The sequence below is a fragment of the Crocodylus siamensis genome, chromosome 3 (genome assembly GCF_052110815.1).
Source record: "Crocodylus siamensis isolate JL-2025a chromosome 3, ASM5211081v1, whole genome shotgun sequence".
In the NCBI taxonomy this organism is placed as follows: Eukaryota; Metazoa; Chordata; order Crocodylia; family Crocodylidae; genus Crocodylus; species Crocodylus siamensis.
In genome coordinates this window covers 171643813-171932170 of record NC_143397.1, presented here as the reverse complement: position 1 = coordinate 171932170, position 288358 = coordinate 171643813, and the positions used below count along the sequence as shown (strand labels likewise).

Sequence of the window (288358 nt, the reverse complement as noted above, 5' to 3'; positions counted from 1 at the left end):
CATCATTGATGCCAAGATGAACATGGGCCGGCAGTGTGGGGATGCAGTCAGGAAGGCCAACCTCACCTTGTCATTGCATCCACAGATGCATCTCAAGCAGGTCCAAGGAGGTGATGCTCCCCCTCTATGCGGCACTGGTCAGGCCGCAGCTGGAGTACCACGTCCAGTTCTGGGCGCCGCACTTCAAGAAGGATGTGGACAACATGGAGAGGGTCCAGAAGAGGGCCACTCTCATGATCGGGGGCAGCAGGGAAGGCCCTACGAGGAGAGGCTACGGGACCTGAACCTGTTCAGCCTCCAAAAGAGAAGGCTGAGGGGGGATCTAGTGGCCATTTACAAACTAGTCAGAGGGGACCAGCAGGCATTGGGGGAGTCCCTGTTCCCCTGAGCACTACCAGGAGTAACTAGGAATAACGGTCACAAGCTGACAGGGGGTAGAATGAGACTAGACATCAGGAGGCGCTACTTCACTGTCAGAGTGGCTAGGATCTGGAACCAACTTCCAAGCAAAGTGGTGCTGGCTCCTACGCTGGGGGTCTTTAAGACAAAGCTATACAATCACCATGCTGGGGTCATTTGACCCCAGTACTCTTTCCTGCCATGGCAGGGCGTCAGACTTGATGATCTGTTCAGGTCCCTTCTGACCCTACTAACCAGGAAACTATGAAACTATATACAATAAAAACTGAAAATGTCAATGATCAGAGCAATCTCATTGGTGCTGGAATTGCACCTCATCTGCATACCTGTCTTTTTGCCCTGAAGGTTGAATGAACAGGATACAGAAGATCATACAATTTTCCATGCCTGAATTCAAGAATTTGGGGAGGGAGCAGGGAGCCTGTTTGGCAGGGTCATGACAGGACCATCCAAAGGTATATTCGGGGGGGGGGGGGGAAGGTGATGGTACAGTTATGCCCCTCTTCAATTCCTGCTCTACTCAAAATTTAAAATAAACTGCCCAGCAAGTACCACTGCATTTCTATTTAGGCAGACCTGAGGGAGTCAATTGACTTTATGGGACATTATTATCTATTTGATTCCTGATCTTCACTCCATTGGTGTTACAACCCTTCATCTTCCACCAGTCAAGCTCTCCTTTCTGCTACCATTATCTTGTCTGTTATCAACTCCTAGTAATATTTCTCTGCTCACTCCCCAGCGTGTCCAGTAAAGGTATACCACTACCTAGGAACCTGTACTGGGTGGCTTTGTTCCTAGGGGATTCGAGCCCACAACAAATCAGAAAGAGGGAGGGGCAGGGATGAATGCAGGCCAGGCTGTGTTTGTTTCTGTCTGTGGAGGGCAGTGAAGGCCAACTATGGGCATGCTGTGGGAAGGGGAGGAGAGGCAGCATAACCTACTTGTCTCATGACTGAGGGGTGCAGGGAGCTTTTTGGGAGGAGTTCTGAATGAAGAGGACTCTCAGGGGCTGTGAGGGGCTGTTATGCAAGTATTTGGTCATTTGGCAACTAATCAGCCAGTCAGGTAGGATGAGCAGGCTATGGGAAGTTCACGGCAACCATGGAAAGTTTGTCGCGACTGAAAATCTCAACTTATACAAAATATCCTCAAGCATCATCAGCCAGGACTGGGGAAAAGTTCAGGAGAACATAAAAAGAATGCAAAAGCCTACTAACATCAAATATTTCTTTTCTTCCTTCTTCCTAACCAGACTACGTTCCATAAACTAAAGGTACCAGGTAGCCAAGCACCAAGGGGCTTTTCCTCTTAACAGATTCAGTGGGACTTATAATCAATAGGTTATTTTAATGGTAGTCCCAATATAAAAGATGAAAAAGAGTAGAAGGTGGACAGATGGATGGACAGACAGACAAATTCGTGCCTACTAAACCTCTAATCAGGAAAAATTTTAGTAGTAAACAATTCAATTATAAGTAGAATAATTTCTTTGCACATATTTAATTTCTCCCCTTATTTAGAATCTGTCATCTGGTAAGAGAAAGTAGGGGAGAGGCACCCTCAGCCGAAGGCCACCCAGAGCAAGAAACATGGTTCTTAATAGTAATTTTATCAAGCTGTTGAAATTCTCCCACTTATGCTCCCTCCAGCTTCACCCATAATAACAACAGGGATGGTGATAGCCTCTTGCCAGGTGTAGCTTAGTTGCCGTTTCCTCTTGAATGCAGTTTTGGGGCAGATCTCCAAACAGGCTGATGGACATCTGTTGCTCTGGGCACCTGGTCTGGTTCAAGGATCTGTTCCTGTTTCTCCATTCTTCTCCAGCGTTAGCCCCTATGCCTCGAAAAGCGACTATTCTACCTCCAAAGCTCATTGTGCATGCTGGCAGGCTCCACAATAAGAAAAGCGATGAGCACCTGGTCAACTACTTTCTAATAGCATTGAGAAGTTATTGGACATGTTGTTAGCACCTTTTATCTTTTTGGAGTGACCCACAGAAGTTTTGCTTGACCCTGGCCTGGTTTCCTGATCTGGCTTAGAGTATAGGTTAAAGCAAGATCAGGAAGCCTCAGTTCAAAACTGACCTAAACGTGGGGGAGGGAATGGTAGGGGAGTTTGTACTAAAACCTGGTTCAAAGCCTAAGGCTTGTTGTGAAAATGTACCAACTAGCTGATGTACTATCCAGCTGCACCCTAGGAAAAATAGTGGCTGAAATCCATTAAAATAACTGATTGTACTTATTTACTATCACAAACACCAAAAAGAAAAAAGAATGAGAGAGAATATGAAAGAAGAGCAACAAAAAGCAGGGCGGGAAAGCCTGCACACGCACACATACACATATGCATATATATTTATATGCACATGCTGCTCAACATGATATGCATTTTCTTTCTTTGTCCTGAATATCCTTAGGTGAAAAACACTGACATACAATATATTTTGGGTTATGGATCTACAGTTTCACATGTAAAATACAGCTTTCTGTGTCAAGTATATGCTGTAGATATTCAAGACAGTAATTTCTAATTAATAGATCAGCAATTTAGGGAGAAGGGGTGGGGTAACAAAATATCCTACTTTGACTTACAGAATAAGAAAGTATGACTTTGCCTAAAGCCTCCAATAATAAATTATAAACTTAACTGGGCTATGAAGTGACCAGGATACTTTTCTCACCTCTGTTCCCACTGTCTACCCATTCCTCAGTGCTGGATTCTTTAAACTTTACCACAACTTGCTGGTAAATAGTCTGGATTAAAATGAGGTGCATAATAAAGGGCAGATATGACCATGTGTTGCATGTTGTTAGTTCTTGATAGCCTGACAACAGACATTTGTGTGTGTGTGTTTTAATAGTTTTCTAAGAGATGAAGATGAATGGACAGGCCTCTAGTGCCACCATCAGTGGTTTTCAATATTTGCTCCTCTTTTTCTAGATTGACAGCCAACACTGCTAAAATGCTGGGTGTTTAGAAAGAGATATTACTTTGTACAGTAGCCCAGTAATACTGTTCTCAAACATCACCAGCAGCAGAAGAGGCAGTGACATACCAATCTGATTTAGAATTGTTTGATGATCCCTATGTCTCCTTTCAATTTTCTCCATCGTGATATTTTTTCCCCTTTTTCATCATGCTTGACAGTTGAATCAGAGCTTTGTTACATGCACTTAACCTATGGTAGTTGGCTGGTGAGATAAAATATCACTCAAAACACAGATCCCATACAAAATGTATATGTACTGTAACTACAAGTTTGTACTAAGCAGGTTGTTGATGCATAGGTAACATATTACATGCTAACCAAGATAGAATATTCACACAATATGATAATTGTACTGTTGCAGGGAACCTAGACCTCTCTTAGCTGGGCATGTCTATTATTTAAATCTAAAAGAAAAAGTAAAATATTATTAGCTGAGGCTGCAATTCAAGGATGACTAATGGAGTTAAATGCCCAGGTCCTACTGAAATTCAGTGAATTTGGATATATACATAAAACCCATATGCTGTTTTGAAAACTCCAGTCTCAACTATTTTATCTGTAGCATAAATTGGGGGATCAGTTGTTGTGACCAGTGCCATCTTGTTGCTTGATTACAATATGTTGTAGTAATCTCTAATGTACTATACTCAATTTTAGTTATTTTAAGGACACCCTCCTGTTAAAACCATGTCTGATGAAGATGGGATAGGTAAATATACAAGTGGCTTAGCCCATTTGACTCTGATCCAGTTAATTGCTTATGATGACGCAAGGCTCTCTTTTTAAAAAAAACAAAACAACATTTGCTGGAGCCCGGAGTTACCTTTCTGATCTTTTCCATTGCACATGGCTGAGCATTCTGTCCACTTAAGCTGCGGAGAGACAACCATCTATAAAATAGTTAAAATTGTGTAAGGCCAGATTTTTCATATGTGAAACTTTCCAGAAATATAACAATGTTTCACTAAATATTTTAAAGGTCAGTAACTGAGTTGTACAGACATCATGTCCATTGTTTTAGAAACTCCCAGTTCATTCTTCTACCACTTCATCTGGAAATTCAGTTCGTTATGCTGATCCTGGAATTCTACCATTATATACTCAGATTTCTTATCCTCACTCTGAAAATCCTAACTATGATGCTCCTTACTTCTTTGTCTCATAACAGATCCCATAATTCCACTCTGCCCTTGATGCCATCCTTAACTCTCCTCTGGTCTGCTTCTCCAATAACCATCTCTTTCTTGCATCTTTTTCCACACTGCTCCAAATGATAAACTGATCTTCAAGGCCAGTACTATTTCCTACAAATCTCTCTGGAAGACCTATTTTTTTCATTACATTTACACAGAATATAGGTTGGGGGCAAGGAAGTAAAGTTATTATTTTCAGTTGTTCATTCAGAAGGCAGAGAGACATCTGTCCTGCTCAAGAGCACTGCAGTTAATAGTGGTCTTTGTAAAGACAGAAGACACCCTAATGCTGAAGAACAACTTCCCAAAGAAGGTAACACTGAACTTAAGCCTGACTGCTTTCACACCATTTTTCAGGAATCACCTTCCTGAAATGAATGAAGGCAAGAAATGGCAACATCAAGAGTAAATGTCAAAAAGCTCTCTTAATGAAGAGAGACAAAAAGTAGAGTCACTTATTCATGCCATTGTAAGTACTTCTGTGTCAATGTGAACTTCTGCGGGTAATACCAAGATTATTAAAATAGAGACCTCCTTAAAAACACCTAAGATAGAGCTAAAATGTCTGTAACAGCAATAAATGCCCATTTTGGGTGGACAGACAAGATATATTACATATATGTCTGCATTTCTACAAATGTGCTCATTCTTTCAAACCAGGTAACTGGCATCACAAATTACATGAACTGGTTACATTAAGATAGATAAAAATAAACTTCCACTTGCAATATAGCCACAGTGAGAGACAGCTAGACTGCCTTGATCTACTCTGTAAGTTACAGGCAAACTGTTGGTGCAGTATAGGATAGGCCCTGGCCCTGCACCCAGTGGGACTGTGCTGTACAGATGTGACCTTACCCAGTCTTCACACACAGCTGTGGTTTCCCTATTCTCGCCTGCCACATCTTGATGTCACCCTAGTTATTGTTGGGAGACAGTTTACTTCAGCTGCACGTTATTAACGGAGAAGTGGGTCCAAATCTTCCTTGGGGCTCCAACCTCCCCTACACCTAGTCCTAATGCCACCCTGTTGGTAACATGTCCATTATGCCCTTGTTCTCTATGGGCGATAGTCTTCAGTCTGATTTGCAAAGAAAAATGGTGTATAACTTAAAGATGGAGCACGATCCAGGTAAGTTCTGTCAAGTAGAGTCCTTCTTCTTGCATGCTGAGCCTGCCAGTCAGGAAACGGCTCAGTCCTGGGGTTGTGGGTCGTACTTCACTGCCCGACCCTCATGAAGAAATTAATTGGAATGAAAAGAAAACAGGTGGGCCCTCCAGGCCCCCTACTACCCACAGCTTAGGCACTTCTGTGTCTGTTCAGGGAGGACCTTAGCAGCACCTGCTGCCTTCCCTGGTGTGTCAGGGTAGTCCTCCCACCCTCCATTCCTACGCTTTGAGTGAGCCTGAAGCCCGACTGTTGTGAGGTGTCCATTGCTGGTGGCAATCCCTCAGCTCCACTTTCCCCCAGGCTTCCGCAGCTTTTAAGTAATAAAAGAAAAAAAAAATGAAATAAACAAAACCATGTGGGGTGCTGCCGCTGATGCTGACGGCCGATTCCTCCAGCGCATCATCCTGCCAATGTTTCCTACCTTCCCTGCTGCCCCAGCCTTCCCAGTTCTTTCTTAAACTATTGGAGCCCTTCCAGGCTCCTGGGACTTGGCTTTCTCAGCTCCACTCACTCCAGAGGCATCCAGCCATGTCTTCTTGGTTTGCCTCCTCCCTCTGGCATTTCTCTGTCTTCTCAGCCCTGGCACTGGGCCAGAAAACCCCTATGCTGCCTCAGGTGAGGCCGAGCTTGATCAAGCAGCTGTTCATGAACTGGGCTGGTCCCCTGTTGCAGCAAGAGGCACCAAGCTTTGCCTTCAGAAGTCTCATCACTTGCTTGGTCTGGTTACACACCATCAAGTTGATTCACCTCCTCAACTTAGCCCAGTCCACCTAGTTCTCAGCAAAAGCCCTGGTCAACCAGAGTGCAGCTGGGTCTGTACTCTGTTCATTTTGCTTTGCACCTTTTGACTGAAGTGAAAGTTGCCCTCTCCATTGATGTACCTGCTGCTCTGAAGGATCAACTCTGCACACAAGGCCTCCGCAATGGCAGCTTGGTAGGCAAGCCACTCCCCCACAATTGCTGCCTATTTTTTGAGCTGTGGAAAATGATGATAGGGCTGGGCCCAGTACCCTGCTGTTCAGCATCATCATGCCCATTGTTGACTCTGGATTTAGGTTCCAGATACCTTGTTCTGAGGGGACCTACCCTTAGACCGAACACAACTTTTCCATTCAATAATAGGCAAATTTTTTGATAAACTGTGATAACAGAAAAAAATACATTCAAGCAAGAGATTCTATATATCTACCAAATCCTAGGGCTGTCATCAGAGTCAAAGTACATCTGGCCAGGCTGCAGCCTTCACCCTGAGGCCCTGTCTTACGTGTCAGATGTCAGCAGCCTGGAGGTGGGATGCCAAGGCACACATCCCCTCCAGTATGGTGGATGAGAGGGGCTGGTGATGTGCCCTCTGTCTATGGTGGCCTTGGGTACCCTCCCAGGGGATGGGGACCCCTCTTAGGGACTCTCTCGGGATGGAGAAGAGGGACCCTTTGTTACTGTCATGTCTCTGCTTTTGTATTCTCCTTCTCTCCTGATGATTCTTCATCCATGGCTATCACTGGTTGGTCTCTCTATGTTGACATATGTTCATGTAGTTCATCATATGCACACATACTAATTTGGTCTTTCCAGGCTTCTTTCTGATTTGGTCTGTCCCTCCAGAACACAAGCCCCCCTGCTCTGGGGCCTTATTAGTTGGTGCCGCCTTATCTCATGTTATGGAACAGTGTGGTACATGCCGCCCTCTTTCCCATGCCCCCCTCTTCCCTGGACTGCCCCCAACTGCAACCATTCTTTGCCGCCCTCAGTGCCCTCTTTGTCATACTGCATTTGGAATTCTGCAAAATTGTACACATTTTCTCTATCCCATAGCAAGTGGCCGAAGGGAGCAAGATCTGCCTGGCCAATTTCCTGCTGGGGCAGGTCAAGATCGTGACTCTGAAATGCCACAGAAACTGGCTTGCAGGGGCCAGCTCTGACAATGACTTCCAATTCTTCCACTTCTTGGTCCAGACGTGTCACATTTGAGTTTGGACACTTCACTTGCAACAGAACAGGAACCAGTTTGTGTTGCACTGGGCTACTGCAAGGCAGAAGATAGAAAGCTAGTCCTAAATGTGTAATCCCGTAAAGGTTATTGGGAAAGGGGGTTTCAAACTCAGGAGACACGAGCATTTTCATTACAAGTGCTTTATGGTCAGCCCCTAGGAGGACTACACACTTTTGAACTTTCACTTTTTGTTGGTAATATTTTTATAATAAAGATTTTTAAAGTCTCTCTCTCCCAGACACACACACACAGTATCCAAACTGATAAGCACTGTTTGCTAATCCTCAAGTATTGCTAATGAAGATAAGTAATCCTCTCTAATCAAATCTATATGAAGCTTCCATTTTTTCCATAATAAAACATTTGTGTTACAGATGCCCTGGCAGATTCTACCATTTTGCCATTTTATTGATTCTTAAATAGGAAAGCTATCATACTTCTGACTGCTTCTCATGAGGAGACTAATTAGATTATTTGATCATCTGGTTAATCAAAGCAGGAAATACTTAAGTGTCACAGCTGGTCTCAGACTAAGTATCTAATACCAAGATTTTAAATGAAAACTATGATGTTTTCACTGGGTAAGAATTTCAAAAATGGCTAGAGAGTAAAAACAATACATATCATCTCATAGCTTATGCCTAAAAAGGAAACCTCAACACATCATTATATATAGATATAATTCCATTGTTCTTCTTCCCTCTCTTAAAGACATTTTCTGCAATGATCAGTTCTCAGAAAGAATCAGAGAACTATGCAGATCTCCAATAAAGATTTAATGTTGGCAATGTTTTCATTTTAGCTGAGTCCTCAATACATACTATTTTTGCTATGTAGCTGGCACTACAAATGGACTGGTTCAATGAAAATGTTTGTGTATGAGAGAAATATGATATCACCAACACACTGAGCACATTCCCACTGTCTGTCTTGTCTTCACTTGCACATATTCAAATCATGAAAATACAAGCACAGTGAAAAACTAATCTCTTCCTACATTTTACAAGTATATAACTTATATTGTGCTTTTTAACCCAGTATACAAGATGACAATGGAAAATGTATTCATGTAGACACAAAGTTACACCCAGTTTAATCATTTCAGCAATCTCATTTTAGCAAAATCAAATTCAATTCCCCATCATTACTAAATAGGGTGGCACAAGGCCTTTGAGATCTAGTCATGGCCTCAAAGTAACAGTGGGGCCTTGGATAAATTTAATCTCTATGCCTCATTTTCCTTCATATGTAGTTAGCAGTTCTTAGCTTCTTTTTGTAAAGCACTCTGAGGTATATTCTTGGTGACTGCTAAGAGCAATATATTTTCATTATGTAATAAGTATGGAACGTAGTGACCACACAAAACAGCATAATCCTGTAACATGCATCCTCACAACCTATCCACGCAGACAAAATTCAAGCTATTCAATTTTCCTGTCCCCATAAAAGATACCCTTCAAATGATATAGGTAGCACTGTAAAAAAAAAAATGGAAAAATTGATCCATATAGTTTTATTTTAATATGCTCCTATGTTTCTATAGTTTCATATTTATTTTGTGTTCGTTCATGTTAAACTTGAGGTTTACTAAGTAGAAGAAAATTGTATTGTGTAAAGCAACTTTTCTGCTTTACATGACTGTAGCATTATTTACAGTCATATCGTGTCCTTCCTCTTTTCGTCCTTACCAAAAGCAAAAAGTCCTTGTAATATTGACTATGTCACAAATTGCTCTTTGTAATCTAATCCAATTTATTTTTTCTTTAATGAGTTTGACTGCAGGACACCCAGGACTTTGGGCAGAAGGACAGGTCAGTCACTTTTTCTTTGGGAAAGCATTGTTTTTATTTCAGAATTGTCTCTTTGATCTTACATGAAACAGTAGATGAGCCATGACCCACCGGAAAGGACGTGCTTTCTTTCTGATCTCGGCCTAACTTCAGGATTATTGCAATGTACAAAATAATGAAGTATATAAGTCAAAGAGTTCAAATGACACATGCAATAGTTTTAGGAGAGCAGCACTGTCTTTTAAAAATGTTATTTTCAAAAAATGATATTTTGGAACAATAGCAAATAACATTTCATTATAAACATGTACTACTTATCTGAAATATCAAGCAAATTTTAGAAGCCTAAATAAAAACGTAGATTCCTAACTTCAGGAAACAAGCTTTGAAAATTATGATCCTTATCTCTGTCAGATTGTACCTACCATTTTTCAAGCAACATCTGGAGGAGACTTAAGACAAAAAAAAAAATCATAATTTGTTAACTTTAGTTTATGTATCTGAGAGCACTGTGTCAATCACTTTCCCTTCCTGATACCTATCTTGCTGTGTATCTCAAATTGATTTAAACCTTTAAAAAAAAACGACTAGCTTTATGGTGATGTTTTTCTTTAAATCTGCAGCTAGTGCAACATCCTTGAGTGTGTTACTGGCAGAGATTGAACTCAGGACTTCTAGGTCTGAAACAATGGTTCTCAAACTTTTTAGCCTCAAGAGAGCCCTGGTTACACTCAAGGCACTCCTTGGAAAATGCCAGCTTAGTCTTCACCCTTTTTTTGTTTTTTACTACAGAAAAATATTAGAGCAATTCTTCTGTTGCAAAGACCTCAAACCACAACAGGTCAGAATGTTGTTGGCATTATGGATTCCTTTTTTAAATCTCTGGGTTTACCTTATGAATCATGCCTAGGCATTTCCACACCTAACCATGCTAATAATACATGATGGCATCCTTAAAAGGATCTCAAGGCACCCAAGTTTTCCACAGCACCCAGGCTGAGAACCACTGGACAGAAAGGATAAACCTTTGAGGTAGAATACAAGTTGCTGAAAGCTGTACAGACCTAAACCTTTACATAGTCTGCCCAGACAAATGAGGATCATAAAGCCATGCTGAGTAAGTTTGGCTCACAGTAGCACTTCATATGGGCTTCTTCATATACAGCTTTGCATTTGCTGAAGTCTGTAACTATTCCATAAATTCTGTATTTTGCTTTTAAAAAGTCTGAGGCAAAACTTGCATAATGTTTGCTAGTCGAGAGCGGTGGGGGATGTTTTGGGAAGATACGAGCAATTTTCTTGTATAACTGCAAACTGACTGGCAGTAAAAAAAATGTCACTAAAAGTATTCTCTCCCCCAGCCTTTTTATGAATAGTCATAGCAAGTTAAACATAAGGATCATGTTCCTAAGTGATTTAAAATCATAAGGCTCTATTTTCAATGCCCTGCAGACCATCTCCTTTTGGTTCTCAAATAATACATGCCTTTGCTCTGCTGTTATCACACAGCATTGCTCTTAAACACTGATAACTGAATTCCAACTCATTGCAAACATTGCTGTCTTATTTTTGTTGAGATGATTCTATGCATGTCTTTATTACTGCTGGTACTCTTTTCAATTTGTATTATTTCATTCACATGGTTATGGTAATAGGGAGTAAAAATGCAAAAATTCTCAGCAAGAACATGCAAATCTATTATCAACTTCATTACTTAGTACAGGGGCGGGCAATTATTTTGACTGGAGGTCTGCTTAACGAGTTTTGGTGAGCTGGCAAAGTGGCAAGCTGGCAAGGGTGGCCCCACTCCCTGGTTGGCATCTTGGGACCAGAAGTCCTGCCCCTAACTCTGACCTTTGCCACTGGAAGTCCCTCCCCTTACCACTGGAAGTACTCATTTTGGGAAGGGGTTTGCCGTCTTGGAACCAGAAAAAAAAAAATTATATACTAAAAATCAAACATCCTTAATAATATATTTTATTTTTAAAAAATATTTTTGTCCTGATTTGTGTGCATTTGTGCTGTATACAAAGAAGTGATTGCATATTAGCTCAAAATGAAGTCTTACTCTTGTATATTGTGGGGGGGTATGGAGGGGTGCAGAGGGAGGGGTGCAGAGGGGTATGGGGTTTGTGGGGGGATTATGGGTATGTGAATATGTATGTATGTGGGGGTATGTGTGGCTGTGTGGGTGGGTGGGTATTGGCTTTCTGGGGGGCTGTGGGGTGTGTGGTGAGGGAGGGTGGCTGGGGCTGTGTGTAGGTGAGTGTGTGTGTAGCAGTGAATGCGGTTCCACCCAGAGGCGCATGGGCATGTGTGTGGCGGGGCTGTGGGGGCAATTGTGGGTGGGTGCAGTGTTTGTGGGGTGATTGCATGTGGGGGAGGATGTGGTTGTGAGGTTTGTAGGGGGAGGGTTTGAGGATATGTGGGGTGTGCATGGAAGCTACCACAGAAAACCCTCTGAGCCAGTCAGCCCCCACCCTGCAACAGCCCAGAGGCTGCATGACCTGCAGCACCTCCCTCACACTGCCAACAGCATGAAGCCCCAGCACAGCCTGTGTCCACTCCGCAGCATGGGCCGCATTGTATCCTGCCACCCCTGGGCATGCAGTGCAGCTAGGGTGGCTCCTTCCCACTCCCATTGTGCTGTCCCCAGCCCCACGGTAGTGGCAGGGACTGACACGTGCAGACCCAACCCCGCGTGCCCCACTTCGGCTCCAGGTTTGCCTGTCTGGTCTGTGCTGGTCAGTAGCCAGGCAGAAACCATTGCTTGACACAGGGTCAAGTGGCCCCTCTCCCTAGCCACTGCCAGGCAGTTTTTGGTGTGGCCACCCAGAGCCCGCACCACACCAGGCTGCCCTGTGACTGTCACCACTTCTGGGCTGCCCTACAGCTGCTGTGCACTGTCACCACTGCGACACAGGGCAACCCAGAGGTGCTGGTGATGGAGAGGTATGGCAGAGGTATGGTTTCTGGGTGGCCCCACCAAAAACTGCCCCATGGAAGCAAGGGGGTGGGGTCACTTTCCCCACTCCACTGAGCAACAGTTTCTGCCTGGTGATGCAGCTGCTGCTGCTTCTCAGCCCATATGGGCAAACTAGAAGCAGGCTCTGGGGCCCAGTATGAGCAGCAGCAGTGCAGGAGAGAGGTGGCCACACAGTGCAAGGTAAAAGTGGCCCCTCCCCCTTCCGCTACTGGCACTTCCTGGTGCTACTGTCCAGAACCCATGTCAGGCTGCCCTGCATCTGCTCTGCACCGCCACTGTTGCAACATGAGGCAGCGGTGATGTGGCATAGATTCAGGCAGCCTCACATGAGCTCCAGGCAGCTGCACCAGGAAGAGCCAGCATCAGGAGGGGCTGCTTTTACCCCATACTGAGCAGCAATTTTTCCTGCTGCTACTGCTGCTCAACTTGGACAGGTGAGCCCAGAGCCAGTGTGGGGTTGGAGCTGTGCGCGCTGGTCCCTGCAACTACTGCAGGGCTGGAGGCAGTGGTGGCAGCAGTGGCAGCGGCAACTGGAAGAAGCTGCTTCCACCCGGGTTGCTTAGGAAGGCAGTCCAGCTGCGGAGCTGCCCCAGCCCCGCTGCGTGCTCAGGGGGCATCAGGACGTGCCACAGTCGAGTGGCACCTTAGCCAGACAGGACCAAGAGACCTACCACAATCCAGACAAAGGCTGTATTTTGCTCACCTTAGTATACAGTGGCCTCAAACTGCAATTAAGACTACACTGTGCTAAGCACTATATAGCACAGAATAAGTGGCCAAACTTACCTTGAACTCTGAGGTCAGGTACACACATTACATTTTAACTTGTATAAATGATCAGAAGCCAGTCTATGCCAGTAACAGAACAGAAATTCGGCATACAAAATCAGCCTATACCTATAGCTGGAACCAGAGACAGTTCCCCACTGCCCCACTCCAACCCCTGGAGCTCAGGACTAAGCCAACCAGCCGTTGTGGCACACTGCTGCATGAGCTGACCAGTAACAATTTGCTCCCAGGTCAGCATCTACCGGTGTGCTTAGGTGCATTAGTTTAAAGTGCTGTTTTCTAGTACCTGTCTTATCGGTACCAATAAACAACATTTTAAATTAATCTACTGAGCAGTAATTGCTGCACACACAGATAGTGACACTTTACTGCATATTAGTCTAATGAACAGTAAAACGCATGCGTCAATGTGACTGCTCATAACAAATGCCAACTTTGAATAATTCTATTGACAAGAACTGATTTTTGTTGATTATGATGATGATGCAGCAAACTGACTTTTAACAAACTTTGCTCCCAGTCCCATGAGGGTTCATAACAATACAATTTTGCTGTTTATGAATAATATAAAGTACCCCTACACTGAACCCTTGTAAGAACAACAGGAACATTTATACATAAAGTTACTCGCATGTGTACATGGACTGTACCAATGGGTATAAGAAATATAGGAAAGGAAAGGGGAGAGAAGCAAAAAAGGCAGCAGTAATAATCAGACTGGTTAAAAGTCAGAATTTCTGTTCTGAAGGAAAAGGCAATTTGTTTTTAAAGATTTTTGTTTCAGAATGAGAGAAATGTATACACTTCCCCTGACAAGGAAAACATTTAAAAAATGATTCAAAAGAATCAAACTATTTTTGTAAAAACTTAAAAATGTAAATGATCTTAGAAGTCCACATTCACAGGCTCCCAGCTCAACTGAGGCTCTTTGGGCTTCTCTTTCATGATTCATGGAAAGCCCGAAGCCTCAGAAGTCCTGGGAACCACAACTGCACAGGGATACTAGGAGCTTATGAGTCAGCACTCTTGGGATCCAGGCTTCTAGCTCCATAGCAGGGAACCAAAGGCTGCATTGATCCTGACTCCCTGCTGAGCCTGGGACTGCTCCTGAGGCAATCAGCTCCATCTGTTCATTCTTGTTCCCTATGCACCCAAGTGCAGCAAGTAAGTAGCACAGACAGCATATGCAGTCCTGAGACCATGCCTTATTATTGTTCTCAGGCTCTCTTAGGGACTTAAATCAACCCTAAATAACTGCTTAAATATCTGTCTATATACCACCTGCTCTCCCATGGAGCAGCACAACAAGGCCAGGACCTCATGAATGGATTGCAATGCAACAATGATGTCTGCATTGTTATTTATATTACACAACTTCCTTATCATGTATTTGAAAAAAAGAGCAAGTGAAAAATATAGCCATAGCTTATAGTTCAAGCAAGTTTACATGCTATATTTCCTATGAGAATATTTCTAATCAAATAAAAATGGTTGTTCATATGCATTATTAATGTTAGCTCACTAAACAGCAAACATACAAAAGGATACCATTTTCAGTAGTGCACATCAAGTCCTGCCTGTGCCTGACTGATACAACTGCAATTTGAACATTTGCCTAAAAACCTGGATCTGCAGATGCAAATAACCCTGTGAATAGGCGAACAGAACCTGTGCACTACAACAGTTAAGTGAGCTATCCACAGCTGGGACCTTCTAGTGTGTACATGCCCCGAGGTAACAAGGTCTCCTAAGCTTTCATGTCCCTGAGGCTGAAAGCTCACAATGCGTCCAATTTTAAAGCAGGTGGCAAGCTACAGTTTCCTTCCTACTTCCGGAGATTACTCACTGGACTTGACAGTTATTGGACCCTGTACTCTCTTCCCTCAGGGTTGTGACCAGCAATTAACACGTGCAGCCCAGTTTCCTCCATTACCAAGTACTATTTCATTGTTAAATAGCCCGGACTGAACTCTAGATGAAAGAGAGGAGATTATGAGCTCTCTATACAGTACCAACCTCCAGACCATAGCCAGGAAACCTTGCTTAGCCTGACTCTCGTACAGAACCTGTCACTTTCTACGGCCTCTTCTCTCTCTTATTTCACACATAAGGCCCCCAACAACTGAACTTGCTTCTTTCTCTAATGGATCACTTTTTTAACTCTCTGGTGTCCTTTGGATCTATGAGTTTCAGTGTTGGCCAGAACATCTTTGTCTCTTGTAGCTGGAGCCTGAACGTGCCTTCTTCCAGTTAGTTCCAGGTTTCCTGCTGTTTGCTAGAAGATAGTTTATCTATATCCATTGTTTGGCTTTCCTGTTTATTTCTACAATTACAGCTTATTAAATTGAACTACAGTAAAACCTGTGTTAACTGGCATTTTAGTAACCGGCACACTCTACTAACCAGAATTTCCAGCCAGCCGGCTGTTGGGGGAGGGGGAGGAGGGGGAACTTGCATACAGCAAGTACAGGAGGGACAGGATAGGAAGGAGAGGTGGGGGCGTGGCACTCTATATTAAGGAGGAATACACATCCTCGTCAATTAGCAAGGAGTCAGAGGAGGGGCACTCTGAAGTGCTTTGGGTTAGAGTACAAGGCAGTCAAGGGGAAAGAGACTTAACGGTGGGGGTCTACTACAGACCTCCCAACTAGGGAGAGGAGCTTGACCAGGAATTCTTAGGTCAGCTCACAGAGGTAGTGAAGTCTAAGGATGTGGTAGTCATGGGGGACCTGAACTTCCTGGACATCTGCTGGGAAGAGCAATCAGCCAGGTCTGACCGCTCACGTAGGTTCTTAGACAGAGTGCAGGACCTCCACCTAACCCAGGAAGTGCACAGCCCCACCAGGGAAGACGCCTTGTTGGACCTAATGCTGGCCACGGGTGATGACCTGGTGAGGGGGCTGCGGGTGCTCAATCACCTGGGCGACAGTGATCATCACCTGCTGGAACTCACCATCCAGCACAAGGTGGCAAAGGCCTGCAGTAAGGCAGCAGACCTAGATTTCAGGAGGGCAAACTTCAACGAGCTAAGGAGGATAGTTGGGGAAGCGCTGAGGTCCCAGAGGGGAGGGGAGCCAGGTGTTCAAGGAGAGTGGTCGCTCCTTAAGGAGACGATCCTCCAAACCCAAAGGAAGGTAATCCCAACGAGGATCAAAGGGAGCAGGAGGGTACACAAGCCTCCATGGCTCACCAAAAGCATCCGGGAATGTCTCCTTGCTAAAAGGGAGGCGTACCCCCAGTGGAAAGAAGGGGTCATCACCAGGGATGACTATACTGCAGTCGCTGGGGGATGTAGGGGGGCAGTCAGGAAGGCCAAGGCAGAGATGGAATTAGGACTAGCTTCTCAGATTAAGGACAATAAGAAGTCCTTCTTTAAATACATAGGGGGTAAAAAGGTCCCAGGTAACGTGGGGCCCCTGCAGGACGCATTGGGAAATCTGGTCGTCACACCAGATGACAAAGCTAACATGTTTAACGATTTCTTTGCCTCCGTCTTCCTAAGTAGGGACCAGAACAGCCACCTCCCTGCTGGGCCCCCCTTGGGCCACAGGGGAGGCACACCTGGGCCAAGGTTTAGTGAGGAACCAGTTAGGGAGCTTCTGGAGGGGCTGGACGTATTCAAGTCAGTCGGTCCGGATGATCTCCACCCTAGAATTCTGAAGGAATTGGCCAGGGTCATTGCAGGACCCCGGTACGGCTTTACGAGCACTCGTGGTGCTCTGGTGTGGTGCCAGAGGACTGGAAGAGGGCCAACGTGGTTCCCATCTTCAAAAAAGGAAAGGAGGACCCAGGAAACTATAGGCCAGTTAGTCTTACCTCAATCCTAGGCAAGCTGTTTGAGAAAATTATGCTGGCACACATCCATGAGGGGCCAGCAGGGGACTGCATGCTTAGGGGCAACCAACACGGGTTCATCAGTGGCAGGTCCTGTCAGACCACCGTGGTGGCCTTTTACGATCAGATCACCAGAACATTAGATGCAGGGGTAGCAGTGGACATAGTCTTCCTGGACTTCCGGAAGGCTTTCGACACTGTCTCTCACCCCGTTCTCATTAAGAAACTGGGGGACTGTGGTGTCAACACCCACACAGTCACATGGATCGCCAAGTGGCTCAAGGGCCACACCCAGAGAGTGGTAGTGAATGGGTCATTTTGAACCTGGAGGGATGTGGGCAGTGGGGTTCCCCAGAGCTCAGTCCTCAGGCCCGCACTGTTTAACATCTTTATCAGTGACTTGGACAAGGGTGGTAGTGGATGGGTCCTTCTCAACCTGGAAGGACGTGGGCAGTGGGGTTCCGCAGGGTTCGGTCCTCGGGCCTGCACTGTTCAACATCTTCATCAGTGACTTGGACGAGGGGGTAAAAAACACCCTGTTCAAATTTGCTGATGACACTAAGATGTGGGGGGATGTTGGCACACTAGAAGGAAGCAACAGCCTACAATCAGACCTAGACAAGTTACAAGGGTGGGCGGATGAGAATAGGATGGCATTCAACACAGACAAGTGCAAAGTGATGCACCTGGGGAGGAACAACCGGCACCATACCTACAGGTTGGGGAACTCCCCTCTTGTCAGCACAGAGGTGGAAAAGGATCTTGGAGTCATCATTGACTCCAAGAGGAACATGGGTCAGCAGTGTGGGGAGGTAGTCAGGAAGGATAACCTTGTCATGCATCCACAGATGCATCTCAAGCAGGTCCAAAGAGGTGATGCTCCCCCTCTATACGGCACTGGTCAGGCCGCAGTTGGAGTACCACGTCCAGTTCTGGGCGCCGCACTTCAAGAGGGATGTGGACACCATCGAGAGGGTCCAGAGGAGGGCCACTCGCATGATCAGGGGACAGCAGGGCAGGCCCTATGAGGGGAGGCTATGGGACCTGAACGTGTTCAGCCTCCAAAAGAGAAAGCTGAGGGGGGATCTAGTGGCCTGTTACAGACTAGTCGGGGGGGATCAGCAGGCATCGGGGAAGTCCCTGTTCCCCCAAGCACTGCCAGGAGTGACCAGGAATAATGGTCACAAGCTGGCAGAGGGTAGGTGTAGGCTAGATATCAGGAGGCGCTACTTCATGGTCAGGACGGCTAGGATCTGGAACCAACTTCCAAGAGAAGTGGTGCAGGCTCCTACCCTGGGGGTTTTTAAGAGGAGGTTAGATGAACACCTTGCTGGGGTCATTTGACTCCACTACTCTTTCCTGCCATGGCAGGGGGTCGGACTAGATGATCTACTCAGGTCCCTTCTGACCCTAGAAACTATGAAACTATGAAACAGCAGCCGCCACAACCCATCACCCTGTGCTGCCATCGCTCCACATGCAGCCACCCCCCCCCCCACACACACATCTGGCTGAAAACCCTGTCTTAGGTAACCAGCATTTTTAGATTGCCAGCACCCCCCCCATTTCCCGCTGATGCTGGATAACAGCTTTTACTCCAAGTATGCATTCAGTTCCCACCCATCCACAATAGCTACATAATAACTGTCCCTAAATCAAACAGATTGTTTATAGAAAATATATAGTATTCATACATAGGGCTCAATTGGTTTATAAAAGATAATCAAGTCACCTGGACTTGATAATCTGAGCTATTCTAGCCTTGTGCTCCTACTACAGAGCGGCCCATAGGCTTTCATGCTCAATTCCATAGGAACTGTGGTACACAGAAAGGAGAAGGAGCAGCTTAGTCTAGGCACTTCTGGTAATTAGAACGCAATGTCATCACAATCAAAGGTTTTAGAGCAATGGTTCACAACCTTTTTCAACTCAAGGCACCTCTTCGAAAATGCCAGGTCTTACCTTTCACTTATTTTTTCATGACAGAAAAATAATAGAGCAATTTTTCTTTTACACCTAGCAGTGCCCAATGCTGCATGGCACCCCTGCAGCATGCTTCAAAAGATCTCAAGCCACCCCAAGGTGCCATAGCACCCTGGCTGAGAATCACTCACTCAAAAATCATTCATTGAGGACCTGAAAATTAAGTCGTCAGAGTTTTCCTTTGACACTTTGCATAACTTTGCACAGCCTGTATTTTCTAATGAGCCCTCCTCCAATGTGAAATGGTCAGTCATACTCAAATGATGTGTTATGGTCAATGAACACAATACTCAAAGCATATTTGCATTTGCTGTCCCATTATCTCCTGAATTGTCACAATGGCTTGAAAAACACTTTTCAAAGTCTGCTCTTTACTGTCACTGACAGCTACATGGACTTAAAACTCATGAAGACAGAAGAGGAGGTCAGACTGTAAGTTCAATTTTAAATAAAGTTTAACCTTGCAAGAGAAACTTTCCATTTTTAAAGGACAATTTTCACAGGAGTTCATGTCAGAATCAGCATCTACAAAGAGCTAATGCAAAAAAATTTTAATGGTATAAAAGAATTTTTACTCATTAAATTTTTAAAATATAAGTAAAGGTCATATGCTAATCTGACATTTCAAAATCACACTCAATCCTTCAGCCTCATAAAAGTAAGTTTGTTTGATTATAACATTCATTGATGTATTCTAAATATGAAGCTAAGAATATGACTTCTTGTTTGCTTTTATGAGCTAACATTTTTTTGGAATAAGACATAATTTTCAAAGGATCTTAAGCATCTGGGGATATCTAGTTCTCACTTTTTTCCCTGCAACAAATCTTCATAGTTTGATATTGAAGGGACATGCCAATTTAGGAATCTTTTTTTTTGCAACAGAAAAGTTTGACCAGCTATAGTTCTATATAGTTACAATCAGAGTAACTGAAAGAAATGAGAAAGTTATTTCTTTTTCAATGTGTTTTCTGTGCGATGGACAGTACACTGGACAAAGGAAGTTATTTTTTAACATAGGGAAAATATTTTAGAGAGGACATTTGATAAAAAAATTAAAAAATTTGTTAAGAAGGAGGATAGCTACTCTTCTCCAACTACTACTTACCACAGATATGTGAATCATGTTCCTGTATCCTGCACTCCTCCATCTATGGCTTCCCAAACTGCTCTTTCATTTCAAGCTTAGTCTGTAAACTCTCTGGACCAGGATGGTCTTTTGCGATGGCTGTACAAAGCCTGAAAGACTCTGGGAACCTGTGGGTGTTACCACACAAGAAGCAAAACAGAAACAGTAGTAGGAACTACTGTTAATTTATAAAGAAAATACCAGATTTTAGGGCTAGTGGCCTTTTAAATTCATTTGATTTCACCCTGCTCCTGAGCTGTCAACGTTCCTCAGATTTCTTTATGGATGCTGCATGACTAGTATTATAGAAACAGTTGGCAGTAAGGTAAGAAACAATGTTTTGCAGCCAGTGTAGGAGGCAGTCTGAAATTATAGGCTAAACACAGCAGCTGGATGTTTTTGTTAACCAAACAATAGTGAAATGATTAATGATTAAACGTCAGCACTGCTATTAGGTTTCAGAGTTAACAACTAATTGAGACATGAGACACTACACATCTTGTTAATTTGATAGTTTCAGGTTAGCTGCAGAAAGAAGAAAAAGAATACATTGATACATGAGTGGAAGATTTTCTTTATAGGCATAAAACATAGAAATCCAGGTTAAGAATTTATTTGGTCTTCCAAGCTACACTTCTTTAGTCATATAAGACCTTATATCACAGATAAGCCATTTAGGGACGAATTTTCAATTTTTAGATGCCCAATTCAAAATACTTAGGCTGTGATATTTAAAAACCATGCAGGGAACTTTGAGATCTACTGGAACTATGGATCAAATTCTAACAAGCAGACCCTACCTAAGTCTCTTTATTTCAAACCTGTTACCTGGCACATGTAAAATTACCATATTTACCCAAGATGACCCTGAATTTAAGGTGACCTCCCAAGAACTAGATTCTATGCTTGAAAAATTATAAATTTGTTATAATTTTCCTTGCACAGAATCTAATTATTGGAGGGTCATCTTTAATTTGTCCCATTGGAGGGCAGGTGGTGTGGGGAAGTTAAGCAGCTTGCTCCCTGCTTGTGCTTGCCTTGCTGCCTGCACCCCTACAGCCTTGCCCCCCACTTCACCCTCCAGCCCCCCAGCCCCTGCTTTCCCCTTACCCTTCCTCCACACCAGCAGGCCCTGTCCCCATTCCAGCCTGGGGTACTGAGCATGGCCCCAGCCTAGCCCCTGGAGCAGCTGAGTAGCTTGTTAAATGGGGGGGAAACCTTGTTTTAGAATCAAGAAAATGCGGCAGTTGTCATTTTGAAAACAATTGCCAGCACTGCAACTGATTCTGTGTAAGTGTACTCCTGAGGTAGGGACACATGTACATTGAAAGATGTTGCTAAAGGGGAATATTTCAAAAGGGCAGCACCTGTTGCATTATATTTATTATGCACAGACAAGCAGGGAATGATACAAATACAAACTATTATTAGAGAAAAGAAAAAAAATAAGTGGTGAAATTAAAAGCACTGCCTCATTGCAATCGACTATTGTAAGGCAACGTGCAGGACTTGTGGCTGAGATGGAAAGACTTTTGATTTTGTGGATTCAGGATCAAACTCAGCACTGTATGCCTTTGAGTTTAGCCACCATGCAACCCAAGGCTTTGAGTCTTTTTGACACTGTGAAGCAACAATGTGACGAGGGATCCAAGGATAAAAAATTCAGCATAAGTAAGGGTTGGTTCATGCATTTTAAAGGCAGGTATGCCTTGCATAACATCAGGATGCAAGGTGAAGCTGCTAGTGCTGATGAAACTGCAGCTCAAGATTTTCCTAAAAAATGACTAAAATCATTGAAGAGGGAAGTTATTGTGCCAAACAAGTCTTCAATATCAATGAGACTGGGCTGTTCTGGAAGAAAATGCCTTCCAGGATGTACATCGCCCAACAAGAAAAAACTATGCCTGGTTTTAAAGCAGCTAAAGAGAGGCTTACCCTTTTGCTTGGTTCAAATGCTGCAAGTGATTTCAAGCTCAAACCCTTGCTTGTTTATCACTCTGAAAATCCCAGAGCACTTAAGGGTTATGTTAAAGGCAGACTTCCAGACATCTACAAATCAAATCGTAAAGCTTGGGTGACTGGGGCCCTTTTTGAGGAATGGTTCACTGACTATTTTGTGCCGGCTGTTCAGAATTATTGTGAGAGGAACAACCTTGCGCATAAGGCATTGTTAATTTTAGACAATACCCCTGGACATCCTGCACATCTTGCAGACTTAAACCCTAACATCAAGGTCATTTTCTTGCCCCCCAACACAACATTGCTGCTCCAGCCTATGGACCAGGGGGTCATTTCATTTTTTAAGGCTCACTACCTTAGAAGAAACTTTGCCCAGGCCATCAGTATCACAGACCAGGAAGGTGGACCAACCCTCAAGGAATTCTGGAAGGGCTTCAACATCCTGGATGCAGTGAAGAAAATTGGAGAATCTTGGAAAGAGGTTGAGGAATCCAACCTCAGTGGTGTCTGTAAAAAACTGTCCAAAATTCATCTCTGATTTACAAGGATTTGCAGACCAAGTGGATAAAGTCACTGCTGATGTGAAGATGGCTGGCCAGCTACAGCTAGAAGCTGAAACAGAAGATGTTGAGAAGTTGCAGGCCTCTCATTGCCAGAAACTGACCAATGAAGAGCTTGTCCGTCTTGAGGAGCAAAGAAAGGCAGAAAATCAGGCCCAGATTCAAGACAGTCCTGCTCAAGGTACCATGACAACAAAGTAGATGAATGAGGTCTGCAAGCATTTGGAAGCTGCAATGACAATTTTTGAAAAAATGGATCCCAACCTCAAAAACCAACAACTTGATCTCTAATGCCCATGTGTGCTACAGGGAAATTTACAATGAGAAAAAGGGGCAGCAAAACAAACATTCCTGGATCAGTTTCTCAAAAAGCCATCAAGTGGCCCTAAGTCTCCCAAAAAATCTCCCCAAAGAAGCCCATTCCATGACCCTGGTGAAAGTGTTCCTTCACCTTCCGATTAAATAAAATTAAATAGTTGATTTAAATATGGTGTTTATGGTCATTTCTATAAAAAGTTGGGCATCAGGCCCTTGGTCAGGAAAGTAACCCCCTATTATAACATGGTTTCTATGGGAAAATCAGATTCGACTTACATGGTTTCAAGTTACAGTGCCTTTTCCAGGAATGTAACCCACTGTAAGTGCGAGAACTGCCTGTATAGCAAAACCACTACAACTTTAACACCAGATGAAGCAGTATTACGGAGTAGTTTTGCTACAGCTGTATGACTCCTGACTTGTCCACATGAAAAATCAGAATGTAACAGCTCCTGCTCTTTCCAAATATTCCCCTTCTGAAACAGTTCCAAACATATCTTGTACACATGTAAACTCCTTTGGTTTGAATGGGGACTCAGGCAGGCCCAGAGCTTAAGACCATTACCGCTCTATATGAAAATGTTGCGCTTCTAAGAGGGGTTACAAAGGCTTTAAGACATCTTTTCCTTCATATTCTGAGCTGCTATGGCCCTCTAAATTCAGGCAGCCTTAGAGAGTCCCTTAAGTGACAGTGATCTGTTATAAGCAGTCTGTTTCTTCCTTTCCAAACATTAATTTGTCTTTGCCATTCAGCTAAGTTAAAATCCTATCATAAGCTATCTCTGTAAGCAAAGGTCCTGTGATTAAGTTTTGCATATTTTTTTACATTAAAAATTAAGAGAGAACAGTTTAGCCCAAGGTACATATTTTACCTAGGTAAAATATATACATAGGCATACTACTCACAATTATTATACACTCTTAACTTTTTTGTTTAGGACTTCATAAAACTAGAACCTAATAATAATTACTACCTTTATCAGCAAAGTGTTCCTCATTTGCTATGATCAACCAGAAAGACAAGTCACACAGGCTGATGCTGTTTGCAGTTACTGTACAATTTCAAAAATAGACAGAAGGCAGGGCAGTATAACACCTTATAGCATAACTCACTCAGACAGGCATGAGCTTTCACAGGCTACAGCCTACTTTGTTAGATGCATTTACTTTGTCATAGCATCTGATGAAGTAGGCTATAGCATACAAAAAGCTCATGCCTCTCTGAACAAGACCATCTATAAGAATCCACACTACCCTGCCTTCTTCCTGACTTCAGACTAACACAGCTAACTACTACTTTTTTCCTTTAAAAAACAGGTTCATGCTGCAGATAACGTATTCTTTCCTTATGCTGTTTTCAAAAGTATTAGGGAAAAACTGTATTTTCAGTAGATAAGGTCTGTTTCTCACAAGAGACACAAGCACTTTAATAAGCATTTGATCAGACCTCTAGGGAGGAATTACATATCAGAGTTTAGAAGCAGTGGGAATGAGAAATAATGTCTTTCAAAACTGAAAACAGAGTAACAACCTTCTTACCACTTGAATTTGGAAATATTATTTCCCCTTGACAGCACGTGGTTTGAGACTGCACCCAACAACATATTTTAAAAGGCAGAACAGATATCATACAACCAGAACTGGTTTGCCTATGGATGGGATCATACCAAATATCTTTCATAATTAAAAGATACATTTTAATAAACCAAAAAATGTAAATATTAACTAGAGAAGTAAGCTAAACATTGAGTTACTGTTGTCAATTCCACTGCTGAAATAAGAAACATTTAAAAAGTAACTAGAATATAGAAGTGAGATTTCTAAATAATACACTATCAAAATAATTTATTTTCAAACGTACAAAACAATTTGTTAACATCAGGAGAGTAATTAAAAATGTAACAGCACACTAAACAACTGCAGGTATATTTAACTTGAAAAAATATATAATTTATTTTGTTCCCTGTGATAAATAATTTGAGATATATTTGATTTTTTAAGATCTCTCTTTGCTTCCAATGCTCCATATAAATAAATGGCACTAATTTGTTAAGCCAATATCTTTTCCAAAGTAAAACCTAAATGAAGGGAAGGACATATGCAGTAGTGAATCGCTCAAAAAAAATCTCATTTAATTATTGCAGAAACAGTAATAGTCAGTTCAAAGGAAAGGTTCAAAACATCTAAAACTCCGAATACATAAATTTTCTCTTACAATTTCACGTCCCATAAAAATTACAAGGAAGTGAAGCTTAAAAAATGCATAACACAGGTAATGAGCTCAAACCTTACTTTTTACAACATTTTCAAGAACACGACGAACAGATTTTTATAAAATATTTATATTGTTACACTTCTCCGTTAAATCTAATACCTTACTATGCAGAGTTTGCAAGATGTTGAGACTTTGATCATGTACAATAGATACAAAGAATTAATATCATTCATACAAAGATGGAATTAGAAACTAACAGTATCCTAAAAGCATAATTTTAAAGAGAACATGCACCAGTCAACAGTCCATGTGTCAGTTAACATAGGCATTACTCACTATTTCTAATCAGACAGAAAAATGAATACATGTTTATACTTATTTACTTCAATCTCCACGGTTTTCTGAACCCAACTCGAAGACCTACTTTCTTTCAGAAAAGATATTTAATTCTGAAGCATTTACTTCAAATGGCGTACTTTAAAAATGGTGAAATACCCTAAGATTGCACTATAGCATTTAATAAGAAGCTAGGATTTATGGGAGTCTTATTTGGGAAAAAATTAACAGCGAAAATCATTCTTTATCTATACAGCTTATACTCTGATATTTGTAAATGTTTCTCCCAGCTCAACCCACTCCATTTTGTCTTGAGAAAATCAAAATAAACACCTTGTAAAAATGAATACAGTACCATAATGCAATCAGAAGTGCAAGGATTTTAATCGAAGCTATTCTAGATCCACTTACATTGTCTTCAAATTGTCCCAGCAGCAATAAAAATAAATAAATAAAATAGGTTCTAGAGCTGGGGTGGGAGAGGAATCTTCTAATTAAGGCACAATAGTCAGTTTTCACTCTGCAAAGTAGTAAAATAATCAATGTGTTGGAATTTAAGAACCTCATTTCCCCAGCTGGTCCAACCAGGCTGCAGACTGCGAGCAAATAACTCCAAACATTCCATATCCGGCTTGATAAATTCTGTCAGAACCTCTGTGCAAAAAAATAAAAAAAGATGAAGATGAAAAACAAAAATCAATTTTCTCTGAGCTGTTGGGAGATGAAAACAGGAATGTTTCATTAAAAAAAAGAGAGACACAGCAAATTAATTCCAGGGATTTCATCAACCAGCTTGACTATTTATAGTCAGAAAGTCATTCGAAATAAGCGCCCTTGAGATTCTGAACAATAGTGTCAAAGCCTTCAACAGCCCTGATTTATCGGTTTTCATTTGGAAACAGGGAATAAGGAATTCAGCACCTACACAGGTGACGTCTTAATTTTTCAATACTGTTGTCATAACATCTCCTGAGAACTAACACAACTTTTTCCACAAAAGTACAGCATTTTCCCCCAAAATTGTAATTGTTTAATCCTTTCCCCCTAAATATCAAGTACTCCTCATTATTTATTAAGGTTGCATTTTTCTATCAGCAAGTGATCAGTGATGATGCCTTGTAAAAACATGAAGGGTAAACTTCACCTTAGTGTGGTATAGCACAGCAAAACGTAACTGAGTACAGAAGCAATATGGTAATTAATACAGACTTATTCCAGTTCAGTATGAAGACATTTCTGGAAGCACTAGAAAAGTTCTATAACACTGTTGTTTCTTTATTAAAATTGTAATCTAATATTTCTCCTGCAGTTGGACTTTTAATGCCAAATGTTAGTAAGTAGGTATTTCATTTATAATATGGGTTATTTCATTGATTGTGAGCAATGGTCTGGGGGAGGGAGACTATCTTGATTCTTTGATTTTAGCTGAAAGATAATCGAGCAAATGTGCTTTTTTTAAAATGGATTAGTTGTCAGACAGATCAATTCAGCTTGTGATTGTAAAATGAACTCAATTTCAAGGACTAAGTATAGAGATATTAAATGAAAAATAAAAAGCCTATGAAGCAAAGGCTTAAAAACGGCATAGTAATGTAGGAACAATAGCCTGGAAAACCAGTCTAGACTAAGAATATGTTCCAGCAATGTAATGTTTTGATCCTAAGACTGACTAAACCCCTTCGTTTCTCAAGAATGATTTTGCTACTTTTCCCTCAAACTCACAGGGTTTTCACACTTCTTCCTAATTCAGAAGACAGTATACATGCATTTTATTATCTAAATTGATCTCTCCTCCTGCTATCATTTCAGACAATAGAATTACATCTAATCAGCATACATCAAAGCAAGGATGGGAACAGTTTCGACTGTAATCCATTGTTTGAGTGTCAAAGTTGCCAATCAAAGTGAGATGGTTGATCTGAAGCTCTCTCATCTGTTTTAAGGTCACATCGTGAATTGTTTGTGATGCTAGACTCTGGGCATGCCCTCAAAGCTTTGGTGAAACAGTCCCCAACCTGTGGCTTGTTTGTAACATGTTGTCTGCAAAACCCTCTACCAATGTTCACAACTGCAGAAATGTTTATTTTTTTCAGTTTGACAAGGACAGCAAAGATGATGCTGACCATGCAGTGTGTTACTTGTTTAGTAATGTTGACCACTCTTCTTGTGTGGCTGCCATTCTACTTTCTTCCTTGTCTACCCTATATATTCCTCTCCACAAATATCTTAAGTCACTTGAAACTTATTCAAAGTAGTTCCCAGATGGTTTAAATTTTAGAACATCCATGTAGCACCAAATCTTTCACAAACTCACAGGAATACTCCGAGTTGCTTTTACTTTGTGCCCATTTTGCTGTTTATTTTTGTAATACCATATTTACACAAATGTATGAAGGTTTTCTACGCTAGCCAGCATAGCAAAAAGGCTCCTTGTCTTACATTTGCATACAGAAACCTCACTAAATACATTTTCTGTCATAAAAAATGCTGCCAAAATCAGCATATGCTCAATGCTGGAAACTGACTATCAAATTGATTTAAGGCAGTCAACACTGACCATAACTATAAAACACATGGCCCATATTGGGCAAACATACTGATGGGAATCTTTCGTATTTTTTTCCCTTAAAAAAAACAAAAAAATCAGGCGGGTGTTTCCTTCATAGGAAACTGGCACCAGGCCTGGAGGTACTACAACAGCAGGCCAGCACCAGGTGGGCCAGAGCCAGCCCTGACACTCTCCCCTTAGTGCCAAAAGTGCTATATTTGACCTTAGCCAAAAACATTGAGATGCTGACAGGAACCTACCACAGGAATATATTAGTGCAGCCCATCTGAACAAGATACACAGAAAGACACAGTGTGCTCAGTCCCCCTCAATGTCAACTCTTTTTCCCAGTCACAGGGATGCACTACATTGCATACATTTTGACTTCCTCTTTGCTCTCATAACTGAGCCATGCCTTTCTTTCCCATTTTCAATTATTCCTGTTTCTTCACCAGCCTTAAGTGTCTGACACACCTTACAAATGGGGCTCCAAACACAAGCAGTTCACCCAGAAACCCTTGTCACCCCCTCTGTCCTTTGCATATAATATCATGCCAAGTTTGTACTATATGTAAGTAAGTACAAAAGTGCCGCGTCAAAGTGTGTTTATGGAGTACCCATGCCAAAATTTTCAGCAGTTTCCAAGAAAGGTAAAATGTATCAATTCTGGAACAACTAAGTTTATGGGTACCCATAGTAATTTGTATATATGCAGAAGTTTGCCCCTCACTTCCATGTACTCAAGGACAGCAGGGTCTGAAAGTAAGGGTGGGGAGCAGGAGCAAAGGAGCCACCTGACTGCCCCGCCCCCCCCCCCCCCCCCCCAATTTATTTTCCTTGCTGCAGCAGTGGGAGAGGAAAAATTCAAAACAAACCTCCAATAATTAAATTATGTACCTGGAAATGTATAACAAATTTATAAATTTCCCGTAAATGGAATCTAATTTTTGGGGCGTCATCTTATATTCAAGTAAATACAGTAATTTTGCATCAGAAAATCTATTCCTTATACTAGACAGGATAGAAAGTGTAAGCTTGATGTTTGCAGAAGACAGCCTGGTAAGTATAAAACAATAAAACATACAATCTGACAGTAAACTCGCTGCACTCCAGGACGGTTTTTTGGTGTCACAAGAGTTCACCTAATTAAATACTACTTCTGCCAAATGGTGCTGGTACCACTTTGCCAAATCAAAGCCTCTAGAACCAAAAAATTGGAAGAACCTATCATTTTTTCCCAAGCACCACAACTAAAGATTTTTGTGCTCTGATTTACTAACATTTTGTCAAAGTGCTCCCAAAAAATCTATTCCACTGATCACCTAAGAAACCCCAAGCAGTAAGGTATGTTCCTTCCTAAGCAGAAGGGGAGTGAGCCCCAAGCTTTCAATGAGCTCCACAGTGCCAGACCCTGGCATTTGTGTGAAACCATGCCGACTTCAATGGGAAACCATCCATTCAGAGCTTATCACAGGATCTTAGGGGTCCTCCTCACATAAAATAAATAAATAAAGCCAAGAGCCATTTCTCATAACCTGATTAACAAACAAATAGCACCTTCCCCACCCCACGCCCCAAGAAAAGTTGCCCACAGCCCCGTCTCGCTCCCCACCCAGGCCCTGTGACTGCAAACTCCAGCACCAGGCCCCATATGCGGCCCAGGCTGGGCAGCAGCCCCAGCCCTGCCTAACTCCCTCCCTCACTATAGGGGTCTCAATTTCCTCTTCCCCACCCCACACCAGACTTACCTGCGGAGCTGCAGCTCTCCAGATCAAATGGCAGCCTTGTGCATCTGTATGTGTGCACATGCACATGGTACCCCCTGCTTGATCACCCTTCTCCCGCTCCCCGCAGCCCCTTGCAGGCAGGAACTCTGCCAGCCTAAAGGGGGAAATGCACTGTTTCCTGTGTTTTTCTCCTTCAAATGAGAAAATCCAGGTTTTACTGCATTTTTCCACTGCAAGCGGAAAACCCAGTTCCATGGTAATATGGTACAGTAGGGCCATGGTGACATTTAGCCCAAGGGATGTATTGGGGAGATGCAGGCCCCAAGCCACTTGAAAACTGAACAGACCTGATTTAATGCAACACCAGGGATAAGTCACTTCTAGCAGGGGCTGTTCATCCATGGTCAGAAAGCGGGTGACTATCAGAGACAGAGAAATCATTCCAACTTTTCTATTAATTTGGAAAGAATTAACAAGGGCTTCCATGCATCTCCTTTACCATCTCTCCCTCACCCAGAAATTCTCCTTCAGAACATGACTGTTTAGAGAAATGCAGCTGGATCATATTATATTTCAAGATAAAATCACAGTATGATTTTTCATAGCTTGGATGTGGGTATTTATATAATTGTAGCTGGCAGTAACCCTCAGTGTGATGAAAATTAGCATACAAAGAGGGCGATAATAAGACTATATTTTGTTGATGTAAAATCTAATGTCACCCATTTTCCTGAACATTAACATTTTCTATTTTAAGCTATAAATTATATAATCTATTATGATTTTATGGGCTGCATGGCTTCAGAAGGATATGTTAACACATGCTTGGGACCTGACCTGCAGACCTGGCTGAAGTTTTCCATCTGAGTAAGGATTTGAAGGATCAGGCACTTAGTAGAAAAGATAAAAATATTATTTCTCTATCAGGAATGCATTAAAAGAACAAAATACCCTGCTTTTACAGTTGCATCTATTTCCTATAAAGAGAAATAGTTGTTACAATCAATATTAGGCTAACTCAGGGATATCCAGCTTTTAAAGGGCTAGAGGCCACAAACTGTGCAGCCCCCCCTCCCCGAATTCCTGCCATGTAAGCCCCAACCCCAGGCCATACCACCCAGCTCTGCCCACAGACCCAGAAGCAAGAAGCAGGAGCTGGAGAGAAAGGAGTATGGAAAGTCCAGTGGCAGCAGCAGCAGCAGCAAGGAGCAGCACAGGAGAGTAGTAGGGCTGTGCAAAGTTTCGGTCCCCGATTCAATTCGGTGGGGATTTGGCCTGATTCTGTGGCCGAATCTCCAAATCCAGATCAAATCTCTCCGAATCAAATCCAAACCCTCTGAATCAATTCAGAGAGATTCAGAAAGATTCAGCGATTCAGACATACACAGCTTTAAATGTTTTTTTTACTTACCTCGAGGTACCTGGTGGCTCGTGAATGCTGTGACAGTGGGGCAGATGGAGCATCCCACAGGAGCGTGGGGGGCTCCCCAGAGTGCTCATTAGCAGACCCAAAGTGGACCAGAAGCACTTCCAGTCCACTTCCCAGTTCACCGCCCAGCACGTTTGGGGGGGGGGAGGGGGGGGAGCGCGCTCATGGGAGACACACCATCTGCCCCACCATCGCCACATTCATGACCCTCCTGGTACCTTGAGGTATGTAGAAAAAACATTTAAAGCTGTGCCTATGGCCAAATCGCTGATTCTCCAAATCAGCGTTGAATTTTCAGATTCGGCCGAATCAAATTGGAACAGTGATCTGAATCAACTAATTGAATCACTGTCCCCGATTTGGGTCAAATCCGAATCAAATATAGCCTGTTTTGCACACCACTAGGGAGCAGGGCCTGGATAAGAGCCAAGGGCATGAATTAACACCTCAGGGGCTGCATACAGCCTCTGACCTTTTGAAAAGCTCTGGTCCTTATCAACTAATACTTGACCCAAAATGCATGTTTAAGAACAAAACAAAACAAACCAAGAAAAAAGCAAAAATCACAAACTACACTAGCTTCAAGCTTTTTTTTAAAAAAAATAAAAACAATCCAAGTAAATGGACTGTTCTGCAAAGATTTCACATCAGTGTTTGAAACTCAAATACTAAAGCACTAGGGAAACAGATATGATACTCTTCAAGTGAAAAAGTTGCACTGATTTTTATTGTACAAGATGAAAGATGTGAAAAATACAGCATAAATAATTAGAATAAGTCACAGGATTAAAATTTGATCAATTTTAGTAAAATATTAAATCTTTTATAGCAGATGGGCCTGTATTTTCTGATTTGACTCATTTGTACTCAATGTAGGACAAGAAAAAGGTGTGTGGAGGTAGGACAAAGAGGACTTTATGCCATCTGCATCTTCTCCAGAACCCTGGGTTGACTGGGCTCCAGGTAATGCCCAGTTAACAATGGCCACATGCCCTATTCTACCAATAGGATACAAAGGTGGCATATGGAAGCTTTATCCAGGAATACTTCTAAAATATGGTCCAATGGGCTGCTATGGGAGTGGGGTATCCTCTGGACTTCCAGAATATGACCATGATTTTTTGCATCTTACTGCACAGGCACACTTTGTATAGTAATACCATTTCTAACATGTAAATATGGCTAAAAAACTAACTTTAATGACTGGGGGAAGAAATAGGATATCACAAGAAGAATCTACATAAAATACTATGGGGGAGTGCTTGAAATTCACATTTTTTCAATGCCTTCCATGTAGTAGTGTGTCATCTAAATTTTTAACAGCAACAATGAATTGAACTAGGAAGAAAACCTGCTGTTACTTGAAAACCACAAGTGATAAAATTTAATTTTAAAGTATTTGCATAAAGCAGTTTAAATACATTTACAATGACATATTAAAAATGTGAGCAGTAAGCACAGAACATGCATCATCAGAAACCCTGACAGTCATGATTTCATAGTTGTATGCACTGCAGGAACCTGAATGTCTCTTTTTGATGGCTTACTTTAATTTGCATCTTCCCTTTCCCTCAGAGATAAATTGTTATAATCAGTCAATAAATGGCTACATGTGTACCAACATACAGAAATTATAGTAGTAACAAGAAATAAGTGCCAAACAAGATCAGTAAATACTAATATTTCTGGCACTGTTGCTACTTAAACAAAACATAAAGAACATGTATGACTCATCAAGTTTCCTTCTCTCCCATTCCAAAAATTCAAGCTTCTGTTGTCTAAAATAGTCTAGGAGTGGAGATCAGCTGCTCACGGCTGGAAAATCTAAAATACTACTTTAAAATAATAGTGATAAGCCTTTCCAATAAGGTCTGGGCATCACTAGTATCTTCTGACAGAGTCAACAAATTTACTAGTATTTTGACTCCGTGACTATTCTGAGACTAACCTTTAAATATTGCAGATATACATGTACATTAAAAATGGATGCAAGTCACATGCTACACAGTGTTTTCCAGCAACAAAACAGATACAGTATCAACAGTAGGTGTTCAAGTCTAAAGCAAGAAGCATACAGATGAAAGGGAGAGCCCAACAAGGCTTATTTGATCGACTTTAACTGGTTGTGCCAAGTATCTAGGTTTAACATCCCTTTTTCTCTACCAAGTACAATATTTTCTAAGCCAAGCCATGGATCACCATTTACACATAATTATTTCCGAAAGTAGTTTCTCTATTATGCATCAGACAAATAGTATCACAGAGCTGAAGCAACAGTTCTGTGAATGAAATCCTAGTCAATATATACAAATAACTGTGTCACCATGCTGTGCCGTTTGGCTGTAAGACCACTTATGTATCCAGACCTTTTGTACCCTTGCCTGTTACTGGGCTGGAATGAATTACCAACAGCAGATTCTGATGAGACAACATTTCTCTATCTGCATTTAGAGGACAGTGGACTGAACTTCTTTCTTTCTCTCTCTTTCTTGTGTAGTGCCACTAGCTGGGGTCTTCTTTGAGAGCTTACTGCATACTTCACCAAGTAAGAGATACTACTTGTTTTGCATTGCTAGCCACATCAAGAACTCTCCAAGTTTCTTCCTCATGCTGCACAAATTTCCTGTTTGTTTCTGAGTGACCCGCTAGACTTGGTTTCAATATATAATGTCTTAAGATATCACAGCACTTCCAACAGTGGAGATTAGCTTGAGGCACTCTCTTTAATTATCCTGAAACACAAACACTATGACTGGTGTTAGGGCATGGCTAGGAAGCGTTCCTAGATTCAAAGCTTGCTTATATATTTATTTAGGTTATTAAAAACAGTGCCTAATTATTACTGGTATAAGGAACAGTACATACTAATAACACAAAATTAAACCACACAAATAACTCCAAAATGAACGCTTCCAAATCTCCCTCTCAGACAGAAGTACAAAGAGAGTTCAGGCTAGCATGACATCTAAGCCCACCCTGTTCTTCCAGCACAAAGAGATGTTCCACAATAAGTATAAAGCTCACTTGTGCAGACCCCTGGGCACAGATTTAAAAGGGCTAAAATTACAAGGAAAAAAATCCCAGATCAGTTTATAATTGTGTCAATTTTTAATTGTAGAATATTACCACCTGCCTTTTCTCGAGTCCAATACTACCTACCCAGCATAAGAGAGAAAGGGTAAGCCAGGGGTTGCTTTGGTTCCTTAATGACAAGGAACTGGCCCAAGACTAAAAAGAGCTTCCACATGAATGAAAGACCACCTTCAATCTCACCACCTGCCATTCCAAGAGCAAAAAGCACTTTTTAGATCTGCCCATTCTCACACACAGCAGTGTGTACATTAATTTTTTTAAGTGTCTTTAAACCGGTGAAAACCAAACATCACACTGCATATATAATTCTCTCCCTTGGTGAAAAAAAAAAAGAAAGACTAAACCAAGCATGATACATGTAGTCACATTGCTTCAGAAACCACCAACCACCATTTTGCAATATTAAAATGAGGAGGGCAGTATAAGAACCAATATGGAAGAGTCATCAAAGCAAATTATTGTCAGTGCAGACATCTATATTGTATATTCCTCACCAGGAATGTTCTTTACCTCACAAAACGTAGTACAGTCTTACACAAATTGAAAGAACAACTCAATATTGCTGTAACTACAAACTACAATAAATACATATATAAACAAACAAATAAATAAAACAATTTTTAAGACCTCTGTTCAACTCCTAACATCCACTTAAGTACATAAAATTGCCAGGATTTTCAGAGATGTTTCAGTATGCCAGCAATCTGCAAAAATTCTACTAACTGCAATAACCTGATAATTGTTAAAATCAATTAATCTATTAGATGTGGGTATATATGGGCTTAGATGCATAACTTTAGACATCCAAGTTTGAAAATATGGGCCTACAGAAACATTATATCATACAGCGGAGATCCCAAGAACATACCAGCAAGAGGAGGTTTATGTGAATGAAGAGTGCAGGGTACGCTGACAATTAATTTGTGGTCTGGAATTGAAGGCTCTTCTACTTCTGATTTCCTGTTGCATAAATCAGAGTATTACCACAAGAATGGCATATGCAGACCTAGCAACCCAAAAAATGTACTTTTAAATACCAGCATCTCATACCTTAATGACAAATCCACATTTCCTTGAACTCTCCCTAATACAAGAACTTCATAGGGCTTCTTGTGGGAAGAATCTAGTGGAAATATAAATTCTCCAGATCTGGTAATCTGATACAATGGGATTCAAATACATTTTGCATAAGTCTCAGGATAAACCAGGTAAATATTTCTAATTAGTTATTTATGCTCTCATATCTTTCTAATTAGTTATTTTTTTCCACTAAAAATGAAGATATAAAAATATCATGTCTGCTAAGAAACTACCCATATTAAATAGGAAAAATAAAAAACCTAATTGTAAATGACAGATAAACACCAAAATGTGTAGAAAAGCATCATATCACATTGAGTTCCACTCCCCTTTCCCACCCAAAGAAAAGCAATTAAACAGTTTCAGAACTTACTTTTACCCAGTGCCACTCAGCAAGGGTTTTAACAGACCAGTGAGGATAGAGTTCATCTTTAACAAAACGTAGATGCTTCTGTCTATTGGTCACCCATGTGACCACAAGACAATTTGGAACAGCTAGTGCTGATATGGGAATTTGCTTGATTTGCCAGGGAGACAAGTAGCTGTATCTGTGTTGGTATATTCAGAGAATAAGTTAGCAAATACAAAGCTAATATTAAATTATATATGTGAACACACACATGTGCACATATACACACATGCACACTTACCCACCCGCCCCCGCTCCCTCCAGTGGAAAAGGCTGTATACATTTCAAGTCTGAAACTCTGCTTTATTTCCACATATACAGAGAAACTATGAGCCAAGAGTGACATCCAGTGGCAAATCTCTTGGATTTGTAAATTCACTAGTGTACTTTTTTAAAAATTTAGGGGGCATCATCTTTTCCCCATCAACATAAATTAGGCATTTAAGAATTTTTACTTTTAAAGATGATTACTTTTTATACACACAGTTGTTTACAATTCCACACTCCTATTTGTATATTGCAAAAATGTTATTTGATAAAAAAGAACAGCTTATATTTTTTGTTACTTCTACTCCTATCAGTACCATGCTATTCTTCACCCTTTAATGGAAAAACCTGCATGTGGATGAAAATGCCAAATGAAACAAACACACATGCAAGAAAAACAACAGTTTGATGGGCAAGTTAAAAGTTAAAAGAGAGCAACTGCTTCTTACACAATATAAAAGTCATTTATTAATTTAAACTAGGATTGTCATTAGAGATTCTCCAGAATCCCGAGTGAGCACCTTAACTATTAAGCTATTGGATGAAAGAGGCTCCTCCTCCTCCTTGCTGTATTTTGTGTGGAGTTACCTATGCTCTCAGAACTTTTCTTGTATTGGATGCCAGAGATTAAAAAAGCATTTCCCCATTCCATCTGTGAATCAGGAGGCGGCTTCGGGATAAACTAGACACCCAGTTGCTTAGCGCTATTAATTTAGGGCACAACCAGCAATAGGTATTTAGGCCTAAACAATTTTATTGGTGGAAATGAAGGTACCTAAAAACGGGACACCTGCAGGGTTAGGTGGCAGTAGAGTACGGAGACCGAAGATCTAAATTTTGGAGGTAAGTGCCTAAAGAAGCAGCTAACCAACTAAGTCATTTGGAGGAGGTAGCTCCAAGGTCCTCATTAAGATGCTCAAACCCCACTTGACAGGATAGTTATGCAAGGACTGAAGAAAGAAAAAGGTAAGGAAATTCCTAACCATCACAGAAGTCCTGGTCCAGCTTCCAACTCAAAAGTTTAGCAATACAAGCATTATGAAAGAGATTTGCTTCCAAAGAGATATGATAAAAAGGTGTATGTGTGTGTTCTTAAATGGTGGTATCAGGAGATTCCATCAAATTAAATTGAACTTTGTAAAGATCCTTAGCTAAGACTACCTTTTGCCCACAAGACCATTTGCACATTTTTTCATATAAATAACATACGAAATTGCACGTAGCATCTTGGCATTCCTAGTGTTTGAAACTGACCACACAGTTAAATGTGTGTTCCAGGTAACTGATTTGTAACCTCTGGCATCCCAAGAAACATGCTCTACACCAAGTGATAAATCAGTTTCAAAATACCAACTTGTACTACATTTAGAAATAGAAATAACTGTCTTCCACTTTGACAGAGAGATGTTTTCTGCCTGGTAAAGAGAAGGGGTAAATAGGACATTGTCCGTATTACTTGATTAAAAATAGAGGAGAGTGTAAATGTCTATTTAAAAAAAACAAAAGAAACACAGCACTGCCACTCTTTCCAATGAAGCCCAACACTAACTGTGCTATGAGTCTTTTTTTTTTTTCAAATAAGGTACAATCATAACTTTGACCACAGTAGGACAGACATCTTACTCACAGGCATACTTCGCTCAAAGTTGAAAGTTGAATGCTATACATACAGATACAGATAAGTGAAATTTTCAGGGCTGCATGTGCTTCTGCATGTATTGTCTGGTGGTGTAAGTTGAAGGCTGAATATGCTCCAGGAGAAGAGTCTGTGGCTCTGCTTGGGCTTTTGATGCTTGAGTGAGCTACCACAGTTACTTTTTATGTGGGTTACATAATAATCTAACCCTTTAACATCAGAAGAGGGTTTTTTTTTAATAACAGGCTTCCAGATTTATTGTACAAGAAGTATATCAAAATTTACTTTGAAAAGTTTCAAGGTCAAACAATCACAATTCTGTGGTAGCCAATGAAATTCCATCAACATAAAAGTGATACAATTCAGTGGCAAAAGAGGCCTATAAAACTCTAAAAACTTTACAAACTAAAGTCACCTATACAAGTGACAGACCTCTGTTCCAACGCATCCTAATTAGCACACAGAGCAGACTTGATTAATCGAGGCTGCTGGAACGTGTTAATTAGCGTGCTCCAGCAGCCTCCGCGTCACATGTATTTAGCACCCCTGTCTTTTAAAATGCTGGCAGGGGTGCTTTAACAAAAGCTCAAACAAGATTTAGTTAAAGAGCTCCTGTTACCATTTTGAAGCGCAGGATGCTGAATACAGATGACATTGTGGGCGAGCCACTCTAAAGCACACCCCCTTCCCCAGCATCCCGCAGCACATGTACAAATGCCCTAAAGTGTTTAGCAGCAGATCTTATCACAGCTGAAAATTTCACAACTATTATCACTTTGCTATTTCTACCAAACAGGCAGAAAAAACAACCTTGCAAAAAAATTCTGAAGTTTCTACAATAGGCTCCGATCCTGCAAATATTTACAAACTGATTTCAACTGCCTTATGGTAGTAAGGTCAAGCATAAGTAACTGCAGGATCAGGGGGTCTTAAAGTATACATGACTTCAAACTTGCTAGTTAAAACATATCTTGAATCCTCTCATGGATCAAGTAATTTAAGAACTAGTCCTGAAAGCACTTTGGGAACTGCTTACCTTGAAGTGTGAGTGGTGACAGTGAAATAACATTTGACTGTATGTATATAAAGTTAGGCCCTTTTTTACTGAATAAACAGTGCAGTCTGCCCCTGTATGTGTGTTGGATTGAACCACAATTCTAAGATATCAATTGCATCGATGTGGAGAAAAGGCTTACAAAATCTGTAGGAATGCGCCAATTAAAAAAAATAAGAAAAAGAAAAAATGTTTGTTTGTAGGTAATATTATATATATATATATATATATATATAAATTTAGATCTAAAATTACCGGTTACTTCTTTTAACAGATTTGTTTGCCCACGGTGGGTCTATCACGATTACATCATATTTTTTCTTGTCTAAAAAAAGAAAGAATTGAAAAACATTAGTTTTAAGAGAAAACAAAAGCTAAAATCGATATCCAAAATTATATCTTATGCAGCTCAAAGGGAAAAATTCCCTTACCATTAACATAATAAACTGAAAAACTCAACTGCTTTTTGTTACTTCAGATGGCTTGTTGAAAACAATTTTTAGAATGAAATGAAGAAAACCAATCATCTGATCAGCACTTTTAGACCCTTTTTTTTAACTTTTTAAAATGATTCACTGGGTCCAAAATTAAATACCAAATCAGAATGAGTTAAAATCATGTTCAATAGTCTGAAATATCAGTTATGACTGCATTGGCAATTACTTCTCATGCATGTGCGTGTCTCTTGTAGGTGGCATAAGAAGAAAAAAAAACCCTTAAAAATTCAGGTAATTTTAGATCTCTGTATGCCAAAGTTGCCTTGCACTACAAAACTATATTCAGGTAAGACAACCTGTGAGAGATGCTGTGTATTCAAGAGACACACAAACATGAGCTGTTCAGAGTAGAAGGTCACATACAGCAGAACGATGCAACTAATTTCACAAAAATGGTTTCTATTCAAACAGTGAGTGGTTAACTATAAAAGGTATCCCACATGTGGCCAGATTCTGCTAAATTCTATGTTAATAAAATAGAGAATGGGAGATTTGAGGTAAACAAAACCTTGAGATTATATGTTAGGATTAACATTCACTATACAGAGGCCACGTAGAAATTCATAACCTACTGCCTGAAGTTCCAGAGTAGCAAAACAGTACTACAAATACAGCAGCAATTTTAAGTTTGATTTAGACTTCCTTGCTCTTTCAGGAAAGTGAAAGCAGTAAGCCACTTTCTTCAACACAGCTACAGCTTGACCTTACATTGTCAGAACAGAACTATAATTGTTAAGCAAGTTTCTAGCACTTGCATATCTTTCCAATTAAAACATGGATGTTTCTTTTTAAAAGTTTAAACACAGAATAATAGACAATGGAAAATAAATTTAATTGTCAAACCTTGGGTAATAAATTAAAGCCCAGATAGTTTACAGGTTTGGTGCTAGACAGGACAGAATTAACGCTAGAAAAAATATTGTTCCCTTGTGTTTAAATACCTTATCATACTGATGTTTTAAATGATTCAGGCAGGATTAAAGAAAGCACAATTTCAATATTAGATGGATTATGGAAGAAGTGCAGAAATAAACAGAGTGCGCAGCTCATTAAAGAAAAGTCTACTGTGTTTTATATAAAACACTACAGCTGCATTTTTCAAAACAGCATAAGAGAGTTGTCTGTCTTACTCCTGAGGTTGGGCACCTAATGTGCCTACCTAGACTCCTCTGAAAAATCCCAGCAGAGCTGCAGGAAGAGCACCACACTATCAAACACCAAGCTGAATAGAGTTGCAGACACTATGGAGGGTAAGATTAGGATTCAAAATGACCTTGATAAACTGGTAAACTATCTGAAATTAACTGAGTAAAACTCAGTAAGGACATGTGAAAACTGGAATTATTTAGTCTAGAAAAGAAAAAACAAAGAGGATTCAATAACAACCTTCAAGCATCTGAAGGGCAGTTTACAAAGAGATTTGAGACATGCTTTTTTCTCTGGCTTCAGGGAACAGGACAAAGGATAAATCTTACATTTCAATAAATGAAATTTAGGCTGGATAGTAGGAAGAGCTTTCTAACGATGAGGCTTGTAAAGTATTAGAGCAGATTACCTAGAGAGACTGTGGCATCATTATCCCTGTGAATTTTTAAAAGCATGCTAGACAAATATTTGCACAAAATGTTTAAAACAGTGATTCTCATCCAGGATGCTGCACAGTCTTGGGGTGCCTTGAGATCCTTCCAAAGGTGCTAGGGGTGCCAAATAATGTTGGCACTGTTAGGTGTGTAAATGTGATTTAAAAGATCCAATCAGAAATTTCAAATAGGAATCCAGAGTGTTAAAAACACTGTGCTCTGTTGTGACCTTTCTGATTTTTCTGTCACAAAAAAATTGCTCTATTATCTTTCCATAGTCAAAAAATGAGTGAAATCTAAGAGACTGCATTTTCTGAGGGATGCATTGAGTCTAACAAGGGGTGCCTTGAGACCAAAAAAAAGGTTGAGAGCCACTGGCTTAAAAAATCCTGCCTTGAAAAGGGGGTTAGACTAAATGACCTCCTGAGGTCCCTTTCAGACCTACCTTTCTATGGTTCTTCTAGTAACAGCTTGCTACTGTTTTCCCTACTAGCAGTTCTTGGGCCAATATTATGATCCCACATTAAGATTATTATTTGAATGCTGGCTCAACAAGCAATATATCCCATCAATCAGCAGGCTATGGGCCAATGACCACTAAAAACATACTTTTGATGAATAAATATACTTACAATCCAGAAGTGGTTTCATGCATGAAATATCAGATAAAAGGAAGCTGCTTTTTGGAGGCACCAGATATTTCTGCCCCATTAAATTCAGTATCTTTGCATAACTTGTCATGTTTTCTGTAACACATGACAGCAGATCCTGCTCTGGAATGGTCACTTCAGCTGTCATTTGTATAATTTGATGGGCATTTTCATTCACAGAGGGAAACCGCTTTGCCATTTCACATAATTCAGCTAACCCACAGCCAATATGTTCCATAATAACCTTCTTGCTGCAACTTTGTTCTGCAGATATAGATTGAAGGAAACCACTTTTGAACCCTTCTTGGACTATACTTGTAGAACCTTCCCAAATCAGCCCTCTAATCTGTACAGGAAAAAATAATGTAAGGAAAAAGAAATAATACAGTAATGATTACCACCAACACCAGCAAAAAGGAATGCAAACATAGACCACAATTCAATATATTTCAAACAAAAATAACATCATTGTTGGAAATCACAGCTTTAAATCTAAATCAAGGTTTAGACTAATACATTCCTGACACCGGAAGCAGATTACAAATGTAAGATGCTAAAGGGCCAGTAATAGTCTCCCCGGTAGAAGCAAAATATAAGAGAGCCTTTTGTTGGGGGATACAGTATACTACCTAACTAATGTCATGAGAACAGTTCACTTTGTTGGTTTCAAGCCTTAAAACAAGTATCAGAAGCATTTTCCTGCAGTTATTTCCTGTGTTGGATGTTTAGCTAACCAGAATGTTAAAGGTACTATGTGAAATCAGTTCTAGCTCTCTGAAAAGTATGTTACCTTCTGAAATATAATTTATTTTATACATGCAAGATAACATAAAACATTCACAACATTCCACCTTTGTTAGGGAACAGAGATCAAATTTCTATTAATGTAATCAGCTCAACATATAAGACATGTATTCATGTATAACTTTTCTTCCAGCTTACCTTTGTATGGTATTCTAAAGCATCCAGTTCACCTTGGTTGAGCCCACTATGCTTTCTTTTACGTGTCTGTAGAATGCACAAATGAAATTTAAAAAAAAAAAATCAGATGTGCTACTATGTGGCTAAATTATATAATGATAATGTACAGAGTTCTTCAAAACTGGAAGACATTTGCCATGACTTTCCCCTTTTATTTTCAACTAAAGTACTGGAATCAATATTGTCAATACGAACTGTCAGAATGATCATATCACATCTAGGTTCTTGTAGAAGGTATATACTTCCCCATGCTATGAAATGACTTCTATGATATGCCACAGCTCATGTTAACTCTAAGTTAGGCAATTGCTAGAAGTTACAGGTTCAGTTGTAAGGCTGGTGGCAACAAGAAAAGTGCCATCTATTTTCTCAGGGTTACAGTTATTCCTTTAGGTAATAAAATACATACACAAGATGTAAATGGAAGAGAAGCACCTCATATTTCTGTACTAGAACTGACCTAGGACAAATACATTTTTGTAAAGCCATATTAAAAAAAAATCAAATATAGAGGTGGAGCAGTAATACAATATTTACACCTGAGATTTTTTTTCCAACTCATTAAATGGAGTGCCATAATGCTAGCACAGCCTAGAGTGGATCACTTTTCCCCTCTTCACCTTTTTCAATAATATAGCATTGAAAGACTATATAGTATGTAATGTTATATATTTATGAAGAATACTACATATCTGGGGAAACACATAAGAGTTCTATATATAATAAAGGTAAGCAAATATTATAAAAATAACAAAGGGCCAGAAAACTGATGGGAAATAAATGGTACTTTTGTAGGTCACCAGATCTGCTCCATAACTGCTTTTTTGTACAAAATGAATATGTATTTCATATGGTGAGCTGAATTCTTCCCTCATGCATACACCAGTAATACAACTGTGATGTTTCATTTGCTGAATCTTGAAATCTGATTATGCAGTAACCAGAAAAAGCTTAACTTTCATATTTAAGGCAGACTTTGTAAAGCTGTTAGCAAAGACCTGGCACAGTTATAACAAGTGTAGGCTGGAGCTATGTGACAGACCTAAGGTAGCAAGGGAGGGTCACCAGGCTGCTTAAACAGACTGATGCAACCTAAGAAAGCAAGGAACTACATTTATATTTCAAAGCAAAACTTGTAAGAGGCAAGAGACTAGAATACATGAGAAGAGGCAGAGACGCTGAACATGAGAATCATGAGGGGTATGCAATACATGATGGACGTAAAAAGCATGTTACAGTCAAGGCACCCAAAGGGGAGAAGAAAGAGCAGACTCGCCTATAAACATGCAGGCAAAGATGAGGCTTGTGGGATTGCCCTCACCAGCTAAGATCTGACCTGCAGTCCCCCAGAAAAACTCCTGAACACCTGGCTGGACTACCTAAAACTCATGCAAAGTTTCCGTTGCATCTAAAATGTGTGCTGTTGCTGTGTCTTATTTTGTAGTGTCAACGTATGCAAGGCTTTCTGTTGTTTTTTTTCATTTTAAGTTAGGCTAAATTGTGTGTGCTGTCACTGCATCTTACTGGGCTGCCTTAGCTTAGGCAGAGTTTTTCTGTTGTTCTTTGTCACATACTTGGAATTGCAAATTGCTGTGCTCAATAACCACTCTTTTCAGAGAATGAATTATTCTTGTTCAAGCATTATGAATTTAGTGCCACTACCTAAAGTCTATTGTGAAGTGTGGTAACAGAGCTAACTATAATTTTAAAAGCAACAATTGGATTTCTAAATTGAATCTGTTTAATCCAGAAGTCATTCTAGAATGCTCAGTTTAATGTTACAGAATCACGTCTTTGAATAAGATTCCTGAAAACCTGGAGTTTCCAATAGAAACCTCTTTTTGCAGTCACAACTTCCCTAAAAATGCTCTTCTGAGCTGCAACTCTTCATGCCAAGTTTCAGTACACTAAACATTCCATTTTAGCTCAAGAAAATGACTGCATGTGGAGAACAGAAAAAAAAAGATGGCCCAAATCCTCAATTCTTGTATAGCAGCAGGGCTCCACTGAAATGTGTGAACCTACACTGGCCAAGGATCTGAACTCATAGTTCTATTATAGCTGTATGATTTTGGGAAGGGAAGAGGAATTGGGAGGAAAGTGCGGAAGCAGCAACAATTCATAACAAAAGAAATTAACAATTTACATGGAATGTTGTCCTTCAGGAACTTTGAAAACTTTAAAAATAAAAGAGCCAAGCTTCAAAAGTCATTTTCAAGCTTGCTGGCTAGGCATCTACTTATCATTTACTGCCTGGTTTTCAGAAACACCAAAACTCGCACTGACGCAAGCTGAGCACCCCTCAAAATCAGACTTTTCAGATGGCTGCTAAATAATGCACGATTACTGGTTTTCAAATATGGTCACGAATTACTATCAAGAAGAGCCCAGATCTTTCCAAGCTACAGAAGTCCTTACTAATAGCTAGACAAAGCTTTAGTTTTGCAGATATCTTCACTCTGCTGGAGACTGCTGTAGATGTGCTCCTCTGAGTCCAACCATTTGTACTGAAAAAATTTTCAAGAAAGTATCACAGCAGACTGCTCAATGCAGTTTGTTTGTTCATAGCTCATTTAATTCTGTTGGCCATACCTTTCTTACACTGGCAACAGAATCTGCAACATCGCTCCTGGCTCCTCCTTCCTGCTCCGCTCCATTGGTGTTGTCCTTTAGCCCTGTGTGACCAGCCTCTAGGTTTCTTTGTTGTGGTTTCTTTTGGGGAAATGCAACAATATGCGGTTTAAAGACTTGAAAGAACTCATCCCGAAACACATATCGTGTGTGGGGGATTTCAACTGCTCTTTCTACAGTAGCTCCAAGCTCAGGAGCAGGTACATCAACAGGAGAGGATATACTGGTAAAGCAGGAAGGAACAACAGGATTCACAGAAGAGGTGGAGGTAATGGGAGCCTCATCAGGGAGTTGGGAAGAGTGACAGAGCTGGTAGCCAGCCTTGTTGATAAAAGAAAGATGATCCAGTAGCCATCCAGCTGACAACCGATGCACCACAGACATCACAACCTTCTCCTTTCAGGAAATATCATCGTCTTGGAGGAACTGGAACCAATATTCATACTCTTTTCAGTTTAGACTTTTCCTATAGTAAACAAAAAAGCATATTCCTTAGAGCTATAACTACTTATTTAAATAATATCCAGGGCTTATCAGGCAGTTCAAACACAATAAGATACTCTCCTGCTTTGAAAAGTCTGCTCCACATGCTAAAGTTAACAACTCAAGGGAATTTTTTTTACCTTCCTGTGATACTCAATGTTACATTTATTTTCACATGGGATTTTAAATGGGATGCATCTCCTATACAATATGACACTTGGCCTTACTTCAGGATTACTCATTGATTAAGTGACGTAAAATGAGTTTGTGCCACAACAGCATGAAAGAAAACTGGCTACATGCCAAACATGTTTTTTTGGTTACTTTTCAGTGTTACTATTGTACCTTTTGATTACAAGTTACAGAGATTCTGTGCATTTCTCGTAACTTTCAGGGAGGGACGTCTCCGCACCCCCGAGATGCAACAGCTCATTCTATCCCTAATGACGGCACAACCGAGCAACATCAGCATTTGGGCAAGCATCTAGGGCCAGCTATACTGATCTCCAGATTTCTTGCTTTTGTGGCAGCCTAAGAACTCCTTCCTGGGCTTTTCTAAGGCAGTGTAGACATAAACCTTATAAGCAGTGGTGTTAACCCAAGGGGAAGGCAATCATTTCAGGCAGAGGGCCACTTACTGAGTTTTAGCAAGCCATCAAGGGCCACATGACAGGCAGCCAGGGGCAGATAAATATTAATTTTTTCAATTTTGGGGAGGCTAGTATGGCCTGGTGGGCTGCATTTTGCCCACCCTAGTGCTAACCCCTTGCTTCCTGCCAGCCAGATGGACCGTGCCCACCCATCCATCAGTCAGATCTGGCTGGCGGTCCCAATCTGGCATCTGGGGTGGGCACCATTTGGCCATGCAAAGGCAGCAGGGGGAGCTGACCTGCCCCAACTCAGCCCAGCAGGGGAAGAGGGCACGGCTTGGGCCCAACCTGGCCCTGCAGTGGGGGTGAAAGGTGTCGTGGCCCAGCCCAAAAGGAGGCATGCCAGCCCCAACTTGCATGGGCTGAGCAGCAGAGGCGGCTGGGTTCCTCGCTCCCTGGCCGTCTCCGTGGCTGCCCACCCCACCGCCAGCCCCTCGCTCTGCTGCGCGGAGGTCACCCGGACTGCCCGCAGCAGCAGGAGCAACAACATCCCCCACACATTGGAACAGCCCGCACCTGCGCTGGGCGCAGCCATCTTGCTATACAGCCCCCAAAACCGCTCCCCGACATCACATCCGGGGAAGCCTGTCCAGACTCTCCGCACCACACAGCGGAGGCGGAGACGGTGCCCGGCGGTTGGACGCCAACCCGTCCGTCAAGAAATTACATCCAATGAAACACCGCAGGGCTGGAAGGCGGGAGCCACCGTTGAGCTGAGCTGCGCTGCCTCGCGCCTGCCTACTCGTGACGTCAGGCACAGCGGCGGGTGGATTTGAAATTTGTTAAGGCGACGGCGGCAACGGTCCGCAGGTGAGTGGGGGCGGGTTACGGGAGGGGTTTGGGGACGTCTTCCGGGGCCGCACGTCCCGCCCTGTCTTAGGACCCTAGAAAAGGAAGGTTGGGGCTCTGTGTGGCCGAGGCTTTGTGTGGCCGGGGTTTAAAGCCTTCGAGGGCGGAGGTTCTGCAGCCTGAGCCAGTGCCTCGGTGCCCTCCTCCGAAAAGGCCAATGACGTCCTAGGCTGCACTGGTAGAGCGCTGTCAGCAGGGCCAGGGAAGTGACTCTTCCCCTCTACTCGGCACTGGTGAGGCCACATCTGGAGCACTGTGCCCAGTTTCTCCCTTCCCCCCTGTAGAAAGGATGTGGACAAATTGGAGAGAGACCAGCGGAGAGCAACAAAAATGGTTCTGGGGCTGGAGGGCATGACTTGTGAGGACAGTCTGAGGCAACTGGGTTCACATAGTCTAGAGAAGAGAAGACTGAGAGTGGATTTAATAGCAGCCTTTAACTACCCGCAGGGGGCTTGAAAGAGGAAGGTGCTAGACTGAGGGTGGGCAACTATTTCAGCTGGAGGGATGCTTAATGAGTTCCCGAGAGCTGTATGGGCCACCCCTGGCAGGTGCTCCACCTCCTGGTCACTGTCTTGGGACCAGAAGTCCCTCCTCTTGCCCCAGAAGTACTTCGGGGGGGGGGGAATTGCTATCTTGAAACTGGAAAAAAACCAAATCATACATTATTTATTTTTTATTTTAAAAAAAATTTTGCCTTGATTTATGGTTTGAGCAGCATATCTAGAGGCGATTGTGTAATAGCTCAAATTACACTATTTCTCGTGTATATTATGCCGGGGGTGTATATGGGGGTAGTATGATTGGGGAGTGGGTGTGGGGTGTGGGTATGCTGAATGTGTTATGTGAGGAAGGACAGGGAGTGGGGTATATGGTTGGGGTGGGGAAGTGTGGGATGGGGTTTGGAGGGATGGGGTAAGGGGGGTGGGGGAGGATGTGGGTATGAGAGGGTGTGGGTGTGTTTGGGAGTATGGTGGGGGGATGGAAGGGTGTTAGTGTGTGTGTGTGTGTGGCTATGGTGGGGTATGTAGGATGGTGTGGGGGGGTAGGCTGTGGTAGCATGTGGTGTTATGGCGGGGGTGGCAGGCGGGGAGCCAGCCCTGCCTGTCCCGTCTCAGCTGCAGCATGCAACTCCTGGCTGCAAGGCCCGGACACATACAGTGTAACACAGACCCAGTCTGTCCTGGCTTATCCTGGCTGTATTCCCCTTGCCTCCCATGGTTATCCCTACAATGCTCCATATGAGGCTGAGCCTCACTCGTTCTCACCTGGGCAGTTTCTGAGATTATCCTCAGTGAAGTAAGCTACTCCACTGAAATGCTACAACAGATGCAGTTCAATACGTTGTCAGATTTCAGCATCTACTTTATTGGTCTCTGCAAACACCTTAATTAATGCATGCTGAAGTTATACTCTCCAAATCTCTGCCCAGAGATGTGGGTTTCCGGAAAATTTTGAATTGGAAAGTTTTCCAGTGCCCTAAATAAAGCAAGGTCTAACTTAGCATGTTTATTTGACTTGTATTTAGTAAACAAAACTATAGTACCTTTGTGTTAATTTTATGTCCCAAGTATTTGAACTGAAATATTTGATTAGGAAAAAAATTACATATAGCACACTTACTATGGTTTAAATGTTATGTTCAAACAAATTCAAAGCTTTATGTGGAAAGAAATTATTTTTATTGGAATACTTGTAAAGACAATGCACAATAACATATACTTTCATTACAGTGTTTGTTTAAATTCAAGAAAAAAACCCAAAGGCACTGAAAGCTGTTGACACATTAATTTTAGAACACCCAAAGAACTGTGCATGATAAACTCTGTTGAAGCAGGTGAGTGGACAACTACAGCTTAACTCTCTTCCACTGAGGCCATTGTGGCACTTCCAGTTTCACTGTCACTATCTGTAGAATCACTTGCATTACTTATTAGTTCCATTTCAGAATCAAATTGAGGCAAATCTAATACAGATCTACTTGAACCACATTCTCTTTTGCTAAAGGATGGTTCTTTGTCACTAATTGTGCTTCTGACTGATTCTTCAGAAGCAAGAGATGCTGAGAAATAAAAATGAGCTTAGCAGCATGTTCATTTGTTAGTCTGTTCTTTTTTTATTCTGGTTGAGCTGAAAGCCTTAAAGTTTTGTTCACAAGAAGCTGCTGTTGGTGGAATGCTTAAGATCCTTAGAGCAATCCTGGGCAACAGTCAAGTGTTACAGTATCCCTTCTACCATGTGAGAGGAGAAATATTCTCTGCTGTGCACCAAAAGATGTATTTGCTCCAAAGTTTTTTCTTTTTGCACGGTGCTTGGCAATGTCTGTCATCACGGCTGTTTCATCTATGTTGGGGACATTTATAGCTACTTTCATAATTGTATTCAGAGCGGTAGATAATTCATCTTCTGATAAATGTTGTCCTCTGTGTTGAGCATCCAGAAAGTTTGCTGCCAGATGACCTGGATAAGAGCAAAACTCAGATTTCTTAGTAAACATTTGTTTTACTACTATTTTGGACAGAGATAAAGGAGGCAAAAGCTCAGTTAGATTTTCATTCGGTTGTCTGAATATCTCTGGAATAATTGAAAGGCTTGGTGTATCTCCCTCAAGTTTCTTGATAGCCACTGAAAGTGGTAGTAGCAAATTGAATGCTCCTTGAATTCAAACCCAGAACACATCATTAGCAAGAATCTGCTTCCAAATGTTCACGGGAATAATCTGGGGTACTATGTCATCTATTGAAGGACACTACAAACAGTTCTTTGTGTGCAGCAAACTATGTACACTAAACACTTTGTAGCCAAGCCCCGTCTAGTTTCTACTGGCAATAAAAATGCACTTTCCTTCCCTTTCTTTCTTTCTTTCTTTCTTAATTTCTTTGGTCTGATTAGCAACAAAATGATGATTGTTGAATACCTTCACAATTGCTTTGCAGCTTGCCAATATTGTCTTCATTGTATTCACATTTACTATGTCTTTGCCAGAAGATTCTGCCCATGTGCAAGCCAGCCAAATACAGTAAGTTCTGTTAGCCGGCATGCTCAATTAACTGGCATGCCAGCTTGTGAAATGAAATGAAACTGGAAGTGCCCACCATGGTACTTCCAGTTTCTCTGAGCCCCCATGGCCCGGGGCAAAGCAGCCTTCACTGCTGAGCCCCCGTGGCCCAGGGACATAACAGGCTGCGCGGGGCCCTGCCTCCCTGTCTCACAGGGCCCACAGGAGAGGCAGTGATGCAGCAGGAAAAGCAGCGGGACGCCCCAGATGCAGAGGAAGAAGCGGCAGCCTGGGTCGCTCAATTAACTGGCATATTTTGTTATCTGGCATCCCTCCATTCCCGCCTTTAATATTTGCCATGCAGCTTTCATGTTACTGGGCTTGTACCTTGGAGGGACCTGCACTTTCAGTCTCTTCACTCAGTAATTTGGCAATGTATTCACGTGTATAAGGAGACAATTTGGTAGTAATTGCTTTCAGGAATATTGGCTTAAGTGTTGCTAACATAATGTTCAAAAGTGAAAGTGATAAACGATAGCATGACAGTAACTTTTATGATGGCCGAATTAGTTTGTAATGTTGCTTCCTGTATTGATTTTTTCAGTTATGGAAAAAGATGTACCACTTGCAAATATAGCTTGAGCTAATGTCTCATCTGCTTTTTCTTGATCTTCCAAGTTCCTGCAACAAAAGCGGGGAAAGATCTTTATTTTAGCCTATTCTAGTCTGGCCTCATGCATCAGAAGAAGTGACAGGGAGCTTGCTTCCCCACTCCCTGCCAGAAAGAACACTCTGCTGCTCAACTTGCTGCTCAGTTGCCTGGGGACTGCAGAGCCAAAGGGAAGTATAGTCTGGCTATCGGACTACGTTCACTCTGCTGATTTGAAATGGTTAATTATTTATCTATTATGTAATTTTTTTTTTAAATTATTGTTATGCCTAAAAAAGCTAACAGATTTTATGCAAACACTTCCAGTTTCCCCAGCTCAAGAAAAGAAATGATACTGCCCTGTGTGTTTGCTGTACTGAAAGTGAAACAAATTTAATCACCGTTTTAGTTTTTGGTTTTGCTTTCATTTGTAGTCTGAGATGAAATGAGAATTTTAGCTTTTGTTTTGATTTGACCTGCACATCCGGTTAGGTGAATTCATAAGTTGATTTTTGGTTTGGATTATTATGTGAGTGTATTTACCCTGCTGTTTGCAAATCAATAAAATGTATATGTACTCTCACATACTTCCTAGGCATAATAACCTGGAAAAACATTAATTACAACTTTGAAGTTACCAAGCTTGCCTAATATTATATTGGCATCCATTCATTGTTACTAATGAATTTTTAGAAATGGAAAATTTTCCATGGAAAAATAAAGCGCTAGGGAAATTTTTTTCCGTCCCAAATCTGTCTCTGCCTACGTAAGGCCACAAAGGTCCTCTAGGAAGGCCATCTAGATAACATGCTCTGTGACTCCATAGGGTGGGTGAGCACTTCAGGAGTCTTGTCCCTCCCAGGGATTGTTACTAGAGTTCTAGGAACTAGACTACTGCTATATCTATCCCAATGAATGTATAAAATTAACTGAACTGGTAGAGTTGTCATGAAGGCGAGGTGCTTTTTCTGAAATGATTACCTGCGAAACAGTTCATTTAATGTTAGTGTTGCTGTTAATGAGCTTTGCACTTGGTGAACACTTAAAGAAATGGCTGGGGATTGCCCTTTAGTAACACTCTCCTTCTTTGTGTGTGTGTGGTCTTACCTGAGTTCGCAGATCACATCTGGAAGGTGTACTTCAGGACCACAATAGCTAAATCAATTAATTTTATTATTTTAAAGGAGGAAATGAATGTGCCATTAGATTGCTATTCTAGCCTCCTGTAGTTCAGCCCAGCGCTTTCATGAAACAGTTACACTGTTATAAAAGGAATGCTTTCCTTGATCCTATAAATCAGTGAGAAGCAACCTTTTTGGCACGTATGCCACAAACTGGCTCCATACTTGCCTCAAGTGCCACTCCTATCCCCTGCCTCTGTGTAGTCTTTTGCCTTGCTTTCTGCTTCTTGCTGTATCTGTGGGTGTGCTGCCATCCCCTCTCCAATCTGCCTTATGCCACACACAGACTGCCCATGCCATCTGTGGCATGCAGGCTCTAGGCCGGTCACCTCTGCTGTAAATATTTCTCTAAAACCAATGTACTATGATTCATAGTTTAATCACAATGAGGCGGAGCTCGAGTACCAGTGGTGGCAGCGGTCGGCAGTCAGCAATGCCCTTGAGAGTTCAAGATTCCAATAGGATGTTACAAACACCTCAAAGGTAAGTGTTACAATTGTGTCATTCAGAATGGATTTCCATAAAGTTGGGTGTATCTAGGTAGGAGAAGAGCAAAGGCCCGGATCCAGATGTGTGAGTCTGGACTCAGCTTTGAACTGGTACCCATTAACCTAGTACAAATGTACCTAGTCAAGGTAGTCAAACCTAATGACTCCCTTCTATGTCACTGGTTATAGAAACTTGTTCTTTTAACCCCACTCACCACTGAGGTCAAGATGAACTTTGACTTTCTGACTTTTGCATTAGATATGTATTCAGGTCTCTGCAGGATTTGTCCCTTAAACTATTATTTGCACCATGGGATTAACTTTAATATGCTGATTTAGACTGTGTGCATATGTATGCAGTATAGTCGATGCATAATAACTTTGAGATCTAAAAATGTTAAGTGCTCACAGTTGACCTCTCTTTTGTATCGGTGCTCATAAAATCATTTGACAAAAGTGTTTTGTACATCTGACAGTCTTCAACTAGTTAATATTGCCAATAAATTAATTCTAATAGTTGAACTTGCTGCTTATTTTCAGTATGTGTTGTTTTCTTAAGTGAGCCAAGAGATGAAATAATTGAACTGCAAGAAATTTATACAAACATATTTTTTTCCAGGCAAGACAGAACAACCTTTGGGAAGTTAAGCTTGAGCAAGCCTGCATCTGGTACCTCAGAAAGAAAAGTCAGCTTTTTTGGGAAAAGGTATGGCTAACTTGAAGATTCTGTGCTATCACATAATACTTATGACTCTTCAAAGATTCCTGTGATCCATTTTTCCCCTAGAGAGTTGCATCTACTGGGAATGAATGGGTTTGGGGCAGCATGTAAGGATCTACAGGTTGTGATCAATGTCCTTGCCTTTTCTTGGTTTCCTGATCAATAGCCTGATGCAGCTGTAGAGCAGGAGCAATTTAAGCAGTCTGTCCTTCCCCTCACAAGTATTCAGAAGTGCAGAATTTGGCAGCTTCTCAGGTAGACTTATTCTGCCTTATAAGAAGTACAGTAACAAGAGAGTCAGTAGGAAAACTCTTCTTAATGGACTGACTGCACACTGGCCTCAGATGGATTTTTTGGGTTTTTTTTTTGACTGGTCATTTGGAAGACCCAGAGAAATAAGCTAAAGCAGGGCTGTCCAACTGGCAGCCTCTGGGCTTGTCCCAGTGCTGCTTCCCTTTTTTTTCCCCCCCCCATTGCTGCTGCAGGGGTCACTGTCATCTCTGGTTCTACCTCCCCATCACACAGAAAGTGTGTTACCCCTACAGGAAGTCTTGGGCCCCCAAAACCATTGCTGACATTCTTCTTGACCACCCAGTAGTTCTTTCCCAGAGTTCCATTCTTGTGCAATAATGTGCATACTTTGCAAAAGGATTGCTTAAAAAACAAAAATAACTCTTCACTTTAAACAGCATGTGAAATATCTATGTGAAACGAGAGCCATGTATAATACCATTCCCTACCAAAGAATGCAGTGAGAGAGAACTGACCCAAAGTCCCAGTTTTTTCAGAATTCCAGATATGCTTTGCTGAACCGTTCTTCCCTAACAAATAGCTTTTCTGAAACATGAAATACTGTCTGACATCAATAATTGGGGTCCTTCAGCTTTGACAGGTCCCCTCTCACTCAGGAAACCTAAGTTTTTATCTCAACTCAGCACTTACAGGTGGTGATCCCTCACGATCGAGGCTGATCATTCCCATAAGTCAAGTGAAGGGCTGTAAATTAGCCCGTTGATGGCCAAGAATACCAATCCTAGAGCCGCAGCCTCTTTGGCAAATGCCACAGGTGGTAGTTAAAGGGAGGGTTGGACCACAAAGTTTCATAGTAGCTAGGATCAGGAGAGATCTGAACAGATCATCTAGCTGACCCCCTGCCACAGATTTCTTGATCTTGTTTCCTTTCCTTCTGCTTATGTTGTTTTTCTGTCTCTAGGGTGAGATGATTTTCCTCAAAGTAAGATGAACCTTCTCTCAAGCCATTTCCTTGTAATCATGTCCCAAGCTAATTTTTCCTAATTTGCGGTGTTAATGCCACTCTTCTTAATGTTTGCCTTCAGGGTGTTTTTGAAGCATTTCTCTGACCCCTGCATGTCCTTTGTCCTTGGCTGAGTTGGAAGTATAGCAGTTGTTTTGGTAAACATACATCAGGCATGTACACACAATGCCCTGGGAGTCATTTTGTAGCCCTTTCAGGACTATTGATTCCATCCCTTAAAATGACAGCTCTTTGAGTAGTTGGAGAACACTGGCTTCAGCCAAGATACAGTCATCCTGAAGCTCTGTACAGGCATGATTTATTTGAATGTTTATATACTTTAATAGCTATTCTATTTGAAGATGGATACTCTGCCCCCCCCTCCATCTCTTTAGCAAAAGAACATGAGATAAGAATTGAGACTTAAGCAGAGTTCATTAGTTCTACATGGATGGATCCTCCAGATTTATCATAACAATTTGCCTTTTTTTCCCCCCCACACTAGAACAAGTGGTCCTGGAGGATCACGTAACAGTCAGTTTGGTGTGTTTGGTACAGAAAAGATCAAGGATCCTAGGCCACTTCATGACAAAGCATTTGTCCAGCAGTGTATCAGACAGCTCTGTGAGGTATTTTACCATTTTCTTTAAATGTTTGCTTTGAATCCAAATGATGCTAATTTTAATCTAATCTATTTTTTCCTTGACCTCAAATGTACAATCTGTCTCAATGCTCATCTACCAGATATGTTAGTGACAAAAATGTATTTTTGTTTTGCTGTTGTTTTTTTTTTTTTACAGTATCTTGTTGAGAATGGTTACGCCCATAATGTCTCCATGAAATCACTCCAGTCTCCATCAGTTAAGGACTTCTTAAAGATCTTCACCTTTATCTATGGGTTCCTCTGCCCTTCTTATGAGCTTCCTGATTCAAAGTTTGAAGAAGAAATCCCCAGAATTTTTAAAGAGCTTGGGTATATATAAAAAAAATTTGTTCTCATCAATTTCTTTACTCCTGTTTCTATATGATCTATTTTAGGAAGTGTTACATATGTGTTTGGTTTGTTTTCACTTTACTCACTAAAATTAAAATATGTTGCATGAAATAATCAGACTTTAATAATTGATTTCACATTTTAATTTCCTGGCACTAACATGGAGCTGTTGATGTCTGGGTTTATAGAATGAGAGAAATGTTTTATGTTGGAAACTTCCCTTGTAACTTAAGCTGTGCAACAAGCTTTATTCATAGTAGACTTAAGCATTCCACTTCAAATGTGGAATTATTGTAGTAAGCTAGATTTAAAAAAAAAAAAAAGACTTCTCCCAGGGTCTAGTAATTTAGCTTCTCCTAATATATTTCAATAACCAAGAGAAGAAAACAAAGCCAGCAAGATACCCCTCCCATACCCACCAAAGAATTACCATATTTACCCAAATCCAAGACAAGGTCCCCCCTGACCTTCACATCAGCATAGGGAAAATGGGGTAGGGGGCTGGACTCAATGATCTTCCCCTTCCAGCCCTAGTGTCTATTAAATCTATTGGCCAAATTTTCTAGTAGGGCTAATTTTATTTATATTGGCCTGATGTATCAATGCACCTCTACTCTTCTCCATAATACTGTTATCTTTTTTGCTTTAGAGCCAGATAACAAAAATACAATGACACAAACCTGGTATCCAATCCCAAGTGAAAAATGTCAGTGTGATCTGGTTGCCCAGGCTGGAGGGGTAGTTTAAATCATTCATTTTAAATGTTCAAGCTGACAGTTACATTATTTGACACTTGCATTTGAAACTTTGTTCATTTACCAGCAAGTCTTCTTAAACTCCTCATCCTTTTAATTCTTAGCTCCAGGGCCACTACTTAAGGGTCTATGGAATGGATCTGGCCCATAATCTGGCCTGGGAAAGTATGACCTAGCCTGAGGAATCATGGAAAATTGGGCATCATACAGCTCTACCACACCAGTCTGCCCTTCTGTAGAACTGTCCTTTGCAGGCCTCTCTGCTGGTCTCTCATGCCCTTACTTATGCATATTGCAGGGGGCAGCGAAGATAAGCTTGGGACAGAAAATGGGAGAATCTTTCAGAGTAGCATATTCTCTGTGAGGTGACAGCAGCCTAGAAGAATAAGAACTAAGATTTCTTCAGGATCAGAAAGCAAAAAAATTGTCCAGTATAATAGGATGGGATAGGGATCCAGTTAATATTTAGCATGGCATTACCCTTTCTGATCCCAACAGAATCATTGTATATGCAAGAAATAACTTTCCTTGCACCAAAAGAATATTGCAGCCCTGCCATTGTGGGTTAATATTCTGTTTCAGATATGTAGGAGAATCTAGGTTGCTTTCTTCTTATAGGCAAGGTGAACCTGGAGATATGTGAGAGAGCTCTATCTTGTTTGTTATGGGAAAGTCATCCTGATCAAGCTTTTTCTTTCTTTGTAGGTATCCTTTTGTTTTATCAAAAAGTTCTATGTATACAGTGGGAGCACCACACACATGGCCACAGATTGTTGCAGCTTTGGTTTGGTTAATTGATTGTATTAAGGTACTATCTGATTTATCTGAGCCTCCTCCGGCTTTTGAATAGAATGTTAGTTTCATAAGAGGCCTCTTAATGACTTTGTTTTGCCATTATGCTACTTGGGATATTTAAAGAAAACACAAGATATTTGTTGTGTTACTGAAAACTAGCTCTCAGCCTTATGACTTGTAATGCTGTATAAAATGACTAGTTAATTTATGATTTTGATGAATGCCTGTACTCAAAAGATGTTGCTGTGCCAAATATTTGAATGCTTAAAATTATGATTAAATGAATTTGTATGTTAGGACTCAAAATCAGCTTGCTACAAAGACGTTTTCCTTGTGAACTTATATCACTGCTTCTCTTAAATTTAAACTCCATGGGCAGGATTTTCATTAAAAACTTAGGTATGCATGCCAGACAACTAGTTGCATGCTGTTACACAAGAGAAGCATTCCTGAAAATCCCACCTTCAAACTTCCAGTGTTCGTGGTTGCAAGAGTACATTTGGTTCACATGTGGGAGATAACTAGTGTAGTTTTGTTTTTACTGGGTACACCTATACTTATATCACCACACCACATTGAACCCAATTTGTAGCAGCCCTAGCTGTCAGGGAACTTGTGGGAGTGGGGGTCAGCCTGCCAGCCAACCTGGGGCTGCTCCGACCTGGCTCAACGTGCTGTGGAGGGGCTGGCTGTGGAACGAGTCTTGTTAAGTTTGTTAGAGGGATGCAGAGTTAGCACCACGGAACCAGAATCTCCCTGGGTTAGGTGATTAGATACATTTCTGAATTGCAGCAACATAAATGACTAATCTTGTTAGTTTAATGCTGCTTTTATGCTGCCAAATTTAAGCATGGGTGTAAAGTCAGAAGAACTATCTGAAACCACAGTGGGCCCGTCTGAGGATGTTTAGTGATGAGCTAATTAGTCTACTTTGCCGTAAACATCTCACATCTACATGTGCAGCCCTATGAGGCTTCACAACACTGAACATGTAGACACCAATGTGACTGGCTGGGGCATGAGGGTACTTCAGCGCGGGGGCTGCCTGCCAGCATCTCTCAAATGACAAACTTAACAAAACTCTGACACGGGAGTTACTGGATGTCTTCAGAAGTTTTACATAACTTTTGTATGGCCTGTTAAAGTAGTCATTTATCTCCTCTAGATATACTGTGCCATGAGGGAAAATGCACCATCGTTTGATGAAGCGCAGGGCTGGGGAGGAGAGACAGAAAATGGAATTGTACATAACAAGGTACCATAACTCATTTGCCGATTAATGCTTCATCTGTATTCTTCAGCATACCATCATTGAACAGTGTAACATGTTTAGTGTGATTTTTATGTTCGCTAATTTATATTCTTTTTTTAATTCAGTCTTATATTCTAAATGCTTTCTTCAGAAAGCAATTTAGCATAATATAAATTGTCTTTTGATAGAGCAAGATTGGACTACTGTCCTTATTTTTCAAATGATAGAAAATTATACTGAATAATGTTTGCTATGTAACCTTAATTGCCCCCTCAGAGGTGCAATACTTAAGAGTCTTCACTATTGTGCGGTGGGGTGTGGGGAGGGAAACAAATTGCCCATTCTCTTCTCTTCTAGGTATGGATAAATTAGTGATTAAAAACTAATTCCCTGAATGTAAGTTAAGGCCCTTTTAATCGTTCCACCTGTGGATAGAGACTGGCTATCAAATATGAATAGAGAAGTTTTTATTTTGGTCCGTCATGCTACCATATTTACCTGAATGCAAGGCTACTTCCATGCTACCATGTTTACTACTTCCCCCCCAATAATGAGTGTCTATGCAGGCAGTCCTCACAACGCAATTGGTTCCTGAAAACTGCATCTGAAGTCAAAACATTTTAACTTGGAACCAATTTTCTCATAAGAAACAATGTTATAAACGTGGGATTGATTCCTCAGCCAAAATATCCCAGAATTTTGTACACAATCAATTATAAATGAGTAATATAGCTACATTAATGTATTTATGTTGTAAATAGCAATCACGTTTATTTGGAAGGACTTCTTTGAGGTGACTTTGCTGGACTTTTTGAAAGGCTCTTGATTGGACTTTTTGAAGAGTTCTTGGCTGGAGTCTTCTCAGGAGCATTGGCTGCTCAGGTTTTCTAGAATCTTGTCTGCTTTCTTAAACAAAGTGTCCAAGGAAGTTTGGACAGAGGTTCTCCAGGGAGATGAGCAATGCAGCAAACTTCTTTGCTGGTGTGGCGTCACATCGGATCAAGTGTTGTAAAGTTGAAACTGACATCATAAAGTTGAAACAGGTGTCAATTTATAAACATTGTAAGTGTGAAATGTTGTAAGTTGAGGACTGCCTGTACATGGAAATTTTTATAAATTTTTGTATAATTTTCCATGTATAGACTCTAACTAGTGGAAGGTCATCTTTAAATTCATCCCCTCAATTGCTCTGGTGGGGAAAGCAGTAGTGGGGAGTGAGAGGTCAGACCCCTGCCCCTTGCTCTTCCCCCCCCACCATGCGTTCCCTGCCACGTGCATGCCTGCCTGCCCCCTGCACCTTGCTCCTTTTTCCTTTTGCTATAGCTCTGCTTGTCTGGGGCAGTCAGCAGCAGCACAGCCCTGACTCAGCCCCAGCCCAGTCTGGCCTGGGAGAGGCAGTGGCAGTTTGGCTCAGCCAGGCTTGGGCTGCAGAAGCCAAGGCTAGAGAATGTAACAGGGGAGGGGGCAGTTGGGAGGGAAGTGAGGTCAGGGGAGTGGGCACAGGTACAGGAGAGACAAGTGGTAGGAGAGAAGGCTGCAAATTTCCCCCCCTACTACCCCCAGCCATGTATACCCTCCCCTGTCAAACGAGCCACTCCAACCCAGGGCATGCAGCAGCTCAGCCTGCAGCCTGGGCCCAAGCTGAGCTGTGCCTTTGCCTCAGACCAATACTAAAATCCAAGATAAGAATTTTCCCTATGCTGTTGTGAGGGTCGGGGAGGACCTTGTCTTGGATTTGGGTAAACATGGTAATTCTTTGGTGGGGTGTGGGAGGGGTAGCTTGCTGGTTTTGTTTTCTTCTCTTGGCTAGGTCTCAAACATTCACTTATTTGCAACTTGAGTCTATTTGAATTGCAATGTGTCCCCAAAAGTGACTTTAAAAAAATCGATTAGCTGAAATTAGAGAGAAAATTCACAATGCTATTTACAGTTGCTTTTGAAAGAGATGCAGTCTAAGATCACTAATGCGTGAAAACCTGAAGGTGGTTTTTTTTTTTTTTCCCTGTTTTTAATTGCAGGAATTAGTTTCTGCAGTTTTAATATCTTAATGATGGGGGGGGGGGGGAGTGTTTTCACTTTTCTTAGGAATATAAAGCAAACACAGTGACAAAAATGGCAAATAATGTGCATGAGCTTGTATCTGTCTCTAAACTAGGAAAAGATAGTTAAGGAAAGGTCCTTAAGTAATCCAAGAGGTCCTTTCCCAATAATGTAAGATATGTTCTCAGTCTCAGGAGTGTTGAGTACATACATCACTCATTCTTTTAAAAATAGGCATGGCAGCACTTGCAGATCCCTGCAAACAAAGCCTGGGTCACACAGTGCCACATTTTTTCCAGCTGTGCCTGCAACTGGGCCACAGCCATGCTGGCTGCTGCTCCTGGCACTGTTGGTGGCAGGTGGGGGAACAGATGTGTGGCAGCCCCTGCTTGAGCCTCTCGACAAAGTATGCAGCAGGACCTGACCCGGCCTGGCCTGGAGCAGCGTGCTAACGTGCCTTTGCACAGGATTGGGAGGCACAGCTCCTGTGGAAAGGCATGATAGCTGCATAGCCTTGGTTGGGTTGGGCCGGTGGGGTGTATTTTCCACAAGGCTCAGGTGACGATGCATGGCTGTGGTGCCATGCCCACAACCGGCCACGGCACATCACTGCCTGAGCTTCGTGGAAAACATGCCCCACCAGCTTGACCCAACCCAGGCCACGCAGCTAGCATGCCTAAGCAAAAGAGCTGTGTGTCCTGGAGCTGCGCCTCCCGCTCCTGTGCAAAGGCATGTTGGCGCACTGTGCTGGACTGGGTCCTGCCATACACTTTCTCCCTGAACATAACACAGGTCGGCAGCGTTGCTGCCGTAGGCGGGACCCAGACTGATGCAACACCCAGTCCCTGTGAGAGAGACTCAAGCCAAAAAGCACAGGCAGCGCTGGTTCTGAGGTGGCCGGGGTCACGCCACACTGCTGGGGGATCTGACCACAGCAGGCCCTGAGCGTACAGTGGCTGCTGCTGCTGTGGAGAGGGGCTAGGGCCCTGTGGGGAGCAAAACCAAACATCAAAACATTCACATATTTCAAATTTATTTTAATATTATGATAGGGACATTGGCGGGCTTCCAAACTGCTTTAGAATTGTAAATATATCAATAAAACATTGCCCAACTGGTTGGTTGATCCTCTCTCTCTCTGATATAGTGGTCTTTTGTTTTAACTGTGGAAGAACATGGATTTTTGGGATATTTTTAAAGAGTGAATTTGGGAATTTTTTTATCGGGGAATTTGCAGTTTTTAAAAAGTGAACACCAGGATTCCTGCTAGTGAGGCAAGTAGCAGGTCCCAGACAGAAGAACCTGCTCAGGGCTGGCATGTGGGACCCAGCTGGAGGTGGCTGACCTCTTGGCCACGTGGGGCCAGGAGGACATGCTTTGATAGTTCAAAGCAAGCCACCACACTGAGAACATCTTCCAGGCGATAGCTGCCCAGATGGCAGGGCAGCCATACACATGGCAGTAATGCTGCACGAAGGCCAACTGTACAGCCACAGCCCACTGGTAGCTGGCTCAGAGGTGCAGATGCCTCTGCTGCAGCTGTGCAGTCCCCATCCGGGTCTGGCAGGTGTGCCGCCTTGGGGCTATGTGCTGTCACGGGTAGCAGCAGCCCCCACTGTCAGACTGCTGCAGTGGGTAGAGGGTGCAAGGAACTCTCAGTTAGGACTTGCAGCAGTCCAGCTGGTGCAAGAGGTAGTTCCCCAGATACCAATTGGCTGGGCCTCGGAAGCTCCTGAGCAACTTGCCAGGGCAGCTTTTTATACTGCTGAGGCCAGCACAGGTGCTGACCCCAGGTTATAGTTCCCCCCTGGCTGAAGATCCAGGAGGAGCTGGACGGGGTTATTTTCCCCCAAGTGGCACAAGTTGCCCCACACCGAAGTGCCTGTCTGGCCACGTGCACTGAGGTAGCAATCCCTAGCTCAAATTTGTGCCACTCCTATTTGAGCTGCTGCAAGTGCACGTCCCTGCATGTGTGGACATATCCTCTGTTCACTTTTCCTCCAAATGTTTCTTGCATGTATATGCTGACTGCTACTCCAATTTCTCTCCCTCTTCCACTGTAACTGCTCTTTACCCATTTTGGTCTAACTTGTCCTTCTCCCCATCATGTTCTGTGGAATCCTTATCCATCATGCCTTGATCCTGTTGTCACAACAGCTAACTTTATGCTTCCTGACTTCTTTCTTTCTTTGCCTCCAGTCCATGAAGAAGGTGGCTTTCAATTTTAAATCCTATCAGTTCTAACTTTTCTGAAAGTTGAACATTAAAACCTCATCTTCAAATTTCTGAATAGTTCTTCTACTTACTACTTTTTGTTTTTGCCTGCTGTCCATTTCAGTCTGCCTCTCACCAATCCCTTGGTTTTTCACATTTTCATCTTTGTACCTTCTTTCACACTATTCCCTGCGTTAAGAACAGCCTCTTTGCACCATTCTACTATCCTGTCTCATTCAAGCTAATGTAGAAACAACGAAAGAGGATGAACAGGAAATAGTAATGTTCTGAGATCTAGTTTTCCCTTGGTTGGCTGGCTGAAGTGTGAAGTGTCTTTTCTTTAGTTTTAAAATATTGGGGTCATGGTCTGGGCCCTGTCACTGTGCATTGTAAGATAGCACTTCATAATCAAGCCAGTAAAATGTTCCATTTACTGAGTGGAACTGTATGTCCAGGTTTTTCCATCTCTTGGCTCTTCCTGAAAGTTTACTTTTTTTTCCAGCTTTTCTTGGACTATACTGTAAAGTGCTATGAGCACTTTATGAAGGGTGGAGACACTTATGAAGAATTTGATGCAGAAGTGCAGTCAAAGCTAAGTAAGGTTTTCTGTTTCAGTTTTGGTTTTGTTTGTTTAATTTAGGTTGCCAGAAATTCTGTTAGTTAAAATAAAGCTGTTCCATGTAAAGTGACTAGTTTTTTCCATGTTTGGCGTGCTCATTTCACTGTCAGATTTGTTCCATTTACAGATAAAAGGTTGTTAGTTCCTTCTCCCCAACACCACTGCAAATAGCCATCATGCTTTCTGATGGTTTCCAGGAAACTGGCAGGTTGTAGTGCTGGCTTTACTGTTTCTATCTACTCCAGAAATCTAGTACAGAGCCTATAGAAACAAGGACAGCACTTTGTTTCTTGTGCTGTTTGTGTAAGAGACCTCAAATGAGGACCACCAGTCAGATTTGAAGTGGACTGCTGCTGGCAAGAAAACAAATTGGCAACAGTGTGAAAGCTTCAGAAAAGATAAGTGGGTAAATGTTCATCATAGGTAGAGAGCAAGGAAAGAGATGGCTGTATCTGCAGAGAAGTATGTGGGACAGAACAAGAATTAAAAGAACAGAAGGAGAGAATAAAACTACAGCTGCTCAGGTTTTTTTGTTCGTTTCTTTAATACAAGCACATACTAATAATGCAGAGATCATGCAACTGTCCACCATCAGAAGCTGGGAGAGGATGTCTGTCATGAAATGATTATTGTAATAGCATAGTATATATGACCAAAAAATTTAAAATGCTTGTTTCCTGGAATCTGTCACTCAGATCTCAGCTTCTGTTTGAATCTTATGTTTGCCTGAACAATTTTTAAATAATCCTTTTGTCCATCTCCTGTATTGTGTGATGAGCATTCTTATAGTTTTAGCTTCCATTTTAAGTTTTGTCAGAGAGACGGGTATCATTTGGTATGGATGTTGGTGTTCTAAGCTATTTAAAGACAATCTTTTGTTTCATTTCATTTTTGTTTTTCAGAGGATTTGTTTAATGCAGATGAATTCCAGGTGGAGGCTCTGGAAGCAGAAAACAAAAGATTAAATGAAGAGATTGCAAGACTGGAGAAAGAGAGAGAAAGTGAGCCAGTGAGTAAACATATCTGTATGAGCAATGCTAAGTTGTGCTTTAAGCTTTTGCTTTTAAAGGACTCTGAATTTTGTTTTCAGCACTCTGCTGCTTTTAATAAAAAAAAAAAAGACATTGATACACTAATAAGAATAGGGAACCAATAGAATCTAAACACTTCTTCCTGTTCCAGAATTCATAATCTAACTTGGCCTATGTATCATTTGTTCCAAAACCAGTGTAGTATAAAACATTTACTGAGGAATCTTCAGTCACAGTTTAGTATTATGCAGGTATTTTCACATAAGTTTAAGGATTTTGTATCATTCAAAATTTTAGCTAACAAAATTTCAAGCACTGTTTCTCCAGACTTCAGTGTAGGAACTAAGGAACTTCAAAAGAATTCATTACAATTAGTTTAGGGTAGGTTATCTAGGATTTCTTGTAGGGAAGAGTGTATGGGGCCAGTGAAAATGGTCCAGATGTTTTACCATTTCTGGGACAGTTTTGTTTGAAAAGTTAGTTTTGTTGCTGGTAAATTTTAAATTAATGTAGTGTCTGTTTAGGCAGGAATCTAAGAGTACTGCTTGCTATTCCAAATGTGCTGATTTTAAAAATTTCCTTGGTTTTCTACCTTCTCCCCGTTTTTGTTTTTTTAGTCTTACCAAACCATCAAATGTGAATTAGCTGAAGCAGAACTCTTTTACTACATATCTATACGATACATCTAATAATGTAACATTAGCCACTAGCATTGATTTGGACTCCTAGATGATACTATAATATAAGTAGATGTTGGAGGCTTTCAGAATGAAATGTTTATGCTTAAAAAAAAAAAAAAAAAAACAGCTTTAGATATATTTTGTTTTAAAATCAATTACACTACAGGTATCTAAAATGAGGGTGTTCAAATGGAAATCTCATGGAGCTCAAAGCTGTCCATAATCGCATTTTTTCTTATATAGTAGAACTAGTTATTTCTATAGATTAATTGAGATGGTAGTTGTTTCATTTGCCAATCCCCCTTCCCCACAGGATCGTTTAGTTTCACTACGAAAAGTGAAATCTTCTTTGCAAGCAGATGTTCAGAAATACCAGGCTTACATGGCTAATCTGGAGTCTCATGCAGCCGTCCTTGACCAGAAACTGAAAGGCATTAATGAGGAATTTGAAGCAGTAGGTAAGAAAACATGAGTCACAAATGCTGGACCAAGCTAATAAACAGCTGTCGTCTTGCTGTAAGAGACCATGTATACTGTCCACATCTCAAAGGGAGACTTTCCCAAATAAATGTGAAATAAAGATGTTATATGACTTGTAGCCACTCTGTACAATCTTGGCAAGGTGGACATGAATGATTACTTCCTGGGCTAAAATGTGCCTTACTTTTTTTTTTAAGTGCATAAACAAGGATTTTTCTCTTGTGGTCACAGTAATTTTAACAAATAGTTTTGTATTCAGAAATAAAAGTTGAAGCAATGAAGCAAGAAAATGCTCGCCTCCAGCACATATTTGAGAACCAAAAGTACTCAGTTGCAGACATTAAGAGAATAAATCACGAAAGAAGTGAGTTGCAGCAAACTATCAACAAACTGACTAAGGAGCTGGAAGCAGAACAACACCTGTTGTGGAATGAAGAGCTAAAATATGCTAGAGGCAAAGAGGCGGTATGTGAAACTGCTACTAGTTTGCAAGATGGTTGTCATTCTTAAAACTGAAATTAAAAACTCTATCCTAATGAATTCAACAGTATCGGGGATATTTTAGATGAAAAACCATAAAATAATACCATTTAGTATTCTTTTGAACCATTTTCCTCTGCCTTTACTACCTATTTTGTGTGTAGGGGAAGTGTCTTTTCATATAGTTATGCATCAAGAGTGAAAGAGGAAGAATATTGTACAGCTCTCAATCACTAATGTTAAAGCAGCAAATAAGTTAAGGTTAGCAGAGGCAAGGGTTTCTGAGGTTGATATCTTTTTATTGAACCAACAATATACCGTGTTTACTAAAAAATGTAAGATAACAATATGATGACTCTCTTTCCCCTCCCCCCTCCCCCCCATATATAGAATCTAATTATAGAAAACTTATAAATGTGTTTACAATTTTCCAGGTATAGAATGTGATTATTGGAGGTCTGCCTTTTTGAGTTTGTCCCTTTCCCACTGCTGCAGCAGGGAAAATTTTAAAATCTGGGGTCTAGGTAGCTCCCCAGCCTTCTTCCCGTTGTAGCCCCTTCCTGCCCCTTTTTATTGCTGGATACTGCTGTCCCTGAGTACATGGAAGTAAGGAGCGAATTAAAAAAAAAAAAGTGAACTTGACCTAAGCATATATGTAGTAATTTGAATATGGTACCCATAGATGTATGTCACCTAGAACTGATGCATTTTACGTTTTTTTTGAAACTACTGCAAGTTTTAGAACATGTACCCCACAAACATACCTTTTTTTAAGCAGCACTTTTTGTACCTACTTGTAGTACAAACTGTGCATGATATTAATCTAAAGCCAAAAGGCTCATGATTTACTATATATGTTCATTGGGCTGGGCTCCAGGAGAGTCAACAGCACTTCAAGCCATGGTGACCCCACAGCTCACTACTGCTCAGTTTGTGTGTGGCCCCCACTCATGACTGGCGCGTGTTCTTGTCATGAGCCCTAGGATCCTCCAAAAATGTATATGCAGATGAGGCACAGGGCAACCTGGTCTGGAGCAACCTCACAGAGGGTAGAGCCATACTAATTATAGGTTGAGAGAGGGGCTAACAGAGGGGTCTGAGCGAACTGGTTTAAGCCCCATTTGGTGATGTTTATCAGACATTTTAAAGCTGGTGAAGAAACAGGAATCATTAGAAATGAGAGCGAGAAAGGCACACCTCAGCTATGTGAGTGAAGAAGTTGAAATTTTCTAAGTTATGGTGAGCCACAACACTGAATAAAAGTGTCAGCTCTGAGGGGGGCTGTGTACAACGGGCACTTATTCAGATGGGCTAGATTAACTTATCCTTGTTTTAGCTTCCCATCACTTACCTGGCAGGGGGAAACACCATGTATCTAGGTCCAAGAAGTTAGTTTTTCTTAAACCCCTAGGGGATTACTGTTCTTCTGGCATGGCTTAATACCTGCTGAGGTGCTGGGGCTTAATGCCCATTTTATGGAAAAGGGAGGCTCCTTCCTAGCTTGCTCCTGCGGCTGTGTGGCTGAGGGCAAGTGAAACTTGGGAGCATCCAAACCCCAAGCCTCTGGGCTTAGGCCTGCTTGTAGGATGCCTGGCAAAGATGTTGAAACTACCTGAAGCCCCGGGTGGGGGGTGGAGGATGTTTGCTGGTGTTAGGGCCACTTATAGTTCTGGACCGACTCATAGATTTGGACTTAATTTGACTGATTTTGGGCTTGGAACACGAAAAATTTCTATAAAAATAAATAAGTAAATAAAAGTTTGTCATCACTGTGTGTTGCTCAATATGGGCCAAGTGTTTTATAAACATGCTCAGTGTTGAGTGTATAGTTGGTTTCCATTACTGAGCACATGCTGCTTTTGGCAGCAGTTTAATGAGGTTTCCTTGTATGTGAATTTAGCTGAGGGGCTTTTTTTTTCCCCCTTGCTGATTTTGGGGTGGGGAACCTCTTGTATTGGGATTTAATCAGGTTATTGGGAGGGATAGCAATAATCAAGCCTTTGAATGCAAGACCTTCTTCTTCCTCAGGTCAATGTCTTGCATTTGAAACCTTGCTTAACTCTAACTCTATCCCAACTATATGGTTGGGCCAGTAAAAGATATCATCCAAAAAAATGTTCCCCATGCACAATTTCTAGAGTATCATGACTACAACTTATACTATCATAAGGTTAGCAGCATGTTCGTAGAGCTAAATACTGCTGTTGCAATATAAATGATATCATTTCATCATCTTCACTAATTTTTAGGGTCAGATTCATTTCTTGCATCAGCTGAAAATTCAATTGTGGCTCTTGATATATCATTTTAAAATGGAAAGCTCAAAAGATCCCTTCTGATTTCCTATGTATTAATTTAAGTGTCACTTGCCTTCTAATTGTAAAACTTAGAGAAAAGAAAAGTTTAAAAAAAAGTGAGTTCTGGGCACCACACTCTAACAAGGACACACAAGCTTGAGAGAATCCGAAGAAGAGCCACCCATATATATCAATCTTAAAAGGCAAGCTATACAAGGAAAGGCTGAGGGATTTGGGACTCTTCAGCATGAGGAAAAGAAGGCAATGGGGACCTAGTAGCAGCTTACCACTACACTACAGGAGTACATCAAGGGCTTGATGAGCAACTGTTCACCAGGGCACCCTTGGGGAAAACCAGGAATAATAGCCACAAACTCCTGGAAGACTGATTTCAGGCTCAACATTAGGAAAAACTTCTTCACAGTCAAGGTGTCCAGACTGTAGAAAAAGCTCCCTCCAGAGGTGGTGCAATCCTCTTCAAGAGGAGGTGAGAGGGTCACTTTGCTGGGGTCATCTGACCCCCAGTTATCTTTCCTGTTTGGTGCAGGGAGCTGGACTCAATGATCTTCCAAGGTCCCTTCTGGCCTTACAATCTATGAATTGCATTAAGTGACTAGGTACACCTATTGAATACTCACACTTCATGAGTAAAAGAGGCCAGTAGAAAGGAAGGAGTTTAAACTACTGTATTTTCTTATATGCTACATGTAACTTTTTTTTTTCCTCAAAAACTAGCTGCTAGATATTGGAGCGAGTATTATTATAGAAAAGGGAATATGGTGAGATCAATCAATACCTGCCACTTACTGGGCAAAAGTAAAGCTTGCACACAATCCACAGGAGCAGAACAATGAGCAGGTAGGGAGCCAAGCATGCTGCTACTTGGAGCAGGTAATTAAAGAAAGATCTTTTGCATCATTCTTGCCTTTCAAAAATAAGGTGTTTATCTCACTTCAGGGCACATTTTATATGTGAGAGCACTCTTGCCTTTTATAAGTTATGAAAAGTTTTGTAGATTTTCTATCCAAATCTTAGAAAAGTCTGACAATAGCTATGGAGAAGTTGTAGCCAGAACAATGAAGGCTTGCCAAACTGATATATGCTTTAAATTTGTTCATTTGGGGCTTTTTTTTCTCTCCCAAACAGATTGAAACACAACTTGCAGAGTATCACAAGCTGGCTCGAAAGCTGAAACTTATCCCTGTAAGCGCAGAGAATTCCAAAGGCCTTGACTTTGAGATTAAGTTTAACCCTGAGGCAGGACCAAATTGTCTAGTCCAATACAGAACACAGATTAATGTAAGTGAGCACTGCTGCTTCTCTCACTGTCTCCGGTCTTGATCTCCTATGCTGACTCGGCTGCTATAGGTCTATTCTCATTAAATCGGGATCATCTTCAGGAACTCCTTCGCGCTTCTTCCCACAAGTCCCAGGTCTCCTGACTTAGGCCTCTTTTTAAGTGCCCTTTTCTAGGAATTAGGTATAGCTTCCCTCTTAACTCTACATTAAATCTTTGGGGGAAAGACTTTTTCCCTATCTTTCTCCATTCTGGAGGAATTAAATCAAAAAGAGGGCCCTCTGTTCCTCCTTCCCCTTTTTAAATCAAAATTATGGGAGAATTGCTCAGATTTCTTCTCCCTTCTCCAGAGTATGTTCTGCTGCTTTTTTTTCCTCACCAGCAGGACATGTCTAACCCTTTCCTTTATTGTAGTTGCCTCTGTTTCCTCCTGGGTCCCCACTCTTCCTGGAAGACTGGCTTGCTTTTTCTTTCCTGCTCTCCCTCTCTCCTCAGCTTGTGCCAGCTGTCCTTTTACGGGTGTAATTCCCCCTGGGCACAGCTCAGGCTTCTGCGAGGACAACCCTTGTGCCTGTTTACTTATCTTTCAGGGAGAGTGGGTTGATCGTGGCTCATGGCTTGTCCTGGTCCCAGAAAGCTCATGAGGGTCTGGCATGTATGTGCCCTTTGGGGATTCCCCCTCCCTGCCCCACCTCTCCTGCCGCCGCAGCATTTTATAATATTTCCTGCACCAGGGATGCCAAACACCAAGCTATTCTTGGCATCTTTTTTTTTTTAAACTTCTCACTTCCCTCTGGGCCAACTGGGGCCCATTTCCCAGAGTGTGTGTCCTTGTGCTCCCGGGACTGCCAGCAGCTGTTCCACACCTTCCACCCCCCCCCAGCACCCAAGATGCACTGCTCATCCAGGCCCGGACAGGTGTGTTCCTGGCCAGCATAGCCAGTCCTGCAGGAGCATAGCAGGGACTGGGACCCTATCCTTGCCACACATGGTAAGGTAAATAATCTAAATAAAAAGCACAGGAGGGAGTTTCCCTTCAAAGGGAGTGGCAGTGCAGACATCATTTTCAGTCTACTTTTTGGTATTAAAATGGCTTGTTTTAAAGTGTGTGTCATGTTGAACTTGGTTTCAAATTTTCCAGTTTTTCAGAGGTTTGAGTTGTGGTATTGTTTTAACTCTGCATAATAGGGATTATGTTTATTTCTAAACTTGTAAAGAAATTCTGGAGGTTCACTGGAATATGTTCTTGTTGTGGCATTTCCTTTTTTTTACATGGTTTTGCATTCTATGACAGGCTCCTCTTATGGAACTCATAAACCAAACTGAAGAAGAAATCAGACAAGCTACCCACCAGAAAATGGGTTTGGAAGATACCTTGGAACAGGTGCATCATGTATACTTTTTACAGTGGTTCTCAACTTTTAGACTTGGGGGTACCCTTTGGAAAGTGCCAGCTCTTGGTTTTCAATTGTTTTTTGGAGAACTGAAAAAGAAGAGTAATTCTTCTGTTACTCTTATTAATTTGGACCATATCAGGGCACAATATTTTTAATACTATGGATTTCTATTTGAAATCTCTGTTTTATCGTGAGTCCTATTTGCACACTTAACAGTATTAACATTACACGGTACCTTTTGAAGAGATCTTAAAGTACCTTAGCATGCTGTATCATTCTGCAGAATCACTGGTTTTATAGTATCTTGAAGTTTTCAGCATTAAGTTTAAACTGTCTACACTTAATCAGTGACAGACTAATAAAAGCATTTTGTGGGATCAGGGCTGTCCAGCTTCTGTGGGCTGTCAGTTGTTGGACAGCCTACAGATGATGATGGATAACTCTTTTTTTAACTTTTTGTATTTTATTTTTTAAGTAAAATGGGCTGTCCCACACTTCTCACTAGCCTAACAGTCACTGGTTTGTTTAACATCGCTACATTTCGAAGCAGAATTAAGTCCAGGAGGGATTTGAAAGAGAACAATGGATTAGACTAGAAAAAGTATTGCAAGGTTGGGAGTAGTATAGGAAAAAACTGCAGGTATAGCTGGGTAAAGCTGAGAAAAGGATCGATTGCCTTCTGACCTTTCTGAGAGAAACAACGTATTGCTGAGTGTACTGTTACTACAAGTTCTTTAAGTTATTTATTATTAGTTTGTACATGAAAAGTTTGATCTAATTTTTTTGCATACTAAACTATCTGTTCCATTTCTAGTAAATAAATAAATAGTAAGAATATTCAGAGTTATTATAGACATCTTGAATGCAGTTTGAAACATTTCAGTTGTCACTTTTTTTTTTTTTTTTAAAATACGGATTTGTGTAATTAATAAGGCTTTTTAAGATCTTGTTGGACTTCTTGGATAAGCTGTGTGGGTAGGTATCAAGTTTATTCTAATCTCATTTTCTGCAGGGACATTCCATATTTTCTCTGTTAGTGGAGGGTTTTTTTTGCCTATGAAAACACAGTTAGAGATTTATGGACTTTAAATTTTCTTGTATTAAATATGTAAAAACGTTCAGATTCTACATGGCAGTCAGGAATCTATGAATATCCAGACTGGTGCTATCTTCTGTAGCACCAAAACATTTTTCTGTCTTTACTGTTGCAAAAACAAACTGGCTCCACGTGTTTCACAATTGTTAATATAGTATAGCCTCATAAATCTAGAACTCAATAATCCAGCACATCAGGAAGCAGCAGCAGCTGCGGGAAGCCAGAAGCAGCAGAGGGGGAAGCAGCAGCTGGTCCTGGAGCAACAGGGGAGAAAGCTTGCACACAGTAGCTGTTACCACCATCCAGCACTGTACGCCACTGCTTTGCATGCGACCGCTGCTCCAGGACTGGCTGCCACTACTTCTCCCCAGCTCTGTAACCAGCCACCACTCCGCTTTCAAAAATCCAAATTTTGAAATTTCTGTCAAGTGCTCAGTTCCAAGCATGCCAGATTTATGAGGTTATACAGTGTGAGCAAATTGCAAAACATGCCAGTCTCAAAAAAGGAGGGGTGGGGGGGCTTTAATGACCTTAAGAAAGGACTCTTCAGTCTCATCAGTTATCTGACTAAGAATGAGGCAGCAAATATGTGAAGCTTGTTAGGCACCTGTTTTGGTTAACAAAAGGGTACTGTATATAACATTTAGCTTTTGAGTTCAGTATCAACTTGGGGTAAGGATAAATGTAGTGGCTTCAAAAGAGGAAGGAAAAGCTGCCACTTGAGCTCACAGCAGCTTTATGCTGTACCTGTTATGTGATCCTGTAGTGATGCAAGTGGGGCATGTTGCTCCACCTCAAGCCAGCATATGAAGCAGACTTGTTAGTTTTTTTGTGGGGAGGGTTTTGACCACATTTTATACTTCCAGGTGAACACGATGGTTGTGGAAAAGAAAAGCAGTGTAAAAGTATTGAAGGAAGAAGCACAAAAGCTAGATGACCTTTATCATCAGAAACTTAAGGTAAGCATTATTTTTATAAAGCAAATATGTTATTCGCACTGACAATCTACATTCTGGGTGACCTTTTTGAGCTGTAGTACTGCCATATCCATAAGAAAACTAGGACATAACTGAGAGTAAGCACCTGAGAGCCTTGATCTAACATTCAGTAGGGCAGTTTATTGCCAGCCTAAGCCATTTTCAAGGGACCCTAGGCCAAGCTGCAGAAGTATGGCTAAGCGGAAGACACCCCCCCCCAAGCTGTGACAACTAGCTTGGTCAGCAGAGTAGAGGAAGCCATCCATATGTTTAGCTAACACAGCAATGAGATGTAGTTATAATGTTTCCTTTCAGGCCTTGTGCTTTTGTATAAGGGAAGACCGTATGTTAAAGAATCCAAATACACTATATCATAGCTTAAAATAGTAGTAGTGATTGCTGTAACCAAATGTATCAGATGTTATTTTGCTATAATATAGAGAGAGTTTTGCTGAAATCATTTGTAAAAACAAAACACCCTTGTCAGAAAAGACAATAAACTAAGGTAAAGAAGAAACAGGACAGTGTTGAAGAGCATTCCACAATGGGAAAGTTGAAAGGAAATAAGGAAACCCTTCCTTTTACTTTCCCAAGCACATTAATCCCAACTAGTTGACACCTTCCAAGTCCACAAGAGAACTGGACTGAACCAGATCCAAAAGTTTCAGTGAAACAAACTTTAATAAAACCAGGTCGGGAGTCAATCATTTATTAGAATCCGCCATCTATAAATGAGGTGTAGATTAGGGAGAAATTTGGAGAACTTGTCAAATTCAAGGCCTGCTGCTAGTCTGCGTATTACACTTCTCCCACCTCTCATGTGTCCCCAGCTGGTATAGGTGAAAATCTGTTGTGCTGTCATGTGTAGCCAGACTTTGGGACAAATAGAGGTTTTGAAGTGAAAGCAAATAAAAGGTCAGGGTGTATAGATGTGTTTTGTCTTTTATCAGTAGCCAACCCATATGGTTACCTATAATCTAGGTAACAAGCTCCAGTTCCCACTTTCCCTTATGCTTCAGTACCACTTTATGTCATTTATGCATATGTTGACTATTATAGCATCACCAGTGGTGTTATGGTTCATGGTGGAGGGGCTTCATGGTTAAATTTCTCTTTGGAATAAGAGTGCCCCTTCCACTGGCTACTGACTTGTCCTCCTAACATCATCTTTGCTGTATGGGGGCCTGTGGCGTTCTGTAGCAAGCCTTCCTCCATCTCTTATTGTTCTGAGAATTATTTTGACACCTGATATTTGAAAAATCATTTTTTCTCTTAAGTTAGTGTTAACACTAGAAACAGGTTCTGCATGACTTGCTAATTAGTGCACTGCTTAGGTTGCTGAAGGCTATTGAACTAGTCTGTTGGCACAAATGCATCTGAAACTTAGCTACTAATATAAGCTGTGCATGATCCATGCTATTGAGGTAATTCAGTGAAATACCCAGCAACTGCAAGGTTGGTTATAATAAGATTTAATTCATATAACCCTTCTATACACTTCTTAAAGTACTATGCAACGTTAAAGAGATGTTATCAATTTCCACCAGTTTTTTTGAGCAAAGGTCTGATAAAGCTTCTAAACTTAAAAGATTATAAATCAGAGTTTGGTTGGGGTTTTTTTGTGGGTTTTCCAGCCAGTCTTCCTGAATACAGTTATTTGGTAACATCCCTTATTGGACCATCAATATTATGACCCTACTGAATGTAGAAAGTCATTCTGTAGGAAAGTGAAATACTTTTAAAAATTTAAATTATGGTTTAAAAATTGGTAGAAATATTCCAGTTGTTGTAAGAAGGGTAAATAAACTCCAAATAACCTAAACGGGTGATGGTAACAGACTTGGAACATCCGGCATATTGAAAGGGAGGTTTGCAGGAACAAGCTTAGAAAGGTGAAGTGCAGGTAATACTCAATACTACAACAGAACCCCGCAAATGGTTTTTATATTTTTCTACCACACCAATGCATTTTGGAATAACAAGTATGTATGGTTTAATAATTTTCCTGTAAGTATCAGTCATAAATTGAAAACATTGTTCAGTCAGTTAGGTTAATATTTCTATTTTTCCTTCTAATTTTTCATCTGCTGTTTATTTCAGGAAGCTGAAGAAGAGGAGAAAAAATGTGCAAATGAGTTGGAATTGTTAGAGAAGCATAAACACTTGCTTGAGAGTGGAGTCAATGAAGGTTTTAGTGAAGCCATGAATGAACTTCATGATGTTCAGCGGCAGTAAGTCTCTAATGACTTCTTGATCTGGCTTTCAAGATTTACTGGGTAGGTCAGGGGTTGGCAACATTTTCCAGTGGAATAGGGCTGGAATGAACCTGCTCAGGTCAGAGGCAGGCGCACACTAATACCCAGCTGCTGTCACTTGGTGCATGGCACAGTGAAAGCCCCCTTCTGCTTAAGCCATTGTCAGCAGACTGGCAGAGATTCCCCCCCCCCCCCCAATCTGGAGTCCCAGATAGCTGGCCGCAACACGGCACAGAGAGGAGCCCCTACTGCCAAAACCATGGCTCTGAGGGCCAGATCCAAAGGTTTTCAGCCATAGGTTGCTGACCCCTGGGATAGGTTGTGTGTTTTAAGTTCTAACACATTTAGTTGCTTCTTTCTTGTAAAAAATTTCTCAAATCGGATAGTGAACAGGTACCAAATTCATTCAATTTTTTTGAGCTAGACTTGATATCATTTCTGTAAACTTAAAGCTCTGGAGTCTTTTTCATTGATTGATAAATATTCTGTAAAACACTTATTGTTTCTTTATAGCCATGCTCATTCTATTTCCAAGCACTTTCAGAACATGTATCTGTTTCTAATAGAATAGAGAAGTTAAACTCATTTGGCCCCTTGGCCTTATGTTTGACACTGCTGTAGTAGAGTTTGAGGATCCAGCAGAGGACCATATGAGTTCCATACTACATGCCCAAAAAATCAGGAAGGTTATACTTCATCTCATTTTCCTACTGATCCTTTATTTTTAATTGACCAGATTAATGGTCATTATTTTGCAAATGTATGTACTAAACAAGTTTCAATCCGATTTGAAATGAATTATACTATGAAAACTTTCCAGCAATCTTCCTGTCCTTTAACCATAGCAAAGTGACTGTGCTGTTTAACTTTAGATACCAGGTTGTTATGCAGATGACAACAGAAGAGAGCAGAAAAGTGGGTGATAACTTGAACCGTCTGTTGGAAGTAATTACAACTCATTTAGTATCAGTGGAGGTATGTCATAATTACTACTATTTTACAGTGGAAATCCTTCTGCACATGACACTTTAAAAAAAAAAAAAAAGATAGCTGCATCCATATCAAATGTATGTGTATTAAAATTTTTAAATATCAAACGGTACTTGTAGTCAGGCTAACCAGAACTTAGGAGCTTTGATAAAATAAAGTTGTTTAGTACAGATCAAAGACAACAGTTGAGTATGTAATAGTAATATCTTGTCAGGTCTGGTTTTCTACCTTCTAAATCTTCTGCAAGAACAAGGTGGTTAAAAACACTTCAATGCTAGAAAGTGAAATTCAAACGTGTGCAATTGCAGATCCCTAAACTTAAGCAGAGGCCATGGTTACATTTCTGAATATGTAACTAATTTACTGTAACTCCCTTCTAGAAATACCTTGGGGAACAGAAAGCAAAAGTTGATAGAGACTTTGAAGAATTTGCATCTGAAAATCTGCTGGCAAACTTGAGAGAGATCCTAGACAACTATAGGAAGAAGGCTGATGCTCTGTAACTCTCAAAAGGAGAAAAGTGAACTTTTTGTGCTGTGGCGCTCTAGAGGCATCTATCTTTGAACATAAGCATTGCCTGTTTAACTTCATTTTGTCATCTGTATCAGTGTTAATTTTTTTAGGGACATTTTTAAACCTACTTAGTTTCTATTTCAGTCTTTAATCTACGCATAATTCTGTAAACCATTAATAAAATTGTATGAAGTTTCAGTTCAGTCTTTGTCAATTTATGCTACTGTACAGGTGCCTCTGTAAAGACATGATCCTTGCAATTTACTTTTGATTTCTATGTAATAATGGATGATGTTCAAGTCATTTTGTGCTTCTCTAGGAACAGTCAGTAGAAAGGACAGAATGTGCACTTTGCAAAAAGACCCAAAATACTACTGGAGCTGCTTGTCTCACCTCCAGGTATAATACAGGGTCACCACCAACTGGAAAATCTGCCACCTGAGAACTGTAAACCTGCTAATGTTGATGAAATAGTAATAATAATAAGATTACTACTAGTAATAATGAATGAGAACTTTTCTTTCCTCCTTTTTATTTTGCACATATATAACAGTATTTGTATATAATCAAACTTTCCCCGCTGGCTGGGAAACTGGCTCCGTGGTCAGACCCAGAAGGTTGTAATCGATGGCAGTCACTCATCATGGTGCCCTGTGACCAGTGGGGTCCCTCAAGGCTCTGTCCTTGGACCCATCCTGTTCAACATCTTCATTAATGATGTGGACATTGGAGTCAGGAGTGGACTGGCCAAGTTCGCCAATGACACCAAACTTTGGGGCAAAGCATCCACACCAGAAGATAGGCGGGTGATCCAGGCTGACCTGGACAAGCTCAGCAAATGGGCAGACGAGAACCTGATGGTGTTTAACATCGAAAAATGCAAGGTTCTCCACCTTGGGAGGAAAAACCTGCAGCATCCTTATAGGCTCGGCAGTGCTACGTTGGATAGCACTACAGAAGACTTGGGGGTCCTCATTCACCACAAGATGAACATGAGCCTGCAATGCGATGCTGCGGCTAGTAAAGTGACCAAAACGCTGGCGTGCATCCATAGATGCTTCTTGAGCAAATCCCGGGACGTCATTCTCCCCTTGTACTTGGCCTTGGTGAGGCTGCAGCTGGAGTACTGCGTCCAGTTTTGGGCTCCACAATTCAAAAGGGATGTGGAGAAGCTTGAGAGCCACGCGCATGATCAGAGGTCAGGAAAACAGATCTTACGATGATAGGCTGAGAGACATGGGACTCTTTAGCTTGGAAAAGCGTAGGCTTAGGGGTGATCTGATGGCCACTTATAAGTTTATCAGGGGTGCTCACCAGGATCTGGGGGAACATTTGTTCACCAGAGCTCCCCAAGGGATGACTAAGTCAAACGGTCACAAACTCCTGCAAGACCATGTCAGGCTGGACATAAGGAAAATTTCTTTACTGTCCGAGCCCCCAAGGTCTGGAACAGCCTGCCACCGGAGGTGGTTCAAGCACCTACATTGAACACCTTCAAGAGTAAATTGGATGCTTATCTTGCTGTGATCCTATGACCCCAGCTGACTTCCTGCCCCCTTTGGGCAGGGGGCTGGACTTGATGATCTCCCGAGGTCCCTTGCAGCCCTGATATCTATGAATCAAATACACACCCATTGTCATTAATATACATACACTACTTGACAAAGAAATCCTGATACAAAGTCAACTGAAAATCTGGTCCAGTATTGGTCATGTGGCTTAGCCCAGGTCAGGACCAATGTTTTTGGCAGGTGTGACAAATTAGTCCTCCACTGGTACCACTCTGATCCCCTTCCCCCTGAAGCCATACATTTAACATGACACTTAAGAACAGGTCATTTTTGCCACAGTTCTTCAACTGCTTCTAGTGCACGTAGTCCCACTGAAATGATTTATTTAAATATTGCTCACTCAGTCGGATACTCTGAAGCATAACAACTCCAGATTGTGCCCCAAGTTAAGCAGAACATATAAAAAGACAAGCAATTTAGGGAAGCATAGATGGACCAATACCAGGAAGCAATGAAAGACGACAACTTTTATTTTAAAAGGAAAGAGGTAATATCAAGTTTTATGCATTTGTTTATTGCCCCCATGTAACTAGGTGTACATGAGTGTACTGTCATGTAAGTAATTGAAAACTAGCCTGAAGAAACATTGAGGCAAGAGTTTGCTTGGCAACCAAGAAAAAGGTGACAATTCAAAATTAAAACAGCCTGAAAAAAGGCAAGAATGGAAAGAAGCATTAAAGGAGAATGTAAAAGGGAATAGAAGAATTCATCAGATTATCAAAAAAGCCTTGGTATAACAGTCAAGAGAAGTTACTAGAGTGTGAAATGGAAATTTAGGAGTCTAAGAATAATAGTTCACTGTTCCAACAAAGAGGGAAGAATCCACTTAATCCTGTTTACCAAGTCTTTTTTTTCTTTACAGAAATTTCAGGTCTTCTAGTAGAGGTAGCCTTATTGGGGCTTCTAGAAAGAGAGAGCTCTTAAGTCAATCGCTTTTAAGCAGAAGCCCTGATAAACTTACCTCCACCCTTTGAGTCTGACAGTTGATGACCTCTTAATTTCATAGATTTCATAGACATCAGGGCTGGAAGGGACCTCGGGAGATCGAGTCCAGCCCCCTGCCCAAAGGGCAGGAAGTCAGCTGGGGTTATAGGATCCCAGCAAGATAAGCATCCAATTTACTCTTGAAGGTGTTCAATGTAGGTGCTTGAACCACCTCTGATGGCAGGCTGTACCAGACCTTGGGGGCTCAGACAGTAGAGAAATTCTTCCTTATGTCCACCCTGAAACAGTCTTGCAGGAGTTTATGACCATTTGACCTAGTCATCCCTTGGGGCGCTCTGGTGACTAAGTGCTCTTTCCCCTTCTCTCTCATTGTTGTACAGCCAACATTAGCTGAATCAGCACAACCGCTCACACTGCCAGAGCTCATAAATTGCTTTGTCTATAAGCTCTCTGGTGCAGACATATTCAGGGAGCAAGATTAGTATTTCTTTTGAAAGCACAGGTGTGTAGGTTGTAGCCATGCTGGTCTAAGGACATAGGCAGGCAAGGTTCTTTGGGTGAATCTGATATCTTTTATTAGACCAACTTAAAAAGTCGGAAAACAATTATTAAGCAAGCTTTCAGGTTCAAAAACCCTTTGTCAGGCTAAGGACACAGGCGCTTAAAGCAGCCATCTTGACTCCTTCTGGCTGTACTTTACTATGACTAACCTCAATTTCTCTAAACTATTTGGAGATATCCAGATTTTCAAGTTCCCTAAAATAGTTTAGATTTTTTCTGATACTTATCTATGTTGAAAAATGTCTTGCACACACTCCTCTTCCCTCGCCCACATTCTGTTTGTATTTGATTATATTGTTACTATTATTAATCCGGCCTCAAAAGAACAATTTGCAGAGCTTGGGGGAAGGATGCATGTTATTAACAAATTTCATAGATTTCATAGACATTAGGGCTGGAAGGGACCTCGGGAGATCATCGAGTCCAGCCCCCTGCCCAAAGGGCAGGAAGTCAGCTGAGGTCATAGGATCCCAGCAAGATAAGCATCCAATTTACTCTTGAAGGTGTTCAATGTAGGTGCTTGAACCACCTCCGCTAGCAGACTGTTGCAGACCTTGGGGGCTCGGACAGTAAAGAAATTTTCCTTATGTCCAGCCTGAAACGGTCTTGCAGGAGTTTGTGACCGTCGACCTTGTCATCCCTTGGGGCGCTCTGATGAACAAACGTTCCCCCAGATCCTGGTGAGCACCCCTGATACACTTATAGGTAGCCATCAGATCACCCCTGAGCCTGCGCTTTTCCAGGCTAAAGAGTCCCATGCCTCTCTGCCTGTCATCGTAAGATCTGTTTTCCTGACCTCTGATCATGCGCGTGGCTCTCCTCTGGACTCTCTCAAGCTTCTCCACATCCTTTTTGAATTGTGGAGCCCAAAACTGGACACAGTACTCCAGCTGCGGCCTCACCAAGGCCAAGTAGAAGGGGAGAATGACGTCCTGGGATTTGCTCGAGAAGCATCTATGGATGCAAGCCAGCATTTTGGTCGCTTTACTAGCCGCAGCATCGCACTGCAGGCTCATGTTCATCTTGTGGTCAATGATGACCCCCAAGTCTCTTTCTTCTGTAGTGCTATCCAACGTAGCACTGCCGAGCCTATAAGGAAGCTGCAGGTTTTTCCTCCCAAGGTGGAGAACCTTGCATTTTTCGGTGTTAAACACCATCAGGTTCTCGTCTGCCCATTTGCTGAGCTTGTCCAGGTCAGCCTGGATCACCCGCCTATCTTCTGGCGTGGATGCTTTGCCCCAAAGTTTGGTGTCATCGGCGAACTTGGCCAGTCCACTCCTGACTCCAATGTCCACATCATTAATGAAGATGTTGAACAGTATGGGTCCCAGGACAGAGCCTTGAGGAACCCCACTGGTCACAGGGCACCACGATGAGTGACTGCCATCAATTACAACCCTCTGGGTCCGACCACGGAGCCAATTTCCCAGCCAGCAGATCGTGGTGGAACCAAGGCCACAACTGGGCAGTTTGGCCAAGAGGTGATCATGGGATACCAGATCAAAAGCTTTTTTGAAGTCAAGATATATGACATCAATCTCTTGTCCCTGGTCCCGGTGATAGGTCACCTGGTCGTAGAAGGAAATGAGATTGGTCAAACAAGACCTACCCGCAACAAACCCGTGCTGGCTATCCCTTAGAATGTTAGCCTGGGCCAGTCCCTCAAGGATGGCCTCCTTAATAAACTTTTCTAAGATCTTCCCCAGGATAGAAGTCAGGCTAATGGGCCTGTAGTTAGCCGGATCCACTCTCCTCCCTTTCTTGAAGATCGGCACCACATTGGCCTTCTTCCAGTCTTCGGGCACTACACCAGAGTGCCAGGAATTTTCAAAGATCCACGCCAGGGGCTGGGCTATGACGCTCGCCAGCTCCTTGAGTACCCAGGGGTGCAGATTGTCAGGGCTGGCTGACTTGAAGGTATCCAGCTTCTCAAGATGTTCCTTCACGAGGTCAGCATTTATGGAGGGTAGGGGATCCCCATCACCCAGATCTCCCTGACCCATAGCAGGCATGGGTATCCCATGGGACTGATGAAATCCAGGAGTTGTTTAGTCATGAGTAAGATATTCACAAGTAAACGTTCCCAGGCAGGTGTCTACACATGCAGGGTCTCAGAAGCAGACCTACTGCTCATGGTAGCAATCTGCTTCTGCCCCCAATGGTCCTGCACCGGCTTCCTGCAGCATCCAGGGGCTGGCAGGGAGGATGGGGCCAGGAGACGGCTGTTACCTGGTGGAGCCTGAGACCTTGCTCCCTGCCCCTGAGGGGCTGCCTGCTGCTGGGATGGGGAAACTGTTCCCTTGCCCAGGTAGCAAGCTGCTCCTGGCCCTAAATACTCAACAAGGGGCAGAGGACTTAGAAAGAGCTGCAGGGTTGGAGCAGGTCCCAGCCCCCTGCTTCACTGGTGGATGGGGCAGGAAACTGGGACCTGGTCCAAACCTGCAGCTATTTACAAACCCCATGCCTTGGTCACTGTATCAGGGCACGGGGCTAGGACTTGCCCTGACCAGAACAGTTCCCAGCCCCCACTTCACGATCAGCCCCTGCCCAGTGGAGAGCCTAGATAAGGACCTCCTAGTTGGGGCCCAAATTGGGGCGATCAAGGTTGCAGAGCGGCCACTGGGGGATAAAAGCAGGGATTGGCAGCTTCCTGCTGCTGGGGCAGAGGGACATTGTCCCCATCCCCTGGCAGTAGGAAGCTCTTGGGGGCAAGGAGCAGTCGCCCACCCCCTGCTGCCCAGGAGCACATCCCAGAGGTCTACACATGGGCTACGGTGTAGTTACTGATCTCAAGTAAATTTGCTACTTGCATTTACAGGTAGTAAATTTACTCAGTACTGGAGCCAATTACCTTACAGTAAGCATCTGTACATGTAGATGCAGATGTTTACTGTGCAGTGTGGTAATAAATTTAACCCAGCTCCTAACTTAACTAAGAAAACAGACAGACCAGATGTGCTGATACTGCTTATTTCAGTTGCATGTTCTGAGATAAGGAATCCTGCATGCCTTGTTTTGTCTTGATATATTACCCTGTGCACAGATGTTTTCTTTACGTAAACTGCCTGTACGTCTGTGCGTGTTAGATCAGTGATTTACTGTCCAAGGTCGTATTTTTTCTCTTTCTCTGTCTTAACTATAAATATGCTTGTAAACTTATAGAGTTCGAGAAATCCTTTGAAACAGAGATTCCCCTTGATGTATGGAATTCTCCCTGTAATCACAGTATAGCCCTAAATAAAGAAAAGCTGACTTGTCAGTTCTGATTCAACCACAAAGCAAAGTTTGATTTCTTCCACAATTTCGTGCTGTGACTTGGATAGAGACGCCCAGAGTGATCAGTCAGGACACAGATGTCTCTTCACTGAAGCCCTGGTGCCAAACCAAGGTAAGAGACCTTTTGAAATCTCTATTGGGGCTTTTCAGTGAGAGGCTGTCTCTGTGTCTTCCTGATTCACTGCTAGAGGCTCACCCTATCCAAACTTTTTTTTTCTGCTAGAACTGTCAGACCCACTATGTAAGTAGTAACTGTGAGTAGAAAGAGTTAAGGTTAAAGACTCTGTGTTGCTGTTGTCAATGAAAGTATTTCCCCATGTGAAATTGAGTTAAATTCTGTAAAGAACTATGAGGTCTCTCCGAGGCCAGGAATGGAAACCTTGTGCAGCCGCCCCAAAGACAACAGATTTGTTCTGTGTGCTCTTCGAAAGCAAGGCTGCAAGGTGGAAACTTAGAGTGTCAGTGTTCTCTACAATAAGTGTTGACTAAGGCTGAGACTAAAGAGATGCTCTTGAACCTTATGTCTCAATGCAGAAATTCCCTTGTGTTAATTGAGAATATGAATTGAGAAATATGAGCCACTGACCACTTCTGAGACTAAGGTTGGGTTCAGCTGCCCCAAGGCTGTCCAGAAGGCGTAAAGATTCTTGACGTCTTTTGAATGCAAGGGGGCCCAACTGGAACCTCGTGGCCCAGTAGACAGGTTTACCCTTTCCCCACCCTCATAAATGAGCCGTGTCTAACCATGAGTAACTGCCTTGTGTGCTGTTATTGCGGTGGAGTCTTGTCTTCGGACATTAGCCACAGCATCTCTGTGCCACCAGCAAATCTCACAACCTGACCAGACACCCTGAATAAGCCATTCCTGAATGAAAGACCTGTGTGAATTGAGTTTAGGCTCTCCACTCCCCATATTTTTAAAGACATCCTGGCTCCGCCAAAAGGGACTCCAGCATTGTACATGTACACACACTATGGCCATAAAAGTTGTAAGTTTCTAGATAAATTGATTTGGTATACCAGAGATGATTTTAGCTGGCAGTTTCCCCTAGAGGGAGCACTTGATTTAAGTAAAATTGTTCATCTCCGCAGAGACCTTGAGTTAAGAGGTAGTAATATACCACAGACTCAGTGGGACACATTTTTGATTGATATGAAGAAGCTTTCAAAAGACATCAAGAATCTCAAGTTCAGAGTCTTAAGGACCCCCAAGAGAAACTGACATCTCAGATAAAGGAATTAAAACGGAAGAGTGCACCAAATGGGGGGCCCCCCCATCAACCGTACCATCAGCACCAAACAACTTTATCCACAAATAACTGAGAATGAAAATCAATTGTGTCTTCTGCATATTCTTAATGTGTTACCCCCATATCAGTCCCAGGCACAATCTGAACCTGAAGAAGTCCAAAGTAACCAAATGGGCTAATCCTGCTGGAAGAGTCTACCTCACCAGGAAACTATCACTCAGCAATGATCACCTGCCCCAGGGCATGCCCTCATCCACTGGAGGCAGGGCGTCTGTCTCCTGAAATCTCAACCCCCTCCTCTTGTTTAAAGTCTGGTACCCAATATGGTCCAGCCTTTACGCCAACTTCCAGGGCAAGGTCCAAAATGGGGAAACTACAATTACAGTCCATGTCCCCTGGACTCCAGGAGATCTCCTGAATCTTATTAAACAATTTCCCAACATCAGGGAGGAACCCCAGAAATTTAGAGATGAATTGGAAACTGTAATCCATTGTTATGATCCAACATGTGCAGATTTGAACCAATTAATGAGAAGTGTTCTGCCCTCTGAGGTCTGCAACCACCTCATCACACAGGCTACTTGGCCTACTCAAGACCCCAGAAAAGGAGATCACTTAGCAGATGCCCGAGGTTGTGCTTAAATTTTGCCCCAGGAAAACTGACTGGGCCAAAATACATAACCCTAAACAAAATAAAGGAGAATCCCCAGCAGACTACATGGACCACTTGAAACTAGTATTTGAAAGACATTCTGGTATTGAAAATGCAGCTGAAACTGCTCAAGAAGCAGTTGCTTCCACTTTTGTCCACGGACTTCTTTCTAAAGTCCAGAAACAGTTATGCACAATTGCTGTAGGTTGGCAAACTAAGCCACTTGCAGAACTAGTCACCATTGCAAATCATTGTACAACCTGCCAGGAAAAGAAAAAGGAATCCACAGAAACTAAGCTAATGTCATTACAATTACAGACTTTAGGCAGGGGCAGAAACCGAGGTTTCCATCGAGGACAGTTCAGAGGCAGGGGACGTGGTCGTGGGATGGGAAAGGAGGATTTCAGTCCCAAAATAATGACAGTTGTCATTATTGTGGCCAACCCAGACACTGGAAGGCTCAATGTTCTCACTGGCATGGCCAGCCCGGGTTGATGTTTGACCTGCCACCGCCTCCTCAATTCTCTGTCCCGAATCAGGGAGCCTCCTGTTAGGCCAGCCTGAGGAATAGTAACATCATCACAGCCCTGCTTCTCCCACTTGATCAAGATGATCCCTTCGTTTCCTGTTTAATAAATGGCATCTCTACAAAATGTTTAGTAGACATCGGTGCTAGGCCGTTCTACTCTTCGAGCTGAAGAATTTTCCACAACTCCCCTCTCCTCTGCTGTTGTAAACGCTATAGGAATTTCAAATCAAATAGTTCTTCACCCTGTTTCCCAACCATTACATGTTTCTCTTGGTCCTGTTTCTGATCAACATGCCTTTCTCCTTAGTCCTTGTTCTCCTGTTAATTTGTTAGGCAGAGATTTGCTTTGTAAACTCGGCTGTACTATCTATTGCTCTCCTAATGGTGTTTATTTAGATGTCCCCTGTGATAATGAAATAGCCGTACTTGCTGCTTTAGCTAGTTCACCACCTGAGCCTGAGTTCCTTGATCTTTCTGTGTTGCAAGAAGAAATCATAAAAGCTGTCCCTCCATTTCTCTGGTCCCGGCATGCTAATGAAGTAGAACAAATCCATACTGCCCAGCCTGTAAAAATTAAATTAAACCCAGCTAAACCTTTACCCAAAGTTGCTCAATACCCTTTACGTCCAGAAGCCAAAGAAGGAATATGTCCTGTTATAACTGCCCTTTTAAAGTAAGGTATCATTGTCCTGACTAAGAGCCCTTGTAATATGCCTATTCTTCCTGTAAAAAAAAAAAAAAACCTGGAAAGAATACCCATCACTTTGTACAAAATCTCCATGCGGTAAATTCTTCAGTTTTATCTACTCTTCCTGGTATACTAAATCCAGCTACTGTCTTATCCTGTATTCCTCCTAATGCTTGTTGTTTTACTGTTGTTGACTTGTGTTCTGCATTTTTCTCTATTCCTATACACCCTGATAGCCAGTTGCTCTTTGCATTTACCTATCAAGGACTTCAATATACCTGGATACGATTGCCCCAGGGCTATACTGAATCCCCTTCTCTTTTTTCTCAAATTCTGAAGAAAGATCTAGATGACATAATATTTAAAGAAAATTCTGTGCTTGTGCAATATGTTGATGATTTGCTCTTAGCCTCCCTTGAAGCCTGTAAAACTGATTCTTTAACTCTCCTCACCTCTCTTGCCCTAAAAGGCCATAAGGCATCTAAAGAAAAGCTACAACTTTGTCTTCCTCGTGTCCACTATTTAGGTCATGATATTTCTGCTGGAGAATGACTGCTTTCCTCTTCCAGAATAGAAGCTATTCTTAAAATCCTTAGACCAACTACTGTGTCCCAAATGTGTACCTTCCTAGGCATGGCTGGCTACTCCCACCAGTGGATACTCAGCTATGCCTCTATAGTCAAGCCATTGCAAAATCTGACTCTTGTTAATATCCCTGAGCCTTTACCTGGACTTCAGAAATCGAAGCCACTTTTGCCTCTATTAAACGAGCTCTGTCTCAAGCTCCTGCCTTAGGTTTATTATAATCAGGAAGGCCTTTTATTCTTTTTTGTCATGAAAAAGATGGATTTGCACTTGCAATACTCACTCAGACACGTGGAGACAAGGACCGTCCCATTGCTTATTATAGCTCTGCTCTTGACCCAGTTGCAGCCAGACTTCTTCCATGTCTCCATGCTGTAGCTGCAGCTGCTGTCACTATTGAACTTTCCTCTACCCTTGTATTAGGTTCTCCCCTTACTGTTGCTGTCCCACATGCTATAGCAGCCCTTTTGCTAAAAACAAAAACCCAACACCTTTCAAATGCTAGATTAACTAAGTACAAAATCTTGCTTCTCTCTGCTGGAAATGTCACCCTAACTAGGTGCCCTGTTTTAAACCATTCTCTGTTACCTACCCCTTCAGATGGTAAACCCCATGATTGCATTTTTGTTACTGTTCACCTAACAATGCCCTGCACTGATCTGAAAGATGACCCCTTGCAAAACCTCCATCACTGTAAGCAAAAAGTTGCTCAGAGACTTTATTCCAAGGTTTAGTATTCCTTTATCCCTAAACTCTGATAGAGGAACTCATTTTACTGGACAGATAATAAAAGAAGTCTGTAAAGTCCTGCAGATCCAACAGAACTTTCATTGCCCATACCATTCACAGGCCTTGGGCCAAGTAGAGCACCAAAATGGCATTCTGAAAAATAAACTGGCCAAAATTTGTGCTGAGACTCACCTAAAATGGCCAGATGCACTTCCCATAACCCTTATGAGTATGAGATCTACTGCCAACAGACAGACTGGGCTAGCCCACATGAAATTCTAATGGGAAGACCCATGAGGCTCCCCACCTCACCACCTGTTGCCTCCTGCTTTTGCAATGTACATTCACTTGATGATACCATTCTGGATTATTGTAAAGCACTAATAAAGTGTGTTAAGGCTTTTCATTCACTGGTACAGGCAGCTCTCCCCAAAGAACCAGATGAGCCGTGCCAGTCTATCCTGCCTGGAGATCAGGTCCATATAAAAGTCCATCAACGAAAGTCATGGCTGGAACCTCGCTGGAAAGGCCTGTTCCAGGTACTCCTGACCACCAACACTGCAATAAAGTGTCAAGGACTCCAGACATGGATCCACGCTTCACACAGTAAGAAAACATCAGCCCCGTTAGACCCAGAGTATCCTTCATATCAATTTTGTAATCAGCCTCCACAAACTGGTAGTGAGCCTAGCGCCTACCAGCAGGAGAGCTCAAGACCAGTAGTGAGCCAAGCACCTACTGGCGAAGAGGATTTGCCACTGCAGAGCGAAGAGGATGTGCCCCAACGACACCACTATGCCCTTTGGGACAGGAAAAAGGCCTCTACCTAGTTCCTGGTTTCTGAGGTAGAGTTGGTTAGTCTCAGTATTTCTTTTTGGGCCATCTTATATGAACTTGACTCATCAGTTATGAGAAACTCTGTAAACCAAACTGCACTTCCACACCGACAAAGAAGATCATTTCATGAAAATATGTTCTTGTCTTTAGTTAAATAAATTGGGATAGATTTAAATGTCTCTCACTGTTGGATATGTAGTCATGTCCCTATCTATTCTACTGGAGGGATACCCATGATACTGGTATCCTTGAATACAACTCAGATGTTAGCCCCTTACTATTCAAATTTTCATGGAAATGAAACTTGGCAGAATGTAAGTTGCAACCGGTCTGACTATGTACGATTAGCGTATGCGACCCCTGGAAAGTTTTGTTGGACCTGTAGTGGATCTCATGTTGCAGTAGGAGTCACTAAATGTGAAGCAGAATTTAATACCCAAGGTGCATGGATCACTGGTTCCTGGGACACGGGTATTCTTTCTATTATGTCATTAATCAAAGGATTTTCAGGTTATTATTCAAAAATAGTGAACTGTAATACAGGTGGATTTACTGTATTAGCTGGTCACTATTTTGTGTGTGGAGATCAGGCCTATAAAAATCTTCCCTCCAGTTGGAGAGGAACGTGCTATGTCTCCTCAGTGTATCCTGCCTTTACTCTGAGATCTCACTTACCTAAAGGAAGAATTTTCAATGTTCACGAAATTACAGAAAATCAAAGGTTTTGTGGTATAATATTCCCCAGCTATGGCGCAGGGCTTAGCTATGTCCGAGATAAAGAAAGTTGCAGCATCTCTGGAAAAGATTGCTAATGCTACTGCTGATGGTTTTGATAAAATAAATACAGAAATGAAGGAAATAAGGCAAATGATATTGCAAAACCGACTTGCGTTAGATTATATACTAGCCAGCAAAGGAGGATTCTGTGCTTTAATAGGTAAAGAATGTTGTACTTATATTCCCGATAATTCAGAAGAAATCCAGGATTTAAGTAAATGTATTCTAAAAGAAGCAGCTAAATTGCATGAGTCAGTTGGAATTTGAGTTCTTGGTTTAGCTCTATTTTCAGTTCCTTAGGCTCTACCATCATTCATAGTTTGTTGATATTGTTTGTTGTTTTTCTTGGAGTATGCCTAGTGTTTATGATAGTACAATGTTGCTTAAGTTGTGCTGCCAAGCAAATGCGGAATAGCCCATCAACCAGAAACGAAGTACCGTATTTTTCGGACCATAAGATGCACTTTTTTCCCCCCAAAAGTGGGGGGAAAACGAGGGTGCGTCTTATGGTCCGAAGGTGTGTGTCCCGGGGAGATGGGGCGGAGCTTGCCCGCGGAGGCGGCGGAGCCCGAGCGGGACATCCGCCACTTGTTTACACTGGAAGCCGGCGCCCGTGCCGGTGGCCGGGAGCCAGCAATAAAAATGGCCGGCCGGAACAGACGGGGCAGGAGTCCGAAGGAGGGACTCGCTGCTGCGGAGACTGAGGCTCCAGGAGGGGTGCGTCTTATGGTCAGGTGCGTCTTATGGTCCGAAAAATACGGTATATAATTTGCATGTTGAAATAGCAGACAGTAAAGAGAAAGAAAAACTAGAAGTTGAAAGTCTAATGGCTATAAATATCTAACTTGATGGTGGGGGGAAAAAAAGAAGGGAATGTGGTAATAAATTTAACCCTGCTCCTAACTTGACTAAGAAAACAGACAGAGACCAGAGGTGCTGATGCTCAGTTATATTTTCTGAGATAAGGAATTCTGCATGCCTTGTTTTGTCTTGAGATATTATCCTGTGCACAGATGTTTTCTTTAAGTAAACTGCCTCTGTGTGTGTGTGTGTGTGTGTGTTAGATCAGCGATTTACTGTCCAAGGTCATATTTTTCTCTTTCTTGAGTATAAATATGCTTGTAAACTTATAGAGTTCAAGAAATCCTTTCAAACAGACAAGTGGGTGATTCCCCTTGCTGTATGGAATTCTCCCTGTGATCACAGTATAGCCCTAAATAAAGAAAAGCTTGCTCTGTCAGTTCTGAGTCAACCACAGCGTAAAGTTTGATTTCTTCCACAGCAGTAATTTAGTTCTACTATGCAGCAAAGTGTCTTGTGTAGACACACCCAATGTCAACAGCCTGTTTTCTAACTTTCATCTGGTAGCCACAGGTTTCTTCGTCCTCAAAGACCATGGGAATTCTTTAGTGCTTTCTGGAAATGGGGCTCATTAAAAAAAAGGAATATTTAAGAAGGTACATAGCATAAAGGATAAATAGATGACATACTGGTTGGCTAACTCATTTCTGAAGACTAAAAAAACATTAAAAATGACTCATACAGTGAAGTTACATACATATATGCATGGATGCCAGACTACCCAACTTCAAATATTTTATTTTAATGTTTTATATTCAATAAATTTCCAAATGCCTAACTTTCCTGAAAGATCTCACCCTTGGAAGGGTGGGATTAAACATGTAAAGGGGCATATAATACTGGCTCATGGCTGGAAAAATGTGGTAGCCTGGGGTGCCTCTTCAAACAAATCCTCCAAATGAATTAGTTAACTGTCTTGTGTGGCTAAAATGAAACGGCATACAAGGGAACAATATAAATAGTAGGGGTGTGCGAAGCAGGCCATATTCAATTTGGATTCAGCCCACTTCAGGGGACAGTGATTCAATTACTTGATTCAGATCACTGTCCTGATTCGATTTGACTGAATCCAAATCTGAAGATTCAGTGCTGATTTGCCTATAGACACAGCTTTAAATGTTTTTTCTACATACCTTGAGGTCCAGGTGCAGTTTGTGAACACTGAGATGGTGGGGCGGATAGAGCATCTCACAGGAGCACAGGCCCACCACCCACCCTGCATGTTCGGCGGCTGACCTGGAAGTGGACCAGAAGTACATTTGGTTCACTTCTGTGTCTGCCACTGAGTGTGCAGGGGCCCTGCCCCCTGGCTTGGCAGTCAGCCATGGGGGGACCCAGGAGGCATCAGTCAATGAGTGGAGGGGGGAGTCCCCACGCGCTCCATGGTGAACTGGAAGTGCTTCTGGTCCACTTCCAGGTCCACTACAGAATGTGCTGGGGACCCCCCTATGCTCCTGTGGGATGCTCCATCTGCCCCAGCATCTCAGCATTCATGAGCCACCTGGCACCTTGAGGTATGTAAAAAAAAAAATAAACCAAACAAACATTTAAAGCGGTGTCTATGTCCAAATCTTTGAATCTCTCCGAATTGAATGGGAGGTTCCAGTTTGATTTGGAGAGCTTAAAAGTTCTCCTGATTCAGTTTGGAGCTTCAGCCGCCAAATTGGGCCGAATCTCTGCCAAACTGAATCAGTGACCAAAGCTTTGCATAGCCGTAATAAATAGAATCATGTCTGGCTGATTTTGTAGTTTACTCCTTAATCTGAATATCCCAGCAAGCATTTATAACTGGGTTAACCAGATCTGGTCTTGGTCCAGAGTGAGGCTCAAAATCATGGTTTTGGATCTGTAGTGAGACTGCCCCCTCTCTTCCCCCTCCTCTCCCACCAGTCCATTTTAACAGAGTTGTCCTGGATTCCAATAAAGTAAATGTCTAACAAGTTCAAAAAAAACATATCCGAGTGCTTCTTCTGGTAATATTTCAGCCAGCAATAATCTGTCCAAACTAACTAACATCCCAGTCAGTCCCATATCAAGCTACTGATTACTAGAGTTGTGTGAAATTTCACTGGCAGTTTTGTTTCGAGCTCATTTCAAGCTTGAAACAGAGAGCTTCGAAACAAAACGAGGCAAGTTGAAACATTTTGAAATTTTTTAAATGTTTTGAAGCTCAACCTGAGCTGGCCTGCAGGGAAACAATAACTAAAGTAAGGAGGGGGGGAGGGGGGAAGGAGTGTTCTCATTATTGACTTTCTACCTGGCCAGTGACTGTGATCCTTCCCTGAGGTCCCTTTCAATCCCAGTGCTCTGGGGGAGGGATAGAATAACTGCATGAGAGGCAACATTGTTTGAACTACTCTGATTTCTGCCTTGGTATCAGGTGAGTGAGGGTGCACCTTAACATACACACAGGGTCACCCACCCATGTCACGACTTTTGCCTGTCAGCAGTTAAAGGTGCAGGGCCCCAGAACCTAGACTCTCCCCTGCACCTATCTCCTTGACAGCTGGCAGGCTTTGTGGCTGCAGGAGGGCCTAGCAGGCCTGCAGTTTTCACCCCCCACCTCCGGTGCCTCAAGACAGGCACAGTCCCATAAGCACCCACGTCAAGTTATGCCTTTCAGCAGCCAGAGGTGCAGGGCTCCAGGACACAGAAGCTCTTCCACTTATCTCCTTGAAACTTAGCAGCTTTATGCCCTCAAACTTTATGCAAGTTTGATCCAAATCAGGCCAGAAATGACAGTTACAGGCAGTTTCACACTTCCCCATTATAGCCTATGAGCGAAACGGTTTTGATGAAATGGAATAGCGGTTTCGAATCAAAACAAAATTTGAAACTAACCGTTGTTCCATTGAAATGCAAGTCAAAATGGAACAGTGCCATTTCGCACAGCCCTACTGATTACTACCCTTGAAGTCCAACTATCTAGCCAATTTTCCATCCACCATATAGTCCATTAAACCAAACTCGTACTTCCTTAGCTTGCTTGAGAGAGTGTTGTGGGAGACCATATCAAAAGCATTGCTAAAGTCACAAGTTATATCACAGCCATAGTTCTCCCTACATCCAGAGCCAATCATCTCATAGAAGTCAGTAGGGTTGATCAGGCATGACTTCCCCTTGGTGACTCCCTGCTGGCTGTTCCTAATCACCATCTTCTCCAGGTGCTTAGAAAAGGATTTCTTGAGGATCTGCCCCATGATTTTTCCAGACACTGAGGTGAAGCTTACCAGTCTAGTTACTCAGATGCTCCTTCTTCCCTTTCTTAAGAATGGGTACTATATTTCCCTTTCAGTCATCCAAAATCCTTCCTATCCACCAGGAGTTTTCAAAGATAATGGCCAGCAGTTCTGCAATCACATTAGCCAACTCCCTCAGCACCCTCAGGTGCATCTCATCCGGCCCCATGGACTTGTGACATCCAGCTTTTCTAAAATATCCCTAACCTGTTCTTTTGCCACTGTTAGCTGATCAATTCCTCTCTAAACTGCACTGCTAGCTGCAATAGTCTGGTAGCTGACCTTGGCAGTGAAGACTGAAGTGAAAAGGCATTGAGTACTTCAGACTTTTCCTTAGCATCTATCACTAGGTTGCCTCCCCCCTTCAGTAAGGGACCCACACATTTCCTGATCTCCCGCTTGTTGTTAACATACCTGTACAAAATCTTCTTGTTACCCTTCATAGCCCTTGCTAGTTGCAACTCCAGTTGCATTTTGGCCTTCCTGACTTCATCCCTGCATACCCAAGCAATACTCTTATGTCCAGGTTTTGTTGTCTTGTAAGAGTGTTGTTTGTGTTGTAGCTCATTAATAAGTTCCCTGCTAAGCCAAGCTGGTCTTCTGCCATTCTCGGTATTCTTCCTGTGCATCAGGATGGTTCATTCATGCACCCTCAGTAAGGTTTCTTTAAAGTACAACTTTCCTGGACTTCTTTCCCCTTCAAACTAGCATCCTAGGAGGGCCTGCTTATCAGTTTCCTGAGGGAATCAATCTGTTTTTCTGAAGTCCAGGGTCCTTACTCTGCTGTCGATGCTGCCAACCACCTTTACATTCCCCACTGATTCTTCCCCGTGTGTGAGCAGCAGGTCAAGAAGAGCATGGTTTCTAGTTGGCCTCTCCAACACTCGCACCAGAAAGTTGTCCCCGACACTCTTCAAGAACTTCCTGAATTTCCACTGCAGTATTGCCCTCTCAGTGTAAAGTGTTAAGTTGATTGAAGAGAAGCAAGATTTGGTTGGTAATATTTTGTATTAACATATTTTTGTGTGTCTAGTTGGGAGAGAAGTTAGACAAGGTTTTAGGCACTAATGCCTTTCCTGGGTCTAGATAAAAGCAGATACAGCCTAAGTTAAACTGCAAGTAACACAATGTTTAACTCCATTTTGTAAATGAAAATAATCACTTAGGGTGCAGACAGACATAACACTTGAACCATTCCAAGAATGTCCCTAATTGCAAACTGGTTCACAACTGTCTGGATAGGGTCAGAGATATCTGCATATACACCAAAGGTTCTAAGAACCAAGCACCACATTTTAGGCATTGTGTTGCTCTTGAAATGCCATTACAGGGTGGTAGTGAGTACTCAGTCCACCGTGTTCAGTAAAGACCCAGTCTGAATCCTAATGATAGCTACATGGTGATACTCTGGGGTGCCTAGCTGTGTCGGTAGGGTAGGCTGCCTGAACCCTTCCTTCAGGTTTCCTGTGAGCTGGGTGTTCTGGAACTGCCGAGGCTTTTGTGGGCTTTCGTGCTAAGTAGCACAACTGCGGAAAAGGATCTTGGAGTCATAAGTGACTCCAAAATGAACATGGGTCACCACTGTGATGAGGTAATAAGTAAAGCTAACTGCACTCTTTCTTGCATAAGTAGGTGCATCCCAAACAGGTCCAGGGAGGTGATACTTCCCCTCTATGTGGTATTGGTCAGGCTGCAGCTGGAGTACTGCATCTGGTTTTGGGCACTGCAGTTCAGGAGGGATGTGGATAGCCTGGTTCAGAGGAGGGCCACTCATTTGGTTAAAGGCCTATAGAAAAAACCCTATGTGGAACGATTGGGAGACCTGATCTTCAGCCTCCACGAGAGGTGATCTTGTGGCTGCCTACAAACTCATTGGGGTGGGGCGGGGGGGACAGCAAGAAATAGGGGATACAATGTTTACCAGGGCATGGAATCGTTAAGGGTCACATCTGTTCTATCATTTAGATTCACCCACCTACAGTCTCCAACTACATATGCCATGGACCCTGCTATAGTATACACCTTGCTTTTGCCATTATAGTATCTCCCTGTTATGCTCCAGTCTGAATCTTTTAATTGCATGTATGCTTGCAGACATACCCAGCTCCCAGTTTCATAGTTTTTAGGGTCAGAAGGGACCTGAACAGATCAAGTCCAACCACCTGCCCTGGGCAGGAATGAGTGCTGGGATCATAATACCCCAGCCAGATATCTATCCTACCTCCTCTTGAAGACTGTCCCCCTCCCCACCAAGGTAGGGGAGAGCACCACCTCCCTTGGGAGCTGTCACAGGATGGGGTCCTTAAAGGACGACCGTGATCTCCCCAGGTCCCTTACCGTGCCAATTTGGCCCAATGGGCACTCTTGATTCTCACCCACCATGTCTTTGATGGAAAATATATAGTAGGGAAGCTGGCTGTACAACCTCTTGGACACAGTTTGCTGTACTCTCTGATCTCTTGTGGGTCCCGTTTTACAGTGGGTGTTTCAGGGCACTCTAGCCTTATGGACTGTATGCATGGCTCCAACTGCCCCTTTACCATGCCCCAAGCCCCACTGATGGTACTGATGTTGTTTGGTCTGGGCCTTGTTATAATTTCCGCCCCCCCCCCCCGTCCTCCTTGTGCCCTCTGCGGCACTGTTTTGCTTGGCGCCTCACTGGCGCTTGGGTTCTCCATGGCCCTGTTTCACTCAGCATCCCCTTTGGCACTGGGGCAGGATGCAGCAGCTGGGGTGCACCACTGGCACTGGGGCCGGTGCACCCCAACTGCTGTGCCCTCTCTGGCGCTGGGGTCCCCACGCTGCCATGGGTCCCCTATGAGGCCTCCTCCATCCCCTAATAGCCTCACCCAAACTGGTATTATACAACAATAAACAAAACACAAGCCCCTGGGCTGTAACATAAATTCAAGCCGCTCAGCTATAACCTCAGACAAACCCTACTGAGGAATGCTCCGATCCTTAACAATATTGAAAGCTGCTCCTGCAGACAGGCCTCTCCCCTTTGTTTGGTCTGGGAGAGCTCCTTCCCCCTTAGCTGTTGACAGGGAACTGCCCTCCCTGGGCCCAGTCCTGGGGTTTATATGGGCCTAGAGCCTTGCCTCTTCAGGTCAGCTGACCATGTGCAGGTGCAGGCTAATTTACCTTCTGGCTTATTGCCCTGGTAACCTGCACCTGGGCTTCTGTCTCTCTCTCTCTGGCCTCCCAGGCAGCCTCCACCTCTCCAGGAGCAAGGCATCTTTGTGCCCTGCAACAGGAACCCATTCCACAGCCTGGCAGCCCTAACTGTAAAGTAATTTGCCTCCTGATATAAAGTCTGAACCTACTGTCAATCAATTTGTGACTGTTATTCCTTGTTATCCCAGGTGGTGCCCGGGGGAACGGAGCCTCACCTATTTTCCACTAGTCCCCCCCCCCGTGAATTTATAGATGGACACCAGATCCCCTCTGTCTTCTCTTGTGGAGACTGAATAGATTCAGGCCCTTCAGCTTCTCTTTGTAAGGCCTGGCCTGCTGGCCCCTGACCATGCAAGTGGCCCTCCTCTGGACCCTTTCAAGGTTAGCCACATCCCTCTTGAAGTGTGGTGCCCACAACTGGATGCGGTACTCCAACTGCGGCCTAACCAGCATGCCCACTTCTCCCCACATCTTTGTGTCATCAGCAAATTTGGACAGTGCGCTTTCCATGCTCACCTCCAAGTCGCTGATAAAGATGTTGAATAGCACAGGCCCGAGGACTGAGTCCTGGGAAACTCCACTGCCCACATCCGTTCAAGTCAAAAATGACCACCACTCTCCGTGCGACCATCGAGCCAATTTGCCACCCATCTGACTGTGTAGATATCAATGCCGCAGTCATCAAGTTTTTTTTATGAGAATGGGGTGAGAAACAGTGTCAAAGGCCTTCTTGAAGTCCAGGTAGGCAACATCCACCTCAACACCTGCATCCAAGGACTTTGTGAGCTGGTCATAAAAGGAAACAAGGTTAGTCAGACAGGATCTGCCTGCAATGAACCCACGTTGGTTGCCACTGAGCATTACCTCACATGCTGAGCCCCTGCAGATGTGTTCCTTGATAATTTTCTCAAAGGTTGTCCTGAGGGCCGAGGTGCGACTAACTGGCCTATAGTTACGCAGGTCCTCCTTACTCCCCTTCTTGTAAATAGGGACCACAGTGGCCCTTTTCCAGTCCTCTGGGACCTGACCAGAGCACCACAAGCTCTCATACAGCCGTGTCAGGGGCCCTGCTATGACCTCCACCAATTCCCCCAGTGCCTTCGGATGAAGAGCATCTGGACCTGCTAATTTATACATGTCCAGCCCCTCCAAGAGTTCCCTAACTAGATCATCCCTGACCCAAGGCATAGCGTCGTGTCCCCTGAGCCTGTCCATAATCCTAGTGGGGGAGTTGTCCCAGTCCCTGCTCAGAAATATGGAGGCAAAGAATTCATTGAAGAGATCAGCTTTTTCCTTTGCTGCAATCACCAGATTGCCAAGCTTATCCTGTAGGGGCCCCACATTACCCCGTGCCTTCTTCTTACTCGCTATGTATTTGAAAAAGGACTTTTTGTTATCCTTAATTCTGGTTGCCAGCCCTAGTTCCATCTCTGCCTTGGCCTTCCTAACCTCCCTGCAATCACAAGCAATGGAGGTGTAATTCTCCTTGGCATACAAATCAGTAGAAGCAAGGGACTATCACCACCTTTTTTGCCTTCAGGCCCTCCTGGATGCCTTTGCTGAGCCAAGGGGGCTATTTAGCACTCTTGCCCCCTTTGGTTCACATTGGGACTGACCCTTCTGAGGTCGGAGGATTGTCTCCTTAAGGAACAACCACTCGTCCTGGACTCCCATCTCATTGAGGTGCTGAGTCCCCAGTGTCTCTTACTAATCTCCTTAGCTCATTGAAGTCGGCCCTCCTGAAGTCAAGGACTTTTGCCTTACTGCTTGATTTCACCATCCTGTGCTGGATAGTAAATCCCAGCAGATTATGTTCACTAATGCCTAGGTAGTTGAGCACCCACAGATCCCTCACCGGGTCATCTGTGGCAAGGACCTAGTCCAGCAAGGCATTTCCTCTGGTGGGATTATGTACTCCTGGTTTAGGTGGAGGTCCTGTATGCAGGCTAAAAACCTATGTGAGCATTCAGACCTGGCTGACTGCTACTCCCAGCATGAGTAGTTTAGGTCACCCATGACAACCACATCCCTTGTCCTTACAGCCTCCATAAGCTGACCTGAAAATTCCAGGTCCAGCCCATCCTCCTGGTGAGGCGATCTGTAATAGATGCCCACTATCAAGTCCCTTTCCCCACAACCCCCTTCCATTCTAACCCAGACCGCCTCAGTTTGCCCCTCCTCTGACCCCATCCTGACCATTGAGAACATGTACTGCTCTTTAACATAGAGTAGGGAGAAAAGGGGAAGGGTGTAGTGCTCCATCTCATCTATACAACCTATAGCTCTTAATGTCTACTGGCCAGTCATGGGTAGAATCCCACCAGGTTTCTGTAAGCCCAGCCAGGTCTGGCTTTTTGCTAGCTAGCAGGAAGGTGAGTTCCTCCTGCTTATTCCCTATACTTCTAGCATTTGTGTAGAGGCAATTGAGACCTCCCATGGGTGTTCGTGCTGCCCTCTTGTTCCCAAGCTTGCCCGAGCCCTTGTCAGTTACCTGGGTTGTTCCTGCTTGCATCACCTGGCTTGATGTTGAAGCCCTGTACCTCTGCATTCCCATCCCCTGATGAACCTAGTTTAAAGCTTGCTGTACAAGATCGGTCAGCCTGGAAAAGAAAACATGCTTACCTTTTGGAGAGTGATATAGCCCATTCCGTCCTAGCATGTCTCCTGCGCAAAAGTGCAGGTCGTGTTGAAGAATCCAAAGCCCACCTGGTAACACCAGCTCTGAAGCCGCTGGTTGACCTCTCTGATGCAGACCTCGTGGCGCTGTCCACATCTGCTAACCGAACGAATGGATGAGAAAAATTGACAATACTTGAAGTTAATAAACATTCCATCCTTTGTAACACATTGATACACTGGGACCCATTTTATTGTTCACCAATAGGAACTTCAGGGGACTCAATTTGATGCATACTTTTCAGTGTCCCATTACCTATTCTTAAAAGGCTTACTTTGAGCCCTCCCCCTTCATGCTCTATAGTTCTGTTTATCATTATCCACCACAATGCCCATTTTGCCTGCCATTCCTTATATTCTTTCTGCAAAATTCCCATCCATTCTGCCCCTACTTTTTTGTTACTACATCTCTAATCAATTTCATTTGAACTGATCTAATAAAACTTGTGCTTGGGTGCATGCTCCTGCTACTGATGCTTCTTCTGTTATATTAATGGTGGTGTTAATTGTTTTCCTAACTCTGTCAGTAACTCTCCCTAACCTTCTATTCCTAGAATCAATGAGTCGGAAGGGACCTAGACAGATCATCTAGTCTGACTGTGGCAGGACCGTCTCTAGGGGTGCCATGACCTCCCCTAGCACCCTTGCCCACCGTGCCAAGTCTGGGTCCTGAGCACACCCTCTATCTCACCCGCCACGTCTTTGATCTTATTATTATTATTAATGGGAGGCTGCCTTCCTGCCCTCCTTGGCACGGGGCCGGTCTTGCTATACCGGGATTCCGTTTTAAGTAGCCCGCTCCTTCTCGGACCTACCCGATATACTTGCCCCCTCTCCTGGGGTGTCTCTCAGCCTGCGCCTGCCCCTGGGGCGTCTCTCAATCACAGGCAGTGCCCACCTCCAGCCTGCCTCCCGTACGTCCCGCAGTCACTTGTGCTCAGGCCCGTGCCTCATGTTTCCCGCGGCTGCCCGCACCGGGGCCTGTGCTCGCACCTCTCACGCGCCTGCCCGCACTCAGGCCTATGCCCGACTCAGGCTTCCCAAGGTTGGGGCTCAGGTGGCCTCAGCCTCACCCGGCCCCCAGACCCACCTTCTCAGGTCTATGCCCCACTGGGGCTCTTCCCAATTGGGGCTCCCAATTGGGGCTCATCTCGCTATCACCCCCACTGGGCTGGGGTTGGGACACCCCACTAGCTCAGACCCACCTTCCTGGGCCTGCGCCCCACTGGGCTTGCGCCTCTAGCACGCCTGCCCGCACTGGGGCCTTCTATGCCCGACTTGGGCTTCCCAAGGTTGGGGCTTAGGTGGCCTTAGCCTCAACTGGCCCCCCAGACCTGCCTTCTTGGGCCTATGCCCCACTGGGGCTCTTCCCAATTGGGGCTCATCCCAATATCACCCCCGCTGGGCTAGGGTCGGGACATCCCACTATGTGGCACCCTCTGTGGTGCTAGGAACTCCCCCTCTACCGGGGAGCTCCCTTGAGGCCTCCTCCACCCCTACAACCTTGCCTGGTCCTCCAGTGTAATAATCACAACAACCCGAAACAGAAACTCAAAGCCCCTTGGCTACAACGTAAACCTTAAGCCAACCTGGCTAACCTTCTGTCATACCTGTCAGAGTCCTCTCCACCCTGTATCCGCACACTGGCACACAACACTGCCTTGCTCACTCTAGCAGAGCTCTTGCTCCTTAAGCTGCCAGAGGGGAACTGCCTCTGGCCTTAGCCTTCTCTGTTTATGAAGGCCAGGCCCTGCCCCCTGGTGGTCAGCTGATGCAATTAGTTGCTCTGGCAACTCACAGCTGTGCTGCCCTATTGAGTGGCAGCTAAGCCTATATCACCATTATCAGTAGCAGGCTTCTTAGTGCCCTGCTACACACCATTATCTAGTAGCAGGCACCCTGGTGCCCTCCTACACCGACCGCCCGCCATGGGCAGGAAGGAGCACTAGGGGTAGCAGGGGTCATAAGACCCCAGCCAAGTGCCTATCCAGTCTCCTCTTGAAGATTTCCAGGGAAGGTGAGAGCACCACCTCTCTGGGAAGCCTATTTCACGCTCTGGCCACCCTTACAGTGAAGTAGTTCTTCCTAATATCTAACCTAAACCTATCCTCCCTCAGCTTGTGGCCATTGTTCCTGGTGACTCCAAGGGGGGCCCTGGCGAACAGACCTTCCCTGAGTCCCTGCTGCTGGCCCCTGATAAAGTTGTAGGCAGCCACAAGATTCCCCCCTCAGTCTCCTCTTGTGGAGACTGAACAGATTCAGGTCCCTCAGCCTCTCCTCATAGGGCTGGCCTCAGAGGCCCTCAATCATAAGAGTGGCCCTCCTCTGGACCCTCTCCAGGTTCTCCACGTCCTTCTTGAAGTGCGGCGCCCAGAACTCGACACAGTACTCCAGCTGCAGCCTGACCAGCACCGCATAGAGGGGAAGCAAGACCTTTCTGGACCTGATAGTGATGCCCCTGTTGATGTATGACAGGGTGCAGTTGGCATTGCCTATTGCTTCATCACATTGGCAACTCATATTCATCCTGGAGTCAATCATGACTCCAAGATCCCTCTCTGCCTCTGTGCTGCTGAGAGGGTCAGCCCCTAACCTATAACCATAATGCTGGTTCCCTCTCCCCAGGTGCAGCGACCTGCACTTGTCCTTGTTGAACTGCATCCTGTTCAGATCCGCCCACTTCTCTAACCTATCCAGGTCTCCCTGGATGTGGTCCTTGCCTGCCAGTGTATTCACTTTACCCCACAGCTTGGTGTCATCAGCGAACTTGAACAGGGTGCTCTCCACACCCTCATCCAGGTTGCTAATGAAAATGTTGAACAGCACCAGCCCAAGAACCGAGGCCTGGGGGACTCTGCTGCCTACACCCTCCCAGGTCAACATCGACCCGTCCACCACCACCCTCTGGGTTCACCTCTGGAGCTAGTTTGCCACCCATGTGACCATGCATTCGTCAATGCCGCAGTCCCTCAGCTTGCTCACCAGAATTGAGTGGGACACTGTGTCAAAAGCCTTCTGGAAGTCCAAGAAGATGACATGACATCCTGTTTTTGTTAAATCAATAAATGTGTTGGCATGCAGTATGGAGTATGATAAGTTTTCTCATTGCCACAGTAACCCCATGAATCTATTAGCTAAAACTTCTATGTTCATGCTATTAACAGTGGCACCGGCAATCCCTGCTTCCCCTAATAACCTCCCTAAGTCTCACTTTCTTCTATTCCTCACCCAACTATTATGTTCTTTCCTGCTAATTGGGTATAATTTGGCATGCTAACTATTTTCTAAGTCTATCATTACTATCATACATATATTTCCTATGTGAATCATTAACATTGCTAATGTTAAAACTATTTAAATTCACATACAGATGCAACATCGCAAAAGAACAGCTCATTACATTTTGTCTCATACTACTAGGATTACCAAAACTGAGCCCTTCAAAGATGGAGGGTTGAGCCGTAAAGAGGGGTGGAATCTCCATCCTTGGAGGTTTTTATAGCTTGGCTTGACTAAGCCCTAGCTGTAATGATCTAGAGGGGATGGAGGTTTTGAGCAGGGGGTAGGACTAGATGATCTCCAGAGGTCCCTTCCAACCCTAATTTTCTATGAGTCTATTATTAAGATTTTGGGGAAAAACAGTTACTGAATGTTCTACAGTCTATATATAGCTAATTGGGTCCTTCTACACATGCTATTAATGTGAGGCAAGAAACTCTGGTGCATCTCATAACCTGGGTTTATTGCTCCTGGGTGCCATGTTTACACGTGCATGCAGGACCGCAGCACATTGAGTCAGAGCAGCTGGGGTACCGCAGGGGTCAGCCTACCAGCCTGGGGCTGCTCCAACCCAGCTCAATGTGCTGTGGAGGGGCTTGCTGGGGCATGAGGTTGCTCCAGTGTGGGGCTAGCCAGCAAGCAGCCCTCACACTAAAGCATCCTCATGCCCCAGCCAGCCTCATTAGCATCTGCACATGCACTGCACTGGTGTTATTTACTCTGCTGTGGAAGGGGTAATGCTAGGGTTCCTCTACTCATGATCAATATTAGAGGTAGCTTGCTGTCCTAATCTTTACCCTACTGGTTAACTACTTTATGTAGGGCAGTCTTTATGGTGCAGTTTGATCATTCTACTTGCCTGGAACTCGGGATGGCCAGTGATACGCTACCTCTGTTTTATAACTAGTACCTAGCATACCCCCTTGGTAATATCTGCCATAAAATGGGGGACTTGATCTGAATCAGTTTCCTCAGTAGTCCCCCCAAGTAAGAAAACTTGCTCTACCAAAACGCTGGCAGTGGTTTTAGCAGTGTCGTTCTTGGTTAGGATTGCCTCAACCCACAATATCTATGTCACTAAACAATATTAATTTCCTTTCAGAGTCTGATGTAAGGGATGAATATAGTCAATTTGATTCAACCCCATGGCCCCAAAATCCACTGGTGCCCCAGGAGCCCTTTTCTAACTTGCTGCCAGTTATTTTCTGTGCATCTTAGGCAATTCTTTACAAACTACTGAATGTCTTTCCTCCTTTTCTGGCCACCACCCTGCTACTTGCTGCTTACTCAATTTCTTTTCTGTTTGCAGATGCTCAAAATTATGTACTAAAGCAGTGATTTTCAAACTTTTTTCATCCGCAGACCCCTAAAAATTTTCAAATGGAGGTGCAGACCCCTTTGGAAATATGGAATGGAGGTGCAGACCCCTTTAAATTGTAAGTGTGGGTATTCATATACTTTTGATTGATCACTATCATCTTTCGCAGACCCCATAAATATAGTCTGGGGTTCACAGACCAAAAGTTGAAAATCATTGCGCTAGAGCAATTAGCTCATCCTGCACTACCCCTGGCACCATTCACACTTGAGGCTAAAAGATTTGGCCAGAAAAGACCAGCCTCCAATGTGGATGGTCTTGGGAGTAGTGCAGGATGAGTCGATTGCTCTAGTGCATGATTTTGGGCATCCAGGGACAGAAAATACATTGAGTAAGCTACAAGAAGCAAGATGGTGGCCAGAAATGAGTAAAGACTCAAGAAGCAGATGGGGAAGTAGTCCAGCTTGCCATGGGCGACTGGTGCCTCCTAAGTCTGGTGGGGGCATCCACTGCTGCTGGCAGCGGGGACAGAGCTCATGAGCACCCACAGCCACTAATAGTGGTGTCAGGGACGGAGCTTGCGAGCATCCGCAGATGCCGGCGGCAGTGTTGGCAGCAGGAACGGCCATCGGGGCAGGCACATGCCCCGCCACGCATTGCCTAGGCAGCTTGCTGAAAAGAAAGATGGCAAGACGCATCTGTCTTCCATCTTTTCAGCAAGTTGGACTACTTCTCCAGCTGCCTGTTGCAAGATCACCAGAGCTATCAGGCAAGATTTTCTTTCCCTAGCACTTCAACATCCTTCCTTCCCTGGCCTGTTGTGTGGCCTATCAATCAATATTCAGGAAGTATAGGCCACTGTTCTGACACCTGATCTCTGGTCTTAAGTCAAGACTGCACCTAAACTAGCCTTTGTAGCAGCTGATTGTAGTCCAAAGGGCTTTCTGCTTCAGGATGTGCTACTGCAAGAGCCTGCATTAGGATCTCCTTCAATCTCTTCACTGCCACTGCCTAGCTGGGCTGTCCATTCCCAATGCACTCCCTTTTTTAGCAAATGATACCACAGGGCAGCCTTCTCTACATATCACTCAATGAATTTCCTTGAAAACCCTGTCAGTCCTAAAAAGGACCTCAAACTGGTTGTGTTGGTTGGGGCCAGTAAATTGCAAATGAGCTCTATCCTTTGCTCCTTGCTTGCTTAGCTTTTCTAAATAGGAAACCTTCTGTTTATATAGCTGTGCCTTCAGGGGGCTTATTTTAAACCCAGTGCTCTCATTTAAATCTAGTACCTGATTCAACACTTCTAAGTTTTCCTCTTTGATTTCACTGGCTGTAGCTACATGAGACTAATCTACTGCACAGGAAAGTGTCACCGTAAAACACATGTAGCTGCTGGTCAGGAACAACTTTTCTCCTGGTCACCCTAGCCCAGGGGTTCTCAAACTGTGGGTCATAACCCCCCAGGGGTTTTAAGTCATGAGCAACTTAAAAGGGGGCTACAAACTTCCCAGGGGGTACACACAGAGCGGCAGATGGTGGTGGAGGCTGCCACGTGTGAGATCCCCATCCCCTGCTGTTGCCATCCAGCACTTGGGGTCACGGTCAAAGTTTGAGATCCCCTGGCCTAGCCAGCAGGGAGCCACATGGGACAGAGAGCTCTCTGTCCACAGTGCTGGCACTGCTCAGCTCCCTGGCTTCCCCCAGGAGCTGTGAGCTGATCTGGGCCAGGGCTGGTGAGCTCTCTGTCCCCTGTCCCTATTTCCCACATAGAGCTGACTGCTCTGGGGGGTGAGTAGGGACTGGATTCCAAGCCCCCATCTCCTCCCTGGAGCAGTTGGCTCCATGCCAAGCACAGCAGCTCCCAGCAAGCCCCATGCCCACTGCCCAGCAGAAGGCTCGCCCTCAGCTTCCCCACATCCTGAACAGCTTCCAGCAAAACCCCTGCCTGGCAGGAGGCTTGCTGGCAGCTCTGTGTCCAAATGTCCATGGAGCCAGGAGAGCTCTGTCCACTGAAAAGGCAGCTCTCTCCTGGCCCAGTGCACATCAGGTCCCCTCCCAATGTGCATGGGGCCAAGAGATTACTGCCGCTGCAGCTGGCAGAGTTCTCCTGGCCCTGTGCCCAGTGGGACCACCCTATGCCCCTTGTCGACCCCCAGGTTAGGTAGGGGGGTGGGGACCCTGGAGCTCCCCCTGGCTGCTGCATGGGGCAGAGCAGGGCAGGAGTAGCCCTGTACCAGGCTGCTCCTATTAGGAGCAAATCTGTTCCCAGGAGAGAACACATATAGACATGCTTCCCTGTAGGCTTACTGCACACTATTTTTGCTGTGCAAGCCTACTTTGAATTAATAGCATGTGTAGACATGCCCACTGTGTACCAAAATGTCATCTACATAGGAAATGAACTTGTCTTTACTTGGTAGCTTGTCCCACATTCTCATCACATGTATATTTCAAATTGCTGGGGTACTTCTGAAACCCCAACGGCACCTGTGTAAAAATGTACTGTCTCCCTTTGAAAGTAAACTTGAACTGTTACCATGAGTCAGACTGTAAGGGTAAAGCAAAGAAAGCGTTTGATAAATCCAATACCAAAAACCACTGTGACCCTCCAGCAATGGCTGCGATTGCTTCTGGGTACATTGCTACTATGGGAGCCATCATAGCTGTTGTTTTGTTTAAAGCCCTATAGTCTATAGTTAATCTCCAGGTCTTCCTGTCTGCCTCTCTTACCAGCTAGACTAGGCCATTGTTCACATTCTACATTTCTACTACCACTGCCTGGTCAAGGAAAGAAACACTGATCACTTGTAAACTTGCCTCAGCCAGGTATTTACATTGTCTCTGGGGCAGGAGATCACCGTGGTATCATTTGGAATGTGTTGCCTCTTGATTTCATTTAATGTCTTTGTTTTGTTTTGTTTTTCTTTTTTATTTTGAGGCAGAGAATAGAAATTCCAGATTCACCACCTCTATTTCTTTAATTATTCCATGACTTTATCAATTATATTTGTATTACTCTCCTTTTCAATTAAAGAAATGTGTCTTTCAATTTCTATTTATAAAATCATTTCCCCCTACTACACTTGTCCCTTAGTTCTGATCTTCTTCCAATTTTGCATTAGACTTTTTGAAATAGGATAACTAATTCGATGACAAACACGCTATTAAAATGACAACTAATGATAATGACATCACATTTTCCATATTATTCTTTATCTAATTTGTAAAGAATTCTAATATTGTTGTTTACCTTTTTTGACCACTGATGGCCATGGAACCCTGCCGTTACTAGTGGCGTGTGATAGGGTAGGCAGTTATGAATAGCAGCACAGGTAGACAAAGCCTGGAACTGATAAGATTAGACCTCTAATGAACTACCTGGTCTTATAGAGCTGCGCCTGGTCACTGGGTGCAGTGGACCCAGATAGATGACTATAAGGATGCTAGTTAGGGGATTTAAACTCAGCCTGAAGCCATACCAGGGTGGGCTGCAGTAGAGAGAATGGAGCTGTAAGGAATGTGGGCACTGTTGTTGGATGCAAACAGGCACTTAGGCTGCCCAGGGAAGCAGGGGAGAAAGGCTCCTAATAAGGTAAGGCTTGCGGCAGCATTTACCCAACGAGGAAGACTACTGGTTTCTTTTTGAAGCAGTTGGCTTGTGTGTGGGGGGGGGGGGGAGGAATTGTTTGATTTGGACTTGTGACTAGAGGACTGGATTGTGGCTGTATGGGTGGAAAAGGCCATGAGCAGGGGTACCCGGGAATGCTCCCTGCTATTCAGGAGGCAGCCCAAACCACGAAGCAGAAACTAGTATATGGAGATGGAAGCCTAGAAGATGGGAAACTGCCATCAAGGCCAGGACGATACCCCCAGATGCTGAGGTCTTAATTAGTGGACCAAGGCAGAGTGTGGCCAGAGACAAAGGGACTTATGACAGCTATAGTCCGAACAAGACCTCAGAAAACAGTGAGAGCAATCCCTTAAAGGGAGAGCGCCAGGTGGGCGCAGCTGGAACAGAGACTCAGGGTAACTGGCCTGATCAGACAGACCAGGGGTTACTCACTAGGCTGCTCTTGGTCTGAGAACATCCCACTCCTCAACAATGTACAACATCAAAGTCATAGCAGGCAAGAAACAGGAGGTATAGGGAGGCTGGGCAAAGGAGCAAGCAAGCAGGGCAGACCCTACCTGAATTAACTGTACACAGAGCAAAGAAATATGAATTGAGCTGTCTGCATTAATACCCCAAGCTGATAGAGTTAACCTGAAACTCAGAAAGGTGAATGACTAAATCCGTTTTTTCCTACCCTTATGCATAACTTTGTATTTATCAACCTGGAATTTCGTCTGCCATCATGTTGCACATTTACTTTAGTTAGACCCCTCAGATGATCCTCATAGTCATAGAATCATAGAAAATTAGAGCTGGAAGGGACGTCAAGAGGTCTAGTCCAACCCTCTGCTCAAAGCAGAACCATCCCCAACTATATCACCCCAGCCAGGGCTTGTCAAGCCAAGTCTTAAAAGCCTCTGAGGATGGAGATTCCACTACCTCTCTAGGTAACCTTTTCTAGTGTTTCACCAACCCCCCTAGTGAGAGAAGTTTTTCCTAATGTCCAACCAACCTAAACCTCCCTTTCTGCAAATTGAAACCATTGCTCCTTGTTATGTCATCTGTCACCACTGAGAACAGTCTAGCTCAGGGGCGGGCAAAATGCGGCCTGGGGGCCGGATGCAGCCTGCCAGGCCATTCTATCCAGCCCGCAGGGCCCCTAAAAAATTTAGAAAATGAATTAGCCTGCCCTGGGCTGCCTGTCATGCAGCCCTCAATGGCTTGCCGAAACTCATTAAGTGGCCCTCTGCCCAAAATAATTGCCTACCCCTGATATAGCTTCTTCCTCTTTGGAACCACTCTTCAGGTAGTTAAAGGCTGCTATAAAATCCCCTCTCCGTCTCCTGTTCTGCAGACTAAATAAGCCCATTTCCCTCAGCCTCTCCTCATAAGTCAAGTCCCCCAGCCCCCTAACCATTTTCATTTCCCTCCACTGGACTCTCTCTCCAACTTGTCCACATCCTTTCTATTGTGGGGGCTCAAAACTGGACACAATACTCCAGATATAGCCAGCAATGCAGAATAGAACGGAATAAATTACTTCCCTCAATCTGCTGGCAATGTTCCTTCTAATGCAGTCTAGTATGCTGTTAGCCTTCTTGGCAACAAGGGCACACTGTTGACTAATATTCAGCTTAATGTCCACTGTAACCCCCCAGCAAAGTTGCTGCTTAGCCAGTCAGTCTCCAAGCTGCAGCAGTGCATGGGATTCTTCTGTCCTAAATGTAGGACTTTGCACTTGTCCTTGTTGAACCTCATAAGACTTCTTTTGGCTCAAACCTCCAATTTGTCTAGGTCACTCTGTATCCTAGCCCTATCCTCCAGCATATTTACTACTCCCAGCAGCTTGGTGTCATCTGTAAACTTCCTGAGGGTGCAATCCACCCTATCTTCCAGATTGTTAATGAAGATATTTAACAAAACCTGGGGCACTCACTTGATAGTGGCTGCCAACTAGACATTGAGCCATTGATTACTACCCATTGAGCCTGACAATTCAGCCAGTTTCTATCCACCTTACAGTACATTCATCCAACCCATACTTCCTCAGGTTGCTTGCAAGAATGCTTTGGGAGACAGTATCAAAAACCTTGCTAAAGTCAAGATATGTTATGTCCACTGCTTTCCCTGCATCCATAGAGCTCATTATCTCCTCATCAGGCAATCAGATTTGTCAGGCGTGACTTGTCCTTGATGAATCCATGTTGACTGTTCCTAATCACGTTCTTCCCCTCCAAGTGCTTAGAAATGGTTTCTTTGAGGACCTGCTACATGATTTTTCTGGGGACTGAGGTGAGGCTGATGGGTCTATAGTTCCCTAGATCCTCCTCCTTCCCTTTCTTCAAGATGGGCACTATATTTGCCCTTTTCCAATCATCTGGGACCTCCCCTAATTGCTATGAGTTTTCAAAGATTGTGGCCGATGGCTCTGCCATCAAATCACATTTCTAAGTCCAGTCCTCCCTGCACTTGACTAACCAAAATGTTATCATCATATACTGAATGTATCAATACCTTCAGTGTATCACTGGCTACAAAATTTGCTTTTTCATTTGTCACTTTTTTCAGATTATTATATTCAACAACATAAACAGAATTTTGTGCCCACTCCTTCTTGAACCCTCTGTTAACTTTCAGCCATGTTGATAACTGACCATTGATTTCTACTCTTTGTTTTTTATCTTGTAGGCAGTTTACAATTCACGGAAATACTTTGCCTCTTATTGCTGTGCTAGGGGCCAAAGCCAAAGGGGTTCCCCTCCTCACACCCACGACGGGGCAGAAGGATTTGGTTTTGTTTATTTGTCTGTTTGTTTGCTACTTAAAGATTGTGTTTTAGTTGGAAGGTGTGGCTGAGGAGCTCTTCAGGGAGCAAATCCACCTGCAGAAGCCACAGGTTTGGCAACCCATTGACAGGGACCTTATTAGAGGTCTTGAATTTCTAGATAGTATGGGATTGAATTAAAAAAAAATCTATTTCTGAGTGAGTCTAGACTGCCTGTGTAAAACCTAAAGAGCCCACATTTACCTGAAAAAGTGAGAGTTCACTTTGTGGTAGCACGTTTATACCTTGTAGAAGGCTGTTCCTTGGGAAGTTAAAACTGAACTGCTAAGAATATCTAAATGATACAGCCATCATTCAGAAGGGTTATACCATGGATGAAGGTAATGCCAGAAGGTCTATGTGCTCATTCAACCAAGAAACAGCATCCACTTTCACATATTTGCAAGATGTTTCGCTTCTACAAACATGTAGTGCAGTCATTTGGAACTATATTCATACCTTCTCAGAGCACTTTGCTCTTGATCGCTGAAATAACTGGAATGCTAATTTGTTTGTGTGTCTAAAATGAATTATTAAGTTATATGTATAGGCTGGAAAGAGTATTAAATATTTTCTCCTATAAGAAAGGAAATGTTCAGAGCAGCACTAGATATATAAACCAATATTGCATGAAAATATTGTACATCCTAGTGCTTCAATTAATCTAAAAGAATAGCAACATAGTAAAATACTAGATTTTAACAACTGTACCTTCTTTTCATCCTGTCTTAACAATTTAATTTTTTATCTGGCATCTCTTCCTTTGAGGTTTTAAATGAGTACCCAATTTACACTTACTATTGAGAAGAGAATTGAAATCACGATGATAAATTTAAATATCAAATAATACATAATTAAAAATAAATAAGTGCTATTGTAGGTACTCCTTAAAACAGATTTGGAGATGGGTCCTCATTATTCACTCTAATTTTCATGCAGTTATATTGAATTAGTAGTTATAAAACTGATCTTTTCCCCTAGCATATTTATATTGCATGTAGGTGAAGGAATTCAGGAAACTCTCAAGTAAGTATTAAATAATAAGGAAGTAAAACAGCTATTTGAATATATAGAAATGCTTTTAGTCTCAACACCTGTTGAGAAACAAAGATCATGCTAAAGAACAGTGAAAACGTGATCATCTTTGGTACAAATGAAGCTCAGGAAACACCTGGCTAGAACTTAGTGAACTGTTTTCCTAAATAAGGAATGCCTTATTCATTGAATACAGCTGGTTAAAAAACAGATTTCTTGTTCTATAGGAAATACTGATATTTGTAAACTTGTTTCTTATCCTGAATTGTGAAGAAAATTGAAATATTAGACTTCTTCATGAAGCAAAATATTCTGAAATAATCCACGCTGATGTTCTTGTTATTATACTAAATAAGAAAACTCAAAGCAAAGCAGAGTTCAAACACTACAACCATTTGGGCCATTTCTTGCATTAAAAAAAAAGGACAGAGTTGATAGATTGTCATGAAACATTTCAATTTAGTTGAATCAATTTTCTGATGGAAAGCTCTTCTGTTAGAATTTTTTTTTATTCACTTATATTATTGACTGAACTCTTGCATTTAGGTTTGAGAGGATTTTAATATAAGAATATTTCCATGTGAGAAATTCGGGGTGTTACATAAGATAGATGGTACAAAATTGTTTGCATATAAGTCATCAATGCTGGACATGAGTGGATCTAACATTTTGTGAAGTGGGGTGCAGACTGAGGTGCATAATTATATATAAAACAACACATTTTTCTCCAGTGAAAAATAAACTAGAATCTTTACTAATATGCTAGGGGTTAAGGCCTGTATGCAGTTTAATATTTAAGGAAAAAAAAAAAAAAGATAACTTCATTGGAATGAGTTGCAAACAATCTGCAGGCCTATGAAATAGGAGCTTCATTACCAGCAGCAGCTAAATGCCAGCAGAATTCCTGAAGAAAGGCTAGCTTGATTGGTGAAACATCAAGACTGTTAGAAAGAAGTCATTAACAGCTGTGGAATGCAGAATTTAGAAGGGGTCAGGTAGATTATAATGAGCCAAAACCTAACTGAGTCCCTCAGCACTGCTAGATATGCTGCTGCTGCTGCTGCTGCTGCTGCTAGGCAGTTGGATTTATACTTTGGGTGGAGCAGGAATCAAAGCATGGTGCATGCACTTCCCCTCCTGGCCCCCCAGATCTGCCCTGGTGCTGGATTATTCTTCATTTCTGTGTTAGTGTTTATATTCTAGTGGCTGCTTCTTCAACTACTGTGTACCTTTTCATCTTAAAAGGAAAATGCGTGTATTGTCTGCCAGCGTACATATATGCATCCTACACAAAACCCTAAAGGTGAAAGGCACGACGGCATGATACAAAGCTGAATTATAGGAAGATAAGGAGAGTGAGTGTCTTTGGGGAATGGTGTAAGATTACTGCTTAGAAACACAGGAGTCTGCGTGGTAAAAGGATGCAAATAAGTAGCTTATGGCGGTAGGAAGAGGAGGTGGAGGATGCTGTTTCACTTTTATGTTCTGTATGGGTCCATGCAATTATTCTTTCCCAAGTGCAGGGCTTTGCAGTTGTTCTTGCTGAATCTCATCTGCCTGATTAGAGGCCACTGATGCAGTTTGTTCACACTGGTTTTCCCCTCTTACAGTGGAGAATCTTGAGGCTCATCTCAGTATTTCTCTGTATGAGGGAAAGCTGGGCAGCAGGCACCCCAGGGGCCTGATCCTGCCTGGAAATTTCTGGGGTGCACAGGATCAGGCCCTGCAAGCCTCTAGAACACCTACCTACAGTAGCTGGAGAACAGATACTCTGCCATCACCAAGCAAACCAATGTCCACGGCAATAAAACAGCACAATCTATTACCACCTTTGTTGTGGCCACAAATTTTGGCTATTTTTGGTGTAAAAAGGGTATGTACATCTGTTTGCTTTGCCTTTGTGCCACCACAAACATTTTTGTGCAGGCAGGAAGGGGAAGAAAGTTGGCATCTGTCTTGACCGTCATATGCTTCCCTAGCACTGTAACCAAATCTCTACTTTTGGTAGGACTCCTTTCTGAATTTCAACTCATTGAAGAGATAACTGTCTAGTCAGGCTGGTCTCTTCTTACACTTCCGATTCTTTTGTTGCACCAGGATAGCTTGCTCCTGTGTCCTTAAAAAGGCCTCTGTAAAGTCACCTCTCCTGGACTCCTTTTCCCCTCAGAACTCCCATCCAAGGGATACTGCCTACCAGGTTCCCTTAGTCTGTTAATGTCTGCTTCTCTGAAGTCCAGTGTCTTCCTTCTTCCCCTTAGAAACTTGTACTCTATCATTTTGTGGTCACTGTAACCCAAGTTACGTTCCACCTTCACATTCACAACCAATTCCTCTGTTTGTGAGCTGTAAGTAAAGAAGGGCTTCACCTTTGCCTCAATGGTAAACAAAAATAATCAGTTTTTAAACAGTATTTAGTCAATATGATAGTGACTAAAGAATGTACAAATGTTTAACTGTGAAAGCTGGAAGTGAACTATAGCTACATTGCTCAGTCTAAATTTAACATCAATCATTAGCATAATCAGCAAAAATCCACTTATCTTGCATTTGTTATGAAATCTATAATGAAATCACTTTAATTACCTGATAATTTACTGTCTGCTATTCATCTCCCAATACAGATTTTGTAGTGGGCAACTGGTTCAAATCTTAAACAGAAAGGCAGTAGAATGAAAGCTGGGAGCTAATAAAATTAGTTTTTTGAAGCCAGTAAGCTAGTTTTGCTTCTGCTGACCCAGGGGTAGACAAAATATGGCCCATAGACCCGATCTGGCCTGCCAGACAATTTCACCTGGCTTGCAGATGCCCACCAACTAATTCATAGTTTCAGAGTTTCATGGATGTCAAGATTGGAAGGGACCTATTAGATCATCGAGTCTGACCCCTTGCCTTGAGCAGGAATGAGTGCTGGGATCAGATGACACCAACAAAGGGGTCTGTCCAATCTCCTTTTAAACACCTCCAAGCAAGGGGACAGTACTACCTCCCTTGGAAGCTTATTCCATATTTTGTCAACCCTCACTGTAAAGAATTTTTTCCTGATGTCCAGTTTGAATTTGCTCTCTTCCAGTTTGTGGCCATTATTTCTAGTTACCCTGACAGGCACCATGGTAAACATTGTATCCCCTATTTCTTGCTGTACCCCCCGACCCCAATGAGTTTGCAGGCAGCCACAAAATCACCTCTCAGCCTCCTCTAGTGGAGGCTGAAGAAGATCAGGTCTCTCAATCGTTCCACGTAGGGTTTTTTCTATAGGCCTTTAACCAAATGAGTGGCCCTCCTCTGAACCCTCTCCAGGCTATCCACATCCCTCCTGAAGTGTGGTGCCCAAAACTGGATGCAGTACTCCTGCTGCAGCCTGACCAGTGCCGTATAGAGGGGAAGTATCACCTCCCTGGACCTGTTTGGGATGTACCTGCAAGAAAGGGTGCAGTTAGCTTTACTTATTAACTCATCACACTGGTGACTCATGTTCATTTTGGAGCCGACTATGACTCCGAGATCCCTTTCCGCAGTTGTGCTACTTAGAATGGTACCACCCAGGCTGTAGGAGTGTAGGTGATTCTTCCTCCCAAGGTGCAACACATAACACTTCTCTTTGTTAAACTGCATCCTATTCTGTTCGGCCCATTTCCCCAGACTGTCCAAATTAGTCTGGATTTGCTCCCTGCCGTCTAGTTTGTGTACTTCACATAGTTTGGTGTCATCAACAAACTTGGACAGGGTGCTTTCTACTCCTTTGTCCAAGTCACTAATGAAGCTATTGAATAGTACTGGTCCCAGGAGAGAGCCTTGAGGGACTCCACTGCCCACATTCCTCCAGGTAGAAACCGACCTGTCCACCACCACTCTCTGGGTGCATCTCATAAGCCAATTTTCTACACACCAGACTGTTTAATAATCTACATTGCAACTGTTTAGTTTATTTATAAGAATTGGGTGTGACACTGTGTTAAAGGCCTTTTTAAGATCTAAGTAAATAACATCTACTTCTATTTATTTAACCAACCATTTTGTGACCTGGTTGTAAAATGAAACCAGGTTAGTCAGGCAGGATCTGCCTGCTATGAACTCATACTGATTGCCCCCTAGCATCATTTTACCTGCTGGTCCCCCACAAATGTGATCCTTAACAATTTTCTCAAAGGTCTTGCCAAGGATAGAGGTGAGATTAACCGGCCTATAGTTGTCCGGTTCCTTCTTCCTCCCCTTCTTAAGAATAGGGACCACACTGGCCCTTTTCCAATCTCCCAGGACCTGTCCTGAGCACCATGAGTACTCAAACAGTTGTGCCAGTGGCTCCACTATGACTCCAGCTAATTCCCTAAGTACCCTAGGATGAAGATCATCAGGACCTGTTGGCTTATATACATTCAACCCCTCCAGGTGCCCTTTACTAGGTCAACACAAACAGTTGGTGGGTGGTATCTATACTGGGCTTACCTAAGGTCCAGAAACACAAATTCATGAATTGTACCCCAGCCAGCCTGCACACCTCACCCCTGCCCTTGTGGGTGGAAGGGCCCAGCCTACCCAGCACATATTTTCCAGATGGGGCTGCAGCTACCACTGCTGCAGCCACCTGGGGACCTGCTCAGCTTTCCTGGCATCCCGCTCACCAGATCCAGGCACCAGGTAGCAAAGTGCTGTGGGGGACTGCAGCTGGGCAGGAATGTTGAGCCTGGGGCTGGTGGCAGTGTGGAGCTTGGGCCCAGCGGGGTGGTGGGAACGCAAAGCTCAGGCAGGCAGGTTGTGGGTGTGAGGGAGTATGAGGGTATGAAGACCCCTTTCACACTGCCCCATGGCGCACAGACCTTGCCACCGGCAGCAGCAGCAGCAGGCACTCGGGGCACTTGTGCCTTGCACAGGCACTACCAGCTGGGTCTGTGAGGCTCCAGCCAGTGCTACATGTGGTGGTAAGGAGTGCAGCCAGGCTGGCCCTCCTCTATCTTGTGGGGCTCCCTGCAGCACACCTACAGCTCCTGGCACTTGAGTGCTACCTCGGGAAGCCCTATTCAATGGAGCCAGCTGCCTTTGCCACTCCCTGATGTGCAGGTCCCAGGTCTCCACTGGAAGTGGAGGGGAACCCCATCCCTTGCTTTCCTAAGGAGTCTCAGGACCTGCACAGCAGGGAGCAATGAAGGCAGCCAGCTCTATTGCACAGAGCTTTCCCTGGTGGTGCACAAGTGCTGGGAGCTACATGTGTGCCACATGGAACCCCACATGATAGAGGCAGACGAGCCTGGCTCCGCTTCAGACCACCACATGCAGCGTTGGCTGGAACTGTGCGCCCCCAGGTGGCAGCACCTACACAGGGCATGAGCACCCTGAGCTCAGGCTGCTGCTGCTGGCAGCAGGGGTTGTGTACCATGGGAGAGGAGTGTGTGGGGGTCCCCACCCCACCCCTCCCTCACACACCCCACAAATGCCACATATACACTCCCCCCAACATACCCTATTGCCCCCACACCCCCTCACACACCCCACCATACACACCACACACACAATATACAAGAGTAAGACTTTTTATTTCTGAGTTATTATGCAATCATCTCTATATATACACAGTAGAAAAACACAAATCATAAATAAGGGAAAAGTCAGCAAACCCTATAAATACAGTTTTGCACTAATAGCTCTCAAAGCACTTCACTAACAAATTAGCATCATTATCCCAGTTCAGGGTAACTTTGCCTCTGTACAGCAGCAATAAGACTAATACTGGGAATAATTTTGGTGCCCACACAAAAGAGAAAGTTGGAAGACTGGAGAGGACGTAGATTAGAAAAGACACAAGTATGAGTCCAAGACTGCAGAAAAGGTCTTACATTGATGGGATTTAGAGCTCAATCAAAACTGGGTAGAGTTAAACTGACTACACTAACCAAGTACTTTAATAAAAATAAATATTGGACATCAAACAGCTTTTTGATTTAGTTGATAAAGGTGTAACAAAAACTAATGGCTGTAAACTGAAGCTGACCTACATTTCTAACAGTGGCGCTGATTAACCAGTCATACAAATTACCAAGGTGAATTTCTCACTACCTCAAGTCTTCTAGTCATGATTAAAGAGATTTGGTAGGTATGTTTTAGTCAAACAGGCAAGTTTCAATGTTTAAAGTTAGAAATGCAAACTTTGTAAACTTTATATGATTCAGGGATCATAGAAAAGCAGTACAGGAAGGGACCCCGTAAGCCCCTTGTTCAGGGCAGGTTCATCTCTGCACAAACCATCCCAGCCTAGTGTTTGTTTAACCTACTTTTGAAAATGTCCAAGGATGGTGATCTCACAGCTTCTCTGGGCAGCCCGTTCCCATGGTCAACTACCACCATAGTCAGAAAGTTTATCCTTATTTTCAACCTAAATTTCCTCTGCAGCAGTTTGAGACCCTTGCTCCAAGTTTTGTCCCTGACTGGCTATCCTTTGTGACTATCTCCACCCCGTCTACGATAGATATTTAGAAATTTATCAAATCTCTCCTCAGTCTTCTCTTCTCCAGGCTAAATAACTCTAGTTCTTTTAGCCTTTTCTCATACATCCTGTTTTCAGCCCCCTAGTCATTTGTGTTGCTTTCTGCTAGTTTCTTTCCTACTTATCTGCCTACATTGTTCTTGCAGTATGGCCTCATTGGTGCCAAACACAGTAGCCACTCATTCCCCAGTCTGGACAACTTGGAATAATTAAACATGGTGTGAAATATTAAGTTAGATTGTACAATGCCTTAATCCTTAAAATGAGAGAGCTATGAAACTATGAATTCAAACATACCACATTTGCTCCCATCTGACCCTACAAACATGGGTCCTGATGCTGCACCTTCTGAAGTGAAGCAGTATTATCAGCGACTTCTGACCTGCATCCAAGCCTGAGCAGCAAAGGGTTTGCTTTCTACTTGAGTTCACAGAACTAACAATGGAAGACACCACGTCAGGCCTATTTGGGCACGTGTGTATAGGGAGTTAGCCCCTCTGTCCTGCTAGATTACTGGAACACCAACAGATTTCTTGGGGCAGGAGCAAGGGGTAGTGCTGGGGCCAGGGACACCAACCAGAGCACACCACCCAGCGCCCACTAGCCTCCAAGTGTTAGAGGACAGGGCAGAAAAAGACCCAGCAGCCACGGGGTCTCTGTCCATCTGGACAACCGCAGCCCGGCTCCACCCAGCCCAGCCCTTCTCAGGTCTCCACTCAAAGCCCTCGAACCGCTGGACGCCTAGAATGGTGACGTCAGTGCTCAGCCCCGCCCCCCGGCTCTGGGCATCGGCCCCGCCCACACGGCCGCCGGAAGGGAAGGCAGTGAGCGCTCTTCCTCTTCCCTGGGGGAGGCTCCCAGAGTAGCGTCGACGAGCACCGGAAGTGGCTGGCGCGGAGGAGGGACACGTGGTTCCAGCGCGGCAGGGCATCTCCATTAGCCCGCCTGTGGAGGCAACAGTAGAGTGGGCTGTCATCTTCCGGCTCCCTACTTCTCCCCATTCTTTTTGACTTGGTACAGACTGGCGCGGAAATGACGTCTGCGCTGGTTTGAAGCCATTTCCGGGCGGATTCTCCCGCCTTTAGCTTCATTTCCTGGCCGATGCCAGACTTCCCCCTCCCGGCGGCTCCTCCAGGACCCTTCAATGCAGCTCTCCGCCACTTCCGGCCCCGCCTCTCTTGGCTCTTCCGTGTCCGCCCTGGCCGCGGGCTCCGCCCCCTCCTGACTGAGCCCCGCCCTGTCTCCCTCCCGGCAGTGCGCGGAAAGGGCAGCGCCAGGCGGGGGAGCTCGCGGGTCGAACAGACGTTTCCGGCTCTGCTGCTCCGCAACATGGCAGCGACGGCTGGAGGCAGCAGCAGCGGGGGGGACACCGTGTTCCTGTTCGACCGGCGCTGGGAGGAGGCGGACCCCGACGAGAAGGCGCTGAGCTGCGGCGGCGGCAGTTACCGCGGCTTCCGCAGCGCAGTCTGCCAGGTACCGCAGGCAGAGGCTGTAAAGCGGGCCGCCAGGTGCTCACGTTCCTCACGGCTGGGGGAGAAGGGAGCGGCGCGTTCCGGTGCTTGTGGGGGAGGGGCGGGAGTGACGCACGCGGCCAGCACGTGCCGGCGCCTGTATGTGTGGGGGGTGAAGCGGCACGTGACTCGGTGGCTTCCGGGCTCTGGCGGAAGCAGCTGAGCAGGTCCCTGCTGGGCGTCCCCTGCATGGGCGAGGCCGCGGGGCGGCGCCTGGAGGGACTTTATCCGGCAAATCCCTCACAGGGAGCCGCCCCCCCCCCGGGCCACTGCAAGGCCCAAGATGTCTGTCTCCTTTCTGGTGCCATAGGGTTTTTGTTTTTTTCCCTCGAGGAGAATGTAGGGGGGTGATTCCCTTCCACACCCAGTGCACCTCTGGGGTTTTGTGTTTTTTTTCCTTGAAGCCTTTTATATTAATACAGAGTCACAATGAGGAAGTAACAGGATCTAGGTGTAGCTATGGCTGCTATTCACTGCCTGCATGCCTCTGCCTGGGGCTTGCAGACAGCTGATTATAGCTCCGCCTGTCGCCACTGCAAGATCGCACCCCTAGAGCAGCTCTCTGCCCAGCCATGTACTCCCCAGTGCTGCTGGAGCTGATTTCCATGGAAACCTTGGCCCCACACTGTCACCCTGACCCTACTGGGGGTCTCCATGGAAACTAGGCAGAAAGTCATGTGGACAGAGGCTGTTGGTTCCACAGCAAATTCCATTTCCCAGTCTGGCCCCTGGACCAGAGTTTGCCTGTCCCAGAGTTATGCTAATGTTCTCTTACTGGTATTTCACATGCTTCTGTGCTGTGCTGTGCTGGTTGCCTCCCCCTCCTGCTATGTGCTGGGGTGTTTTTAAAGCTTCCTCAGGGGGACTGCGGTTGGCTACAGCCAAGGGGTGGTGACTGGGGTCCATCAGTGCTCCTGCTCGAGGTTCCTGATTGGAGTCTTGCCCTTCTGCCCAGGGCCCTACTGATCACCATATTTGGGGTCAGGAAGGAATTTTATTTCATGGTCAGATTAGTACAGACTGTGGTGGGCTTTGCTTTCCTCTGTAGTGGGGGGTGTGGGCCTCTACTGACCTCTTGACCGTATCTGTTAACAACGTTTCATAGAAGCAGGGCTTTGGCTGCAGTGGTTCCACTGCTTTACCTGCAGCAGGTTATAGTGTTAGGTCTGTGTTGTCAGGGTTGATAGTAATGTTATGTAGAGATTAAATTATGGTGTGTGTAGGGTGGTCTGTATAGGGATGATCCTACCTCAGGCAGGGGTTGGACTAGGTGATTTCTGAAGGTCCCTTCATGACTCTGGAGTTGAGGGGCTGGTTGTGGGAAAAATGTAAAGATGGGCCATGGGATTTGTAGAGCTTTATTTTTTTGCTCTTAAGACATAACAAGTCTAGTGTAAAAAGAAAGAAGGCAGTAGCTTTTTTTTTTTTTACTAGAGAGCGTGGCCTAACTGATTGTCTGGCTTCACCATGATCAAGTGCAGCACTCCCTCCCACTCTAAACTCATGTGGGGATGCTGGGGATACTCCATGGGTGGCTTCACTAGCATGTTTTGTATTTGGTTTGGGGCTACTCAGGAACATCCCGGTAACATGCTTTGGCACCACAGTGTAGCTGCAGCTCTAGTGGAATTGATTTGTTGATATTGAAGAGATGGGACTGAGTGGCAAAGTGGATAGTGGGCTAGGTTTGGCTTACCCACCTCCCACAATGACTAGATTCTACTATCTGCCCCTTCTTTGCCTTATGCTGGGTAGATGTGTTTGAATTTTACTGTTGCTCCTGATATCGGGTCTTCAGGATCCAGGGTTTCATTTCAGCTTTTGTTGTCAAAAGCCGTCTTGTGCCCCAACTTTTTTCTGATCTTCATAATTGCAGCAAGTTATTACATAGATTTCTGTATTTTCTTGCATATAGACTTCACCTACCCTTTACCCCCTAAAAACCAGCTGGGGAAAATTTGGGTGTGCATTGCATGCAAGGAAGTCCTGTGAGTCTGGAAACTTAGGTGGAGAGGGACAGAGCAGTGGCAGTATTAAATATTGCAGCTTTGGGAGCCACAGCAATTAACAGTCCCACCACTCCCCCTTTTGCTCCCTCCTCCATGCTCCCCTGCTGCAAATTTCTGCAGCCATAGGGAGCCTTCCCTCCTCAACTTTGTGCTGTATCGCAGGGTTGGTCTGTCCCAAGTGTCAGATTTGTGCTCCAGCTTCCTGGATTGGTCCTTGGCGCTCTTTACAGCTCCCAGAGTTAACATGCTACATCGGGCCTGCTGTTGTTAGATTGGGCCCCAGCACACAGGCCTGAGGGTGCAGCCCCTAGCCCTAAAGACCTCAGACTTCCGTTTACCCATAAGCCATGGGAAGACTTTGTTTTTCTCTTTGGGACCTTGCAAAAATTGGATGCATGGATATTACCATATGTTTAAAAAAAAAAGAAAAAAGAGCTTCCTGGCTTGTTGTACTTAATATTTCTATGCGATTTTATTTGCATCATGTTTCTTTCCATACATCATCTTCAGTGTTCGCCATGCCCTAATCGCATCCTATGTTTCTGCAGTATTATGTTCGACTTCTGATTTTGTTTCGCCAATAAATCTAACTTCTGTTGTCTTTGTTCCTTTTTTCCCATTGTTTCACGTAATGTCAAAATACTCTACAAGCTGCCACCTTTACTCCCATGTCTTTAAAGCTTGCCTTTTGCTATAATGTACCCAAAAAAGTATATGATAACGAGGGATCCTGGTTTTCCATGATTAAAAAAAATCACAAATTCGCTGATAAAAAAAATCCCCAAATCCATGGTTAAAGTTAAATGCCCCCCACAGCCCTGCTTGTGCCCCCTTGCCCCCAACCCATAGCCCCTGCCCCCAGCCCTGCTGGAGGGGACCCCAGCTGCCAGGGCTATGGGGCCAGGGACCCAGGTCCACAGCTCCCTGCCTCCACCGGAAGGCAGCAGCTGCTGCAGCAGGAGCATGAGCTGGCTCCCCCCACCCCCGCAGCTGCCTGCTTGCTGTGGGCTCAGGTAGGGCCAGCTCCCAGCTGCAGTGTGCATTCCCAGGGGGCAGAGGGGACCTGCACTCCCAAGATCTGTGGGGGGTTGGGGGCAGGGTGTGTGCACACTCTGGGATCATGCTCCCCACCCTGCTGCCCTCCAGAGTGCAGCGTGTGCAACCTAGCGTGGCAGCACACAGAGGGATGTGCACGAAAGCTGCATGCCACTGTGAGCTCCACACTGCCTTGGCCACACTTGCCCTGCAGGTGGGGGCAGCTGCGAGGGACGCAACCCTGAGCTGCCCCCATGCACACAGGAATCATGGCCAGGGCAGCTTTCCAGCACAGCCCCACTGTGCCCTGCCGTGCCAGTCTCACATGCTGCCATCTGGAGGGCCTGGGGGAGGGCAGTAGGGTGGGGAGCCCAGCATTTGCAACCAAGGGTTTGCAGCTGATGGGGCACTCTAGGGGGGATCAGAGCGCCCAGCTGGCTGCAACCCCCAGCCAGAGAGTGCCCAAACTGGCTGGGAGCTGAGGGAGCAGGGAGGCTGCAAAACCCCCTGCCTCCCAGCTGGAGTGCCCAGGCAGCTGCAAAGCTCCCCGCTCCCTCAGCCACCAACCAGCTTGGGCACTCTGGCCAGAAGTGGGGGAGGTTCACAGCCCCCTGGGTACTCTGGCTGGGGTGGGGGTTTGCAGCCTCCCCGCGCCGTCAGCCCCCAGCCAGCTTGGGCACTCCCCAGCTGGGCACTGTGGCTGGGAAGGGGGATTTGCAGCTGGCTGGGAGCAGCAGGGGTTTCCAGCCAGCTGGGCTCTCCAGCCTGGAGTAGGGAGGCTGCAAACCCCTCCTGGCTGGAGTGCCCAGCCAGCTGCAGATATCCTTGCTCCCTCAGTCAGATTCCCCCACAGCCCTGCTCCACCCCCCGCAAGACCCACTTACCTCCAAGCCTCCGTTAAGTGTGAGCATCAGGCCCCACCCTTCCCTGTTTCCCTTCCACTTGGGGTGGCGGGTTTCCTCACCCCTTTTGCAAAGAGCTCTTGCAGACTGGAATTCAGCCAGCCTGCAGAGCTCTTTGCAAAAAGGGGAAATTCGTGGGTTTCTCTGCTAAAAGAGAAAATCCATGTTTTCTCTGATAAAAATGGGAAATCAGTGGTTTTCTCTGTTTTTCTGTGGGAAATGGAAAACCCGGATCCCTGATGATAACTTTCTGTCCTGCCAAGCCATTGGATGCTTATCTTGCTGGGATCCTATGACCCCAGCTGATTTCCTGCCCTTTAGGTGGGGGGCTGGACTCGATGATCTTCCAAGGTCCTGTCCAGCCCTAATGTCTATGAAATCTAATATTGCTACTACTGATAACCAAAAACGATGAGCTAAAACAGTGGTTTTCAACCTTTTTTTTTTAACAAGTGTGTACCCCTTCTGTCTCAAAGTTTCAGCTCATGTACCCCTTTATATTTTTTTTCTTGTTTTTAGGGCAGGGGACAAATAGATGGCCTGTGGTAAGGAAGGACATGGGGCAGGGGCAGGCACTGCTTAGCTGGGTCGGTATGGGACGTGGGATGGAGCTGTGAGTGGCTTGTTTGGGGAGCGGGGAGTGGCTCCCACTGCTGCGCACATGCCCATAGGGCATGGGAGGCATGTGCCCCCGACTTGTGTGCAGGGTGAGCTGCTAGTGGGGGGGATGGAATGGGGCAGGGACTGCCCAGCTGGGGAGGGGCACGAGACTGAGGGGGGGGGCATGCCCCATGTGCAAATCCAGGGGCATGTACCCCCCCATATCCTCCCAGGATTCATGAAGTAGTGGGAGCTGCCTCGCCCCCCTCCCCCATATGAGCCACTTGTAGCTCTGTTCTGCGCTCTACTCCAGCTGGGTAGTACCTGTGTGCAGATCTGGGTCAGTCCCATGCCCCTCTCTGGCTGCTCTCCCCAAGCTGAGCTGCACTCCTGGCCGCCCATGTGATGCTCTGCAGCTTCATGAATGCATGCAGAGTTTTGCATAGCCCTACGACAAGTACCCCTAGGGGTACGCATGTCCTTAGTAGACAACCACTGGGCTAAAACATCTTTTTTTCTCAGACACTACACTCTTGTTTTTTTAGACTGTAAACTCTTGGAGGAATTAACTTCTGGGTCTAACTTCTATGAACAAAAAATTGTCTGTGTTGAGAACTGCTTAGCTTGGTAGAGGCTATACTGAAATGTTTGAGAGGTTTAAGGAGAAATGATTAAATGTTTGTATCTATGAAGATATTGCATCACTAGTTGTTATCTGTATGCATTGCCTAATTAATTTGCTTCTGTGCTGCTGCTGTATTATGCTAATTGCCCATCTTATAAGTTACCATCACATTATTGGTTATCACTTTCTTTCTTATATAAAAAGTATGGCAGAGTTCAAAAACTGGTTATTCAAAGGATTGGTCAAGCAGACTCACTGACTGTCAGATGGATGGATTGATATACAAGGAAATCCTTTATTGAACATTGTTAGCAACACCTGGACTAATATTCCTGAGAGCAATTGCTACCAAATCTTCTCCTCATACGGGTGAATACATAACCAAATTACTGGCTGAAAAGATTGAAAGTGCAGGTCCCTCCAAGGTACAAGCCCTTGTAACTGCTAATGTGAGACATATGAAAGCTGAATGGCAAATATTAAAGGCAATGTATCCTCATTTAATAGTATTTGGCTGTCTTGCTCATGGGTTGAATCTTCTGGTGAAGGACATAATAAGTGTGAATACAATGAAGACGGTATTGGCAAACTGCAAAGTGATTGTGAAGGTATTCAACAATAGTCATTTTGTTTCTAATTAGACTTTGAAGAAATTACAGAAAGAGAAGGGGAAGGAAAGTGCACTTCTATTGCCAGGAGAAACTAGATGGGGCTCAGCTACAAAGTGTTTACATAGTGTGCTGCGCACATAGAACTGTTTGCAGTGTGCTTCAGTAGATGACACAGTATCCCAGATTATTCCTGTGAATAGTCAGAAGCAGATTCTCATCAACAATGTATTCTGGGTTAGAGTTCAAGGAGCATTCAGTTGCTACTACCAGTTTCAGTGACTATCAGGAAACTTCAAGGAGATGCACCAAGCCTTTCAAATATTCCAGAGATAGTCAGACAACTGAATGAAAATCTAACTGAGCTTTTGCTTTCTTAACCTCTCTTTAAAAAAGAAAAATAAGTAGTAAAACAAATGTTTACTAAGAAATCTGAGTTTTGCTCTTATCCAGTTCATTTGGAAGCAAACCTTTGTATCCTCAACACCGAGGACAACAATTATTCGAAGATGAATTATCTATTCTCGATGCAATTATGAAAGTTGCTAAGAATGTCCCCAACATCATCAAAATCTCTGTGATGGCAGACATTGTTGAGTACTGTGCAAAAGAAAAACTTTGGAGCAAAGACATCATTTGGCACACAGCAGAGAATATATCTCCTCTCACATGGTGGAAGGTATACTGTAATGCCCAACTGTTGTGCAGGATTGCTCTAAAGATCCTAAGCTTTCCACCAATGGTAGCTTCTTGTGAGCAGAACTGGAAAGCTTTCAGCTCAATCTGGACAAAAAAGAGGAATAGACTAACGAATTAATGCACTGCTGAGTTTGTTTCTATTTCTCAAAATCTCCTGCTTCTGGAGAATCAGTCAGAAGCACAAGTGAAGAAAAAGCAGTGTGATGATAAGTTGCTTTTGCCCAGAGACTCATTGGTAAAACCATTCTTTAATGAGAAAGAATGCAGTTCACTTAGTTCTGAATCAGATTTGTCTCAATCTGATTTTGAAATGGAACTAATAAGTAGTGCAAGTGATTCTACAGATAGTGACAGTGAAACTGGAGGTGCCACAATGACCTCAGTGGAAGAGAGTTAAACTCTGTTGAAGCAGGTGAGTGGACAACTACAGCATATCATGCACAGTTCTTTGGGTGTGCTAAAATTAGTGTGTCAGCAGTTTTCAGTGCCTTTGTTTTTTTCCTTAAATTTAAACAAACAACGTAAAGGAAGTATATGTTATTGTGTATTGTCTTTACATTTTTACAAGTATTCCAATAAAAATAATTTCTTTCTACATAAAGCTTTAAATGTGTTTGATTATAACATTTAAACCACATTAAGTGTGCTGTATGTAATTTTTTTCCGTAATCAAAGATAGGCTCAAAGTTTTCCAGAAAACCCACGTTCTGTCTATAACTCTTGAATATGGTGGCATCAGTAGTTGAGAACCAGTTGGTGCTGCTTCAGCTTGTCCCAGTGGTTCTCAGCTGGTTGCCATTACTGCTGCAATCGCAGTACTCGCGTCATAGTATCTCTGATGGGATCTCTCAGTACCCTGGCTGAGAATAACTGGTTTAGAGCAGTAGTGCTCAACCTTTTGTCACCCTTGCCTGGCCCTGTCACTGTTACTCTGGGATTGGGTGTCTGATCCAGTGCTCAGGGCCCAGGGTTCCCCACAGGTCCAGAAATCTGGTAGCTGGCAAGTGATGGTACTGCTTCCCCAACACTAAATTTCCAAAAAGTGGGGAGCCCTGTGGGGTGGATAACATGGCACCGTGAACTGAGAATTGAACACTGCTGTTCTAGGGGATTGCACCCCCTGCTGTAAAGTCATCAAGGAGAGTCTTAAACCTGGATTGTGAGGGTCCTTTTTGTCCTCACTTCTAATGTCAGTTTTTAGCGCAAATACTTCAGTTGGTTATATCTGTCTATCCTTTTGTAAATATTTTGTAAATTTTTGAAGAAGTCTTTGAACTTAACTTCTAGCTTCTTATATTGATCATTAGTTATTCAATTTTAAGCAAAGAAGGATATGTAAAGATAAAGTAATTGCATGGTTTCTTGAACATCTGATCTTTGTGGTTTTACCTTGATGTTTTGGAACTTGTTTGTGTACTCATAAGTTTGTTTATAAAACAAAGCTTTGAATATTTAGAATTTCTTTTTGTACAAAGAAGCAGTTCCTACCACAAATCCTTTTATGAGTTCTTGTGGTTGCATCTTCCTTGTAATATATCAACCAAATTGTCCTCAGCCATGTTATCCATTCTGAATGATTGAATATGAGCAATATTAAAAAACTAGTATACCATTTACGGCAAAGGGATTAAAGGGGTGGTGTGGACCATGCTGTGACGATGGCTAACTTGGGAGGAGCTAATCACAGTATGATAGAATTCCAGATCCTGTGATGGGGAAAGCATGAGGTCAGCAAAATTCATCTGACTCAGGGAGTTAATAGGCATGGTGCCATGGGAAGAGAGACTGAAAAATAGACAGACCCAGGAGGGCTAGAACTTCTAAAGGGCGCAACCATCATTGGCAATCCCTTGATTTTGAGGATGATGTCTACCACAGCTCATTGGGTCTTGAGATGATTTAAGAGTCTAGTCCTCGAGCCATAGACGCATCTGCAGAAATTACAGGTCTTTCTGCAGGAGAGGATAGGCCATAATCCAGGATTTCTCTCCTTTTCTTTTCTCTGTGCAATTTTCTCTGTTTTGAGGGTGAGGTGCTGGATCTGAAAACAGGTACCTGCTTGGTTGAAGTTGCAGCGCCATTGGAGCTGGTTGGTAGCCAGCTCCGCCCAAGTCTTGACGTTGGCACCTGGTTTCTGGAGGTATCCCTTCCTTGTGTCCTCGTAGCATTTCCTCTGGCCACCACTAGATCTCAGGCTGTTACTAAGCTAGAGTACTTGTGTTGGGAGTTGAGAGTTGGGCATCTGCTCCTGTCTGGCGGAGAGAAGTTGGTGCTTAATGATCACTGACTCAATTCACCCTCCATCCATTTGATATTCCATGCTGATTCCAGAAACAAAGTGGCCCTTAATGAGAGTTGAGATGACTGTCAAAAAAAAAAATGGAGAATAGAGTTGATGCATCATTGCTTGACCCCGGTTTGGATGACAAACATATCTGTCTCAGTCCACTGCATAGAACAGGCACAGTCATTTGGAGAAGCCTCAGGGCCTTGATGTATTTTTGTGGACATCCAAATCTGGCCAGTGGTTTCCACAAGGCTTCATGTTTGATGGAATCAAAGGTCCTAGTGAAATCATTGAAGGCTAGATACAGGTCCTGATGTTCCCAACACTTTCCTTGGACCTGACCAGCAACAAAGATCATGTCAATTGTCTCACAGGATGGTCTGAAACCACATTGAGGTTCTGGCAGGACTTCTTCAGCAAGAGGTAGAAGATTGTTGAGGAGGATGCAGGCAAGGATTTTTTCCTGCTGTGGAAAAGAAGGTAATACATTGATAGTTTCCACAAACGGACTTGCCTCCTTTCTTGAAGACAGTCATGATGTTGGCATTCCTTGTGTCCCCAGGGATCTCTTTGTTCCAAATGCATAAAAGAATAAATTGGTGGAGTTTCAGTCCCAGTTCCTCATGACCAGCATTGTAGATATCAGCAGGTATGCCATCTGATCCAGTAGGCTTGTTCTTGATTTCCTTGATGGTATGCCAGACCTCTAGGCTAGCCAGGTTGACGAGGAATCCCTCTTAAGGGTGTTGAGACATGGATTTGGTGGTGGTATCTGCCACAGTAGACTCACAGTTCAAGAGTGCATCAAAGTGCTCTTTCCATCCAACTTGGATAGATTCATTGCCTTTGAAGCACGTCGAGCCATCCTGCAAAAGCAGGACCATGGGAAACTAGGCTGTAGATGACATGCACAGCTTGCAATGAATGCCATGTTTGTCAGCAAACTAGACTTTGTCTTTATCTTGCCATCACTTTTTGATTTCCTGAATCCTCCTTTGAACTTCAGCTTTGACAAGGGGATACATCTTTCTTTTGCTTAGGTAAGTTATTATCTTGCTAAACAGAATGAGCTCTTTTCTTCCGGTCAAGAAGGGCTTGGAACTTGGTGTTTCACTCATGGAACCAGTCTTGGTGTTGATCAACACTAATCATTGTCCATAGGTATCAAACCAAAAAATCTGTATCAGTGTTTATGGGTGGCACAAGTAAAAAAGATTCGATGCTGATTCAGAGAATCAGCAATTTAGCCATAGACACAGCTTGAAATGTTTTTTCTACATACCTCAAGGTACCAGGTGCAACTTGTGAACAGAAGCATGGGGAACTCCCTGCATGCTCCATGGCGAACCCAGAAGTACTTCTGGTCTACTCCCAGGTCTGCCACCGAGTGTGCTGGGGCCCTGTTGGCCCCCTCCCAGCTTGGCAGTTGGCCACGGGGGGACCCTGGGTGCCCCCCCACCCCAGACCCAGGAGGCAAGTCACCAAGCTGGGAGGGTGTGGGGGGGACCTCCCCTGCACACTCCCCAGCAGACCTGGAAGTAGACTGGACGTGCTTCTGGTCCACTTCCGGGTCTGCTGCTGAGCACACTGGGGACCCCACCACACTCCTGTGGGATGCTTCATCTGCCCCACCATTGCAACATTAACAAGCTGCCTGGTACCTTGAGGTATATAGAAAAAACATCTAAAGCTGTGTCTATCTCCAAATCTTTCCGAATCAATTTGGAGGGTTCTGATTTGATTCAGAGAGTTAAAGGGTCTTCTGATTCAATTCGAAGATTTGGCTGCTGAATCTCTGCCAAATCACATCAGCAGTCGAAGCTTCGCACAGCCCTAATAAATGAGCAGCCTCCCGCCTGATTAACATTGGATCATTAGTAACATTAAGGCATGGCTGGTGTGGAGGTGGGCTGCTGGCCTTAAGACAAGTGGGTAGGTCTATGTTTAGATGGCCCCAGGGTGCCCACTAGTTACAGTTGTACACACTGATGGCAGTGGCGTACTGGTTTCTGCTGAGTTTAAGATGAAGGGTCATAAGACATTCACTAATGCCCATTGGGAGCTCCATAAGTTGAGTGATAAGCTGATTCTTGATGGCCAAGCTGCCATGAACTTACCTGTCCTGGGCCAGGTTCTCCTTTCAAAAGAAGGCATAGTTTCCACCTACCCTTTTCCCTAAACTGACCCTCATCCAGTCATCTAATCTTACTTTGCAATGTCAATGTTGTATCTCACTAGTTCCCTGGAGACTATGGCAGTTTGTTCTGGTTGTTCATCATCTTGGTTATTCATCAAGGTGTGAACATCTCAGGTTGCAAAAATCATTGTCATCTTATGATGTTTTTGGCCACAGAGAAACAATCCTACTGGACGTGGTTATCCAGCCAGGAGCAGATAAGACAGCCTAGGTTTATGGCACCTTTTCTTGTCCCTTCCTTGTGTGGAGTGATCAAGGGGGTTCCTAAATAGGATTGCTCAGTCACGGTAGCAACTGCAAAAATTGCACCTGTCTCAATCAAGATACAAGAAGACCACCAGGCCTCCACCACCTGTATGCAGATTTGTGGCTGGAGACTACCAGATTCACTAGTTCTATTTCTGTCGCCACTCATCCATCCTATAGGGCTTTTGGAGTTTGGTACAGGAGACTGTATTGTTTTCTGTGGCTCTACATGTGTCTTAACATGAGGAAGCTGGTGCACAGGAACAGCAACCATACAGTTTTGACTAGAGGTACACTGGTACTATATCATATCGGTACTGATAAAAGGAAAATGGACGTTACAGGCAATCAACTTTTTTTGGCTGATATGGCTGATTAATGTCGCCGATAATATCACCGATAAATGCCACGTTCATGCATGGGGCAAGCCTGGAAACTTGGAGAGCAGCATCTGGGTGGTAAGTCTCTTTGGGTGAAGCAGGGCAGATCAAGGGCCCCTGTGGTGAGGGAGGGAGTTTAGCTGGGGCAGGGGCAGGTGCCCCTCCCCTTCCCCTCCCTCCCCTCCCTTTGGGAAGAGGCTGGCATGGCCACACCCATCCTTGCCCTGCGCACAGATCTAGGAGGCACATGCCCCTCCATGCCTCTCCCCGGGGGTGCACCGCGGGAGCCAGGCCCCCCTTTTCCCCCATGCCCCAGACAAGCTGCTTGTGGCCCAGTCCCACACCCCACCCTGGATGGGCAGTGCCTGCCCCAGTTCCAGTCCTACACCCTTCCTCGCCACAGGGGCCTCAATCTGTCCCCCATGCCCCTTCCTACTAATAGACTTACCAGCCAGATGCTACTCTCCAAACTCCCGGACTGCATATCACCAATTGGATCATTATCAGCTGATATGGCTTTTTAATAATTGTCCATTGGTATCAACCCAAAAAGTCTGTATCAGTGCACCCCTAGTCTTGATGGGGTGGAGATCTGAACCCAGTGGCATGGGAGAACCCTAGACGATGGGGACCTCCATCTTGCTCCAGCCTTCTTCCACCTTTACAGCCATTGAGATCCTGACATTTTCTTCTGCTTGACCTGTCATTGAGGACTTGGAGTTTGGACCAGGGTTTGTCTGGAGCCTCCCCCTCAGGCCTGCTCACCATGGATGGCCCTGCCAGGAGTATGAGACAACGTAGCACTGAGAATCATTGGGACATACAAGCTTCTCCATCACTACAGGTCTCAGTCTGTGGAGAGGAAATGGCAGTTTTGGAAGCCTAGCAAGAAACTGTTCTGATGCAATGGAAGCACAAGAAGAATGGCAAAAGACCAATGTGACTGCACAAGAAGCTTTTAAAATGCCATGAATATGAAAGGAAAGTACGCAAGCAGGTTACTAAGGAAGCATACCAGAAAATAGAAACAACCTACAGGGACAAAGTCAGGAAGACAAAGATAAAGAACAAGCTGCACCTGGCAAAGGAGATTAAGGACAACAGAAGAGAATCTATAAGTACGTTGGGCAGAAAAGAAGGACCAAGGAAGCTATGGGTTCAAACAAACCAGGGTGAGCTCCTAATAAAAGATGCAATAAAGGAGGATCTACTCAACAGCTATTTGACTTTAATCTTCACTTAAAAAAAAAAAAAAAAAAGTTGCAGCCAGACATCTATTAAGGATTATCTGGATAAGGAAGGGGGAAAGCTGAGGGATGAGGTAACAAAAGAGATGGTCAGAGAGCTTCTGTTGGGCCTCAGTGAATTCAAGTCAGCAGGGCTGGATGAACTTAAATCCAGGGTACCAAAGGAGCTGGCAGAGGAGACCTCAGAGCCTGTGGCAATGATCATCATAAAGTCATGGGAAATGGGCCAGGTACTAGAGGATGAAACTATCCATGGGATTGTACAGGATGCTCATAAACTCAACTCATCCCTATGGGTCCCCTGGCAGAAGATTGATGCAGTGAACACCTTCCTTGCCCCCTGCATCTCGTTCATCCTGAGAGGTTCAGTGGTCCCTAAGACCACCCCCACCCCCTTCAAAAGGTGGATGATGAGTTGAAGTGGCTGCGTCTGTCACTCCACCAACGAGGTCTGGTGCGTCCCCTACCATCAGGGAGGTGCCAGTGTCCCCCACATGGGCGACCCCTGCAGTGTTGTCTCGCATCCTTTCTGTCTCCTGCCCTGCCCAGATGAGATGGTGAGCAGCCAGTGCTCTGCCACCACCCTGCAGGAGACCGCCCAAAGGAGGGTTGCCAAGCAACCCTCCAGCAGATACCTGGCCACATTCTTGAGCGGCTCACTGGAGGATAACTTCAGCCAAGAAAGTGGGGACTTTGCCTCACTGTGGAGCTGAGCCTGCAGAGCTACATGCTGCCTCAGGAAGTGCATTGGCTGTGTCTGGACTTGGTCCAAAGAGCACCAGGAGTTTGGAGTCTCCCGGACCCAGCTGCATCACCATGACCCCCCCCACCTCAGGACCTACCTGGAGAGGTTCCTGAAGGACACTATTTGAGCCAAATATGCTAGCTACCTAAAGGCAAAATCTGACCAGGGTAAGGTCTTTGACTTTACCTTGAAGTGGGACACAAGTATCCACTTCATGCCCAGTTGGAGTTTCACACGTTTTATGGACTGGTGCTTCACCTACCACACCAGACTCAACTGTCTGCTGCCCAACAGTGCTGTCTAATACAGGAATTGCAGTGAGAGGTGCTGAAGATGTGGCTACAAATTGGAGACTCTCCCCCATGTGCTTTGAAGCTGCAGGCCCCACGCCAGTGTGGCGGCTCCACCACAACGCCATCCAGGCCCACCTGGTAAAAACTGTCCCAGCCTCAGCTGGAATCATGTCCATCAACCACACCATCCCAGGCTGTTAGAGCTGGCTGACGAGAACAGAATGCATTGTGGTGGTCAATATCAGCATTGCATTTGAGAACTAGCGGCAAGCCTTCATCAAGCCTGCAAGTGGAAGCATATTAAGTACCAGCTGCTGGCGGATGCCCTGAGGAGTCGCGGATAAAAAGTGACCATCAAGGTGTTGATCTTTGGGGTGCTCAGACCATGGGACCCCAGGAGTGAGAGCTTCCTGTGCACCTGCTGAGTATTCTGCCACTATGCCAAACTGATGAGGCACCTCAGGGTGTCCAGCATCATCAGACAGTCAAGAAACATCCGCATTGAGCACGTCATGTGCAAGTGCCAGTATATGGACTCCAATAGACCACCAGCGAAAAATCTCCCAGAGGAGATGGCCTGATTTGCTTCCCCACCCCCCAGCCCCACATACACAGAACCCAATCTAGGACACTTATACCTAGACTGTCTGTCACCCCCGCATCACACATTTTGGCTCCCCTCTTTAAAGGCAGCAAGGAGGACCCAGAGAACTACAAACTCGTTAACCTTACCTTCATGTGTGGGAAGTTACTTGAGCAAATGCTAAGGAAGGCCATTTGCAAGCATTCTTATATTATAAAAGTCTGTCTGTCTGTCAGTCATGCTTTATTCGCACTGATTGGCTGATGGAAACAGCCAATCAGAGTGCTCCAAGAGTGGGGAATCACTGCTATGTTTCCGAAGCCATGCCAAGGACTGGGCGGGGTGGCGGAGAGGCAGAACAGCGGCAACATGAGGCATTAGGTGGTGACACTCCATCCCAGCCCCCTCCCCTCGACCCCACCCGTCATTCTTGATGGGCAGTTCGCTAGTATGAAGGAAGAAAGGCTGATCACAAGCAGCCAGCATGGATTATGAAAAACAAATCATGTCAAACAAAATAGATCTCCTTCTTTGGCAAAGTAACTATTTGGGTTGTTGAATGTAGTGTATCTGAGCTTCAACAGACTTTTGACAAGGTCCCACATGATTTTCTAATAAAAAAGATAGGAGAAATGCAGCCTGGACAAAATTACTATAAGGTAGCTAGATAACTGACTCAATAGCTGTAAGTATAAGGTAATTTATTAACTGGTTCACTTCAGAATGGTAGGAGGTTTCCAGTGGAGTCCCACAGGGGTCTGTCATGGGTCCAGTGCTGTTCAACATGTTTATTAATGATTTGGATGCTGGCATAGAAGACTTCTTGAGTAAGTTTGCAGACAACACAAAATTGGGAAGGGTTGCAAACATGTTGGGAGATGTAAGTGCAATTCAAAAGTATCTCAACAGATTGGAAAATTGGGCTAGAGTTAACAGGATGAAGCTGAGTGCAGACAAATGCAAGGTGCTGCATCTTGGGAGGAATAATCAAAAACACAAATATAAAATGGGTGACATCTGGCTGGATGGCAGCACTGTGGAAAAGGATTTGTGAGTCTTAGTAGATTACAGACTCAATTTGAGTCTGCAGTGTGATACAGTTGCACAAAAGACAAATGTTGGTTTTGGTTGCATCAATAAAAGCATTATGTGCAAGACAGGAGCACCTCTCTACTCAGCATTGATTAAGCCTCATCTGGAGCACTCTGTGCATTCTGGGGTCCACATTTTAAAAAGGACATGGAGAAATTGGAGAGGATCCAAAGGTAGGTAACAAAGATAATCAAGGGTTTGGAAGGCAAATCATGTGAGGAGAGGCTGAAGGAGCTAGACATGTTCAGCTTGCATAAAATGTGCTTAAGAAAGGACATGATAGCAGTTTTCACGTACTTGAAGGGCTGCCGTAAAGAAGAGGGATACTGCAGCAAGAGAGAACAGGTAAGGGAAATATGGACCAGTGGCTTGAAGAAGCAGTAAAATAAGTTTTAGATTAGATATTAGGAAAAACTTCTTCACTGTTAGAACTGCTTAGGAAGGTTGGGACCCTTTACCTTTGGAGGTATTCAAGAAGAGGTTGGGCAGACACTGGCTAGGGAGGATCTAGACATAGCTGTACCTGTGTTCTGCTATGGGTATTTCTTGTACTTCTTGGCTTTGCTCGTTGCCTTTCTGCTACATGTCAGGATGTTTTTAAGTCTTCCTCAGAGGCACTAGGTATTGCCTATAAGTGAAGCTGGGGGCTGTGACTGAGGTGTGCCAATGCTCCTGCTGGGACCAAAGCTGGAGGTTCTTGCCTCTCTGCTTTGGGTCAGACCAATTGCCATATTTGGGGTCAGGAAGGAATTTTACCCCATAGTCTGATTGGTATGGACTGTGGGGGGTTTTGCCTTCCTTTGTAGCAGGGGGCATGGCTCTCTGTGGGATCGCTCAAACACATATTGACAACATCTTATAGAAGCAGGTCATTGGCTGCCATGGTTCCAATGCTTCACCTGTGGCAGGTTAGGTTGTTAAGTCTATGTTGTAAGGTATGATGGAATTCCATGGAGAATAGGAGGGTTGACCCTTCAAGGGTTGTAAGGGTTGACTCTAATGTTATGTAGGGTTTAGATTATGGATTGTATCAGATAGCTTGGGCAGGGATGATGCTGCCTCAGGCAGGGGTTTGGACTATATGACCTCTATCTAGAGGTGCCTTCCAGCTTTATTTCTCTCTGATTCAAGAGCCTGAACTGCAGACTGAGACAGAAGCAGTGATGGACATCACGTGAAAGGGAGGAATGGTTCCAAGGTAATCGTTGATATTGAAAGGAGTCTTTTTCTGCAGTTCTGCTTAGGATGTGGGATCAGGAACCTTATAGTATGGGGTGTTCCAAGGTCCTTTTCTCCTTGCTAGTGTTGAAAATTTCTGGAAGGTGATTAATACACGCACTCCTTCTTTGTTTATATCTGGGAAATTCACCCTCAGGCACTGAAATCGGATTATTTGGACTATGTCATCACACTGCAGTGGAAAAATGTTAGAAATGAGTTTTACCTACCAAAGAAGAGATCTATCAATGGGTGTTTCGGTTTGTACAGTTCAATTTGGTTTTGTTAGATTTTGCTGTGCAGCCATGGCAGAGCCATGTAGAGCTGATTCAAAGGGCTCACTGAGTGGGACCTATTACATGCTATAGTATGGCATGTCATCTTACATTTGACTTGTTGTGTGCACACTGTTAGACTGTAGGTGCCTTTTTTTCTCTACATTGTCACTGTTGTAGATTCATTTCTCAATAGCTCAGTGATATTACGGGGCAAGGCTAGGGTTGGGGCCAGGGGCTCTTACCTGTCTGGGGTTGGCAGCGCGGTCAGGTTGTTCCGGGGCTGTGGTCCGGCATTGGCAAGTCTCTGTCTAGTGCTTGAGTTGATGGCAGCGCAAGTGTTCCTGGGCAGCCATGTGCTGCTTGATCTGGGAGCGCCTCTTTCTGCCTCTTGGGGGAGGGAGCAGTCTGCGTGCCAGTAAAAACCATGCTGCATGCCACAAGTTGCTGACCCTTGGTATAGGTGAACCCCTGGTTTGCCTGGTGGCAGGTATAAACAGGTGAACTGATTACTGCAAGGGGGCAGGTATAAACAGGTGAACTGATTACTGCAAGGGGTCAGAAAATTATGTCAGTTGCTTGGTTGTAATTGGCTCTGTGCCTGCCCTTCCACTGTAGTAAGTGAATGCTAAACCTTTTAACTTGTTTAACTTTCAGTAAACAATACGAGTGTGTCCAGACATACATGGATGTTTGGTGCCCTGAGGACAACTAGCAAGGGCACACCTTGTACTGCCACTACTTGTCCCCAGGGAACACCTGTGCTACGCATACAGCAGAGCCTGTGCTCTGGCATGCAGCAGGTTACCCCAGGTGGGATAGGGGAGGCTGGGGCCAGTACTGGGCTGGCCTAGCAGTCTTACCTGGGGTCCTGGGGCCTTCCCAGGGTTGCAGCAGTGGTGATCTTGCTGCAAGGAGACTGGCCGATAGCAGAGCATAACATTATATAGAAAGAAATTTATTTTGCTGAGCTTGGAAGATGTTTCAGAGAGTCTTAGGCCACCCTTCTCGGACCCCCCTTTCTGAACCAGCTGACCGCACAACAAAATTAGGGCTTTTCAGTTGCAGCTTGACTACTATGAACAAAAAGTTGCCTATGTTGAATACCTGCTCAAAATGTATGATAGAGTCTGTATTGAGGCTTTTGCAGTCTGAAGAATAATGATTAAGTGTTTGTGTCTATAGAGATATTGCATCACTAGTTAAACTCTAAACATACCCTTTCATAAACACCTTTGTAAACTCTTCAGTTAATCTTTTCTACAGTTCTGTGACTCTTCCACCTTCATGAATGTTTCTATGTGTATTTATAGAAGATAGCTATGCACATTGAGATGCACTCAAAGAACAATTCTAGGAGACCTTTTTCAGGAGGGGTTGTCTTGTTTTTTGTTTCTTTTTTTTGAAAGAATGCATTTGGTCTAGCTAGCCTGCCTAGGTGTAGGTCAGTCTAAATAGTGTTCTATGCAAAGTGAATAGCTATTCCACTTAAGGTTAGCCTTCATAAGAAATATTGTTTCCCCCAGTATAGTTCTCTGTTGACACAATTTAACAAGTCTAGTATTTAAATTTTGTTAACTTATTTGAGTTAGCTTTTTTTTTTTTTTTTTTTTTTTTACTTTACTGTTGGTCACCAACCAAATACGAATTATGTTTTGGGGCAAAACCTTGTGCAGTCTGCAACACACAGAGATGTATGGTGGCATGTTCCAGCACCTTGTGAAGCTAGGTATTGTAAAATGGGGTGATGGCAACTACAAAAAAATGCAAAAGGCTTGAAATAAGCGGGATAGGTAACAAAAAATCCAGTTGATGAAGGAACCAGTGTGAGAGGAGCCCCTTGGTGGACTGTCCTACTGTGACAAGAACTGGGTAAATGTGGGAGCTGTATGAGCAGATGGATAATGCTCAGAAGCATCCATGAGCATGAGGTATTTATTGACTCAATACACAAAGATGTTCCTTTTCCATATCATGGAAGAGGGACAGCCAGAGAAGGCATTGGAAGATACAGAAGACAGGTGCTCAGGCAGGTGGAAGCTGGCAGTTTACCTCTGACAACAGAGAGCACTCCTCTTCTGAAAATGTGGCTGTCTAGCAGGGAAGCAGATATGAAGCATCAGATGAGAAGGAGAGGGAGCCTACTCCAGTGGTAGGAAAGCCCAAACCATACACTTCTAGGGGATGGAGGATTCAGACCACTTCTGCCAAGAGGAGGTGACACATGGTGGTGGTACATGACTGCCTCCTGCTGGGCACGGAAACATCCATCTGCTACCCTTATATGTTGGTTCAGGAGGTGTGTTTCCTGCATCTGAGACATCATAGAAAGGTTGTTGAGGCTCATCAGGTCATCTGACTACTATCCCATACTCATTAATTTGAGCACTAATAATACTGTTCAGGAGCAACTTTGAGCAGGTCAAAAGAGACTACATGGTTCCTGGTGCAAGGGTGAAGGAGACCTGGAGCCCAAGTGGTGTTCTCACTTGATCTTTGTGGATAAGGGTAAAGGTCTGGCGTAAGCGTTAAGGAGCAGACGCATCCTTGAAATCAGCATTTTTTCCCCTTCAGGCATTCCTGGATGCCTTTGAGCCATGGGGGCATTTTAGCACTCCTGCCCCCCTTGGTATGCAATGGGACTGACTCCCTTTGAGCCCAAAGGATCAACTACCTGTCTTGGACTCCCATCTCATTGAAGCTTCAAGACCCTGATGCCTCTCCTACTAATATTAGCTCATTGAAGTCAGCCCTCCTGAAGTCAAAGACTTTTGCCTTACTGCTTGCTTTCATCTCCCTGTGCTGGATAGTAAATTCCAGCGGGTAATGATCTCCCAGGTGGTCAAGTACCCGCAGACCCTTCCCCCTCCCCCGTCCGCCACCCACTAGGTCATTGCCTGTGGCAAGGACCAAGTCCAGCAAGGCATTTCCCCTGGTGGGACTACGCACCTCCTGGGTTATGTGGAGATCCTGGCTAGGAACCTACGTGAGCGGTCGGACCTGGCTGGCTGCTCCACCCAGCAGATGTCTGGGTAGTTTAGGTCACCCATGACAACCACATCCCTTGACTTCACAGCCTCTGTGAGCTGACCTGAGAATTCCAGATCCAGCTCATCCTCTTGGTGTGGCAGTCAGTAGTAGACGCACACTATCAAGTCCCTTTCCCCATGACCCCCTTGCATTCTTATCCAGAGTGCCTCAGTTTGCCCCTCTGACCCCATCCTGATCATTCGAGGATGTGTATTGCTCTTTGACGTAGAGTGCTACACCCTCTCCTTTTTTCCCTGCTCTGTCTTGCCTGTTCAGCCTATAGCCCTCTATGTCCACTGCCCAGTCATGGGTAGAATCCTAGCAGGTCTCTGTGAGCCCCACTAGGTCTGGGTTTTTGCTACCTAGCAGGAGGGTGAGTTCCTCCTGCTTATTCCCCATGCTTGAGGCATTTGTGACCTCCTGTGGGTGTAGGTGTCACCCCCTTTTTTCTTAAGCCTGCCCTGGCCTTTGTCATTTACCTGGGTATTACCTGCATGCGTCACCTGGCTTGACTGCAAAGTGTCCTCTTGTTCCTCTGTGTCCCTGTCCCCTGGCGAACCTAATTTAAAGCTCGCCGTATGAGAGCAGCCTGGAAGAAAAAAACATACTTACCTTTTGGAGAGAGATGAAACCTGTCCTGTCTGAGCATCTCCTCTGTGCAGAAATGTGGGTCATGGTCCAAGAACCCAAGGCCCACCCTGTAACACCAGCTCCAAAGCTGCCAGTTGCCGTCGCCGATGCATGGCTCATGGCACCGTCTGCATCTGCTCACTAGGAGAAGAGAAAAGAGAACCACCTGCATCCCCATCTCCTTGAGCTTGGCCCCCAGAGTCTTGTAGTCTCTTATTACGCAGTCTGGACTGCTCCTGGCCGCATCATTTGTTCCCACATGGATGAGGACCATGGGGTATTGATCAGAGGGTCGGATGAGGTCTGGGATCATCTCCATGATGTTCCGAGTCTGAGCTCCAGGCAGGCAACAAACCTCACATGTTATGGGATCAGGGCAACAGGTGGGCCCCTCTGTTCCTCTCAAGATAGACTCACCCATGACGAGGACCCGGCGTCTCCTCTTGGTGTTCTGGCATCGCTCAGTCTGTGCTATGCGTGGGGTGGCATCGGCTCCTCTGCAGGCATCCTCACATGCTGACACCTCCTCCACGGCTGCCAGGGCCTCGAACCTGTTCCCAGCTCTACCTGGGGAGCTGATACTGGTAGCACAAGTAGCCCTGGCTCAGGAGGTGGCCGTCTGCCATACCGTTGTCAAATCTCTCCTGAGGCGCTTCTCCACTAGGTTCCTGACCCTGCAGAGAACAAAAGTAGCCATCAGGTTTGTCCTCGGCAGCCCTGATTCCCCTTAGCCTGCTGACCTCAGACTGGAGCAACCTCACCTGCTCCTCCAGGGCCCAAAGGTGGGCAAAAGAGGGACAGGTGAGGGGACTCCCACTCCCCTCTCCCACCCCTGGCTGCAGGGTCCCCACCAGGCTGCCCTTAGAGACTGGGGGGCCCTGACTGGGTGGAGGCATCAAAGGAGTTTTTGTGTCTTTTCATAGAGGGATTTCTTGGAGAGTGCTGGGGGAAACTCTTTGATAGGTATGCTAGAGAGACCAACTAGTAGGGAACTCCTCTTGATTTGATGCTTGCGAGCAGGAAGGAGTTAGTTGTGAAGGTGGAAGAAAGGTATCTTGGGTGATGGTGACCATGACATTTTAGAGTTCAAGATCCTAAGGGGAGGAAGGAAGAGGAGTAGCAAAATAAAGATGCTGGATTTTAGGAAAGCAGACTTTAACTGACTTGGGGAACTGATGGGCAGGGTCCCGAAGTCCTGAGGGGCAGGGGAGAAGTCCAGGAGAGCTGGTTGTACTTTTAAAGAGGCCCTTTTTAAGGGTGCAGAAGCAAGCTATTGTAATTGACAGACTAATTGGAAGTGCAAGAGGAGACCACTCTGGTTAGAGACTGATCTTCTAAATGTGTTTCTGAAACTTGAAAGAATCCTTGAAAAAGTAGAAACTTGATTATAGTACTAGGGAAGAACTTAAGGACGGTAACAGACTTCCACTTTCCTCACCTTTGTGCTGCTAGAAAAAAAAATTATGGCAGCACAAAGATGAAGGAAACAGATATTCATACCTCTTGCTGCACTAGGGGAAAGTATAAGAGAATTGCATGGGCATGCAAGGAGAAAACCAGGGAAGTCAAGGCACAACTTGAGATGCAACTGGAAGGGGAGGTAAAAAATAATAAAAAAAGGATTCCACAAGCATGTCAGCAGAGGAAGACCAAAGAAAGTTTCAGGCCCTCATGGAATGTGGAAGGCAATCTAATTACAGATGATGCAGAAAAGGCTAAAGTGCTTTTCCCCCTCCTCTCCCCATGTCAGTCTTCGTGAATACTAGATAACAAGCATAGTTGGTAGCAAAGATTGGGAAGGCTTTTTGAACAGCTTTAGAGTAGTAGAAGAACAGGTTAGAGATTACTTAGACAAGATGGATACTTTCAGAGGGTACAGCTGGATGGGCTGTTCCCTAGGGTACCAAAGAAATTGGGCGTTATAATAGACAATAAGCTGAATATGCGTTGACTATTTGTCCTTGTTGCGCAAAAAAAGAAAAGAAAAAACCTAGTAACATGCTGAACTGTGTTAACAGGAATGTGTCTCGCAAATAAAGGAAAGTGGTTTGGCATTGAGGCCTTGCCTCAAGCTTTGGGCACTGACAGACATGCAGTTCCCTGCTCTAACTCGTGGTGCCATAATAAAGTACCATACGTTAGAGCAACCTTCTCACCCCCTCAACAGACAGACATTCGGTGGGTGTAGGGGGGAATCAAGGTCCACTTTGGAGTTGATCCATTGGAGAGAGGCTGCTTGCTGCCAACCTCTCTCCTTGGCCCTTTTCTCTGCCCCCCCCCGCCCCCCCCCCCCCACCTTGGCTCCTGTGCTGTCTGTAGGATGGGATGGGGGAGAAGTCAGGAGGGAGGCAGTTTTAAGTTGGGGTTTACCCAGCCTGAGCTGGAGGCAGAGGGCACTTGAGGGAGGGCGGGGGCTGCAAGGCAGGTAGGGCTCCAGTCCACTTGCCTCCCTTCCAGCTTGGGCTGTGTAAACCCCAGCCCAGAGCTCCCTCCCCATCCTTCTTCCCCCTCCCATCCTGCAGACAGCGCTGGGCAGTCAGAAGTTAACGGAGATGCTCCACTTTGGAGTGCCTTCGTCTGAACCCTCATTAGATGGGGGGTTAATTTGTTGCACAATTGGGCACTTTTTAAAGCACACTGCAGCCATGCACCTCCATCAGGCCACATTTATAGAGTGCTTTCAGGGGGCGAATTGCACAATGAACATCACTTCTGTCAGCACCCTTTGTGTCCATTTTTGGGCCCTGCACTTCCAAGGAAATTGTGAATAGACTGGAAAGAGTCCAGGTACCTTGCCCAGTTGGCTAAGACCATCTTTAAGTGAGGTAGGAAAAGTTAAAACTTCTGCACTAGAGCATATGTAAACAAGTAAAAGAAGTGAAAATGACTTGGAATAAGAATAAAAAGAATTCAGTCAAAATTCTTTATCCTTAATACTGTGTTATAAATTTGACCATAATACAGTGATTTGTGACAAAACATGTTGAAAGGAGACTTCCTTTTTAATCCGTGCTTTATAAGGTAACTGTCCTTTTTAAATCTTTCTTATCATATAGGCATTTGGCATCTCTTCCAGAGAGAATTTTGTTATCACAACTACTAACAGGCAACAGATTACAGAGGACAACTTCAGTAAGTATGTTGTATTAAGTACAGCTGTATAATCATTGATCGTGTGTCCAAACAACCTTCTTGCAGATTTTATTCCTGTTTCGGACATAGGTGGAAGTCCTATTACAACTAAAATCTCAAAAAATGGTCTTGAAAACTGATCCACTCTGAAACGCATTCTACACAGCTTAATGTGGTGGTGATTTCCATTACTCCTCAGTTCAGGCAAATTCATTACCTGTGTATTTAGTATTTTCCTTTTTCCATTACAGATGAGGTTGTTCAAAATGGGATCACTTTATATTTGCTCCAGTCAGTGGATCAGATGCTACTTTCAGCAACAAAGGAACGAATTGACTTCCTACCACACTATGACACTCTTGTCAAAAGTGGCATGTATGAATACTATGCCAGTGAAGGGCAGAATCCGTTGCGTAAGTATCTAAGTTTTTTTTGATTGAAGTACTAACCTTGATTTTGCTTCAAAGTACCTTTAAGAAATGTCTCGTTAATTCTTCTTGTGTGTTTGTTAAACTTAATATGTGGACATTCTGACCTTTATTTGAAACCCCTTCATGCTGTTACTCTGTGTGTGAAAAGTGGAACCTCAAGATGCTGGTTTTTTGAGTCAGTTTTACTGTGCTTCAATAGCAGTGTTTTTTGCAAATAAACCAGAGAACTGAAAATCAAGCTCTTTCTGGTTCCTGAGCTCTTGATAGATTCTGAAGGTTAAACTTAGTTAATTGGGATGTTATTTGGGCCCTTGTTGTGCTTGCTGTTCCATCTTTGTTGCTTCTACAAGGTTGACAGGAATAAAAATTGTAGATGATGACTTTTATTTGTACAGTAACTAGGTGTTACCTTTTCTGATTATTGCATTTCAAGGTGGAAATTGATCTCTGTCCCAGACTTATTAAATGTTACTGAAGTTTAACTTTTTCAGTACTTATAATGTCTAGCTTTTCTAAATTATGTTTAGATTGCTACTTGCTGGGGAGTGCATGACATAACATACAGCAGCATTCATAGAACTTTCTAGAAATATATGTACACTTTACCTTGAACAGAGAATTCTGCATTGCAAAGTAACTCAACTACTTTTATTTCTTTCTACCTACTTGTAAACAACAGTAACCCACAGTATTTTGAGTTGCCATTTATCTGCCCTTTCCAGAGCTTTTATAGGTTAATTGTATCAATGATTTTTGTTATAGTAGGGATATATATAAGAGGATAAAGCTTAATTCATGGTAGTCCTGCCTCCAGCAGTGATTGATCCCAAATGTTTTCGTGGAAGGTGATAGAACCCTCCCATAAGTAATTACTTTTTCTGTGACAGAGTTTCTTCCTAAACCGGGAAGCAGTGGTGTAGGGAGGCCAGCTCAGTGAGGGACAGCAGCGGCACTGCTTGGGCTTCTCCTTCCAGGGCCTACTCCTAGCCTGGCTTCCCTACCCTCCCCCTATCCTGCCTACTGGCCAGGAGCAGGTGCAGGAAGGAAGAACCTGTATGCCACTGTTTGGCAGCACAGCTCGATTTGGCTGCACATGCAGTAAGGCCAAGGCTGCTAGATTGTGACCTGGAAGTATGGCAGGTGCACCAGAGGACTGTGGCCCCAGGTCAGGCTCAGCTTATAAAGACTCACTGGTCCTGATGGAACGCAGCAGCAGAGCTTAAAATTCATCTGGAATAAATCGGTGGGAGGGCCAATAGTGTCTGTGGCAGTCCAGCAGCAGCCGCATGCCTGAGGGTTTGCCTGTGCAGGGGCAAATGGTGGGAACCGTGGCAGCAAGCGGCACTTATTGAAGCCAGCTCGGAGGAGCAGAGTAACTTACCAGAAGGTGCGAACTGGTTTTCCGCATCGATGACATAGAGGCAGATCAGAACAACCTGCAGGCAAGATAGAGAAGTTGTGAGTACTGGAGCTAAGCAAAGGGGAAGAGGAGCCAACTTCCCCCTAGTCTCAGTATACAGAATGTATTTTGATATGGACTTTTACTTCCTGAGCTAAGGAGATACGCTGGTGCAGAGAGTTTTGTTTCCTTTATCTTCAATGCTGGACAAAGACTTCAGGAAATTGTCTGAACATTTTTTACCTGTGCTCGTCTTCTGGGAGGTTCCAGGCGGGGTGTAGGGGAGGCAGAGCCCTGAGATGCGGGGGTTGCAGTGTCTGTGTGAAAGCTGTATAAGGCATTGAAGATCAGCCTCTCTCTTTTTTTATAACACCAAAGGCATGGCAGTGGAAAACTTATAGTGCTCATGCAGACGCACAAACTGGCAAGCTGCCTATGTCCCAAGGAACAAGCATACCCTCTCTGGGCGAGAAGTCTTGTCAGGCAGCAAAAGACAAGCACAGGAGGTTACATGCTGCTAATATCTGTAGCTGACAGGCATGGGGGGGAAGTAGCCCAAGACCTGTTCCTGGCCTACATTGCAGGGAGCATCTGTGCAGGGAAACTCATCTGGCCAGGGATAGCGATGATCTGCATGCTGCAATAAAAAAAAGGGGGGTGGGGAGTTGGACAAGTGCTGGAAGAAGGGATCTGTGCACAGCTGCTGCCATTGCTAGTCAGGCCAGGCTTTCTGCAGCATAAGGCAGGAACTCCACTGCTCTGGGGCTCCTCCTGGGCCCAAGTCAGCTGGGGACAGCAGCAGTAAAGGAGATTTGCCCTTTCCTTCCCCCAGTGCCTGTGTTGGGCATGGGGGACAGGCTGCCTGTCCCCTGTCACTGCTGCTTTTCTAGCCACTGCCCCCCTTATGCTCTGCTCCCTGCCACAGCAGCAGGGGAGAGAAATTGAAGATAACCCTCCAATAACTACCATATTTACTCAATTCCAAGATAAAATTTTCTCTCTCACTTAACAAGGGTAAAAAGGAGCCTCATCGTGGAATCAAGGGCTGTGGACAGAGCTGCAGCTGCTGCCTGCCCCACCCCTATAGCCATGGGCCTCACACCCTCTCCAACCGCTGTAGCTTTTGCTCCTCTCTGCTACTTGCCCTTGCTTCGGAAAGCTTTTCCCCCACGCTAGCCTGGGGGCACAGAGTCTAGCTCCTGCCAAAACTGATAGCAGCTGCAGCTCTGGCTGAGCCCTGTCTGGCTGCACTGCTACTGCTACTGGATCAGGTTGGGGCCAGACAGACATTTGTATACAAGGAGACCTCACCAAATACATTGTTTATTATTAAGCTGCTGCCAAAAGGAGAATCTACTTTAATGGAAGCCAACTATGAAGTTGATTAAATGCAGCCAATACACCATAACTTTAAAACACATAACCCGTATTGAGCAAACACACTGATGGGAACCTGTTTTGTTTTGGGGGGGGTTTTGGTGTGGTTGTTTAATTAAAAAAAAAACCCCCAAAAATCCCAAAAACCAAGAAAAAAACCCACCCTAAAACCATGGGTGGGTATTTCCTCTGCAGGGAACTGGCACTGAGGTACTACAAAATCAGGCTAGCACTGGAAGGGCCAGACTTATGGTAATGCTCATTGTGTTCAGTCCCCTCCTCAGTACCCCAGTTGTAATGGGCTGTCTGGAGTACACACACAAACCGAGCTGTACCGAGCTATGGTGTCACCATGGCTTGAAACACTGACTCTCCTGGGGTCAGCCTTGTGAGCTATATGGTAAACCATGAGCTTTTTGGCTTTGGAGTAAAATAATGCATAGTTTAACTATATGCAAGTATGTACAAAAGTACTGCTTAAAAGTGTGTTTATGGAGTACTTGTGCTAAAAGTTGGAGCAGTTTAAAAAAAAAACCAAGTGTGTCAATTCTTGACTAAATAAATTACTGCAGGTCTGTTTATTTCCAGGGTGATGTTTTCAGATCTGCCCCTCACTTCCATGTGCTCCGGAAGAGCAGGGTCTGATAGTAAGAATGGGGAAGATGTTGGAGGAACAGAGAGTAAGGGGGCCATCTAACCCTTCAGACTTCTTTTCTCTGCTGTAGCAATGGGAAAGGGACATAGTCAAGGCAAACCTCCAATAATTAGATTATATGCCTGGAAAATTGTAACAAATATGCAAAATTTATAAATATAGAATCTGATTATGGAGGCTTATCTTCTATTAAGGGCAGTCTTTTATTTGAGTAATTATAGTAATTTTGATTTACATTATTCAAATATATGTCCACATTTTTAATTGAACTATGCTAAAGTCTTTTACGTTGTGGCAGTGAGTTTCACAGGTTGGTTGTACATGGTGTAAAAGAATTTCTTGTGCCAGTTTTACACGTGCTTTCTTTCAGTTAAATGAAATTTCTCCTTGAGTGTGTCTAAGCATGGATTTACTATAGGGGTGAAGGGGGGGGAGGTGTTTGTATGATATTAGATACTGCTATTCAAAAGATTTTCTTAGGACAGTCATGAACCTTGTGACCCTTTGTGTTTCCATGCAAAGGGCTAGAGAGGGAAGTAGCCGCAACATTTCTTCTGTCCCCTCCTAGCACTTGATTCAGTCTTCTGCTACAGGACAGTGTGACCTGCTAGTGTTTGTTTTCATTTGTAAAATTAGTACTTTTGTTGCTAGTCTAAAAAAAAAAAAAAAGTGGAAGGAGTGTTTTTTGCGCTTCATGTTAGCCACCCAACTAAACTGTGAGAAACTCTCACTTAACCCATCCTACAAAATGATGTTGGAAGGGTAGGGTCAAGATGTATCCTGTTTATTCTCCACCAGACAACAAATACCTCATGCTGAGTCACTGATGAATACCGTGAGCTTTGATGTAAATTTCCCTTGTGTTTCTAATTCATGCATCTTTTCATACAAACATGACACTATATGTCAGTCTTCAGACTAGCAGAAGCCTCAGGTGTTTTAATTTGCTCTGCTTCCCTGAAAAACATGCGAGCAACAGGGTTCTAATGCCATGTCATGTCCATGTAACGCTGTCACCTTTCACCCACTAGTTCAATGTCAAGAAAGGGGTGTTGTGCATAACAGCCATCCAGGATATTATGGTTGTGTCAAGATCAGGGTAGGGATCACATGCTGGATCATTTGTGAGCCAGCATCCAGATGGAGGATTGATTGGGTCCAACTTCCTTCTCATCTTCTGTGTGTGTGCTGGAGAACAGTTTCCCCCAGTAGGTGTCTGAACTCTTTTCCCCTCTCTGTTCTCTGGGAGCCAGTATTTGGGAATGTCTAACACCTTTTTGTGGGTAGCTGAAAACCAACACCAAGGAAGCGTCTATCAAGCACACAGGGGTGAAGAGTTGCCATATGCCCTCATTGTCCCTGTCCAGCTTACAGACATGGACACTGGATAACAGAACACCACCCAGAATTAAGGGAGTGATTCACATATTTTAAAACTCCTGTTTTAGTCTGCATTCATCTCTCTGGCATTATTATTATTCTGCTGACATTAGCATGAGTTGAATGCATCACTTCATGTTGCTCTGGAAACCTATATCTCATCAAAAGGTCAACATTTCTAGGTGCTTTAGTGTCCACTTGTTTACTAGAATTGTCCTGAAAGTTGGTGCTTGTCTGCATTACAGGCCTTCTGCTAGCATAGTAGCTGCTCTAGGGAAGCTGCCTGTCTTATAGCTCAAAAAACAAAGGATTACATTTCACCAGGACTATGGTAGTGGTGAAATGATGGATTCGAACACAGCTGTTTTAGCTAGTAGAGAATGCCATTTAAGAACACAGTGGATCAGTTTGCATATGGAAGATGCATGTTAGTGCTGTTCAGTTTAGGTCAGCAGCTGGAGGACTGATGCCAGGAGGGGATGAAGAAGGCTTTCTTCTTGTTTGAGAAACTGTCTTGGAAAGTCTTAGAGTTTCAACTCTAAAGAGGCCCTTACGGACAGGCAGAGGTGGATGGATGTAGTCTGGTTTTCATGGAGTCTGTTTAGGTTTTGCCTAGGCATTCTGACATGAAGACTTTGTCCTCTGTTGCAGTTAACAAATAAATGTTTTATTTTAGAGAGCCTGCCCACGTAGTGTATGTTACATCCAGTTGTACTCCTTCATTAGAGAGGTGACTCCCCCACTCACAGGAGTTGAGCCACTTGGGGCTTGCTTCTGAGACCTATAGTGAGAACCACAGGGTGCTATTATGTGAGAACCTGGCTTCAGTCTGAAGAGCTCAGAGCTTGCCCTTTCCACAACCTGTGTTTGAGCTTTCTTCTGACTTTTAGAGACAGTACAAATGTTGAACCTCAAGCCAAGAGCCCATTTGTGACACCATCACTTTCACCAGGAGAGTGAGCAAACTTCAGGCATTAATGGCAGATTTCCCACATACTACTGAAAAAGCAAGATGGTCTTGCTGGAATGAAAAGTCATTCCCAAGGTGTTTGTGTGGTCTGAGTTGCATTTAAATTAACCATGAACTGTGTTTTAAAAACAGCGTTGTGCAAAAGGGGAGGCCCTGAGTGCACTTGTCATATATTAACAGAATCAAATAATGTATACCGTTACCGTACAGATTCCTGGTTATAGCAGGCCACTTTAAGGCCATTCTATTTTACTATAAAGGCTTCTGAAATGGGATAACACTTTGAGGCTTACTCTGTTGCCAGCTAGCAGGTGTACTTCTCCACACTGTGGCTAACTTCTAAAACCTACGTGTATCTGAAATCTGCAAAGCAGGTGCCAAAAAGCCATGCACTCAGTTTCATCAAGCTCTGAACTCCACTGTTAGGTTAGCTGTGAACTTTGAGAGAGTAATACTGGAACTTCAAGACAGATGCAACCAATTGTTCATCATTTGCACCATTCTTGGGAGGATGTAGCTTGCCAGATACCTGCATCTGCATCCATGCTAACATACACTTGAAAGAAAAATGGTTGCTTGCCATGGAGTAATTTCATTCCTTGAAGTGTTTTAGGCATTGCAGGTCCAATGAGAGGCCCTCTGTTGTGTGTCAACAGCAGTCATGGGCTTCACATCTTCAGAAATACTAAGAAAGGTTTCGGTCTCCCCATCTTCATGGGCAACCAGGAAAAGGCAGAGTACATGTGTTACCACAGCCATAAATAGTCAAACGATTCTGAGTTTGCATGCGTGTGCCATCTTCGTTAAGGTAAACAGTCTAACACTCTTCAGACTCCTAGAAGAAAACATTTTTCCAGTTTTCTTAATATTATACTTCACCATAGTCCAGTCATCTCTTTTGTGATTCTCTCTTGAGCGTAGATTACCTACACTTAATCTGGGTTAGGGTACACGATAGAACTCAATTATTTATCCATTTCTTTAGGCACCAGAATTTTTTGGCTATTACAACTGTTGCTGCATACTGAACAGCTGCTTTCTATTACTTGGTTATGTCCACAGATTTTAATGTTGGTTAGAATCTAGTGAAGTTGTAACAGAGTACTTTGGATTGTTTGTCCCTGTCTAAATTTCATTGCATTTGCCAGAAATATCACTGTGCTCCTGCAGTTTTCTTCACATTCCTATGTGGCCTTAGTTAAACTAGGTAACTTTTTGTCTTGTATAAATCTCTTTAAACATGGCAACTTTAATGCACATATCTGAAATGCTTTCCTAGTTGCAGTAGCTCTGCCATGATGTGTTCCACCAGTGAACATGGGAGAACAGATTCCTGGTAAATAACATAAATGCAAACATAACTCAGCAGTATTCCTAAACGTGCATGGTGCTCATACTGTAATCAGGATTCTCTGCAATCAGTAAGCCACACGAGTGGCTCTTCAATTAGAGGATAGTGGATCAAATATTTTCACTGTTAAAGCTATACATTTTACATCTTTAGCAAGAGAGTTTAATAAACTCAGTCATGCCCAGAAAACACTAGTTTTCAACTGCTACTTTTAGAGGACAAAAAATACTAGTAACTTCTCTCTCTCTCTCTCTCTCTTTTTAAAAAAAGCATTTGCCCTTGCTGAATTGATTGACAATTCTTTGTCAGCTACTTCCCGAAATACTGATATTCGGAGCATACAGATAAAATTGGTAAGATATATAATATGCAAGATATCCTACTCTTTCTGATTATATTTTTACATGTTCTATTTTTGAGTTTTTGTTTGTTTTTTTTACCCCTCAAACAGTTATTTGATGACTCCCAAGGAAAATCAGCTGTTGCTGTGATTGATAATGGAAGAGGAATGACTTCTAAACAGCTTAACAACTGGGCTGTGTATAGATTGTCAAAATTTACAAGACAAGGTGATTTTGAAAGGTCAGAAAGCCTTTTCATTGTATTTCACAAATAGAAAAAGTTTACAGATTGTGAATTTACAAAACACGATTGAGAAGTTCATGTTCTGGTATTTTACTTCTTTTTTCTTTTCAGACATGGTATAGGCCATACATATTCCCTAAAAACATACTCAAATATCCACCTAATTCTCTGGTACTGCAAAAGGTTAAAACTAAATATCTATTTTCTAACTAAATTAATACCACACAGAAGGGAAAAGGGGGAGAACTCTCACCTTTCCCTGGCTGCCTTGTTTTAGTCAATCCAGTTAATAGCATTCTTTCCTGTATGGGTTCTTACCAGGCACGTTGTCTATTAACTGAATGGATTCCATTTATCTGTTATGTAAGTGGTTAACATCTGTCACTTGTTTGTCAGAGAAATATGCAGGGGAATGCTTTTATTTAGGAATTTAATTAATTTTACATGTATACCTGTGGAGAGAGAGACCTCCTTCCTTAGGGAAGGAGGGGGTGGAGCCATAGTGTCAACCTTCTCACAGCCACAGCTTCTACAGATAGGATCCCTAGTAGTCAGCATTCAACCTTGATTCTGGAAGAATCTTTTTTTCTTCATTTTCCTTTCCTAAAACAGGAGGTTGTTTGTTTGTTTGTTTGTTTGTTTGTGGGGGTGTCGCAGTGCACTCAGGTGCCCTGCGCCTGAGAGCGGAGATTGCTCTGGGCAGACCCCTAGCGGCAGAAGGGGAGGGGGGCTCAGCTGCCAGTCACCAGGGCTGCACTGGTGCTGGTTGCCGGGACAACTGGTAAAACCAGCTGACCAGGAAGGGACAGGGCTTATCCCTTCTTAAGCCCAGGTAGGAAGCCAGGAAGGCAGTCCCTCTCCAGCAGCCGGGGGAGTAGGGACTTAGCTCAGACAGACAGAGGGGAGGACTCTGGCCATGAGAGCATCCCCTGGTCACTGCTGAGGTTGGTGGAGCCCTTCTTCCCCCGCTCCCTCGCTGTCTAGTAGGGAGTAGATTTTTGTTTGACCGGACGATCTAGTTTTTATGTTGTAGCCCAGGGGCTTTAGGATTTATGTTTACTGTTTTCACCAGAGGACCAGGTGAGGCTATTAGGGGTGGAGGAGGCCTCATAGGAGATCCACAGTAGCGTGGGGTCTCCCAGCACCAGAGAAGGTGCCGCATTTTGGGGTTATATAGACCCCGGCCCCTCAGTGGGGCAGAGTTGTGTGGGCAAGGAGCCCAGTGTGAGAAGGGGCCCAGTGTGGGCATGGGCGAGAAGCCTTAGAGAGACTCCACAGTGGTGGGGACCCCCCAGTGCCAGTGAGGGCACTGCAGTTAGGGGTGCACTACCCCATCTCTGAGAGGGGGCAGCAAGGAGCCCTGGAGCTAGGGGGCAGCGAGGAGCCCCAGAGCAGGAGATAGAAGGGGGCAGCGAGGAGCCCCCGGAGTGAGGGAGAGAAGGGGGCAGTGAGGCCCAGGGCTAGCGAAAGAGGGGGCAGTGCGGAGCCCCGGGAGTAAAGAGGAAGGCCAGAAAACAACAAGGCCCAGGTTAAACTACGTCAACTCCATCTGCGAGGCTTGGGCTGCGGTGTAGGGGAGGAAAAGGAGCCGCAGGTAGCGCCCCCATCACCAGGGTGCAGAAAAATGGGCAGCCTCCTGCTGACTACAAACATCTTCTAATCAAATAAAGATCAAGGCATGGCAGGCGAGCAAGCAGGCGGTTGACCCATTACAGGAGGGCGGAGTCACTCCCAAAAAGGCTCCAATATTGATACTCCTGTCACCGGAGGGTATGCTAGGAAATGTAATACAAAATTAAATTGAAGTATTAATTTTTATAACCGGGGGGGGTTATTTAGTCAGTTTGAAGTCAGGCAGAAGGGTGGCACCTTAAAAACTAATTGGTTTAGAGATGCCCTAAGCTTTTGTAGGCAACAGCGTACTTTGTCATAGCGTCTGATGAAGTAGGTTACTGCCTATAAAAGCATATGCCTCTCTAAACCAGTTTATTTCTAAGGTACCAGCCTGCCCTGCTGCCTTTTTATAAGGAAGGTATGGTCAGAGAATTGTATCTTGTGCTTAGAACAAGGATTTTGAGGGCTCTTGGTTCTGGGGAAGTTCCTACCACAGTCTTGACTCAGCCCCCCCCAAAATCTCTGCCACTTATACAGATGTGATCTATCCTTATTAGAGAAATCTCTTTGTTCCAAAAGAAAAATTTTCAATTTCCAATTTTCTGTATGGAAATTTTCTAGTTGATCTTCTAGGTATTCTGAGCCCAGGTCACTGTGCATCTTAGAACATCGAAATCTAAACCTTTGCTTTTTCTATGGGAAATCGGTGTGGAGTGTGGAAGACGGGTTTCATACGCTTGTGATAACTGATGTGTTGGCAGAGATGTCTTGCATTGGTCTGCATGAACTGGTGTTTTGTAAATACAAAAGACTTTGTCCTGGGGTATATTGCATTGTTGTAGTTCAACCAACAGGTGGCAAGTGACATAAAAACTAGAAAGCTGGTGATTTTAGGATAGGATGAAGTTTCTTAGCCAGTCAGGATTGATGCTATTACTCACAGATGTTAGTATGTGAGTTTAATATATCGGAGAGGACTCTATAAACACTTCTAAGCTGCATGCTGAATTGAACATGTCTTTGGTAAGATTGTACTTTCAACCCAAGGAAATCAATGTAGTTGTGAATTACATTATACAGTAACAGTTCATTTCTTGGTTTCCATTTGGGATTGCTCCAGCTTATTTTAGGTGGAGAGGATTTGTCACACCAAATCGGGACGTTAATCCATTAAATTCCATATCCTTAAAGTTATATTTAAGTATTGAAGGTACTTGCATTCATTTCTGCCATGCCATGTTTTTTTTAAAAAATAAGTTCAGCAACCTTTCCCTTCTTCCTAACCCCAAGGTATTTTTATAAAAGAACGTAGCTTTATGAAAAAAATTTACTAGTTTTCTGATTGGCTCTTCTTTATACCAGTTTCATGTTTGAAGATGCGGCTGTAGTCAGAGGAAATTGGGATAGGATTAACACGACATCTTCGACTATCCTATCACCTTACACTTTTGCATAAGGGCTTTCACAATAGTATCAGTTGCACACATCTTTGAGCACATATCTCTTTGCATGGAGCTGACATTTGGGAGAAATGTTTAAGATTATGCCTTGTCTCCTTATAAAAGAAGGGTTAGCACAAAAGGAAACTGGGTATGTCTAGTCTTTTCTCCTTTGGAGTTAGTGGTGTATCCATGAAAAGGATGCAAATTGTAATGAGGAAAAAGGTAAATCAAATAAGAGTTAAAATGTAACAAAACTACGTGATAGACATGATCCATCAAAAAGGGCGGAAAAGTTTTTTATAAAGGGTGTTTTGAGGGGAAAAAGAACTGGAGACCACTCAGTTACACAGCTGTTTGTCAAGATGCAATGTGTTCTGTCACTTTTTCCTTTTACATATTGATAAAACTAGATTGTGAATATTAATTTTAATGTTAGATTATCTGTTAAATTCAAAATCCTGTGTGGGAGAAAAGTGATTCCAGGTTATGTTTACCAAAATTTTATTTATTTTTATGGCATTAGTGCTGGGGGCAAAATCATTAAAGCCAATTTTCCTTTCAGTGACCATTCAGGATATGTGAGGCCCCCACCAGTACCTCGCAGTTTAAATAGTGACATCTCGTATTTTGGTGTCGGAGGCAAACAAGCAGTTTTCTTCGTTGGGCAGTCTGCCAGAGTAAGTAGAATGATTTGAAGATTTTAATTTTTAAAATCATGTTACACATTAGCTGATACAATTTTGCTGTTACCCCACCCATCATTGAGCTTTTTTTACTACTAGTTAATTGGGGCTCCAAAATTCTTGATTTTAAATTCTTTTTCTTAACAGATGATAAGCAAACCCACAGATTCTCAAGATGTCCATGAGCTTGTACTTTCAAAAGAAGATTTTGAAAAGAAAGAGAAAAACAGGGAAGCAATATACAGTGGATATATTAGAAACAGAAAGGTAAAATACCCTTGATACTTTGTTTTAATTTTAGTTGAATCTCTTCTCTAATGTGTTATATTTAGTACCTCAGTAATTTCTCTGTAAATCCCACAAACATCAGTTACGTTCTGGACTATGAAATATTTTGAAATTTATGATAGCATTTTATAAAGCATTACTCATGTATGATTCTTTTGCCTTTTTTAACCTGAAAGACAGTTGATTCAACATTAAATGGCACGTTTCCTTTGTCACTTGTATCATCTCAAGGAAAGTACTTTTAGCATTTTCTTACTAAGAACTGAAACTATCATTAACTTTGTATCCAGCATTCAGGAAATAATTCCCTTTTTCAAGACTTTGAGGTCTAAACTAGAAATTTTTCCCTCCTGCACCTAGTATATAATAGAGAGCTGCACCTCTATGCGTATGCCTTTATGTGTGTACCTCTGTGTGTCCTGTATATATAACAGAGAGCTACATGCCTGCAATATGTTGCATGTATGGGAAAAGCAAATACCATTGGGGAAAAAACCAATATTTGATGGCTTATTGTGGATGAAATGGGTTAAAGAAGACTATAAATGTAGATGGGTAGTCTTATCCTACTTCTCTTTCCTGATTATTCATTTTGGGCAGGGGAGGGGCACAGTTTGTGCCAGAGTAGATGGGAGACAATAAGGCCTAAGGATAGAGACATAAGAATTATTGGCAAGAGGATAGAGACCAAAGATGTATTCAGGACGCTGTACATTGCAGGGACACATTGGGACAATCTTGGAAATGACAACAAAAAAATGGAAGTAAAGAACTGGCAAGATTTGACATCCTTAGATTCTAAGACTGAAAATATTTGACAGATATGGAGAAGAGGGAGATTGGAAAAAGCTAAAAGAAAAAAATCCAGTTTGGCCATGTTGAGCTTGAGTTACTGACAATGCACAGGGGATGAGTTATCAGAAAGAGAGATGTTTTGTATCACAGTGTGTGTTTACATGTGTGAGTTGATGGTGGAGAAGCATCAATAAAGAGATGGGAGTTGCAAACAAAAGCAGGCAAATTTTAGTCAAAAGTAGAGGATAGAGTTATCAGACTGCCCAAGGAAGTTAAGAGCAGCAAAAGTATGGACAACTTACTAATGCAGAAGCCATTAGAATTAGAGAACCAGGTGACCCAAGATCGTGAACATTTAGCAGGGGGTCGTTTAGGAATAATAGACTGGAAAATTATTGTTGTAACCAAATTTAGAATGAAGTATTAGAAACATTACAAAAAATACGTAATGTGCAGAAAACTTTGAGTGGTCCAAGCATGAAAAATGAGGCAAAACAGTCAAAGTTTATGGGTAAGCAGCTCAAATGTGTAAATAATGGGAAGAAAAATGAAATCAAAGGTGGGTGTGAGCAGTTCAACATTCAAGTAAATTAAACAAAAATAATCCTGTTAGTTTTTGCAAAAGATATCAGAATTAAATGAGAACGAATTTAGAGTGCGTGTGTAGTCAATATGGTCCCTTGGCTGTGATCTTCAGCAGGGATGTAGAAGGGCAGCTGGATATAAAATAAAAGAATCGGGGTATGGAGATGAGATATTCAGAATAATGAATGTAAACCAATGAAACTTAAATAGATGGACCTTGGAATCGGAGGGGGAGCTAGTGGATAAAAGGAAGTTTGGGTGGAGCAGTGAAAATCAGAAATGAAAATTTAATATTTTGGACTGATGCAATTAGGCTAGGATATGGGGCAAAGAGCTTTAATGTTACTATTGATGGCAGGCCTGCATCAGGTGTCATCTTCCTGGAGCAGCCTAGCATTCAACAGTCAACCATGAGAGTGCCAGTTCCACCTGAAAGATGCAGGAATTCTAGGAACTATATTTAAAACCTTCCTGATGGGGAAGTACCGAAAATAGCAAAGGGAAACTATATCTGTCGGTAGACCCTTCCACCCTCTTCCCTAGTGAAGTCTCACAAGAATTACATCTCTGCTTCCTTTCAACGATCTTCATTCAGCCATCCAGTAACTGATCTAATGACAGGCTAATGTGCCAGCAGTGTGCTGATGATGATGACAAACCACTCTACTTATTATCTTACCTACAACCACACTTCAAAGAAATCATTTCATTTCTCAGTGCCAGAGGAAATATGCATGGAGATGTTCAGGTCAGCTTCAACCAGCTTTTCAAGGTGGGAGGTTAGTTGCTGGTGAGCAAAGAACCTGGTAGACTGTCCAAATGTCCACATTGACAATTGATTAATTTAGTTTATTAGGTAAGGATTGCTCTTGGGTTCCTTGATTCCTTTCTGACACTATGGTCTGTGGCAAACTTTGCATTTACCTTGTGCTTAATATATTAATCACTTAATTAAATTGTAATATGCTATACATTCAGACAGTGTATCACCCGATTAATGAGCTGCAAAAATGGTGATCCAACCTCAAAGATGTTATTTGTTAAAAGAAGCTTGACATCCTGGCTTATTCAGACCTAGTCTTCCTTGCCCGGTGAGCCCAACCAACTCCAGAGGATGCTGGATATTGGCTCGGAGACATCCAGTGGATGGGGCTCCACTTTAGCATCTCCAGATATTCCTCCCAGTATATGGACAGCGGGAAACAAATGCTCTCCTGGTTACTGCCCTCAAGAGTCAGGGTGAGCCCATGAGGCATCTGAAGGAGATGAGAGCTAGCTCTACCTGGGCACACTTGCAAACTACTGAGATCAGATACCAGAAGAGACCATCTGTGGGATCTTGCAAGATGCCCACAAAGTTGACTTCTCCCTGCTGGCCCCCTAGCTAAATCAATGCCCTAAACACCTTCCTCATCCACTGCATCTCGTTTGTCCTGAGAGACTCAGAAGTCCCCAAGATACCTCTCAAGAAAGCAGATGAAATCAAGCAGCGTGTCAAGAACTGGATGAGGCTTTCACTATGGGCTGTCAGTGATGTCCTGCACATATGGCAGTGGGGTGCTAGCATCCCTTACAGGGGAAACCTGCAGTGTCACAGTAGTTATCCTTGCCTTCCATCTCCTAACCTGCCCTGATGACCTGGTGAGCAGCATCAACACCAGAACCCTAAAACAGATCACCAAGAAGAGGATTGCCAGGTTGCCATTCCATAAGGACCTGGCCAGATTCCTGAGTGAATTGCTGGGGGGTGAATTGGGGTAATACAGCAGGGACTTTTCCTTGCTGTGAAACCTGAGTCTGCAATGCCATGCAGTGCGTTGACTGCTGCTGGACATAGTGCAAGGAGTTGGATGCCAGCAAGCACTTCATGGACTGGTGCTTTATCCACTGGGGCCGTTTCAACTGCCTCCTGCTCAATGGTGCCATTCACTTTGGATAACATGATAGGAGGTGCTGGAGATGCAGGTACCAGAGTGAGACCTTGCCCAATGTCTTGTATGACTATAAGCCCTGTGCAACAGGACTGGCTGGTGAAACCCTTCTCCACAGCAGTTGGGACAGTAGCTGTGAACTGCATGATCCCAGGCTGTGACAGGCAGCTGCATCCAGATACTGTGATGATAGATGAGTAGAATGTAAAGCTTCTGATGATCATCTTGATCATCCTGTTCAAGAACTGGTGGCAGGCTTTTCTCTAAGCTCAAGAGTAAAAGCCTATCAAGTACAGGCCACAGGCTGATACTGTGGAGAAGAAATGGTATGATGTCATGGTACAGGTGCTGACTGTTGAAGCACTTGGAACATGGGACTCAAATAGTGAGTGTCCTGTGAGCCTGACAGGTAACCTCTCAACTATGCACTCCTGGGGGGCAGAGGGGACCTGTGCCTCTCAGGCCTGTGCATGGGGTAGGGGGACTGTTCCCTGCTGCTTCATGTACTCCAAGGGGGGACCTGCACCCACCAATCTGTGTGTGGACCAGGGGATGCAAGTTGCCTGCTTCAGGCTCTGGGTCCCGCCCTGCTGCCTCCCCTGGGGCCTCTGCATCCTGGTGGTGTGACCCAGAGCTACAAAGAATAGCAGAGCTGTGCAGGAAGCCGTCTGCTGCTACAGCTGTGCTCCCCTGCATGCAAGCCTGTGCCACCACCACCACTGCTGCAGCCGGCAGGTAGAGGACACCTCACCAAGGCAATGCAGAGCTTGCAGCAGCAGGCAGCTTCCTGCACAGCCCTGCTGTTCTTTGCAACACCAGGCTACAGAGGCCCTGGCAGGGGAGGAAGCAAGGTCGGAGCCCAAGCCTGAAGTGGGCAGCGCGCAGCCCCCAGCCCGCGCACAGATTTGGGTGGCACTGGTTCCCTCTGCCCCCTGGGAGTGTGCACTGCAGCAGGGAGCTGCCCCCCTGAGCTGCAGCAAACAGTTGGGGGTGGGGAGGGGACAGTGGGGGGAAGCCAGACTCCACTCTGTTGCAGCAGCCACCACCTCCTGTCAGGGGTAGGGGGCTGCAGACCCAGGTCCCTGGCCCTGTAGCCCTGGCAGCTGGGGGACCGCTCCAGCAGGGCTGGGGGAACAGGAGCTGGGGGGGGTGCCCACCAGCAGGGCAGAGGGGCTGTGGAAGGCCTTTCATTTTTAATCGTGCATTTTGGGGTCTCAATCAAGAGACTTCACGATTTTCTATCCCTGCGCATTAGGCCCACTCCTCCCCAGTGCCACCCTGTCAGTCCTTCAGGCGGCAACAACAGAAGGGGGAGGAACGGACCAAGGTCAGTGCTGGTGGCCTCGCTCCGGCAGTGTCCTAACCCCGCTGCCCTCCCCCCGCTACTGCTGCCACCTCCAAGAAGCAAAGGGGTGGGGGCAAGGCCAGCTCCAGTGGGCTCACCCTTCCCCCTCCGCTCCATCGTCACCACCGGCAGGGAGCAGGGTGGGGCAGGGCAAGCCCAGCACTGCTGGCCTCACTCCCCCATTCCGTATGCTTCTGCCACCACCTTCAGAGAGCAGGGTGGCTTCCATCCCCTGTGTCCACACCATCATGGCGGCGCACCACCACCTCCTTTCCCAATGCTGTATTCACACAGATTGGCTGTTTCAGTCAGCCAGTCATAGCGCAGAGTAAAGCATTATGGACAGACAGACAGGTGAAGGCTTTTATAATATTAGAATGCTGAAAGACTGTTTCATTTGGTAATTTAATTGAACCATTAATGTCTTCCATGTGATGTCTGACATTGCAATAGTATTCTGGATTTTTTGCATCCATATGCTGGTAGGATTTTTTTTTTCTTACTCATTTCTGAGTGATGTACAGTTGCATTTTTTATTTTTATTTTTTTTTATTTTTTCCTTTATTTTTAGCCAGCTGATTCTACTCACATCACCACTGATGATGAAAGGTTCCTACATAACCTCATAATTGAAGAAAGGGACAAGAAGAGTTTCACAGCAGTTGTCATTACAGGTGTACAACCACAACACATACAGTACTTGAAAAACTATTTTCATCTTTGGACAAGGCAATTGGCGTAAGTCAGCAGTACTGCCTTATTGAAAAGCGGGAGTGGGAGCAGGTGGGGAAGGAGGAAATATATGAAGAAAATTTCTGTCTTTTAAAAAGGAAGTGAATAGGAGTTGGGAAGGTTGGGAAGTGAGGTTGGGTTGGGCAGAAGGAGGACACTTAGGTGAAAGGCAGAGAGTTGGGAGATGGTGGAGTGGGATGGAATTATTTTAATTTTGGGGTATTGTTTAGGGTGGTTGTTTTGTTATATACTATGTACTCTGTGGCACAGAGTGCATGCTTGGCAAGTTTGCAGATTATACCATACTGTGGGGAGTAGTAGATAGTCTGGAAGTCTGGGCTAGGATTCAGAGTGACCTAGACAAATTGGAGGAATGGGGCCAAAAGGACTTTCATAAAGTTAAACAAGGACAAATGCAAAGTCCTGCACTTAGCACAGAACAATCCCATGCATTAGTACAGGCTAGGGGCTGACTGGCTGCTCAGCAGCTCTACAGAAAAAGACCTGGGGGGGTTATAGTGCACAATTAACTGGATATGAGCCAATAGTGTGCCCTTCTTGCTAAGAAGGCTAACAATATCCTGTGCTGCATTGGTAGGAGTGCTGCCAGTGGGTTAAGGGAAATGATTATTCCCCTCTGTTCAGCACTGGTGAGGACACATCTGGAGTACTGTGTCCAGTTTTGGACACCCTCCCCACCCCCCCCACCGCAGAGAACATGTGTAAGATCGGAGAGAGTCCAGTGGAGGGCAACAAGTGATGAGGGGGCTGGAGGACATGACTTTTCAGGAAACTGGGCTTATTTAGCCTAGGGAAGAGAAGATTGAGGGGATTTAACTATCTGAAGGGGAGCTCGAAAGAGGATGGAGCTAAACTGTTCTCAGCAGTGGCAGATGACAGAACAGGGGGCAACAGTCTCAGGTTGCAGCAAGGGAAGTTTAGGCTGGTTACTAGGAAGTATTTTCTCACTAGGAGGGTAGTAAAACACTGGTATGAGTAACCCAGAGAAGTGATGGAATCTCCATTCTTGGAGGTTTTTAAGACCCAGCTAGACAAAGCCTTGGCTGGGATGATCTAGTTGGGGATGGTCCTGCTCTGAGCAGGTGTTGAACTAGATGATCACCTCAGGTCCCTTCCAACCCTGAAATTTTATGATCTTATCTTATTTTAATAATATATTCTGTTTCTAAAAGCTGTTTTATATTGTATTGTAAACTGCCCTTACCTTGTTTTGTGAAAAGCAGCATATCAGTTAATAATACATACACTTAAATATTACATACATGTAATTGTAATATTTATTAATTACATTTTTAAGAGGCCAGGTCATACATAATACCATGTTTTTTTGTAATTTGTGTTTGGATATTCTATTGATAATGGTCACACTACATATTTTAGTAATACAGAAATGTTGGAGTCTGGATTGGTTGTTTTGCTGTGCTGATTCTGTTTAAAAAATAAAAAAAAAAATAAAAAAACCAAGAAAACAGGAGGCCTACCCAGACGGTTGACCTTAAGCGTCTTTTAATGAAACATTTTTATGCATTTGCTAATTTTACGTGAGTAGTCCCATTGACTTAAGTGCATCAGTAATACAGGTGTGCCAATACATTGATCTGGTATCAGATCGGCACCAATATAAAGAAAATTGAGTGTATCAGAAATTGGCATATGTGGCCGATTAATTTGGCCAATAAATGCAGCTTCAGCGCAGCACATAAGCAGCAAGGAGCGTATCCTGGCAGCTTGAAGAGCTGCGTGCAGCTGGTAAGTCTGTTGTGGTGAAAGGGAAGGGGGGAGGGAATGATTATGGGGGGCAGATCAAGGCCCCACAGTGAGGAGGAGTGGGGCAGGCTGGAGCAGGCACTACCCTGCCAGGGTGGGGTGGTTACGGGACAGATCCATAGCTTGTGTGGGGGTAGGGGAGGCCCTGCTGCTGTGAACATCCTAGGGGGGGGTGGGCATGTGCCCCCCAGATTTGCGCAGGGTGTGGGCGGGGTAGGCTGCAATTGTGGGCTGGGGCTGTGCCGGGCTCTTCATGGTGCGTGGAGAGGCATGGTTGGGCCATAGTTGCGCTCAGGGTGGATGGCAGTGGCAGCACTGGGAGGGAAGCTATGGGAGGGCTACGGCGAAATTTGGGATGGCTGCAGGCTCCCCCTCCCCCTATAACCTCCTTCTAGTGCTGCCGCCGCCCGCCCAGCCCAGCCCCACTGGGAAGAGCCTGGCACAGCCGCAGCTGCAGCCCACCCTACCTGCACCCTGCACATATCCAGAGGCACATGCCTCCGGCCCCCGCCCCGGGTTGAACACAGCAGCAGGAGTCATCTCCCCCCCACACTTCTCTACACCCCCCCCCCCCCCCCAGATGAGCCACAGCTCCATCCTGCACCTGCCCCTGCTCCACTCCTCTCACCACAGGGGTCTTGATCGTTCGCCCCTTCCCTCCACACACCATTTCCACCACAACAGATTTACCAGCTGCACGCAGCTCTTCATGCTGTATCAGAAATTGGATCAGTATTGGTTGATATGCCTTCTTAAAAATCAGCTATCAGTATTGGCCCCCAAAATCTCTATCTGTGCACCCCTAATGAGTAGCACTATGGAAGAAACATATAGCTTTAAAGATGGTAGGACTTTTCTGTAAATGGTAATTTTATTTCTTTGAAATCAGGTACGTTAACACCATTTATATTATAAATTATACTCCAGTCCCTTTCTGCTACTGAGTAACCTAACACTTTCCAAGTCTATAAATACAATCTGTATGAATTCTCATTGGAAGGGGTCTATTTAAATTGCGGTAATTTTCTCAGGGTGTTTGCGGCATAAAGAGCAAATTCCACGGATATTTCCTGGATATTCTTCAGCAGCCCCGCCGCTGGGTGTTGATTGGCAGAGAGGCATATACTGTATAATTTAATAGCAAATTCCATGGCAAATAAATTATACCATGTAATTTATCATATTATTAGACTACAGAATCCCAAAACTCCTTTACATTTAAAGGCGTTTGGCATTCTTTGACAAAGTTTACGTAAGCAGCACATTTGTTGTTATGCTCTTTTTGCCATCCAGGAATTGATTTAATTAGCTGAGGGTCAAAAGTCAGAAAAAGCACCTGATTTGCATAAAAAAATTGAACAGCACAAAAAAAAAAAAAAAGTAGGCAGTCGGTTGCTTAAATCAAGAGCGTAGTGACTGATCATATTTGTAGTACTGATTTAACTTTGCAGCTGTTGCCTGGAACAGTTCTTATCTGTGCTGGTTTTCAGTTTGACAGTCTGTATCTTTGACCCGACTTACCAAATCCACCAGTTTATGTGCTTTGTGAATCAAAACTGCCAATTTTTCAAACCACATTAGATGCTCCACAAACTGTATCGCATTTTCAGGCACAAACTTAATTTGATCTTCAACGTTGCCCTGTTTTAAGAGATCACATAGTTTAAGCATATACTTTGTGCCAGGCATGATTTCAAACTTGTTGCACACAAATTGCTGGTGGTACTTAATATTCTTTGCATGGTAACAAACTTCATTAAACCATAAATTCCACCTTGTAAACACTGGTTCTGGTGGAAGTGACACTGTTGAATTTAGATCCCTGTGTTGATTGGCAATCCGCATATCAAAGTTTACAGCCTGATCAATGTTTGAATGCTTTTCTAAAAGAGGAAACCAGGATATCCACATCAGAAAAGCGTGCATGCCAGATATCACTTGCTAAAGAGAATGTGTGTATTGTAGGTAATGTGAATTGGGTTGGGCGTTACTCCATGGAGCACATTAGTGAATGCTTTGCACATATACATTGCATTATCAGAAATGATGAGATCTTGTTAAAGTTGAAGCTGTAGTTTACAACAGCCATCACTACAACTTGTGCTATAGTTGAAAAATTTATAGACTTGAGTTGAACCAGCTCTGTTTAAAAAACAGATAGGTCACAGTCTTTCCAGCTCCCAGGTACGAATAAAATATGGAGTACATTGTTATCCTGTGCATCTGTTGCTTTGTCTGCTACAACTGAAATTGAATCATATTCTAACAGTGCAGATTTTGTAGACTGAATATGGAAAGCAAGTACTTCTGGTAGATGAACCTGGCAAAGTTTGTTTGCATGTGGCAAACATCCAGCATTTGAAAAGTGCTTGTTAAAGTACTCCCTTAGTTTCAAGTTATCTCTTTTTTTTTTTTTTTTCCCCCCCCCCAAAAATATGCTGGCATCAGTGAATGTCTCCACTAACTTGAATGTAGCTTCTCTTGTTAAACTGCTTTCAGTGGCTCTTTTAAACATTGAGGTTATTGTTCTTTGTTTTTTGTTGTGACCTGAAGTCTTTCACTTCATATGCAATTTGGACTCTAAATGGCTATCAGTGATGTTTTTTCTCAATGCATCACAAGTCACATTGCAAAGTGAACAAAATAATTTACCACCAACTGAATATAAGGTTCCTACAGGGAACTGTGTTACACAATCCTGAGCTAAAATGTATTTAGCATTTTTATTTATTTTCAGTCTTCAGACTTCAAACTAGTGCATTTAAGACGGCACTGAAACATTTCACTCTACCTTATTGACTGATGCCTTCACTTGGTCTAGGTCACTACAAGTGGACAGTAACTCTCAATCGTGATCTATGACTGTGGTGATATTGTTGAATTGTCTGTGTATTGCAGTAAGCATCGGGACATTCTAAAACAGCGTATTACAGAAATAATACACGTATAATTTTAAGTTGATTTCTTAGACAATCCCATATTTCCTGGTTAATAGAAGACAATGCCATATTTCATATTTTCCATGCAATCTGTGGAACCATGATTTAAGTAGGCTCCTACTCATTGGCCACCATAGGTAAAAACTTATTTGCAACTGAAAGCTGTTCTACATTGAAGACCAAGTAAAAAAGTTTGCAGATCCTTGTAAAGAGGTTTGACTTTTTTTATACAATCAGATAGTTTCAGTGACTTGAATTTTGTCTGTAAATAGTTATGTAGGCTTTAACAAGGCTGCATATGTGGCTAAAGTTAGACATGTCCAAAAGTCTCCCTATTTGAAACCTGAATGGTTGGTTTATTACTGGTACATTGGAGTAAATGAACTACTTGCATACGTTTAGTCCCTTAAGTAAAAAGTATGAAAATACTTACAAAGGGGTTTGATGATTTTTTTTTTTTTAATACAAGTTCCTAAGAATGCTGAAAACAGTACAGAATCTAACGATTGCAGGTTTTTTAGGACTTCGGAATATCAGACCAAGGAAGAATTATAGCTTGACAAATTTCTCTAATGCTTTGGTCCTTTCTCCCACAGACAGCGTACACATTATCAGTTTATATGGTTATTACTGCACCATATTGCCTTTTTGTGTTTAAAAAAAAAAAAAATTGTTCTAACTATTGTACTTGGGCACTTACCTACATGCAAGGAGCCTGCTCCAGCGTTCAGGAGCATGTAAATTGATGCACTTTGGCAGCCTTGTGCATCATGTATCAGTGGTGCAGCACACCTCTGTGCTGAGAAAATGATGGTGGTGTACTTTGAACTAAAACACTCTCAGTATGCTTAGTATCCCAGCGGCCAGCCGGATTGTTGGTGCCCACACTTGTGGGGTGGATACCCTCTTGGGGCAAGAGCACAAAGACCTTAGTGGCTGGCAAGTGGATGGGGTGTAGGGGAGGCAGAGCCCTGAGGACCACCGCAGTGCACCCATGAGTATCCTGTCTTTAGGTCAACAGGGAAAAAAACACCACTGACCCATCTCCTTTACATATTCCATCAAGTTGTGGCAGGTGAATTGAGGGGACCCTGGCTGCAGGGCAGGACTATACTCACAGTGCCAACTCGGGGTGCCACATGCTGCCATTTTCTCAATGTGGAAGCATGCTGCACTGCTGATGCATGTACTCCCAATATGGCCCCAGGCACTTTTTTTAATAAGTGCAGTTTGCTAATTAAATGTGCCTGGAGTTACATCAGGAGCATGTGTAAAAATGTACCGTGTGACCATTATGAAGCTAATTGATGTCAGAATTAGTAAATATACCTAGCTTTCAAATGGCACTTCTTATCTGTACATCTCACAACAGTTTACTCTACTTTTTGTTATTTTATGCCTCGCAATAAGAGACAGTCACTCAGGCAGTACATTTTCATACTCTGTTACATGTCACCCTTAACCGTGAAAGATAGCAAGTGATTATCTTCCTGTTTCCCGAGTCTTTCTTCATATCCAAATGCTGCTATTTCTGTTTTGATAAGTCTGCTAGCAAATAAGTATATCTCTGTAGATCAATAGCTTAGTACTTTACTTTTGCTGAAAAATTTTTAAAAAACCCAACTTTTTTTGTATAACATATGAATATATTTAGGCTTTGTAAAAGTTGTATTTTTATTATTTTTATCTTGTGTGCTTTTTTTTTTATTTATTTAAAAATATATAAACCTCAGACATATCTACCACTACTATATCCATGGACCAAAAGGAAATGAAATTAGTGCAGCTATAAAGGAAGCAAGTCCTTTCAACAACATTGATATTGAGGTAGGATATACAGAAAAGCCTTATTGTTGTTACTTATTCACATGTTACTAACATATCACTTTAGTCATATTTGTTGTTAATTGTTTGGAAATGCTGTGGTATTTTGAAAAGTATACAGTTTCCACTGAAAATTAAGATAATACAGCAGTTTACTAATCTGATGCTGGAACTTTGCTTTATTTCACTGATGTGCTTGCTGCCATTTCTGATATTTTACTCTGATTTATAGTTTCATCTAAGGAAAAAAATATTTTTTACCTTCTAGATCTCAATGTTTGAAAAAGGAAAGATACCAAAGATTGTCAATCTTAGAGAGATCAAAGATGACATGCAGACATTGTATATAAAGACTGCAGCAGATGGCTTTGAGTTTAAGGCACAAGTTGAAGGGGAAGGTATAGTGGAAGGCATCATCCGCTATCATCCTTTCTTATATGATAAAGAAACTTATCCTGATGACCCATGCTTTCCATCAAGTAAGTCAGTTAAATTTCATTATTTACCCCAAAACAGTATTCTTTAAATATGTAATATATCATCTTTTTCAATAAATAAGATCATTTATCATTATATGTAGACTCTACATAAAAGATTAGAGGTTAATTTTTACAATTTCAAATTGTGGGAAAATCTGCATTCTTTTTATGTGTCATTTCTACTATATTAGGAATTAACATGGGAACTACAAATAGCAACAAAATGACAGGAAGGTAGAGCAGTTTAAATCTTTAAGTCATGAACTGTATCAGGATGGGCAAAATATGGATGAATCCAGCCCACCAACTGATTTGGATCTGGCCTGTAGGAGATGTCTGCCAATTGATTTGATTCAGCCCGCAACTGCCCCCACAGCATGGGGCTGAGCCCAGCGTGGGGCAGCCCATGCCTACTGGCCCAGCCCCAGCCAGCATCTGGCAGGGCTGCTCCCAGTACAGCTGCCTAGGTGCTGCTCTGCTCCCCTTGCCTCCAGCAGCTCCTCCTCCTGCTCCTGCATGCAGGGCTCTGGCTCCACCTCCCAGCTGCCTTCCACTCACTTGACTACCTGCACTAGGCAGGCAGAGTAGATGGAAGGCATCCATGAGCTGGGGCAGGAGCTACCTGCCTGAAGCTTCCTCCCAGCCAGGGGCAGGAGGAGGAGCCACTGGAGACAAAGGGAGCAGAGCAGCACAAATGACTGCAGTGGCACCAGGAACAGCCCCACCAGAAGTTGTACATGCTGGCTGGGGCTGGAGTGCAATATGGGCTGACCTAGGTGGGAGCGACTTGGGCTCAGCCCCATTTGGAGCAGTGCAGGAGGTAGCCATGGACCACACAGCAGAGCTCATCCAGGCAGTACATGTCCCTTGCCCCCTCTTCCCTCTCCATCCCACCAGCTCCCAGGACCTAGTGCCCAGGCAACCTCCCCCCCACCCCTGCATGCTTACAAACACCTATGCATACCCCCCACACACACACATCTTTGACCCTCGCCGTGCCCACCATAGGGCATGGGCCATCCTATGATCCCAGCCTCACCTGCCTATCTTGCTCCCAAACACATCTCCCTGTGCGCCCTCAGCCCCGTCCCACACAGGGAGTTTTAGTGAGTTGTTGCAGTGGAGCAGGGAGGTGCTGACCTGGCCCACAACAATTAGTCAGAACTCCATATATGGCTCCTGGGCCCAAATAGTTGCACAGCCCCAAACTAAATTAATTGGAGGCTTTGGAAAGCTACTGTTAAAATCTGTAGTATTGTCGTTTTATATTTAAATAGCACTTATTTTAAATGATGCTATAGCTAGAATACCTTACTTGAATTTTACATTAACTGTAATAGCCAAAAAGCAAATTCTTGAAAATTAAAACCCTGATCTGTTCATGTTGGCATCAAGCATATGAATTCACTTGCCGTAATATTTTTTCCTATGGCCCCAAGGCAGCAGAGTTGGGAATTAGTTACAAAGAGGTCACTTCAGGGAGACGAGAGGCTTCAGGATCTGTAGACTGCTATTGGGTTGACCAATTCCTCCAGTCCTCCCGTTCCCTCCCTGATGGAGCCCAAGAAGTGACATGAAATGCCGCAGTTACTTTGGTTTCATCCAGGGTCATTTTTATGAGGTTTGGCCAGTTTGTATGGTATTATACATTGTTGGCTTGGTCACCTTTTTAAAGGACTCTTAAATTACTGAAAGCTGCCTGTGCTCTTAGGAGTGTAGGCTCTACGGGTTTCCAACTGTAAGTGCTGATGGACTGTAGCTTTGTTGAAGCATTTCAGCCTTCTTGTTTTATAGTATTTCATTACATTCACTGGTTTACATTGTAAATATAGCACAGACTATTTGCTTACTGGTTTTGTATTTCATAGTTTCATAGTAGCTAGAGTCGGAAGGGACCTAGGTAGATCATCTAGTCCGACCCCCTGCCTTGGCAGGAAAGAGCACTGGGGTCAGATGACCCCGGCAAGGTGCTCATCTAACTTCCTTTTAAAAATCCCCAGGCTAGGAGCCTGCACCACTTCCCCTGGAAGCCGGTTCCAGGCCCTAGCTGCCCTGACTGTGAAGTAGCGCCTCCTAATATCTAATCTAAACCTACCCTCCACCAGCTTGTGACCGTTATTCCTGGTCACTCCTGGCAGCGCACGGGGGAACAGGGACTCCCCCAGTACCTGCTGATCCCCCCTGACCAGTTTGTAGCAGGCCACAAGGTCCCCCCTTAACCTTCTCTTGTGGAGGCCAAACAGGTTCAGGTCCTGTAGTCTCTCCTCATAAGGCCTGCCCTGCTGACCCCTGATCATACGAGTGGCACTCCTCTGGACTCTTTCCATATCGTCCACGTCCCTCTTGAAGTGTGGCGCCCAGAACTGGACGCAGTACTCCAGCTGCGGCCTGACCAGTGCCGCATAGAGGGGGAGGATCACCTCCCTGGACCTGCTCGAGATGCATCTGTGGATGCATGACAGGGTACAGTTGGCCTTCTTGACTGCCTCCCCACACTGCTGGCCCATGTTCATTGTGGAGTCAATGACGACTCCAAGATCCTTTTCCGTCTCCGTGCTGGCAAGAGGGGAGTTCCCCAACCTGTAAGTGTGGTGCCGGTTCTTCCTCCCCATGTGCAACACCTTGCACTTATCAGTGTTAAACCCCATCCTATTCTCATCCGCCCACCGTTGCAACCTGTCAAGGTCAGCTTGTAGCCTATTGCACCCTTCTAGTGCACCCATATCCCCCCACATCTTAGTGTCATCAGCAAACTTGAACAGGGTGCTTTCTACCCCCTCGTCCAAGTCACTGATGAAGATGTTGAACAGTGCGGGCCCGAGGACCGAGCCCTGCGGAACCCCACTGCCCACGTCCTTCCAGGTCGAGAAGAACCCATCCACTACCACCCTCTGGGTGCGGCCCTCCAACCAGTTAGCGACCCATTTGACTATGTGGGCATCGACACCACAGTCTCCCAGCTTTTTGATGAGGACAGGGTGAGAGACAGTGTCGAAAGCCTTCCGGAAGTCCAGAAAGACTACATCCACAGCAACCCCTGCGTCTAATGATTTGGTGACCTGATCGTAAAAGGCCACCAGGTTGGTCTGACGAGACCTGCCACTGATGAACCCATGTTGGTTGCCCCTGAGCATGCATTCCCCCGCAAGGCCCTCCTGGATGTGTGCCAGGATAATTTTTTCAAAGAGCTTACCCGGGATTGAGGTAAGACTAACTGGCCTGTAATTTCCCAGGTCCTCTTTTTTTCCTCTTTTTGAAGATAGGGACCACATTGGCCCTCTTCCAGTCCTCCGGCACCTCACCAGAGCACCACGAGTGCTCATAGAGCTGCGCCAGGGGTCCCGCAATGACCTCAGCCAGTTCCTGTAGAACCCTAGGGTGAAGATCGTCCGGACCAGCGGACTTGAACACGTCCAGCCTCTCCAGAAGTACCCTAACTAACTCCTCGCTAACCCCTGGCCCAGGCGTGTCTCTCCCGGGGCCCGAGGGGGGCCCAGCAGGGAGGTGGCTGAACTGGTCCCTACTTAGGAAGACAGAGGCAAAGAAATCGTTAAATATGTTAGCTTTGTCATCTGGCATGACGACTAAGTTGCCCATCGTGTCCTGCAGGGGCCCCACATTACCCGGGACCCTCTTTTTACCCCCTATGTATTTGAAGAAGGACTTCTTATTGTCCTTAATCCGGGAAGCTAGTCCTATCTCCATCTCTGCCTTGGCCTTCCTGACTGCCCCCCTACATCCTCGGGCGACTGTAGCATAGTCCTTCTTGGTGATGACCCCATCCCTCCATTGGGTGTATGCCTCCCTTTTAGCAAGGAGACATTCCCGGATGCTCCTAGTGAGCCATGGGGGTTTATGTGCCCTCCTGCTCCCTTTGACCCTTGTTGGGATTTCCTCCCTTTGGGCATGGAGGATCGTCTCCTTAAGGAGCAACCACTCACCTTGGACATCTGGCTCCCTTCCCCTCTGGGTCCTCAGCGCTTCCCCAACGATCCTCCTTAGTTTGTTGAAGTCAGCCCTCCTAAAGTCTAGGGCTGTTGCCTTGCTGCAGCCCTTTGCCACCTTACGCTGGATGGTGAATTCCAGCAAGCGATGATCACTGTCTCCCAGGTGGCCCATCACCCGCAGCCCCCTCACCAGGTCGTCACCTGTGGCCAGCACCAGGTCCAACAAGGCGTCTCCCCTGGTGGGGCTGTGCACCTCCTGGGTTAGATGGAGGTCCTGCACTCTGGCTAAGAAGCGACGTGAGCGGTCATAATGTGATGCTGTTCACAATAAAGTTCTAGGCTTTGACTTTCTCAGCATGATCTTGAAACTTCTTAATAGGGAAATATTCTAGCATTTGAAGTGATAAGCAATGAAGAAGTCAAAGAGAAACTATGCCCATTTCCACAAGAAGGTTGTAAAAACTAGCAGCAGACTTAAATTGTAAAAATCAGCACTGTCCCTTTCCCCTCCCCCACTGTGGGTGACTTTCATAAGTCACTTTCAAAAACATTTGGTCATCTTCTGTGCAAAAACGTATTGACAATTTTTTATGAGATTTTGGAACATCAAAAGAGCAATGCAGCTGTAAAATACATAAAATACATATCTATTAGAACTGTATCAGTTTTGCTGTGATCTATGAATGTAGAGCCATTCGGACATATCATATTTATTCACATACCATGCACCTACAATTAGGGCATGCACCTTGTATTGGGGAGGCAAAATGAAGAGAAAAAAGATTTTTCCTCTTAATCAAATTGTTCAGAATCGGTTTCCTCCTTTAAGGTACACACTCCAATTTTTAATCACTAATTTTAGAGGGATAAGATGAATGTGATATATTCACATTCACATTAAATGAGGTATTTAATCTCTAACATTGGTGACATTTGCTTCTTTCTCTCCTGTTGTTTGCTTGTGCTATACAACAGTTTAGTGTCCTTGGCACTAAGACTTTAGGGAACTTAAGTTTGCTCTAGGGATAGCTGTGTGAAGTGTAATAGCCTGTTATACTAAGGAGGGCAGGCTAAAGGATCTAATAATCTCTTCTGCCCTAAAACTTTACAAAGCTATGAATTATTTCCATGCACTTACATTTCTGCTCTAGTAATTTTCTCTAGGTTGTAACTTAATATTCAGGATCTCATTCTGTGAGTGAAATTTATTTTAAAACTACTTTGGTAAAAAAAGTGAATTTAAAAACTATTGTTAAAATTATTTTAGGTTTGAATACTTTTTAAAATAAATTCAAATTTATAACATGGTGTGATTCTGTCAGATACTATAAACTAAGTAGGGCCAGGCTGTGTAAATACTTGGCTGGGAGGCTTCCAGATGTCATCAGTGATCTGCATAAAAAGTGTTTGATTCATTAGTCTGTATTTACACATTTAAGGAGCTCACTACAATTTTTAAGAGATTAGTGTATTAAATCTAATGTCTTAAAATTAGTGGCCACATTCTAATTCTGATGGTTACATTTATGTCAGCTTAAGTCACCATACAATTTTAGGCTGATTCAGTGTCCTTCACTATCTATCCTAAACTTTTGTGTAGTGCTTCTTCATGGTGTTTAAAATGAAGGTTCTTCTGTGTAGTGTGTGTATACTGCTCATAAATATATTTTGCTTGAGACCAGTGTACAGGGCTAATACGTATAATTTAACAAGTTAAATGAATCTTGCTGCATGTATATCTGTTCCTGATAATGTTCTCCTGTATTGTTTTGGAGTTTTGTTTCATGGTAACTCTTCTGTGTTCTTTTTAATCAAGGATTAAAGGATGATGATGACGATGTTGATGATGACTGCTTTGTGGTAGAAAAAGGGGCCAGAGGGAAAAGGCCTATATTTGAATGTTTTTGGAACGGAAGGTTAATTCCGTACACAACCGTAGAAGAGTAAGCATTTCCCACTTCCATAGTTTTACCTGTTTGCTGATTTTGAAATGGAAGAATTTATCAATTTTTCTCTTTCTATTTAAGTTTTGACTGGTGTGCACCTCCGAAAAAGAGAGGACTTTCACCAGTTGAATGCTACAACAGAATTTCTGGTGCATTATTTACCAATGATAAGTTTCAAGTCAGCACAAACAAGCTAACTTTTATGGACCTGGAGTTAAAACTAAAAGATAAGAACACTCTTTTCACAAGAATCCTCAATGGACAGGTGATCATTTTAATCTTTTGTTATTTTTACTTGCCATGATTCAGTAAGTGTTACTGAGGAAGCGATAGCTCACTTAGTAGTTAACTGTCCACATCAGTTTGGTGCTGTGTGCTATGATAGTTCACTAGAAGCTTGCACAGGGCTTTTAAAATTACTTTTGCTTAAGAAATAATCAAAGCAAGAACCTTAACTTTTTTGTTGCTTTTAAAGTGGTAGAGGGTGACTTATCTCTTGCTTTACTTATGCTTTACTATATTTATGTGATCAGGTATAAACTAAAAGAAACTTCTTGTAGGTAACTTCCTATTTGCATTAGGACAGTGTTGAAATTAACTCATTACTTAAGTAAAGATGTTTTATATATTCACTGGCATAAAACATAATTTACCCATAATGCCATATTTTTCACCATTTTAAATTTAACTTGACATCCATATTTCTGTGCTCAACTATAAACCTGAAGTTTCTGTTTATTCTGTGAAATTGATGTCGCATCTACTAAAACCCTTCACAGGAGCAACGAATGAAAATAGACAGAGAATTTGCTTTGTGGCTCAAAGACTGTCATGAAAAATACGACAAACAGATAAAATTCGTACTTTTTAAAGGATCGTGTGCTCGTACTGATTTGCCATCGAAAAGAATGCAGAGCCCTTGGGCTACCTATGCTTCAATAGAGTGGGATGGGAAAACGTACAAATCTGGGCAGTTGGTAAGTTAATTGCTTGTTAATAGATGCATGTTGTAGAATATATACTGTACATAGAGTAAGTACTGTATTTTTTGTTAGACTTGTCAAACCTCGCCTTGGGCTTCTCTTCTTCAGACTAAATGATCCCAGTTCTTCCGACCTTTCCTCAAAATCATGTTTCCTAGATGCCTAATCATTTTTGTTGCTGTCTCCTGGACCCTTTTGTCCAAATCTGTCTTAAAGTTCAGCACCCAAGCAGGGCACAGTCTCCAGGTGAGGCCTTACCAGTGCTGAATAGAATGGAAGAATCACTTTCCATGACTTGCAAATAACGCTTCTGTTAATACAACCCAGTCTACTGTTGGCCTTTTTTGCGACAAGAACACAGTGTTGACTTATTTATCCAGCAGACCCCCTACATCCTCCAGAGCCTGTTTTGCAATACTAGTTTTTTGCAGTCTAGTTGTGTGTATACTTGTTTCACTCTAAGTGCTGGGCTGTTGTCTCAAATGTAATACCTTAGCTCACTGATAAAAATGTCATTAGAGAGAATATAGAACATCTTTCTGAAATCAGACTGTCATATCCACTACTTTCTCCCTGTCCTCTTATGACAAGGTGATAGGCTTTGTGGACATCAGGTTGTTTTTTGAAAAATCCACGTTGGCTGTTCTTGATGATCTTGCTCTCCTCTAGGTGCTTAGAACTGGTGTCTTTGACCTGCTTGCTCCATAATCTGACCAGCTTCTAATGCCCAGATCTTCCTCCATTCCTTTCTTAAAGATGAGTGCTGTACTAACTCTTTTCTAATCCATTTAAAATCTCACTCAGCCTCTCAATTGTAAAGCCATTGGCTATTCTTTTTATCTCAGCCAGTTCCTTGATGGTTTTTTCTTCTTCCCCAAGAATGACACTCATCCAGTCCTAGAAAATATATAGCTTCTCAAGTAATCTCTAAATTGTATTTTTGCTGCTCTAAGGTGATTCTCTCTCCTCCATCCTGACTGCCAACTATGTTCATTACCTTATCACCTGAAAATAACACCGTTAAGGTTGCAAAGTCAGCTTATTTTGGATTGTAATATTTTAAAGGGTTGGGTTTTTTTTAGTTACTAGACTTTTTCTGTAAGGTACAGGGTCAGAAAATTTAGCCAATGAAGGAATCTTTTGTTGTGAAAATATCAATTTTGTGGTGTAATGTAATAAGTTATTAGAAGCAAGACATGAGAGGCAATAGTGTCTCTTTGTTCAGTACTGATTAGGCCTCATGTGCAGTTTGAGGCGTCACATTTTAAAATGGACATGTAGAAGTTAGGGTCCAGAGGTGGCTAACAAAAACGGTAAAGGGCTTGGAAGGCAAGCATACAAGGAGAAGTTGAAGGAAATAGGCACGTTCAACTGGTGGAAAAGGTGACCTAAGGGGGACATGATAGCAGTCTTCAAATATCTGAAGGGCTTCCATAAAGAAGAAGGGGTCCACCTTTTCTCTTGATGCAGAAAGCAAGATATGGACCAATGGACTGAAGTTGCAGGAATGTAAGTTTAAATTGGCTATCAGGAAAAACTGATGAGACCAAGAAAGAATTTTTTCTTTTGCTGTTGCTTGTTGCTACAAGTCAGACCTCTGTTTTTTCCTCAGAAGCATTTGGTGTTGGCTGCAGCCCAGGCAGAGGATTTTGACTGGGGTGTGCTGCTGCTGGGACTAAACTACCAGAGGCTTATGGCTATAGGGACTTGCTAGTGCATATTTTATCAACTCTTGCAGCAGCAGGACGCTGACCTCCATTGCCTCCTGCTTCATGTATGGCAGGTTAGGCAGCTATACCTTGTCATTGCAACAAGGTCTTAGTAATAGGTTAGCCATGGATTTGTATGGGATGATGTCTTAGACTGAACTCCTGGGTCCAGCAGATTCCCCACGCTTGAGCAAAGGACGTACTTACGGTTGTTTTCACCCTTGCAAAGCTTTATTTAAGGATACTTGCAGAGGCAGGCGATAGAACAGAGCGGAGAGGACGGTCATCTCACCTCGGCCTTAAGCAGCAGCCACCACCCCGCATGGTTCCCCTGGCCCCCAAGTGTTCCGATCCCAGGGATGCGATAGCCTGTGCCGGGGCTCTGCGCCAGTCAGAACTCTTGCCAGAGTGGAGGAACCCATAGCAATCCAAGAATATACATCTTACATAGTCTGAAGTAAACAACGTTATCTCACCTAGGAAAATGGGATGAGTCGTGATCCAACGCACCTGGTGCTTACCACATTCCACTGTATCACAACATTCCACTATCTAGGTTCATGGCTCAGTCACACTCGCAGAGCAGGAGGCTATGTGCCGCTTCACCGGCTTCCTATGAAATCAGCATGCAAAACTTTTGCTATTAGTACAGTGTGCAAAACTCTTCCTTTTAGCAAAGTTCTTACTGTTACAGATCACTTGGACAGGGATAATTTTGCCACAGGCAGGGGTTTGACTAAGTGATCTCTGGAGACCCCTATAGTCCTGTTTTCTTATGATTCTATAGGCAAGAACAATCTCTTCACCTATTTATCACTATCTGTTTTCTTCAATTATTTTCTCTGGGGAAGGAATTAACTTTGTTAAAAAAAATTGAGGTGGGTAGTAACAACTAACATGGCACAAATGTGTCAGTTTCAAATCAGGTTTGTTTCTTTCAATTTCCATATGATTAAAAATTATTCATTTTTTGTATTTTAGAGGAAGTGTCCCTTTAACCTTTAGATTAAAATAGGCAGTTTTTAGGTCAAGCAGTTTCTTCTACCCAGAGTTTTATAAGATGGATAATTTAGGCTTTATAATTGAACCTGGTTACAGACTTAATATAGGCAGACTAAATCTGTGGTTTGTCTTCACAGAAGTTGTGAGGCATTCCCCAGTTACCTAAGCATTTAAGAACTGCCATTTACTGAGTCAGACCATAGGTCTGTATTAACCCAGTATTCTGTGCGATGTGGCAGAGAGTGGATGTAAAGTGGAAAGATGAACAAGGCATACCTACCCTCTGCTCCTCTCTCACTGCAGCTTCTAGCATTGAGAAACTTTCTCTACCGGAGACCAAACTATGTAAACTTTGAGTCATGCACTTGCACAAAATAATGAGTGTCTGTATTTATAAAGGTTTTTTTAGTGTTCATATAATGAGAGTAATGGTTAATGTTAATGCATCTGTTTTCAATATGTAATTTTTTTTATGGTCAAACCATATTTGTCAAGTCATTCAATCAAAGCTGCTTCTAATTACTCAACTGTCTTCTCTTTTAGGTGAAAACAATTAAAACTCTCCCAATATTCTATGGAAGTATCATTAAATTTTTTCTGTATGGAGATCATGATGGTGATGTGTATGCTACTGGAGGGGAAGTTGAAATATCTCTAGTAAGTCAACCATAACAGCAGATGCTAATAATTCTGAAACATACTACATTTTGCATTTAGATCCTAGTATTAAATTTTTTAAAAAGAATTTTAGTGCTAAAAATGTATTCTTTTCTCATACTAGATTAAGCAGGTCCACTTATAATAAGACCTAGTTCAATGGGGGCCATCCCCTTTGGCAGGTGTAGCAAAAACTATCCCTGCACCCTGCCATCCCAACCCCCTTCTTTACATGGATTGCTGCCCAGCTTTCTGTTCCCCTCCCTGTGACTGCTTTCTCCATCCTGGCCTGTGCTCTTTGCCTGATTTGATGCTCTGCTTTCTACTCCCTGCTCTGTCTGCCATGGTGCCGCCTGTTCCCTCCCAATCTGCGATGTGCCGCATGCAGAGACTCCCCATGCCATTTGTGGCATTCATACCATAGGTTGGCCACCCTGATCTAGTTCATTTATATTTGTACTGTATTGCAATATTATGCTTAAGCTCATTAACACATTTTTTGGATTTTGTACATTTAAATTTTCAACGCTAGCTTTGCATGATTAGGTACATGTAAAATATTTTCAATTAATCTCTCCACTGTGCTTTATAGTTTAAGTGTAAGGGAGTTTGAAAGGTGCTGGTATATCACTTTTTCTGGAGGAAAATTGCAATGTATTTTGAACACAAAGAAATAAGGTCTACTTTTTACTTTAAAAACAGAGAAGTTGAAGGTTATAAGTTGAAGGCTATAAGAAGTATTCACTTTGTGTGCCTGTGTGCAAAACCTTGGAAACCTATGAAGTTCTCTTTGTGGAGTCTCCACTGTACTACTTGATTTAAATGGAACAGAACTCCCAAAATCATTGAGTTGCCACCAAAGCAATTATATTGTATTAACAGGTCAGCTTTCAAATATTTGGCTACCTAGCTGTTTTTTCTCCAAGAGGTTGGCAATCAGGATGATGATATGTGTAGCAAATACAAAACCTTTCCCTTTCTACAGGTAGGGGACATCAGTGCATAGATCCTACAGAGCTAATTTGTTATATCCCGGACTGAATAAAGTGACAGTGTGTTGTTGTTTAGCTCAGGATGGAACTATTGCAGACATGTTAGTACTCCTAATTAAATAGTACATGTTTAATATGATGAAATTCTGACACTGAATTGTGGTAACTATAAGGGCAGTAGCAATACAACACATATATTTCATAATTATTGAACTGCTGAATAGTCGGAAGTAGCTGCATAATACCACAGTGCTCGAGTTTTTAGCATAATATAACTTATGCAGTCAACACACAGACCTATTCAGCATCTTGTATTAAAGTTCTATCTAATTAGTCTTTGATGTAAAAGCAACATTTCTACTGATAACTGGATTTTGAATTTATTTAGGAACCTCAAGCGTTATATGGTGAGAAAAGAATTATTCCAATCTCCAAACTTGACCGAACAGTTTCTGACAAATCGGTTAAAAAATACATAGAAGATGAAATGGCAAGGTAATATCTAAAAAATAATGAAGAGCTTTTACTTGTTAAAACCTTACTACAAGTTTTTGTACTTCAGAAATTGTTACATTTGTAAACTGCATCTCAGAGTTTTACTTCCTATTTCAAGTCCTGACTATCAGTTGTTCAGTAGAAACAAAAATTCTGAACTTCACATAATCTTAAAGGAGGGAATAGTTTTCAAAAACTTTTTTTCTAATAATAGGTTATGTATAAACTTTGCCTGTATTCTACTAAAAATAAATTGTGCCATTTTTTTAACAGAAAAACTAATCATCAGAGGGTGGGGTTTTTTGGGGTTTTTAGGCTTCCTGATCGATTGTCAGTAACATGGCCTGAAGGAGATGCTTTGTTACCAAATGAGACAAAGCTTGCTGGTACTCCAATAGGTATGATTTTTCTTTCCAGCCACTATCTTTATTTAATTTTTAATTCATTTTTTACACATTGCCATATATTTTAATAGAAAGTCTTGGGAACAAACAGTTCCCAAGCCAAACAGTTTCTAAAGTCAGTCTCTTCTCTGTCTTCATCTTGTAAATAGGAGCATTAAGAATTGAAATCCTGAATAAGAAAGGAGAGGCAATGCAAAAACTTCCCGGTACAAGCCATGGCGGGTCAAAGAAACTGCTTGTTGAACTTAAAGTTATTTTACACAGTAAGTACATAAGAGTAAAATATTATTTTTCCTTGTTTCAGTAAAATGTATCTAATATGTTTTAGAATTTGATACTTCCTGATAAATTTAAGATCAAATACTAAATTTTGTCAGAACTCGTAGTTCTCCAAAATTGGGAATGTATACAGAAGGAAATGACAGCAACCACTATGCCAAATGATTAATGTCCTTCCACTCTAATATCTTTAGAAGCTGTTTATACCATAGAATCATAAAAAATTAGGGTTGGAGGGGTCCCTAGCTACATTATTCCAGCCAGGGCTTTTTCAAGCCATACCTTAAAAACCTCCAAAGATGAAGCTTCTACCACCTCCTCTAGCTAACATATTCCAGTGCTTCACCACTTCATAGAGAGAGAGTGTTTTCCTGCTATCTAACCTAAACTTCACTTGCTTCAAATTTGAGACCATTGCTCTTTGTTCTGTCATCTGTCACCACTGAGTCTAGCTCCATCCTCTTTGGAACCACCCTTCAGGTAATTTAAAGGCTGCTATTAAATCCCCTGTGCGGTTTTTTCTTCTGCAGACTAGATAAGCCCAGTTCCCTGAGCCTCTCCTCAGAACCCTCACCATTTTTGTTGCCCTCCGCTGGACTCTCCAACTTGTTCACATCCTTCTATAGTGCAGGGACCAGACCTGGATGCAGTACTCCAGATGTGGCCTCACCAGTGCAGAATAGAAAGGAAGAATTACTTTCCTTGCTATGTTGGCAACGCTCCTATAAATGCAGTCCAGTGTGCTGTTAGCCTTCTTGGAAATAAGGACACACTGTTGACTCATATCCAGCTTAGTTTCATAGTGCTTAGGGTCAGAAGGGATCTAAACAGGTCATCAGGTCCAACCCCCTGCCCCGAACAGAAACAAGTGCTGGGGTTATAACACCCCAGCCAAATATCTATGCAGCCTCCTCTTGAAGACCCCCAAGGTAGGAGAGAGCACCGCCTCCCGTGGGAGTCCATTTCAGAGCCTGGCAACCCTAACCATAAAGTAATGCCTCCTGATGTCCAGCCTGAACCTTCTCTCTAACAATTTGTAGCCGTTATTCCTAGTAACCCACCCCAGTGGTGCCCGGGGGAACAGAGCCTCACCCAATTTCTGCTGGTCCCTCCTGGTGAGTTTGTAAACGGCCACCAGGTCCCCTCTCAGCCTTCTCTTGTGGAGGCTGAATAGATTCAGGCCCTTCAGCCTCTCTTCGTAGTGCCTGACCTACTGTCCCTTGACCATGCGGGTGGTCCTCCTCTGGACCCTCTCAAAGCTAGCTGCATCCCTCTTAAAATGCGGTGCCCAGACCTGGAGGCAGTACTCCAACTACAGCCTGACCAACACTGTGTAGAGGGGAAGGATCATGTCCCTGGACCTGCTTATGATGCATCTGTAGAAGTACAACAAGGTGCAGTTAGTCTTATCGACTGCTTTGTTGCATTGGTGGCTCATATTCATCCTGGAGTCAACAGTGACTCCAAGATCTCTTTCTTGTCAGAACAATGGCAGAAAGGTGCTTCCCAGCCTATAGGTGTATTGCTGGTTCCTTCTCCCTAGATGCAGCACCTTGCACTTGTTTGCATTGAATTCCATCCTATTCTCATCCACCCGCCTCTAATCTGTCTAGATCTAGCTCCCCTCCAGCATGCCCACCTCGCCCCACATCTTGGTATCATCAGCGAATTTGGACAGTATGCTTTCCATACTCGCATGCAGATTGCTGGTAAATTTGTTGAACAGTACAGGCCCCAGGACCAAGCCCCAGGGACTCCACTGCCCGCATCCCTCCAGGTTGAAACCTTACTACAAGTTTTTGTACTTTAGAAATTGTTACATTTGTAAAATGTAGCTAACCACTCTCTGGGTGCAACCATCTAAGCCAATTTGCCATCCATCTGACTGTGTAGGCATTAATGCTGCAGTCACCTAGTGTTTTTTTTTAAGGGAATGTGGTGAGAAATTGTGTCAAAGGCCTTCTTAAAGACCAGAAAGATGACATCCACCTCAATACCCTTGTCCAGGGACTTTGTGTTCTGATCATAGAAGGAAACCAGGTTAGTTAAGCAGGATCTGCCCTCAGTGAATTCATGTTGGTTGCCCCTGAACATTACCTCCCCTCCTGGGACCTTGCAGGTGTGTTCCTTGATAATTTTCTCAAAGGTCTTCCCAAGGACCAAGATAAGACTGACTGGCCTGTAATTGCCAGGGTCCTCCTTTCTACCCTTCTTGTAAATGGGGACCACATTGGCCCTTTTCCAGTCCTTTGGTACCTGGCCAGAGCCCCATGAGCACTTATAAAGCCTTGCCATGGGCCCTGCTACGACCCCTGCCAATTCCCTCAGCGCCCTTGGGTGTAGAGCATCTGGACCTGCTGATTTTAAACACATCCAGCCCCTCCTAAAGTTCCCTAACTAGGTCATCCCTGATCTTAGACATGGTGTGCCTCCCCTGGATCTGTCCATAATCCTAGTTGGGGAGTTGTCCCAGTCTCTGCTCAGAAATATGAAGGCAAAGAGTTCATTAAAGAAGTCAGCTTTTCCTTTTGCTGCAATCATCAGATTGCCAAGCCTGTCCTGTAGGGGTCCCGCATTACCTGGTGCTGCCTTCTTACTCCCTATGTATATGAAAAAGGACTTTTTGTTATCCCTAATTCTGGTCGCTAGCCCTAGCTCCATCTCTCCCTTGGCCGTCCTAACAGCTTCCCTGCAGTCACAAGCAACGGAGGTGTAATCCTCCTTGGTGATTTGCCCCTTGCTTCCACTGCTTGTACGCTTCCTTTTTTGCCCTCAAACATTCTTGGATGCCTTTGCTGAGCCATGGGGGCTCTTTAGCACTCCTGCCCCCCTTGGTATGCATTGGGACTGACTTTGAGCTCAGAGGATTGTCTCCTTGAGGAACAACCACCCGTCTTGGACTCTCCTTTCATTGGAGCTCCGAGACCTCAATAGCTCTCCTACTAATCTTTTAGCTCATTGAAGTCGGCCCTCCTGAAGTCAAGGACCTTTGCCTTACTGCTTACTTTCATCACCCTGCGCTGGGTAGTAAATTCCAGCAGGCAATGATCACTGTTGCCCAGGTGGTTGAGTACCTGCAGACCCTTTACCCCCAGATCTTTTTCTGAAGAGCTGCTGCTTAGCCATTTGGTCCAAGCCTATACTGGTGCATGGGATTCTTCAGTCCTAAATGCAGGAATTTGTACTTGTCCTTGTTGAACCTCATGAGATTCCTTTTGGCCCTATCTTCCAAGTTGCCTAAGCTCTGAATTCTTGCTCTATCCTCCAGCATATATACTACTCCTCCCCTCACTTGCTCCAGCTTGGTGTCATCCATGAACTTGCTGAGGGTGCACTCTGTGCTATCTTCCAGAACATTAATGAAGATATTGAACAAAACTGGCCCCAGGACCAACTGCTTGGGCATGCCACTTGATACTGGGTGCCAGCTAGACTCATTGATCCTGTCAGTCCAGCCAGCTTTCTATCCACCTTACAGTCCATTCATCCAATCCATACTTCCACAACTTGCTTGCAAACATGCTGTGAGAGACTGTATCAAAAGCCTTGTTAAAGTCAAGGTACATCACATCCACTGCTTTCCCCACATTCACAAAACCAGTTATCTTATCATAGAAGGCAGTCAAGTTGATCAGGCATGATTTGCCCTTGGTGAATCCATGCTGACTATTCACCTTCTCCAAGTAGTTAAAAATGGATTTCTTGTTGACCTGCTCCACAAACTTTCCAGGGACAGAGCTGAGGCTGTGACTAGTCTGTAGTTCCCTGAATCCTCCTTTCCTTTCTTAAAGATGAGGTAGGCAACTCCTTTCTTCTTATCAGAAGTAGGCAACTCCAGTACACATGCCAGTGTGGAATGCTAAGGCATTTCGCTTGATACTTGCACCTCGGGGAAGGGGCCAGGGCTGTGCTGCCACAACAAGGATCAGGCCCTTCATGGCTCCCCCTGCCATCCACTTCTAGCACACCAACATCTTACAAGTCAAGCTTGCACATGTTTTTGGCACCCAAAAATGTTGCTGACCCCTGCTTTATATTTATATAACATCTGTTAGATTGGGCACCCTGAATTACTGGAAATTTTTTTACTTTAATCTCTGTTACACTTGGAACCCGTATATATGGAATGGAGGTGATTACTCTCTTATCACCATCTTGATGCTTGGACAGTTTAATTTATCATTGTAATGCCCTTGCGTACTATAGCAGTATGTGCCATAAAAAAAAAAAAGAAGAAAATAATAATATATCTTCAGAGAATGATTTAAGTAATATTTAGGTAGGCATACTGTCCATCCTCTGCACTGAATGAAGCAGGAGTGCTATGGGAAAACCAATATGTGATCATGTAATTAAAATCTGTATCATTTGCATAATCACAAGGCAGCCAACCTGAGGTTACACAGAAAACTTGGTGCTTACTAACTTCTGGTGCTTAGCTGTGCAGCAGAAATTAAGTTACTTTTTACATATTCTTTTTGTAATATGTCATCTTCAGAGAATTAAATATAATTTCTGTTGGGGCCTAATGTATACTCAGTACTTGTTGATGTTCTATAAGGCCAAGAGTCTTTTGCATTTAGGGAGTTCCACTACCTTCAGAATAAGGAGTTAGCATCTTTATATGGTGATGACTCCTAAATATAATTACAGGTAAGGAGATTTCCATTTTGCTGCACACTTTTCTGTTCATAACAGGTAATTTAATAGATTTCATAGACGTTAGGGCTGGAAGGGACCTTGGAAGATTGAGTCCAGCCCCCTACCCCAGGGGTAGGAAGTCAGCTGGGGTCAGAGGATCCCAGCAAGATATGTCCAAATGTCTCTTAAAGGAGTCCAGAGTAGGTGCTTACACCACCTCTGGTGGCAGTCTGTTCTGGGCCTTGGAACTCCAGCCTGAGACGGTCTCAGAGGAGTTTGTGATCATTTGATCTTGTCATCCCTTGGGGTGCTCTGGTGAACAGGTGTTCCCCCAGATCCTGATGTACACCCCTTATATACTTATAGGCAGCCACCAGGTCCCCCCGAGCCTGCACTTCTCCAGGCTGAAGACTCCCATGGCTCTCAGCACCTCATCATAAGGCCTGTTCTCTTGCCCTCTGATCATGCATGTGGCTCTCCTCTGGACTCTCTTAAGCTTCTTCACATTCTTTTAAATTGTGGAGCCCAGAATTGAATGCAGTACTCCAGCTGTGGCCTCACCAAGGCCCTCACCTGGGAGTTGCTTGAGAAGCATCTGTGGATGCAAGCCAGAGTTTTGCTCTCTTTACCAGCTGTGACATCACATTGGTGGCTCATATTCATCTTGTGGTTAATCATGACCCCCAAGTCCCTTTTGGCCGTGGTGCTAGCAAGTGTAGCACTACCGAGCCTGTAAGCATGCTGCAGGTTTTTCTTCCCAAGGTGGAGTACCTTGCATTTTTCAGTGTTGAATGCCATCAGGTTTTCGTCCCCCCACTTTCTGAGCCAGTCAGGGTCAACCTGGATCATCATCCTGTCCTTGGGTGTGGACACTTTACCCCAAAGCTTAGTGTCATAGGTGAACTTGGCCAGTCCTCTTCTGATACCAGTGTCCACATCATTAATGAACATGTTAAAGCGTATAGGCCAAAGGACAGAACCTTGGGGGCCCCACTGGTCATGGTACACCATAATGATTGACTTCCGTCAACTACTATGCTCTGGGTCCGGCCTCGGAGTCAGTTCCCCAGCCATCAGACTGATGTAGCCAAGGCCACAGTTGGCCAGGTTTTCAGTGAGGTGATCATGGGATACCAGATTGAAGCCTTTTTTTAAAATCAAGTTGTATGATGTCAGTCTCTTCTCCCTTGTCCAGGTGATATGTCACCTGGTCATAGAAGGAGATGACATTGGTCAGGCAAGACCTACCAGCAACAAACCTGTGCTGGCTATCCCTCAGCATGTTGCCATCAGCCAGTTTGTCAAGAATGGTTTCTTTGATAATTTTTTTCTAAGATCTTCACCGGGATAGAGGTCAGGCTGATGGGCCTGCAGTTCCCCTGCTCTACTTTCCTCCTTTTCTTGAAGATAGGCACCACATTGGCCTTCTTCCAATCTTCCGGCACTGCCTGAGTGCCACGAGTTCTCAAAGATCTGTGTCAGTGGCTGAGCTTTGTTTGCCAGCTCCTTAAGTACTCTGGGTATAAACTGTGTGGGCCAGCTGACTTGAAGGCCTCTGAAGGTGTTTCTTCACATGGTCTACATTGATGAAGGGTAACAATTCTCCCTCACCCTGGCCATCCCATACTATATTGAGCAGGACCGTCCCTTGAAGCTGGTGAATAACCAACGCGCGAAAAACCATTAAGCAAATTGGCTCTTTCCTGGGTGTCGGTTGTCAGTTGTCCCATATGGTTTAGCAGGCATCCGATATTTCCCTTGCTTTTCCTCCGGCTCCCCACATACCTGAAAAAGGACTTTGTATTGCCCTTGATACATGTAGCCAGTTGTAGTTCAGTCACAGTGTTGGCTTTCCTGGTTTGTTCCCTACAGGTCCAGACCAGTGTAGAATACTCCTCCTTTTGAGGTGGATCCAGTCTTCCATCCTTTATAGGCCTTTCTTTTTAGATGCAGGAGGTCCACTAGTTCCCTGCAGAGCCAAGAGGGCTGCTGTGCCCTTTTGCTGTTTTTCCTCCAAGACGGGGTAGACATTGTTTGTGCTTCCAGGATCGCTTCCTTGGGAGCAATCACTCATCCTGAATTCCCCTCCCCTTTGGGTCATGGTCCCTTAGGGCCTCACCAGCAAGCCTCCTGGGCTTGTCGAAGTCAGCTTTCCTGAAGTCGAGGATTTCTGCATTGCTGACTTGCCAACTTTACAGCAAATGGTAAAGGTGATCAGCTCATGGTTGGTGTCTGCCAGCTTCCCTTTGATCGTTAGGTCACTGATTAAGCCATCTCCCATTGCCAGTACCACATCGAGCAGCGCTTTGCCTCTTATTGGTCCATAGATTTCTTGAGTCAGAGCTTATCCATGCACATGAGGAAGCTTTGTGACTGTTTGGATTTGACTAAGTGCTCTTCCCATGAGATGTCTGGGTAGTTGAAATCTTCCATGACAGCTGTGCAACAGGAGCATGCAGCCTGAGCTACTTCCCTGGCGAATTCCTGGTCAAGCTCTTGATCCTGGTTTGGAGGTCTGTAGTCGACTCCCACCATTGTGTCCTCTGTGCCATGTTCACCACGGATTTTAACTGTGTAGTAGTCCATCCTGGGTGCCAATGTTGGCTTGCAGGGACGCATAGCTTTCATTGACATAAGAGAGCTACAACTCTGCCCCTCGTGTCCATGTGACCTCTCCTGTACAAGGTATAGCTGTCTATATCTGTCACCCAGTCATAGGTGGAGTCCCACCAGGTCTCCACTGTCCGTATGAGATCGTAGTCATTCTTGTTTAGCAGGAGGACCAGTTCCTTTTGTTTATTCCCCAAGCTCCTGATATGTGTGTACAGGCATGTAAGTGTCCCATTGGGGGCTTTTGCCTTCCCTTCAGATGATTCTGGGGTTGGGGTAGGGGTGGGTCCCCTTAAGTGCCTTAGCCTGCTGGATTTGCAAAAGTTGCCCAGTGGACTTGCTGTGGTGGTAGTCCCCCCATCCTATGGCAGGCTTAGTTTAAAGCCCAGTCAAGCAGGTCAGCCAGTCTAGCTGAGAAGAGCCTCTTCCCCAGCACAGTGAGGTGGAGGCAGTCTCTTCCCAGCAGATCACTGCTTCTCTCACCAAAGAGCGGACTGTGATCATGAAAGCTGAAGCCTTCACGATGACACCAGCGCTACAGTCTTTGGTTAATTACCTTGATCCTCCTCTCCCTCCTCAGCCCATAACCCAAAATAGGGAGGATCGAGGAAAATACCATCTGTGACCCCAACCCCTTAAGCCCCGCTCCCAAAGCCCTGTAGCGTCTCATGACCCAGCTGAGTGAATTTATAGTTCAACAATCCACTGGTGTGGCTAGGGCCACAACACCGTATCAGGTTACCAATAATTTTGCCTCTAGCAGCAAAAGAAATTGTCTTTTTCTTCTGACTGTTTTGTTTTAAAACGTGGATTGTTATTCATTTTCATTTAATGGTAACTTCATTCCAATTTTTGACTTTCGTTTTCTCCTTAGTTGAGGAATAGGTAGATTATTGTAGCTTTAGCAGTCTGGTTCTTTTATCACAGTTCCTCTGTAAGCAGGCTTCCTGTATGTCTCACCACAGCCATGGAGAAGTCCAGTAAGTAACTAATCAAGTCTAAAGGGAGTGTTCCAGGAGTGTTCAGTTATCTGTTTCCTGCTACCATAAGATACCACGCTTCATTTTTTCAGGGCATGAGGCTTTGTATTGAACCTGGTGCTCCAATCTTTCTAATGCTAGAGTCTGAGTAATTAAAAATTAGATTGGAGGCACACAAGGAGTTAACTTTTTATATTGTTTCAGAAGCTAATTTGAAAAAAAATCAACAGTTGCATCTTTTCTTGCTGGTGTGGTTACCCTGAAGAGTTACTCAGGGCATTCTGCTCTACAGGGACTTTCTCAGTTCTCTGCATCAGACTTGAACCCTTGCTCATGCTGCAGCCTATCTTGCTAAGCCTATTATTTCTGTGGATTCAATATAACTGTGCAGTAGGAACTCTGCCTTTTTTGATTCTGAGCCTGTGCACCTCACTCTGTCAGAGAAAGACCTGAGAGTGTGAAAGGTAAGAAGGGGCAGGTCTCTCTCCACTCATCTCTCTCTACATAGGCTAAAATGAGAGGTACAAATGACTCCATTTCCCACTCAGTCACATGATCGTGGGATTACATGAGTGAATGAATTCTCTTCCCACGTCTTAAATGGCTCCATTTAATGGAATATAGTTGCATGTACTAAAATACTCAAAAAGGTGCTGTCCAGTTTGGAGAGGTTTTTTAAGGTACCAAACTATTTAGCAGACTAGTTCCACAATTTCCATATTTGATTTATAATCCCTGGGGTTGTTATTTTTTATTTTGAGCCTTAAACAGGTGAGAATCACTAGGTTACAAGAAGGCCATGTTAGGAATCATGAACATCCTCCTTCCAAAAACATATCTCAGCATGGATGCATCCAAGGTTTTTTCTGGAAACTTTAGAAAAAATAACAGCTGAGAGTTCATAGAAGGTTCAACCCTCGCTGTCCAACCAGTTTGAATTTGTCAATGCTAACATCAAGTACATCAAAAAGTAATTCCCCTTTTAGAGAGAGAAATCTAGAGAAGACGTTCCAAAGAAACACTTTCTGCCCAGACCAGCAAAAGATTTTAGCTTTGAATATGACATCTCACAGTTTCTGTTCAAAAGACTTCCTCTTAGTTTACTAAATCAGAGGTCAGAAGATATTTGACTTAAATATGGGACATGTTTTCCAGTGGTCTTAATGCTGGCAGTTGATTGTTAGAGTTTTAACTAACTAATAACTTAAGAATAAGAATAGTGTGCATGACAGCTATGCACCAGGAGCATGCAGCCTGAGCTAGTTCCCTGGTGAATTCCTGGTCCAGCTCTTGATCCTGGCTTGGAGGTCTGCCAGCATTAAGACCAGATTCTTTCTACATCCTTAGTAAAGATGTGCAAAGAGGTCTGTGCATCTTTGCCATCTCCCGAGTTTGGAATTTCAGACTATTTTCAGAAATTATTTTAGAGGATCTAGAACCACTTGTTTGCTGCAATGCAAAATCAGCTGTTCTTTCCTAGTCACCTGTTTCTTGTTGGCAGGTAAGTACAGAAGTGCATTGTCTTTCAAATTGTCATCTGTAACATACAGTTTTTCAAAAGCTCAGAAAATGCAACTTTTTAGATCTGTATAATAGGCCTGATGGTGTGTCCTGAAGGTTGGATATAGGAAGAGCCATACAGGATCAGATAATTTTTTCCATCTAGTCACACTTAAATCCCACTGTTGTAGTTCAGTGGTAGAATATTTGTCTGCCATTCAGGAGACCTGGGTTCAGTTCCTGGGCAAGTACATAATTACAACCACTGAGGCATCAAACGTCTAGACTCGGATATCTCTTTGGATTCTGTTTCAATGGTGTAAATGGGGAATGAAAGGTCTGAGCAGCCTCCGATCCTCTATATTCTTGCTTAGGCATATATGTCAGAGGTCTTGATGACCTCTCATACGTACACCATGATCCAGAAAGATTGACAATTGTAACAAATTTAAATGGTTTTCTAAAAAAAAGACTTTAATATGGAATGTGTTTTCCAGTGGTCTTAATGCTGGCAGTTGATTGTTAGTGTTTTAATAGCTTCTTTCTTCTGGTGGTTTGAGGTGAAGGACTGAGTCATCATACCTTATTTCACAACAAGAACATTAAATAGGCTCTCTAAATTTTACAAGTGAGAGGCATACATTTTTTTGCCAACCAATGAGAGAGGGAAGTAGAAGTCAAGAATTTTTTAGTGCCCCCATCACAAAGAGATAATTAAAATTTAACGATAAATGTTAGTGGCCTAACGTACTCCAGATGCAGTCTTGGTTCTGAAGAGTTGCTTTCTTCCATTCGGATTTCTTTTGTTCTTAGAGTAATTGGTTTGTATTATTCCTTTGCTTCCAATAAGAGAGCATATCTCCCCAGTACTATTTGCGTTGTACAGGTCGGCTGGAGTTGCAGAGAGGCAACAACTTGTCAGAAATGCTTGATATTTCAGGTGTTGATTACATACTGCATTTGGGCAGTCCAAATAAAAGCAGCAATGTGGTAATACTTCCCAACAAGAAAGTCTGATCTTCATTGAGAGAAACTGTTTTATACTAACTGTTTAAGAAAAAGTAACTATTGGAATTTTAATGTTAGAACTCATATAAGTATAACTGAACAAGTAGATTTTGGATATAGCCACATCTAGCAGGCTAATGAAGAAATGCATGTAATTTGGTACAAGAACAGATGAATAAACATACAGTGGTAACATTTAATGTTCACATTTTAAATGGGCTGAATCATGTAATGTTACATCTTGCCAGAAGGTTTGGTTTGGTTTTGTTTTTCAGTAGAAGCGTTCCACAATGTACTCAGTATGTATGTATTAAGCAATCAGATATCCCATTAAAAACCCCCATAAAAACAGTATTGGGCAAAAGAAGAATAGATTCTTCCCTCCCCTCCCCCCCCATCATATTTTTGGTTGATTTTTATGGTTATTTTCCCCTCAAATTATAATTTACTAAGAACCTAGCTCTCAGTAAGTTACTTTTTGATAAGTGTGATTTGAATCTAAACACCTGTCTCTCCCTTTAAAAATGATGTGCGCGTATTTAGTAAGTATTATTTATTGCAATAACAATAACAATGTGTTACTAAATCTAAGTTTATATAGCTAAATTGCCTTTTTTCTATTTAAGCTTCAAGTGGCAATAAGGAAATTATTTCACATATCAGTCAACATGGAGGAAAATGGCCTTACTGGTTTAAAAAAATGGGTGAGTTGGCTTTAAAATAGTACCTACAATTTATTAACGGTTTTATATTTTTTTCTTTTAATTTCATTTGTATCTGATTCTATGCAGAAAATATTCACAAACTTGGAAGCTACACTCTGAAACTGCAAGTGGTAGTGAATGAAAGTAATGCAGGCACTTATGCAGGAAGGCCTCTACCATCTAAAATGTTTAAGTTTACTATTGTAGGTAAGAATTCAATTTATATTAGTATTCCTGAATTGGATGCTTCATGAATGCTAAACTCTTATTTCTGATTCATCATATTTAAAGATATGTAGTCCTAAGACCAGCTGCAAAATAAATTCTATTTTGGTTAAAGAAAATAGAGTCAGTACTTTTTATAGTGATAAAATGGGAAGTAGGACAATGGGAGGCTATCAAGTGGTAAAATGGAAAAAGATGCCTTGTATGAACAACCAAGTTTGGTGTTTTACAGCTCATGCTTCCGCCCTTATGCTTCATCCAGCCCTAAAACTCTTAAATCTATGAAAAACAAAGCTAAACCCTCATAAGCTTCTCTTGAAAATAGTTTCAACACTAAGAGTTTCCTCTTACTGTTACTAAGGATTTTTATTATAAGAATTTTTTTATATTCAGAACATCAAACATCCTTATTTTATGCTTAATTATCTACTTGCAAATCAGAAGATGTATATAACTTATATACATGTATATAATGTTTAAATGAAGCTAGACAAAATATGGAAAGAACATTTTCCACTATATTTTATCTTATTTTCCCTTCTTATAAATTCTAATGCATCCATATCTGCTCCAAAATAACAGTTACTTCGCCGTTTTTTGAGAATGTTATCTATAATACTTCTACATGGCTAATTATAACTTGGAAACTTCTTAATAATGCTTATTCTGGATCCCAAAAATTGCACAGCCAGACATACGCATAGCAGGATGTGTAAATATGGGGGTCCAAAAGAAAATTCCTCAAGATTTCATTGCATGCCAGGACTTTCAAAGCCACATCAGGAAGCAAAGCACCAGGGGTCAGTGAAGCAGGCTGCTTAGGCTTGCCCTCCAAAACGTCCACAGTTCCACCAAACTTGGTGTTATCCATGTTACTGAGCATTCACTTTTTCTTCTCGTGCAGTGATTTTTTGCAAGAAGGAAGTGTTTTTTGAGAAGGAAGAGAACACATAAAAGATGTCCATCTCTGTTCAAATAATTTTTAATCGTAATTATTTATGCATACATGGATGTCTAGAAAAAAAGCCAGCCACACTTCCCTAAAAAAATGCAGGCTGAGAATTCTGTGTTCATCCAGCCCTAAAAATGAAAAATGAACCTTAAGGCAAGGCAGAGAATGTTACGTATTCAAAACATTCCCTTCTGGGGTAATTCCACAAATTAGATGAGACCCCCCAAGAAGAATGTCTTCTATGGAAAGTTGTTCCTATAATCGGCGTAGCTATAGAAGTGTATGTTAGAAAAAGTTCCCTCTTTTCCCCCCCAAAAAACACTATATGCTGCCAGCCCAATGGCTTAATGAAAAAGAATCTAATATATACATACAGATAATACAACTGCCTTTTAAAAATATATGAATACTCCTCTCTGTCTTAGAGGGTAAGCCAGAGAAATTTTCCGTGGGTCTTTTGGATCCTCCATTTCGAGTTGGAGTACCATTTAATATTCCTTTGGATTTGCAAGATGAGTTTGGTCATACAACACAACTGACAAGTCATATTGACCCAATTCTTGAAGCGAGGTAAGTAAGCTTATCTAATTTTGTTCTCCCTTCTTTGTAACTTTATAAACAAATTATTTATGTATTTAGTTTCAGAATAGTGAACTATGTATTTTTAATGTAAATTAACCAATGTTGCTTGTTGCTGCTTTCAGATAGTCCTATAAGTGTTAGTTTCTATTCTAGTGGAAACTAAAATGCTTTGCCTATCTTTAATTCAGTTTTAATTTTTTTTTAGTGGTTTGACATTAAGGTATGAAGAAATAACAAAAGAAGAAAATTGTACCATTAAGGGTGTCACTGCTAAAGGCCTCGTAAATAATTATCAAGGCAAGGTAGGCCAGTGGATTTAAATTTGATCAATCTAATAAAATCACATGGTTATTTACATGTAAAACAGGTTTTGAATAAGGTATTTTAATTGAATGGTTACAACTATCTTGGTTAACAAACATGCTTGTTTGTTATATTGATGTCCAAATGGAGTCCATAAGTTTTTTGTTTTTTTTTAATGTGAGTTAATATTTTTGTTGAATATGGATATTTATTTTTAAATGATGTGTTACTGTATACTTATAATGTGTTTTGTATCCTTGGATTAAGACATGTTTCTTGACCTACAGCTCTTGCAGTTATGCAAGTCTTAATTTAGGGAAGACAGAAAATAGGAAATAATGCATTTAAAATGTCAGAAACTTATGGACTGTTGATGAGAAAGCAAGCATGATTGCTGGAAGAAGAGTGGTTTAAGAGAAGCAAGCTTACACATGGTCATTGAAAACAAGATATTTATTCCTAGTAATAGTTGATGACATATGGAAAGATGTAAAGCTGAAAATGTGAGGAAGGAGGAAAAAAGCCAATAGTTATAAAACATAATTGGGAGTAGAATACAAGTGACTAGAAATGTAAGTTGTTGCAAGATTGTGATTACAAGCTTGTATTTGGTGTAGAAACCTTATGAAGGCATTTGGAATGCAGATTTAAGTAGTGACAGCACAAGCAAATGAATAATATTTATGTGGTGGTTGACTAGATTAACTGTAGGGGCCTTGTAAAAGAGTGGAGAATGACAAAGCTGTAGATGAAGTTTTTAGCTAACTATGTGAATGTATAGAAGGCATGGCGGTGCGCCCCCTTATAGACTTAACTCGTTCAGAAAGGCATGAGCTTTCATCTACTACAGCTTAGTTTGTCAGATGCTAGGAATGTTATGTTGGCATAGTGTGAAAAAGTAGTCTGTAGCCTATGAACGCTTGTGCTTCTCAACAAGTTAAGTCTATAAGGGGCCACACGTTCATAGCAGGAGGCATGATGTGGAATCAGGAATCCAATCCCAATCATCTTTTCTACTTGCTGCTGCAGAGGGATCTGAAGATCATGATCCTGAGCTCCCCACCAAGTTAAAAGCCAAGTGTCAACAACAGCCTGGCATAATCCAGAACTGTCCCAGAACTGGTGCAAGCAATCAGCTGGTTGTCTGCCCCAGCCCTGGGACAGCGTGGTGAGTTCAAACTTGGGGTTTAAGGTCCATGATGGGAAAGAGCCTACATGCTGGGACCCTCTGATTAGGCCACAATTATTCTGGTAAATGTAATGTGTAGAGGAGCTGAAGGGGATAGATGTAAGGATGGAAATTTGAATTAGAGCAGGCAGGGCCATCCAGTTGGTAGCCCCTGAAGGGCTAGTACGTGGTCCTCAGTCTAACCACCATTCCTCCTCCCCATTTTTTCCTGCCACTGTAGCCAGAAGGGGGCTGGAATGCCTGAGGGGTGTGCTCAGCAAAGAAGGGAGTCTGAACTGCAGGGGAAGGTTTAATGTGGCCGTGAGAAGGGAGGCAGGTGCTGCATGCACAGCCTGGGAGAGCCAGGCTTCCTGTGTTGCATGGCGCACGCAGCTGGGAGACTGCAGGGAGCTGGGCTACTCAAGCTACGCAAGTGGCCTGGTGGGATATGTGGCCCATATGGCATATGGTCCCTGACTGCCTGGAAGTTGGACAGCTCTGAATTAGAGGCAGGTAGATAAGAAACCTTAGTCAATGAACTGTCATACAAAAGAGGTAGAAATTAAGGGTGGAAAAAGGAAAAGATGACAGACAGAAGGGAGGACTATGAGGAATATGTATTTTGTAAATGTAATATGGTTTAATCCCCTTACTTTGTAACATACATCGTTAACATGTTACGTTTTGCTGTGCACAACTGCTTTAGACTGCAAGAAAATAATACATTTATCATTTTTTCCACTTAATTTTATTTTGGATTTCTCTTTGTTCATAAACTGAAATCTAGGAGCGTATGACCGTTATTTGGGCTATGTCAAGTTTCTATTATTTGGTCAATATGAGTGTTTGAAAGTAAACCTCTAGGTATGGTGTATGTGTGTTTAGAACATCTTTTTTGTTATCTGATATGTATACATGGTAAGTCGTGTATGCAGTTAAAACCTGAAGTAACATATTGGTTATTCATCATTATTCTATTCAAAAAAATTAAGAGAGTTTGCCTTAGGAAGTGAAGGACTCAAAATTTAAGATGCACCGAAGTTAAAGCTGGCCTTATTTACAGGGCAAAATGGACAATGCAGGATGAATGGGGTTATACCTAAATATTAATTTTCCTCCTTTCTGTTGGAGGACAGTTTTGTTTCACATCGTCTATCCAGTACACACACAGGAATCACATGTACGGTTAGACTGGAGTGAATTTAAAATTTACTACAGATTTACAGATTGTAGAGCTTTCCTAGTATCCAAGATCCTTAATTGGACTCTTATGTCATCAATTTCTTCTGCCTCTCACAGTTTTGTTTTCACTATAACGTTTTTCACAAGTTGTTCTTGGATTTTTTATTGTTCATAGTTTACTTCTCTGGGGATGGGATGGAGGGAAGATGTATTTCCAAAAAGTTTATTAAAATATATGTGTTTAGAGTTAGTTGTTTGACTGTTTTGTTTCATACTTATGAAACTTTATGCATAAATAAATACTTTCAAATGGCTACAAAATATAAAATACCTAAAAACTGTAGTGTTCCCTTTTGGAGCAGACTCCTAAAAAATTGAGGTTATTGGAGCTGGGATTAATATAGTGATCAGTTTTAGTGATACAACTTTAAATTAGCAGCTACAAATAATTTTAGGTAACTGAGTTAACTGTATTGTCTAGCCAGAGTCAGAATTTGCTGTCGTTCATTTTTGTCTTGCTCCAAGCAGAAAGCTGATAAATGATGAAGACAGGTTTTGAATACCAATTTTTAAAATATATATATATAATATTTTTACATGTGGTTTTACCCCCATTAACGCATACATCTAAGCTGTTACGTTAATTTGTAGTGATTCTGGATTAATGCAGGTTGATATATAAAAGAATTGATATTTCTGGAAGTAATGACACAAATTAATTTTGGTACAGGCTTAGTTTACAATTTAATACAAAAGATATTACTAGGATTCTAGAAATTCATGCAACTCCCATATAAATGTGCAAAATTATCTGAGGGAATTTATATAAACTGAATGTATGTATTATCTGTGTTTGTTCAAGGCTAATCTTTAAAATGTTCTTTTTACTAGAACTTTAATCTGAAGGTTACTCTTCCTGGTTTGAAAGAAGACTCACAGGTCTTAAAAATCAGATTACTGCCTGGTAAGTGTTTTGCATGATTAATGATGTCATGTTATAAAGTATGTTAATCATATCTTTTTGGGAGGGGACATAGTATTAAAAAAAACCTTGCATGTAAGAAGTGTGTCAACCCTGGGTATTAAGATTTATTTATTCCTACCAGCAACTGAAGACTAGAAATACAAAGAAAATTGTGTGTTCTTTATTAGGAATGTTGCCTCAAAACTCTAGTTCTGACCAGTTCTTAGAAATTGGCTGCCTGACTGGATGTGATAAGATTTTTTTTATTTAATTTTTATTCTGTGTTTTAATGGTGAAAATCTTTTCCATACTCTTGAACAATTATTTAGTATTATATTATATTTCTTTTGTCTTTATGGACCAAAATGGTAGTCTGCTACCCTCCTACTACCTTCCATGACACAGGTTACCTTGTGAACAAATTCTTTCTTTTCCATTCAGTTTTTTACTGAAAACAGTGTCTTTTGGTATTGAGCGTTTGTATTTGTGATTTAAGATTCAAAGTTTTTAGCGTTAAAGTACTTACCAACTTTAACATCAGTTATTCTTTTGAGCCATGGAGCAGATCTGTCGCAGTATAGTCCAGTATCCTACCATACTGCTGTGGATATGTTGGCATAAAAAATGTGGGTCCCCTTGAAGTCAAAAGAGTTTTGGCATGAGCCACCACTCCTCTACAGAGGAGGCAGAGGAGTAAATATGTGTGTAAATATGCATTGTGTTTAGTGTTCTCCCCTCGCAGCTTGATTTTGAAATTCCCTGTGTTGCAATGAAAAACTAAAATCAAATGACCGGTAACATTCTGAAATGTAAACACATTTAAAATTGTACATCTATAGGCCCACCTCATCAGTTGAAGGTGAAACCAGATTCTGAAATTCTAAAGATTGAAAATGGGACTGCTTTCCCCTTCCAAGTTGAAGTGTTAGATGAATCCGGAAATATAACATCCCAGCCAAAACTGATAGTTCATTGTAAGGTATGTTCAATTTTATTTACAATAGAATAGGCTTCTGCTTTGACACTAGCTTAACTATATTGAGATTTACTGTCAGTAGCCACAATCAGGTTCCTGACTGAACATGAGAGCTATAGAAACCTGATATGAGAGAGAAGATATGGGAATTAAGTTATTTAATTACAATGTTAAGATATTCCAAGCCCTGCTTTATATATTCAGGACCTCCATGTAACCCGGAGTGCATGTGTTGGTGGTTTGGGGAGGGGATGGGGGGGGCTTTTATTTACCCAGGATCGACAGTCTTCATTTGAATTTGTTAGTCTTAATAAATGATGAATTTTTTTGCAAAGAGAGGTAGCTAGCCAGGTTAGTGTGAAGTCAGACAGAAGGTAGGGTAGATTTGCAACTCCTAGACTGAGTAAATCAGGTACATATAACCTCTGATCCCAAGCTTACTTCATCAGTTGTTGTGAAAGGACATGTACAGAGTAGTGTATCAAATGGAGCAGAGTTTCTCAACCTTTTTTTGTACCAGGGTCCATTTGTACACATCGACAGCCAGTCCCAACCCAGTAAATAGTTTAAGTAGAAAATAGCCCCCTGACCCTGCTGGTGCCACTCATTCCCAACCTGCTGCCACCTGCCCTGGGCAACAAGACTCATTGCCATCGCTGGGGCGCCTGCGCCATCAGCAACACAAGGAATAATGGGTGGGAGGCAAGGCTGCACTTACTTCACCTCTTCCTGCCACCAGCCACTCTGGTTCCAGGCCACAGCTCTACCCTACTGCCATGGCCCAGCTGGCGCTGCCACTTGTCTCAGACCACCAGTGCTCCTGCTACCCCACTTTCTCTCAAGGGCAGATCCATGGCCTGAGGGTAACAGCAGTGGCAACTGGACTGAGCTGGCAGGGTAGAGCTTCAGCCTGGCATACAAACAGCTGGCAGCGGGAGGAAGTGAGGGCAGCAGCCCCCTTCTCCCTCCTCATCCATTACTCCTCACGTTGTGGATAGTGCAGCTGGCACAGGGGTCCTAGCAGAGGCAACAACAAGTCCCGGTACCCTGGTCTGCCCTCCTGCTCTGGGTCCTGGCTACTGGGCTAAAGAGGCAGCTCCTGCCTGTATCAGTCTAGCCAGGCTGCAGCCCCTATGCCAGCTGTAGGCACACAGATCCTAGCGGGGAGGGGCATGCGTGCGCCCCCCCTTCCAACATGTCACCTGTCCCTCCCCACCCCACCCCCAATGCATTGTCTGTGCCCCCCCCGCCCTATAGATTTTCTTGCAAGGAGCTGCAGGAATTACTCTCCATGCTGCCTGGCTGTCATACACATGTGTACTATATCACCCTCTGCTCCCCCCCCCAGTCCCAAACAGCCCTTTGCAGTAGCAAAACTTCACTTAGATGCTGTTAATTGGCAAAGGCAGACAAGGTGCTGTGGTGGGGCGGGGAGGGAAAGGGAAAGAATATGGGTGGTAAAAAGTGGAGAGGTTACCTGGGGAGTCAGATATTAGGCAGGTTATAATGTGTCATAACATGCTTTTGCTGATCTTGATTATTTCAGTTGGACAACTGGGATAAACAAATCCAAAGCATTTATAACACTATTAATCTCTGAACTAGAAGGGTTCATCAGTGTAATTATACTAGCAAAACTCTTCAGATGATGAGTAGTGGATCTAACATTTTATTATTATGACATGAGCTGTTGAAAATTAAACCTGTAAGCTACCCTTTTGTTACTAAGCAGACATTGGGCAAGCCTCTATACATTATTAATACGAAGTAATAAGCTCCAGCACAATTTACACTAGTTTATTGCTCCCGGGTGTCCCTTTGGAACATGTGCCCAAGACCACAGCAAGTTGAACTGGGTCAGAGCAGCCCTAGCTGGCAGGGGGCCTCAGGAGTAAGCTTGCCAGCCCAGAGCTGCTCCAACCCAGCTCAGAGAGGCTAGCTGGAGCACCAGGGATGCTCCAGTGTGGGGCTAGCCAGTAGGCAGCACCCATGCTGAAACACCCTTGTGAAACACCCAACTGTGTCAGTGTCTACATGTGCGGTGCTGAACAAAAACAAAAAACCTCCACAGCAGTATAGTACTTGTATTTACCAGTACTATCCTGCTGGGCAGTTGATTAGTTTCCTGCAGCCTAATAGGCCTGTACACACAGATGTGAGATGTTTACTGTGGAGCTAATTAGTCTAGTTCAAGGTAAACATCTTATGTAGCTGTGCCCATCATGTCCCCTCATATTTCCCTTTTTAAATGAATACCTCTGTTGTAACCTTACCTGTCCTATTATTAGTTGTCATTTCTTGGTTTAACAAATCTGGCTTTTAGACTGCACACCTCTTAAAAGGAAGAGACCTAATTGTTTAGTTATGAGCCATGTACACCTTTTTGAACGTGCAAAAAAAAATAATACTTGTTTAAATGTAGTAAGCTCTAAAAAATACACTTTAATTATGCATTTAAATAGTTTTTAGGTGCTCCAGAACTTCCTGTGTATGCTGTGGATTGCAGTAATGCTGGAACAAATATTTTAACTGGACCAGTTGTGCATGTGCAAAATATAAAAAAGGACCAGATGCTCAAAGCAAGGATTGAAATACCTGTAAGTAACTACCAGGGAACAATAATGTGAAAGACTGGTATAAACATGGATTTAAGTTGTAGCCTGCAAATTTTAGGCTGCTTACAGACACCACCTTTCTGCCCCCTCTTCCCCTCCCTCCCCCCCCCCCCCCAAAAAAAAATCAAAACAAAACCCAAACCTAGCACTTTAAATTTGCTGCTCCCCTGTGCAGAGCCCAGTGCATATCCAGTAGAGGCATCACATTACTAGATGGACCTGGCTCACCCAATGTCTGTATAGATTAGGCACATTTGGGGCTTTGTTGTGCTTTTATCTAATAGCTGATTGTCAACTTCATATAAAGCAGGGGTGGGCAATTATTTTGGGCGAAGGGCTGCTTACCCAGTTTTGGCAGGCTGTCAAGGACCGTGTGGGTAGCCCTGCCCCTTGACAGGTGCCCTGCCCCAAGGTCACCATCTTGGGACTAATGTCCCAGGGCCAGCACCGGTGGGCCCAAAGCAGGGCACAGGCTGGCAGGGATCTGTGGAGCCAGGCTGGTCTACACCAGCAGGGAGAGGGAGAAGGCCAATGTGGTACCTGACTTCAAGAAAGGAAGGAAAGTGGATCTGGCAAACTGTAGGCCCATCAGCCTGACCTGTATCCCAGGGAAGATCTTAGAAGAGTTCATTAAAGATGCCATCCTTAATGGACTGGCCGAAGTCAACATCCTGAGGGATAGCCAGCACAGGTTTCTTGCTTGACCAATCTGATTTCCTTTTACGACCAGGTGACCTATCACCTGGACAAGGGAGAAGAGATTGATGTCTTGTATCTTGACTTCAAAAAAGCCTTTGATCTGGTATCCCATGACTACCTCTTGGCAAAACTGGCCAATTGTGGCCTTGGGTCCACCATGATCTGCTGGCTGGGAAATTGACTCTGTGGTCGGACCCAGAGGGTGGTAATTGATGGAAGTCAATAGTCATGGTGCTCTGTAACCAGTGGGGTCCCCCAAGGCTCTGTCCTTGGACCCATATTGTTCAACATCTTCATTAATGATGTGGAAATTGGAGTCAGAAGTGGACTGGCCAAGTTCGCCGATGACACCAAACTTTCGGGCAAAGCATCCATACCTGAAGACAGGAAGGCAATCCAGGCTGACCTGGACAGGCTCAGCAGATGGGCAGATGAGAACCTGATGGTGTTTAACACTGAAAAATGCAAGGTTCTCCACCTTGGAAGGAAAAACCTGCAGCATCCTTATAGGCTCAACAGTGCTACGCTGGCTAACACTACGGAAGAAAGAGACTTGGAGGTGATCACTGACCACAAGATGAACATGAGCCTACAATGCAGCAGCTAGTAAGGCAACCAAAACACTGGCTTGCATCCATAGATGCTTCTCAAGCAAATCCCGGGATGTCAGTCTTCCCTTGTACTGGGCCTTGGTGAGGCCGCAGCTGGAGTACTGCGTCCAGTTTTGGGCACCACAGTCCAAAAAGGATGTGGCAAAGCTTGAGAGAGTCCAGAGAAGAGCCACGTGCATTATCAGAGGTCAGGAAAACAGACCTTGTGACAACAGGCGGTAATTGACAGAGCCATGGAGCTGTTTAGCCTGGAAAAATGCAGGCTCAGGGGTGATCTGATGGCCATCTATGAGTTTATCATCCCCCCCCCCCCCCCCCCCGCAGCTTGCTGCGCCAGGAAGTGTTGGCTTCTGCTGCCCACCTGGAGCTCACTTGGATGCTGGGCAGACCAGAGGCATCGGTGACAAACACTGCCCGGCATGGCAAACAGGGGGGCTGCAGCTGCTGTTGCTCCATGCAGCCCCAGCGGGCAAGCCCAGAGCCAGCGTGGGACCCAGGCTGGCAGCAGGGCCAGGTTACAAGCTGGTGCTGAGCATGGGGCAAAAAGTGGCCCCTTGCCTGCCCTGTACCCAGTGCCCCACGCTGCAGCCGCTCACAGCCTGCCTGGGGTTTCCTGTGCCTGCTTTGGACAGCTCCGTGTGAGCTGCAAGAAATGATTATGATGGCTGTTTCAGAGCATGACTTTGACTTGCAGTCTATAAATTAAGAAGACTCAGTAATAGCAATGTTTTTATAGAAGCCAAAAGGTTTTTTTCCTCCCAGATTTGTTATTTATATTATGTTGATGAGTTGTTGTTTTTTTTTGATTGTTTTAATGCTTTTTACTTCACTATTATTGTTAGGTACCCTCATTGTCTATTTTAATTTCTCCTTCTATAATATTCCTCTCAGTACTCAGAGGGGGTGGGTATTACTTTGTGGTTCAAAGACATTTACTGTTATTCACAGCCATTGTCACATTTAACTTCATAACTAAAATGAAAACATGAAGATATCAAGATAAAACCTGTTATGCTGAACTCTTCCCTCCCTCAAACTCTCTCCCACTGTCTCTCTTAGCATGCTTTTTCAAGCTTTCAAGAGAGTAACACCCATGTACCCATTTCATACAACAAATCAGTAAAATTTTAGTTTTCTTTTCTACTTAGATATGTATCTGTTCTACTGCTTGTCATGGGGGTTTGACTAAATGTTCTCACTGCATTTGGTAGGATCTTGGTGTGGTTGTCTGTCCTAGATGCTAGCTATCCTGGAAAATTCACCCTGAATCTGGATTAATCAAATTAGTCTTCTACATCAATATTTGGGGCCTTGATGTAAGCATGGGAACATGTCCTCAATGACATGAGGGCAAAATTAAAAAAAAGAACATAGGCTCGATAATGCTAAATACTGTCATAGCTAAAAATGAGATGCCTTAATGGCCTTTTACATGGAGAAAGCTAGGTACCAAGGGTGTCTCTACATGTGTTCTAGAGTGAAAGGCTTTAGTTCAAGCACCCCTGCTGACATTTTGATGCAGGGGGATGCTGAATAGATGTGACACAAGCTGCCAGAGCATGTTAATTAACATTAGCGGACTCAAGTAATAGAGTGATAATTAGCATGTTGGAACAGGCATCCAGCATGTGTATGGGTGCCCCTAGACTTAGGATTCCCATCCTAAAGAGGCACACTGAACAGTGGGATTGCTAATAGGAATACTAAAGAGACATGTCTTAAATCCTGGCTATCCTCTAGACTTAAGATTCACTGAAAAGTCTGTTATTTGATACTGGAATTTTCAACCTAAAATCCACATCTAGATTTAGGTGCCTAAGTTGTCTCTTCTACATACAGGATATCGGTTTGCACTTTTTAAAGTAAGCAGGCATCCAGAAAACCAGAACTCATCAACATCTTTTATACACTTTATATTAAAGAATTATTAGAAAAAATGAATAAATAATCCTGGCAACAAGGACAAACTGCACATTTTTTTTTCCCCAAGGGTATTGAATCCTACAGATCCCACTGATGTTCATGGGAGTTGCTGTGAACATTGCCTCTAAAAACAAATGTTTAGGAATCCTGCCTTTTTAGTGTTTATGCTTTCTCATAACATACTTGTAAGTTTATGAAAACCTTTTTTGTAGCAGTTTTATTCTGTTTTCCTTATTAAAAACAGTATGTTTTTTAATTTGTAAAATTAAGTTTGGTATTTTAGAGCAGGAGTTTTCAACCTTTTTTAATAAGTGTACCCCTGGTGGCCCCCTTTTTAATAAATGTACACCCCCCCAGGGGGGGCAAGCAGCCAGACACGGAGCAAGGGTATGGTGAGCAGTGGCAGCACAGCATCTGTGCAGCCCTGCTCTTGCTGTGTGCTAGCTCTGCTCCTGTGAGGCAGCAGCATGGGGTGGCAACACTATACCCACCCACTCCCTGGGACTTTTCAAAGTACCCCCCAGGAGAACACTTACGCCCAGTTGACAATCCCTGTTTTAGAGCATTGTTTTGATTTGCCACCAATAAGCCAGGATCTGATCTTAGTTATTTTCAGATCAGTGAAATTCAGTAACTCTTACCAATTGCAGTGAAGAGTGAAACTTGGTAATATATTTAAAAAAATGTTCAGGTATGTTTTTCACATCTGTAATGTCACTTTAAATGTTTTTGCCATTCCTAGAGTTGTAAAAATGTGCCACCAATAGAAAAGACTATTAAACTGCTCCCCAGCAGCCATGTTGCAAGATTGCAGATCTTAAGTGTAGAAGGACAAAAAGCTATTCAAATCAAACATCAGGATGAAATTAATTGGATTGCTGGGGATGTTGTGCACAACCTTATCTTTCAAATGTATGATGAAGGAGAAAGAGAGATCAATATCACTTCAACTGTAGCAGAAAAAATTAAGGTAGGTTAAGGAAACTTAACTTTCACAAACTTCGAGTAAATTAGACCTATTTAATAGAATCAACAGTATGAAAACAAAAAATATATTGGCTTCCTTACAAGGGTTTCTTTCTCTAAAACATGGCTGTCCGACTTCTAAGAGGCTAGGGACTGTATGCACCCCCCTGCCCTCCCCCCCCAGCCATACAAACTACTGTGGGGTTGCATGCTCTCCTGGGCCATAAACCATGGTGGGCACCCCTCCATTGTTAATGACCCATGCATTGCACACCACCCAACTGCACCATTCCTATGCTTTGCGCACTGTGCTGTGTGGACACACCTACTGCGCCCGCCCCTCCCCCCCCCACAATGCCTCCATACTGTGCTGACATGCTGCATCAGATTTCCTCGTCTTTCCTGGTGCTCAGCTGCAGATTCCCTTAGTTCTGTGGACCATGCTGTCTCACTCTGTCCCCAAGGGTGGGGACAGGCAGTGAAAGCAGGAAGAGGGAGTTGAGGCATGGAGATGGTGGCAGATGCCATGGGAGGGGTGATGGGAGTGGCGCCTGGATCAGGAATCTAGAGTCTCTAGGTTAACCTCCCAGAGACAATGTGCAGCCCATGAGCTGCCAGCTGGATATCCCTGTTCTAAAATGTTAGCTCCATTACAGCTAAAGTAACTTGAGAAACTAAAATGACTACACAAGCACAGCAAGATTACTATATTGCCTTTCTCATTTAATAAATGTTTGATCACTTTTTCAAAATCAAATGGAGTATTAAAGCTGTGTTCATATGGTGTAAAAGAACCCAACTGAGCAAGCTGTGTAATATGCATAACACTATTTTGGGGATTAATAGCAATACAATGTCAGTATGAAACATCTTAGCCAAGATTACTGTCTTCCAGAGTGCCACAAGTACAGTGTATTTATTCTTATTATACATCAGCAACTCACTGAGATGTGAGGGCTCTCTCTCCATCACAAGTCCTAGGTCAAATTGATTCTTTCATAAAGAATCTGTTTCCCTTCCGATGTTCCTCCTCTTCTATATAGATATGAGACCTGATACCAAGGCAGAGTGCCACTGAATTAAATTAGACGTTTTGTCTTTGTTAGGTTTTACAGTATTGCCCTGTTACCATGACAACTTTATAGTAGGGAATAATGAATGTAAGCTCTCTTTAGAGTAAACTTCTATATCTATGTGAACAGCATAGCTTATTGGAAAACCCTAGGACTCTTAATCCTAAAACTAAACAGCAGAAGTGAAAACCATTATGCACTGACTTAAATGAAGAATGTGATCTAACAAGTTTTTATGAAAAAAACATTTTTAGGTTAACTGGACACCCAGGATTAACCGAGAACACTTGATTCAGGGACTGTTACCAGATGTAAAAGTGCCAACGTCTATAAAAGATGTACGTTATTGTCTAATTACATACCTTGATGATCATGTATCTCTGGAGAGTGCATTTACAGTCAGGTTTGTCCTTTTAAATGTATCCTATTGATAATGCTGCTGTGAAAGATTGTATTACTGTACTTTAAAAACCCAGTGTTCTCATAAGGGTGGCAAGATACGAAAGCATTTAATAAAAGAGCAGAAGATTGCAGAAGTTTTGTTATTGTGTCTTAATGTACAAATAGTGATTGTAGAGAAAAACATGGTGCATATGAAGAACCCTCCACCTTTTTTATGCTACTAGGTAGCATGGTAATCGCTTCCAAATATAAATCAATTTATAGGAAAGGTGTCTAAAAATTTCTTACTAAGCTTCAGTTGCCCAAATTACAGAATTGTTCACAAGCATTAGACCCCTATTTGTTAAAATAACAACAAAAGAGAAATATTACCATCATCAAAGGATAAATTGAGGTATGCAGCTGGCTATTGAGTGCTTAACTAAATGATAATAGGTGCATCTACATTTGCAATTAGCACAGCTGAATAAACTCCAGCATGGTTCACGCTGGAGTTTTTTGTTCCCACATACAGCATTTACACATGTACTCGATACCACAGCATGTTGAGGTGAGGTGAGACAGCTAGCTGGGTGCTCAGGGGTTTAGCGTGCCAGCCTGCAGCTGCCCCACCCTGGTTCAGTGGACTGTGGAGGGGCTGGCTGGGGCATGAAGGTGCTACAGTGCAGAGCCACCCTGTGGCACCCTCATGCCCCAAACAGCCCCTGTCACCATCTGCATGTGTTTCAGCACACTAAATAACTCCAGGTGTAGGCTAGTACTTGTGTTGGGCAGTACCATCCTTTGGTAGAGTTAATTAGTTTTACTCCAGCATAATAGCGCCACACATGTAGATGGTGACGTTTTACTGCAGAGCTAATTAGTCAGTTCAGTAAAGCATATATGTAGATGCCCCTAGTGAGTACTTCTAGTACTTCGTAGGTTCAGAGCAGTGTTCAGATTTTAATGAATTAGTCCTCAGAACACCTTTTTGGGTGGTTTGTGGAGTGTCATGAATGTTTTCTTTTTTGTGTTCTACTGATATGGCATGTGCAGTTTTGTTCAAAAGCCCACATGCTGTATCTATTTATATTACTGTTATCATTGTATAGATTATGTTATTCTGTCTCTATCTTCATAAATTTGGCCATGGTTTAGCTAAGGAAGGGAGTAATGCGTATTTAAGGGTAATTGCACTCCCATTGGATTGGGCATCTGAGGCATTGTCTGCCTACAAAGAGGAAATTAACTCCTCTGTAGCAAAGGCATCTTAGAGAAATGGCCCATCAGCCAGAGGAATGCCAGATGTCCCAGGGAGGGAAGTTTCTGAAGCATTCTGGATCCTGGTGAGAATGTAGATATAGTACTCATGGTGGGGCTGGCTTGGGGTTTTTTGGATTTTTCCCCAAACTGGAGACGGGCCCAAGGCTCTGGAAGCCAGGACTGGTAAAATCAGCAGGAAGGCTGAAGTCTAAAAATGCTGGCAGGACTAGGGTGTAGCCAGATGAGAGGGTAAGAAAGGTTATTTGTTTTATTTTTCTGTTTTCAAATGTAAGATCAGTTTTGCTTATGTAATTCTTTTTTTCTACATACATCTTTTTGCTGTTTATCACCTTATTGGTTGCCTATGGAAATAGTGATCTCTGAGTGAATGATATTTTAGGTTAGCTCACTCTTTGGAGTGGCTGACCTAAAATACCTTCCACAACACAAAAGGGAGGCCACCTAGAGCTGACAGAGATTTGCTTGCTGAAGCTGTGGGGTACAGTATAAAGGCAGTGTAGCTAGTGCTTGTGGGGATAAGGACTTTATCCCAAGGCAACCTCTCTGTTCTTGGGACAAGCAGTAAGACAGTGGGGAAAAAACTTGGGGCACAACTGTTTTACAAGTGCTCTTCTAAATTGCCTTTTGTCTGTTGTTACTAGGTTATCTGTTCTTTGCTAAATATTAATTTCTGTGATCTGTGAAGTAATCTTTGCCTGTATATTTGGAACTTCTGTCAACCAATTTTTGTATGTTAATCCAGACCACTTCCAGATGAACCCAAACATATTAAGTGCAAATTAAAAGGGCCAAATACCATGCAGATGGGTGAAGAACTGCAGAGTGAAATTGGTATGTACTTGCAGAACCTACATTTCATTGCTGGATTTAATAACAACTGTGTTTTATAACAATTCAGTGTTCTCTTATCTATATAAATTACTACATAGTGTGAAGTATCTGCATGATCTTTATGTTCCTGTTATGGAAAAGAAGTTCTCTAAAAATGAAAATGTTTTGAAGTTTACAATCATCTTTTACTAAAATTCGCTTTAAATGTGAATTTCTAGCCTACTTGACATTCCTTCTCATATTATTAGAAAGAACTTGTTATTTGATTATTTTTTCCAGTCTTTATTTAAGAAATCTGGCCTTTCTTGACAGCTAAGGCTGTTTACTTGTAAGTATAAGAGGCATCTTTGGGAGATCAGGTTTTGCAGTGCTCATCAGGTTGTTTACATAGCTTTTAACTTACTGCAATGACAGCATTATGCAGATATTGATGGCTTAAGTTTCCTTGGTCTTTAGCACTACAAATGTTTGTATCCAAGGAGTTCTGTGGGTCGACACCAAAGACTGCCATCTTAATACTACATTATATTAATTTGTTAGATGCTGGTGACATCTTCTGTAGTATGAATATAATTTTAAATTGCTGATTTGTTTAAAATTACCTCAAGGTGCTCTAAGAACATGAGATAATAACGCTGCATTTTCCACTTACAAGTTGACCTCATGCTTTCGGGTAAATTTTTAGGAAAAATAACTTCTTTCCAGAAAGCAAGTTGGTGTAACTACCAATGGCTTTACCGTTACACAATTCCGCAGGAGAATCAAATCATCAAGTAAAAGGTATTTGTATGGTTCTTTCAGAAGCAAAGAAAGTAGACTTGTAATCAGAACTGTACAGTATCTCCTTAAATAGTTTATACAGGTTAGAAATACTAAGGACATTTGGAGAAATTATAGTTAGTTATGAAATTAAAACTCTTATCTGAGGCAAGAAAAAAAATGTATAGCAGCTGGTTGTGTCAGTGTTCTAGCAGGTTACCACATTATTAAAAGATTTATCTTAGTTGTATGGCAAGTAAAAGACTATCTTCTGTGAATGAGGAAAGAGGAGTTTTGTCTGGTATGGACATAGTAAATGAATGCATTTTTCAGGATTCCAAACCTATTTATAAATATTACATTTGTACTATATACATATTCATACTATGTACCATGTTCTTTTCAAGACAACTACAGGTTGTTTGTTTGTTTTTGTAAAATACTCATTCTTCTTTTTCATAGATATAATGGTTACAGATCAGTATGGAAATCAGATTCAGACTGCAGCCTCTTATATAAATTCCTTGGGGATTTCTGGGAGTGGGCTTGATAAATCAAATGTGAAAATGACTTGGCAGGTACTTTTTTTTTTTTTTTTTTAAATCTTTTCCTCTTCTTTCTAGTTGCCAGTTCATTTTTAAGCAACTTTCTCATTCAGTACTCTTGGTTTTGAGTGTAGGGAGGTTTGGTTTAAAAAAAAAAAAAAAAAGTGTGTGTGTGTATGTATATGGGGGGGGTGTATCTGCTACATATGCTAGTACAAGGGTATCAAAGACACAGTCTGCTGGCTGGATCTAACCCATAGAGTCATCTCATCTGGCCCTGCTGCTGCCGGTGGGTGTCAGAGTAACCCACAGGCAGCCTGCAGGGCGTGCTGGATGGCACGGTGCAACGAAGTAGAATGGTATAGTGGCTGCCATGTACAACACTGCCCCATAGCAGCAGCTCTGGGGCCCTTCTGCAGAACCAGGATGTAGGGCTGGTCTGTGGGTCTTCTCCAGCCCACAGACTGGAGCCCTACCACTCATCTAGCCTGTAAGACCAGATGAGTTTGTACTAGGACTTGCACTGAAAATAAGTTGATTTACTCCTATGTTTACTAGGAGCATTCTCATTTCTTTGTTTTATATTGCCTCAGTTATATGAGAGAATTCCTTTTTCTGTAAGGCTTCATTTGTGTACAGGTTTAGGAAGTTTTTCGTATTCATTGTAGTAAATCAATAGTTGGTAATTAAGGTTTAACAGATGGAGATCCTCAGTCCATTTGTGGACCTGATGGTGAATTGAGCTGAAGTCTTAGACTGTACAAAAAATACAGGTTCCTGTAATATACATAAATATTATGACATCTTATGTTATATATTAAAAATCAAAGTATATTTTGCATTTGCCTTTATTAATCAGATGTTGTTATATTTCTTAATAGGACAGTACACAAACCATTACAGTAAAAGGTATTAAGTTTAAACCAGGTCCACCTGAAAGCAAAGAATTATGTTTTGCTTGGCGTGAGTTTTCTGATTTCCTCAGAATAAATTTGACTGCTGGACCTCCAGCCAAACTGCACCTTGTGGACTGGCCAGAGTTAGAAGAGGTTAGTCTATTTCTTTTAATTCTGATCCAAAGGGTTGAATTCAGCAGCTTTCTTGCCTTTTATTTTTTAAAAGTCCAGAGCAATTTGGAGTGTAAGAAGAAACATTAAAAGTTACATTTTCAACATAAAATATTCAGTATTTCCTGTACCGCCCTGCTTGGTCGACCTCTGCTGCCCACAACCTTTGCGCCGCCCGGCCAGCTCCTGCAACCTAGCATGTGAGGAGCCCCCCACATGCACACACACATTCTCCCCCACACACACATGCCAGAATGCACAATATACAAGAGTAAGACATTTTGAGCTATGATGCACACACCTCTATATACACTACACAAAAATCACGACAAAAATTATTTTTTTAAATAAAATTAAAATAGGGTATGGTAGATGTTTGATTTTTAGTATGTGGTTTGTTTTTTTTAATCTATATTTTGTTTAAATGATATCTTCTGAAAGATTTTGTTTGCAACTCTTGACAGCTCACCAAAACTCATTACGTGGCTGGCTAGCCAAAATAATTTCCCACCCCAGGTTAAAATCAGCTGACTTCTAAAAGTAGTATTTGGTTTACAAATATATCTACTAAGACTTGCATTTAAATTTAATGACACTTTGTTCCAGATTATCTTGTTATTCAAACTATAGTAAAAGCTTTGCTAGCCAGCAAAAGAGGTGCCAGTTATCTAAAAATTCTGGTTATCTGAGAGTTATACCTATCAAGGAAGACAGGAGCGCAGCATGGGCACCCGCACTGGGAGGAGCCCAGCACTGACCTGGCCCTAACCCACAGCAGCCTGCCCTGCCCTGCACAGATCCCTCCCTCCGTCCCCCTCCCCAATTTTTTTTTCTCCCTCCACCTATGCACATATCAACTAGAAGGGCTCCCAGCAGCTTGTCTGTCAGCAGTGTCACTAACTAATGTAAACAACAGAAATATTTGATGCACATGCCATATAGACTCGGCTGAGATTCCAGTTGCTAAAGTCTGGATTTATATTGGGGGATATTGGAAATTCTGGTTACGAGTATTCCAGTTAGTAAAATGCCGGTTCATACAGCTTTTACTATATCTTACTCTTCCTATCTCGCAAGTAGTGAGTTATTCCTCTTGTATATGGACTTTGGAGACCATTTAGGTTTGTTGCTTGGCATCCTAGCTAACCTTACCCCTACGTGAAAGAATTTTTTCCTTGATCAGTGGCACTTGTTGGCAGTCCTGCTTTCTCTTATTTTTGCTTTTACTTCTGATGTACTGTTTTTCTAAGATAGTAAAAAACAGCTCCTACCCTACATCAGGAAAATGTTTGAATGGTAACAGCTCTGGAAACACCAGCTGATCTGGAGTTCTGAAGTGTAGCATCATAATTGGTTGTTTGATCATGGATGATCTCTCCCCCATTATGAGTATTTGAAATGTTTTGTTTAGAATAAAGTAAAATGTGTACTTGTTTTTCTTACAGCCTGTTTCAGTGATTAATGGCAGAGAACTGCAGAAGCCTCTTATAGTTCAGCTCTGTGATCAGTGGGGAAACCCATCTCCTGAATCAAATGTCAAAATCAGTCTTACAAAGGCAAACATCGTAAAGGTAAACCTTAGAAGATATCCAGTGAGCTTCTGTATATCAGAGCTCTTAAATAAATACCAAGCCATAGCTGTATCACCTCTCTCCACTTGTATTCAGTTTCCCCTAAAAGTAAGCATCAAGGAATTATGAAGTAGAGTATTCTTTTACGCTAATAATATATAATTCTACGCATCACAGGTTCCTTTTTTAAGTTTGAGGAAATAGTGAAGTGCTATTAAAATTAATGCATTATAATATCCAGTTAACTTTTTTTTTTCCTTTGGCTTTCATTGTTTTTTTCCTGCAACGTCTCCCTTGTCTCTTTCTTCTTATCTTAATTTGCAGGTTCTCATTTAAAGCAGTCTGGCCTAAACAATAAAGAATAGCCATTAAGTTTGTCCAGTGGTTCTCAGGCTGGTCTGTTGAGCTCTGCCTATCATTAACATGGAGTTACTAGGCAACCTAAACTCTGGCTTCCTTATATCTAACTTCTAATTAGTCTATTATGGCTCTTTGCACTGGGGATGAAGGGGAACAAGTTTAGTAATTGCTTACACATAACTATGGTTGCCACTGAGAGATTTTGGAGGTATGTATGGGAAGGGAGCTCAGTGTGCAGTAGCCAGCACAAGTGCTTATAGAAGTAATATAAAATGTGAGTAATCTTTTGATTAATACTGTGGTCCACATGAAGTTGGCTAATCCTCTTTTTGTCCAATAGTTTTGCTTATGTTGTTTTTAGATGTTCTTTTCTGTTGTCCAACTTCTCATTTGTTACAAATGTGTAATATCTCTCATCTGTACAGTTGGAGGTAGTCCAATGTTATTGTTGGAGGCTCCAGAACTACATACCTCCTTTCAACTCAGGCCACCAAAAATTCTGTTCTTGATAGAGTAAGTTGATGGCTCATTCCCTCCCAACTAATTTGTTTTGTGACTCTATTTCAACCTTAGCTCCTCTCTTCCTTCTCCCTGATGACTTCTCAGCTGACAATTGAGGCTCTAATCCACTAATTCCACTAGAGAGAGATGATAGTAGAGGGATCCCTGGCCTTCCACAGCAGTAGAGGTAGCTTGTAAGCACTGAACTAGGTCTAGGAGGAGCTTTTCAAAGCTTTTGAGAAGAAGTTATGTCCTGCTGTCAGAAGCTGATAGAGAATAGGGCTTTTGATTCAGTAGGTCATGCTGAGGCCTCTCCTTTTTCCTAAAGCTTTGACTTTGTCATGGGAGGCTTGATCAGGAGCATGAGGGTTCTCACAGAGAAATGTCCCTTCAGCCTGTTCAGGGCAAACTCCAGAAGGTCCAAGCCTCAAAGACTAAAACAAACATTTGCTTCACAAAGAAATAAAGTATATTGTTAATGAGCAAACATTACAAAAATGGGGCTCTAAACCAGGGATCAACAACATTTTTTAGGTGGAGTGCCAAAAGCACCCCAAACTGGACTCATAGGATATTGGCGTACCGGGGCAGATGGTGGGGGAGCTCCAAGGGGCCCAATCCTTGTTCTGGTGGCGCTGCCCCAGCCCCTTCCCTGCCATGCACCCTGATGTAGCTGTGTAGCTACTGCCAGCCATGGAGCTAGACTGGAGCTCCAGACCCCGGTGCACTGGTTACAGCCTGCCCACCACCTGCTGCAAGCAGCCCGGGCTCTTACAGCTAGCAGTGGCTGCATGTTTGTCTCGAGGCTGTGGTAGGGAAGTGGCTGGGTTTGTGCTCTGGGCAGGCCGTTGCTGCCTGCCACAGAGCCTGGGTTGCTTGCAGCAGGGCTTGCAGCCTTCCCACTTCCTGCTACAAGCAGTCCAGGCTCTGTAGCCAGCAGCAGATGCCCAGAGCCCAAGCCAGCTGTGGTGTGCTGAGCAAAATGGCCTCACGTGCCAGGCTTTTACATGTATGCCAGGGGTTGTCAATCCCTGCTGTAAACCTTGTCGCTTTTGCCTGTCCACCCTGCCCAAAGTGTTTGCTGAGATTTTTCTTCTGTACAGCAGTATTCATAATGCTCTCTGGCCTCACTTGTTTTCCTTCACCCTGGAGCATATCTGGACATGTAGAATAGCCTTTTACATGGCTTCCCGGGACAAGTCTTCACAGAAATAGTAGAAGTTATGCCTGTTTAATTTTCAGCCTGTGAATCTCAGTTCAACCAGGTTCAAATTTTAAACCTCTGCAGGTTGTGAATTGTACTTTTCTTGGTGCACAACCTATAAATTTCCAAAGAAAAAGGAGTCAGAGTCTGGAGGAGGGAATTATGAATAGACTGGCCCCATATTACAGCAGGAGAAGGATTTTTGGTAGTCTGTGCCCAAATCAGAGGCACATAAGGATTCAATTTTGGACATGGCTGCACCATTGCAAAGAGAGGGGTTTGTGTACAGTAAACAAAAAGTTCTGTCTTAAATTCAGATTGACTCCTAATTATTGACAAAAAGATGGCTCGTACTAGCTCTCTTTTAAAATACATGCATGGAAGCTAATTGACATCTCTCAGGCCTGTTTAGTTGGCTATTCGCACAATTGCAGGATGGGTAGGATACTACTTCTGTACTGTAAATAAGTATCACCAAAAATCTGCATGACTCCATCAGAACAGGAAACCAGTGGATGCAAATTAATCAATATTTCCATTAAATAAATAAATGCAATATCTTTAATTACAAGCATAATTTCCTGTGTACATCTTCTCATGCAATCCAAATGATTAATTTTGATTAAAACCAAGTGTTAAAATGTTTAATAGAAATTCAAAGACATGTCCTAAATTTGGGCAACTAAAAGCTTGGCTTAGTAGCAGCTTCACCAGTAAAGAACCAGAGTTATACCTTCTTTCCCTAAAATCTCACATATCATCAGTGTAAAGCTACAATATTCAGGCAGTTCAAAGCTCTTGTTGTCCATTCATAACAACTCTTTTCCTTCTGTGTTTGTATATGTACATACTTTTCCTGAGTCTTAATGTGATGTGTGAAGAGAGCAAATGGGTCCTAATTCTGGCTAAAAAGAAAACATTTTTTACCTGTAGGGGTGGGAAAAATCTGGAGCGGAAATTTTCAAGTAAGAGCTAAGTAAACTTCCTTTTGAAACCAACAAAACTATTGACATGACAAGTAAAGAAATAAATGCTTATGTCATAGCTTAGAGTACTGTTAGGTCATACATTAAACATCTGTACCTAGTCCTGGCTGGCATTCCTATATAAAGAAATAGACCCCACACATTGCTAGCTTCCAGAAAGAATCTAAATTAAATCTTTTCCTGGTTCCAAATCAATGTCTTTTTTGATCCAAACAGATATTTGTCAACCTACAATCAAAATAGAGAAGGCTTAGTCATAATTTTACTACTATGGAAAAGATTTTGTAGCAAACTAAAACTTTATTGCAGCATCTTTTGCTAAAGAGTAAGTCAGAAATCTGGGCACTCTCTCCAGTGCTTTTCTGACTGATCTAAAGTGAGCCTCCTTTATGCATAAAATCTTATTCTCTGAATTCTGAAAGATTCAGTAATCATAGTAATTGTGCCAGTGTCCCCCATTCAGTCAGTTTCTAGACCTGTTGGGAGTATGGTTCATACTCCAGTATCATTATCTTCTCTCTTAAATATACTCCCAAAGATGAAGGGAAAATACTTCACCCAGACTTAACATGTCTGTATCTTGCAACAATGTCCAAACTATTTTAATAGAGGAAATGTCAAGTAAAATGTCAAATAAAGACATTATTTGGACCTAACTGTACCATATGGCATCCTTTCCACTGGGCATTTTATTCACCTTGGATTTTCTGCTATGATGAAAATCAGCTAGATTCTCCAAATTTTCTCTAGCAGCTGTATTTGCCTATCATCTACAAATTCAGAATCTGGCATAGTATTTTCATACTTTGCAGGTTTTATGGTTTTTAACAACTCTAAGTACATGTTTTCTTTCAAGTCAGGAAACCTTTTCCATTATGGGACCTTAATATGGTATTAGCAGGTCTAATGGACTACTGCTTCACATGCAGGGTCATTTGTTTTCATCCTTTTTCCACGGTGGTTAGAGAGAAACTCAAGCTTTAATGAGTAGTCCTCCATATATTATTTTCCCAGAGATAAGGATTCTCCTAGACCTCACCTAAGCTTTCTTCCTAAAGTAGTTTTGATTTTTTTTTTATACAACTCAAACCATTCATTTATCTGTTTTCTTCCCCAAATGTCATTTCAGCCATCCTGAAAGAAAATGATACACTTTATGAAGTTCTAAGAATACAGCCTTTTTGTTTGTTTAGAGTTTCCTCAAGAGTACTCAGTTTTGTGCTGAAAGGGTAAAGAGGGGAGAGGAGTCTTTTTCCCAGATGTCATCCAAATGGATAACAGAATTCATCAGTCTGTTACTGAGCAGCTAAACCTGATCCTTCCCTTTAGATAGAATCTCACTCTACCACAATTCAGACTGCATCTTTAGCTTCCTTTAGACATTTGTTATATTCCTTTAGGAATATACAAATCTCTGAGATCTGTAGCACTGCTCTTAAAGTTCAGTCTGTACTTTCATAAAACATTGCTATTGGGGACTGCTTCTGGAACTGCTCTTTTTGCCAAGGTAGTCTTTACCTTGGAGGCATGGACAGATGTTCAAGTGGAAAAATTTTAAAAGGGGAGGGGGAGTTTCTGCTCCAAGCTGCACAGCTCTAACTGCTTGGTAAAGGAGCCTGTATCCATATAAATGCTTAATCCAGGGTTAAAGTTGGGGTGATTTTAATTCATTTGTGGTGTTACAGGCTGTGTGCACAAAGCATTTAGAGTGTAACAGCAACTGACGGTTCCTGAGCAGCAGCAGCTCTCCCTCCCCTTTTGAAGCATGGTTGTTGTTTTGCTCAAGTCCAGTGTCTCACCTGTTGGCACAAGGTTGCTGCTTTAGGAGTTACGAGTGCTGGAATACCAAGAGCAAATCATTTCCCGAAGAAAAAGCTATGGCTTACACTAACTTCAACAGTTTTTCCATGTTCATATCTAGTAAAACAGGTTTCACACAAATGATTTTAGCTTCTGTAACACTCTGTAATGTATGAATATCTCACAGATCATGTGGATGGAGGTAGGGGAGAGGCTTCCTTCTTGCAGCAAGCACAGTGGGTTCATAGGGTAGTTCTTGGACTGTATAACCAGCGCCACTTCAAAGGCTCCCTTTTTTATGCTACTGAATGCAGCTTTTTGAAGTTACAGCGGCTAGCCAGTAGAGGGCACCAAACCAGCAGTGTAGAGGAGCCTCTTCAGTTCTCCTGAGCTAAGTACAGACAGTCAAAAAGCCCAAGGCTGAATTGATTCAATCTTTGCAGGTTAGTCTAAGATGCGTAGATTGAACTGATAAACAAGTGAACAGACATTCACTTTTGATTCTGGAAATGCAGCTGCATGCCTACAATGGCCCAGGCTAGAAGTCAGTTGGCTCTAAAGCACACCTCCCACTTCAACTGCAGCAGACAGTGTGGGCCAAAGCTAGCCTGTCCACCCCATGAGATCGGTTTTGCAGGGCAGGTGCAAAGCAACCTGGGATTCTGGGGGACTTGAATCTGGAAGCAATCTGGGACAGAAGTTCAATAAGCTGATTTAACCTGAATCAGTTAAGTCTGATACTACATCCATCCAGGTTTATCTTAAACTGGTTTCAGCCATTTTGAAAGTGTTTTATGTGCACTGAACTTCTGTTGTGTTACACATCTGAACTAGTTTCTGATCAGTTATGTGCAACTTCTGTCCCAGCCCTGGAACTTAGCAAGAAAGGAGCAGACCTAAGGTGCCTGTCCCTGAATATAGAGGGAGGTGCTCTGCATCCAAAGGATTAGACAAATTCTTGGAGGAAAGGGGCATCAGTAGCTATTGAGCATGGGATTTAGGGATACAGCCTCTGAATTAGAACTTCCTAGACCTTAAATGCTTGAGACTGCAAATGAGAGAGGAACAGTGGAAAAAACCCTGGTCATATACCCAGTTCACCCTCCATTTCAGCATCCTCTATCTGCCACTGTTACACAGGATGCTGGGTAAGATTGACCTATGGTGGTCTGACTTGGTAAATGACAGTTCTTATGTTCTTATCCATATATTCAGATAGAGCTGCTGTGGGGGGAATTATGGAGAGGAAGGGATGCCTGAATTCCTATAGGGCTAATGCCTCCGGGCCTTCCTTCCTGCTCTTGGTACCATGTTACTATCAAGAGGCATACTACCATCTACATCAGGCCATTCATGGAATATTTGGCATTATTTGACCAGTCATTTAAATAGCTTGATGACCTTAGGATGAATTGTGAATCTTTGACTTAATTTACCTCTTGCTAACTCATTTATGTATCTGTTTTCATAATCTTTATTAAATTAGAGGAGTCAGGAAAGGTGTAGAACTAGAGCGCAAAAATACAAGACAGGTGTTGATTAAAGTGCAAGAAAATATCCTTTATAAAGAAAAGTTACTTTTTAATGTAATGTAATAGTAAAGTAACTGTAGATTTTTAAAAAATTTAATTTTCTTGACAGATCCTTCCTGCAGTCCAGCAACATAAAACAGATGAAAATGGTAGGGCCAATCTTGGAGTTTTTACTATTCATGCACCTAGGTAAGTAGGTACTCTTCTATGGCATTTAGTAGTTAATTCGTTATGTCTGCTGAGAGGGAGAGTGGTGTTCATATTTTCGGGGGCAGGGAGGAGTTCTTAATTAGGAAAAAATGAATGCATACGCATTTTAGCTGCAGTATACTATGGTAGGGGACTAACATCTTTAAACATGTTAAATGTGCCAGCCTTTAGGTTAACTTTTAACCAGCAGTCAGGCTTTTTAGGTTGGTAGCATTCTTAGAGGTAGTTAACCCAATAAAATGTTGTTTACTAGTATAGTAGTGGTAGTATAGTATTTAAACAAAACAAAAAGCATTATTTTCATAGCTCAGAGTAGGCCCTAAAATGGAAATTTGTAATACTTTTTTTTAGGCAGGAGAAGCCTCACCTGCTTATCAGTAACTGTAGTTAGCTTTTTTCCCCCTTATTATCTGCAATAATTTTTTCTGGTTTTCAAGGACATCAGCATTCCATAGAGACTAACTTGTCTCCTTAAGAGCAGTGAGGTTTGATACAGTCAGGTCAATGGAGGCCAAGTAGTTGGATCCAATTCTCAATAAATTGAAAAAAGCCAGCAGAGCTACATGTTCTGTAAAAGCTTTTGGGGGTGGGATTTAGAAACCTGCTAACTGTGTTAACTCTTACAACGTTTTATATTAGTACGTGTCTGCATTTTCATCTTGGTGTTTTGATGTTTGAGTCATTAAGGTTTTAAGTATGTACAATATTGTAAGTAGACTACAAAGGTAAATTTGACATCATTATTACTGTAATGATTTATAATTTTTATACCTCAGCTCTCTCTCAAAGTTAAATGGCATATTGAAACCTAATAGTCTCAATGTATATTGTTATGGGGGAAGACCTGTATTCAGTCTTACTCTTGTGACTGGGAGGAACTGGGAGGTAGTATAGAGCAATCTTCCTTCATGTGAAGTTTTAAATAGCTTTCCTTATTCTCTACCCTCTTGTAGTCCTAATGAAATTAAAGCTGCCAACAGTTCAGATCTTGGAAAATTATGCTGAAAATTGGTGAATTTGGCAAAAACAACATAGCAAAAAGATGCACAAAAATTAGCAATAATGCAATTTTTTAATATAATGCAGTTTAAAGTTGTGGGAATATTCTAAATTCTGGGCTTTTTGAGGTGTGATGTTTCTGACCTTGCATATATACTTGGATTTTGTCTTTACTATAATTTTGTTATCAATAATAGAGATTTGAGAGGAAAAAATGCATTGAAAGGGAAGCAAGTTATTGTAGAGAGCATATTATTTCCTTGATCACAATGCACTGTTTTTTTTCTCTAAAAGCGCTACTGACATACTGTATTATAACTGCTTGTTATATGATTACTGTATACAGGGGAGAATATTCTTTACACCTTAAAGCCTCATACAGCAAGGGCATATTAAATTGCCCTGTAATCAAGATAAATGTCCTGCCTGACCCTGAGAAACCCGTACGCTTGAATGTTAAGTATGATAAAACTGCTTCTTTTGTAGCAGGAAGTACCTTCCCTGGTAAGTAAAAGGTTTTTGTGGGGTTTTTTTTCCTTCAGGTTTTTCTTAAATGTTGGAAACCAACCATTCAAATACAGCTTTTCACCACTGGAAAAAACTTTATTTTTATGATGATTTATCTTGTTGATTTTTTCAATACTTTTATCCCACATTATATCATATCGGGCTGGTTCCAAGGACTGTTCTTGGAAGAATCACACTCACACAAGAGCCTGTGATCCAAGTCAGCATCATAGAACCAGTTCTACTGGGATTCAGAGAAAAGAACCTTTATTTCCCTTACTTTATTATTCCAAAAATGAAAGGAGGTTGGTGACCCTTACTGGGTCCTGGACAATTAAACGTTTATTTCCTTCACCAGCTTTCTCATGGTAACTCTTTCCATATTCTCATTAGGTCCTGTGGTTTGGGTGATCTGCCTCAACTTACAGGACACATACATTCAGCACAGATTTCCTAGTGGCAACACTTTAATTAGTCAAATTAATGGAATTCAGGCTCCCCTGGCAAATGTCCTCTTCCCATTTTTCATGCAGCTGCTGTGACGCTGAGACCATGTGCCAAATTCATCCTAGGAATGGGATCTGATTGTTAATCCATATATCCATTTATATAACCTTTGTCCATGAGCAGGAGAACTGAAACTGCATGTAAAAAGGATGCTTTTATATTTGCGTAATAGAATGATACACATACACAAGTCACCCAAACTGCTTATAACCCATGGTAGAAAATCCAAGTGAAATACAGAATCAGTTTAAAAATTTTCAAATGCATTTCTGATTTCATTAGAACACTGTATAATGTTAATTACATGATGCTTTCTTCGGTATCCTTCTTCATCTACTCTGATCCTGAAGAAAATCTGGAAGAGTTCAGCAAATAACTAAACACTAACTGAAGCATGAAATCATTATAATCCCCAGACCGTTTGTCATGGCTTTCAATACAGGCCAGTTTACAGATTGCAAAGAAAGGAGTTTGGTGGATTCTTAACTGAGCTAAATAAATTAGCCTTAATTTTATAGAACAAAGAAATATTAAGCGGCCATTTCTAAAAGGACAGTTGACAACAGTCATTACTATTAAAGAAAAGACTCAACAAGCTCTTGATTGGCTATATTCCAATGTTAATTTTCATTAGTATTGGAGTTCTTTCGAATAGTCTTCAGATCTCAAACACAGTCATATCTGATTATATTTTGAAGGGTGATATTTTTGTCACATGCCAAGTGCTATATATAATGTTTTAGAAATGGAATATAAAAGCATATAATAGAAAGTAAGCCTTAATCATAGTATTTTTCTATGATATTGTGATGAAGGCTTATTTTAATTGTTTACATTTTATACTTCTATGGTACTTAGTTTCAGACCTGTTATACAGCTAATTGCTTCTTCCAGACTAATAGGGGACACCAGGGGGTGAGGCAGGGCAAAGAGCAGGTTCTGGAAGGAGAACAAGCCCCTTGTCACTATTCCTGATTGGCCTGGGTGCTGGAGTGCTGGTGAAGCCCCAGAACCACTCCCCTCACCTGGTGAGCAGAGGGGTTGTTTTAAGGAGTGGCTGTAGGTGGTGGTATGGAGCTTGGATGGGGAGGGGAAGGGGGAAGCGGTCCTCTTTCCTGCTCCTCTTAACTATGTCTCCACCCTCCCCTAGTGTGTCCCTTACTGGCTTGGAACAGGTGCTGGTAGGAAAAACCCACCAGTAGCTGCTGTCCCCAACTGAGCCCAGAAATCCATGCAGTCAGTTACTGCAGCCCGCAACTGCAGCAGGGCTGGAATGGCTCTGGGGCTTCCCTTATGCCTGCATCAGCTAGCACGAATAGCAGTGGTAATAGATGGATTTCATCATTCTTCACCTGGTTTGGGCCAGAGGGGACTATGGTGAGGTAGCAGGTCCTGGAAGAAGAAAACCACCCACCACCAGTACTGTCCCTTACTAAGCCTGGCAACCTGTGAAGCTGCTCCCTATGGCTTTGGGGCTCCCTTCCCCCCCACACGCACACTATGCCGGGGTCAGGTGAGGAGAGCAGTAACGGCAGGTGGGTCCCTGCTTCCTGTGCCTGTTCCCTGCCCAGCCCCCTGATGTCAGTCAGTCAGCAGCCTGGGTGCTCCAGCTCTAAATAAAGGCTGTGCAGAATGCCAAGCTTGGACAGAGTTGTTGGCAGCAGCAGGAGGGTGCAACTGCACCACTGCCCCCTGCTTTCTCACCCCTCCCCTCCACTCCCATCTACTCCTGTTTGCTGTAGGTCAAGTTCCTACTCCTTATTGATCTGTGAATGGTAGCATGGCTTTTTTATGTAAACATTTGAATTATGTTTGGATTAAACTACAAGGAGTTAAAAGGTACCTGAATATGTAGATTGATCATGCATTATAATTGGCTGGCTGCTACACAATAGAGAGCAAAGAGTTTTTTCTTGAATAAAGTTCTTTTTCTATGTGCGGGTCTAGTTTAATTAGAACGCCATGCCGCAACTTAAATATTTCCTAAAGCCTCATTTATTTTCATTTTGTCATCTATCTAGAACTAGAAATGTGTGTAGACATGAGGACAATAACTGCATTAATTTATGCACACTGTTCTTGAAGAAAAATTAATGCTTTCTTTGATTTATTTTTCAGATTTTATGGTTAGTATTATTTCCGAAGATGATAACATCATTAAAAATATTAACCCAGCACGGGTTTCTATGAAAATGTGGGAAGGACAGAGCAGTGGAACTAGAGCATCAGCTAATGTAAGTGATCTAAAAGTATTATCGCGCAATCATCCTGCAAATATAGAACAAGGCATTTCCACAGAAGGGCATTCTTTAGTTTTCTTAAGCAAAATTTCCTTTTCTGGATTGTAAGTATTAAGTGAATAGATTTAATTAATTCACTTAATATAATGTATTAAATTTAATTAATTTGATCAAATTATGCCAAGGTCAGATTCTGTCCTGTTAATTTAACAAAAATAAGCTGACAGTCTATTACCATTTCCGTATTTCATTGGAAAAAATTGCTGGTAGGTGTTGTAAGGCTTAGGCCCCCATTTGACCAATGCTTTTCCCCCCACCAACGTCAGGGTAAGACCCCTGGTTTGCACCACCTGCATTATCCAACTGATGCTCTTGCCCACCTGCCATAACTATGTTCTTCTTGGGGCGGGGGGGGATGGTTTCCTGTAGGTGGTCCATGGGGTTGTGAGCCTGGGCTGCTTCTTGGGCTTCCAAGTTCCCCTTTACCCACCCCTTCCCTCCCCACAGACTTAACTAGTGGGGGGTGGCAGCACAGGGTAGAGCTTGGGTTCCTTTTAAATTCTAAATGAGTTTGTCTCTAAGTGTGCGTATACAAAAGCAGGGAGAATTTTCCAGTGTGCTGGCATTCTAAAATGTCATTGTTTTTTCATTTATGTTGTACTATATAGAGTAGTATGATTGTCATAATTTAAAACTGCAATTGGCAAAAAGATAAAACATCCCCAGTGTTACATTATATGAACATTTACTTTCCTTGTAATTCATAGCGTCGTAATTTGTTGATCCCCTGTATCGGGGTGGGCAAAATGCAACCCGCAGGCTGGATGCGGCCAACCAGGACATTCTATCCGGCCTGTGGGGCCCCTAAAATATTTAGAAAATTAATATTAAACTGCCCCTAGTTGCCTGTCATGTGGCCCTCAATGGCTTGCCAAAACTCAGTAAGCGGTGCTCCGGCCAAAATAATTGCCCACCCTGCCGTATATCATCAGTGTGAAGGGGGCAGAGAAGGCGCCTCTTTCCCCCCCCGCCCCAGTTACTTACTACAGGGGGAGTTCGGGCAGCTGCTGTGGTGAGATGCCAAGACAGCAGGCTCAGATGCAGCAGTTTAGGAGCTGCTAAGCCTGCAAATAAGCAGGAAAAGGGGGCATGGCCAAAGAGAAGAGCGAGCCGCTAAAAAGGTGACTGGAGGAATAGCTGAGGGTGGTGTGGGAAGATTCAAGCTTGGGAGCAGAGAAACGTCTCATCTGGAACTGAGGGACATGCCAAGGCACCAGCAGACCCAGCAGGTATCTGGGTGAAAAGACCGGGAAATGCCATGGGGTGCAGCACCAGGGAGACCCTGGCACACTTGGCTACGACTCCAGAAGGTGACTTCGGAAGTGACATGGAGAGCGGCACAGGAGAAGCTTTGGCACACTCCAGAGCCTGTCCAGGAAGAAGAGCAGGTGGCACTGGGGCTGGGAGGAGCAAGCAGAGTGCTGCAGACCCACCACAGTGGCTGGGAGCCTCTGTGGAGGGGTGAGGGCCAGGGATGGTGGCAGGTGTCAGGACAATGGCTATGTGGGGCCATGGGGCTGCAACAGCCCAGGGCCCAGACAAAGCAGGGAGCCAGCATGAGCCAGCAAGGCAAACAACCAGCATACTGACTAGAGTGACCCAGACAGCCCAGCCTCAAGTCGGATGGGGCTGAGGTGGGAAAGGGCAGGGACCCAAAGGAAGGCCCCACAAGAGGACTGCCAGGGGCATAACGGAGAGCTGCTGTACCCTCCAGATGGCTCTTAAGAAGGGAGAGCCAAAAAGCCCCAGCCAGGGGCCTGCGGGTCTGAGAAACAAGATCCCAGGGCCCATCAGTGGATGCTGACCTTCTTTCAGTTAGTAGTATTCATGACTTTGCGGTCATCTCAAGATTGAGGCAGGTTTTAGTTGCGAAGGCCACAGTCCATAAATGAAAGACGACCTCTGGGGAGCTGACTGCCAGAAGGTTGCCAACCCTCAAAAGTGGGACAGCACAGATGAGAAGGTATCATCTGTGAAGGAGACATATGGAGAGTAGAGTACACCTTGGCCGTGGATGTGGCACAGGTGGGGTAAAGGGGAAGTTGGAGCCCCATGAAGAAGTCCAGACTTGAGACCCCACGGACCATCTGCCAGGAACTATCCCCCAAGAAGAACATTGAAGTTAATGTCAGGCAAGCAAGAACATCAATCAGATAACGCAGGTGGTGCAAACCAGGGGTCTTACCCTGACATTGCTGGAGAGCAAAGCACTGGTCAAGTGAGGGCCTAGGCCCTACAACACCTATGAGCGATGGAGGCAGTGCTGGGCTGTTCCTGGCAGAAGCTAGGGCCACACTGCGGTTGGGCTGGGTGGCGGCGCTGGGAGAGGTGTTGGGGGGGGGCTACAGTTAATTTTTGGGTGGCTGCAGCCCCCTGTAGTCCCACTCCCAGCGTGGCCACAGCCTCCACCAGGAGCAGCCCAGCCCACAGGTGCAGCCCGCCCCACCCCACCCCGCGCAGTTCCAGGGGCACACACTGCTCCTCCCTGTACAAGCCACTCCTGGCTCCTTTCCAGCCATTCCAGCTGTGCAGCTGTTCCAGTCTCACTGCCATTACGGGGGGAGGTTCAGACCAAGGCTGCAGCAGTAAGGGAAGGACTAGAGCTAGGGCTGGGGCCTTGATCTGCCCAGCCCCTCCGCCCACAGACTTACTTGCTGGGGAGGTTTGCCAACAAAACATTTTCTCCTTCTGCTTCAACTTCTGTAATTTTTCTGGCATTATTGGTGATGGAATTTTGTTTAGTTTTTAAATATATCCCTCATCTCTGGGTCACAAGGATTAAAAATATTAAAATGGCTTCTATATCATATGTTCTTTAATGGCGCTGTTCTATGCTGTTGCTATTCAGTTCAGTTTTCTCAACTAAAAATGCTTTTTAAATGTTATTTTATAACATTTATAATATTTGGAGAATGCTTAGTAAGGCTTAACATGCTATTTAAAAGTAATATGTAAGTTAATTTCATAGACATTAGACATTAGGGCTGGAAGGGACCTTGGAAGATCGAGTCCAGCCCCCATTAATATTTCAGGTATGTTGCATGTAATTTCTTTTACATCCTTCTCAGGCTACATCATTTGCCTGTAGCAAAGTCAAGGATGACAAAGATGAAGGCTTCTTTTACTTCAGGTACAGCAAAACTTACTTCATAATTTCTGGTTTCACTTACTTATTTAGAGTTAATGCTTCCAAATAGAACAAGTATTAACAACATAACTGTTGCTTTAATTTTGATCATTAATATCAAAAGAGTTGCTTTGTTCAAAGGCATGGCATGACAAAACAGAAATGTAGTGGTATCCTTCTGACTCCATCAGATGCATCTCATGTATTGTGAAGTGTACAGTAATGTGCTAAGATGCTTTTAGTCATTCCTAAGGACACATCCAATTAGTAGTGGTGGGGAACTGTACCTCCAATACTGGACCCCTTAGCTGTGAAGTCCCACAAGTAAAATCTCTTTCAGTTTTTTTTTTATATGCAGCCACTAGATGATTGGCCTGATGTCAGGGTCTCGTGCTAGCAAGCTGCAGATGATGCAAAGTTCTCCCAACCCTTCAGCATGTATAACCGCGCCAATGCTACCAACATGAATCTTTTTGGGAAAAAATCAGTTCATCAAAAAAATCAGCTGGTAGAAGCTGAGCCTGAGTAAGACAGGGAAGATCAGAGGAAAACAATAAATAGGTTACAGTTGTTAGCAGAAATCACATATCTACAGTTCAATTTAGCATGTAGTTTCGGGGTACATTTTAATTCCTTTTCACCAAACTCTCACGTAGCAGCATCTATAAATAAAGTTTTTGATCTGCTCCAGTTGACTGGGACACACTGTCCCATCCCAATGGACTATTGATGTTGTTTCAGTTATTCACATCATCTTCACTTCACTTCACTGAGATTACATCAGTGCAGCATACTTAGATATGAAGCCTTAAGCATTTAGGAAAATTTAGCACATGTGGAACTTTTCAACAGCCCAGGACACTGGAAGCACATCAGACCTGTCCTAAACACCAGTTCCCCACTGCATTTTCAATTGGGTTCTAGACAGTGTTCCATCTAAGCTGTGCGGTTGCTCAGGCGTGCTCATGCCGCACTGCCAAGCACACCTGAGCAGCCGTGCAGCTTAGAGGGAATGCTGGTTCTAGGTCTTAATGTTTGTCTTCAAGGTATTCTAGAGTCTTAAGCTGAGGATATAAAAGGCCTTCTAAAGGCTCACCGTGAAAACTGACTAATGGCAACCATCCTTTTACACAATTTGATTTTGTAGAATGAGGGTAAAGCCTGACTGTGTGGGAAATAGGCTCTTTGGGAAGTACTGTCAGAGACTCCGGAATGAACTCCCCAAGACCTAAGCACCCTCTCAAGTCTCACCACCACCTATGTCAGGTGAAAGTTGCTGTGTCTAACAAATACATAGCAACATGAATATTCAAAAAGGCTTTAAAATTTCACCCAAACAAGGCTGCTTTGCATATGCTTTTTTCCCCTATGGGAGAAGAGGAGCAAACAAACAAGTGATAGCATAAAGTCGTATTGCTTTAAAGCACTCTTGGACACCCATGAAATACTATGGGTGATGTGTGTGGTATAAGAACCCATAGAAAAGAATAGAAATTTGTCACCTTGAGATTAGTACCGGTGTTTTAGTAATAATTTGCCAATCCCCAGGAACCTTTAGGTTCCCCTATATTGAAGCTAGCATACTCCTAATCTGGAGGGAGGTTTAAGTAAATAGACAGTAGAGGTTTCATTTTAGTTGGACATTTTCCTTTTAGTCTAGTAGATAAAGCCAGAAACCGTTTACAATTAAACTGAAAAAGGATCTCAACAGTGCGACAACTTCACTGTCCATGAATTGTTTCACCTCCTGCCCATTCCATCGTTTCCCACTCATTTGATGCAAGGGCTAGAAGGGAATCTGTTATTGCCATAACTAGCATCAGTGGAAGGTACCCCTTTCTTTGTTGCTGGTGTTATCAACTTCTGAGGAAATGGCAAAGATCAGTATTAAACTACAGTACCTCCCTTCTTCTGTTGCTGGACAGTGTTTCTCTGGGGCATAGACCTGTACAATGGCCTCCTAGGCTCTTGAAGTCTTGCTCTCCCTTTCTTCCACAGAAACATGTCCACGCACATGAAGCAACATTCCAGTCTTCATACGTACTCTATCTGTTAATTCAGTTTGCATCCCGTTATTAAAAAGGATTGTATCTGTCATATGTAGTCATATGACAGTACCTTCAATTGCCCAGACCTCATGCTGTAGTATAAAAAATAAATCTGGTACACTACTCCAGAGAGGCTACATGAGAAGTAAAAAGAGGAGGAAATAATCCAAAAAAGTGTGTGTGTGTCTGTATTATAGTTAATTAAAATGTTAAGTCATTCTCATATTAAGTTATACTTTATTAGGGAAAGTTATCAATTATACTTCAAATGCTGATTTGAATAATATTATGCTTGTGATGCATGTTAATAAAACCAGGGAAATTCAGTGCTACACATTTGTTGAGAGGTAGAAAAGGACTGCTTTGTCCATTGTGCTTTTCCAAAGAGTGCTTTTCCATTTTTTATTATTTAAAAAAAAAAAAAAAGCGGAACGTAATATGTTCCTCAGCCAAATTACCAATATGTGTTCTAGCAGCTGGTTCCTTATGGGGTTCTTGTAGTCTAAAAGGTTTCAACATTTTACAGGATGTGAAGTACAGAATTATGTAAGATCTGAATTGCTCATTATATTTATAATCTTAGTATTTAATGTTCTCTGTTTTAATTTAGGGATAAAATGATTCCAGAGAGAGTGGGGAATTACAGCATCCAGTTTGGTTTTGTGCTAGATAAGACAAATATACTCAACAGTGAACAGGTGATTAATTACATAGTTAAAGCACATGTAGTAGGAAATAATGCATGTGAATTATTTATATTAACTGATAGATGGAAAAACCTTGTTACAATTTTTGTTTAGGAAAAGCAGTAATTTTGTTTTTATGGTAAAAAAACTACAGAGTTAATTATCAAAGCTTGTTTTTTGTGGTTTTTAACTAACAAGTTATAATCTGCATTGACTGTCTACATTTTTGGTATATTGTGGTTTAAAAAATACCTTGCTTATGCTTTCCTTTAAAAGATGACTTCCAATTTCTTTAAACTACATAATTTATAAAGTAGTATACGTGTGCATTATGGCTCTGTAAATTGTAAGACTTTGAATATAATTTAGCTTATACATCATATTTATTTAGTTATTGTTGAATAACTTGCATGTTATAAATGAAAAGCATGTTGTTCCCCATTATTTCTTAAGATAATAATCGAAGTGGTACCTAATGACCCAGTGCGATTGCTACCTGAACCTCCACCAGCTACTCCAGCAGTGTCTAATGTTCAAGCTGTTGCCAGTCGGACTCTGGTCAAGAATTTATGCCTTCATATAATGGTAATCGTGCTTTGCTACAAAGTTTACTTGGTGCAATAAATAATTATTATAAAAGTGATGTACTTCACTGGTAAAATGTTATCATTAGATTTAGCTTGCAAAGTGAAATAAGTAGAACAAAATACTTAGTACAGCTGATTAAGTTTATTTAAAAACTTTTTTTTCAAAAAATGATGTGTAAATTAGCGAGTAAAAATTTAAGTTAAGCTGTTCTGTGAAAGTATGAGTCTTTATTTGAGATAACTAGAGAACCTCATTTATAAGATAGGAATCCTAGTTTCTCATCCCGACAGCTTTAAAAATTACTCTTGTGTTTTGATATTCTTTTGGGAGAGTTCAGGTTTTCTAAGGATGTCCACCTTTCCTTCAAAGTACAAAAGAAGGCTTGATCATCACAATAGCCACAGGAGGTGAGCTCTGCCACAACCGCTCCTATTTCACAATGCTTGTACCCTGCTCCACGACAGTTTTGCAAAGACTCAAAAGAGTGGATCAATCCTTTGCAAAAGCCAGATAGTCCCTGTGGATCAGGGAATCAAAAGATAAATCAAAATATCTTCCTGGTTCTAGAGAGGAAACCCAACTACAAAAGCAGAAGAACAAGGATTCTAGCCCACTTTCTTAACAGGTTTAGTAATGTTTGTTTGCAATTCTGACTCTTAGTTTCAGCATTTAGAATAACAAGGGTGGTCAAAATTGTCACAGAACACTGACTTTTTTGAGGGTTGCGCACTATTTACTGCACAGATTGGTGTCCTTTCATTAAAGGATTTTTTTTCCACTCACCACTCATTGACTGTATATTAGTTCCAGGGAAGAAGCAGACCCCAAAGCTTCTCCAAGCAGTGAAGCTTTCTTTACCTCTTATAACTTTCAGAGAATATCTAATACTCCCAAGTAATCATCATAAGCAAGGGGTATTTTATTAAATTCTAGTCCCTTCTTACCATGGTGCTTCCTGTCCCCACCCTGTTCAGGGACTGACTTCTCTCATGAAAAGCTGCTTCAACAGATGTTTTAAACAAAAGGTTGGAGCAACATGATCTTAAGCACTGGAAGACATGCCTCTGCTTTTCAATCCCAAAGAAGAAATGGAAGTTGGTATCTAATTCTAGGCTTGATTACATGCAGAAAGCTTAATTTCAAGCTTATGATGATAACTCTAGCTTCAGTCACCTGCTTGTTAATCCTCAAGCATGGCTCACAGATCCTTTTTTTTTGTAGTTCTTATTTTACTCTGTCACTGAAACCTGGACAGGGAAAATACCTCTTGTTACTGGGGACACACTGTTCAAGATGCGCCCATAGCTGGATGATTGGCTCATCTAGTGGAACTCTCTCCTGCAAGTAACCAACTTCATTCATCTGATCCTAGGGCTCTTTACCTCATTGGGACTTGTGACCAGCAGAGAGAATGTCACAACTCTGCTACCAGTATATAAACTGAAAATACGTTAATCTCAAGGTTAACGAGAGCTTATCAACTATGAGAGTTGCCAGACCAAGATATAGTTCATCAACCATTTTTGGGCTTCTCCAGAAACATCTGTACATCATATGTCAGATTCCTCATGTGGCTTCTTGTACTATATCAAACAACATACTATATTTCCCCATTTCTTCATAGAAGGGTATTGAAATTGTCCTAATCCATCTAGAAACCACCTGCTTGATTTGAAAATGCCATGTGAAGTCGTCTTTAGATCTATAGAAGGACCAACTTCATGTTTGCAATGGAATACTTTTTTATATACCACTACATACCAAAATGCTGACAGGTTCCTGTACTTTAGGATGCAAAACTTATCTAGATTACCTTTATATAAAAAGTCTTCTGCTTCCCTCAGGACTCTCACGTTATACATTTCAGAACTCTATCCTGCATGGCATTTTTATTCTAGCTAGCTAGCAGCAGTCCAAGCACAGATAGGAAACATCACAGCCATCCCCTACATCTGTAGTCAACAGTGCAGTCACCTCCACTGTTGCCAAAAAGTTGGTCATCTCAGAAGCTAGTTCACGCATCATCAAATCGCATTCGCATTAATGGCTCGCTATCTTCTAGGCTTGCAAAAATGTCTTAACAGATCAGCTGTCATATAATTTTCAGAGGTACAAACAAAAACTCAAATTTACAAAAGAAATTAAATGCAAAAATCTAGAATTCTTGGTTCCAAAATGATACCTTTTATCAGACCAAATGAGAAATTGCAAAAAAATATATTTTTCTGCAGGCTTTTGGGCATATGTGCCCTTCATCAGGCTTATGGAAAATTCAAGATGGTAAAAAGTCCTGATATGTAGAAAATTAAATTTCATTTTTCCACAGAGGAAGCAGAAGCTGGAAAACTATCCTCCATGGTCCATGAGAGACTCTTTGTGAGCTTCTTCTTTGTGTAGATCAAGCAGGATTTCTTCCCTGGTAGTGTCAGATGGCAGGGAGGTATAGTAATCTTTCTTGTTCAGCAGTTAAGTTTATAAACCAAAATTGGCTAAAATTCAGCATCTTCCATGTTTCAGGGATGTATGTGTGGTAGCCTTGTTGGTCTGAGTCAATAGGAAATGCAAGAAAATTACAAATTTTAGAAGCAATAATACCCCAAACTAGACACATTTTCCACAGGAAAAAGAACAATAAATACATTATGTTCTGCTCCAGAGGGGATATAAGGCTAGGCTTCTTCTTAGATACGATCCTCCTCTTATGACAGCCAAGGCTCACAAGCCCACCTGCTGATATTGTTAAAATTGAGAGTCTTGAGTAAACTCATCCCAGATCAGATGCCACTTTTGGTAGAGATGCACTTCAGTCTTTAAGTTGCACCTTGCTCCTAACATTCAGGTCTGGAAGTTGGGTCCATGGTAGACAGTCTCTTGAAGAAGAAAAAAAAATTTCAGTAACTCTGATTTTTAAATATGTGGTACACAGATTCTGTAACCAAGCCCTATGGCTGCAACTCTTCCCTATTGCTGCATCTCTGTAGGTGTAAGGTTCAGTGTTGCCAAAAGCAGTGAGCTGCATTTTATGTCCGTGAGTGGGAGGCATAAGGATATCAAGACTAGGTACAGACCTTCAAAAAGTGCAAGGCAGATTTGTTCTAAGTTGCACAATTTTTTGTAAGCAGTTTAGCTCGGTAGCAAGCAAAACACACATTTGCCCTTTGGTGGAGGAGGATTCTGCCATTTTTAAACAAGCCCATGTGTGCTGAACTTTGGTTCTGTTATGGGTATTGACTGGTTTCAGATCATTTACACCAGTAAAAGTGTAGTATCTGTACCTGGCCCAAAAGTGCAGCTCCATAGATGCTGCCAGCCCAAAATAATTTCATTTCACGTGCATGAGGTGTTAAACCAGTAATTCGGGTGGATAACATATATCAAAGGATCATACTTATCATAAGGTGAGTAACATTATGGCCGAGGTCATTGCGGGACCCCTGGCGCGGCTCTATGAGCACTCGTGGTGCTCTGGTGAGGTGCCGGAGGACTGGAAGAGGGCCAATGTGGTCCCTATCTCTTCAAAAAGGGAAAAAAAGAGGACCCGGGAAATTACAGGCCAGTTAGTCTTACCTCAATCCCGGGTAAGCTCTTTGAAAAAATTATCCTGGCACACATCCAGGAGGGCCTTGCGGGGGAATGCATGCTCAGGGGCAACCAGCATGGGTTCATCAGTGGCAGGTCTTGTCAGACCAACCTGGTGGCCTTTTACGATCAGGTCACCAAATCATTATACGCAGGGGTTGCTGTGGATGTAGTCTTTCTGGACTTCCGGAAGGCTTTCGACACTGTCTCTCGCCCTGTCCTCATCAAAAAGCTGGGAGACTGGTGTCGATGCCCACACAGTCAAATGGGTCGCCAACTGGTTGGAGGGCCGCACCCAGAGGGTGGTAGTGGATGGGTTCTTCTCGACCTGGAAGGACGTGGGCAGTGGGGTTCCGCAGGGCTCGGTCCTCGGGCCCGCGCTGTTCAACATCTTCATCAGTGACTTGGATGAGGGGGTAGAAAGCACCCTGTTCAAGTTTGCTGATGACACTAAGATGTGGGGGGATGTGGGTGCACTAGAAGGGTGCAATAGGCTACAAGCTGACCTTGACAGGTTGCAACGGTGGGCGGATGAGAATAGGATGGGGTTTAACACTGATAAGTGCAAGGTGTTGCACATGGGGAGGAAGAACCGGCACCACACTTACAGGTTGAGGAACTCCCCTCTTGCCAGCACGGAGACGGAAAAGGATCTTGGAGTCGTCATTGACTCCACGATGAACATGGGCCGGCAGTGTGGGGAGGCAGTCAAGAAGGCCGGCCGTACCCTGTCATGCATCCACAGATGCATCTCGAGCAGGTCCAGGGAGGTGATCCTCCCCCTCTATGCGGTACTGGTCAGGCCGCAGCTGGAGTACTGTGTCCAGTTCTGGGCGCCACACTTCAAGAGGAACGTGGACGATATGGAAAGAGTTCAGAGGAGGGCCACTCGTATGATCAGGGGTCAGCAGGGCAGGCCTTATGAGGAGAGGCTACGGGACCTGAACCTGTTCAGCCTCCACAAGAGAAGGTTAAGGGGGGACCTTGTGGCCTGCTACAAACTGGTCAGGGGGGATCAGCAGGTATTGGGGAGTCCCTGTTCCCCCGTGCGCTGCCAGGAGTGACCAGGAACAACGGTCACAAGCTGGCGGAGGGTAAGTTTAGATTAGATATTAGGAGGCGCTACTTCACAGTCAGGGCAGCTAGGGCCTGGAACCAGCTTCCAGGGGAAGTGGTGCAGGCTCCTAGCCTGGGGATTTTTAAAAGGAAGTTAGATGAGCACCTTGCACGGTGCTCTTTCCTGCCAGGGCAGGGGGTCGGACTAGATGATCTGCCTAGGTCCCTTCCGACTCTAGCTACTATGAAACTATGAAACATTTTTAATTCTTTGCTACTGAATCGATTTCTGATGTTACTGTGATATTCAGCCACTGTTAAAAATCTACAGTGCTAACTATTAGAACTCACCCCAGCAGAAAAACATGGGGGAGCGGCAGAACACGCCAGGGCATCGATGGAACACTTCTGCAAGCAAAGAATTGGCTATGTAATTCTTCATCTTGCATCATTAGTGTCCTTTTCAAGCAATGTTGGCCTTGTTCCATGGCCTTGCAAATTGGCTTCACAAAAGAGAGGAACTTGGTGGCATAGGATCTGAATATATTACTGGTGTAATTTGTTTTACTTCCACATGACAGTCCTGGAACTGAGTGGTTAAACAACATGTAGGCAATCCTGTCACAGGTTCATAGATTTCATAGACATTAGGGCTGGAAGGGACCTCGGGAGATCATCGAGTCCAGCCCACTGCCCAAAGGGCAGGAAGTCAGCTGGGGTCATAGGATCGCAGCAAGATAAGCATCCAATTTACTCTTGAAGGTGTTCAATGTAGGTGCTTGAACCACCTCCGCTGGCAGGCTGTTCCAGACCTTGGGGGCTCGGACAGTAAAGAAATTCTTCCTTATGTCCAGCCTGAAACGGTCTTGCAGGAGTTTGTGACCGTTCGACCTCGTCATCCCTTGGGGCGCTCTGGTGAACAGACGTTCCCCCAGATCCTGGTGGTCACCCCTGATAAACTTACAGGTGGCCATCAGATCACCCCTGAGCCTGCGCTTTTCCAGGCTAAAGAGTCCCGTGGCTCTCAGCCTGTCATCGTAAGATCTGTTTTCCTAACCTCTGATCATGCGCGTGGCTCTCCTCTGGACTCTCTCAAGCTTCTCCACATCCTTTTTGAATTGTGGAGCCCAAAACTGGACGCAGTACTCCAGCTGCGGCCTCACCAAGGCCAAGTACAAGGGGAGAATGACGTCCCGGGATTTGCTCGAGAAGCATCTATGGATGCACGCCAGCATTTTGGTCGCTTTACTAGCCGCAGCATCGCATTGCAGGCTCATGTTCATCTTGTGGTCAGTGATGACCCCCAAGTCTTTTTCTTCTGTAGTGCTAACCAACGTAGCACTGCCGAGCCTATAAGGGTGCTGCAGGTTTTTCCTCCCAAGGTGGAGAACCTTGCATTTTTCGGTGTTAAACACCATGAGGTTCTCGTCTGCCCATTTGCTGAGCTTGTCCAGGTCAGCCTGGATCACCCGCCTATCTTCTGGTGTGGATGCTTTGCCCCAAAGTTTGGTGTCATCGGCGAACTTGGCCAGTCCACTCCTGACTCCAATGTCCACATCGTTAATGAAGATGTTGAACAGTATGGGTCCCAGGACAGAGCCTTGAGGGACCCCACTGGTCACAGGGCACCATGATGAGTGACTGCCATCAATCACAACCCTCTGGGTCCAACCACAAAGCCAATTTCCCAGCCAGCAGATCGTGGTGGAGCCAAGGCCACAACTGGGCAGTTTGGCCAAGAGGTGATCATGGGATACCAGATCAAAAGCTTTTTTGAAGTCAAGATATATGACATCAATCTCTTCTCCCTTGTCCAGGTGATAGGTCACCTGGTCATAGAAGGAAATGAGATTGGTCAAACAAGACCTACCCGCAACAAACCCGTGCTGGCTGTCCCTTAGAATGTTATCCTGGGCCAGTCCCTCAAGGATGGCCTCCTTAATAAACTTTTCTAAGATCTTCCCCAGGATAGAAGTCAGGCTAATGGGCCTGTAGTTAGCCGGATCCACTCTCCTCCCTTTCTTGAAGATCAGCACCACATTGGCCTTCTTCCAGTCTTCGGGAACTACACCAGAGCGCCAGGAGTTTTCAAAGATCCGTGCCAGGGGCTGGACTATGACGCTTGCCAGCTCCTTGAGTACCCTGGGGTGCAGATTGTCAGGGCCGGCTGACTTGAAGGTATCCAGCTTCTCAAGCTGTTCCTTCACAAGGTCAGCATTGATGGAGGGTAGGGGATCCCCCTCACCCAGATTTCCCTGTCCCATAGCAGGCATGGGCATCCCGTGTGACTGATGAAAGACTGACGCAAAGTACCTATTTAATAGGTTGGCTTTTTCCTGGGCGGCAGTTGTCAGTTGCCCCATCTGGTTTAGCAGGGGTCCAACATTGCCCTTGCTTTTCCTCTGGCTCCCCACATATCTGAAAAAGGACTTTTTGTTGTCCTTGATGCCTGAAGCTAGTTGGAGTTCAGTTGCAGCCTTGGCTTTCCTGGTTTGCTCCCTGCAGGACCGGACCAGCGCGGAGTAATCCTCCTTGGAGGTGAATCCCGTCCTCCATCCTTTGTAGGCTTTCCTTTTTAGCCACAGTAGGTCCGGTAGGTCTCTGGAGAGCCAGGGGGGCTGCTGTGCCTTCTTGCTGCCTTTCCTCCATGTTGGAATAGATTTAGCTTGTACACTGAGGATCGCTTCCTTGAGAAGCAACCACTCTTCTTGAACTCCCATCTCCCTGGGGTCGTGGTCCCTGAGGGCCTGACCGACTAGCCTCTTGAGCTTGTCAAAGTCGGCTTTTCTGAAGTCAAGGACTTCTGTGTTGCTGACTGACTTGCCAGCTTTACGGCGGATGGTGAAGGTGATCAGCTCGTGGTCGCTGTCACCCAACTTCCCATCAATCACTAGGTCGCCGATTAGGTAGTCCCCCGTAGCCAGTACCAAGTCAAGCAGCGCTTTGCCTCTCGTTGGCCCATAGTCTTCTTGAGTCAGGTAGAGGTCATCCACGCACGAGAGAAAGCATTGCGGCTGCTCAGATTTAGCTGAGTGATCTTCCCAGGAGATGTCCATGACAACCAAGGTCCTGGAGCAAGCGGCCTCAGTCAGTTCCCGGGCGAACTCTTGGTCAAGCTCAGGACTTTGAATGGGAGGTCTGTAGTAGACTCCCACCGTTGTGTCCCCTGTGCCAAATTCCCCATGAATTTTTACCCAGAGGGTCTCTAGCTGTCCATGCCGGTCGCCAACATCAGCTTGCAGGGACATGTAGCTTTCCTTCACATAGAGAGCTACACCCCCGCCCCTTTTGTCAACACGATCCCTCCTGTATAGGGTATAGCCCTCTATCCCCGTGGTCCAGTAATGGGTGGAGTCCCACCAGGTCTCCGTTATCCCAATGACATCATATTTCTTTGCACTGAGCAGGAGGACGAGCTCGTCCTGCTTGTTGCCCAGGCTCCTGGCATTAGTGTGCAGGCAGGCAAGTGTGCCCTTAGGGGCTCTTGCCTTGCCCACAGATTGTGCCAGGGCTGGGGCAGGGGTGGGCTCCCTTAAGTGCCCCCTTAAGTGCCTTGGTCCGCTGGCTTTTTGCAAGGGCCGTTCAGCGGGCCAGCAGGGGCAGTAATCCCCCCATCCCCCAGGGGGCTTAGTTTAAAGCCTGGTGGAGCAGGTCAGCCAGCCTGGCTGAGAAGAGCCTCCTCCCCAGGGGAGAGAGGTGGAGGCCATCTCTTCCCAGCAGCTCACTGCCTTTCTCTCCAAAGAGCGGGCTGTGGTCATGGAAGCCAAAGCCTTCCTGATAACACCAGCGCCGCAGTCTTTGGTTCACTGCATGGATCCTCCTCTCCCTCCTCAGCCCATAGCCCGAGACTAGGAGGATCGACGAAAACACCACCTGAGCTCCCAGACCCCTAAGCCCCGCTCCCAACTCCCTGTAGCGCCTCATGACCTGGCTGGGGGTGCTCCGAGCTGTGTCATTGGTGCCCACATGAATAAGGAGCATGGGGTAGTGGTCTGTGGGCTGGAGGAGCTGCGGGATCCTCTCTGCAATGTCTCGGATGCGGGCCCCTGGGAAGCAGCAGACTTCCCGGGCTAAGGGGTCAGGGCGGCAGATTGCCCCCTCAGTGCCCCGCAGGATGGAGTCTCCCGCAACAAACACCTTTCGCTTTGTCTTGGGGAGAGCGGGGGCAGTAGCTGCGGTCGAGCCTGGGTTGCCTGCGGGAGCTGGCAACTGAGCAGGCTCTTCCGGCGGCTACAAGAGGTGCGAACCTGTTGCTAAGCTCTGGCGGGGCAGGGGCCTTGGTGCGGCGGGCCTTGGGGCCCTTGACCACCTTGGTCCATGCCCCTGACTGGGCAGAGCGGGAGGTCCCAGAGTCCTCCTTAGTCGCGGAGGGAGACGGAGCTCTCCCCTGTGGCTCCCAGGGGAGAAGGGCCTGGCAGTAGGAGTCTGTCTCCTGCTCACAGTCCCTGATGGCACGCAGTCTCTGGACTGTGGCCTGGAGCTCCTCCAGCTGGCCCGCCAGAGACCCCAGTAGGGAGCAGACCCCGCAAGGGGAGGTGGCCATGCTCCCGGGCCCCAGAGCCTGAAAAAGGGACAGGCAGCCCCTGCAGCCAAGAGCCAGGGGCTCCGTCTGCGTGGAGCCCGGGACCATGGGCTCCGTCTGGGTGGCCGTCGCTGAGGCGCCCAGTGGAGGGGCCGCAGAGCCCGAGAGGACCCGAGGGGTGCGGCGCGTGCCCATCTGTGTCATGCCTCTGATAGGCTGGCTACAGCTGGGGCTGGCTATGGCTGGGGGGTCGCAGGCAGAGTCTCGTGCCCTCCCACGCCCTCCCCTGCGCGAACTCCGCGCTAACTCGAGCGCCTGCTTGCGCAGCCTGTTCGCGCGGCTCCGGTGGCGGGGCTCCCTGGGGGGCTGGGCCAAGTAGGGGCCTGGGCAGGGGCCTCCTCCCAGCAAGTGAGGAGTTAACCCCTTCCCACCACGAGCCCGCTCACCTCCGGCTGTGCCAGTACAAGCCCAGTACCAGTCCCTTGTTCAAAGAAAAGCTTTCTCAAAGATTGATGCTAATTGGAAAATAGGATAGAGAGGGAACTGCTGTTTGTACACCTGTCTCTCCAGGGACTGCTGCATCAACCTAGAACTTTACATAACAAAACTCATGCCATAGTGCACCTTTACAATCCTCACCATTTGCTTAGATGCTAAGAAAAGACTGTGTGTAACAGTGCCATCTAGTGATGTCTGTCATAATATTTAGCATTGTTTAGTGCAATTTTTATCATGAGCTACACAAATTTTTTTTTTCTTTTTAATTAAGGATGAATACAACAATCGTACAGGAGACTATTTGGTTGGCAAGATAATAGCTAAAATTGAGTGTCCTAATGAAGATGATACAGAGATCCCTCTGTTTCAAGGGAAAGTTAGTACAGTAGAATTTCCATTTCATTATGGATCTGCTGAAATTGTAGTAAGTATACTAATCACAGAAAAATGGTTTTATAGGTGATAGAATATAAATATGAAGTATGTATATTTATAATTTATATAAAGTAATATAATAACTTTTCTCTGATGTTAATAAGATCTTTAGTTTTGAATGGAACTTCTTTGCTATAGAATTTAAAGCCTGAAAGTACTGTTAAATCATCTGACTAATCATCAGCTGATCTGCATCTCAGGCCATTAATGTCATCTTTTTGTGGGTTTGGAAAAGTTATTGGATTCTCCTTGAAACATGGCAATGGAATTTGTGAATGGATCATACACTTAAATGTATTATCACCTCAGACTTATAATTGTTTTTGTTCTGAGCAGTATTTTTTTCTGTTTGTATTACCAAAGCATCTAGGATCCTACTGAACAAGGGCCAGTACAAAGATGGAGTAAAAATAAGTTACAGTCTGTAAGACTACAAATAGGGAAGTGTGAGAGAGCACAAGCATATAGTAATACAAAGTATTTGGCTTGATAGGTCATAGTGCTAGCATGACAGCAGAAATAGTAGCCTATTTTACTGTGCATTAAAGCATTAAAAAAAATACAGTTACACTAGTGTGCAGTAAAATTGGCTACTGCGCATTAAGTATCACTTTAAAAACATGCGCTTTTGGTACTGTGCATCAGGGCAACCTAATGCGCATTTATTTAGTACCTCACATTGGAGGTACTAAATTTAATGCACCTTAGGAAAGGCACATTTAATGCAAGTGTAGATGTGCCCTTTCTGTCTCTGAGCTCCAGCAGCTGGCCTTTAAGAGCAAATTTGCCATGCCCATGCCTAGTTTTCGTGCCTCAGAAGCAAAACTGACATCTTACACTTGTCTCGTTTTCTGTTCCATTTACACATCCCTGTATTTCCTTCCTCCTGCTATTTTCACACTCCTCATGAGATGTGACTGCTTTTGACAGTGGCTCCTGTTCCCCTCCCCAGTTCCCTTCCCACCCCCACCTTCATCTACTGAGCAGGTTTGTTACATACTTCATTAACGACCTGTTCTAGTGACTCCTATATCCTTCCCCTTTCAGTAGTTTAAGTAATCAGCAGAACTCCCCTGGATATAACAGCTGAGAGCTCACGGCGGTATGTAACTTCATGTATGTGAATAGACCTATTGAATTGAATTTAATTGAATTGGAGCTGTGACTATTATATACTATATATGAATTATTAGTTGAGAAATGAATTAGCTATACATGCATTTAAAACTCTGCAGAAGAAATTTAGCGATACTTTTATGTTTGAGGAGTGTTCCAGAAATATTATTTCATGAAAGTCATAATCACATGTCTATCAATCATTTGAAATTCATCAATATTAAAAGTGTTCTTGAAGAAATGTGGGGTTCTAACAGTGGTTATAAATGGAATGGTGGGTCTGATTTTTCTTGTATGGAAATCTTATACGTGTTAGCAGTAGAATAATCATGACTTGTATTGTGATCATGACTCATTAAGACTGGAAAAGAGTCTATGTACAATTCCTTTAAGGCTTACTTATACTGATTTTAGTTTAGAAATTATGACTGAATTGGACATTCTTAAAATATAATAGTACTTGGAAAATGGTTGATTTTTCAATTTGGAGAAAATGGCTTTTAATTTTTAAATGATTTATGTACCTGTCAGAAAACCATGTTCATTCACATGGGAAATATTGTCTACTTCCATGGTAACAGCAGTAACTTTAACTCAGCACTGGGAGTTGAGTGTTTTTGTCATCTCTGTTCATACATTTGATCTTGTGCTTAATTATTTTGTTTATATTGTTTTCAAATGATACACAGATATTCCGATACTTCTAAGCCAGTCTTATTTGTGGGAAAATTCAAACTATAATTTTTCAGAATTTTTCTTCTCACAAATGGTACATATTAAAAATTACAACACTATGTTAAAAGGTTACACTGGTACTTCAGTTCTTAAACTTATATTGTAAGTTTAATAAACTTTTATTAAGTATTTTTTAAAAGTTGAATAACATTACATTACTGAAATTTCAAAGCCAATATTTAAGAATATACCCATGTTTCATAAATACAACTTGGTTGAGCTTGTAAAACTGAATCTAAAAATATTTCTAAATTTTCTTTGACACTGGGGATATGTGTATAATGATGTAATCTAATATATATTTTTCCCCCATAGAATCTAGTGTTGGCAGAAAATAGCCCAGGAAGAGATAGCACTGAATATATTCTTGCATTTGAACCAGACGTGCCAGGTTTGGAAAAACCTTTGGAACCGTATCGTCTGTCCTTTATGTTTTACAATAGTGAGTATGAGTAACTTAAAAGTCTTTATGTTGTTCCTTCAAACTTAAAGATCTATTTCCATTTTTAAAACAAAAAAATCCAGAATGGTCTTTTAATAATCCTACCCATCACGTTTGGTAACGTTTTAATGTATAAGTTGATAGTATTTAGATGTTACTGGGTTTAACAAAATTACTTTTTTATTTAGATTTTAAGAAGCAGCAGCAAATGGCAACACTTACAAGAGAGAGAGACCAGCTATCTCAATCGATACTTGCATACAGAAGTTTATTTGAAACCAGCAACCAGCTTGTTACTGAAATGAAATGTAAGTCATTTCACTTACATAAATAACTTAGGCATAAAATGTTTTTATTATGATTTTGATAGAAAAAAGACAATAAATATCAACAATGAAAAATTAAACAAATTAAACAGTTCATTTTTGTTGTAGGGAATATAATTTCTACCAGGAGAGAAACATCTGGTTATTAGAGCAGTTTTATATATAAAACATTTAGCCATTCTGTTGATTTGAGGCAAAATTTCTTAAGCCAGAATTATCAAAAGAGCATGCCTAAAGTTAAGCACTTCAGCCAGCAACCTGTTTTTCACAGGAGTGAAAATGAACGTTTCTATTTCATTACAAGTGGTATAGAACAATGGCACCCATTGGCTGGATCCAGTAGTATGGGGTCAGTCTGCAGCCTGGATCGCACACAGGATTGTTCCATGGGTGTAGTTCAGCACTTTTGTTTGATCCTATGTATCACGATCCAGTTTTGTGGCCATGTTTTCTGACCCACAGAGCTCCCCTGGGCCCACAAATTTGGCATCTGGGGAGCAGTAGTTGATGCTGACACTATTCCCCCACTGCCAAACTACCTTGTTTTCCAAGTTGTTTTAATATGAATGGGATATATATATCCATTTGAAGAAAAAGAAATGCTTACAGTCTGGACAGATCTGTGGTGCCACAAGTCCATACTAGAAGGGAAATACAAGTCCCATATCTCTGGCCATCAGACTGATCGCTCCTAATGTAGCTAATTTTTCTATTTAATTTCAGCACTACCTGTCTGAATAACTGTTGATTTATTACATTGTTAAAGGTCAGGCCAAAGAAGCTGAAACGAGAGAAACTCATCTGAAGAATGAGCTGAAAAAACATCAAATCAGCATACCACCGACAAGCATGGTATGACTTTGTCATTTTTTCACAGAGCCACATGTTTATCAATTTGCAAATAAAACTAAATCTCAGTATTTTGCATCAATTTTGTTTATTTCTTGTTTCCCCTTCTGACCATGCCTTCCCCAGATACTTAGTTTCTAAACCAGTTAGCACACTTACATGAAGTAGTACCAAAGCATGTCTGTTGAAGAATAGCAGACTATTTCATTGTCATGTTAATATGTTTCAAACCTTCCTTGAAGGATGGAAATATAGGTCAGTTTCTGCCCATATAGCTTCTTGCCTTACAGGATGGCCAACTTTGACATGGCTATTTATTGCTATCCAAAGAACTTCTACCGCCAGACCTCTTCTGGTGTGGGCCTGTCAAACTGCTGTCAGATGATTATATATTTTGCATGTTACTGACCAAGGCTCAACTCAGACTAATAATTTAAGATGCAACAGTAGTACTGGTTACATTGTAACAAAATTTGAGAGATCTTAAATTAAATTTAAAAGGTTATTATGTAAACCATTAAAGAGAAAGATGAACACCCAGGATATTACTTCATATCAATACCTATATAGCCCTTCACGACAAATCAGTAAAATCAGTTGTTTCTGCAACTGTGCATTCAACAGTCTGGACCCATAACTTTTCCTATATTTGCTGAACTTTTTAGATCAGGGTGTCAAACTCATGTTGTGCCCTGAGCCAGTCCATCATGGCATGGTGGCAGTAGTAGCCTCTGTGGCAGCCACCTGCTGTGGTGGAAACAGCACCTGCTGTCAGTGGCGGTGTCCAGCAGGGCCCACAGGTCCTGGATTCTGCAGCTTGTCACACCCACTGCTGGCCACACTTCCAAGCTCCCTGGCCCACTTGAGTCCTGATATGACAGATCAAGCAGTTCTGCTACATGTGTGAAACCCCTGTTTTAAACCATATGCATATTAAGCTTCCAAAATTTGTTTTTTCTGTACAACTACAGTCCTTCCTGCTGGCTCCTTAGCTTTCTTCATTCTAGACAGGCACCTTCAGATTCTCATGACGCAATCAGCTAGTCTGGCAGAACGTCCTATAATTAGCTGAATTACTTCAATGAAGGGATCATAAGCACATTTGTGAACTATCTTATTTGTTTTCATCTGGGACCACACTGATCCAGATTGTTGAATGCTTTAGTAGTACTGTAGAATCTGTAGAACTAAATAAAATCTCTAAACTGAGCCAATGTTATGCATTTGTTAACTTTTTTTTTGTTTTAATTTTACAGCTGCAGCATGTTGATTCTCTCATAAAACAAAAGACATTGGAGCAGGAAGCAGTAATGAAGCAACCTAGGAGAACATGTACCCTCCCAAACTATTCCAAAGGCAATCAAGATATTTTAGGGAAAGTAAGTTTCTCCAAAATACTTTGCAGTACAGTTCCATGCATCAGAGAGTATTGACAGCCATGACTGCAGAGAACCTGCTTCAAGCTGCTTGATGAACAAGATTTTAAACAAATATCCAAACAAAAATACTTTCAGAATTGTCAGATAGGGCTGGAATATGGGCACTAGAGACTAATGGTTGCAAGGGGGCAGAGCAACGAAGGTGGGCAATATAGATGGTAAAGGGCTTGGAAAGCAAGGCATACAAGTCATACACTATGAAACTATGAGAGGCTAAAGGAGCTAAGCATTTTCAGCTTGTGGAAAAGGCGCTCACAATGGGGCATGATAGCAGTCTTCAAATACTGGAAACGTTGCCACAAAAAAAAAAAGGAAAGCACCTTTTCTTGTGCTGTAGAGAGGAGGGTGCAGACTAGTAGTTTGAACTTGTAGCAAAATAAGTTTAGCTTGGATGTCCATAAAAACTTCTTCACTGTTAGAATAGTGAGGCAGTGGCATAAAGTATTTAGGGTAGTTGTGGACTCTCCATCACTGGAGGTGTTCAAGAAGAGATTGGACAGCCACTGGTTGGGAATGATCTGCCCTGTGTGTCCTACTATAGGTATTTCCCAGGCTTGTGAGCTTTGCCACTTATCCTCTCCCTTCTTCCCCCTCCCCTCCTTTCCCTGACCCTTCTGCTACATGTGTTAGGGTGTTTTTAAGCCTTCCTCAGAGACATTGGGTATTGGCAACAGCCAAGGCTGGGTATTTTGACTGGGGTGTTCCAGTGCTCGTCCTGGGACCAAAGCTGGATGTTCCTGGTTAGAGGGACTTGCCCCTCCACTCAGGGTCTGACCAATGGCTGTTTTTGGGGACAGAAAGGAATTTTACCCCATGGTCAGATAGGTATGGACTGTGGGTATGTTTGCCTTCCTCTATCGGCAGGGGATGTGGCCCTCTACCCAGGATCTCTTAAATGTCTTGAAAACATTTCATAGAAGCAGGATATTGACTGCCATGGTTCCTTTGTTTTACCAGTGACTGGTTAAGGGTGTTAGATCTGTGTTGTGTCAGGGTGGATGATATTCTTATATAGAGTTTAGATCGGATTGTGTAGGATGGTTTAGATCAGTGTTTCTTACCCCATGGGTTGTGGCCCAAAAGTGGATCACAAGAATATGTGAAAGGGTTGGAAACAAACTTTAAAAATGGATCAAGAAACTTTTTAAAAATGGGTTTTTCCTTTAAAGGAGAAAAACGTGGGAAACTGTAGATTTTTCACTTGCAGACTGGCAGACTTCCAGCCTACAAAGGGGCCCCCATACCTCACACTTCTGCCCCATACACCTACACCCTGTCCCCCACACTCAGGGGCTAGGGGATGGGGATGGGGAACAGGTAGAGAGTGAGGGGCACTGGGTCAGAACTGGCCATCAATGTTTAAAAATGGGTCCTGGTACAAAAAAGGTTGAGAACCACGGGTTTAGATAAGGAATGATCCTGTTTCGGGTAGGGGTTTGAACTAGATGATCTCTGGAGGTCTTTCCCGACCCTACTTCTCTATGACTTACATTATAGACAGACGTTATGCTTTTATCAGTATAAGTGATCGGAAACCAGTCTACCCATGACAGAACAGAAGTTTGGCACACACAGACTAGTTTAAAAATGGCGGAACCCAGTCTAAGATTTGCATCTCCTATCAAAGGGTGAATGCATGTTCTGTTCACTACCAATCTAGCATACACTGCTTACAGAAAGCCATGTAACTTGGATCGATTCCGCCTCGGGCTTTTTGAACTTTTGTACCTAGCCTGTATGCTATGGTTGATTTAACTGGGAAAAGTGAAATAATTTTTTTTATTATTTTTACCTTTGTGGTGTAGATTGCACATTTAGCACAAATTGAGGATAACGAAGCAGCAAAAGTCATCTCTTGGCATTTGGCAAGTGACATGGACTGTGTAGTCACCCTGACTACTGAAGCTGCTCGTCGTATCTTTGATGAAACCCAAGGTCGACAGCAAGTGCTGCCTCTTGATTCTATATTTAAGAAGACTCTCCCTGATTGGAACAGGTATTAAAAAAGATTTGTACTTCTTGTCTTCCTAGCAAACCTGTTCTTGATTTCCCTTTTTTCCTAATATTGTTTAAACTTTACATTCACATAGGCTTCTCACTATAAAATGTCTTCTGATAATATGTTTATTGGCGGCAATGTAGTTTGAAGTGTTAAATAAAATCTTTGTTCTGTAAATTTAACTTTGCGTTGTTCTGTATTTCAGAAGTTTGTCTCAGAAGACAGGTGATAGTACTAAGCTTCTTTCCTTCACTCATACTCTATTATCTATTGCTTTTACAGTCTAAAAACTATTTTTTGAAAAAAGTTACAATATATAGAACTGGTGTTTGGGATATTTTTATTAATACTTAATGCTTTGAGACTAAATTATAACATTTTTTTCATAATCCTTAAAATTAAATTGTAATTCAACTATAATAAATTATCCATTTTCTCAAAGGAAGAGGCATGATGTAGATTTTCAGTTTTCACTCATATTCCAAAAGAGGATTTGTCTGATGAACAGTTTATTTGAATGTATAATTGCCTTTTAATTTATTCATAGAATCATAGAAAGCCATAGAAATTAAGGGCTGGGAGGGACTTCAGAAGACTGAGTCCAACCCCTCTGGGCAAGAATACTGCTGAGATCAAATGATACCAGCAAGGTGTCTGTCCAGTCTCCTTTTGAAGACTTCCAAGGTTGGGGACTGCACCACCTCCTTGGGAAGTCTGTTCCAGATTCTGGTCACCCTTACCATAAATAAGTTCTTCCTTGCATCCAACCTGAAACCATCCTCTAACAATTTATGGCTATTGATCCTTGTCTTCCCCTGGGGTTCCCTAATGAACAGTTTTTCTCCCAGCTCCCAATATTCACCCTTTACTAATAGACAGCCATCAAGTCCCCCCTCAGTCATCTCTTCCCCAGATCCCCTAGTCTTTTCTCATAAGGCTTGTTCTCCAGGACCTTAATTATTCTTGTGGCCCTTCTCTGGACCCTTTCAAGATTCTCCACATCTTTTTTGAAGTTCAGTGCTCAGAACTGGGCACAGTACTCCAGCTGGGGTCTCTCCAGTGCTGAGTAGAGAGGAAGTATTTCTTCCTTAGCCCTCCTCATGATGCATTGGCTAATGCATCCCAGTATGCTATTAGCTCTGACTACAGTGTTGCACTGGTGGCTCATGTACATCCTGTGATCAGCCATAACCCTGAGGTCCCTTTCAGCCATCATGCTGGCCAGGATGTCACCTCCTAACCTATATTCATGTCACTGGTTACTTCTCCCCATGTATTAAAATGTCAAGAGTCTCAGCTCTTACAAAAACAGTGCATCAAACCTAGGCCCAAAAAAAAATCTTTAATTCAGATATGTGAATTAATAGAACACCGAATCATAATTTCCTGAAAGTGTTTAATACATTTTGAAGTTTAATTACATGTTGGTGACTTTGAGCTCGGTGTATTAAAGTTTTAAAATGTGCATCAGGCATATTTTTGTTTCTGATTAGACTATTTTCTTTCACCATTACCTTAAAGTGTAATTTGTCATGTTTGCTTTCTTTAATCAGGCCTTTACCTCACTTTCGGAATGGGAAAGATTGCTTCAAACCGATTGGAAAACCTGTATTTGCCAGAGATTTGTTAACATTTCCAGATAATATAGAACACTGTCAGATAGGTAAATGACATTTTAAAAAGTGTTAGTATCTTAATTTATAAATAGAGGAGAATGAATAGTTTCTTATTTTTATCAGTTTGTACATGTTATATGTTCAGGGAATTCAGCTAAACTCTTCTTAAATTTGCATTTTTGACTAAGTGATTCCAACAGATAATGTTTGGGTAGTAAGAGTATGACACTCAGGTTAATTTTTTTGAAAGCAACTGTTGTGAATGTTCCCAGTGAGCACCATCACCAGTCTGTTTTTGATATTTATTCTCTTATCTTTACAATATAATTGGGGGAGTGTTTAAATACCTCATTATTTTAGACATACAACCAAATGCCAGTAAACTGGAATCAGTTGTGAAATAAATTAAATTAATATTTTCCAGTTCCAAAGTACTACTTTGTAAAATCATTTGCCAGTTGCGACATCTGGGCCCCAGAGCTCATGTGGATAGTTTAGCATTTTTTGTTGCTGAGAATTTTTATCATTTACAAATTCATTAAATTTACAGTGTTCGGGATGTTGTTAGGAGACACCATCATAATAGACAATTTGGATGCTGCCAATCATTACAGAAAAGAGGTATGTAGTGTAGTTTCAGTTGTTATATATTTATTTGAATAAAATCCTATTATGTTGCAGGTTTAGTATGCTTGGAAACAGTGATGGATTCATGTCTGGTTTAAACTTTCATAGATGCATGTATGCCACTAGACTTTTGATGATGTATTTCAGCTCAGGTTCTGCCCATGAATGTTTTCCAGGTTCAAGTCTCAATGCATTTTATGGTGCATTTAGTCTACAGTATCAGTGCCAATGAAATTTTCTCTAATCTGGGCTTTATTTAAACAAAATGCTACCATGTGGATGTTGCAGTATGACAGGGGTGACCAGCCTGCATCACAAGAGCCACAGGCAGCCTCTGGGTGTGGCACGCAAAAGGTCAGGAAGGAGACAGGCAGCACAACAGCAGATAAGGGAGGAAGCAGGTGGCAGAGCAGATCAGGCAGGGAGTGTGGGGCAAAAAGCAGAACAGGAGATCAGACAGAGGAAGGGAATCAGGGTTGCATTTGGAGAGCGTGCACAGTTAATGTGGCATGCCTGCCAAAACTGTTAGCTCCAGCTGTTTTATGTCATTGGACATATTCTAGAGTAGACCACAAGGTGGCTGCCAGGTCCTTTTATTCTCTCCTTAAAATCCACAGACTATTTTTTTGTGCATGTGTTAGAGTTGCTTTTGTGTTTTTGTGTGTGTGTGTGTGTTAAGAGTTGTGACTCTGCTAAAGAGAATACCAGTATATCAGTTTGACTGTACAACCCATGCTCTTGCAGTGCAAAGATTTGCTGGTTGTGAGCATAACTCACCCTTCAAAAATCCTGTAATGCTCTTTCACATATGGGGCATCACTTTAATTCAGCCAGATGCTTTTGGGAAAGCTCAGCCATATTTCATGTTTTCAAAAGCATACACTTGTTGCAAATCTGTTGTTAGAATTTTTAATTAGATTTTTTTCAGTGATTTTTTTTTTTTCCTCCTATATTTAAAGTAAAATGTAAGCTAGGCTGTGAGGCACTCTTCTTTTTTAGGTTTGGTGAACATAGTGACATAAATTTGGGATCCACAAAGATGATTTCTCTGGAGCTCAGTAGACTTGTATTCTAACAGCTCACTGAGGTTTAATAGAAGCAAGTTTCAGCAGGCATGGGCCATCATCTAAGAAAATTCCATCACTCATCACTTTGTATCTCAACCTCAGAATTTTTCCTGTCCTATTTACATATTGATTCAGTATTCATAAATAGAATTAAACTGTTTATACATCAAACCCTCAGGGCTCATTAATGTCTTTTATAACCAGAAATATGTAGGAAGGGGTCATGTTGCAGTGGGTATCCCAAGTAGAGCATCCATTTAACTGTATGACCCTGCAAGATCTGAAATGAGAGTTTTATCAACTTGGAATCAGTGCAGTGTGGGTTTCTGTCTGTCTGTGAAGAGAATGGGTCAGGGTTGTACAGTATGTTACCTGCATTAGAATTGATCTTGGCTATTGAACCAAGCACTAGAAAAAAGAAACTCTTTGTCTATCCACATAAAATTGGATAGAATTTGAAGGATATGATTTACTTACATATTTATAAACATTTCTTTCTTTCTTTGCCTTATAATATGAATGGCTCGGTATGCATGAATAAATGATCAAAATAGCTGCCAGTTAAAGTACCACTTTGTTTTAAAAGGTAGCTGTGCAAGAGTGCTTCTCAGCAGAAATTACTTTGAATGAATTTTAGTCACTTCTGTTTGTCTTTATAAGAGAGTGCATTTTATTTCTATAAAGCCAGCACAGTTGGGAAAATCAGTTCTTATTCTAGATCATGTATTATCCATAGATGATGATGATTGCCTTCCAATTACAGGACCAAATTCTAATCTATGGAATTACTCGCTAGTAGCAATCCAAGAACCAAGGAGAAAGCTGGGCATAGATCTTCTGGGTCTCTGAATTTCCAAGACTGGAAGAGTAATAGGAAAGGTCGTCTTACTTTTAAATTGAACATGATTGCCCTATAATTTATTGAGCTGGAATAATCCATGCAGTATCATGATGTGATTTTGAAGAATTACTTTTCAGTGCAGAGTCAACCTTGTTGGAATGTATGCCTATCTTTACATTCTTTTTAACTGGTTTACTAATTTAGTATCACTTTATACTTATATAGGTTGTAAAAATTGCACATTGCCCAACATTGCTGACTAGGGAAGGAGATAGAATCCGCAGTAATGGAAAGTTCGGAGGCCTTCAAAATAAAGCGCCACCGATGGACAAACTCAGAGGAATGGTATTTGGTGCACCCATGCCAAAACATTACTATACTGTCTCTGGACAGCTAGGTGGGTTGATTAAAATTTTAATAATACAGTATCAAATAATATTTAAAGTGATATTCTTTGCACACATCTTTGTGGAACATAAGGTTAAAGTTGAGATCTTTTTAAAAAAGAAAATACCTATACAATCACTTACTTGTTTGTGAATTCAAATTGTATTTGAAAATTTGGCCTCTAAAATGCATCATGGTTTGTCTTCAGGAAAAGGAATACAAAAAACAACTCTGAGACGTTCCCTCTTATTGCTGTGTTAGTGAGAGAGTGCCTGTAGGTGCTACTTGTTCACAGAGAAGTATGGAAAAAATTACCTTTGAGAGAATAAGCTGGTTGAATCCCAAAGTCTAGGAAAATGTTGATTTCTTAAGTTCTGTCTTGGTAGGAAAACTTATACTGTAATCTCATACAGATCAAGTTCTGTCACTGAGTTCCATAAAGCAGTGGTGTTGAAATAGATAATCTTATGGGCATCCTTATCCGGCCACTGTTACTTTCCTTATTGGATAATTACACCTACTCATATCATTAGATGCTGCTTTTCAGAAAACTTAGCTTAATAACTTAATGATAAACAAGCATATTGTAAGATACTGCAGCTTTTGATTTCTTATATTTTCCTTAATCCTTTTAAAATAGTCGTACATTCATTTGTATATGTATTCATATTGTAAAATTGTTTTACTTAACTTTTCAGAAACAAGGTTACTGTACGCTTCCTAAGTCCTTGCTTTCAGGAGAGGGAAAAGTGAAGGAAAAAGGACATTTCAAAGAATCCCAGGGTTAGAAAGAACCTTCCTAGATGCACAGGATTTGCTGTTCATAAAACATCCTATAGATCAGTGCTGTCCAACTTCTGAGCGGCCAGGGACCACACTACACTACCCACTGCTGGAAGCCTAGGAGCTGGGTATTAACCCTTCACAGGTCACTATAGCCATCAGTTGGACAACCCTACCATCAAAAAGTCTTGCCCTTTCTCTTAGTCTTCCTTGATATTTGATCTAAATGTTCTGTATCACAGTATAAGCTAGTGATTGCCAAGGGGCATGCCACAGCACACTAGTGTGCTGTGAGAGTGACATAGAGAGATCTTGTGATACACTTATGTGAGGAGGCAAATGGTTTCCTCCCCTTCTGGCACCCTGTACCTGTCCCAGCTACTCCAGCAGAGCCTGTGGCTTCACTTCTAAAAGCTGCTGCCTTCCCCATCCTCAGGCATCCCCTGTGCTGCCCTCTCCCCTCCGTACACCATTCCAGCAGCATGTTCTTCTGCAAGGAGATAGATGGGCAGATGCCTGGACAGAGCTGTGTTTTCCAATCCAGTTTACCCTCTCCACTCTTCCTGTGTGTTGGGGCTGCCCTTGCCCATGAGGTATAAACCAAGGACTGGGAGGGACAGACAGTGGAAAGAGCAGGGCACAGCAGGATGAGGTCCTGTCAGCTCAGGATCTAAAACTAGATGAGTCTGCTCAGGACCCAGCTAGATGAGTGATTCTCAAGTTTTAATTCCTGGTATCTGAAGCAAACCTTAAGTTTGGCTCCCAACTGGATTAAAAAATAGGGCTTGCTTTCTGGTTATGAGGTCATTCAGTCAAACATCCAGTACAGATGCAGTATTCTCCATCTTTATTCCCTATCTTTAAACCATCCCACTTAGATGCCTAGCTGTTTCTTCTCAAGAAGGTAGAAATTTTGCAGGAAGTAGTGTTCTAGGACTTGCCAATAAGGTCTTAAAAGCTTCATCAGACAGGAACAGAGAATCCTGAGTTCCAAATCCTGACATTAATGTAACTGAATTCAAAGACCATTTCATCCTATCTTTATTTGCAGCAAAAGAACAATAATTAAAACCAAGCAGCTACATTAAATTTAGTATTCTTGTTGCATGTTGTTTCTAACGAAGGTCAAAGAGAACTGCACTCTCCATTTGATCACTCCATTACTTTTCTGTTGTCTGTCCTGACAGCAATGGACATTTTATTTGTCTTGGTTTTAGGTTTGCTTGTTGCCTGTGCTCAGGTATCCTATTTTATATTGAAAACAACGGTCTATAGTGTTTCAAAGAAATCACTGAAACTTGCATTTTGAAAGCTCGTTCTTAATAATTTCAGCACTGAACATGCTGTATGACCAAATTAAAATAATATATCTTCTAAGCCAGAGTTGTTAAACTTTTGAGTGGCCATGGGCTGCACCCCCATGCACTTGCTGTACAGGCTGTGTGAGCAAGAAGCGGAAGCCAAAGAGTAGCAGCAGACTAGATACAACGGGGGAGTAGTGGTCAGGCTCAGGAACCTGCAGGCTCTGAATTGGATAACTGTGTACTACACTACTAACTCTTCAGATTTAGCCAAAGAAACATGATTTAGTTATCTGATGTATCAACAGCAGTAAGCATTCTATTAGTCAGATTAATCCTTTGTTTGCACCAGCAATGCCCTATTGTCATTGCTGTGTTTTCATAGGTGCAACTGAAGGAACTTTAGGCTTACTCTATGCTACAAAACTTGACTGGCAGAACTCCAGTTCATAGATTCATAGATTCATAGATGCTAGGGTCGGAAGGGACCTCAATAGATCATCGAGTCCGACCCCCTGCATAAGCAGGAAAGAGTGCTGGGCCTACATTACCCCAGCTAGATACACATCCAACCTTCTCTTGAATACCCCCAGGGTAGGGGAGAGCACCACCTCCCTTGGGAGCCCGTTCCAGAGCTTGGCCACTCGAACTGTGAAGAAGTTCCTCCTAATATCTAATCTAAATCTGCTCTCCTCCAGCTTGTGGCCATTATTTCTTGTAACCCCCGGGGGCGCCTTGGTGAATAAATAATCACCAATTCCCTTCTGTGCCCCCCTGACGAACTTATAGGCAGCCACCAGGTCGCCTCTCAACCTTCTCTTGCGGAGGCTGAAAAGGTCCAGTTTCTCTAATCTCTCCTCATAGGGCTTGGCCTGCAGGCCCTTAACCATACGAGTGGCCCTTCTCTGGACCCTCTCCAGGTTATCCGCATCTTTCTTGAAGTGCGGCGCCCAGAATTGCACGCAGTACTCCAGCTGCGGTCTGACCAGCGCCCGATAGAGGGGAAGTATCACCTCCTTGGACTTATTTGTCATGCATCTGCTGATGCACGATAAAGTGCCATTGGCTTTTCTGATGGTTTCATCACACTGCCGACTCATGTTCATCTTGGAGTCTACTAGGACTCCAAGATCCCTTTCCACTTCCGTGCCACCCAGCAGGTCATTTCCTAGGCTGTAGGTGTGCTGGACATTTTTCCTCCCTAGATGCAGCACTTTGCATTTCTCCTTGTTGAACTGCATTCTGTTGTTTTCTGCCCACTTGTCTAACCTGTCCAGGTCTGCTTGCAGCTGTTCCCTGCCCTCCGGCGTGTCCACTTCGCCCCATAGCTTAGTGTCATCTGCAAACTTGGACAGAGTACATTTCACCCCCTCGTCCAAGTCGCTGATGAAGACATTAAAGAGTATTGGTCCAAGCACCGAGCCCTGCGGGACCCCACTGCCCACACTCTTCCAGGTCGAAACCGACCCATCCACCACAACTCTCTGGGTGCGACCCTCCAGCCAATTCTCCACCCACCGGACTGTGCAGTCATCCAAGTCACAGCCCCTTAACTTGTTCACCAGTATGGGGTGGGATACCATATCAAAGGCCTTCCTGAAGTCCAAGTATACGACATCCACCCCTCCTCCTGCGTCGAGGCGTTTTGTGACCTGGTCATAAAAAGAGACTAGATTGGTCAGGCACGATCTACCTGCCACGAACCCGTGCTGGTTTCCCCTCAGCATAATTTGTCCTGCCGGGCTCTCACAAATGTGAGCCTTGATGATTTTCTCAAAGATTTTGCCAAGGATGGAGGTGAGACTGACTGGCCTATAGTTACCCGGGTCCTCCTTCCTCCCCTTCTTGAAAATGGGAACCACATTGGCCCTTTTCCAGTCCTCCGGGACTTGACCCGTGCGCCACGAGCGTTCAAATATTCCCGCCAGTGGCTCTGCAATGATGTCGGCCAGTGCCTTCAGTACCCTCGGATGGAGCTCATCCGGGCCTGCCGACTTAAAGGCATCCAGTTCCTCCAAGTGACCCTGCACCACCTCAGGGTCCACGCATGGAAGTCTGGTGCCTTGCTGCTGCCTCCCTACACTCCCAGTGAGAGACTTGTCATGCCTCTCACTTAGGAACACTGAGGCGAAGAACTCGTTGAGGAGTTCAGCCTTGTCCCCTCTGTCCGTCACCAATTGTTTCTGCCCATTTAGCAGGGGTCCTATTCCTCCCTGGGCCTTCCTTTTACTCCCTATATATCTAAAAAACAATTTCTTATTGTCTTTTACTTGGGTTGCCATCCTCAGCTCCATGGTAGCTTTGGCCTGTCTAACTGCCTCCCTACAAGCACGAGCAGAAGAGGTATATTCCTCTTTGGTGATCTCTCCCTGTTTCCACTTTTTATGTGCTCCCCTTTTGGCCCTTAGTCTGCCAGGATTTCTCTGGTCAGCCAGGGAAGCCTCCTGGCCCCTTTCCCTCTTTTGCCTCGCACGGGGATCGTCTCGCTTTGTGCTTGAAGGATAGCTTCCTTAAGGCACAGCCACCCTTCTTGGGCTCCCATCGTTTCAAAACTACTACTCTGCAGTGCATCCTTCACTAATCGCCTGAGTTTGCTGAAATCAGCTTTCCTAAAGTCCAGCACGTTCACCCTACTGGTTACCTTACCCACTCGACGCCTTATGTTGAATTGTACTTTTAGGTGATCACTGTCCCCCAGATGGCTACCGATGTGTAGGTCCCCTACTATGTCATCCCCCGTTGCCAATACCAGATCCAGTAAGGCATTCCCCCTAGTGGGACCATGTACCTCCTGCGTCAGGTGGAGGTCCTGTACACAGGTTAGAAACCTGCGTGAGCGGTGGGACTTTGCTGTCTGTGTCTCCCAGCAGATGTCCGGGTAGTTTAGGTCCCCCATGACCACCGCCTCTTTAGCTTTTATGGTCTCTGAGAGTTGCCTCAGGAGCCCCAAATCTATTTCTTCCCCTTGATGTGGGGGTCTGTAGCAGACCCCTACCACCAAATCCTTTTCTCCTTGCCCCCCATGTAGCCTAACCCACAGTCCTTCTACTTCCTCATCCTTTGATTCTGTCTTGATGAGGGTTGATGTATATTGCTCCTTAACATAGAGCGCAACCCCTCCCCCCCTTTTCCTCACTCTGTCCTTTCTGTACAATCTATAGCCCTCAATATGTACCGCCCAGTCGTGGGATGGATCCCACCAGGTTTCCGTCAGCCCCACTAAGTCGTAGTCGTTTAGTGCAACCAGGAGCGCTAGTTCATCCTGCTTGTTCCCCATGCTCCTAGCATTAGTATATAGGCACTTGAGCCCTGTGACTGGTGCTTTTGCTACCCCCTCGCTCCAAGTCCTAAAGGGCTTTTTGTCCCTAACCTTCCCGTTCCTTACCTGTGCCGTATTGCTGTCCACCCCCTGCCTTTCACGTTCCCAAAGCTCTCTTTCTTCAGGCTGGGCTGTCCTTGTGGGTGCCACCTGGTTTGGTGGTCCACAGCCTCCCCCACCCTCATCTTCCCCTCCCCCCGACGAGCCTAGTTTAAAGCCCGCCGGAGGAGATCCGCCAACCTGGAAGAAAACACACGCTTACCTTTGGGGGACAGGTGAAGCCCATCCCTTGGCAAAACTTTGAGGTCGTTCACACTTAAACCTACTCTGTGACAACAGAGCTCTCCTCTCTGCTGCAGGGTTTCTTCACCTCTGCTGAGTGGAGAGAGAGGCTTTTGCCACTGCCCTACAGCTCCCTGAAAGGCATATGAAGATATTTCTGTGCCTTCAGCTGGTTCCACAATCAGTATAGCAGCTGATGCCTTCTCAGACTGCTCTGCAGTCTGGTATGGCTGCTGTGGTAGAACCATGTAGCTCTGGAAGCACACGCATAGACCTGTGCTTTGGTAGCTTGACAGTGGTAGGTACTGCTGAAACTTCCTGCTGCCAGACTAGCTTAGAGCGATGAACACTACTTAGCAAAGCAGTCTGTTCCACAGGACTGGGATTCAAGTCATTCAAGTCTCACATTTTATTCCTTCAGCACTACAGAATTCAAAAGATGTAAAACCCCTCAGGATAGGTCTGTATACCATGCAGTGATATCTGAGCTACTTCTGCACACCCTAGCTTTAGAACGAGCCACAGTATTCCTGTGTTGGTTCACATGCAGCTTTGCATTAATTAGCACTGCTGAACAGGTACCAGAACTAGCCTGAGTACCACTAGTGCTGCCTTACACCATACCGACGCTCCTTTATTGTCACCAAAGTTAACAAATGTGATTTGGAATGCAAAAGAGTTAAATAAAGTGCCGTTTTCAAAGTAGACTAGCACTTCAAATTACCACATGTTATGTTAAAAAATAACTTCAGAATGTTGGATGTGATCTTTTTCAGCCTACTCGCAACCCTTTGAACCATTATAATTCCCGGGGGTTTGCAACAATTTTGAATGACTCTTTATGTTCATGGCTTCGTTGTATTATGCCTGGCAGTCTCTTATTAAGAGTTTTGAAAAATAGCCTTCATTATTTTACTGTTTTGTGTGTTTTATGAAATCTTCTGTTTCTTTAATTAGAACTTCTTCAGCAATACCGTACATCAGTGATAAAACTTAATTGTGCAAATAAGGAACTTGATTCACAATTACAGTCCCTGAAAACTCCAGAGATGCAAAAGAAAAAACAGGAACTTGCTGAGCAAGAGAAGAATCTCAAGCTAATAGAGCAGAAACTGGGTACGTAAGAACTTTTTGCTAACACCCACTTGTCTCTGAGAGGGAGCTGCTAATAAAGTAGAGTACTGTACATCTGGATGTAGTTATGTTAAAAACACTAGAAAAATTAAACCACAAAGACAAAATATGCTAAAGATTGGTTTAAAACTCAGTTCCCAACATGGGCTTTTATTTTAGCTTACAATTAAAATCTTGAATTGTAGCTTCTAATTCTTAAAGATCAAAAAAAAGTACAAAAGCTGTTTTAGGTGCAGTGTTGTTCATGAAAAGCCAGATGCACATTGCATAAAAGGGTGTCTTTAACTGGTCACGCCTTTATTATCTAAAGTGACTTGTGAACATGAGACTATGATCTCACTAATAAGAATTATGCATTTTTATTTTTTTGCTTCCCAGCATTGGGAAAAGATGCTTGTTCAAATCACTTAACAAAGAGAGCAACTAATGTGTTTTCCTAGCAACAATAACATGTTTTCTAACTAAGAAAATACTATATTGATTCTTTTACAGTAACATTTCAAAATGTAATAAATATGTATTGAGTTGATATAAAAATATTTCTATGATGTATTTGAAAACTAAGTTTTAATTCCCACTAATCTATAAACTCCACTAGTAAAGTGTGCAGTAAGTAATTGTTTTAGGTATGTGTTCCTTGAATGTAATCACTTCTGCACATTGAAGAGACAACAAGTCTGTATCAAATAGCAAGACTTATACTTATTTTGAAACACGTTTGCCTCGTTTCATGAATGACGTTATAACCATTTTAACGCATTCCTGTTTATCCTTATTTGAAGGTATGACCCCATCGGATAAAGGCACTGAATCATTTCAGCCAACAACACTTGATTTTTCAGATAGTCCCATTCCTCCCAAAAGAATGAGAAGAGAAATCGTAAAAAAGTTGTATAGGTAGGTCTGTTCTGAATAGTCATCATTTTTCCATAAGATAAATTAGTAATGAATATGGGTTTATTTTTGCCCAGGAAAGAAACTATATTTTTAAAAACATCTCTTAACTTCAGTGTATAGTGACGAGTAATTAAAATAGATAGAGATTGTGTGCATGAGAGAGACTTCCTAAGATTGTTAAAACTTCCTGCCAAGTTTGTACTGTGATGAGAGCTTTACAGAAAATCTTTACTGCTCAAGTGCCACTTTCCTCTGAGGTAATTGGCTGGCATCACAATGTTCTTCCAAACCCTCAACTTTTCCTGGCATCTTCAACTCCTTCACACCTGAAATTCAACATCCAGCAGTCTTAGGTTGCTAGTTCACATTGAGCACATGTGCTATAAGGAGGCATCCTTCCTATGCAGGCTGAGCCAAACAGTTGTAATGGGATGGGATCTGGTAGCATAGAGAACAGGTAGCAGATCTTTGTAATGTTTCAACATCTGTCCCACCACTCTGACACATTAGAACACACTTCAGTTTGTCCCTTTGCACTATATGTGAGAAGTGAGTGGCATATTGTGTTTCTTTTGCCATCCAAATTTCCAGGGAAAAAGACATCTTGGCCTTACTTTTTGGTAACATTTTCATGTGTTTACTAGCCTTTTCATTCTTTTACTTTTTGTCTTAATGCAAGGCTTAACTAGCTAGTCATTTTAGGTATCTAAATATCTGGACTTTATCTTAGACTCTTCTCAGTGGAATGTCTGTCTAGGCCAGGAACTTCACAGGCAGTGCATTTAATGTCTTTTGAGGATGAACCTTAGCTAGTGTAAATTGTCATAGCTTTCCATAAAGTATGATAATTTATGCTAGCTGAGGTTCTGTCCCTTTTATAGCTATTCTAGAATTGATATGTGAACCCCTATACATTTTTTATTTAGTGCAGAAGAATGGATCTCTCCTACAAAGAAGCAGCAGCAGCAAATGCAGACCTCTACATCAGAATTTAATGGAACGCCACGGAAGAGAAAGGCATAAACCAGTTACATTTGTTGAAAAGTAAATGTGTATTGAAAAATGTGAATAAGCTCATTTAAAGAAATATTCATGTTGTATTATGAATTAATATGAAGATTTTTATACAGATAGAAGATATAAATGTATTTCAGTTAGTAGCAACAACAGTTTCCTAAGTATTTAAAAATTGGTAGTCTAATTTTTGTATAGTTAGCTTTTATTTCTAAAATTTTTTCAGAGTTTTTAGGTTTCTGAATGTGAAAAAAGCTTAAAATACACTCTTTTTTATTTATGAATATTTTCAAACTTTGCAATAAAATTGCTGCAATATAGAGAATGTTGCCAGTGCAGTGTGGTGTTGTGATTAACATGGTCAGAAATGTGGTGAAATGTGATTGTCATTTAAAAAGTGTCTGAATCCCTCTTTGGAAAGAGGACACCCTGGACTGCCCTGTTTACATAGCAGAAATAATTACTAATGCCAAGACAAAATATTGTTAAGGCTAAGTACAGACATTCAAAAAGCCCGTCACAGATGGGCTTTTATCATGTTTTACTTAAAGTGCTCTAAGTTAGATAGCATTTGAACCAAACGGGCATTGCCATTTGGCTCTCACTGCCCAAGGCCAGCAAATAGGAGCTCTTCCATGCCTCTCAGCCTGCCCTGCTGGCTCCCTAGGCTGCTGAAGACTGCTAAGCAAAGCCAAAAGGGGAAGCCACCCCTGGTGGGCTGCTGGGCACAGGCCACCACACCCCAAACCCCCTGCTGTATCACCATGGACCCTCCCCCATGACTAGCCCTAGGCTTCCAAGAGAGCCCCAGAGTGAGTACCTGCCAACGCAACTTGTGCATGCCTGTGTCCTGGCCTTGCTTGCACCCCATCATGTCCCATTCCTACACAAAAAGACTTAAAAGCTACAGAGAATCCTGGTGGTCGCCCTGTGTGACTTTTGCCAGAGGCTGTGGGACATCAGATGTACCTATCCAGACCTGATGTGGCAGTGGCTCATAATGACGCATGCACTCATGCCTATGAGCCATCAGCCTGTTGTCCCATGCTTGCCCAGCCTCTGCACCCCACACCTGCCAAAAGCCTTGGACTTGGTTACTGACTTTAATATGGCCAATTAGTATGAGGCCATCCAGGATGCCATGGATGCCAGGGCACTCTGGCACTACCTCCAAACAATTGAGTGCCATTTCTGGGCCAGCATCACCTGGTGGGAGTGGATTGTCCTGGGCACCTGGGATGTCAAACAATGGCTCCAGACGTTCTGCATGGACCAGGCCACCTTCACGGATATCATCGCCCAGGTGGCCCCCCACATCATGTGCCAAGACATCAGCATGCAGCCACCCCTAACTCCAGAGAAGTAAGTGGCCATCACCATTGTGAGACTGGCCACCCTCACCACTTTTACGTCTCCAACCAGCTCAGCATGGACAAGACCATGCCAGACAGACCATAAGGAAGGTGTTCCTGGTCATCCGGGACATCCTGCCCAACCTCTTCATCTGCCTTGTCAAGGCATGCTGATGGGCTCTCAGTGTGTACTTCAAGGCAGGCAAGGAGAATGTGACATGTCACCTCTTGCATCCTCCACAACATCTGTGAGACCAGAGGGAGGTCTGCAAAGCCTAGGCTGAGGAGGCATGGTACACAAACTCTACCTCACAGCATAAGCATATGTGGTGTGAGGATGAGGAAGAGGGCAAGTCTGAATCTGCGACACCCTAGCCAACCACCTCCTCCCCTGTGTGTACTAGGAGCCCTCCCTGGATGAGTAGCACCAGAGGGCTTTGAGTGCCCCCACTGTGGCACTGGGCCGGTGGTCTCCCACCCCAGGCTCCTCTGGCCCTGTGTCCTGGGTAATGCTGCCAACAACCGAAGCTGCCCTGACACTGTTACCCTTCCCTTCTTCTTCCTCAAGCCGCCTGCCTGCCCCCCACCAATAACTGACTTGTATCCATCACTATACTACCAATTTTTGTCATCAAATTTTACTGGCAATGATTTTATATGGGTTTTTTTCTGTATGTTGCAGTTCTCATCAGGTGATCTGTCACCTGGCAAGTGTGAATGCAGTAAGTGGCCGAGCCAGAGTGAACAACCAGCTTTTCTCATGGCACCAAGCAATATTGTACTGAACCACCATGCTGGGGGAGCCAAGGTGCTACATTCCTAAAATTAGTTCCCAAGGGACGATGCTAATTAGCTTGGGCCCAAATCTATGCTGATGTGGCTGTGTTGCTTCCAGTTCCAGAGGGCATGCATGTAGAGACTGGATAATGCTGTTCTAAGGTGGCTATACTACACTGCCTCCAGTTTGCGAGATTCCATAGATCACTTCGTTAGGTGTTAAGTTTAGACACAGGTTCAAAAAGGTTGAAAAACACTTTTCTATATCATTGATAAAGATACTGAATAGAATTGGGCTCTCTAGGACATCAAGAGAAATGTACCTATTTGATGGCAATTGGCCATTTACAATTGCTGTTTGCAGTCTCAAGTTAATCATTTTTAGTGTAAACTTTATAGATTTTTACATTGCTACCTTTTTAAATAAAAATATCTTATGTGGCTAATTAAATGCCTTCCACAAGTCTAAGCATCCTCGTGTAGGTGTATGCATGCAAGGTAGGGTGATCTTGTTACCTACTAGCCAGTAGTATTAGGGTGTCCCTTCTTGTTAGGATATAAAAGGTGGAGTAGCCCCATTTGCCATTCATTTACTTCTCACTACCCAATGTAATAAATTATCTGTCCCTCTGCATAGTCCATCACTGAGTTAATTTCTTACCATTTTTAGTGGGTAAAATAAGTCTCTCTTTTAGCCAACAGGCTTAAGTGAAATGTATTAAGGGCTAAGTAAAAGCTTTATTTTTTTTGCATCAGTACTGAGAACTGGAAATGGCAGAATACAAATCTTCAAATTTGGTCTGCCTGCAAGACAGCTATGCCTGATAGTGATGCACATTTATCCTTTAAATAATTGTCCATGTGCATGTTCCATTGAGAGTGTTCATGTTAAGAGACTTGGAGAGCAAGTCCTTCAAATGCACCTCACCTGCATTGCTTTGTGATTCACACTAAGGATAGAGTATGCTACTGCAACCAAATTCTTCACTGCCTTCTGGCTCAAGATGTAGCTTCTTGCATTTTATTGAAGCTCTGCTTCTCACCCCCTCCCCCCCCCCGCCGGAGGGCTCCTAGGAATTCTGCTCTCCAGCCCTGATGATAGCTCAACGTCCTGCCAATTCCATTAGCTGTCCTCTCCACTCACCCTCCCACCCTTAGAAGAGGAAGAGAAGAGCTGTGGGATAATCAGGGGATGATAGACCCCCTATCACATTACAGTGCACTGTGCAGTAATTACATGTTGAGCTACAAAATACAGCACTACAGATAAGTTCCTGTTTCATCCAAGAGCATTCTCATTATACCTTCACCAACTTTTGGTGATACAGAGGGCCTGCACATCTCTGATAAGCGTTTTAAGGTTTTAAAAGACAATTCCAGGACTGGGATGCATACCGTGTGCCATGAAATCCAGCACCTGTTATCCCTGAAATGATAAATGATGAATGGAAAGCTCCTGTGATTTTGGGTAGAAGAGTTGCTTCACCTCTCCGTAGCCATCTAGACTTCCTAGTTCACATGAATGATACTCGGGGCCCAGGCTTATGCACCAATATCAATATACTGCATAGGCATACAATGTGTTGTATCAATAGAATTATCTTTAAAATGATAAATCAAGTATCTTAATGGGCATTGGAGCTTTTAGAGGTATGCTGTCCATATTCAGATTCCAAAATCCATCCTGTATCCCCTTTGCTTTGGATATTCTTTAGCTGAGAAGAAATTAAGGTACAATCAGCATGTCCTAGGTAAAAATTGTGAAGAATGCCATAGTGCATATATGCTGTTACAAGTATTCTTAACCACTGCTAACACTGTTAAGCCTTGAAGTTCAGACGCACTGGCCTCATCTACACGAGACACTGACTGTACAATAGTCGGCATTACTGCACAGAAGTGTCCCCACACGGGTTCTGGGTGATGTTGACTATGCAGCAGCTTGTTACTACTGCAGAGTAACGTCATGTCACGGTTCATGTTAGTAATGCTACTAGTTCATTAGTAATGCTACTGCATAATACTAACGAAATACTCTGCAGTAGTAGCGAGCTGTTGTGTAGTAACTGTCTCATGTAGACACAGCCACAGGCACATGCAGACTTCTAGTCAAAGTTGCATATGGACAGCAGTGTGTTGGGTAAGTAACTACTCACTGTCAGTCTGTGGAAAATACCTGAGTCTTCCAAGACTTGTTAAAAAACATAATGAATGTTTCAAAGACCATCTTTTTACGGTTGCTAGGATTTATTTTGTTCCAGGCAAATTTAAATAATTCCTTTTTAATATCTTTTGTCCTACTTAGCCATAGGTTTCTCACTGATACCTTGAACACCTCTAACAACTGATTTAACTTTTTTTTTTTAAATGTCTTCTGTGATTGCTGAGTGGTATATTTTTGGAGTATCTTGTAAAACATTCCTACATAATTCCCAAATGTTACTTGAATTTTTGTTTAAATATTTGAGTATGGGTGTACAGATGAATAACTTTAAAAAAAAAAAGTAAAACAGGACATAGAGACTTGTATATAGAGTGTGTGTGTGTGTGTGTGTGTGTGTGTGTGTGTGTGTGTGTAATCAAAGGCCTTCCTCCCTCTGTCTCTGTCTTTCTCTCTAGATAGATCTTTATATCTATGTTTTTATACACACACACACACACACACACACACACACACACAAACACACACACTTTAAATATATGCTGACAACTTTAAAATATATAAGCTATATATATACACACATTGGACAGGATTATATATATTTTTTGCTAATAGATTAAATTAGATTTGAATCACTTGCACCAAGGCAACTAAAAATAGTTAACTCATTTTTATCTGTCCAAGTGACGTCTAACACAGAATTACCCTGACTTTAATTTCAGTACTTTCAGTTAGCAAGATATTTTGTATACATTTTAGACACTCCACAAACATTTTATAAATGGTAGCAGTTGGTCTCTGGTACATGTATTCTAAATTGAAAAACTCTGTTTTAATGCAACTCTTATTTTTCATTATAGAAAAATGGAAGGTTAAGGAGCTGCTCATCCTGTTTTCTTGGCTGACTAGGTGGTTTATGGAAAACTCCCACCCATGTCTTGTGCTTTACCTGTTGGCACATTGAGCCATAATCTTCTAGGTTTTGTTGTATTGTCAGTAATGTCAAAGCAGGTATCGATATCATTTAAATACTAAATACCATTCCACCTCTCCTGCCTGCTCACTCTTTCCTACATAGAGTGTTTCCAATTATATTTAACTTTCCAGTTATGTGAATCATCCCACCAGGGTTCAGTAATAATTACATTTCTTTTCATAAATGAGTATTTCTAATCTTCTGCAGTGATGCAAAGTTTCCAAAGCCAGGATTTCCCACACCCCTTAGAACTGTATGGAAGTGAATGAAAAAACTGAGAGTGAAACAGTGTCACTGTACTGACTACCTCTGTGTAGGTTATGCATTCATCCCCCTTTTACCATCAAAGCACTTTCCAGAAAATGACAGATCAGTTCCAGCTATGGTAAATATAATATATTTTAAATGGAAGTATGTTTAAATCTTGATCAAATTTTAAACACTGATATCAAGTTAGTACAAAGTAAGTTACATAATTTGCCACATGTTGAGCATCATTAGTATACCACACTATATTTTGTATTGTAAAAATTCTTACTGGTGTATCTCTCAAAACTTTAGGAGGATTAACATTTATAAATTGCCTAAATTAAACTGCAATTATTGTTTATTATGGAGAATGCATTTTATAATTAAGGTTGCAATTAATCATTTATTTATAAATGTACCCAGCTTGCAGTAAAGCGCTTAACTGTGCACATGAACAATTTCATTGACTTCAGCTAGGACTATTTTCAAGCATTTGGTCAAATTGTTACATGTTTTGTTGCACCAAAATTGTTTCCCACTGGAAAGAGAAGGGCAGATTATGATTCATTCTTCACCCCAGTGAGAAGAATCTTTTGTCTAAATTGTATCTTAAACTTTTTAAACATGGAAGCATTATGTCTAGTCCAGTCCTGTTGGCCTGAGGTTTAGTTATTGAAAGTTGCTGAATAAAATCTGACTTGATTTTTTTTTGTATGTTTGCTTTAAGTCACTGCTTTTACTAAATGAAATTAAAGCCTCTACATTTTATATTTAACTTCCCATCTCATAGTGGTTGTACAGGATTTTTGAAAGAAAAGCTTTAAATTTTATAAACCTCCTAATTTTATAATGTTTCTGTGATTTGGCGCACAGCATCTCAGAAGAATGAGGCAGAGTTCCTGTTGGGGGGAAAAAACAGTAATTGGGTAATTAAAGACTGTATTATAATACAGTAAATACACTTGAGAATGATAAATTAAGGTGCATAGGCAACATTTATTTCTTTAAGGTGCTTGATTTTCCAGCCTTAATGGTATTTTAATATGGGGGGGTGTACATACACAGTATATGAATTAATACCACGAATTAATTACTGTTCTGAAGGGAAGAGCAGCTTGCAACTGCTTTAGCTAGCAAATCTGGTTGTGCAAGAAGGGGATTCATGATGCCTCGAGGAACTAGGTTTTACTGGAGGAGCTAAGAATGTGGAAACAGGAGGAGCTCTCTGAAATCTACTAGCAATATCAGGATTTCTACCAGAAATAAGCAGGGATTTTTCAGGAAATGCAGAAGAAATCTAAAATTGTTGGCAAAGCCATTAAAGATCAAACAGCAGGAGGGTTAGGCATGTACAAGGGCCTTCGCACGCTGATGCTGAGGCTGTCAAGCTGCTAATAGCAGATCTGACGGCAAGAGTTCTGCTATGGAACCATTCTTATCTTCACTAGCCGTGAATTATCCTGGAGGCACAAAGCCGAGCTGGTGGAATGCGGCCAGCTGGCTAAAGATGGGGATTTGTTAGGCCATTTACAGTGATGGTCTGGTATATGTTGATAAAAGTCTTGAGGCAAAATATCCTTCATTTTATACCATTTTGAAGACTTGAATTTTTAGTATGTAGCTGTCACTGTCAAAGACAGGTTAACTTATTTTATTGTGATACTTGACACTGGGTTTGCTAAAGTAGGTGGCCAAGATAAAATAAACTGGTTCACCAGTTGGATACCAGCTAGGAATTTTAGCCACCTGCCTGGGGCTCTGAAAGCAGTAAGCGAGTCAGATAACAATAGGGTTGCAAACCTAATGTTAAGGCAGGATTTAACCATTTTCAAATCCTTTTTTTATATGGTCTAAATGCCACCAGACAAAGACTGAAGGAGGCCAAAATCAAGAGAAGCTTGTCCACATGACAGACTCATGGGAAGGAGGGCAGGACTCAGCGTATATAAGACCTTTTGTTCTTTAAGCAAAAGACCCACAATTCTTATGTGATCTGAGAGTAGAAATTTACTGTGGTTTTAAATGTTCCTCTGCAAAGACTATTAATTAATTTTGGTCACATGTCCTCTAAGGGTTAAGCTATCCTTAGGGTTAAGCACCCGTAGACGTGGACTGTGAGGAGTGTGCAAGTGACGAGAGTCCGGGGGCTGTGGTGGCACGGGTGCCAAGATGCACAGTTGACAGCCTAGAGGTCGCAAGTTTGAGGCCATAGCAGAAGTGCTCACAGTGCAGCCTGTTTGATTCCAACAAATCTGCAAATTCTGCTAAACACCTTGTCACACCAAGGACATGAAAAAAGGAAAGGAATGGGACAGTCCCACATCCCAAAGTAGCAAGCCTGACAGGACATCTGCCCCTAGGTGTGTGTCTTAGAGGCCAAAGCTTGGAACAAGTGATTAAGTACTGTCTTAGAAAAACATGTAAGCCAAATGTGGGTCCTATTACAGCAAATTGCTGACAGTCCACAAGGGAGAAATGGGCAGGTTTTGAAATAGGAATATTCTAAAACGAGGCGCCATACTTTACTCAGCTCCAGAAAAGATAAGTTTCTTTGAGTTTACCTTCAAGGTGGTTCCTAACTAAAGTGTGACCTGACTAAACCAAACTATTTTTGATACCATAATCTGGGAGACCCAGATGCTCCACAAATCCACTACAGGCCAGCAGAACCAAAAATAGAGTCCATGCTACCTTCAGTTCCAGTTGGCATAGCAGCCTTCATTTGACACGGTGGCAAAGGTGCAGCGCTGTACTGGCTCCTGCTGTGGGAACGTTCATGAAGGTCAAGACTAATATTCCAGTTCCAGACAACCCTCTTATTTCAAAAGCTATGGGAACACTGGGACACGCCCCTGAAATTCAGCATCTCTAGAAAAATTAAGTATAGTTGATCATTTTAATCTCCTAACTCCTGAGTATTTTTTTTGTATATTATATTATAAGCATTCACAATTTCAAGATCCTTGATAGTTACCAGTTGCAAATCCTTTTCTTCAGGGATTCCCTGACCTATTAGTAGCATTAACCTCCTATTAAAAGACTGTTTTGTGGCTCCCTCCCATTCACAGTCACATATTATCACCTGCAATTGTAAATGTTAAATAATAATAATGAAAGATTGATATATTTTTAATTTTAAGTAGTTTGGTAGATATTTTGTGTTTCAGGTGAAAAGTAGTTGCCATCATCATCTTTTAGCTTTTTTCTTTATATCTGGTCTTTTGTTATTCCTTTCTGAATCTGTACTGTGTAAGCAGCTATTTGTCTATGTACTACTAATACGCCGCAGATGATGGTTTGAGAGCCTATACTACACACTATATGTACCTTGGAATAATTTTTATGATGACATTTATTATTGCATAGTGTCCTAAAAATAAAACTTCTGAAAAGTTACTTTAATTATGGAGTGAGGGCTTACCATAGTTTGAGAGGTGCAGTTCATGGTGTTTGCATACAAGCTTAACAATACTTGAAGAAGAATTTCCTTTAAATATTGATTTGTTCTTGAAATCATAATGTAAAGTGTTTAGAGAGAAATTCTATTGGAGTAATTCTTGGTTTGCTACAATACTTTCCTGTATCTTGCCATTTTAATTTGTACGCTGTGTGCTGTAAAGTAAATGGTCTTGCATTTGACCATGTGTTTTCAGATGCAACAGCTAACACAAGAATCGTTGTAGTTATGACTAGAATCCTCCTGGACTGAGTTTCATGAAGAAGCGTCTCCCCAAGCGCTCCCTTTGTAGCTCTGTGACTGTGAATGCATCAGAGAGGGTCTCTGACAGATTTGGAGGAACAAAAGAACTTGATTGGTTTCTTACCTTTTAGCAAGTGGGATTATATTTTTAATCCTTTATAAAAATTATATATGTGTGTAGTACACACACACACACACACACACACACACACACACACACACACACACACACACACACACACACACACACACACACTCTCTTAAATTCTAGCCCAGGAAGGCAAAAAATGATATTCAGATTCTTGCTCTGTTATGCAAGATAAAATCTTTCATAGCTTAAGTCCTAATATTACCAGCCAGATCTTAGGAACACAGTTGTAGTTGGAGAGTCTATAATTGGTAATGTTGCATATTTCTGGAGTCTCTGAGTCACAACAGATACAGAATGGAACAAAGGATGCTTGAAGGCTCAGATCGAGCGAAAACATTTGTTTTCTTTTTTGGTGATCCGGCATTTGTCTGATTAAAGTCTCAAGATGAATTTTACAGGAACTAGCATCCTCTGTTTTCTCTTCTGAAAAGTTTCCTACATGCAAGGAAGCAGTTACCCCATGACACGTGTGATAAGATTATCAAATAGTGCTTCCAGGATAAATGAATTTGCAGACTAACTTTGCAGAAACGACTGTTCCAGAAACTTACCGAAGGCATGCCGGCACATCCTTATAGTGAGTCAGATGGCTGGGTATATGGAATGCTTAACAGAATAATGAATATAACATCCATTCTTTCTAGGCTTAAAAAGCACTCTGTTCTGTGCAGTAATGATTGTATATGAAAAGTACAAATTAAAAACATGCCATCGTCATGGAGAGTAAGAACTAAAAGGAAATCTGGGGTATGGTCTTCCTGAACTACCAAAACAAAAACAGTACAGCTTTCTGGATTATAATTACCTCTTACAAAGCGTGAAGATACAATTACAGTTTAGAAAACAGAAGGGTTTTTTTTATTTTTGTTTTTGTGTACTCAGAACAGCTATGAACACAGAAACCCTGGCTGTAACTTAAGTCTATCTTTGGAGCATGCTTGCCATCTCCTATAAGCGTGCATGCTGGCTATACAAACCACCTCATTCCTTAAAGCATCACTTCTGATTCCTGGAAGAGAATGAAAGAGCATTTCTCAAGTTTTAAGCAATGCATGTTATTCTGATGGAAAACCTGACTACATAAGCAGAGCTGATGAAGTGATCAGATCTAGTTAACAGTCACTTAGACAAAAATGAATCATATGGCATTCTGAACCCTTAAAATCAAGGAAATCTCGTTAAATTTTCTGTTAACAGAACTTCCTGTAAGAATTTCTTCTAATGATGTTTGTTTCCCTCTGTCTGTTGTATTTATACTATTTTAGGTCCAACACGGAATTATCCTGGAGAATTTCATTTTTAGCTACTCAGAGAGCAGAGAAAGGAAACAATGTTAAAGATTCAAGATGTAAAAGGAATCTGTGTATTATCTTGAGTAATATTCATTTTGGATTGTTCTGTAAAAGGTATGGGATGACCAGTTCAAGATCCAAACATCTGGGCTTTCACCACTTCATTTATTTCATAGTATGATAGACCTCAGTATTGGCACGTTTTCCTCATATGATGGCCAAATTTGTTTTTATTCAGTGTCTTTGTTTCTTTTAATCCCTACCCCTTTTCCCCAAACCAGATAATTATACTTTGTTTCATTCTCCAGATTTGAGCAAATATCACTATCCAGACTATGTATAAATGTGTATCACTTCCTCCTTTCTTCCTCATTTCAGCAAAATCTACTTTACATTTGTTGTTGTTATCTTTAAAATACCTTAATTCTTATGCCCTTTGCCAGTTTCTTAGGACAGAATGTGTTTTTTAATAGTTTAATAGCATTAAGGAAATATTTGTACCAATATGATCTGGTTTGTTTTTTTTTTTATCTAAAATACTCTAACATTTGCTAATTATATTCAGTTGGACACAAGAAGCTATAATCAGTATATGGACAACCCTCCCTCAGGAAATAAAACTTGCCTGCAAACATTTTTCTCTCTTTAGAGAAATGGTCTCAGAGCAACATGAATGACTAATATGAGCTTCAGTTTTTGAACACTTTTTCTGGGAAGGAAATTTAAAAAAAAAATAAGGAAGGAAATTTTTTTAAAGTGCATATAGCATGTTCATTTGGCAATCAAAAACTTGACCAATGTCGATGAGCAATTAATGCTTCTCCCCATAACTGTCAGTTCTTTAAGCAGTTTTGGAACTATGCCCTGCAAATTTCAAGGCTGCTATTAGAGATGGGGCTCTCTGAGTAACATGTTTATTTTACAATGACAGAGCAAGGCATGATGCTTCAGTAGCAGCTAGATTGGCCTTGGATTGATTCCTTCCCTTAATTTACTCCCAAGATGGGCCAGTGTTTTGGCCATGGTTAGGGTGACCATGCATCCCAATTTTGTAGGCCATCTCATTGACTCATCCCGTTTGTGAAAATAGAAACCAAAGTTCTGGATTGGCACCACCATGCCCACACTGCCTGGCCTGGCTCCTCCTGAGCACCAACTGGAGACTGAGTGGGCTGCATTTGATGCCACTCCTCCTGCTTGGGGTGGGGATTAGCAATTTCCTCATATTTCCTTAAAATTAGTATGGTCACCCTAGTCGTAGTGTGTGTATCAATTTACTTTTTCACAATTCCTAATGTAACAACACTGAATAGTGTCAAGTCCATGTTTCCTAACTATTGGAGTTTTAAGCATTGTTATCCATGTAAATTTTTTATAACCAGTTCTTGGCAATTGCAAAATGCTGGCCAGTTGCTAGATACATTCTATTGTATGGCATTGTTTATTTCCCTTTCCTTGTCTAATTTGTGTTGCAGTATTTGGATTTTGAGTTTTCATCTAGCTAAAAAATAAACAGAGGGCCATATAAAGGACCTGTGTTTGAATTATGAGCTGTGTTTCTGACAGTGAGTGTTAGTAAGGCCTGGAGACTATTGTGAAGGCTAAATATTTATATGTCTGTGAGAAAAAGTGTCTCCCAAGTCGCTCTGAAGTAGCTTCTGAACCTGGAGATATCAGTGGATTTGGGGGGAAAACTGGTGCTAGTTGGACTAGAACTTAAAGAGAAAAAGAGAACAGGGTATTCCTTACTATAAGATCCTACAGAAAGTAAGAAATAAGTGATAACTTGAGAAAGTATTCAAAGAGTATGGAACAAAAGAACTATACCTAAAAAAAAAAAAGAAAAAAACAAAAAAACCCAAAAGAATACTGCATAAGATCATGATAAACACAAATTTAATTAGGTCTTCAGTATTTGAATAAAATGCTCAACTTGTGGATAGAGATGCTGTTTTAAGAATACCAACATTGCCAACCTAAATGTCTTGTAGGGGCAACCTGAAGTAACCACAAATAATCCCAAAATTTCAGATCTAGGACTTCTAATAAAAATTCAGCTACTAAGAAAGCCTGCAATATTAAATGCATAAAGATAAATTAGCTACAATAATTAAAGACACACTGGTCTACCAAAACACAACCCATGATCTTTATCAGTGCTAAGCATCCATTCTCTTTTAGACATCTGCAAATCATCTGTAGATCAAATGGAGTCTGATCATGGGAGGACTTCCACCCTTCTCAGTTGCACAGGTGGCTTAAATGTCTCCTTGGATACTAGGCAGAAGAGTTGAGAGGGAATGTGGCAAATTATAGAAAGCAACAGAATAACTGCAAAATTACATGCTGACTCTGTGTTGCATCTGTATAATATGCTCCAAATTATGTAACAAGTTTGGATATGAAACTGCCACAATAACTTTTTGACTGTCTTAGAAGTGGCTCTTCAGCTCTTGAAAATCAGCTACAATCAATCTAAATGTTTTCAGCCGTATAGAATTCATGTCCCAAGAAGCTCAGCTAGTCTTCCGAGATCTAGATACAGATATTCTTTTACAGGAAAAAGAACTATCACAATAACTGGTGTTGATCTGCTATGTTGCAAAATTTGCTGTAAATTCATCTCCACTGATTATGTTGATCTGTGATTGTGAAGAGCTTCCCAATAATTGCCTTCAGGTAAATAGCTCAGGGCTACAGAATGATAGTCAGCATATAACATCCAATTAACCAGAAGGTAACTAAGGCAGTGTCTCAGAGCTGAGAGAGTTTGTCTAATAACTGAAATATGAAACACAATAGAGCAGCTGGGTTTTTGAATCATGAAAACTGTCAAGTTCTGATTCGCCTGAAAGAAACCTACACAATCTTAAACACATTAGCATACAGCTCAGCATTCCTCCATCACTTTTTATGGACTAATGTCAATTTAAGACCAGCAAAGAACCTAGTGGTGAAACTATTCTCTGAATTTGCAGTGTGTAAGGGCCCTGTTACATGTTCAAGTTAAAGCTGGATAGAAACCAGCTATAGAGTTATTACATGTTTTCAAGCACTAACTTTGTAGCCAGTTGGCTCTTTTTATACCTGGCTAGGCATTTTTATGCTGTGGCTGGTGTAAATTTATTACGTGATTAATCATTTAATTGTGTGATAATTATTTTGCACTTGTAATCACTCTTATTTTGCACATATGCCTGGTCTAAACTTATTGTGTGCTTAATTGTGTAGTTAATTGTGTGATGCATGTAATGCATAGCAGTGGCTTTATGTTTGTATTAACCAAGGCTTCATATGATACCGTCAAACTTACTTTCACCTGAGGCTATTATGTCCTTAAAAAAAAGAAATACACTAAGAGGTTCTTTGGCCTTCCATCACTTTTCTTCATGTTCTTTGGCCTTCCATCACATTTGCATGTTAATCATGGCATAAATGCGTGAGGTGCTATATGTTAACCTGGTTTAAGGCACCATAAAATGGCAAACAAGCCATCTATATAAGGTAGAACACTGTAGACAAGGTTTATGGCTCATTTGTATGGCACCTTAAATTTTTAATATGTGGCTGGGCCAACAATCGGCCAATGGTTAACCTGAGCCCAAGGCTGAGGGTGAGGGTAAGAGCTGAAGGGCTTTCCCTGCAAGCTGCTGGGTACAGAGAATCAGAGGATCCTGGCAGGTTTAAAGTCCCCAGCACGGGGAAGCCCTTCAGCTCCCCCTGCCCTCTGCTGGGAGCTTCTGATCCCAGCAGCTTGGCCACTATGGTCAGGTGAGGGTTTTGCCAATTAGTTAATTGTGTGGCCCTGACCCTTGGCAGTCCAGGAGCTCACACAAAACTCAGGGCTGACCTGGTGGGAGCCAACAATCATCTAATTGTCAGTCCCAGCCCAACTTGCCAGTGTAGGGGGAGCATGGGATTACGATCCTGGTGTCCCCAGCCCTATTAAGTAGTAATGGCATGCCTGGGATATGATCTCTGATCCCAAAATCACACATTCTGCCATGCACGTGTAAGATGACAGGAGTTGTGATCCTATCAGATCCTACCATGCCATTCAGTAAACATGTGCCAGGGGCTTAATGGTGAAATTCTGGCCCCACCAAAGTCATTGGGAATTTTACCACTGACTTCAATGATACTAAGCTTTCACCATTAATATTTGAGTGTGTATTATTGGGTACCAAGGGGCAAGTCAGGATGACTTCACCTCAGACTTCATTTGTATTCATCCACATAGTGATTTCAATCATTGAACAGATTTGGAGCATCTTTTGAGTTTTTAGATATCAGAAGCCGATATCTTGTGGCACTGTATGTTGTGCCACTTACTTCAGTTTGTTTTCAGTTAATGCCAGTGAAAATACACCAGTTTTTGATTAGGAGAGGTTTCTCAGGTCCAGGCTGAACTTTCTCTTCAAGCAAGCAAGAAAGAAACCACTAGAATAACAAATAGTAATTTTCACCTGAAATGAACGAAACCACAATATAAATCCTTATCCTGTACAACTCTGATCTCAGAGCTAGGGTTTTAATGTGGTTTATCCACATTCCAGGAAAGTGTACTATTGGCTGTTCTGGAGAAAGTGTCTGCTTGCATGGAGCTCTTCCATTTTACATTCATTGCACCGGGGTAGAGTGGAACTGTATAGTTCAGCAATTAGGAGACTTACCTTAGATGTGAGAGGTACAAGTGTGGAATCCAATGAATAATTATTTGTATAAAATGGAATAACTCAAACAGGGAAGATTGAAAAACCTACCCATTCTAGAGTAAGTAGTAACCTCTTGGTTATGGTATTTGGACTTGAAGATCTACAAGGTCCCTTCCGACCCTACTTCTATGATTCATTTCAGATATGGGAGAGTGGTAGCGCAGGATCTTGCACTTGCATCTTGCACTTTGCAAATGAATGTTCTAACTACCAAACTATTAGCATTTCTGATTTGGAAGAAGATCTGTGTCTGTCTCTTTTTTTCCCTTTCCAGCCAGTTAGAAAATTTTATTTTTTTTTTGTGTTCCTGGTTTCCTCCCTGTGCAGAACAAAACATTTTTAAAAGCCTCAAAGGTTTTTCCCACCCAGCTCAAATTTCAACATTTGTTTTTGTTCGAAGTTGAGACGACTAGTTGAAACTTCTAAATGTTCTATGCAGTGGGAGTTAGGAAAAAATTCCATGAAAAAATATGTTTTGTTAGTTCAAAAACAGAAATATCCTGGATATTCTGGATCAAAGCAGCTGATAAATGTTTCTATTTTTCATGTTGTCAAATAAAAAAAATCCCAATGAAAATTTTGTGGAAACTACAGTTTCCATGAGAAAAATTGTTCCAATAAAAAGTTCCCAACCACTTCTAAAGTCTAGTATCGATATAGTTTGACTGGTATCCCCTCCCCAAGGTAGTGAAAGCAATCGCAGTTTAAGCACCTTCTATCTCAGATTAAATGAATTTATGGTAGGCAGGATTTGCTGCTTTACATGTTGGTATGTTTAAAAGGGGAAAACTTATGAGTGAAGATAGGTCCAGTAAGGTCTTTGAGCAAGGATTTTGACTTGGGGTGTTTAGGGCCTCTGGGCAGTACAGCATTATATGTGTACTATAAAGGCATACTTTTCTATGCTGTCTCTTATCCAGTATCAATAGCATGCTTACCATATTGTTCTATACATTATTGAAGGGAATTAACAGAGAAGCTTCATCTTTACCAATGGCAGTGTGTGCACTAAAATTCTTTACTGAGATCATCTCAACAAGGTTTGGCTTAAAAATTAACTGCCTTAAAAGACATTATAAATAAAACACTTTAAGGACTTCGAAATTCTACCTTCCAAAAAAAGTGAAAGAGTCTATTATAAATAGTGCCAGATACCCTGAATTGAATCCATGATTTAGCTCATTCTTGAAAACATGCTGCCATACATAAATTCTTCATGGCTTCAGGAGTTCATTTCAGCACTACAACATGTTGTCCTATGATTTAGCAGATTCATTTTAAGGTCTTCAGTACAACTGCTTTCAGTGCACTGTTCTAAATATGTCTGCAGTTTTTACAGTTTGCAAGTTATCTTCTAACAGAAAATACTGGCATCTTCCATTATTCTTGTCATTGTAGCTATTCCAAGCAAGAAAAAGACCAATTCTTTTTGACTGTGAACATTTCCTTTCGACAACAGAAAAGCAGAATAAAGATAAGAGAAGTTAGTCCCTAATGAGAATGCATATCAGTACAATATCTGCTGCAGGAAGTGTGTTGAAGGACATGAGGTGTTTGAAAGAATGAAAGGAAATAACATCAGCCAACAGCTGAGTTTCAGGTAGGAGGGATGAAATGTTGTTTACTGGGCTGGAATTGCCCTTGTTCAAATATAGATCATTTACAGATAATACTGTACATAAATGTTCTGTGTTGTAAACCCAGTTGATACCCATATCAACATAAATAGGTGGGTGCTGAGCTAGAGGCTATTAATAACAGGATGGAAGCACTGCTTGTCTTTTTACTGATGGTATCTGTTGCAGAGTACCTTGGTGCTCTGCTCCTATAAAGAGGGGAGGTGTGTTGCAGAGCATGCAGGTGCCCTGCTCCTTGGGGTGGAAACGGCTAGGCAGAGGGCCCTAGCAGGAAGTGGGGAGCTCAGCTGCTGGTTCCCAGGGCAGCCACATTAGTAATAAAGAAGCACAGCTGCGGGTTGCCCTGGGAACCAGTGAGTCAGCTGACTGGAAGGGGGCAGGGTCTGACCTATATTTAAACCCAGGCTGAGGCCAGGCAGGGGGTCCTCTGCCAGCAGCCATAGGGGTGGGAGCTCTGCTGGAGCAAGGAAAGGGAAGAGACCAGGATGCGTGGGCAGTTGTTATGGGTGAGAGAGGGAGAAACCCTGTGACAGGCTTGAATGTGGTTATAGCCGGATGGCTTAGTTTATGTTATAGCCAAGGGGCTTCAGTTTGTGTTGGTGGTTTACTGTTTACAACCGGAGGACCGGGTGAGGTTATTAGGGGTTGGAGGAGGCCTCATAGGAGACCCATGGTAGTGTGGGGACCCCGGTGCCAGAGAAGGCACAGCATTTGGGGTGCACTGACCCCAGCCCTGAGAAGGGGAGTGGAGAATTGGAGGCCAGGTAAGTCTGAGGCTGCCTGAGCCCTGCAAAGGGGTTCGAGATCCCAAGGAGGAGAGTTGGGGCTCAGGTGGCAGTAGCCGTGCCTGGCCCCAAGGCTGTAGTAACCCCAGGGCAAAGGGGGCAGCGCGAGGCGCGCCCCAGAGCAAAGGGGGCAATGGGAGGCCCCAGAACAGAGGGGCAGCGTGAGGAGCCCCAGGCAGAGGGGGCAGCGATTGAAGGGCGCCTGTGGGCCGCAGTTGCGAGACAAGACGGCAGAAAGCCGGAGCGCCTGTGGGGCGCAGTTGTGAGATAAGGGCTGCAGAGAGCCTGAGCACCAGAGAGGGCACAGAGAACCAGACAAACCGAACAACGTACGGGAAATCAGTGAGGCTTGGGGCGTGGTAAAGGGGTGGTTGGAGCCACGCATAGCCCATAAGGCTAGGGGCACAGGAACACCCATTAGTGCAACAGGGCTAATGCACAGGAGTAGAACCGTGTCAAAGAAGAAGAGGCAGCCTCCCTTTTATTTTTATATATATAAAAGATCAAGACATGGCAGGCAAGAACAAGGGTGCTTTGAGATGAACTTGGCATGGTAGGGGGCGCTAGGGGAGATCACGGCCATCCCTAAGACCCAGCTCCATGACAGTATCTTATGATCTTTTAAAGGCATTTAATCAGCAAAGAAAAATATTTTAAAAGAGCTACAAACTATGAGAAACTGGTAAACAGGCTTTGCATATGCTTTTGTGTACCTATGTACACAAATGAAATGATACTAAATTAGGGAGAGAGATTTTTCTATTACAGATCTTTAACTGAGGCCATGTAGAGATGCCTACTTGCTCATTCTCATTTTTTAAAAGAAAAGAGCAACAAACCTAACTGCGAGTGTAATGTGGTTATCTCAATACAGTTCTCCCTTTCCCTAAATATGTGGTAGCTTGTACCAGATTGTCACTGGTACATATTGTAGGGCTTAGATCCTCACTTGACTGGCACCCTACCCCCTTGCAGTGTCAGGGTGAGACTCTGTGTAGTGCCACTTGCAGGTTCTGGTCTTTGTTCTTGCTCACTTGCCACGACTTGATGTTCTTCTATGGAGACAGTTCCTGCAAGTGGCTCATGAGATCCCACACCTTCATGGGGCTCCAACGTCCACTTTACCTGACCCTTACTACATCCAGTGCTGGAACAGATGCTGTCTTGAGGCTAATTATTTCTCACCTGACTGTCTTCCTGTTAGGGAGTGAGAGGCCTCCTGGCTGCCAGCTCTTCTTGGGCTGTTCAGCTTCCGCTAAGATGTATGTGGGACTGTGCTTCCCCACTACAAGCTGTAAACTGTGGGCTTGGCAGCCTCCCACTGCCCTTCCAGCTTTAATAGGGTCCCTTCACTGGATCCCCAGCCTTCCACCCCAACCCAGCTCTCTGTGTGGCCAGTTGCTTTGGGGCCCAGCTCAGCCTTAAAACTTCCACCCCTCTGCAGGGGCCTTTTGGCTATGGGGTTCCCTGGTATCACCCAATCTAACCCCACAGGGCCTCACTACCTCACCCGGTGGCACTTCACAGCTCCCTTCTCTGCTCTTCCTCAAGGGGTACCTTTGTGGCCTGATGCAACCTGCTCCAGCCATGCCGGGTGCTCCACCCCTCCCTGCTCTGGGGCTCTGCAGCCTTTCTTAGGGTTTTTCCCTGGGCTCTTCCCTGCTGCTCTTTTGCTGGGGCGTGCAGCTGGCTCCTCTCCCTTTGCAAGCCAGGTACGGCTTCCCAGCTCTGAGCCCCAGCTTCCTGCGGCGTTTCCCAGCCTCTTTCCTGCGACTGCTTGCTCTGCTGCTCCCCTGTTGGCCTGTGCTTCTCCTGGTTTTCACCCCTCTGTTTCTCACTTGGCTGTATGCTCAGCTGCTTGTTTATCAGCCTGCTCTGCTCCTGGGTCTCACCCCTCTCTGCTCAATCCAGAGGCTTGGGCTGCTCCAGAACCAGTGTGCCTGAGTCTCTCATCCCGGAGTATCCCCACCTGTTGTGGGGAATTGGGAAAGTCTCCATTGAAGCTGGGAAAGCCTCTGTCAGCTTTTGCTTCCCTTCTCACACAGATCATTTAATGCTTTGACATAAAAAACATAGGGCCCCGTTCCCGAGTCAGGATTTGTAAAAGTAGACTTCTATGCATTGCAGATTCTTCACAATGCCAGACTGGAGCTACTGTTCAGATGATAATCCTCTTGGATAATAAATTTTGCCTTTTCACACACAACTTCTTCAGCCCCTATATACATTCTTCATTGCACAAAAATCCATGGGTATTTACAAGCTCATATTCTGTAGCTGACTGATGCTGTAAAAAATATTTAAAAAATCAAATCATCTCTAACTGCAACAGTAACCAGAAGTACATGCAGGGAACAAATAAGAAAACAAAAAAGAACCCCAAAGCTTTTGTATGCTTTAGGCTTTTTTCTTTACTGACTGTTATATTAGAAACAAATTCCTTTGCTATGTTAAGTCTATTGGCTATAGCTGTGCTCAGTTTTATTCAACTGAATTTCTTTTTAAAATTTTGGTTACAGCTTTCAAAGGAACGTTCAGTAGTTAAATACCTCAGAGTCCAATGAACTTCCTATTGAAGGAATTAATATGGGAGAATGGGAACTGTCTAGCAAATATTCACATGATTTAAAAACATGCATCATTGGAAAAAAAATGTTCTAATATAATTTTATATGTACACATAAATGTATGGGAGAATCTAGAATTTTGAAAAAGTTGGTGCAATTGCTGAGGTTTACCATCACATATGAAACAACACATCTTTTTCTCCAGTTGAAAACAAACTAGAATCTTTACTAATGCACACTAGTACTGCATTTAAGGTTGAAGCAAAATCAAATAACTGTATTGGAATGAGTTAAAAAAAATCTGGAGGTCTGTGAAATAGCAGCTTCATTACTAACAGCAGTTAGCAGCCAGCAGAATTGCAGAAAAAAGCTAGCTTGATTGTTGAAACATCGAGACTATTAAAAAGAAGAGAGGGTTCTTAACACGTGTAGCATGAAGAGTTTAGAAGAGATCAGGGGTAGATTAATATGAGCCATGAAGTCCATTGACTCTCTCAGTACTGCCTGACTAGAAATGCTGCTGTCACTGCCAGGCAATTAGATTTAAAATTTGGGTGGAGCAAGAATCAAAGGGGGCTGCAAGTGAATCAATGCACCCCCCCCCCCGATCTGCCCACTTCATAGTGCAAAGGATGTGCAAACCCATTTTTGTGGTTTTGCTGTAGTTCATCTAACATTCTTTTCTTCACATATACATTTTCATTTTAGTGTGCATTTAACTGTTACTTTTTAAACATTAGCTATCCATCAAGAGCTGAAACCAAGGACGATGTAACAAGTACTTGCATAAACAATGGGAATGGAAAGAAAATCACTTCAAAAAACAATATTTTCAAGAATGTGCAAGGCGATGCAAAATATGCAAACATATGGCAGTAACATATAATTTTTAATTTTAAAAAATCTAGCCCTGAAGCATCTTTGTAGTATTAAAAAAAAAAAACCCAAAAGGAAAATATAGTATATATTTCCACCTGAATTAAACAGAGAACCCCAGTTGTCACTCGGCAACTGTGACTACAAAAAAAATCTAGTAACCAACAGAAACTACTACAAAAAAAAAAGCAAAGTAAAAATCTATGCCACCTATCATAGAGACATTTAGCATACCTAAAAAGAAGAGTCACTACTCTTAATGACATCCCACTGTCAGCTGGAGAAGCTTACTTCTTGCACCTTGCTTCTCACCTTTTAAGGTGCAGACAAAAATTATTTGTTGCACAACCAGCCCCTTGAAAGCACTCTAAAGCCATGCCCTAACTGAAGAGATGGCTGCAAAGCACTCTGATCCCACAGCAAAGTAACTCTCATTGTATGAGGGTTCAGTTGAAGGTGCACCAGAGCAGAGCACTTTCATTAATTTCTGTCTGCTCTGATGCTGAGCTGCTGCAGCATACCCCAGCCCCCAGTGCTGTTTCAGGATGGAAGAGGGAGAAGGCAGGAGAGGGGGTCCATTCTGGGGTTTTCCCAGCTATGCTGGAGGTAGGGGTGGATTGCCCACTTCCCCTCCCCCACAAGGTAGGGACACCACTCCACCTGTGCCACTTCTCCCCAGAATGGACCTCCCTCCTCTGGCTTCTCCCCCTCCCATTCTGAGACTGCACTGCAGCTAGGAGAACGGGGGCAGAGCTAGGGGAGAAGCCTGCTGAGATGCAGCTTCTCTTCCTATATTGGCTCCAAATTGGAACTTGATTCCCTGCCCTCCTGCTCCAACAGCTAACATCTATTGTATCGTTAGACCAGGGAGCTGCAGTTCAGTCTGCACTCTGTCTTCAAGCCTGTACCAATTGTTGCTGCTAAAATCATCATTCTCTGCTTTGCTGTCTTTCTGGTGTAATTCTTTTGCTGGCTTTCTCCTGCCTTCTATGTCAGTTCTGAAGTTCCCAGCCTTTGCTGCAAGGCATCTATGCAATTCTGCCCATTCTTGCTTGTCAGTGCTCATTTCTTCCTATCTACTTGCTCCCTATACCTTCTTCTCAAGGGTTCACTTCTCTGTCCTTCTACATTTTTCATTATTGCACCTAATTTCATGCTGCCTTGTGACTTTTTGGAATTTAATCCTCTTTCTCCTCTGCTTCCTTCAGGTCTCTTTTACAACTACCTTCATTCACTAAGGTTTTCAGTAATAATCGGGTTGACAACTGAATACAACACATCACCTGAGATCTCCATCACTGGTCCTAGGAAGGGGTTTTCCTATAATATATCATGTGCATCTGAAAAGCATAGAGTATATCATTTGTTGCCTGATTTTGACTGTAATGGTCTTAGAGGTTGGGACAATGTGCTCCTCCTTACAGTTCAGATTATCCTGACCTCCACACGAGTAGTTCCACAGATTTCAGTGAACTGTTTATGCATAAGGATGTCATAGTCTATCCATATTGGTATTGTATTCATGATGGCTCCTGATATTAAAGGAGGGGTTTGGGACAGAATGGGTGGACTAGTTAAAAGGAAATATATGTATGGTACTAGGGATGCCTGTCCAGAATAAATAGTCTGCTATGTGGACTTTAGGGGCTGAATTATTTTTAGCTCCTGTTAATCTAAATCTTTCTTGCCTTGGTGTCAATGATTATGTCAGGTGAAAACATTTGAGCTGGTATTCTACCATGTTCTAAAAGGCTGCAGTCTACAGTATGAGTGCTTTTTGAGAGTGGCTTTTATAGGGTATGTAACCTTAAGCTACAATTTGAATAAAGTAATTAAAAAGGGCAGCCTGGGGAAGAAAGTGTTTTGTTTTTTTTCCCTTTCCCTTCTTTTGGGGGGGGGAGGGGAGGAGGACACCTTGTGTAATTATGTTTTTAAAAAATTCCAAGAAAAACAATAGCAGCATGTTCTACAATATAAAATGGCGTTGAAACCAAAGAGAAACTGTGGAAGTCAAAAAAAATTTGCTCTGCATCCACATGGCTGAGTCAGGGGTATGCTGCATGTTATACTTACGAAGTGTTAACTGCATCCATGCATTCAAGCAGTAAAACATGAACTAAGTGCACTTATCATAGCAAAGTTATGACTTTTTGCTGGAGGAGTATCTCCAGATCCTATTAAGTATCAACACTATCTGAATACTCCATGGAGATGATATGAGCAATTCACAGTCCTCCTGGCACCTGTGGGATCCAACATCTGATGCAGAGGTTCAGTGTTCAGGGGCCAGAGCTGCAAGGGAAGAAGGGGTGGGCACCACCAGCTCCAGCTCTATTCTGAGTTGGCTGAGATTGACAAATATTACCATGCGAGTGGTCAGAACACATTCTAACTTTTAATGGATCACAATAATACTTAATATGATCTCAGAAAAAATGTGTGGTAAATAGCATGTGCAGCAAGACTCTCATAAAGAAAGAAGTTGGCCTCCATAAGCTCTTTCCTAGAAACTGCCATTTTGTGACTGTAGATGCATAAAATAATAAGGCCAGAGGGTTTTTACTAACAAGTGTTTAAATGCTGTCTGTTTCTCACTCACGGATTTTTCAAGGGGGGGAGGGTTGTTTTTAAAAAAACATGTTGAAGAGCATTAGAAGTTTTTAAAATGTGCACTTTTGTCAAAAGTTAGGCTTTACCTTTTATAGTGGTTCCAGTCTGATCTGGAATGTGAAATAATTGAGATGGATAAATATATCAAATATGTCCATAAAAAAAAAAATTCTTCCTCATGTCTGGAAAGTCACTAATCTGCAGAAAGTGATTTGTTCAAGAAAATAAGAAGAACACTGAGAATTATGGGTTTAGATTTTATCTTTAGAAGAGAGTAGTTTAAATTGTCTTAAAAATCAATTTAGTTAATGGTGTGCAGACTTTTTTGTGGCTATTATTGTTTTGGTTTAAGAGGGACTTAAATTAATTCTTAGCTCCCTCAAGCTAAACCAAAATAAATCTGGTCTAAACTGCGACAGTGTGTCTACCCAGAAGCATACCCTTGTTTAACTACATTGGTTTCAAATCTTAGGTTTGATTAAGCTAGTACATTTTTTCTTATGTAGATAAGATCTTAGGGTTCTCAGCAAAGCACTAGGTAAACTTGTGAGCAATTTATTAAAATTAAACTAAAGCTTCCTCAAAATTTAAGAATCATATATATCTGTAATTGGCATGTTGTAAACACTACTATTATAGAGAGAAATAGTTAGCCAGGCAGAAAGCAGAGGAGAATGGCACTTTATAGACTACCTTGTTCAGATAGGCATGAGCTTTTGTAGGCTACAGCATACTTCATCAAATGCTTCCATCATTATTATTATTATTAATATCATAATTAACAGCAGTGTCTACCACAAATACTGAAAAATCATGAGCCAAATCCTCTTAACCTCTTTGGATTTTGTATTTGTCTTCAGAGGTTGTAGCTCTTCTGGTTCGTACTGTCAAGATTTTCACCACCATCATAAGCAATAGCACTTTTTAAAAGAAGTTAGATTTACATCCATATGAATACAAGAACTTGGGTTTTCATCCAGAAATACTAAAGGGAAAAAAGAACATTGGAGTGGCAATTAGGAATTGAATACTGTATAACAAACCATCAGGGACATTTTATTCCTTATTCTGACATCAGAAAAAGGCTATCAGATTAGGGAAAGCCATGGTCTGACCCAATATAACAATTCAGACACTTTTATAACAAGTAGGATAGATAGAAATGTCCTCTCTATATAGGGTAATCATATAGCCTGTATTTGCCAGGACAGATCCATTTGAAACACCTGCCCCAGGTATCCTGTTGGCTTTTTCAAGTGAACATTTTTGTGCTGTTTTTAAAAACTAGCAAGACACCCAGAACAGGTCTCTCTCACATGTATGTATCATCACTGCATTCAACTGAGACCAGAGCTTGGAAACAGCTATGTGCGCTAAAGAGCTATGCCATTTTGAAATTACTGAACTACTCTCACCCTGTGATAAAGGTGCCTGTAGATTTGGACTTTGTCTTTGGTTTTCATTATATTTTACAATTTGTTTTTGGTAGAAGCCTTGGGGTGGGAAATCCAACTTTTATTTAAATTAATTTGATCTGGCAAACCTTAGTTGCAGATAGAACATAGCAGCTATCAAAAGTTCTGTTTCCTACTTAAGCCCAACTGGATGGCTTTTTTTTATCTGATTTCCTGTTTTCTTAAATACGGAGCCTTGGGGGACCCCACTGGTCACGGCACACCACAATGATTTACTTCCATCAACTACCACTCTCTGGGTCTGACCTCACAGCCAATTCCCCAGCCATCAGACTGTGATGTAGTCAAGGCCGCAGTTGGCCAATTTTTCCGTGAGATGATCATGGGACACCAGATCAAAGGCTTTTTTAAAATCAAGATATATGACATCAATCTCTGTAGGTAGACTCTGGACTTATCCAGTAAGCTAGGGAATTCCTAATAAAATTGAAGAAAAGATGCATGTCTTGGAAATGTAATTCAATTCTCCAACCTCTTTGAGCAATATTAGAAGTACAAGAGCTTACTCAGGAGGATACTGTGGACTTGAATCATTGTTTCTATTTAACCTGAATAATTGTTTACACCAATGCTAAGTGGATGTAAAGTGCTCCTAGATCAGAGTAGCTCTGTTTTACCTTGACTGACACGGATGACTATGCAAGATGCAGAATAACAGTGGGCCTCTTCCCCCCTGGACTTGATGTCTTGTACAAATTGGGCTAGTTTTCTAGAACAGCAGTTTTCTTTCTCTTTCAATTTCTTCCATTACTTTTTGTGGTCTAGTTTTTCTTTTTTTTCTCTTAAATAGTTCTTCAATAGCTTTGACTATGCAGTGCATCAATTTTATTTCTACCTCATATATGAACAATGCTTGCTCTAGTTTTGAGAGATGTTTTTCTGGTTTAAATATGTAAACAGAAAAAGGCAAACAGAAAAGACCAAGAAGATGAAGCTGTCCGGACCCCACCCTTGCCTTACAGGCTTTCTGGGCCTGTTTAAAGGAGTCCACATGACACCACCATTAGCAGATAACTTACTATATATAGCACTTAGATTAGACAGAGATGTGGGCTCCAGGCTAGGGTCAGGGCCCAGATAAAGGGTTTAGAATTCCTCAGCTGCAGCAGTAGATGTATACCACACCATTTTATTTACTTACTTATTTGTCATGAAATGTATATAACTTTGGTAGATGCTTCATCAGTATGGTCAATCAAGGCAACTTGTTTTAATAAAAAAAGAAAAATTCACACACTTCTGTATCTTCCTTTGAATCTGGTCTTAATTTGAAAAGACAGTTAACATTTTTATAAAACTCAATATTCATTGTATCTGTTACATTTGTTACTTACCTCCCAGTTTCTTGATATGTGTTTTGGTTAATTTTGAATGACTTTTAGTGAGGTGAGCCTATGGTAAATTGTCAAGTATGAACACTCTTGAACTTTGCAGAACCTTGGAATCAGTTCCATATTTTGCAGCTGAAGCTCATTGCTAAATAAATATTGCACAAGTAAGATAATCTACCTGTCCAAAACAGGAGATAGAACAAGATTATCCTATACTAGAATGAAAGATGTCAGTAGTAATGTGGCACTGTCTACTATAATCTGCATGTAGTAAAACATTAAATTAAAGATATAAAACGGCAGTTTTATGGCTATGATTACATCATTATAAAGATTAATTATTGGGTTATAAATAACAGTTTGTTAATTGAATGTGCTGTTCACTATTTTGTCTACTTTGAGTAATGTTCTTTACTTTGGCACAAGTCTTATGTTTGTTTCTAATAAGTTTCCCATCACTTCTGTCATGATGTACTAGCATGCTGCTGAATGCTTGTATTATAAATATTACCAAAATACTTTTTTCTTTCTTGGTTTGGTTGCTTTAGTTTTTGTTGTTGTTATTACACTGTTTTCAATGCATTTAGAGCAAAAACTTAAGGAAACATTTTTTTTATGATCCTTAGATTTTATCAGCTTAGAATGACTATCACATTATAATGTATTTTTTTGTTCAGGGGATATTTATTATTAGGACCTGGGGTACTGACAATGCTCTAGCCTGGGATAGGGCATAAAGGCCCTTTTGCAGGCCTCCCGTTCCAGGTTACATATTGTGAGGGAAAAGTTGGGGGAGATATTCCATCAACTATCTTGGGGATTCCTGAGAGTCTGGAGATGATCAGATAGATCCCTGTAATCATATATAAAGAACATATGTCATTCACTCCAAAATCTTTAGTAAAACTAAGTCATCTTATGTTGTATGCATGAGCAAAGAGAATTTGAATGCAGCTTCCAACATGTATCAAAATCTGTGAAGCAGAAAAGGTATATTCGGTTGGATTAGTTGATCTCATAGGCCTATTGAGAATATTTTTGGAACTGAACCCAAATTGACGCCTCTTCCCAAATTCATTGATCTCAATTCAGTTCAAATATTCTTATTGAAAGTTATCTTAAAACTGTTTTTGTCTTGTTTGATCTATCATACTCTGGCACCTAAAGCTTCTAATAAGTTACCTCCTAGTTTCTTGTTCAGGTTCAAATTTTCAGTGTCTCAATTCCAATGGGAGAGAGAGAGAGAGAGAGAACAGTTCTAAATGATTATGTTTTGCTGCAGCTGGTTCACAATTTAATCTTTCAATGAAACAAATCACAAAGTGATTGCGTAAGTACTGGAAAAAAGTTTCACATTTCCATCTAATAAACCAGTCATCGCAGGAAGAGTTAGCTTTCCCATTTCTTTCACAGAATTTATGAAGACACAACCAGTTGGGCTAGAATCTAAAGGAATAGATGTATCAGAAAATGTCTGATTTTTTTTTTCTTTAACATGTTTTCCCTGATTATGTGGAGGTTTTTCTAAGGGTGGAGTCCTGAAGAAAGTTTGAAGCAACTCTTGACTGAATCATTTAAAATAATAAGGAAGTCAATAAGTGAAGGGTTAAGGTTGCCCTCATTTCTGCTGGGTTTCATTCTGTGCTTAATCATATAACCACATTTTCAAACTCTGAATTGTAAGGATGATTTTACAGCAAAGTTAGAAGTAGAATCTACTTTTTTGTCTTGAACTAAGATGTAAATTTGAGCAAAATATGTTGTGTATTTCTTATTTAGTTGGGTTTAAATCATCTAATTATTTTTTTTGCAGTGTATAGTCATTCAGCAGATAGGAATTTACCTCAGTTCTCTTTTTTGATGACTTTCTCTTTGTGGTAGAACATCAGACTCCCTTCCATGTTGCTCATATCCTTTTGAGAGGGGAGTCTATTTCTGCAGTTCCTTGGTGAAGGAAGGGCGGGGAAAAGCTTTCACTATTATGCTATTACATTTTACAGGCCGAGTTGGACTCCTTTGCCTCACTCTGGAAAG

The 288358-nt window shown here is 42.8% G+C and overlaps 3 protein-coding genes across 10 annotated transcripts; 2 read left to right on the top strand and 1 right to left on the bottom strand.

The window, feature by feature from the left end:
- Positions 1-24924: 24924 nt before the first annotated feature.
- Positions 24925-47042, bottom strand: METTL4 (methyltransferase 4, N6-adenosine). 2 transcript variants are annotated; one of them, XM_090039760.1, is made up of 9 exons: positions 46900-47039; positions 45212-45716; positions 42581-42646; positions 41621-41984; positions 39167-39236; positions 35919-36093; positions 35516-35622; positions 35334-35425; positions 24925-26322 (listed from the first exon to the last, which is right to left on the bottom strand). In XM_090039760.1, the coding sequence occupies exons 2-9, from the start codon at positions 45632-45634 to the stop codon at positions 26177-26179; spliced, it is 1443 nt and encodes a 480-aa protein (XP_089895886.1). In that variant the 5' UTR covers positions 45635-45716; positions 46900-47039; the 3' UTR covers positions 24925-26176. The 2 variants fall into 2 exon arrangements, 1 of the variants encoding a protein (XP_089895886.1); XR_016441388.1 differs by lacking the exon at positions 35516-35622 and having other exon boundaries at positions 26185-26322; positions 35334-35471; positions 46900-47042.
- A 14-nt stretch (positions 47043-47056) lies between these two features.
- Positions 47057-77266, top strand: NDC80 (NDC80 kinetochore complex component). Of its 7 annotated transcripts, none has more exons than XM_090039752.1 (20): positions 47057-47193; positions 48963-49066; positions 50166-50248; positions 50906-51117; positions 52433-52540; positions 53165-53251; positions 55027-55150; positions 55322-55494; positions 56976-57078; positions 58231-58320; positions 63074-63167; positions 64093-64199; positions 65215-65359; positions 65641-65846; positions 69305-69457; positions 70750-70839; positions 72815-72907; positions 75026-75156; positions 76053-76155; positions 76551-77266. In XM_090039752.1, exons 2-20 carry the CDS (start codon positions 49045-49047, stop codon positions 76671-76673), a joined length of 2247 nt encoding a protein of 748 aa, XP_089895878.1. In that variant the 5' UTR covers positions 47057-47193; positions 48963-49044; the 3' UTR covers positions 76674-77266. The 7 variants fall into 7 exon arrangements, with proteins under 7 accessions (XP_089895878.1, XP_089895880.1, XP_089895884.1 ...); XM_090039753.1 differs by lacking the exon at positions 47057-47193 and adding an exon at positions 47265-47465; XM_090039754.1 differs by lacking the exon at positions 50166-50248 and having other exon boundaries at positions 47158-47193; positions 50906-52540.
- Positions 77267-116670: 39404 nt separating this feature from the next.
- Positions 116671-259989, top strand: SMCHD1 (structural maintenance of chromosomes flexible hinge domain containing 1). The gene is made up of 48 exons (XM_090039751.1): positions 116671-119053; positions 142849-142924; positions 143176-143337; positions 150758-150840; positions 150939-151069; positions 154691-154805; positions 154959-155078; positions 160327-160493; positions 166948-167041; positions 167307-167517; positions 173281-173407; positions 173492-173675; positions 174190-174387; positions 177648-177761; positions 179142-179248; positions 179564-179646; positions 179802-179915; positions 191297-191374; positions 191462-191581; positions 192977-193121; positions 193339-193435; positions 196678-196750; positions 197590-197729; positions 200189-200323; positions 204317-204544; positions 205868-206016; positions 208021-208109; positions 209331-209446; positions 210295-210462; positions 211926-212051; positions 218544-218623; positions 219990-220147; positions 222776-222891; positions 226026-226087; positions 228743-228830; positions 229272-229403; positions 239333-239485; positions 241663-241789; positions 241978-242097; positions 242882-242967; positions 244221-244343; positions 246209-246399; positions 247956-248065; positions 248569-248639; positions 250779-250950; positions 257583-257741; positions 258542-258656; positions 259583-259989. The coding sequence occupies exons 1-48, from the start codon at positions 118682-118684 to the stop codon at positions 259677-259679; spliced, it is 6282 nt and encodes a 2093-aa protein (XP_089895877.1). The 5' UTR covers positions 116671-118681; the 3' UTR covers positions 259680-259989.
- The last annotated feature ends 28369 nt before the right edge of the window (positions 259990-288358 follow it).

What these genes read in the sequence shown, in the direction of transcription:
- NDC80 (XM_090039752.1), top strand. Translation starts at nt 49,045, where the DNA reads ATGATAAACTCTGTTGAAGCAG. An exon ending in AGAATTTTTAAAGAGCTTGG is followed by an intron (nt 55,495 to 56,975) that starts GTATATATAAAA and finishes CTTTCTTTGTAG; the next exon opens with GTATCCTTTTGTTTTATCAA. An exon ending in GGTTAATTGATTGTATTAAG is followed by an intron (nt 57,079 to 58,230) that starts GTACTATCTGAT and finishes TATCTCCTCTAG; the next exon opens with ATATACTGTGCCATGAGGGA.
- SMCHD1 (XM_090039751.1), top strand. Translation starts at nt 118,682, where the DNA reads ATGCCAGACTTCCCCCTCCCGGCGGCTCCTCCAGGACCCTTCAATGCA. An exon ending in GCTTGCTGGTACTCCAATAG is followed by an intron (nt 179,647 to 179,801) that starts GTATGATTTTTC and finishes TCTTGTAAATAG; the next exon opens with GAGCATTAAGAATTGAAATC. An exon ending in TAAATAATTATCAAGGCAAG is followed by an intron (nt 193,436 to 196,677) that starts GTAGGCCAGTGG and finishes TCTTTTTACTAG; the next exon opens with AACTTTAATCTGAAGGTTAC.
- METTL4 (XM_090039760.1), bottom strand. Translation starts at nt 45,634, where the DNA reads ATGTCTGTGGTGCATCGGTTGTCAGCTGGATGGCTACTGGATCATCTT. An exon ending in TCTGTTAAAAGAAGTAACCG is followed by an intron (nt 36,094 to 39,166) that starts GTAATTTTAGAT and finishes ATACCAACACAG; the next exon opens with ATACAGCTACTTGTCTCCCT. An exon ending in ACATAAACCTCCTCTTGCTG is followed by an intron (nt 26,323 to 35,333) that starts GTATGTTCTTGG and finishes TTTTTTGCACAG; the next exon opens with AGGTTCTGACAGAATTTATC.